Source organism: Photinus pyralis, unplaced genomic scaffold (genome assembly GCF_008802855.1).
Source record: "Photinus pyralis isolate 1611_PpyrPB1 unplaced genomic scaffold, Ppyr1.3 Ppyr1.4_LG8, whole genome shotgun sequence".
Classification (NCBI taxonomy): Eukaryota; Metazoa; Arthropoda; class Insecta; order Coleoptera; family Lampyridae; genus Photinus; species Photinus pyralis.
Genome location: NW_022170819.1, coordinates 30,984,822 through 31,218,264, shown reverse-complemented (window position 1 = coordinate 31,218,264; position 233,443 = coordinate 30,984,822). Strand labels below are relative to the sequence as shown.

Genomic DNA, 233,443 nt, shown 5'->3' with positions numbered 1-233,443 from the left:
CAAATTTATCCAAAATTTCCTCAACATTTATGCGGTCTAATATATCACTATTCATGTGTAGAAGTGCCAATTCATTAAGTGTCATTCTGCCGAGAGAATTTCTTAAAAAATTCATAGTAGTCTCGCACTGCGATTACGTATATCAATTTGATACAAAAATTGCAGCTTCTCAGTTTTCATATCCTCTTATATAGTAGATAAATGTACACATTTCAAAATGAATGTGTAATTACTGTTAATCTTTGTCGTAAAAAATGATCAACACTAAGGAATTAAATTTAAAAAGTCGTAAGCACATCGTTATGGGAATTTCCATTCAGTGTGCATACTTCTTATGGTACGATACCTGGTGGTGGCACTGGCGGCTGGCGCCCCTAAGTGGTCGGCGCCCCTAGGCACGTGCCTACCGTGCCTAACCGGTAAACCGGCACTGTGTATATAGCCAAATACTATAATATTGAATCAAAAATTTGTTGTGGCTCTTTAAAAACTGGGAATTTTGTAAATTGTAATTTTTGCCTCTTCCGTTTCAATAGGTTGCCGACCCCTGCCCTATGGGAACACCACAGGACGATACATTAATAAAAGGGGCAATATTGTCCCTTGCTATTCGTAGATTAAAGAAAACAGTCCAAGTTTCCTAGCCCAATCAAATAAAACTAAAATGCATTTTCTTTCCTCTAATCTTTTCTTTAAAGTCCGTGTCTTCCACTTCTCGCTCCTCACCCTCATTCAGCACAACATTTCTACTTTTCTGTGTGATATCCACCTCCTGTATGGAGTCCCATAACATAGGTTTGTGTTCTGTGTCTTCTTCTTCCTCTCCGCATATTCTGCATTTTTCTTCTAGCCTCCATTTCTCTTTCGCATCTGAATTTCGCTATTGTTTTAATATTTTTTCTTCCTTCTCGCTTTATAACCAGTGCCGGATTAACTAACCATTAAGCAGAGCAGGCAACCGCCCAGGCGCCCCACGTACATCCACCAAAAGAAAATTAAACCGTTTCATCGAACGAATTATTTGAAAATTTGGAAATAATATAGGTATATAGGTATGACAAGGTTTTTCTTATTTTTCAGGATTATTCTCTAAAAGAACACAATCCCTACATGATTTTAAGAAAGAGAAAAAAACAGCTTTCTAATGACGAATCACATGACCTATGCTATGTTGCCATATAAAAAATTCAAAATGGCGGTCGCACTCAAAAACCACGGGTAAAAAAATTTAACCTCAAATTAATACGAGGTAAATATGTTCTTAGACTATGAAAGAAAGTTAATGAGACTGGCAATGTAGCGGGGAGGGGTAGTCTGTAGACTGTCTGTAGTGCTTTGTTTCGCGAAACAGGTTTTTCTTGTGTGTTCTGAAATTAATGACAATTAATGAGTGGGCATTGGGCAAAAGTTGAACTCAGCTGTTAACCAATGAATTGAGGATAAAAAAAAGGTGTGTGCCAAAATGGTTCCGAATTCCGAAACACCTTTCTTGAGTTTCTCAGGACCAAAAAGGACATCAGAAGGTGCGTTGACTTTCTGGAATCGATTGAAAAAGATTCCCATTCCCTGAAACATACTCGTATATGGTCACAAAGTGACGTGACTTCGGTATTTGGGTAAAACCCGGAAACCAAGCGCTAGGCTAGAGCATGGAATGGCACACGGTAATATCTCCAAGGCCAAAAAAGAAGGAATGAACAAGTACCAAATCAAAAGCATGCTGATTTGTTTTTTGACGGCCAGGATATCCTGCAGAAAGGGATAGTCAACCAACACTTTTACTAAGAGGTTCTTTAAAGACTGCGGAAAAGGGTCATGCGTGTGAGACCAAACATCAAAATCACCTGGGTGTTGCATCATGATTCATGCGGCAATGCACCTTGTCACACAGCAATTTCAGTGACCCGTTTCTTGTCGAGGAAGTTCTGTTGCTCCTCAGCCTCCTTATTCATCACCCGACTTGAGTCCTTGTGACTTTTCCTCTTCTCGAGGTTGAAAATCAGCTAAAGGGACATCGTTTTGGGACACTGATTCAAAAGGCTGTAACCAACCATATGCTATTCCATATCCACGTTCTACAATCGCTATGAGGAGTGGAAAAAAAGTTAGCAGTTTCCTTGAAAAAGACAATGTGAGATTATAAGTCATATTAATTAATTTACACACCCCGTATATAAAATAGTTTCAATTGGAAGCGTTCTAATTTTCATGTCTGTATCTCAAACAGTTTGAGCGTAAGAGATTTGGATTCCTCGATCCCCATCCCTTTTTGCCAGTTGATTTTCCATCTTTTCTCCTACTCCCCTCCCCCTTTTGCCTCGGAGCGTCCGTCTCCATTTCTAGCGAAATATTTTCCTCCTTGTTCTTCCCACAATCCTTTTGTGTTCATTCGCGTTTCTAGGCATTCTTTCTCGAATTCGCTTTCTCTATCGCCCCTTTCCTCGAACCTAGTATTTTATTGTAACCGCCCTGCGGCCCGACGCTATCCTTATCTCTTCCATTTTGTGTTCTTTCCTCTTCCTTGGTGACCGTCCGTTTAACCCTAATACCCATTTATAATCTTATTTGTCCTTCTTCCATTTCCTCTCATTCCTTCCACCCCCCATATCCCCGGTCCGTACATTAGCACATCCCTCTCACCATTGCATCGAACAGGTACTTTCTTGTTCTAAAATCATTTTTGAACCCACTCTCTCTCTCACAAATTCCTATCTCATCGCCACCGCACCGCCCCTTTTTCCTTAATTCTCTTATTTGCACATTAACCTCATTGTTTGTTTGCCCTAAATATTTAATTTCTTTTACCTCTTCTATTCGTTGCTCCCTTCATTCTATACCGTACCTCCATGCGAGCCATTTTTTCAGATCACGACCTCGACTAGCGTGCCCTTCTAAAGGAATAGTAAACCTGCATGTTTGTCATGTATGAAACGAAACGAAATTTTTAGGTCTCAAGATACCGTGGCAACCGCGCTCGCTTTGTTTTTTGTTATCGCCAGACATACTTTTGTTCACGTTTGCGATGAAGAGGTACATGTGGAAATTTTCTTTTGTTGAATAAAATACAAATTGGAAGCAATACTTTTCGAAAACGGCTAAGCCACCACCTGTTACAGGGAGTATACTTTTAATAATTATGAACGATAAAATAAAACGCAGAGCTCCAGTGTTAGGAATAAAAAAGTCATGGAATAAGATAACTTTAATTGTACTTGGACTTTTACTTAAAGTTGACTCCTTGTGTCTCGAGGATGGAAGCCCCACGTGGTCATATCAGTTGCTTAATTTGGACACCTCATGTAAGTATGCGGCGATTACCTTAGTCTAAAAATAAAACGGTCACTTGGGTACCGAAATTTCTCTTTACCCACCCCTTTAATGTAATTCTCTACGTTTATCTTCTCATTCTGAGCATGCGCGTTATCGTCTCCAGCACTTATTGTCAAATTAACAATGCTCTTACCCAAAACTTTCTGTAAGGTAGTTAGAACCGCCATCGAACCACCTGCACGAATTAAATCGGCGTCGATGTTGTAAACCGACTTTATAGCGCGCTTTACGGCGGAGTAATGGGGATGGTTCGTATCTTCCCTCCAAGCAACTCCAGCAGTACCCGTTGAAACCTGAGACAATTATGAGGGGTTGTCATCCAAAGTTACCTACCTTTATTTTTGTACCCCTTCCGCGCTCTTCCCATTTTTTATGCAGGTACTTGGTGACCAAACTTTGAACTTCTTCCACGTTTTGATTTTCTACAAGTCGAATTGAGAATTTTCCAGTTACCTTTGCGGGTATGACTGATTTTTCTCCTGGTTGGGAGTGTGCACCCTCAATTCCGTGTATCGATAAAGATGGGTAACGCCAAACGTTGAGTAGGAGCTTAACTTTGTCGTCGTGAAGAAGCTTTGTGGCATTGATCGTTTTGCTATACCTTGCAATATCAAACTCAATTTTGGAGTAGATACCCTCTTCTTCTGGTTGTAGAGGGAGGACATTCTTGTAAATGTCTGTGATTAAAATTTTACCATCTTTGTCAACTAAGCTGTTTAGTAGATAAACTAGATCGGCCATGGCTTCGTTTCTGTAAAGTAGCTATAAGTATTATTTGCCATGGTTAACCGACTTAGTACAATGCACCGCCGTGTATTCCACTGTGTAAGTCTTGCGAAGCGCACTCGACTGTAAGGTAAAAGAAACAAACGCCTCTTAACCCGTACACGATGCAAGGGGTATTTTGCTCCAAAGAGGAGCCATCGCAAATGCAAATGTAAGCAACATTTTTAAAAAATCTGTCTTTTTGCTGCGCGATTAAATCACCTAAACCCAAACTGCCGCTCTCCTCCATTGCTTCGAAGATAAATTTTACATTCACTGGAACGGGCAGGTTGATCGCTTGGTAAGCTTCAACCGCGTGCAAGCAGGACAGCACAGGTCCCTTGTCGTCGGCCGAACCCCTACCGTACAGTTTCCCGTTACGTTCCATCAACTCAAAGGGATCACTATCCCATCCATCGGTCTTCCTTGCCTGCTGAACGTCCAAATGACCGTAAATACAAACCGTCTGCTTGTTGGGGTCGTTTCCCAAAGTCGCCAGAATTACCGGCGGTAATTTCAACTCTTTACCATTCGGCAACACTTGAACCCCAATGTCTTCCAAAATAACCTCGAATCCAAGTTTTCGTAATCGATCGGCGGTCCAGTTAACCATTTGGAACGTTTCAGTGCGTCGTTCTTCTAACGACGATATTGACCGGATGGCCACTGCTTCCCGAAGATTTTCTATGTATTCCGACTTGTGCTCCTCAACATACCTATAAAAGATGGCAATTTAATGACAATCTGGTAATTATGATTAGTGGTACTTAAACACGTCGTTTAGGCCTGGGGATTGTGCCATTTTTGGTCTAAATGTCGTGCACGTGTGGAGACGGGAATGTTGTGCAAATTTGGCATTCGTTCTAATCCGTTAGACGCTCACCACATTCTTGCTGCGGTTTTTTATACTTGAACATGTTTATTTGGTTCCGACAAAAAATATGAAGATAAAAATTCGCAACAGTTGACTGCTGTAGAGGGAAGGGGAACCGTATTTTTACAAATTGAAGGTTCTGTCTGATATCTGATCGAATGGGATGATAGAGAAATCGTATGCCCAAAATAAAATAAAGAAAGTATAAATCGAAGCAATGGAAACTTATTTGCGGTTATATGGGTTAGCCGCCATAAATAAATTGTACCGAGTTTACCTATAGAGAGTAGGTAATATTTTACGTGCTTCCTATAAGTTGGTCCTCTTGTCTAGGCTCATTGGGTAGGTATTGTTTCAAAGGAGAACATGAACTCGTTCAAAGAGCATAAGCAATTTCAATATTTTCGGGCACTTCCTCCTCGAAACTGATGCATTTTAAACATCCATGGCATCTCTTGGTCAAAGCGTTGTTTGATCATTAGTTAACAACACTCAGATTTAATCTTTAAAAACTACAGCGCAACTTGTGCCACGTCAGCACAAAAAAGCGGTAGGTAGGTTGAGAGGTTCCACCCTGTATATATATACAACTTACGACGATAGATACAATTTTGAGAGTTGGCAACCATGCAATTTCTAGATGGGGAAAAGCTGCCTGCGCCATCTGGAAAGCACGAATGTGGGTTACGTTTGGCATCTTGTCTTGAATGGCGGTCGTGAACGCGTCGCTCCATAAATGGTTGTTGTTATTTTGTGTTATTTAATGCAGGCAGTAATTTTTGCATTTCTTTATATCGTATTTGTGTTTTGTATGCCGCATTTTATATTTTGTGTGTGTTTGAATCTTTATTTTTGAAGTTTCCTTTGTTTAACCGCAATGCAGAATCACATGTGTGATACCGTTATGCTATTGTTTGTAATTGTCTACGTTTTTGGTGTAATGCTTGCTTAATTTATATTGATGTTGATTACTTGGTGTTGTTCCTGAAGTAACATTCATATAAGTTTTGATAATTTTATTTTAATATGCAGAAATTACCGATTCGTATGATGTATGCACTGAATTGTTGTTTGTTACTAGCAATTTTCTTCGCGAATGAAGCAATCACGGGGGTGGTAAAAATTGTAGGCAAAATTGAAGTACGACACCTAATTCCGTGATTGTCCAACTGTAGGCTCGAAACCCCGAAACCAGGGGCGGGCTACCCATCTTGCAGGAGCGGGATTAGGCTAATCAAAGCTCTTCAGTTTAGAATCTATGTGTGCGATAAATGAGTGGCGATTCAACAATTTCCACATATGTTGCTTTTAGTTAAATTTGCCTCCATACAAGGCCATGTAATTTACCATCTTGCTTTTAACAAAAAGCCTTTATTGCCCCAAAGATGAGTCGCATTCTGTGTATTTCACCCTTTTTTTAGAATCTCGGTACCTACCTGTTTACCTGACTCATAATTCCAAAAACTTGTTTTTAACCTAAATGTTACGTCTTGAAGTCTACATGCTACCTACATTTTGTGTTGTTATAAATTTATCTTACGCATTCACATCATTACAAACAATTAATTTTACTACACAATTTAATATTAATTTGACGGCTGGTTTCTTTTTTTCCCAGCCTATTTCTATTTTTATTCGGTGAACTACCATTTTCAAAGTTTATTTTTGCAATGTAATTTATTCTTCAATTTTCGACCTTTTACAATATTAATAATAATAATAATTGCGATCATTATTAAACAAACTTTTTACAATTCTAGTATATTATTTTACGTTCCTTCCCTACTGTGCTTCAGGTCAAAGCGTTGTCTACAACTAACGTAAGGGGGCCCCGCCTTAGATGTTTTATCACGTGACACATTTCAAATTTAAGCGGGCTCTTGTTTAGTTTTGGAGGGAATAGTCATTCTGGTGGCCATTTTTAAACGTTGCCGAGTTGACTTTATTTCCGTGTTCTTGTAGTGTGAAGTTAGCGTAGAACCTGGGGGTTAAGTACACTACAAGGTCAAATAACAAAGTCTATCAATTGATAAGTACTATCAAAGACTATCCTTTAGTACTACATAAACATACATGTTGGTTGGCAATTACTATAATGATTAATTGACACGATTTTTCGATTGGTACCTATAGTGTCTGTCAATTGGTAAGTACCTACTTAGTAGATATCTATCTATTATTTAACACTTTTGATTTTAGGCTCACAATCTATTAATCAACTTATTTGTAATGATCTTGGGGGTCCTCAAGCGGGTACTGTAATCGTGAGTTACCCTGTATTTATAGTTGGCAAGTCCGGGGAAAAAGTTTCGCGGAACTTTTGAATCTCGGTAGCAGTTGGCTAGGGCCGGGTGACACGATGGATCCGACGTTGTGTAATCGTTGGGACTTGAGACACAATCGGGAAGGAAAAAAATAAAACTCAGAATTTTGTGCATAAGAGAAGCAAGAACAAAAAACAGACTACGCGCACACGCGTTACCAAGGAAACCTTCTTCGGGACAAAAACCCTGGTGTAGCCCACACAAGTAAAACATCTCAAATTGTACGATAAAAATAAGGTAATCGCATCAAATGTAATTAAACAACTTCATAAAAACAAAACACACGAGACATCATAAATGCACGATAATCAATTTAGTACAAAGGCACATTAAATTGCAGGTAAGACCAATTGAGATAAAACACCTCGTAAAATGATAAATTGCATGTACAGAGAAAACGTCAAAATCATCATTCTACTCCAAGCATCATTAACTCCAATTAATTTAAGTACAGGTAGGAATGCCAATAGTAAGTATTCATGTCAAAGTCCATTATCGCCTAAGTAAAACACATAAGTATATGAAATGCTACTTACCCCCTTCTCGTCACCTGTAGGTACAGTATAAAAAACATAATTCAGATAACGGTACATAAACAAAATCTTGCAGTACGTAATGCTTCTATGTCAGGATGTATGCAAAAGGTAAATAATAACAAATTGTGACATGAAATTCAAGAGTTACTCTGTTAATAGTTAATAAAAAGAAAGAATAACATGATTATTACACATTCAAAACACAACAAACAAAATAAACGCGAGACTCGTCGCATTACTCAAACCTAGCTCCGCATTTGTAACTGGCTCTAACCCCCCCCCCCCCCCCCCCAAGCTTCCCTATGAAAATCCCTTTCTTCAGCATCTGCGCAGAACGGCCAGCACAATTAATGTATACAGAGCGTATAGTATTTTTGGTTCAGATGTAAGGTGTGTTGCCTAACCTTAGGGGTAGGTTATCACAGATTTGATCGTCATATTTTCAAAGAAATAACCTAACAGGAATTATTTTTTGGGAGAATGGCACTTTATATACCCATCTAACACTGCGTACTTGTCAATTGACATTTAATATTTGCCATTTGACACCAACTAATTGTCAACTGTCATTTCCTACTTGTGAATTTTGTGTGTTTAATACATTTTCCAAAGATTTCTATCTCTATTCAAAGAAAAAGGTCCCAAAAGGTCTAAAATAGACTGGAAAGCATCTAAACAGTCTTAGAAGGCTAAAAAAATGATAGAAATCCCTAAACTGGTCTCTTTCAGAACTTTCTTCTTTGGAGTTTTATGCCCCCTTCCCTTCGCCATAACATTATATCAACCTATCACAACTTTTAGGAGCCTTTCCGGAGCGCCTTGACTATTTCCAGAACTTTATACGCTCGTCTAGCACTAAAAATATGCAGAAACTTTGGTAAAGGGCCTAAAACGCCCTTTCAATGACTTACAAAGCTTTGAAAACGATCTACACACTCATAAAAATCTGCAACAAAACTCAAGTTGCGCTTCTTCAAATGCCTTTCACGCGTTTCTACTAAACTTTTCTTGGATTCCATTTTTCCTTAAATTATTTTCGAACCTGATACGCAGTTCAGTCTACGTGGGTTTCAAGTTTCATATAATGTATACTGGGTTTCTAGGGGTTTCAATGGTTGAGAAGAAGTTAACTGATTGGTGGAACATATCCGCATGATAGATGGGAGTAGTTTAAAAAAAAACGTAGAGAGAGTGAAATTGTTGGTAAGGAAATCGCGGAGAAATATAAGTCGCGGGAAAATTTGCGTTAAGTCACGAGAACGTTCACGCTAAATCGCCCGAAATAGTTAAGTCAATCACTCTATAAATTACCGCAGGGTGGTTGAAATTTTGTGAGAGAGTCTTCTGTAGCAGTTTTATTCTCGTAAGTACATATAAATTATTTTTGGTTGAGTATCGCTGTAATTTTTGTTCGATGACCGCTGTATTTCTCAAATTGTATAGTATTTCGTGCTGGTGGATTCTTAAAAATAAGTGGAATGTTTATAATGGTTTTCGTTTCCGCTTCATTCATTCTTGCGGCACGTTGTGATTTTACAAGCTGAAGGGTGGTATTAATAATTCCATGTTGGTCGAATTGCAAAATCTTTAAATATTATTTCTGTGGTCTATCTCTCGAAGTAATTTTGGAATCGAGAATCGTGTCTTCTCAATTTGGAGGATATAGATTTGAATGTATCAAATACGTAAGTGGCCACATTTGCTAAATGACCTTTGTTATCTCGTGTATCCTTTTTCGCCCCGTCAAGGGGTCATTTATTAACGAGCAACAAAGCTCGTTCACGATGTTGGACTATCTGCCCGCCCGTCTGTCTACATGATAACTAGCGAACGGTCCCCAATTTTCCAATTTTGTTTTCAGTAAGTAATATCTATAAATCTGGGGAATTTATTTATTGGGGTCAATATTGAATTTTTAACGTAGGCAATAATTTTGATACATGGAAATATTTTGTATTAGAGGGGGAAATTTGAATATGTATTGTATCGAATATTCTAGAAATCCCGAATGAAAGATTGGTCATCGGTGATAAAGAACGAAAGTGAATGTGACGCGTTTTTTACGGGAAGTATGTCGTGTTTGTTCGATAACATTCTAGAATACTCGAGTACGTAACTACCCGTTAGAAGTGCTTTCTCGAGCATTCGTGCATCTTTTATTTTAATTCACAAAAAGGGACAGGTGGTGCTAAAACAACAGAATTGGACCACTGACGGAATACTCTCTGTTGATATGACGTAGTGTACCTGCAACATTAGGAGCTCTCCAAACCACCATAGCTAATGAAAGTAGTATTCCACATAATCAGCGATCCTCAAGTTATACAACGGCAATAAAAACCAAAATTAAAGAAACATCGATATACATGGCACCATTTTCTCTTTACGTGATATCGTGCAGCCGAAATATTATTTCATACTAGAGGAATTCGAATGATGTTAAAAAAAATCAATATCACCATGTAAACAAGTAATAGCACGTCATAGTAACTGACGCTAAATATTCCACCCGTTTAATCGTTACATAGAATCACAACTTTCTTGCATTGCTAAAATGAGCGAACGTTGCAAAGAAAAGCAAACGAAACTAAAATTCACCTTACCATCAAGCGAAGAACCGCCGCAAGTGGACGTAATCTTCAGCAGAGAAGATGACGATCTCGAAAGGTTTTCAACAATTCTCAGGTTACATTAAGAATTGATAAACTTCTTTTAGCAAACCTGACGACCCAATACTTCTGGACGCCAACCACCCGCTTTTGGAGCACTTTCAAAAAACCTTAAAGCATCATCTTGAGAGGCAAATTGAGCACTTAAGGAGTGAAGTGTTTGAGTTGGTGAGCAGATAACGTTGTCTTTCCAAAAAGTTGACGGCGATATTTTAGGAAACGGGAGCGAAAAAGAAGATGATAGCCCGCGAGCAATTAGGGCTCGAAACGTACGAAGCGCAGCAGGTAGTTAATAAGCAGCAGAGAGAGTTGGAGATGTGCATTTCGGAACTGGACCATATTTGCGCCGCCACGGAAGAAATGGAGCTTGAGCTTGACGAAGCGAAAAAAACGCTTAGCCAGAAGCGTCTGGATGTGCTCGAGGCTGAGAGAAACGGTAAACCACCTAAGCTATACCGTAAAGTAACAGACACTGTTTCAAGAGTTACGCCTGCGCACCGAGGTGGAGGGCATGAATCTGCTGGCGCAACAAATGAAGGATTGGGAGGAGGACGCCGAGTCCGAACTGATAATTAATCAGCGCATTTTCGGAAAAACCAAAAAGGATAAGAGCAGCCTTATTGACGAGAAAAGGCAATTGGTTAGCGGAGTGTCTATTGTTGTTTTCTGCGTAACTTCTCAATTTTTAGGATGCCATCATCTTTAAATTAATGACTGAAACATGGCGTCTTGAAGAAGAATTGGAGACGATGGACATGCAAATACGCGTGAAAGAGGAAGAGCGCGAGAGACTTGCCGAATCGGTTGCCAATAGTAACATTGATCTTGAAACTATCGCGTCGGAACATCGAAGCTTGTTGCATTCTTGGAATTCGCTTGTAGTTGCCATCTCTCATAGGGATAAGGCGTATATGACTAGCAAGGAAGAATTGCAGTAAGTAGTACCTATATGGGCACGTTGAGCGTACTCCAACAAAAAATAGATACCATAGTAAAAAGTCATCCTACGTCTCAGCCCCCAGGTCATTCTGTAGTGCTCTCCTACTGCATACGGAGCATTTACAGTGCAATTGAAGACTTTAAAGTCTTTTCGGTCACCTCTTATAAGGGACCCTAGGCTCTTGTCAAAGATCTATGGCTATTTAGAAATCTACGCTCTTTCCATATTGTAGTGGTAGGTACATAGCTCTGCACCAGTCTGGAACAAACGCTCTTGAAAAGAGTTAAAAAGTTATAGAAAGAGCCTAGACAGTATCGAAAAGCCGCAAGGATGTTCTAAAAAGCAGTTCGCTTTTCGTGTTTCTTCCCCAAAGCATTCTGTCTTCCTGTACAGCTTTATACGGGTTCTTTCTAAGCTACTTTTGGACCTTTTCTAACCACACCTAGTTCTTAAAGACCTGCGAAGGGCTTTGAGAAGCGTCCTAAAACTTTCGAAGGGCTTTTTAGAGAGCTTCCCTGAAGACTTTTCAAAGCTCAGCAAATTTGGGAAAGGAGTTTTTATGTCCATTTGTAGAGTTTTCCAGAAACTTTTACGCTACTTCTAGAAGTTCCATTCGAGGGCCAGATGAGTCAATACAAGACTGAAATAGAGCGCTTTGAAACGGTTACCATGGTCTTATATATGTTTTTGAAAGCATTCAATCGATTTCATACCTTAGTAGTAATATAGGGCCGATTCTAAATCACACTAGATGAAAATCCCTAGAAAAGTCACTAGAATTGAGTGGTTCTGAACTGCGGTAGCGAGGTTTACGCCTGTACTAACGTCAAGGTCAAGGGGTCGAGGTTTGCGCCCGATATAAAGTATCGGAGGTTTGCGTCTGAGATAAAGTAAGTCGGTTTGCGCCTAAGTCGAGGGTTCTTCTCGATGGTAGTGTACGGCCGATTCTAATTTACACTAGATGAAAATCCCCCTAGAAGAGTCACTAGGATTGAGTGGTTCTGAACTGCGATAGCGAGGTTTGCGCCTGTACTAACGTCAAGGTCAAGGGGTCGAGGATTGCGCCCGATATTAAAGTATCGGAGGTTTTCGTCCGAGCTAAAGTAAGTCAGTTTGCGCCTAAGTCGAGGGTTCTTGTCGATGGTAGTGTACGGCGGATTTTAAATCACACTAGATGAAAATCGCCCTAGAAAAGTCACTAGGATTTAGTGGTTCTGAACTGCGGTAGCGAGGTTTGCGCATGTGCTAACGTCAAAGTTCAAGGGGTCAAGGTTTGTGCTCGAGTTAAAGTATCGGACGTTTGCGTCCGAGCTAAAGTAAGTCGGTTTGCGCCGGAGTCGAGGGTTCTTGTCGATGGTAGTGTACGGCCGATTCTAAATCACACTAGATGAAAATCCCTAGAAAAGTCACTAGAATGGAGTGGTTCTGAACTGCAGTAGCGAGGTTTGCGCATGTGCTAACGTCAAGGTCAAGGGGTCGAGGTTTTTGCTCGAGATAAAGTATCGGAGGTTTGCGTCCGAGCTAAAGTAATTTGGTTTGTGTCTGAGTCGAGGGTTCTTGTCGATGGTAGTGTACGACCGATTCTAAATAACGCTAGATGAAAACTCCCCTAGAAAGTCACTAGGATTGAGTGGTTCTGAACTGCGCTAGCGAGGTTTGCGCCTGAGTTAGTACAGGCGCAAACCTTGCTACCGCAGTTACCATACCACTCAATTCTAGTGACTTTTCTAGGGATTATTTTCATCTAGTGTCATTTAGAATCGGCCCTATATTACTACTTACCTTTTTGATCATTTTAGACCCTTTTCAGGGCAGTCTGGGCTTCCCCAAAGCTCTGTGGATCGGTTTCACGGTTTTATTTCCTATTACAGCTTTCTATTAATACCTATACCTTTACAGCTTTACTGGAGTTTCCATAGACTCGTCTCGCTTTGGAGGACGCAAGCGAAACGTTTGAAAGATCTAGAAAGTACCTTTCAAATTCATTTATAAGGTCCCGGAAAATTGTATTAAATTATTAGATTCAGAAAGTCAGAACGTCCTAGGAGCTTCTCACAGTGTGCCCCAGTACGTTATATACTCCTTGGTCCCAGATAAAAGTAGCTATTTGGGCACTTCGGATTTCGTTTGCAACAAAACTAGGGGATCTCGAAAAATTTGACGTTAACGAATTTTTTCTAGACTCTAGTTTTATTGTAAACAAAATCCGAATTGTCATTATAATTACGTTTAACTAGGACAACCTGTATAATCTCTCCGAGCGCTATCGTTATGCAAGTGTGCATTATGCTCTTTTTGGTTTTTCCCAAGCACCAAGGTTCCCAAGGTTTTTCACAGAACCTAGAAACGTCTAAAACGCTCTGGAAAGATTCTGAATGGAGGTAAAAATCGTTTCCTCATTTGAACGCACGGACCGCCTACAGAATTCAGCTTTGTTGTATTCTATATCCCCAAAGCAACCGGATGTGACTGGCCGTTTAGATTCAGGCTACCTCCACCGTCCCCTCGGACTTGTATATGGTGGTGCCACTGCTCATCACGTTGTATATACGAGTAATGATATGTTATAAGCAGTATTAAGTTCGTTTCGGACTGTGACAATTCGCTCCCTACGTGCACAAACAGCTTCTACTCGCAGCTTTTGTTATCGGTGACTCAGTAGAGTAACTGTCGTGCCGTGAACGACCTACTCACCTTCCCTATGGATGCTGTAGGAGAGACACAAGCGGGCGTAGAGTATACTGCACCTACTACGACTATCCCACTGCCGGCCATCCAGGGGTCGAAAAAGCCATCTAGACCGCATCCAAAGCGTGTTATTTCTCGAAAATGGACGCCGTCGCCCTTAACTACATTCGCTCGGAGGCGAAAAGAACTAGAGCTGGGCCGAGCGTGTTAAAAAACCGCGACGAGCGCTCTAAGTCTGTTTTGCAAAGCGAAACCGCTTGCGAGGTCCGAGCATTCCTAAAAGAGCGGTTTATCGCAAGCGTTCGACAAAAGTGTTCAAGAGTGGAAAAAACCACTCGGGCGCGGAAAAAACACTCAGAGCGGCGCTTAATTTTCCAGCGCTTGAGGGCGGTTAAAACTCTCACGAGTGAAAAAAACGCTCATCTACAATCTCAAACTCGCACCCCAACAAAGAACGATCTACCTCTTACCCTCCACACAGCCAACTCCGCGAGATACAGTCTAGAGTACCGTGAAGGGTAGCATCTGGATTTATCACCCCCCCCCCCCCCCCCCATCATTTTCAATAGTTTTACTTGGAAACACTAAAGGCATGCGCATGCAAAATCTGAGATCAATGGGTTGTCGCATGTAATGCACGTTTCACTTTTAAAAACAGTATCTTAAGAAATAATTCATGCCCCCCCCCCCCCCCCAAGAAACCCAATTTAATAGCCGTCTGGTACACCTTTAAGGTATAAGCTACATATTGCAAAAAAAAATCCAGGACTCTTGGACAATTCCCGACAAGTAGGTCAAAACCGCAGACAGACAGACGGGGGTACAAAACGCACTTTTTCCTACTTCTTAAAAAATGCGTTAAAAAGACATTGTTAGGAGTGAGCCTAAATAAATAATGGTACCTGTAAATAATCTTAATTTTAGCAAACTTGAAGAGGAAATCCGCGTGGTATCTGCAGAAGTAGAACAAACCAAAAAGCTTTGCAAAAAGGAAATGGAAAGGAATGAGCGCTTAACCGACTTTAAGTTGCGCTTACAAGCCGACGTTGACTCTTGCGCTCGATCCCTAGAGATCGAGGCCAAAAAGCGTTTCCAATTGGAAACCGAAATGGAGCACGTCCAAGCCCTGACCGATCAAACCGAATTGGATATCAAAAAATTGACATCCGTAGGTAATTTCACGTGATAAGAAAATCTACTTCCTTCTTTTAGGAGAACACCGGGAAGAAATGCGAGCTTAGTGCGTTGATTAGCGAGTTTGAGAAGCTAGGAAGTCAAAAAGCGACTCTAGATAATGATATACTTAAGATGCTGGAGGATCAAATGACTAACGATAAAGCAGCGAAATATCTACATAAGTTAGTAAAAAAGGCCAAGGAGAAGAACAGAACTATGGCACGTATTTATTTAGTTCCCGAAGCGATCACTAACGGGGCATTTTAGAACATCGCCCTCGCAAAGATTGATAACACGAATTCGAGGACGCTAATGGACATTGAAGCGCAGAAGTGCGAGAATGAAGAAATCGAAAGATTTCTTAGTGCCCTCGTTAAACAAGCAAACGATCTTGAAGATGAGCTTAGAGCTTGTCAAAGGGAGGAAGAGGGGCTGAGGTGTTACGCGAGCAAGAAGCAAAGAGACATGGATGTCCTTACGAACAAGCTCGAAAAAGTCATAAATCAACAGGGGGTAAATTCAATTTGCCCACATTTCTCTTCTTATTTGCGCACTTTAGGGATTCGAAGTTTCTCCAGAAGAGCTGAAGATTGTCGCCCTTCAAAAGAACATTGAGGAAGTTCAAGAGTCTACGAAGAAATTGAGGAAATTTTGGCTCAGACAGCAAGGGTACGTAGTGAACTTATCTGAACAGCGGCAAAATCAAATTAACGACTTCAACATGTTAAAAAAGCGTAAGTAGGTACGGATTAGAATGTCTTCATCAGTAAGTGCCACTTTTTTAGAGTTGCAGTTGCTGATTCAGAAAAATCTGAAAATCAACGACGAACTGGAAAACTACCGTAGACAGGAGGAGGTTCTATCGCGATCAATGGTTAACTTGCAAAACAAGATCACAATTATGAACGAACTAATAAATAAAGCAAAGGGTAACAAAATTGTAATGGAAAAAGACACTGATACTATCCAATTCGATTACTCCGGAAAGTTACATGTAAGTACCCTTTTTGCGAACAAGTAAAAGTCAGTCTCCGCAGGATGCCGAAATGGAGTCGCTCAAAATTGAAGCGGATATTGCAGACATCGAAGAGGATAAGATGAGCTTAAGCAAGGAACTTATCGACGTGAATCGGGAGGCGTTAGTGTGGGAGAAGAAGATACAAATGGCCGTTGCCACTAAGAAGACCATGGATAAGGAAAATGGGGAGGGTGGGGAGGTCGGAAATATGAAAGCTGAAATTCACCGGATGCACGTAAGTTTTTTCTGAGAGTGCGCGTTGTCGTTCCATGGGGGTTGTAGGTGAGATTTGGGCAGTTGAAGAAGGCGGAGGATAAGCTCATTCACGATCTCGATCACTGCGTGTCGCGAAGGGACGCGATTATCACGACGAATGAGGCTCGCGAAAAGCGCGAGAAGGGTGCTAGCGAGAAAACTAGGATTAACTTTCAAAGAAAGTTGGAGGATATGAGGAGCAAACTTAAGCAGATGCAGACCGTAGGTGTATTGTGATGCGAACTGAGCTGACTAAACTTTGTAGGAGGTTGAAACGTTAACTAAGAGAATTGACGCGTCCAACGACGAAGAGCAGCGCCTTATGAAGGAAATAGCAATCACTCAGCAGGATACGGCTTTCGCAAAACGCAAAATAGCAACGCTCATGGAGAACATTGAAGAAACGAAAACTGGCAGGCAAAGGGTTCGTTACGGAATATCGGTAACAAATCAAGTTAATCGACTTCTTTCAGAATCTAGAGCTTCTGGTGCTAAAGCAGAAGAAATTGAAAGTGTATTCCGATCTTGCGAAAGGGCGTCGACCACACCTCGCCTATCGCACCAACGAAGCTATTTCGGTGGAATACGATAAACAGAAGCAACTCAACAATAGTCTGATTAATATCGCGGAAAACCTTTTGTCGGATTTTCCGCTGCATGTGCAAGTCCTTACTAGAATTAGCAACACGCTGAAATTGCCGTTGCTGTATTTATACAAATAGTCGGTACTTGCTCACCATGCTCATGAAACATCTTATGTACACGTCTTTTTTTTTAAATTAGTACTCTTTCTAATGTGTTGTTTTATTAAAGAGGGAAGGTATATGAGGGAAAATGGGCAGATGCGTATATAAATGATTTTTCCAGATATTGATCTCTTGAGCAAATCCCAAAAGAATTGGATTAATACTCATTCCTCACTTCAACAACAAAATGTTCAGTTCTTTTTACGTTTGGTAATCGAACTCAGAACTGCAGAGTTTCTTCCCCGCAAAACTGTGAAAATGATTCCTTAGACCATTGAATAAACAAGTAAAAAGGTTTTCGCCCTAAGGCGAGTAACTTCAGCGCATTTTCCATAAATTGATCAATACTTCCCCAAAAGCCATACCTATGTGCGCTATGTTTTTCATTACTAGAGGCATATATGGTTACAATTTTAAAGAAATTACTGCGCAGTTGATATTCCGCGTCCTGCGCATGCGCTTATTAATCTGATATTTACAATAAGCATCTTTGGTTAAAATTTCAAAGAAATATCTCCATAAATAAGACAGTTGGCATTGCGCAGTCTGCGCATGCGCATATCTGATTTTTACTATATGCGATATATTTGCCTTTACTACAAGTATCTGTGATTAAAATTTCAACAAAATATATTAATAAATAAAAAAGTTAACATTGCGCAGTTCAATCGTCAAGATTTTCCATGACTCAGGTGCCAGAGCGATACGCTACAGCATGCAAAAAGAACGAACTAAATATCTTGAAAACTGTAGGAGTAGTTAAGGCCTCGGACAGACGGACAGATGGACAGACGGACAGACGGACGGACAGAGAAAGTGACTGCAATAGTGCACCCAACTTCGTTGGAAAATGCGCTAAAAATTAATTGTTCAATCTTAGACCGAATGATCGGAAGAAACTGCATATAAAGGGAAATTGGTGAGTAGGGATGCGAAAATACGAATATCTCGGACATGGAATGTCGTAAGAGGTACTTACAAAGGGAAAAATAAAGAGTGGGGCGCTATGTATCGGTCGTTGGGGTCAAAACTTCAAACGCTCAGGTTCACAAAACGATAACCTTTCAATAGAATATAATGTAATTACTTTACAAGAAGAAGAATGTTATTTTAGCACTTTTAAACAACGTTAGTCTGTTATATGAATGTAAGATTTGCCTTGATTTAGCTTTGCTCATGGTGCAGTTTGAGGTTCATACAGGTTCGTTGTAAAATGTAGCGTCACTTTGCCTTCTGCCATTTGCTAATTTAGTTTTATAATTCAATTATCGTGTATCTAAGTTTGTGCTGTCTGTAACAAAAGGTAATGTACTTAGTTATAATTGTAATTCTTCGCTTTATTGTACAATAAATTGTATTGATTGTTTGAAATTAGTCAGTTGTTCATGTTCATTCGATGTTCAAACTCATATAGGTCGATAGCGGCTTCAATCTTATTTTGATTCGATATTTTCCTCAGCTCGGTTCTTTTGCTAGGGAAACACGACATACATTTAGCTTTAAATGCATCCTGTCTAAATTTGTGGGAACCCTTTCGGCATTTTGATTCATTTTACACTTTTGATCAATTATTCAATAAATTTCCCTTTTTTTGATTTTCAAATGTTCCGAGTTCTTGATAGCGAGGGAGCGTCGGAGTGTCGGAAAAAAAAATAAATATGGTCTTGAAATGGCCTTCTGAACATTCTTGCACCTTTTCAACACTGCCCATACCCTTCTTTAGGGCTTTCCAAAGCTATGTCAGTTCAGAAAAGTCTGGACCTGCACTTCTAAAAGAACCTGTCTAGGAAGGATTTAGGAGATTTTTAAAGTTATCATTGCGGAAAAACACTGGAACGCACTTGAAAGCCATACAACCTAGAAAGACCCTTAGTGCTTACCTGCTTCTAGCACCTCTTCAGAGTACTTGTCGTCTTTGACATTTAAGAAGCTTTAAAGATTGATCATTTAAAGGTTTTTATTTTATAGCAGACGTTAAATTGACATTTTAATAGGTTTGAATGAGTAAGGGCAAATAAAATTATTACTTTAGCCGTCAGAGTAGATAAAGCTATGAAACAGATCATTGTGCATTCTACTGCCATCATTCTTATTTCAAATGGGACGCTGATCACGATATAAAATGACGTTCAGGACATATGACAATACTGTTTCTATGGAAACAACTGCGACGGCAGAACCTAAGCCAGCTATATTTGACGTCTAATTTAAATTTAGAATGAGAAACCTTGCAATGATTTATATTTGTAGCTTCTGCTATAAAATAAAGTTTTGTATTATACACGACGATAAAGGGAAACTAACCATCTCGTGAAAGTTAATGCACTCAATGGTTAAAATATCCCTTTATCGTCTTATAAAATAAATAACCGTTAATAATCATTCATGTGTCTCTAAACTTTTCTCTGAATTTTAATAGACATCTACGGCTCTTCCACACAGACCGGGGTCTGGGTCTTGCGATATTTGTATTCTATATAAATGCATTCTACTTATCAAACAGAGAACGTTCTGACCGCGCGGCGGACTGCGTTTAACAGAATACAAATATACTTGGCAACCATGCAACTTGTAGGTGGGAAAAAGCTGCCTGCGCCATCTAAAAACCACGAACGGGGGTTACGTTTGGCATCTTGTCTTGAATGGCGGTCGTGAACGCGCCGCTCCATAAATGTTTGTTGATATTTTGTGTTTTTTTTAATGCAAGTAGTAATATTCGCATTTCTTTATATCATATTTGTGTTTTGTATGCCACATTTTATATTTTTTGTGTGTTTGAATCTTTGTTTAACCACAATACATAATCACATATGTGATACCTTTTATGCTATTGTTTGTAATTGTTTACGTTTTTGGTGTAATGCTTGCTTAATTTACGTTTATTGATGTTGATTACTTGGTCTTGTCCCTGAAGTAACATTCATATAAGTTTTGATCATTTTATTTTAATATGTGGAAATTGTATGTACTGACTTGTTGTTTGTAACTAACATTTTCTCCGTGAATGAAGCAGTTACGGTGGTGGTAAAACCTGTAGTCAAAATTGAGCTACGACACCTAATTCCGTAATTGTCTTCGCCTTTCAACTGTAGGCTCAAAATCCTGAAACCAGGGACGGGTTACCTATCTTGTAGGAGCGGGATTACGCTAATCAAAGCTCTTTAGTTTAGAATCTATGTGCGATAAATGAGATTGATTATCCCGGCAAGTTTTGTGAGAACACGATTTTGAACTTTCTGTTCAACTAAAAGTAGCCGATGCTAGGACAGAACAGAGCCTTACTCTTACTACTTATGGAAAGAACCGACGAAAGGTCTATATCTGGTAGAAGCTTTCAGTTGCGTTCTAAATTTGTCATATACTTTGGATAACCCACTCTGGATCTGGATATCGTACAACCTTTGACTATAATTTTATATTCAAAGTCCAAAGGATATATACAATCCCCAGCTTTTGAAAATACTATGTACCTACTATCTCAAACTTCCTAATACCTACCTTCCGCATACTAAACTTATTTAGAAACTGCCAAGGATCTAAAGAACTTTGAAAGTCGTTAAAATACTCTGGAAATCTCCGAAGAAGTTGCTCATAAGTCTTTAAAGGCTTTGGAAACCAATTATACAACTTTCCAACGCCCTCTCAAAATGTTTTCGATGAACTTCCTAGGAGTAAGACGGATAAATCAATATGGAAGAAGCCTTACTTGGTGATCTATGGTAAGCGTTTGAAAGCGCTCTTGTTATGCGCTTTTTAGGCCATTTTAATGTCGCCTGGCTCTTGAAAGCATCTTTGAATTTCTGAAAAAATGGAAATGAGATTTTCTTCCTGGGAAAAGAAGCAAATTTGCAAAGTGCCAAAACTTTCTCTAAAGTTCTATACAGCACGAAAAGGGGTTCCGAAAAGCGCTAGAAGACATTATAAGGCTTTCAGTCTTTTAAAGAAACTTCTGGAATTCCCGAATAGCACAGGAACACATTCGAAACTCTATTTCAGGTTTTTTCTGGCAACTGGCACTATAAGCGAGATTAGTAAAGATGTAGCTAATCTTTCTTAGATAAAATCTAACTTTTGCAAAGCATCTAGAAGCCTCTGAAAAGGGTTAGGAAAGGGGTTTGACCTAAAGAATTTTCAATAGTCTTCAAAACTCTGGAAAGCACACGCGAAAACGCAACAGATAGAGCCTTCGTGTTTACAAAAGTTTTCAAAACTAGTACCTCTTCTCGGCATTTTTCGACGTCTTTCCGGGTATATTAAGATCTTTTTCCACTCCATGTCTTTATTAGAGCACCTTATTATACCACACTGTTCCTTTCAAGAAACTCTGGAAAACACAAGTGATACTTTGGATAGCATTTCAGTGAACGTCGCGATTTTCGAGCTAAACGGCCTTCGGAAATCTTGAAAATGGCCTCTGACCGTGCAAAGAAAACAAGATCATGCAATATTATAATCCTCAAGGGAATCACCCTTTGACTACAATCAAAGGAATCACCACCGTTTAGAGCTAGACTATTGGTATACCCTGTATATAAATGTTGCACATGCGCGCCCTCTCTCGAAGGTAGTAACAAGTAACAACACAATCTGACAATCACTGATCTTTTGAATAGAGGTCAGTGCTGACAACGCGCCTCTCCCTCCATTCTGCAATCTGTCATTTTTCATTTTCGAGGTTGTGTTCATTTCGACCAGCGATCCATTAAAAAGTAAAAGGAAAATGTCCTCGTTAAATTCAAGTGATTTCGAAAACGCGTGTGTCGTATGTTTCAAAAACGTCGACTTATATTCGATCGGGGTTTGTGATCATCCTGTCTGCTTCGAATGCTCCACTCGAATGAGGGTCCTCTGCAACCAGCAAGAGTGTCCCATATGTAGACAGGTGATGCCAAAGGTAACGAACTCTTCATCCTACTTACTAGATCTTTCAATCGACACTGTCAATTTCAGGTGTTATTTACTAAGGAAATCGAAGCGTTTAGTATATTGAGACCGAAAGTTGAAAAGTGCAACCTACAGGACAGGAAATATGGACTGTTCTTCCATTCGCCGTCAATTCAAAGAAGATACTACCGGCTCCTCGATCACGAATGCTTCATTTGCAAACGTAATGCGTGTAGTACTTCATTTAAAACGTTTAACATGCTCAAGGATCACATGAGGCGATCTCACGAACTTTTTTATTGCGACCTGTGCGTAGCTAATTTAAAAATATTTACGTTCGAACGTAAATGCTATACGAGAGTCGAGCTGGCGACGCATCGACGGAAAGGAGACGCCGACAACACCTCGCACAGGTACACAATCCGTCGCACCTCCGCCCTGTTTCACTTACGTTTGTAGGGGACACCCGCTATGCGAGTTTTGTGACACTCGGTTTATGGACAACGACGAGTTGTTTAGGCATTTGAGACGCGACCATCTCTACTGTCATTTCTGTGATGCGGACGGGAAACATCAATATTATAGCACGTATGATGATCTAAGGAGACATTACAATGACGAACATTATTTGTGCGAGGAAGGCGATTGTAAACATGAAAGATTCACTTCCGTTTTTCGATCTGATATCGATCTTAAAGGTAAGCAAAAGAGTGATCTTTGCACATGAGATTATGTTGCAATCTAATACTTAGTCATCCTCTAAATGAGTGATATTTGTTGTTTCATCCTGATACAATTTATACAGTGAATCTTTTTTTTTAAGTAACTTAATAAAAACTCACTGTATAATGTCGCCTTGTAACAAAGCAGGTTAGAGATCCCGAGATATGTTTTGGGAGTGATTGAATTTAGGTATCTACTTCATTTTGTATCCTTATATTTATACTTTATACTTATCAAAGTTGGATAGAATTACCCGCCTTATCTTGTGTAGGATAAGGAATGGTGTGGTGTGCAAGGTTCAGTTATCAAGTATTCATGAATAGTAACACAATGGCATCAGACTGCTATTTGAAATTTCATTAAGTGTGAACCCACAAAATATAGCAAGCCCATTGAGGGTCTACACCCTCAAAAATCCAAAAATGTGTTTCTTTAATTTTTTTCTCAGGTATCACAGTGAAGGGTGGACTGACAGCTTACCCTAAGCATTTGGGTGTTCCTTTTCTGTCACAAAAATCCTGAGGGGATTAGTGAACTCTTTTGTTTTAGTTCTAAAAAGATCGTTTTAAAGTTCCTGACAAGTCTTTAAAATAGTTCCGCCAGTGGCGCCTTGTGAAATGAGACAAATTCTGAAAATTCCAGCAAGTGAACCTGTACCTAATACAAATTAAAGGCCATGTTTATTGCGCCCATCTAATTCAAGTGTTACGAGCCGCCACTGAGTTCCGCCATAGAGTAAATACAATAAGAGTTCCAGATGCTTATTAATTTGTGGCCACTTTTCACACACCTCATAAGTAGATGGCGATGTAAGCGTCGGAAAATTAAAGTTACTAAATACAGGAAGTACCGCAATCCATTGGGCTCGTGTGTTAGAGAGAGAACGCATGATTTTTGCCCAAAAATGGCGGAAGTTACCAGACTCTAGTAACTTTAATGTTAGGGATTGTTCCACCTGTTTGGAGATATCTGTATATATTTTTATAAAACATGACAGTACTATGAAGTTAGGTTATAAAAAATGACAGCTATTCAGATTTTATTTGTCAATTTTTTTGAAGTTGGCAGCAAATTTGCCCAAAAATGGCGGATGATTGGGGTACTTTCTATATCTAGTGACTTTAGGGAAAATTAAAGTCACTAAATATAGAAAGTACCGCAATCCATTGGGCTCGTGTGTTAGAGAGAGAACGCATGATTTTTGCCCAAAAATGGCGGAAGTTACCAGATTCTAGTAACTTTAATGTTAGGGATTGTTCCACCTGTTTGGAGATATCTGTATATATTTTTATAAAAATGACTACTGTGAAGTTAGGTTATAAAACATTACAGCTATTCAGATTTTATTTGTCAATTTTTTTAAATTGCCAGCATATTTGCCCAAAAATGGCGGATGATTGCGGTACTTTCTATATCTATTGACTATGGAAAATTCTCATTCAGCGCCCCCTGTTATGTAGGACAGATCACTAAATTGGGTAGCTGAATTAGCGCGTTTATTAACCACTCAAAGCTGCGGCTTTACGAATTCATTTATAATGTCTGACCTTGAACTGATAAATTTACTTACATTCTCTTTAAATAAAGAATTTTTCATTTTTCTTTACTGCATTCCATAAAAAAAATACATTGATTGTACTCTGTCTCGAATAATATATTACCTACCTGCAATTGTATAAAATGTGCGAAACGAAATCCAATACGCACTCAACAATTAATAGTAAGTATCGAAGATTCATTAAATAATAAATTTGTTGAGGGTTTTGACAAACTTATTGTCCCCATTTAAATTCGAGTGCATAAAGATTACAAGATTTGTACCGCACATTATAGATAAGGTTGATTAATAAATTGATCGTTTGCTCGTTGGAAATTTCAAACCAATTTTTAAACTTCTCGCGTACCTACTTCCGATACAATTCCAAATAATCTTCATGTCCGATTATTCGCTTCGAACAAAGTCTATTTAGTTTTTTTTTGTAGAAATTAATTTTTACTAACGTGGTGATTTTTTAGTTTTTTCCTATCTTCTTCTGCAGGAAAAACTGAAAAATCACCAGGTTAGTAAACCACGCTCGGGGATGGCGCCCGGATGTCACCGATCCCACATCATGTAGCCCCGCCCCTAAAGAATTGTTAATTATGCGGCCCGGTAGGTACAAGTACACTCCTCATCTTTTTACAAGCGAATTGCAAACTTTTTTATTTATAAAAGTATTTAAATGAAATTTGATACATAGCCACTTGAAACAAAGGAAAATCTAACGTTAGTTTCAAAATGTTGCAGTTGCGTTTGCGCATGCGCAGTGTCAACTTTCTTATTTAGAAAAGCCTTGAAATGAAATTCTTCTTATAAACTGAAATTGAAGTAGGACATCTATGTTTCATATTTGTGGCCGGATTTTTACGTTTTTAATAGAAGTTGCATCTGACAAATGAGAAATGAATGCAAGTGGAAATGCGCTTTTTGTAAATCGTTTACGATTACTTTTTTAACTTGTTGTCTTTAGTATTGAGTGGGCGGGGTTTCAGCTAAGGCTACTCTACCAACCTAACCCCTACACATTTACAAATACCCATGCCCATACCCGGACCAGGGACCCTTAGTACCGCAGTCCAGCTTCAACTCAACTGCGACACACGGGCCGGCTTAAAAATGATGTTATTGTTTGTAAAAACATCTAATCACATGTTTTAACAACACTGTTAGTTGGCAACATAGTTAAGTATGCTGTATGGCTTTATAATACGGGCCGATAATCATTTTGAAATTAACAATTTTGTGGTTTTCCCTGTATTTCTTACCCGAGCGAAAATTTTGATTTTACCTTATTAAGTTTTAAAGTTTAAAAAGAGCACATGCTCAAAAATAAGTTAAAACCAACTTTTTTTTAAATGAAAATACATTTTTATTTTCCTTTTGGAATTTTACATAGTGTTTCATGTACAGGGTGTCCCATTTTCGACACTTTTATAGGTGTTATGGGCTCTTTTCGGGTCGAACTTGCAATGGTAAAATCAAAATTTGCACATTTTTGCTTCAGAGATACGGAGATAAATCAAATAATTTTCAATTTTAGAATGACCGTATACATTCCTAGTAAAAACAGAAACAAAAAAATGTTTCTTGAAAATTATTGATAAATAATCTGCCGTTTTCAAAATAAATAATTATACAGTACTATCGGGTAAAAAAGTTATTGGATCTAACTTAATTTTATTTAAATGGCATACCCTGTATATTTCAATCTAAATATAGCATATTAAATTCTGTTTTTTAAATATAACACTGAAAAAATTCAATATCGATTCAAAAAGGTTAAAAAAAGATTTCTTAAAAATTCAAAAATTCGTTTGTAGTAATTTCTAATTTTTTCAGTGTGAGAAAAAAGAGCGATAGTTCATAGAAAACAGTTCCTTTTGTTGAGACCTTTAATATGAATGTTTAAAACGTGTGGTTCCCCCCCCCCTCACCTATCCCCTTTTCAAAAGTTTTACTTGCCACTAAAGGCATGCGCATGTAAAATGGTATTAGATTCTATTAGTGTGACGTCAAATTTGAGTGGGAAATTCGAAATGCTGGACTTGGCTGTTTCACTGTCGAAGATATTGACCCCTATCGCCCCATACATTAGGTATCACTTTTAAATAGGTCCTCTTTACGAGCTTATACTGACCTTATGCGCATTAAATAAGCATATCGACCCTCTTATATCGAAACACTGATTACTTTAAATGACCAAGTCTACCAATTGGTAAAATGTAAATACAAGAACAAGGTCTTGATCACTCCATATTGCCAACCGTAAAGTGTAAATATGGTAGACATATCTTTAATTTATAATTATAACGCAATTAATGGTTTTTATTTAACGATTATTGCTCTGTTTTAAAGTTAAGTACCTAATCAGTGCTTCGATATAAGAGGGTCGATATGCTTATTTAATGCGCATAAGGTCACTATAAGCCCGATAGGGATCAATATTTCCGACAATAAAACGGACAAGTCCTGCAATTCGAATTTCGCGGGCTATTATAACGTAACCACTAATCGACTCTATTGGTTGTCGTATGTAAAAGTTTAGGACCATTCCCGTAAAAGTAGTTCAACACGGCAAAAGTGATTCCTGACCGACGGAGAACACGCAAAACAATAGCGCCAGAGCTAAAAAACGCAAAAAAGTACAATCTTTGCCAATCTACCTTTCATTGCATTGCTGGTTACTGGTTAGATTGTAGAGCATATGTGGTCTGGTAAGAATAAGATGCAAGTTGTCTTCCGTGTTGAAGAATTGAAGAAACAACTCACACCGGAGAGCCTTTATAATTTCAATTTCTAGATATCAAAATTAAAACCTCTCTTTCCTCATTTTTACGCCTTTTGTTTTGTCATATTTCTTCGAATTAAGCGAATTATCTTTTACACATTGTACTAGAAAGTGTCATATTTCGTAGTAGATTAGATCGTACACTTGCAGTTTTACAGTTGAGTATTGACCATTACAGTGAATGTCGTAAATTGCTCCATTACTGAAACCAAATAGGTACGTTGGGCGTTTGTTGAACTGTATTTCGGTTGAAATTGTATGTACCTATATCTTAAAATGTAGAGAAAAATTTTAATGAAAACTTTTTAGAGAAAAAGTCTAAAGTGTGAGAGTGAAGGAACTACGTACGTTTTTCTAAACTAGATTTATGAGAACGCATTTCGTAACTAGGCGCTCCTCGACTAACTATAGCGTCATCTCAGAACGAGGGGACCGCATATCGGCACGCTAATGAACGTACGATTTCTTATTTTTACGGTTAGTTACACCCGAGGTTACACGTACACCCCTTTAAAAAGCAATGCCAGTTTATCCTATTTGTTTGTAACTCTTATTGTATTTCCTCTATGCTTCCGCGAACAATCATTGCACAAGACCTCGTTAAATAATACAGCTGTGATACCACGCATCATTTTAGTTTTATGTTTATCAGTAAGACTGATTACGCTACGCAATGGATGGTTTGTCTTTGATGTAAAGTGAATTTAGACCATTAGTAAATAAAAATGCTAAATTATTGATTTCATTTAAATTGAATAATATACCAGACAGTTTTGAGTCAGTCAAATTTGCAGTTATAAAATTGAAGGGCAACCTACATCGTTGCTTTTGGAATTAAGTGCACTGAACATCATTAGAACCAGCAGGTAACAAGATAGCACCTAATTCCAACAAAAGAAGTTCGCCTAACGTCATGATGATATAAGTGGATGTGGTACGGTACGGTAATCTTGAGCGCCACCAGGAGGTTTCAACCCTTTCTCCTGGTCAAGGGCGGCCGTTTTGGACGGACATTCGAAAACCACCGGTACTCAGATTATTGTCAGTGTTGCATTAAAATTTTCAATTAGTAGTGTGTAATTAAAATATTTTTTTTTATTTACTCAACAATGACCCATTGTGGAAAAATAATAATTGAATTATTTTTAGCGCATTACGCAAACGTACACAGCAAAAATCTGAGCAAATCGGCAACCCGGCAAGCTAGAACCTTGGAATTAGAGTTCACCTTAGCGCCTCGTCCGCGACCAGATGGCGGCAGGGGACGACAATATGGTAACAAATTCACTGATAGGTAAATATTTTACCCTTTTTTACCGCTTTAAATAAGTCACATTCGTAGATCGCACGAGGAAGAAGGCGCCGTAGGTTACGACTCGTACTACCTGGAGCCGGGTGGATCCGGCGGAGGTTTCAGTGAATCGAGAACTTTCAACAATCCCCTCGCCGCTGCGAATTTCCCGTCGTTAAATGGAGATGCGACTAACGCAAATTCCAATGGTGGGCCGAACGTTACCATTACTTCAAAACTTAATCCGCTCAGTCAACAAAATTTCCCCTCTTTAAGTAAAGGGTAAAATTTTTTTTATAAAATGAGTAACACGTCACTTTAGGCGGCACTAACTCGGCTCCTCCCAGAACATCTGCAGTTACAATCACGAGCTACACAAAATTTGGGCCAGGTGCAGTTCCAGCCAGAAATTCCGCCAATTACCCCGCACTGGGAGAAAGCTCGAGTTCGGCGAGTGGGACTATTAAAGTGAACCTTAACAAGTATGGTTTTGTCATTGTTTAAATGCTTTATGGTTGAACAAATCTCGCGAAAAAATACGTTCCTTTTCTTTTGGACCTTCCAGATTTCCACATCCGACATGAGGTATAGGCTATTAATAAGAAACATTTACAACTTGACTAAGCATTTTAAGTTCCAACTCATGTTAGAAGGCGCTATTATGACCACTTTCTTCGTCCGTGCATACGTTAGTTCGTTATTTTTGCATGCGATAGCTTATAGCTCTCGCATCTGAGCCGCGCAACATCAACTTTCTTATTTATTAATATATTTGGTTGAAATTTTGATCACAGATGCTTGTGGTTAAGACAAACATATCGCATATTGCAAAAATCAGATGTGCGCATGCGCAATCACTTTCTTGTTTATGGAGACATTTCTTAGAAATGTCAACATAGCATAGATGCTTCTAGTAAAGAAAAACATAGCGCGCATAGCTGTGTCCTTTTGGTAAGTACTGATAAATGCATGGAAAATGCGCTAAACGAAAACCTTCGGTTAAACCGGAAGTGATACCGCAAGTTTCAATATACGATCAGATAGATTGTAATGTCACATATAAAATTATGTTTGTCAAATTTTTCGTATCTCGTCAAATAAAAGAGATATTGAGGTGACCCTCTTATCTCGAACACGCTGTATAGTCAAGAACAAAACTGTCGCATGCGCAAATCGAATGTAGACCAAAGGCAGTTTTTTTAGTATAACTCATCTCTAGTAGGTCATTGAACATTATAGCCGCAAGTTTTATCCTTCTGTTATAGTTCCTTAGAGAAATTTTAAAAAAAGGCACATTTTGGGGCATTATAAAAATTCCTTCACGCGTATTTTTCTTCTTCTTAATTGTTCCATCCTGTGTACGTAATCTGTTTATTGTACAGGATGATTACAAAAGGATAATCTGATTTTAAAAATATACAGGGTGACTTTTTACATTTTCACCATCAGCATCTCGTAAACTGTCCAAGTTGCTTAAATGGGCAAAGTTATGCAAAATTTTATGCTGATTAATTTTCCCATTTAAAGTAAATAGCGAAGTCATGGCCAAAAATCCAAAAAATGTCAATTTCAAAAATGCGCTGGCGTTCATTTATTTTTAGGCCAGTAAATGACCGTTTTGGCGTGTAATTTTTCGCGCCTCGACGGATTTGCTTGAAAATTTGGATTTAGGTTCCTCTTATTCTCTACTTCAAAGGTGAACTTGAGCCCAGAGTTGCTTTTACTTGGGGGGGGGGGGGGGGGGTGAATGCCACCCCTTCTCGAGGGGGGGGGAGATACGTTCAAAACGTCCGGAAATTGACAAATTGAATAATTCTAAGAAATTTTTGTTGTATGGAGTTTTTTGACAAAGTCAATAGTATTCGAGTTATTTGCGAGTGAAAATGTTCATTTTTCACAAAAAAAAACCATAAGTAATGTATCGAAAAAAGTATCCTTAGCAATAAAAAAAACAAACAAGATGGTCTATATATGAAATCTGTAGATCCAGTAGAAGCAAAGTTGTAGCTCATGAAAAGTAGGTTCTCATTCGTCAAATTCCATATCAAGTACTTCAACGTAAAATAACCAAAAAATGAAGCACTTTTCGGGGAAAACTAATGAATACTTTTTCAAAGTGTTTGAAAAAACCTTTCTTTTTGTTTTTAAGAAAAGTTCCTAGCATCAAAACTATGTGAGTTACGCTCAAAATAAAGTTGGTCTTTTTTTGGTAAAAAAACATCGATGAAATCACCTCCTAATTAGCACCCCAATTGTAATTAAGCGTTACCGCTTTACAGTTTACATTATTTACGTATTGTTTATATGATCTGTAAGTTTGACCGGTGCAAAGTGCTTATTTTTGAAAAAATGTAGTTTTGAAGTAAAAAAAATTTTGAAATTTTGAAAAATTGCCTTTTTTTCAAAATAACTTCAAAAGTATTAGTGATACAAAAATTTTACAAGAATAAAAAAATGTAGCTTTTGCTTTTCTGAACATTTTGCTTTTTTTTGTTTTTCTGTATAACAAAAATTGGTTAAGATATGGCTGTTCAAAGTTTGCATACACTCATCAGCCCTTTCAACTACAACTCTTTCCTTTCAAAAATAAGGGTTTAAAAAAAATTAATTTGATTAATATAAAAATAAATTTTCTTGTTTTCTATTTGTTATTGAAAATCTAGAGATCTAGGACGTATATTTCAAACAATAAGGGTTGTTTTTTTTTGTAAATAAAATAAATTCGTAAAATTTTAATTAAAAAAATTACTGTATATGTATATAGTATCAATGAAGAAAAAAAATTACTACTGGTTTTTATAAGGGTAGAAATTATATGGTAAAAAATAAAAATAGCAAAGAAATCTAAATTTAATGTTACTGTATAATTAAATAATCCTACATTGGTCGAATTTACAATTATATGATTAATAGGGGTAATTTCCACCCCTAAAAAATAAACAGCAACAAACGGCAAGTCCCATTTTGAAGTGGAGGGTAAGAATAACCTAAATCCAAATTTCCATGCAAACCAGTGGAGTCAAAGTATTCTATGACATTGTTTTAATTATAACTATTTTAGAGGTAAGATTTAGGGGTTAAACTGTGATAAAATCTTAAGTTATGTTGTTTAATGTTTTGTTTTCGTTAACGTATTACGCACTGTTTTAGCACGTTTAGTGCAACCGTGCCCTTGTAATAGGAAATTATAATCCTTTAGATACAATAAAAGAATAATAATAATAATAATAATTTACAATTATACGATTTTTTCTAATAGGGGTAGTTTTTCCCCTAAAAAATAAAAAGCAATCAAATAATAATTTTAATCAACTCTTAGTTCTCACCTTTCTGGTGGTTCTTAGTGATACATATGGAAATCAACCTTGAATTTTTGCCTTGAAATTTACAATGTATTTCTTATGGCAATAATTCTGTGGCGGATTGTGATTGAAACCAAATTCATTGGTGTATTGTCTGGCATAGTCACCATCAACAAGGAATTATTGGCATAAGAAATACATTGTAAACTTGAAGGTAAACATTCAAGGTTGATTACCATATATGGATCACTGGTTTGGTAACTTTTTTCTCTATCGGGTGACGTAAACGTCCAATATGGCGTCCATAAGAAATAAAGTTGATGTGACGTTTTTCTGTTATTCTTCCATGAGTTCGTTATTTGTAGAGCTACAAGAAGCCTTGAAACGGAAAATTAATTAACATAAAATTCTGCTTGCCTTTGTCCATTTAATTCACCTTGTTTGTATCTCTTACTGTGTACGACATCTCGATGGTGAAAGTAAAAAACTCACCCGGTATATTGCTTAATCTCTTACAATTACAGATATACATAATAATAAATGATGTCAAAAGAAAGCGAAAACATTTAAGATTTTGAGTATACAGTATAGGGACGGTAATCTGAGTCCCTGTAATCCGATGTTCCATGCAATCCGAAGATCAAAAAAAAACTTGAAAACGCAAAACTTTATTTTATTTTTATGTAATCGCCGTGCGCCTGCAATATTTTGCGCTACTTCCTCCAAGCCATCGGGTGACGTGTTGAAGTTCAATGACACACTAATACTCTCACCATTGAGTAATAAATTCCACGCTCTCACAGGCATAGTTCTAAAAATCGCGTAACTCAACTACTAAAAATCGTAATTAACACTCAACAAAAACAATAATTCAAATGACGTTAAAGGGCAAAAGCAAAATTTTGATTTGAAAACGAGTTGCCAAATCCAAATTCCACATTGACACTTCATAAAGGATATCGATGTAAACCGTAATATTCGTAAGGTCCATCAAGGATCACGAAGAAAAGAGCAAAAAAAAACCTAAAGGAAATATCCAATGTAAAGAAAAAGTTGCGCAATCTTAAAATACACACCCAATGGCTTAAATGCTTGTAAAAATATCCGCAAAACTCGTGTTCAAAGCAATACTACACAAAAGGAAATTTCACAGAAAATATCACAAAGGCCAATAAATCCCTTTTGATCGTCAAAAGAAAAAAATGGCGGCGTCAACAACGCAACAAGTTTCGTTTTTCTACAAGCGAAAAACCAAAGAAAGGGAAATCGTTCAATGTTATTGAAGTACAGAAAGATACTTTGCGTGAACTCTAGTGGCAGAATAATGAACTACGAAATAAACTATACCAATAATCTAAGCTACCAGGAATTTACAGAAAAAATATACAGATGACGTAAAGAGTATCTGAAATGAGTTTTAAATGACAAAAAAAACGTTATATCTTGATCTAAAATTAACCATCTCTGTCATTAACATTATTGTTTAAGCTCCAAATCATTCGATCTTCCTCCATTTCTTTTCGGCTACCTCCTTTGGACTTTCTATCTTACGCCACAACTTTTATACCCTTGTACACAATATCATGAATCCCTAAGTTTCCAAGTTTTTCCGTTTCTTTACGCTTAGAGAAGGAAATACTATCACGCAAAACATCAGCATTTTGCTTGAATAAAGTCATTACATTTCTGCTACTGCGATGGTCATATAAAATTATCCATGGGTCTACTGGTAAATTGAAAGGGACATCTTTCAAAAGTTTGTAACGGTACAGCGCCATCTTTAGTTGTGCCAAATAGACTTTCGACATCAGAACATAATATTCCTGTACCTAATATTGTTCAACTATAAAGCATGTAAACAATGAATTTGTATTGCTTTTCTTTTATTGTGACATTAACTTTTTACAGCAACAGCCAAGCGGCCAAGCCCAAATCTTCGAATGTGTCGATAGTTGTAAATCACAAGGGCGGCGGTGCAGTGACCACGATTTTAAGTCAAAACTCGGTGCGCCCGCATTCGGTGGCGGAAGCGTTTCCAGCGCTGAGCTCCGAACCGATACCGCAAGCCCAGTGGGTTTCCCAGAAACCGAAAAGGCAAGAACCGAAAGCCAGTAAAGTGGCACCAGCCCCGGTACTGCCCGCAAATACCTTAAACGACTTTCCCACTTTGAGTAAAGGTGGTGGCAAAAAGTCTTCTTCTGTCAATATTCCCGTGTCAAACTCCTGGGTCAATTTGAATAGTTTTAACAGCGATTCAAAAACCAGCCAGAAACAACGACCCGAGAAGAACAACAACAATAATAAAACCGTGCCAAAAGCTGAAGATAAGGTGGGAAAGCTATTGAAGCAAAACGGCAGCAGCACAAAAACGCCCAAGTCAGAGGTGAGCACCTCAAAATCCGAGGACGCAAATTCGCAAGAGTCCAAAACCAAAAAGAAGAAAAATAAGACGACCTCTCAGCCCGTCGAGGAGCCCCCTGTTCAATCTAAAAGCGCTCGAGAAAATGGAATCCCGAAGAAGCGTTCGGAATTAAATATCGCTTCATTGGAGATCAGCGAGCCTGCCACGTTTGAACAGTACATCCACGAATTCCCCTCGATAAGAAAACCACCGCCCGGTTTCAGCGTGAAGCCGCCTCCGGGCTTCAGCAAATTTAATCTATCCAACAACTCTAACGATTTGACGTTCACCAACAGCAGCGGACAGTCGTACTCGATCGTGCCGAGTCAACAGTTTTACCTACCTCCGAACTTTACGGCGCGCAACCAGGATTTGATCGAGAAATTTCTGGCCGTGTCAAAGGAAGGTGCCGAGATACAACAGTTTAAGGTGTATTCGGATATGTTTCGCGTCGGCGAGATCCCCGCCGACAAATACTATGTACATTGTCAAAACTTTATGGGTAGTGAATTTAGCAAAATTTTTCCCGAACTGTTGGTGCTTCTGCCGAATGTACAAAAACAGCAGGAGCTTTATAAAGTGCATAAGGGTAACAACGCAAAGGGAAAAGGGTTAGAAGTATGTGGTACATGTCAACAGGTGGTCCTGAAACACGACCTACGGGACCATTTGTCAAATCATACATTGGAAAATCACTTCAGTTCGTCGAGTCAATCTGTTACGAGTAATAATGTTTGGAATAAAAATAAAAACTAATAAAAGTATATTGTATATTTTTCTATGATGAATTGATTATAGGAAATATTTATGACTGTTTTTATTAATAATTATATTTTATATGGCGACACATTTGCTGTTTGTTACCTTTTTTTTTATTTGAATGAGGGAATGTTGACACAGCTTATGGCAGGATTATCATTTTATTTTGTTCTAATCCTCGATATGTTTATAGTTTATTGTTTCACAGTGATCGGTTTTAGAAGGTAAAGAAACAAATGTAATGTCCCATCTCATTTTGCTTTACGTTGTTAACTTATACTCCATAAAATAAGATCCTAATGTTCTATTAAACGCAAATAAACATCAATTCAAGTGATTTTATTTGTTTGGTCCGCTACAGTACCCCCTCCTTGTTTTTGATCCACCTTTTCTAGCCGATTCACTGTTAAGTCAGGGGAGTCGGGGAACGAAGGTCACTATTTACTCCTAAAGTAGTACTGATATGTCCTTTTAGAATCAACCAGTGTCAAATGCAGCTGATCAAGGACAAATAGACTTATTTAGATGCTTTTATACCAAATAGTACCAATTTCATTAACGAGCATTGTGAATTGCTCATATTTCTTCTTTTTAAAGGTTTTGATGTATTTTGTGAGTTAACCCATGATTATGTGCTTTTGGCTAAGTTTGGTGCCACATTTGTTTTGTGTGCCATTATTTCCAACTGCAAAACTTTGATTGTCATACGAGATGTCGCACAGGAAGGAAACTGTTGATCTTAAATGCATGAAGGATGTAGCCTCCAAATTTCATCAAATTCTGACGATCTTTGTAGGAACATCTTTTTGAATTTTTAAACAACTAACTTCGATTTGTTATTTTCATGTTGAAAAACTGCCAGATACAAAAGTTGATTGGTCTCACCATCTTGGAAATACTTGCTATATGCAATGGTAAGCAGTCACTAGACCACTCACAAGCACCTGATGCTGCCGCGCCGCTAGCTTGTAACGAAGCCCGTTTTACAGATTGAGTTTTATTAATCTGTGGTTTTAGTCATCACTCTGTAGATGATCACCCGGTATCTAGATTCTAGAAGCGTTTGAAGTTGGGCGTTTCGTTACGAAAAGTGTGGTACCGAAAGTATTTGTGTTAGTTCTAGGAGTTGAAGATAGAAATTAAAGGTAATTGATTTTATTTCTAGACAGCTGTGTTTGTAAACAAAAATTGTAATTAATTCCGTTTGTAACCGTTCCCGTCAAGATATTTCAATTGTCTCTGTTGTGTCCAAAAGCTCGTGATTTAGAAGATGAGGGCGAATTAATATTTCACAATTTCAGTCCTGTTGACGATTTTGGTTTCATATGTTAATTTAAAACGAGCATTAAAATCAGTCGAGGCCGTATACAGTCTACGTGTTTATATGAGCTTTCTATCACAGGTTGACCCAAACAGTGCAATTAACAATAGGTGTACCTGTAGGTGTACGTCGATTGCCGAATGTTGGAATTTCATGTCGCCTATTGAAGTACCTAAGTGTAATTAGCGGTAGCGATTAAATGCGACGCAGAGAACAGCATCCGGTGATTAAGTCGTGAGTGGTCTCAAAAGGAGCGATCTTGTCGACTTATAAAAGAGGACGTCTTGTTTAGAGGGGATCTTTTTGCCTTTGGTCATTGAATAATTCAATATAATGGTAAAACCGCAAGGTCACGGCTGGTTTTGAGGTACCTAACTCAAGTTTCTCAACGAAATCAAGTAGCCCGTGAAATGTTGAGGTGACATTCATATACGGTCAAAATTTGATTATTACACTCCTCCACCCTTAAATTAGCAAAATAAGCCCCTAAAAACATGCACCGATGACGTCATCAGTGAAGCGTTTTTTTGGCGATTTTGAGTTAAATACGGCGCGGGCCGTCCGTGAGGAGTCTTAAACTTTCTAAAATTTGCATCCGCATGTGTTGGAAGCCTTTTGTCGCCACGAAAAGACGTATTTTCCTTAATTACCATAAAATGAGAATTTTCCGCCATTTAAAAAAAAACTACACGTCAAACTGATGGACGAGTTCAAGATAAACAAAGGGGTGTCCTAGGTCGGAGCATTAACTTTGAGCTTTGCGATTGGTAAAAATCATCCAGGATGCTTTTTAACGCCAAGTATATAGAAGCAAACGAGCTAAGTACCTAAAACACACACTACACTTTTTGCACACCAATTCCGAGCGAGTCGAAGGCGAGTTCGGCATAGCTCGGGCCCTCGGGCCTTAGATTCGCCTCTCTACGTCCACGGTGGCACACGACGTTTACTAAAGGCCAAAGACACACTGCACTTTTTTGCACACCAATGCCGAGCGAGCCGGAGGCGAGTTCGGCATAGCTCGGGCCCTCCCTTAGACTTGCCTCTCTACGTCCACCGGTGGCAAACGACGTTTACCAACTGCCAAACACACACTCCACTTTTTTGCACACCAATGCCGAGCGAGTCGAAGGCGAGTTCGGCATAGCTCGGGCCCTCCCTTAGACTTGCCTCTCTACGTCCACCGGTGGCAAACGTCGTTTACCAACTGCCAAACACACACACTCCACTTTTTTGCACACCAATGCCGAGCGAGCCGAAGGCGAGTTCGTCATAGCTCGAGCCCTCTCTTAGATTCGTCTCTCTACGTCCACAGTGGCAAACGACGTTTACCAACTTCCAAACACACACTACACTTTTTTGCACACCAATTCCGAGCGAGTCGAAGGCGAGTTCGGCATAGCTCGGGCTCTCCCTTAGATTCGCCTCTCTACGTCCACCGGTGGCAAACGACGTTTACCAACTGCCAAACACACACTCCACTTTTTTGCACACCAATGCCGAGCGAGTCGAAGGCGAGTTCGGCATAGCTCGGGCCCTCCCTTAGATTCGCCTCTCTACGTCCACGGTGGCACACGACGTTTACTAAAGGCCAAAGACACACTGCACTTTTTTGCACACCAATGCCGAGCGAGCCGGAGGCGAGTTCGGCATAGCTCGGGCCCTCCCTTAGACTTGCCTCTCTACGTCCACCGGTGGCAAACGACGTTTACCAACTGCCAAACACACACTCCACTTTTTTGCACACCAATGCCGAGCGAGTCGAAGGCGAGTTCGGCATAGCTCGGGCCCTCCCTTAGATTCGCCTCTCTACGTCCACCGGTGGCAAACGACGTTTACCAACTGCCAAACACACACTCCACTTTTTTGCACACCAATGCCGAGCGAGTCGAAGGCGAGTTCGGCATAGCTCGGGCCCTCCCTTAGATTCGCCTCTCTACGTCCACCGGTGGCAAACGACGTTTACCAACTGCCAAACACACACTCCACTTTTTTGCACACCAATGCCGAGCGAGTCGAAGGCGAGTTCGGCATAGCTCGGGCCCTCCCTTAGATTCGCCTCTCTACGTCCACGGTGGCACACGACGTTTACTAAAGGCCAAAGACACACTGCACTTTTTTGCACACCAATGCTGAGCGAGCCGAAGACGAGTTCGGCATAGCTGGGGCTCTCCTGTAGACTAGCATTCCAATGGACTAGCTCCTCTACGCCCATGGCGGCCAACGATGTTTGCGAAAACGTAGACCTAGATAAAATACTGATTCACTACCATTATATTCCACCCAAAATAGGTACTTGTTGAATAAAACTTAATTTTTTATTTAATGCTTTGGTGTTTTAACTTAAACGTAGGATCTTTTGTCTTTCACGTCTTCTTCAGTTTGCTTGTATCTTCCGCGACCATTGACTTTTCTAGGACTAGGGTGAATCATCTCTGTTTCATCCATTGACTTTATGGTTACCCCTAATTTCGGCCTCATCGTCTCTAAAAGACCCTTGCACACCCCACCACTGTTAAATCTTTAGCAACTACTTCGCCATAGTTTATTTTGTTTATAATCAAATCACCTATGGGAGCCCAAGCGCACGAATCCCTTTTTAGTGTCCTGGTATTTGCCTTTTCGACCTCTTTAACGCCCCTATAGCGGGACCGGTCTTGAATAAAACCGCGTCTGGATTTTCCACCAATTTCCGTCTCCAGCCAAAGAATATATACGTTTACTCCAGTCTACCTTGGATCACATGTCTGCCAACAGAAGAAAACCTGGATCTGTGAACACACATAACTTTAAAGAAATGCATTCAGAGCTTGTTTTTACACATACCGCGCACGTAGGCGTTCGGCAGATAAATTAAAAGAATCTTAATATCTTACAATACTGACGAAATGCGTTTTCACATATACAGGCTGACTGCCTGAAAAAATTTAGCGTAAAGCAAACTCTCAAACCGTCGCGAAAAAAAAGCGTCTTCTCGTTATCTCCAGTATTCAAGCAAACACCACTTCCACCATAAAATGAACTCCTTTATAAATTTTGAAATAAATCACCAACCACGAAGGAACGCGCCATACGGGACCACTTCCGTCACATGCAACGCGTGTCCTAGCTGAACACGGGTGGTGCGATGCGTGGAACGTTTACAAAATAACGAGAATCAAATGAATATAGTCCAAACACGTGGCCCATTAAATTTGCCCGCGGTTGGATCCACGCATTGTTTTTCATTTAAAACGTGTCTTATTTCACAGCAGTTCTCGTCCGTGATTTGTGAACTTGAAAGGAGAAATATTTTGTGCAATAAAATAAATTCACGGTACAAGGATCAGTAGATGCTTGTTGACCAAAAAATGGTACGGCACCTTCATCTGCTCGTGACTCAAGGTGCAGATGATGAAATCCACCGTAAACTAACTCGTACGAGTGGTTTTTCTACTTTCACGTCTCTTTGTGAGTTTCTTTAATAACCTCAGTTTCAAATAAAATAAACTGTTTTCTAGAAGTAAAATGAAACGTGTTGACGACGCAGCCATTGCTGTTAAATTACTATAGTCTGCCGTACTTACATTTGCCACTCTCCTCTAATCAACGAAAGAACACGCGCGTTAATTAAATTTCGTATAACAATAAAACACCTTATCGCAACGACCAGATGCACCCTTTTTTTTTTACAAAATTCGACCAGATGTTATACCTAATCTAAATTGAATAATTTACAAAAGCGAAAAAAAATTACACATCTAATCGAATTTCAAAAAGGAAAAACAAATTCAAGTAAAATAAACCAACTTTTGTGTTCGTAAAATCGTTTAGGCCAAAATAACGTCTTTACACAACAATATATACGAGATGTTTCGCGTTTAGATATATACCAAAACAATGTATGGAAATAAACAATTTTTATCTTATGTAAACAAATGCTTAAATGAAACACTTAGTTTTTGTAACATTTATTGGTAACTTATTATACACACAGGGTTCTTTAAATCTGACTTTTAAAACATCACAATAACACATTATGTACATATTGTGTTCAACTCACTTAATATACTTGTAACTTAAGAGCAAATTTGAAAAATATTCAAATCTCAACACCAAATACCAACTAATTCTAGTCAATGCGGTAGAGAAATTAAATTTGTACATTTGACTATTATTAAAGCATACATACATCTGTACATTTTTACAAATACATCTATTTAATCGAAAATAATAAGAAGTAAAGAGCGTCTATTGCTAGTCTCACTAACGAAAAAGTACAGGAATTTAATAAACAGGTAACCTCAACTCAGTAGTCTAGTTTTTGCAGTGCTTTAAACGAATTATACACGATGCGTAATTACTTAAAGTTCTAATTTATTGCTAAATGATAAAACTGTCCATTCGTTTTTAAAAAAAGACCACAAAATGTAGAGTAGATCATTAGACAACACATTTAATACAGACACTGGTTTCTTATGTAATAAACTGTTATCGCTATTGATATTTTCACATACTGCATAACAAACAATTCAAGCGCGACTCTCAAAAACATTTTTATTTAAATGTAGATGGTGAAGCTCCTACGAATTCTATATTGAAAGCGAACACAAAGAATTATTAAACATGACAACATCTCCAACTCCTGGTACGTCATTTGACTTGATTCAAAATACCAGCAGATAAAGAGAGTGGAATGCAACCATTCTACATCATAAAGAAAGCCTCTCGACGCTATACAAAAAAGAATTTGTAATCAACATCAATGTACCCAACACAGCTGTCGTGTTTTCCAACGCGCAATCGTAAACACTTCTTAATATATCTACACATTAACGTACGTAAGTAAAAGTGTATTTGTCTAACCACATCCAAGAAATACGTCCAATCTAAAAATGATACTAAAATAAAAATTATCACAAAACAAAACAGTTCCAACTAAAAAGCCCTCTCTGAGAATAATTACGTCTACGTCTGTACATTAATATCACTACATTATCATATTTATGGCAAAATAAATATCTAAAGTATCAACAAAATATATGCGTAAAGATCAATATTAGGTAAAAAAATCTCCGGAATACAGAATACTTTCCTAAGTACTGACGACCAAATATATGTAAGTTATATTTGAGAGATACGATGTACCTAGACATTTTATGGCAGCTATCTTCCAACATTTTTATAACGTATATTTAGTATGCGGGTGCGGAAAAGTCGCCGGGAGCTGAAACAAAGCAAAGCATTTTGTTAATTAATACAGTTTTGCTAATATCCTAAAGTTACACTGAGGGTTTCAAGCTTCATTTTTTAACAGATTCAACCTTATCATGGATGATGATAATGTTGGGTATTGGATACCAATGATTTTGAATTTTCCAAAATAACGCACTCCTAAACGGAGGTGAGATAAAGAAGATTTTCCTCAGTTTGCGCCCACATCACCAATTCTGTGTTTGGGGAATATTGTAATGCAAAAAAAAATGTTTCAAAACTACAATAAACGTTGGAATTACATGTTTATGTTAAACTGATCAATATATTCACAAAATATAGGTAGGTTCTTGAGGCAGTGCGTTGTGCGCTCTGTTAGAAATAAAACCAAATAGTCAAAAGGGTTGTCTTTTGTTTTCAGGTTAGCTGTCAATCGAAATTAAATTGTGGTAATTTATGTCACACGTCAAATTTGACAGCTGTTTCATGATATTATATTTTTTTGCTACATTACGGACAATTATAGAAGCATAACTTCTGTAAGTAAGTCTCACTGCGATATTCTGCGCCAAAAGTTGTATAGCCCAAAAATGCCATCGGGTTTACCAAGAAAAAGTAAGTAACTTATTCTTATTCGTTATTTTGAAAAAGAATGAGATAATGGTGGTCTACTTTGACCAGTCGCCGAAGTAAAAGAGGTTAGTGGTTATTTTAATAATATAAGAATTCGTATACGTAACATGTTTCAATTCACAGAGAATTGCGGATGCATTCACTATTAGCCTGCGAACAGTGGCTTCTATGTCATAAATTTATAATTCGGGTAAACCTCTAGAAAGTCCTTAAAAAACAAAGCATTCAATGTAAGAAACCAGTTAGCGATGTTGACGGTTTCACACAAGCAGCAATTCGGAACTCCATCTACGACATGATCCAACACAGCAAGTTAAAACACACGTTAAATGATTGAATGTAGATAGGCGTTAATGTCAAGTGTGCAAAGATTATATTAAATTAATATTTGTGTACAATTTATAAGCAGTTTACGTTTGTATTTTATAACAACATCTTACGCCCATTGCGTTTTCAATACAATCGAAAATATATGTGAAACTTGCAAACAACATTATAACGGACACATTCGCGAGAAAGGTTATGGCAAAGAATATTGTTTAGATATTTGGCAACAAGCCATTTATGCAGTTACACCTGATACGTGGAAACACACAAGATTATTTTAAATTGGTAGCACAGAGAAGTGAATAGGGAGATGATTCAGATGAAGATGCTATTTTTGTAACTGATGACTCAGACTAATGTTTTCCGATCATTCAGATATCAACCTCAAGATTTGAAGTCAACAACATGGCTGGTAAACGACGCCTGCGTTGTTTTAAAATTCATGGAGAGATCTGAGAGGAACGCGCCTTTGGTAAAATGGCTGTGGTTCGGCCGAAAAGAGGAGGCGAAAGTTGATCGCCTTTATGACATTCAACAACCACTTGGAACTATGCACGTTGATGTTCCTATGACGTTCCTAGACTCTTGAAATTCCTGACCTGATTTTTATTGTTACACAATTGGAAATGTTTTGTGGATTTTCTTTTGCTTTTGTTCATTTATTTCGGGTATTTATGTTGGCTATGTCAGGGTTTTTGTCCCGAAGAAGGTTTCCCTGACAGCGCATGTGCGTAATATATTTTATGTTCTCGTCTTTTCCTATGAACAAAATTATGAGTTTTGATTCCATTTCCTTTCCCGTCCGTGTACAAAAAGAACCGCCAGTTTTAACAGATTCGAAAGTGCCGCGAAACGGCCGTCTTGACAAGAAAGTAATAGTGGCTCTGCGCGTGAGTATGGGGTAAGTTGATTTTGCACTCGCTTCTCGACTGCTACTGCTAAGTACTGCAGGCTTTGTTATTAAGAAAAAACAATTAAAATGAATTTAAAAAAAAATTTTACGTCCAAATAATGTTACAAATAACTACCAAAACAATTTTTTAGTAATTGGTAATTTAGGTATTTAGTAAATACGTATTCTCTTCCACTGCTCGCATAATGCTATGTAAACATACTTAATGATGACGTCATAATACACCGATGACGTGACGCAAATTAAGGAAAATCCTACTACCAATATTGCACGGATAGTCTTTTGTGATCATAACACAAACGCACTGCAACGACATCATAGAGCCAAAATAACTGAAACAAATTTACTCCTCTGAAGTTCGGGAAGCCGGGAACACCTACAGCTGAGTTGACTATTATCATTACGCCTAAAACAATGCATTAATAGACCTACTTAAAATGCAGATCCTCAACTTTTGTGTTATTCTGCGAGCTAGCAATTAATTAATCGCACCACATTCACATAGTACCAAATAAGGTAAACATAACCCCAAATTTTAACGGCGTTATTCCATATAAAAAGACCATTTCAGAAATAACAATAATTAGATATTATTTGTATTCAATTCGCATTCGCATTAATTACATAATATTCCATCATGTTTAGGGCGAATATTTCTCGTTAGAAATCCCAGACATACCCGCTCTATACTCTGTAATTTTTCTTCACACTTGACGTGACACTAGATGCGCAAGAACATACCGTTGTAAGTGTATACTATTACTCGAATTATGCACGCACGTCATCGATGTATTCTGTATTATGACGTCATCACTAACTATGTCTACATAGCATCTTGGGAGTCAATGGAAGAGAACACGTGTGCAAAGCAGCCTCTACGGACAATGCTGCATTGTGGATTATGTGTACGAATTCTTATATTGCTAAGCCAGCATTATCCTTTTCTCGTTCAAAATAACGAACAACATTTGAAATAAGTTGCTTACTTTTTCTTGGTAAACCCGATGGCATTTTTGAGATCATACAACTTTTGGCGAGAATATCGCAGTGAAACTTATGCTTCTATAATTGTTAGTTATGAAACTAACAGATTTTTTATCAGCGATAAAATAATGCATACAGTAACAAAAAGTTGTCTAATTTGACATGTCGCAATGTAAATGTAAACTACCACAATTTCGATTGAACTGAAAACAAAAAAAAACTCTTTCAGCTTTTTGGTTTTATTGTTTAAATAACGCACAACTGAATCAATAATCTGTATTTTCTGAAATATATTGAACATTTCCTCCCTATTTATTCAACTTTTCGCTATATTCGGTTACTAACACTACACTAACGATCGTATGTGAATTTTTTAAAATACGAATCGTAGGTGGGGCCAACTTCACACAATATTTAAGTTTTTTTCGTTTTTCTTAAAAAGATGAAATGCTGGAATCGCACTTTTCGAGCGCAAAACAGCACTAATAATCAAATGCGGTTTCACCTAGTTAAAAATGTATGGGTAGGACTAACTTCACACTTGACTTTTTTATGAGCGGCGAAAGAATTTGAGATACTGTTTATCTGACATTTAACAGCACTAACACCATCTGCGTGCATTATTTCTATAAGTAAAAATTGAGTGTGAAGTTGGCCCCGCCCCTGTTTTTTTATTTTTCTCATGTTATGTAAGAGCACTAGCAATAAGCTTCGAGCACTAACTGTGGGCACATTTTTTTCAAATTATTTCATGTGGGCGGGGTCAATTTCACATAAGTCAAAATTTCCTCTTAATATCTCAAGATTTTCCTCTAACCCTCAAGAAATGTCATGTGGGTAATTTCCTGTCACAGACAAGAATTTTCCATGTTAACAACCCCTTTTTCGTATACATTCCGCGTTGTAATTTCCTATGGAAGAAACAAGAATGTCCTGCTGATCAATCCTAAGGATTGGCCACGCTGCATTTTATGGCTGTCAAAATAAACAGTTTTCGAGATATGAATTTTTGAATTCTTTTATAATGGAAGTGACAGGAAAGATGAACTTATAAATTAAGATGGACTGCTGATCAAACAGTTGCATAGAGGTAGAAATGGCCCTATGATGTGCATGCAGGTGTCACTTGTCAATTCAGCATTAGCAGTCCATCTTAATTTATAAGTTCGTGCAGGAAGGGGACTGAGTGATCCATCCACTTCTGGGAACGAAGGAAGATTTTCTTCAGTTTCTATTTCCTGTCATTTTCTTGCATTGGCGTGAAGTTGGCAAATAAGTGAATAGGCCCAGGCATGAAATTATCATCCAAAAGCTATCCGCCAAATTATAACTCCGCCTCTTTTTTGGTGCAGTCTTCAGTCTTGTCGTTTGTCTCAGTAACATTTATAAAAATTTGATTTCTTTCAGTAGGTACACTTACCTGACAGGGTTGCGTACCAAATTCTACAAAGTGAAAGGTAATGTATGTCCTTATGGAGCAGATAGTTAACCTAATTTTGCCATTTTTCCTCCCCTCAGACAATGTGCATCTAGGAACTTCACATAAAGAATTTATTTATGATGACATTTCAACATGACTTGCAAAAACAAATGATATTGTGAAACATGCAAAGAAAATGATGGGTTTAAACAATAATTGCTAGCTTTGATTAGCTAAACTGCATGTCATTGCCCTACATTGGCATCCAATTACCCTTATCTTTCATTCTCTGTCAGCTTATCTGAGCTGCATTGTAATATTACAAACCTGTCTCCTTTGTGACTTCTAATACAGACCTCTTTGGTTCCCACCTGCTGTAAAAGGTGGCTCTTGATAATGTTGATCCGTATCGGGACCACCGGGATATGACGGATAAGCGCTAGGTAGCGATGTATCGGCTTCGTAACTAGGTGCGAACGCGGCGTCGGAGCCCTGCCGAAAACGCTTATACGCGAAGAATGCGGATCCGGCCTTAAAAACAACGACATCATTTATTAATCGACTTTTTGCGCAAAAGACTTACCCAAGAAAATATCGCAAAAAATGAGAACGCAATGGCCGCCTGCACGTTATTGACACCGTACCCGTTCTTCGGAGTGTCGCTCTTACCCCACTGGCTCGCGAGGTACCAGAAACCCACGAAATATAAAAAAGCCCAAAATCCTAGAAATATGCGTTAATTATAGTTACATTTAAAGACAGACTTTTTAGGTTCGTGGACCCAGGGCTGGACAAGAGCAAATTTGGCAGTTTGATTTCATCTTCTCAATGTTATTAATGTTCATTAGAGACACTAAATTAAAACCGTCCTTAAATATTGTAGATTGATTTATACCAGTTAATTATCACTTATTTGTACTCTCATGTAAATTTACACGAGCGCGAATTTCAGTATTGATCACTTCAGAATTGATGTTAAGACTGAGGCTAAACACAATTCATTTGCTTATACAGCAAACAATAAACCTTCTCGAAAAATCTAGAAGGCATATCATATCTCAGAGAAAGAATGAGTCACATTCGCTTTCATTCCTTATCGCTGGTGAATAATCCTTTATCGACATGACTGCGCCTCAAGAATGTACCAGAAGGACTTGAAGCGACAATCTTTTTTTTCATTTTTTTGGTTTAGGAGCATATCTAATGAAAGTCAACTTGTATTGTCAGCGCAGATAGTAAAAATCTTTAAAAATAAGCAAACGAAATTGTATTGTATTGATTGAACACCCTATACAAAATGAAAGTCGAAATACAAACGCACGTACAAAAGTATATTAATATTTATACCGTTTAAAACAAAATACAAAAAGTATACATTCTTCCTGTAAACCATGCTCGAAACCATGGGTCTAAAATATTTCGCTTAGAAGCTCTGTAAGCAAAAGTCCCAACGTTTGGGTGTCTTTAACGCTTTTCGAAAATAGCCACACTCGTAGCCACATGATGCAGAAAAATACCTATGTTTTTTGGGTATGATTTTAACAAACACACAAACAGTTCCTGAAATGGCCGCTAGGGCGCTAGGGGGGTAACTGCAATCGGGAAGCTAAAAAAGTGATGTTTCTGTGAATTCCGCTTTAACCAAACAAAAAAATGCCCGGTCTTTGAAGTCGGCGATAATCTGAACCTTTTTTGTTTGACAATTATTGCTGTATCTCTAAAAATGAAGTGGTGGGGGGTATTCAAAGGTTTCCGTAAAGAACACCCTGTAACTTCGAAACGCCTGAGCCGATTTGAACAAACTCGGATTAATTGAAAAGAGTGATTCTTCGGCTACAAATATTATAATATTTGAAGTTTTGTTACTTTCACATATCGCCGCTTGAGGGCTTTTTTCGACATTCCGACAGAAATGGTTAATTTTCTCAAAAAAATTAAATGCGTTGGTTTGATTTTTTTTCATGAAAAAGATAGCTAAATGATGCCTAAACAAGCTCGCGAAAACCGCATCTCGATATCTTGTTCCTAACCTAAAATTTAGGCCAAAGAAAATTTTATACCCTCAAATTTTCAAGATATCGAGATGCAGTTTTCACGAACTTGTTTAGGCATCATTTAGCTACTTTTTCATGAGAAAAAAATCGAGCCAATGCATTTAATTTTTTGAGAAATTAACCACATCTGTCGGAATGTCGAAAAAAGCCCTCAAGCGGTGATATGTGACACTAACAAAACTTCAAATATTTGTAGGCGAAGAATCACTGTTTTCAATTAACCTGAGTCCTTTAAAATCGGCTCAGCCGTTTCGAAGATACAGGGTGTTCTTTACGAAAACCTTAGAGTACCCCCCACCACTTCATTTTTAGAGATACAGCAAAAATTGTCAAACAAAAAAGGTTGAGATTATCGTCAACTTCAAAGACCGGACATTTTTTTTGTTAGGTTAATATAGCGGAATTCACAAAAACATCACTTTTTTACCACAAGCCTCTAAGATGGATAGGTTCTCAGATACAGTATCTCGCATTCTTAGTTGGCCACCCTGTACAATGAGAATTTTATTTTCTGATTTGTTTAGAAACGTTTTGGTATAGGCGTATTTGCGATCGTTATTTGATAGTTCGCTTTGAAAATTGTATAATGTGTTGGCATATGTTATAAACTCGGTTATAAATGAAAGGTTTACATTGTAAAATGTACGATAGAACTATAACACCCTGTCTGATAGTGTACAAACAGACTTAAGCTCTCAGAACCTTATGATTTATAAATTATCTTGAAAAACATCTATGGAATTTAAGAAATGCAGTAATGTGTAAAGAGCTCTTCTTAGAAATCATTTCAAAAAATATTGGAAGTTAATTACTACAAACTTAGCGAGAAGCATTTCTGCAGGCCCCCAAAGAAGGTGATTAATCTTCTGTTGTCAAAATAAATATACGGGGTCAGGCACAAGAGTTATGGGACCTAACCTCACTTTTTTAAATGAAACGCCCTGTATATTTTATTCTCATTTTAAAACTAAAAACAGTCAATATTGATATAGACAATTTCCAAAAAGCTTTTTAAAAAATTCGAAAATGTTTTTAAAATTCCTTTTAATTTTTTTGAATCATTGAACCTTTTTTTAAATTTTTTTTGAATACCATATATCGCATATTGTAAAAATCAGATGTGCGCATGCGCAAACCGGTAGGAGTTTTGAAAGAAATTTGTCAAAATCGGATAGGGCATATCCGAAAACCTATTCAAAGACGTGCTCCCGTCAGCACCTTACATGGGCACTTTTTTCGGAAAAGCGAAATTAGTATCGAAAAGGTGTATAAAAGGATAGGATCTTCCACCCCTCCTAAAAGAACACTAGTACAGACTAATATAAACAAAGAATCTGAACCTTTCCATAGCACGCTAGATGTAGAAGCTACAGGCTTCTACTTTCTTATTTCGTATAGGCGCCATGTTGAATTTTTATAGAATGAGATAGAGAACAAAAAAAAATACTAAGGTGTCACACTCTATACCTTTACATAAATTTGCAAGAATGTTTTACATTCATTTCTTTAGCGGAATTACCAAAAAATTACTGAAATTGCAAAGAAAATTACTGAGTTTACAATTTTATTTATTTAAATTTATTATTGATAGTTGTACAGGGTGGTTGAAATTCGTGACATTGGGATCTTCGTATTGATGAGATCTGGTTAAATGGGGCAATCACGTCCCTTTTTCAGTCTAAAAAAACGCATTTAAAATTTTTGAGTAATCTTTGAAAATAACCAAGATATCACAGAAACACTGAAAATGTCAAATTGGGTTTTCATTTTCCCTAGCTTAAATGGCTGGAAGTGGACGGTTCCCCTTAGCACCTTCTATGGGCCCTTTTTTTTTGGGGAGAATCAGAATTTCCATATCACGCCAGAAAAAATTAATATAGGGTGCTCACAATGATATTTCAGAATTTCTAATTATTTTTTTTCAATTGGAACCATCACTAAATTACTTCGCTATTCGATTGTCTGTTGTGTTCTCTTCAACTTTTATAAAGGATGCCCTGTGTCTAAATCTTGTAGTTTTTAGGTTATTTAATATCTTTCACAAAAATACCTGCCCATTAATTAATTAAATGTTTATGCATCGGAGTATGTCATGATAATAAAAAACAAAAGAGTGTCACAAATTAATTATTTGCTGCAAGTGTACTCCCTATTTCACCCTAAAATAAAATTACTTAATTAAAAAGGTGAATTTAAAAAAAAAAGATGAAAAAGGTAAGTATGGCACTTTGAAATTTTATTGTGAACACTCTGTATCACTAAATCCAACTTTCTCATGATCAAAGCCTTTATTCAGATGAACATTATTGATCAAATGTATTTCTTGAGGTATTTCTTAACTTCAAAAAACAAGATCGCTACGATTCATTAAGGTGAGGCTTGCTTAATTAATATGATGGCAGGATTGGCAAAAAAATCAAAACGTGAATAGATTTCAATGTAGATGTAACAAAAACAGCAAAAATATACAGGGTGTTCTGTTTAAAAATCAGATATTTACACCATAAAAATGGGACACCCTGTACATTAAAAAATAATTTCTATAGATGAACAGCCATCTATATAGTTGACATTTGCACAAAAGTTGTTTTTATATTTTTTACCAGATATGAGCTAGGAAAGACTGACCCACTGTTGCAGGACCCTGTACATTACAATCCTGTGTATAACAAATGGTTTCAGATAATGCTCACAAAAGGATGTCAGTGGTGTCAATTTTATACAGTGTGTTCCAAATAATGCACTTACATTTTAACTCATCAGTCTGTTTCATTGAACTGCATAATGTAAACAAAATAACAAAACCTTTTCTAGCATAAAATCAGGATAATGCATAAAAAATTTAAACCAGTACCGTCCAAGTTGGATCGGTTGGTCATCTTAAAGAACATCCCAAATTTGCACTCGCCCAGTAGGTCAACGAACATAAAAACTCTGTCTTAAGCATCGAATCAAACCAGAAAATCCGAGATCGGCGAGGACGTAATGTTTGCGCGTCTTGACGGAGGACATTTGTTCAAAAAGATATTCGCCAGCTAGGAAACCCATGCTAGCTAAGAACGCGATGACGGATATACCGACTCCATAATTACACGCGTTACTGTCTTTGTTATATAAACACTCCTCCTTTTGTGACACCGGATCGGACATCCATCCTTGCGACGAAATGCAGCCAAATACGATCACGGCAAAGAGCTAAAACATGAGCGTTTTGAACTACCGCTTCGGTTACGCAACAAGAGGGTTTATTGCCTTTATCGAACTGGAGACTATAAATAAACGGAATGAGTTCAAAATATTATGTAAGTTAGGCTCAAGGATAAATTAAATGACCGCGACCTAACCTAACTGTGATTTTTTTGCAAATCTCGGAGTAAATCGAAATGAAAAATCGCCCAAGACCTCAAAATGAAGTTTCATTGAGAGATGACCCCATTTCCAAAACCAAATTCAAAATAATCAATAAACCCTCTTATCTCGACACACCCCCCACCCCCAACGTAAAATCGATCGTTTACAATTACCTAACAAATCAAAAATACAAAATTAACACTCACCCAAGAGACGGCCCTCAGTATAACCTGGGGCCTTTTGGCGAAGGCGATGGGATCGAAGGTACCCCCTGCTTTGCCGCCCCCGTACGCACCGACACTTTCCATGTTCATCACAAGACTAAAAACACTTTAATTACTGATCGATTTTATGATAATTTCACGACGCTACAAGAATGAAAATACGTAATCGTGTAAAAAGAATTAAAGGGTATAATAGTAAAATGCAAAGCGCTTACGTTCAGAGAATTTTGAAGTTTGACGACAGGTTTGATTCAAGGTCACGTACTGAACTGCCGTACGAGTAGAGGGAGTCGGTACCGACTTCCTTTCGATAGGAAAAGGGACACTTCCTATAAAATTAGAACTTGATAATTAATTTAGATTGATTACACGAAATACCGTACCCGCTACTGCATTATTTAAAGCGTAATCGCAAGTCGAAGTGGAGAGTACTCCCACTCCTCCTCCTTTATTATTGTTTCAAAATTCACTCTCGTTTTACCAAGATCCATTTCTCCAATTCTTTTGTCATACCGAGAATAGATGCGACATTCTATTCCCGAACGACGAACGATTTCCAATGGTGAACGGGAGAAAAAATGAGTCATGGGACGTCACCAGCGACGTAATCCCATTTTTTCGCATAGGTATTTGTATACTCCAATTTCGAAACGAAAACTCCATTGGGAACCAACGCTTTGAACTGCAAAATTGAAGCCCAAGAACAAATTTTTGCAGTCTAGGGAGCAGAGGTTGACAAAGTAATAATAAGTTGTGGTTTCACAGTATCCCTATACTTACAAAAAAATGTCCCAAACAATACGGTAGGTTAGTAGGTGGGTAACATAGTAAAAAAAGATACGCAGAATCGCATAGGATTTTCAGGAAGGGAATTTTTTTGCCACTCAGCTCGTATTGGGAAACCAGACTTTTGATTGGGCTCATATTCAATACCACTGGTCCTTGAGCGCGTAGAATTCTATTGGCGAAGATTTGACATCCCTGGCTCTTTTCGTTCTCGAGTTAAACGAGGAACAGACGGACAAACAAACAGACGGACAAAACCATCACATAAGTGAACTAATTCGTATATTAGATGAGAAAAAAATCTCCTTTCGATTGGTGTTATTATAAACCCTCGTTAACATGGAGAGCAACAATCTGCAAAACGTTTTTCCCATGTTAATTGCCTATGTTCGGTTTCGAAATATTCACCCGGTATAAAAAAGATATAGGTGCACACACTGTGTTGCCTTTAATCAGGGCCTTTAAAACAAGTTGCCAGATTTTGCCAAGCGCATCGCTAAAGTCGCTAAAAAACGATATTTTTCCATATTTTTCATGAAATTTCAGTCAACAGATTCGATTGTCATTATAATGGTAACACCTACCGCTTCCCCATAGAGGGCGCCTAAACTTTAGCGCGTTTAAAGTCACTAGATATAAAAAGTACCGCAATTTTAGACTCTCTAAGATCGCAATCATCCGCTATTTTTGGTAAAAAAGCAAATGGTATTTATTATTGGTGTGAGTAATCACACTGGACACATTTAGCATTCTTGGCATAGTCTTGGTGTTAACATGCGCTATATCCTGGGGAGAATACCTGAAGAATACTACTTCAAAATAAGTGTTAAGTGTTTCAAGTTTCAACCTTGTTTTTATGGGTAATAATGAAAATTGAAATCCCAAAAAAGCTTATTACCGACTCCTTGACAAGTAGAATCAGAATTTATCCTCATATTTGCATGATTTTCAGTAATACGAGAGTATAATGTATCTAATAAATTATGGCGCCATCTTGCGGGGTATGTGTTTCAAAGGGAGCTCTTAAGTACTACATTTTGTTGTTAATAATACCATTAATTATACATAATCAATGATAATCAAGGTTAGGTCCTTCCTGTATATCCAAATGACAATGATGGGTAGTATCAGTATTTTATTAGCAAAGTTTAAAATTATCGATCTCACGAGTAATCTAACTCAAAATGGACTATATAGAGCCTGCACATCTACACTATAGCAGACAGCTTTTAGTGAAAATTTGAAATCTCTAGGTATTGTAATATGCTGGGACCTCAGGCGGACGTCCAGCCAGCCGTAACGAATATAATATATATATTTTTTTTAAATGCGGTAAATAATGATTTTGGGAAGAATGTAAACGCAATCTCTACTCATTGGAAAATAAGTTAATATACAAACATCCATTGTTCTTTCATTATTTTTTGAGGATACTTCATTAGTTCATACAACTGTGTGATGTTTTCAAGCAGGGCCGGCTCAAGGCAAAAGTTACGTGTAAGCTTTTTAATATAAAATATAGAGTGTAAGTAAGCACTAGAATTTGCACCTCCCCGCCTCACTAAAGACTGAATAATTGGAACTTTTGGCAAGCATGTTTTTAAAAATACAGGGTCTTAATAAATCTCATGTATATATTTCCGAGGATATTTTAGAGGGCGATAGTACTCGTCAAAATAAGAAAAAAAATGCGTGGTCTAAAAAGGGCCTCATTTTCGTTATACCGGGTGGCAAAGTTTGAATTTTTTTCTCGTATTTTGCGCTTTCTTATGTTCTGTGATAATTATTTAAAATTGGATACATCAATTATTTTTTAGAATCTCTACAATAAAGTATCAAAATAGTTGGTCGCGGTATAGGGTGTTACATTTTCTTTGCCACCCTGTATAAAGAAAACGACGCCTTTTAGACGATGCCTATATTTGCATTTTTGTCTTACTTTGACCATTACTATCACTCCCTGAAATATCTGCATGACATTTATTAACGGCTTGTATAGAGGTTCATATTTAAAACAATAGCAGACCCTGCGAGGTATCGCCTATCAGTCAAAGTCCCGCCAAATCCCATTTTTTGAAAAGCAAGGTTTTCCGAAGGGTCAACGCGTCTGCTATTTACATAGACATATGAGTATGTCTATGGCCCCGTGTACGGATTTTTATGTCCTTGGTCCGTAATTTTTGCACCCCTTCTTGTCTGCGGCGTAACCGGCGGGTTACACCGCTTACGCCTAAAGCCAGCCCTGTTTTCAAGAAACGACAAACAATCAAAACGTGTCAAATATTCATTTGTTTTGTATTTGTTATCTAAACTTAATTATAACAAAGCCTTTTACATTTCATTACGTAGGTAATGGAGGGGGATGGGAGAGAGGTTCATATTATACCTTGAAAGTGGTGGTAACTTTTGATTTTTTATCAAAATTACAAATTGCAATCAGTGGTTTTGAAATAAAAGAAAATACGAATACATTGCAATTACCGCCAAACTGCAAAAGTGTGTTTTAAAAATACAACTGAACAGATGGCGCCACTTTCAACTACTTAAGCATAAACGAGAAGACGATCTTTTGTTTTGCAACAGTTTCCATGTGTTACGTTATAAATTTTTTCGTTTAGGTGCATTATTCAAAAATAGCACAGGGTACGATGACGTAAGAACGTAAATTTCACATCGTTTAATTCATGATCACGTATAATTTCTTAAAAATGGAAGTAAACTGATTTGACCTTGACTTAAGTGGGCTTTAAACTAGCTTTTAAAAAAACAATAGAAAGTGCGGTGCGTGAAAGCGAATTTTTTCGTTTTGATTGAAACTACTTGGTGCTCTCCGCGAATAAACAATTATAAGAAATGGTGATGGTTCGGAAATGGGTGCATGTTTGTCAATAGAGCGTGAAGAAGGTAAGGCTCGGAGAAGAAGCGAAGAAATCGATCGACAATTGGGTGAATTGGCCAAACAGCAGAATCATGTTATCAAGATACTTCTTTTGGGTAAGATCGTTTATACGGTTTCTGTTTGTTCAAATGCATTGATAAGATAACGAGACATTATGTTTTTTTATGAGTTAGGTCAGTATCCGTCTGTTATCGGAAGGTTGATATTCTCTTGACCTCGGCCGGAAGCCAAAGATTTCTCATTTCTAGGTTGCATTGATTGTAGATACAAAGTTCCCATTAATAGTTGAATCTGCATTACCTAAGTTCTGTTGCACATGGAGCAGAGTACCGATGCTTGAAAACATTCGCAATTGTCTTCTGAAATTTATGCACAGCTTCTTGATTAATTTTCCAGAAAGGAAAGTTCAGAAAATGGAGGAATTTTTCTGCTACTACTATCTTCTATATCTCTGACAATTATCATTAGATTTTGATAGGGAACTTACTTCCATCAGACCGCATCAGACTGTCCTAGATTGCTCATTTTATATTTTCTGTTTACTAGGTCCCCCTTGGATAAATGGAAGAGCAAGTAATAGGAGATCTGTCTTTTATTTTCTTTTATGTATCTTGATTTCTATTGCTCACTAATAAAATGTAACCATTGTCAAGGCTTATTGTCTTTAATTTTTTCATTATTTAATATGAAGCCTCACTTTACATGTTTTATGTAAAACAGAACAGTAGCTGATTCTCTGAAATCATATCAGAGTTTTCAAGATATTTGTTAGTTTACATCAAAAGGTACAAAATACAGGGTACTCATTTTTGACCACCCACCGTGGAAGCGGTTATCTTAAGAACTATGATCTTTGCCAGATTGCGGCAAAGTTGGTCAACTATACTCTTAAAGCATCTTTGTGCTAACGGTCAATACAATCTTGCCATTAAGTATGTAATTTTTTTGTTAAAAAAGTGGTAGAAATGAGCGGTTTTGTTCAAAACATAGCGGCAGTGGCGACAACCTCGGCGACAACTTGGGTTTTCTATCGGCAGAATGGACGGCCGGACGGACACAAGCGCCACCAAGAGTACGGCCTTGTCCCTGGTCAAGGTCGGCGGTAGCAGCGGTTTGGTGGATCGGTTTCAGAAGCCTCGGACTACTCAAACAGAGTAAACGGCAGGTCTAGGAATTCTAAAAGACAAGCGGCGGCCGCCTACTGGTGACTGCTAAAGCAAAATTATAGCGAACGGCACTTTCCCGAAGCGGGAACAGATGTTAATAGAATTCAGTGTATCTACAAGAAAATGCAGGAAAGCAAAACAATACCTCCTCCTCCCTCATTATTAATGAAACTGAAAGTAACAAAAAGTTTACCTTGCAATTAAACTGAGCGGTAGAAATTACTGTGCTAGAAAAAGCAAAAGTCGAGGCAAAGGCTATAGATACGGTGCGGTAAACTTAATGTAAGAGCAAAAATTAAACGGTATGAATGAAAAATAAATTTACGGAAAAGCTCAAAAGTACGGTACTTACAAAACGTGGCTTGCGAAAGTGCAAAAGAACAAACTCACTTTTCGGTTACAACGCCCAAACGCAAAAAGATAAACTTGCCATTCGGTTAAACGCCAAAAGTAAACGGCTTTACCCTACTTATATAAAATTCGGCAATCTCGTCGACTATGCTATAGAGGGAACGATGGTTTTCCCAACCGACACCGTGTATCTACATTCGAAACTTAAAACTTCCTTAATTAATTGTACGGCCAATTGACGTCGTAAAAATATGTAATTAGTCTTAAAATTCAAATTAAGAGCGCCTCTTTTGATACTCCACACGACTAACTGGAATGACGTTTACTGCAACACATTTATTTAGCTACTGTTAATTGCACTTACTTAATTGGGCGGATTGAAATTTCTAAAATCGGGAGTCCAGTGAGGCTCTTTGTTAATTGTCGGCCTCGGATCGGCTTAGGGCCGGTTGCACAAACGCAGTTTAAACTTCGTTTAAATTAACGCAATGGATTAAGACATATGATTAGTGGAAATTTGACAAAACGTCAAATTTCAACCAATCCTAGACCGTAATCCACTGGTTAATTCCAAGCTAGGTTTAAACTGTTTTTGTGCAACCGGCCCTCAAAGGTCAATTATAATATATAACAGCGTAAACCGGCACGACCTCAGTTTGAATGACCGTTTTAAATTCACACAGGAAACAAAAACCTGCTAATAATGGCTTAACGGGGCTGAATTTCTAAAGTATTAATTTGCCCTCGTCTTCTAAATGACAAGAGCTTTCAGGCGCAACAAAAATAATTGAAATATCTTGACGGGAACGGTTGCAAACGGCGAGATAATTGCAGTTTTTATTTACGGTAGCCGCTGCGGAAACACAACTATAAATAAAATCAAATACCTTTACCTTCTATCTTCAGCCCCTAAATACTTTGACACGACACTTTTCGTAACGAAGCCTCAAACTTAAAACGCTTGTAGTTACCGGGTGTTCATCTACAAAGTGATTACTAAAACTGGCAGCTTCAAGGGGGAAAACGGGTCTTTCGTTACAACGAGGGCGCGGAATTTGGTATTAAATTACACTGCCCCTAAAAGAAGGGATGGTATCGAACAACTAATGTTTCGCAGCACTCATCTTGAACTGTGGCAGTATAAATTACTCTCTGGCTCGTCCCGTTATTTAACCACGCATTTTTGAACATCACTCAGGGGAGAGGGGGGGGGGGGGGGTGTGCGGAGTCAAACTATCAACAAAACCTATGATGAGTTGGAGGAGGTTCTTAAACACTTTCTACCTTTCCCATGATTGCAGATATATTGTACAGGATGTTCCAATTTTGATGTCCTAATAGCGAATGCTTTTATATTTCTGATTTGTGTCCTAGAGTTGTACTTTTTCACATGGAACATGTAATTTTTTAATTCCATTGTTCTCCGTTCTCTATTGTTGAGAGAAATAATTATATGATTAATTTGGAAAAACACAACTTCGTGCTATTACAAGAAATTCATGTAATATGTACTGGAAAAAACTTAAAATATAATTTAATGTAAAGTTGGATTTCTTATGCTTTTTTGAAAAAAATAAATTAAACAATTTCTTGAAATTGCGCAGTTGCCGAGCTCGTTGTTGGCCTTTATTTTTAAGTGGGCGAGGTTTCACCCAAATCTGCTCTACCAGCCCAACCCACTATACATTTAAAAATATCAATGTCCGAACTCTGATTCGAACCAGAGACCCTTGCTATCGCAGTCGAGCTTCAAATCCATAGACCCTCGACTGGACCACACTTATTTATCAAAATATAGAAAAAAAACAAGATTTTCTGTTTTTTTAAGGTGAATCACATTTGGCATTTATGCCAAATAAGATTGTAGCAACTATAGCATTGTAAATATATTCAATAAATATTTTACGCCCCCACAAAACAAACAAAAACCCTTGACCCGTCGCACAAGCCGATAACAAAATCACAATAGAATTTCAGTCACCTTCCTGCGAACTGTTAAAATATAAAAAAAAATTCTTAGCAACATACGCCAAATTTACAAGGTACCTTAATTTGTATAAACACCCTGTATGTTAATCTTCAACCTCCAACTAACAAATACAGTAATACGGTAATCCGGCACCCAGTTTTTTTCGCTTATGCTGGATTAGTGGATTTGTATAGGGTATAAAGCATTTTTTATACACTATGTGGAAAATAAATTCATAGATTTCTACAGGCCCCGTCGTTTATCCTTAACAACAAATAAAATTCTAAGCAAGTTGGGTCGAGTGACCTAGCTGGCCATGAAAATATAGTTCCTCTTTCCATCCATTTGCCAGGATAACTCAAATTTAAATACTCTCGCTTACCAAGAAATGTGTCCCATCGTGGTGATAATTCGCACGAATACGTTTAATGAAGTGATGCTTCAGACTGTGATAAACTTTGACAGTTTTTTACGTGATATTCTGTTTCTTTTGTTTCAAAACCATCTTGAATGAGCATCCATATTGCAATTAAAATTTGTGAATGTTCGTATATTCGCCATATCTCTGCTTAGAAAACAGACATCAAAATGCGGTTTTCAGAGAAGAGAGCTCTTTCCAACAAGACCTATTATGTGAAAATCTGTTAACCTAAACCGAAGTTACATTCAATTCCTTAAAGAGATGCTCTCCTTCCTCCACCCCTCATTATGTTATGAGCTAGAGCAATATCTGCTGCATCAAAATGATGCAAAATTGATACAAGATAGCTATGCATGTTTGTTGGGTATATTTTAGAAAAAAAAGTCATTTTTCTGCTTAACCATGAATCGTACGCCCTCTAGCGGCGGAGCTAGAAACTTAAAAACAATTTCCAGTGATTTCTGTTGGCCCCTTTTGTTAACAAAACTTTTTCCTCGCACCTGTGCAATTAACGGGTCCATAGATATGCCCTGTGACCATTACTAATGGGACATCCTGTACATTGTTTCTCTACTGCCTCAACATAGCGTTTTCGATTGGCAAAACTCGTGCTGCACGAGTGCAATTTTTACGTTCTATTGGTAATTTGAGGGCAATTTTCTGTGTTCCATTGGCAAATGTGATGCAACAATTACGCACTCAGTGCAAATTTCGACGCATGAGGTCCGTGAGCTCGTGGAGCTGCTAGTTAACAAATTTTCAAAACAAACGTGCGACAATTTGAATTTGTTTCTTGCGTTGGGAGAGTTTTTTGTCGTTATCTAGCGATAGCGAAGATGATGAACTAGCCATAACTTCTATTTTACAAAAAGTTACACTTACTCATTGAACTGAACGCCAAAAATTGGTCCTTTACAGGAATTTCAAATTTATATTCCTCATCGTTTATCATAAATAATACTGAAATCGTTTGTCATTTTTTAGAATAGAGATTTGTCGATTACCTAAATCTAAAATGAGGTTATGGACAAATGACAACAAATATTTACGAATATTTATGTTCCATTGAGAGCAATTTTCACATGGATTTCTTCAGTTTCTCGTGCAACACTCGTGCAGTACGAGTTTTGCCAATCGAAAAAGTAAGAAAAAGCATAATGCGCATCCTCTTCGGAGTCTTCCTTCTCTAGTAATTTGAATTGTTAGATTCGCGCCAATTAAATATACAGTGGCGTAACCGTTGTGTTTTTCTTTTACAAAATTTATAGCGGGAACTGGTCAAATTCAAAACTGCCAGATGTTACATCACAAATTTAATTTTTCCCCTACAGAAAACGAGTCACACAATACTTTCTCATAGGAAAGTTATTTCAGGTGCTGGTGAAAGTGGGAAAAGTACCTTAGTGAAGCAAATGAAAATTATTCACGCCGATGGATTTACCAGTACGGAACTTTGCAGTTTCCGACCGACAGTCTTGGATAATCTCCTAGCTTCGATGAAATATGTCCTTGCCGGCATGGGATTGTTGCGAATTAATCTGGAATATTCCAGAAATAAGGTAGGCAGTCGGCACCGATCGTCGCAATCGTTAAGTAAATGTTATAGACGCACGCGCAGGTGGTTTTACAAAGTCGTAGCTGCTTTGACATGACCTTCACCGTACTTCCGAACGTTGCGGCATCGCTGCAGGTGCTCTGGTCGGATCGCGGCGTACGCCTAGCTGTCGCCCGAGGATACGAGTATGAGCTAAACGATTCGGCTTTGTATCTCTTCGAGAATATGGACCGAATTTGCGACGCGAAGTACGTGCCGTCCCCAACCGACGTCCTACGAGCGCGAGTTCGCACGCAAGGGATAATCGAGACCCACTTCAGAATCAATGATATGGTTGTGAGTATGTACGACGTCGGCGGACAAAGATCGCAGAGGCGCAAGTGGATTTACTGCTTTGATGACGTGCGAGCGGTGCTATTTGTTGTTTCTCTCAGTGGTTATGACATGACCCTACTCGTAAGTTTCACCCGTTGAACTATAAACATGCTGGGACAGGTGCGCCACTTTGCGCATGCATTCATTCCAGTATGTTTGTAGTTCAACGATTTCACAGCATTTTAAATGAAACTTAACGCCGCAATTTCTAGGAGGATCCCAGCGTCAATCGTCTCGATGAAAGCCTCAATTTATTCGGCCAAATCGTCAACAATCCCTTTTTTCGGGACGCATCCTTCGTCTTACTGCTAAACAAATTCGATCTGTTCAGGGAGAAAATTTTATATTCCCAAAGACATTTACGACTGTATTTTCCCGACTATAAAGGACCGGATAAGGATGTCGATCGAGGCGCGTTATTCATACAGCACAAGTTTGTCTTACGCAATAAGGATTCAAGAAAGGTGCTCTATCCGCATTTCACCACCGCCACCGATACCGCTAATGTGCAGGTCGTTTTCCAGTCAATAATGGAAATGGTGATTTCTGAGAATTTAGGTCAGGTTACTTTATTGTGACGCACGTAGATGGCGTTAGGGTTGCTTTGTATTGTGTCCCATCCCAAAAATTCATGGTGACCCCTGACTTTAACTGTACCCATTTTTACGAATCTTTAGAACTACAGTAGTGTAAGGTACAGGATACGCGTCTTTTTTTAATAGTGATAGTCGCCCTCTTAACTCATCCATAACGTGAGAATAAATACATCCCCCCTTAATAACTGTAAACATTTCCAATTCACTCACTATTCATATCATTGGAGTTACCATGATATATTAAAAGAAAACAGTTGATTTTCGAAGTTTAGAGTGCTCAGACTGAGATTTTGCATTTCATCGTAACTGATTAGGTTATAATTAATGGGCAAATGTGCTTTAAAACTGTGATTAAGTAGCTTAAGAGAGCTTTGCTCGCAAATATTGATAGAAGTTCTGCAGTCAACGACTGAATTCGATGATTTCTTTTATTTTGTTGTATGAATGATTATTTGTGATTGTTAATCTTGCCTTTGAGTATGTCAATTCTATGCTATCACTGCCTTATTACAAATTGTCAAGCTTGTTGCCATTGTATATATACGAAATTTAGTGATAATATTTATGCTAGGAATACTTTGCAGCTCTCTACCCAATTTACTGTTGGCGCAAATGTAGAGGCCTAATTAAAAATTACCATTTATTTCAAACTGGAACCATTGTCTTTAGCTGTTATATCAACAAAACAATGAAATCAATTTTAAAAGGCATTATTATGTTAATATGGCAAAGACAGTTGCACACACAAAAAAATGATGGTTACATTTAAACAACTAAAAATTAAACACTTTGATTTGATAAAAATTTACATCAAATACGAATCTTTTGCGCCAACAGTAGTGTGCCGTACAACAAACGCGCATCTCTGTGTAGTTTTGCCCATTTGCAGAGCAACAAAATGTAGATAGACTGCTCCTAATTTAGTGATAAACGTACCTTACCTTCTATTCGACCAAATTAAAATTGGATCTCACTAAAAGTGTTCATGAAAACACGCTAAGTAAAATTTCACCAAATTTGTTTACAAAATTTAAAAAAAAACCGCAAAAAGTCTTATGTGCAAGGTGAATTGACTGTGATAGTTATTTGCAATGTACAGGTAGCTATGAGTTTAGAACTTTGTCGTTTTTTGTTTTCTAATGTGCTCTTAGTATAGTGTAGTGGTTGGAGGTGTAGTTTCTGGGTGTAAACAAATTATGGAATAGGTACCAAGTTTGTACCTACTACAGACGCCATTCGTTAGATTTAAAGATCTTATTGCTCTATAGAATATTTGTACTGGAGGTATCACGTATTGCAATAGATCTTAAAGAAGTATAGTTCTGACCACTAGTGTAATGTAAGTTGTTTACAATAAAGTTCCTTCCACTTTTTTTTGTGTGAATTTCTTGGAAAGTTTTTTCTGAATGTCAGAAGAGGCAATTTTTCCCTTGCCAGGTGGGTCGTTTTTAACCTTTTTGGAGAATATAAGTAAGGTTTTTTCTGGAATCAAGCCGAGGTATGAGATAACCTTATTTAAATCTCTTGCAAATATATAGTGTGGTCATTAGCTGTAGAAATCCTTTAAAGACCTTAGAAGCCCTTCCAAAGCAGTACAACGCTCCAGAAAACGCCTAAATTGTGCCAGAAAAGGAAAAGAAGGCTTGGGAAGCTCTGAGATCAGACGATGAAATGTTTTGAAATGGTACCGAAAAGGCTTTGGAAAGAGTTCGAGAAAGATGCGCTGCGCAAGCGTTAAAACGCTATAACGAAGGCTTATTGCACGGGAAAGCCTTCGAATGCTCTGAAACGGATTTATAAGCATTAGCGCCACCTTCTAGCGGTTTGCAGAACATTTTAAGTAACTGTCTATAGAAGATTCGAAATATGTTCCAGAGCTTGTAGTCGTTTGCAGCGCTAGTTGAGATTATAAAGATTCAAAAATAATGTTGCAGTAATAATCCAGAAAGTTCTGGAAAAGGACTCTATACCATTGAATTTACAACCATTTTATAAATTTTGATACCTAATCACGCATAAAATCACTTTATTTAATTGTTTCCATAGAGATTTCAAAATAATTAAAACAATACTGTCATTTTTAATGCAGTTTATGCTTTGCACTTTTCAACTATACAGTCTTTATAACTAGGTACAAAAGCAGGTCTCAGTGAAGAAGAGTACCTATACGCGAGACGTTTTTATAATGTAGCCGAAGCTGCGGCCGCCGTAGTGCAATATTCGCTCCCCACAAAGGCAAGAAAGAGGTACGAAAAGGCGTACAAACCTTTTAATGACTGGCGCAAGACTAAAGGAATACCTAATTACTTCCACACATATTCCATTAATTGTTAGTAATTAAAAAACCATTATCCTTTGTGTAGGTATATTAATATTTAAAAAATATCCACATAGTCTGCATTATAATTTATCCAATCGTTGGTTGAATTACTTATTCAATGAACGATCTAATTGTTATTTTGCATGTACTAGGACTGTAATAGGAGTCAGGCAAAAATATTACAGTACTAGTCAGGTAAAGATCAACTTTCTAATGTCAAAATAGCCCTGAAATTGAGATTCTCTTGACGGTCTCAGGTAAAACGATTTCCGTTGAAAAATACACCGTCCATTAAATCGCTTGTTGTAACAATATATTAAGATACAAGTGTATAATCAAGTCTTTAAAGCACGCGCAACGAGTTTAATGGCACGACGCGAAGCGGAGTGCCTTTAATAATATAATAATAATACTTATTATCCAAACAAGTATATATACTCAATAACAGGACAATATTCCAAAAAAATGCAAAATCAAAACGTTGCAAAGTGCTTTAAAGACCAATTATACACGTGTATGTATTTTTTATTATACCTGCAGTATAATTTAAGAATAGGAAATACAATGAAATCATATTAACGTTGTACTCGAATAAATGTCTAATTAAGGGAGCTGGATGTTTGTAATTTAATGATTGCCATGGAAATGTCACTTGACGTTTGCTTATAAAAATCATCGTCTTTGTGAATAAAGCGATTTCCGTTGAAAAAGATAATACACCGTCCATTAAATCGCTTGTTGTAAAACCTAAACAAACGTTGATAGGTGTAAAATCCAGTAAAGCCTATTATCTATAAAGAATATGAAAAGTTGTTTCCATGGATGAATAGGAATTAGTTACTTACGAATAAAGTCTTAAATGCATCGATAATGCTGGCATATATGAAGGAAATGTCTAAGGTATTTAAATCATCTATCTTTTGGTGCATTCATTCAAAACTTCAAACAATGCTGCGATTAAAAAGTAGAACAGATTTGGAAGCATACCCTAAATTACGCGCGTTTGTGAAAGCTTCAACCAAAGGATAGGTACAAGCCAAAAAAATGTTCTGCATTTTCAGAACTTTAAAGCACATGTGTTTTAAAGGCCTTTTTTCGCACGCATTTGAGTGTTTAAAACGGTGATTGTGATTCAGGTATAATAAAAAATAAGCAACTATTTAAATAATTTAATTATGTTTAAATTTATGTATTTGGGCCGATCCCGGAGGTACTGCAAGACCGGGCCAACCCGCGACGGAGGTGGAGCAAGCCCCTAACCTCCGTCAATTTCCAAAAATCAGTTTAATATACTGGACCCGCATGCGGGTCGTATCAGATATTAAGCTGATAAGAACAGATACTACACTTTGATCTTAGCCATAGGCCGAGAAGCGATAACGGTCGTAAGCGCGGATTAGAAGTTATATTGCCATTGTAGAAAATGACGTGTCAGCATTGCGTGCTGCGCCCTCAAGCGTCTGTTTGCAATAAACTAATTTAGAATGCTTGCAATTGTGGAAACCAGCTGCTATATAGATTAAGTATTAGCATAGTGTCTATTCTTTACACTAAGGTACTAGATGGCCACCCTCGCCATATTGCAATGATCATTTGAGTATTTAAGGGTGCGTTTGCACGCCATGGTGTAAGAAAAGTGAACTAAGAAGTATTTTTGAAATATTCGTTGCTTTGTGCTGCCATCCCGAATCCGCGATCCCTATTTGTACTTCGTTAGGTCGCTGACACTCGCATACATTCGTCTTGAGATAAAATTAAAAATAGTATTTTGCTTATCTTTGGTTACCACCTGTAACTGTAAATATCGTTCCGTAACCCTAAAAAGGGAATTTAGTGATCTTGCGAAATAAATTCTACCTAAAAATACTTATTTACCATAATATGCGGTTTTGTTCAGTAATTCAATTGAATGCCAATAACAGTGCCTATAGTAATTGTAATTCCTGAAATGCCATTCAAAGTTGGGTTATGTTATGGATTATGTTTACCTTACAGTGACTTTATAGAGACAGTGGCGACAACAGGGTATCTCGTTTTTGATTGGTCGTTGGTTCCGGTCGCCATATTGGAGCTAAATTCCAAACTGGCCAATAGAAAACCTTCAAAACGACGCGGTGCACTCCGTGCTATAATTATTAATTATACTGTTTTGACAGTGTCACCTGTAATTGTCACGGCTTCATGTTACTAGTTTACACTTTGCTTCTTGTATTTGCTTTATTTTACGTTTTCCGTCTCCAGTTTTATATAAACTCGATTTTTAAAGACGCATATAGTTTGGATTTATTACGATATTATAAGGTATGTAATTCGCTTAGTGTTTTTAGATGTAAAACTGTGCCTAACCTTACGACTGGTAATTGATGTAAAATTTTTTTCAGAAGCCCTAAATACCTAATGAGTTTAGATAGAAAACTGGTTAGAGAAGCAGCTTATCCGAAATTTAGCAGCAAATTCAATTGTGATCGTAAATACGTTTGAATTGGTTTCATGTTTGCTGGAGCACATGGAATATTGATCTCTTGTACTCCGTGGACTAGATCAACGTGTTTTGTCTTCCATTTAAGAGACTAAAGAAATACTTTTAAGTCCGGAAGGAGCAACACGCGACAGGGGACAAGAAGTGACAGAAGACACTGAAATGTCAAACACAATTTAATGATTATTTATATGTACATTTTGGATATTGCACCATATTTCATACTTATTATACCGTTTTCCATATACCCATACCTTTTTGAATTTGGGAGGCATTTGTTTTCCCATAGGTTGTTCTGCAAAGCTTTAAACGATCATTTCTGCGCCGTTCGTTTTGAACAAGAATCTTTACTTAAATGAAACTGACATTTATTATTCTACGCTCACAATTTGACATGACAAGGTATATTGATCTTACAATCAATTTTTTAGCTCCAATATGGCGGATTATGATAAGTTGTCGCCACTGTCCTTATAAAGTCACTGTAGTTTACCTGATTTTCTATTAACTGCAAAATAACAAAAAAAACCAGTACCTACCTAGGTAAGTAAAGTTGAGGATCTTTATTAAGGATCCTCAGATCCTTTATAGTTTTGTATTGTCGTCCGTCTGTCCGTCCGTCCGTCCGTGTGCGCTCTAACTCTTTTTAAAAGTGGCCGATTGTGTTGAAATTTGGTATACGGGTACGTTGGACATTAAGAACGGACGCTATTGATTTTCAGGAAGCTGGTTCAACAGGAACAAAAGTTATACGACTTCGAGTGAATCGGGAACAGGAAAAACTGCGAACTCAATATAATAAAAATTAACATATTTCATTCCCTAGGTCATGTATCGAGTTCGGACTTTCGCTAGATTATTCCCTATGACTCTTAGATGTGTAACAATTCAATATAACTCTTCTCTGTGGTCTCGGTCAAAAGTTTTAGAGCAAAATGTACCCAAAATTATTCTTTACACATGAATTTAGAGTTGTAAAAGCTTTCAAACGCATTATCTTGATGCTGAAAGAGTTGATAACGTGCACGTTTGATAACCGCATGTGTGTGATTAAAAAATGTTAAATTATTTTTCTGAGGCCACATGGATTTTGATCAAAATATGTCAAAATCGTTAATTATGCACCAAGATCGTTGGGAAAAAGACTACGCGCATTATCTCAATGCCCAAGACATGAATTTGATGCATTTTTGGCGACCACGTGGATTTTGATCAAAACATGTCAAAATCGTTATTTATGCACCAAGATCGTTGGGAAAAGACTAGGCGCATTATCTCAATGCCCAAGACATGAATTTGATGCATTTTTGGCGACCACGTGGATTTTGATCAAAACATGTCAAAATCGTTATTTATGCACCAAGAGCGTTGGGAAAAAGACTAAGCGCATTATCTCAATGCCCAAGACATGAATTTGATGCATTTTTGGCGACCACGTGGATTTTGATCAAAACATGTCAAAATCGTTATTTATGCACCAAGATCATTGGGAAAAAAACTAGGCGCATTATCTCAATGCCCAAGACATGAATTTGATGAATTTTTGGCGAAAACGTGGATTTTGATCAAAACATCTCAAAATCGTTATTTATGCACCAAGATCGTTGGGAAAAAGATCAAGAGCATTATCTCAATGACCAAAACATGAATTTGATCTATTTTTATGGACCACATGGATTTTGATCAAAACATGTCAAAATCGTTATTTATGCACCAAGATCGTTGGGAAAAAAACCAAGAGCATTATCTCAAAGCCCAAGACATGAATTTGATGCATTTTTGTTAACTATAAAATGTATTTTGTAAGATTAAAATAAATTGTCGTTAAAAGTGATTGTAATACTGAGGATCCTTCGATATTTCGTTGTATCGGTTTATTTTAATATAGTTCTATTAATGGATTGTTTTAGGCTATCCTTCGACTGTACACATTTCCGAAGATTGACTTCCGACACCGAGTAGGTACATTTTTTTCCGATTATCATTTTACCGAACGATGTCATTGCAGTGCGTTTATATAAGGCCATCGGTCACATCATGGTCAGAACACGGTGCGGTCAATTATTGTAACTGTGTATTTCTGTACTGTTCATGTTCTGACCGTAACCTGACCGATAATAATGTGAATCGGCCTTAAGGAATACTCAGCCTTTATGATCACAAAGGACAATCCACGCAATATTTTTAGGAAAACCAGATTTGCAAGTCAGCAATACTAACTCATAATTGAATGTTATTTGTTTGGGTGTGAAATCATATTTTGATATAATACCGATAACATTGAGATCCTTCACTCAACGATTGAATTATTCAATGCCGATAGTATGTAGTTCATTCAAATTATGGGAACCAAGATGGCATCCAATCGGTGGGGTTTCGTTATTATTAATAGTGCTTAAATTTAGTTGTAAGTGACGTGTACATTTATTATCGAATAAATATATAATCTTCAGTTACTGATTTCTTGCAGAGTTGTCTGATAGCACTTCCGAGGTGTAAATACCATCGTACAAGTCGACAGTGCTATTAGATAGCAACTTGGGCGAGAGTATTCTTGCCCATAAGTAGCGCTTCGTCTGGTAAACGTAAGCAGTATTAACACTGTATTATCAATTCAGAAACACCATCCCACATAACCTCTTTTTGTTGTAAGCTCTGAAATTTTTATATTAATTAATTATAACGTAGAGTGAAAAATCCCATGATCCTAAACTCAACGTTTATAAATACTTCTTTTGCCAGTTTCCTAACCCAAATTTTGAATGTAGGTAACGTTAACCAGTGTAATTCCTACTTATGGTACGGTTTTTTGCTGGATACATTTTATCTGCATTAATAACCAACAAAGCCAATAAAGGAATAAGTTATACTGCTAAAAAATAGATACATTAATACATTCCAATAAGTACTCCAGTTTAAATTTCCCGCTTTGTAAGAATAGTATACCGTAGCCATCTTAGTGGATACACGTTGAACTACACTGAGCACAGATTTCTTTTCTATAATTGTTTTACGAGTTATTTTCAAGTGTACGGAGTTCATACCGTTTGTGCTTTAGAAACCACATATTATCCATTTTTACATCACGTTTTATTCCTTATATGTTCAAGAATCTGGAGAAACAATTTATATTTCAAAAACTTCTTTGACCTTTGAATTATACACAAAAGATTGCCATTGCAATCGAACGTCTACTTTATACACTTTCAGAGAATGTGCTATGAGTTTTAGTGCAATATAAACTGTTCACTCATAATTTACATACATTTAAGAACAATAAACAACAAACATTTCCCAAAAAAAATGTATAGTTTTTAAAAACGGTATGAATTCCGTTAGGCATGTTTCCCATAAGAAAGCTATTGTGAGATAGGCAACACACAATACTGATAGCGCGCCCTTAAAGGGTACATCGGCTATGCGTAGTTAAGACATGAGTTTGGACAGGAAATAGAAACGTTTAACTAAGTAAAGAACTATGTAAAGACTGGATCAAAAAAGGTTAAATTTATTATGTTTGGTTTTTTATTCATTGAATATAAGCACCATAGTGTAAGATAGCACTTATATACCGCAAATAAAAAATTCACAGATTTCGCAATCCTTGCAACCATCGGAGGCATTGGAAATAATAACCGTACAAGTACAACGCCATAATGTAAAACACAAATAACCCTTACTCATACGGTATCACTTGGGACATTTGCTCCACTCGCACGTAAGATCGCTCGTGTTGCAAACGTAAACGTTCTGACTAATAAGCGGCGTAACATGCTTGTAATACTATCAATATGCGAGAATTTTAAATTCGAATTAACAAAGCGCACTGTTAAGTAAGTAGTATCGACAGTATCCGCGACTTTTCCTAAATCTACCGATCACAGTCGAGTACGGGACAATCATCACTTCGATGCGACACCAACTGTCTTGTTTTCTGCTTGACTAACCAGTAACTTCATAACCCATGCATTTCCATTTTCCAATGCTAAAATGCAATAAAAGGCTTCCTCGTGCTTGTCAAACTTGTATTTTAATTTAATTATTGCCCAACTTCCGTCGGGAATTTAAAAAATTATTTATAAACTCATTTGAGTTGTTCCTCTCCACGGAAATCTTTAGTAAAAGGCGAAAGATTTATTCGCATTTGAAGAGAAACCAGAGTATTGTTTACGGGGTATACGAAATATTATCATACACAAGCGAAACATTAACGCGTGTAAATTTTTGTAATAGCGTCATCTGTAGGACGTACAGGGAATGAGTGTAACAAGTTTGTTGCAAGTTCGTTTCATTAGAAACAAAAAATCTACACGTCGGTATACAACAACTCAAGAATCAAAAACAAGTATTTAGTGTCACGTGTAACGAGAACTGTAGCACTGATTATACACACAGTGTTACAGTTACAGTTACAGATATCTTGAAGTGTCACCTTTCTGAACCAGTTGCAGAGAATGTAGTGTTTGTAGATATTGTTAGTATTGTTAGTTGATGAAGTGCATAAATAGTGGCGCCACTAACAACTTAGACACTTGATCTTACGTTGAGTGTCGAATATCACGTTGTCAAAAATGCGGACAAAGCATACTTACCTGGCGTAGGGGTTACCGTGATCAATAAGGCGGTTCCCCCAGGATGAGGCCCTCTCATTGCACAACGATTGGGCTGACACCTGCGATTATCCCTAATGTGGATAACTCGGGCGCGTAATTTTTGGTAGTCGGGACTGCGTACGCGCTGTCCCGGTTTTAATATAATAGAAACATTGTTAACAATCAACTATAGGGTAGTAAACCACAAGATTCAGCAATGTGTATGTTATCAACTTAACGTGCAGTTCTGTAGAAAACGTTCTTTTGCCGACTAATTCAAACAATATAGTTATTTACATTCAAGTCGGGAAAATGACACATTACTGGCGAAGAAATATTGAAGTGCGAGGCCCCTCCGGGGCCCGAGTACTTTATTTCCGAGTCAAGTAATGTCGTTTTACTGACGAGTTTTGTATTAAATTTTACCCGAAATCGTATTTTAGTATAAAATTTCAATTTTTATATAATGTCAATCTGTCATGATGACAGGAGTCATTATAGACGTTTAGAGCAATGTCATGCGGCCGCTAAAGTGACAGGTGCGGCCAGTAAAGCCTACATGAGGCAGCCATGATGTGCTCTCACTTGGCGCGAAATTCAAATCAACTAATCTCACGTTTTTTAAATAAATTACTGTGACACATGTCATTTTCCAAGTCTGCAATAGTCTCAAAACTTGAGTACTAGGAAAATTCCCCTAGAAAATAACTAAAACGTGGACATCATGGCCGCGCCCATGCTAGGGCCATTTTTACCTCTATCCAACTGTTTGATCAGCAGTCCATCTTCATTTATAAGTTCGTGACTTAAGTGCACTGACTTCTTAGATCAGTGCTTAAGTGGCCTCTGACTGTGGTTAACGTACCACAATCACTTCCGTTATCATTACCGTTCCTGCAGTGGCGTAGATATTTTCTTTCCACTAATAGGAATAATGACAAAAAATGTAGGTATAGAAAGACGTGCTCGCGGTAAAACAAACAAAATAGACAAGGATGGGAAAGTATAGAGATCATTGATTATAAATTTAATATACATCAATGTCTTCCATACAACTTGACTACCATTAAAAATTCACCATGACGATCAATAGCTACAATTCACTGGATGGTCACTATTTCTGAAGAGTCAAATCCAAATGTCTTTTAATTTTAAGGACCACGGAAGTGTTGGGGTGCCTTGAAAATCTGCGTGCCCTGGAAGAATTGAAGCTACCAATGACTTTGATTTCTAAACCGAAAACTGACAAATCTAAATGACTCCGAAGATTCAGAGTGACCGATGAAGACTCTGGAGTTTTACTCATTTAATATTGAGAACTTATTTTTTTCTGAAAATTTGAATTATTTGTATGAATTAAAGCAAGACTGTTCGAATGCTTTATTATTGTCGTATTTGTAACATTACAGTGATATGCTCGTCAGACACAATCTTATTCCTAAGCATATCATGAAAAAATGAAAAAATACAGCCTTCCCACATATTTACAGACCACTTGAGTGCCGTTTCATGCGTGCTGGTGCATGCCTAAGCCACGCTTTTATAACATCTTCCACTTCCTTCTGTGTACACTTGTCAGTCTGTACAACTGTATCTGAAATGACAATTACAAGCATTGGATATGTTTAATAAATTCTATTAGTATTTACCGATTATCATTTTACTCAGTTCACATTCACTGAAGGGTAGTTTATTGTTCCGCATCCCAAAAAAGCTGTATCCACTTGCGACCGAGTCGTCCAGAATGAATTTTAAGATGTTATTTGTTTTGGAAGCCACATTTTTACCACCTAATGTGGCAAGGTAAGAAACCTAGAATAACGAGATGTGCTAGTACTAAATACAGGGCGTCCCAAGACGAATGATGACTATCTATATCTCGAAATATTTTGAAAATATGACTATACCATTGTCGATAAGAGGGATTCATCTAAAATCTTTTCAAGTTGGTGGCACTTCTGCTAACTTGATAATTTTAAATGGAACACCCTATATATTATTTCAATTTTAAATTCCTAGTAAAATTTTATAATGCCCTATACCTGAATTTAGCCGTTTATAACAATGTTCCTCCGACCCAATCGCACTTGCCAATTTTTTCAACCCAAGCTCGAGCTGTTATTATTAAGGTGCAGAGCAAAGTGATGCCAGCTTTATAACCTGTCCGTCTGTCTGTCTGTGAACACGATAACTGCCAAACGCTTGGACCGATTCGGTTCAAACTTTGCACAGCTGACCTATACATGCCACATGTAACAAGTCTATTGAAAATGGGTCAAACCGAGGTGCTCTGTCACTTTTATTTAATTAGGGCGGGTTTTCTTTTAGAAGAGGTTCCATTTTAGTGGTATAGAACATTATACATAACATAAAATAGTAGGCGATTCGTTTAAAATGCGCGATAACATCGTTTTCCGAGACAACCGGAAGTGCCACCCATTTTAGATGAATTCCTTTTATTGACAAATTATCAAAAAATTCCGAACTTTTCTTTTCGAGATATAGATAGCAGTCATTCGTCATAGGACACCCTGTATTTGTATGCATCGACTCTTGTACTTACAAGTTGAGACCTATTCTGTGGATCTTTTAAATAATTATCACACACATAAAAATCTTCTACATTTCCTATCGGGAACTTTACTGGAAATTTTTTCAAGAACTCTTGTCGTAGTCCTATAATAGGTACATTATTTGCTAGTTTCATCTGTAACTCAATGTTTTCCAGACGATTTAAAATTTGGTCAGTCTGTTGTTTTATCTCAACAACCAAACGTAAGATATGATTCAGTGCTACAAAAGGGGGTGGTTAAATTATTCAAGAAACCATGTTATACTACCATTTTCACTCTGCGGTGTATTAAGTGGATTTTTCAATGCAATTGGTGGTGTGAGATTTTCTTTCCTAGGTACATGTCTCTGAGAAGTGCAACCTGAAAATACAAACATATGAGTTTGCAGAGAGCATGCATATCTAAATTTCCTGACCACTAATCAATGCTGAATGAGTTGAAGACGGTGTCCTTGGTGATAGTACATTTTCATCATCGGAATCTTGTAAGCCTACAGCAGGTACTGTTAATTAAACTATTCGCCAAGGGGCTAAAGGGCTACCCACTACATAAAAGATGTACACTAAATTATACTATGGAGGATTATTTATTTGATACACTACTACTATTGTACCGTCACCGACATTCCATGTAGTAAACTAGTGGGTAGATTTCTGGGATGTTTTAAAAAGAAAGTTAGTAACAAAATTTCTATTTCTAGCAAAATTTGGAAACAGATTACTGCTGTTGTATTTTGTTACAAAAAATTACAAGAAATACTTAGAACACATTTTATAATGAATATTACATTTAAAAATCTCTTATGACAGATGCCTACCCTGATATAAATACAACATCTTCCTTTTTTTTTTTTTTTCTAAAACAAACAAATCAAAACAAACTTAAAACAAAACATTATTATGAGATTACATAAAATAATCTTTAAACTTATTCGGTAATTTAACAATCCGACCACTGTTGTTTTGTTTAATATTAGAATCAGGAATTGGGTCATTTGAAGGATCAATTTCACAGGTGGTTTGATTGTTAATAGTTTCTAAGTTATTATCAGCGGTGTTATCAGAAGAACGATCCATATTTTGAGTTTGATCATGATCATTTGAGCAGTTTGATGAGTTGTTAATTTCAAATTTTGTATTAGTTGGTTTTAGTTGGCTAAAGTTTCTTCTAACAACATTGTTCTTATTATTAATTACATTAAAAGATCTAGGAGTGGAATGATTACCAACTACTTGTCCTTTTTCCCAAAACTGGTCTTTTATAAGAACATTATCACCTGTTTTCAAATTTTAACCAAAATTTGAAAACAGGTGATAATGTTCTTATAAAAGACCAGTTTTCACTTAAATTTCCCTGTAGTGACAAATTAGCTGGAGGTTTGAATTCCATTTCGGCTTTTCTTCTTATAATTAGGTTCAGCCGTTCAACAATACACTTATTTGATGTTTCGGAACCTATACTTCTTGAAAACTTTGCTCAGTTTAATAAACTAACTGCCTCGACTGCGCCATGTTGTATTTTGTTACAAAAAATTACAAGAAATACTTAGAACACATTTTATAATGAATATTACATTTAAAAATCTCTTATGACAGATGCCTACCCTGATATAAATACAACAACTGCTAATTAGATTTTTACGATTTATTTGAAGATCTCTTAACACAACGAAGATGATAAAAAATCACTAAGAGCGATTAATTAAAAGAACATCTTGCAATGGTCCAAGAACCCTAGCTGGGTATGCAAAAACCAAGTTAGAGGTCTAGGTGATGCCGAAAGATGGATGATTTATGATACATCCACAGGTAAACCTAGGACTTATGTAGTCTTGTACGGGTGAGAGGGGGCAAGAGGAAGCTGGTCTTTGAATTGTATACATAGGTTAGCTCCCACATGAAGAATTTAAACAAGAATGCTAAAGATGGTTATGGATATACCAATATATTGATAAACCATTTTTGATCGTGTGATTCGATAATTTGATTTGATAATTGTCGATACCAATTACCAATTCGAGCATGCTATTCGATATTTTATATTCTTTAACCTCTGAACATTCGAAGCAACTTATTTTTCTGTCAATAAATAAAAACTTCATAGAAAAGTTTAGTGCCAGTTTACGAAAAAAGAACATAAACAGAATTAGAACTGTATAATATGAACGTGATGACTATGGTGACTAAAAATTAAAAGACACATTTCCGTTCCCAATAATTATAAATAAATATTTATCATTTTACCACTTGCCAAATGAAACTCTAAAAATAAAATAAATAGACTTATGGAATATCTGTAGAAAATAATAGATACCTACTTATTATTTGTAAAGTTGAATTAAAATAAATTGTATCCATATGTATGTTGATTTTTATGTTTAAAAGTGCGAGACGATATTGTGATATATCGTCCATCGATAATAGAGATAATATATCGATATATCCGTATGTATATCGATATTTCGGTACATCGATATATCGGTATTATCGATATTTTTTAAATATCAGACACCCTTAGTAAAATGTACATCAAAGGAAGGAAGTGGATAACCCTCACTCTATTCTGCTATGGTTGACCTACCTCGCAGACAATCATAATTGTTCGAAAACATGTCACCATCCTCATCCTCAGAATCAAAATAGTGTCCTCTTTTTCTGTAGCGTTTTGCCGGTGTACGCTTTTCTTCATCTCGATCCGTCTCAACATCCGATGTGGCTTCAAATCGATTAAGCTTGTTTACGGCCAGCGAGAATTCATCTGACAATGCAGCCTATTTAGAATGAATTAGATTACACAAACTAACTTACTGCTCTCGAACAATTTCCGTTTTAATTTAAAAATTCTCCATCTGTCGGAAGGTTGCTCGGCTTTCTTGACGGCCATATCGAAATCGGACTGATACTTGTAAGGAGGCCAAAACACCTCCTGTTTGCGAGGGGTTAACCAATTCCTGTTGATTATCGCTACTCCTCCTCCAGACCTTGCATCAAACTCAACACCAACAAAAGCCATCTGCAATTGCAGTAGGTACTTACTAGAAATTACTCAGGTGTCAATTAATTGAGTTATAACTCGAAATTAATCTTAATTTTGAGTGAAGTTAAGCATTGATTATACACACCACCTGTATAATCCATGACTCTTAATTTTTAGAGTTATAACTGGTAGCTAAGTACAATTAATATGAAAAAATTGGGTGTACAGGTACCACACTTACTTCTATAGGTATTTATTCACAGTTGCTTTAGAATGTTACGTATTTTTGCGCTTAAAATTGCAGTTCATATAACGTGACAAAACTGAATGATTCACAAAATGGGATAAACAATGCTCTGCAAACTACCCCTAGGCCTAGCCAAAACTGACCCACCGGTACCGTTAGGTTAGGAATACACTTTTCGCGGGAAATGTCCACTGCAGGCAAAATTGCGACGTATTGCACGTTTGTTTACGTCACAAAATCGCACAAACGCCTGGTGACAATGCCACAAAGTATGTTTGACGTTTCCACAATGACATTATGACGGCATACCTAATAAAATGTTAAATCGTAACATATCTAAATCAAATATATATTTTTCTGGATTCCAGTGTATTTTTTTAATGCAGTTGTCGTGTTTTTCGAATTACATAAAAGATACTTATACATTTAAAAATGACCAACAAATGACGTAACAAATAAACGTCTTATTTACGTTATTAAAATACGTGAAAATAACGGCAGTTCAAAACACAGCGTCAAAGGTAACATAATAAATTATTAAAATAGTTTCGCGAAAAATTAATGCAAATGTTCTGAAGTAAAATTTACTAAATAGGTATACATTTTACAGCAACATAATGAATAATTGCATATAGCTAATAACTTGTGTATAGGATGATCCAAAACTGTGACTCTTAAAGTCTTAACTCTACAATTCCAAAAAAAACTATATTTTTAGCGCTTTTTTTTAAGAATTAAAAAAAATGTCTTATTGTTTGCGTTTTGTCCATCCGTTTGTCCAGATTCACTTCTGCTGTTTTGAACTACTACTAGGGGAACGGTCCTAGAGTCCTAGAATTTTTTGCAAAATTTGCCTCTACCTTGAAGGTGTGCCAGATGAGCATCAAATTTCACTGTCTTGGGGAGGAGGGGGGGGCATGAATTATCTCCTGATATGCTGTGTATGAAAGTAAAACGATGCTGCGAAAAAGTTCAAGTGCAACATATTTTTACATCTAAAAATATGTATAGGGTGCTCCATAAATGTGGTATTAGATACATACGGACTATACTTTATTAAATAATGGATTGTTCTAAAAATGTTACATACTTTTTGTTAAGCATTCAAGTATTTTAAAAATTTAATATTTTTTCAAAAAATCACAGTTTACACGTGTCAAACAAGACAACCATATTTTATTAATAGAAAATACTATAAGCTAAATTTTTTGTACGATATTGATACATATGTCCTTTAGCATCTTTCGAAAATTTGGCAACATTCTACAAGGTGTTTGCAATACTGTACATAGGGTGTCCCAATTCGAAAGTGACCATTGGGATCTTGGAAACCTGGAAGAAATATGATACGAAGTAGGTTAAATGAAGGAAAAGTTGCGTATTTTAGGACTGAATCTAAAGCTGCTTACAAAGTAAAGGAATTCCGAATACTTTTGGAGAAATCCAGAAAAAATTTGTAAATCGCTAAATTCTTTTGTATTGTTTTGTAACTTTCTTTGAAGGGATGTTTGAAAACAAAGGACACTTTTGCAACGTTTTCTCTCTTACAAGCTGGCATAAGTTTTAAGTTCGACGTTTTGGTTTTTTGGGAATATTACCACCTTCTTTTTTTAAGGACAGACCTGCATTTTTTATTTTATATTTTGAGGGTGCTCGTCATTCTGAAAAAAAACATGTATCACACTTGCATGGTTACTAAATGATACCATCCTAAAATTGACAATAACGCCAAATTTACACAAAAAAATAAGGTTCGTAGCAAACTTGTAACGATTTCTTTTCTACGCCGTCATGTAGCAGTATTATTGTACACAATAATCACAGTATTATATTACTTGTCGGAGAACCCCTGTAGGGGCCGAGGGAGGGGAGCGGGGGGATATGGAATTGGTTTTATCCTTCACGGTACTTTAATGAAAGGTATCAACGAACGGAATTAATTTCTACCAACCATAGTCCTCCTCCTCGGCCCCTTATCGTGATCGGATATATTTCTTTATATTTCCAGAGTAGATTGTCGAGATGTGTGGAGTAACAGGTTCACATATGGAACGATTCATACATTTTATTATTATTCATTATACAAAGTTTAAGTGTCTTTGAAGAGCCATATATATCTGACACTTATTTATACAGAACTTAAAAGTTATATCGAAAATACAAAAGTACATCCCCAACTACAAAGATTAAAAATGCTTTTATAGGTAGATTATATTCTTTCCGCCTGAAACTTTCGAATCTTTAAGAGATGTATTTACCACCCAACGCTCTCTTTAAAAAAAGGACTATAAAAAAACTTTAATCGGAACCGAGGGTTGGAACTGGAACCGAAAGAACCGGTATCGGAACCGGAACCGATTATTAATTATTGAAGTCACAGAACAGGAACCAAAACCTATAATTCATATGACTCCCAATCCCTGCAGAACTCAAAATTCAATTATTAATTAATTAATTAAATTATTATCTTGAAATATAAGTTGAACTTATCTGGAAGATACTCGTTAGTTAAATTGAATCCAAATAAAAACACTTTACTTTCTTATAGCTGGGTCTACACACGCATAAATTAATATATAGTAGTGTGACCAACACTCTTAAAGGAATCGGTTTATTTTAAATATAAAAATACAAAATATTGTAGAGTATAAAGTAACAGTAGTGATATCAAACGCCCGTTTTGCTAACGAAAAATAAAGAGCAAGACGTGCTATTAATTAAGAGTTTGTGGGAAAAAAAGTTATTTGCGCACAAATGGTCTACCAGAGTCGGTGACAATAAATTACGTTATCTAGTTTAATAGGTCCATTCGCTTTTCGAACTAATTCGCAACTTTTTTCGGGTTTGATTTAAACTTACTTAATCCTCCGGTTGCATGCTCTTGATTATTAGAATGTCGCACAAATAAAACCTTTGCGATAAATTACAGGTGGTTGACTTAAGTTTGTTTGCGGCTATGGAGAATGTAGTCGAGTTCGGTCGCAAGAAGAAGGGCGTGTTTGTTGCAAAAATCATCAAGTTGTCGTCCAACGTTTTTGTTGTCACCGATCTTTCGATACAGACACCTCTACTCTAGCCGACATCATCGTTATCAACATTAAAGGCACCCAAAGTACACGCTTTTTGGCCATCGCTTTCTTTGTTTATTGGGCCTTCGTCTCAGAAAACCTATACTTACATCGAAACAACAAGAAAGTTCTTTCGACTAACCAAACCAAGTGATTTACGTTTAGTTGTATTTTAATCAATAAACACTTTACTCATTCCTTCAACATCCCTCTTATACAAAAGCATAGCAAACATTACAAAATACAGTCCATTCAAATATCGAAATTTCGCTTTACACGCAACATCCTGCGCAAAACTATGGATGATCGACTTAATCATTTTTCCCGATCGCTTCATGCTAAGTTCCCCGCAGTTTAATCTGAATTCTTTTACACAAAATAAATCCTAACCTGCGTCACTTTTACAGGTTTTTTTAACCGCTCGACGCGAACGATATCGTAACTTAATGCGCATTGTCCCCCTACTCTCTCCCAACAACAAAATTCCCACTACTTGATTGTTTCATTCACATCCATTTTGGGACGTGCAATCTTCTCCACCAATAAAACTGATTTTTTAGCCAATGAGATTCCTTTATAGGTCTTGCCTACGCGTGGAATATCGATGCATCGGCAATGTACGCGTCCATGATTCTATCGGATTTTTGAAACAGTTATTGATCTAATCACGCACGCTGTACGCTATACCTATAATATGCCATTTTGTTCATTTTGTTAAAGAAAAAATTCCTCCCAAAAAGTATTAAAATATATTTACACATATGTAAAGAGCAACTACATGTTTATCAGAAATAACAATACATTTACAAATGGCTTGTAAAATTTTGGAAATTACCAGGTTCTCCCCTAATTAAACGACTTTTTGCTTTCCAAACCATCTAAAAACAAAATAATTAAAGCAGCTAAGACCACGCTCCTTGCACTTACATTAAAGGTTACTTCAGGAAACCCTTTGTGCTTTGCCAGTTTCAGTACTTCCTTTTCTATATTGTCTTGTGTGGTTCCTGTTACGTTAATAAAGTGGCAGTTACTGTCTGCGTAATGGGCGGAAATGGCTTTTCGGAAACCCTTAAATAAGATCGTTAAATGATTAAGTCATTATTCGAATTTCGTCGCACCTTTGTTCTGTTTGGTCCCGAACCATGCAGCAAGATAGGATGGAAGAATACCGTGTCGCCCTTTTCCATTCTTAAGTTGACTGTGGGGACGTGATCCAGGCCCATAACTCCATGGTATGCTGCGTTTGTAACATTCTACAACTCATACTTCATTTACCGCGTGTCTACGTGTTATCAATTACCGGTGGATACTCGTGTTTCATCAGTGAACCCTTATGGGAACCGGGCACGACAAATAAGCATCCGTTCGATTCGTCCACCTTTTCCATTGCCGTCCACGAGGCCACAATCCATTCCGCCGGTCGAAATGGGAAATAGTGCAGGTCCTGAATGGCAGACGATTGGTTATTTCGGTTTGGTGTCAACTTCATACACTACCGTACTTGATGCATTGGGTGTCTAGAGGCATCCTGCTCCGAGTTTGGCGGTTTATTAATCAACATCGTATGAACAGACGAGATATTCCCACCGACTATGCTTTCTACTATATCAACCATTGGTTTGTATTGAACATATTTAAACAGCACATCATCAAAGTTAAAATCTTGGATCTAAAATGGGAGTTTAGCTTTAGTAGGTGCAGAAGAAGTCTGGTTTGGTAACACACTATAGCATGGAAGATATTAGTGCGTTGCCACCGAGGTAATATGTACCTTGTTGATAAGAAATTCGCCTTCCACGTTTTTGTGTTTTAACGAGGAATCTTTCATAATCGTCATATGTTGTGTATTTAGCTTTCCATTGCAGTACTCTATAAATCTATCCCTAAAAATTTAAATAAATAAGTCAAACTGCTAAAAATGCATCTATTGAAAAGCTCATTCAATTCATTTCAACAACGTATTGGTTTAATTAATGGAAATAATAATTTTATTTGCGTAACACTTTGATAAACACTGGCATTGAGTATTCCTTTGCACCGTGAAAAGAGTCGACACATTTGTTGGATGCTCTTTTGTTAAATTGACAATTATTGACTTTCATGAAGAATTCTCGAAGCGATTTTCAAGTGCTCGTTTCATTTAGAGATTATTTCCATTGTAAATATTGTAAGAACACTTCAAATAGATCGTTTGGGCTTTATGGATGACCTTCTTTCCAACATTTGATTCAACATACGTGAAGTAAGTCCAGTCATTTTTTGTTTGATATTATTTTGTGTACAAGTAGTTCCCAGAAATAATGAATTACAATTTTTTTTAAATCAATTATTGATGATGCTACTCGCGGTAACCGAACAATTTTGAATTTTTTCCTAACTCTTTCTCGCGTCTCAACGCACAAATGCTCACCTCACATTTTTGAGGCGAGTCGATCGCGATAATCTGCAAGCCAACATCACTTAAAGTAGTTTCTGACCAAGAGCAATTTATTCTTACGCCTCCTTGCGGAAGAGGTATACATATAGTATCTCATTGATCTCTCGCCACTCAATTTGTTCAAGGCAAGGGGCGTTTCTACCGTAATTTCCACAGATTACGTTTCGTAAATTCCGTAACACCCGATCTATATCCGTCATGGTCGAAATTTTTCTCTAACTCGCATCGTTCTACCGCTGTGATTTTTTAACGTCAAATATAGTCGTTCTCCTTCTCTCTTCATGTGTCTGCGTCCCAATGAAAAATAAGTATAAATTGTGCACGACTCTTATGCAGATACAGCCCATTTTTTAAACCAAATAACGTGAAGTGAATTACTGGACACTATATAAGAGAGGCCAAACCATAAACACAGTTTGACAGACATTGGGAGTAGCAAGGCCCCCTTGCGGTAGCTGTAAGCAGCGCTATGACCTGATGTACAGTAGGGAAGGAACGTAAAAAATAAAGCACTGTAATAGCGTAATAGTAAAATTCGTAATCGTATATTAAAAATCGTTGGACTTTGATCAGCTATTTTACATTTGAAAAAACAGGTTAAAAGCAAGTTGCAAAACAAAGAACTGGTTGGGTTCCCCCCCTAGTGATAATAATCATGGCATTGGAAGGCAAATTCAGCGTTTACTACGGAACATGTGGAAATTAGTGAACCAGAACTCATATCGCACATAGGTTCAAAACCGGAGTCCTACCCCTGGGACGGAGAACTGGACCCTCGTTCGGGAAATGACAGCATAAAGATGAGAGTCGAGATCAACTACAGTATTAGGTGTCGTAACTTTTTGGATACAGTGTTCCCACGCTGTGTATAATTTTTTAATACTTTTTGTCATAAAAATGTGCATTTGAAAGCGGTCGAAACGTGGCAACGTATCTCCTAGACACAAAGGTACATTTTAAGTTTTTAAAAAGTGTAAGGTGGGGCACACTTTTTGAACGCTTATAAGATAGATCCTAACTGATTCATTGCCTTTTCCGAGATATTGCAAACGTTACTTCACCCTGCAGAAGACGCACCCGCCGTGCCTATAAGAATCTTCAAAGCATCTCATCGATTTTGATCCGGTCCGATCGGATTCTTTCCCATTCTTCCTTTTCTTTTGACCAAAATTCCGACCTTGTCCTTTCGTTTCTGTTTCTGCAGCACAATGAAACTCCACACTCGACGCATGTAAATTGTTATACGAGAGGGGGGGGGGGGCGAATGCGTAGCGCCTTAAGAGTCATAACAGTCTAAAGAGTTTGAAGAATCTACATCCTATACGCCTCACTTTGAACATCCCCTAGGTCGACTATGGTGTTTCTAAAAAAAAGAGACGACACCATAGATTAGTCAAGAGTTTGATGGACAAATATTTTGGACCCCGACGAAAATCTTAAATAAAAATATAATATGTAAAAAAATACGGTAAGTAAATAATCCTCCAACCTTATACAGTACATGTATGGGATTTCATATTATAATCAGTTCCACCATTTTAAATTTTGCCTAATCTAATTGTACCAATAGGTAAAAGGGCAAGGTTGTCCCACATACAGGTTGATTCGGCGCATGAAGGCAATAAGTAGGTACCTAAGTACATATTAATTGTTATTTGTTAAGTGTAGCGAATTATTTTGTTTGTTTCATTTATCACACTCAGCTTATCTTCTATTGCATTTCAAGTGCCACTTTATCAATACAATCAACAAACTTTGACCGATACCCGTACCTTGCACAGTCATATGTTAATTTAGTACCTATACGGTCCCTAACCCCGTACATTTTTTGGTTACGCCACTGATCTACCATTGTCTTTGTTTAGTGAGTGAAATGGTTAATGGCAACTTACTTGCACTCGTCTAAAAGGGCGAAGTCCACCAATTTGGGAAACAGAATGTAGCCATTCTCTTCGTAAAAATTCCTCTGTTCGTCCGTTAAATATAAATTGTTCCTTGTGTATTTGTACTTCTGAGTGGACATCCTGTAACAAATTTTATTCGCACGTCTGAGTGCCACGAACTCTACAAAACTTCTGGTTTGACCACGGTGTTACGCGAACTATAGAAACACTCAACCAAATAGAATTTTAAATTCTGATCTGATACCTATAGGTACGTTTACAAAATAATTCCACAATAAACAAAAAGTGTTGGACATAAATAGGCACGATAAACAATAAGACTACAGTGGCGGGGATTGTTACTGAGCAAAGATCAATTTTTTTGCACTGCGCTTTTAAGTAATATATTAGTCCATAATCTAACGATAACGATAACGAGTACCTACAAATCTACAATAATTTTGAAAAATCAAATTAAAAACGCACAAATTATATAAGTACCAAAACATAAACGTTCATTAAAAATAAAATAAATTGTTGTGTTTTTCGTTCTAACTGAATTGTATAGGACAGAGGCATATCAGAATAAGTTTACATCTATTGTGTGATGTCTTACTGCTACGTGCTACGTTTGTTTTAAATGAATAAAGATAAACAATGGTGCTACCATGCAAGGACTGGTCTTGGTCTTTTTGTCTCGGTTAAGTTGATCTGGCAGGTCATTTTCGTAGAAGTCAAGGCCTGAGAAAAGAAAAACTTTAGGGCTAGTCTTTCACGTTTGACTACTCCTTTATCGACTTAAATAGCGTCTTGATATCGTTCTAAAAAGTACACCTACGTTGCCCGCCCCCTCTTAAAACTTGCGTCTTCTACCACGGACGTCGGTTGTATCGGAAAAACAGTCCTAGGTGACTTTCGTTCTATCACCTTACTAGAATGGCGGTACTTCCACGTTGATCTCTTCGTGCATCTTTTATTTACGAAGAAAAAGTGGTTATCTTCTACGAAATGGTTAAAACAACATACCAATATTTCAAGAAAACTAAGACCAGCAAAGAAGAAAAACCTGCCACACATTTGCAATACACATACTTTACAATAAATAAATCAACTGTGAAACAAACGCAAAAGAGAAATACACAACATCTCAAATTCAGCAATAGAAAATCAAGTAAATCAATATATGGCTCTTGCAGAGTATTCTCCGTCCAACATCATTTTCAAGCACGTAGGTATGGGGGATCAAAGGGTTTCCACACTCCCCATAGATGCAAAGAAGATCAGTGTAGCACTCTTGAGTGTAGTTAACTGATGTTGATTTTTGCGAATATAGAGGTCGAACATTTTGGAACCTTAGAAAAGAATGGACAAAAACAGAAGTTGCTTTGAATGTTTTATAGACGTTCAGGTTCAATATGGACTAATATCAAGAAATTGTGATTTTTTGCGATACTTTAGTCACAACTGCAACCAGAGGAACAGCTCATATAGCACAAGTACGTACTGTGTACGTCCATAGAACGTACATTTCCATACAAACGAACGTGCATCATACGTACAGTTATGTACCGCCGTCGTACACTGTACGTACATTATGGTACGTTGCTTTGGCACAGCATTGTACCAAACAAGTACGTACACGCTGTACGTACTGTGTACGTCCACGCTGTACGTACTGTGTACGTCGGCGGTACATGACTGTACGTATTATGTACGTACGTTTGTACAAAAATGTACGTTCTATGGACGTACATACATGCCGACTTCCTTATTTTAATCCGTTATTGTACGTACATGTTTTGTACATGGACGAACGTACGTGAAATGTACGTACTATGTACATAGTGTGCTATATGGGAGAATCGGACATCAGATACTGTCGCCTGTTTAGTTTTGACGACAATCCACATGGAGACTCGCCGCTACATGGTTATTTCGCCTCCAGAAATAATTTATTTTTATTTTATTTTATTATCCCTCTCTTGTTTTGGGCCCTCAACAGGCATGCGCCCAATTACAGAGTGACCCGCATAATAAATATGCTTCGCGCAGAAAAAGGTTTCAAAAAAATAAAACAAAATACAATTAAAATGGACTTGGACCAACTGGTTACTTGCTTAATAACTTCAGTTCAGATACGCAAAAAAATTGAAAAATTCGTAATTAAATATTTAGAAAATTTATGAAATCTAACATGCCGTGTGCTGGCAGGATGCGCGGTGTCTGTTGTGTTAAACGGGTAGATCGTATCGCGTAAACGTGTGTTCTGTGTGATAAGTTTTCTAAATTCTAAATATTGACTCACGAATTTCTCCATTTTTTTTTGTATCAACCACATATGCATGTTTTATGTTGTCGTACAGCCAATTGATTGCTCTTTTCAAATTATCTTAAAAAACATAAATATTTCATTTCAAAAACAAAAATTGCATCGACTTATAGCAAATCCCGAACGTGTGAATATACGATCGGATATTGGATAAGACCTCTTATCCAACGCACTGCATATAATTTTTATAAGCTTGCTTTTTAACAAAATTAGGAAGAAAATCATAGTGCATGGTGCGGCGTGGGCGATTTAAACAAACGTGTTGTTTTGAAATCATTTTCATTTTTGGTGTAAATGTTTGCTCAATTTGTGGTGTTTTGATTGCATGGTCTGGGTCTCAAGTGAAATATAATATACCGTGTATTCCAGGACGAACGCGCCATAGGGAAACAGCATCAATGCATTTTTTCATGAATGATCCCCTCCTTTGATATCAGTATGAAGTTAGCGTTCAACGTATGTTATTGACTTGCTTGATTGATGCTATAAGACCATTCGCACCTTAGTATGCAGTATGGGGCTTATGGAGAAACAGTACATGCTTGCCAAACTTATTATAGGATCGATTACTGCACCGTAAAACGGTAGTTTAGACACTATTTATTACTTTTTAACCTAACCTCAGAAGTCAAAAAGGTAAATTAATAACAAGTTGTAATTGTTTGTCAAATGTGGCCGAGAACAGCTTGTATTTATTAAGTCCCCAAAAATTTACAAATGTACAGTATACATATTAGTCACTGGAATCGAATTGAAATTCATCGGAAGATGACTGCGACACTTGAATTATAAATTCTTCAACATCATCTTGAAGATAATCTGCTGCCCACATGCCATCTTCGATAGTTTTGACGTGATTGACATAATGTTGCCAATTTTGAACCGTAACTTGTGAATAACCCATTTTTATTAATTCTTCCATGTCCTTTATTTTAAATGTTTTGTTATTCATTTTGATATGATGTTTAACTTGAGCCCACACCATTTCAATGGGATTTAATTCACAATGGTATGGAGGTAAACGGAGAATCTCGTAACCTTTTTCTTGTGCAATAACATCAAGCTTATTTTTGTCGTAGTGATGCCGAACATGCGCAACAGAAGCCAGTAGGTCTCGTTTTAATGGATTTTCTTCAATCGGTACATTTTTCTCACGAAGCCAATCTATAATGTGTTCTTTTCTCCACGACATTGTTGGTATCTTCTCCAACTTTCTACTGTGGTACGAGGCATTGTCAATAACAATGACTGAATTCGGTGGCACATTTGGTAGAAGCTGTTCAAAAAACCACTTTTCATAAGTGTCTGCATCCATTTCGTTGTGTGCATCAGCAGTGTTCTTTTTGCAGAGAAAAGTCAGTTCCGCGCCCGGAATAAAACCATTATCACCACCAGCATGTACTAACGCAAAGCGAGGCCCTAGACCAGTGGGTGATTTTAAACCTGTACTGAGTCCTTTGATGAATGCCTGACGATTGCTTTCAACGGTGGTGTCATGCCACGCCCTGCTCACCGAATGACCAATGTTAACCCATGACTCATCCGTATACACAATATTTTTACCTAAAATATAAATATTATGTAATTTGCAATTAAATATAATAAAAAGATTAAGCACCTTCTTCTCTCAACTTCCTGATGCGACGTAGGTATTTATGTCTCCATCGTATAATATCATCCCGTTCAATAAGGATACTCTTGCGGCCAACCTTCTTAAATTCAAAACCCATATCTTTCAAGAGATTGAATAATGTGGTGCGTTTAAAGTTGGGTAGATCGTTATCGTCATTTACGGAAGCTAAGATGCTGTTCATAGTTGGTGGAATATTTGTAATGAAGAAGTTATGCACTTTACGTCGAATAACTGATTGCACATTTTCATCATACACATGAAGACGATCATTGCTTTGTTTCCCTTTTCTTTGCTTGCGTTTTTTCGGGCTTGATACACCTTCGTTTCCGTCTTCCTTTTTAATGGCATAGATGCTCCGTTCAGAACAACATAAAGCTTTACTTGCTTCTTTCACAGCTGCAGTAACGTTCATCGTTCCCGAGAAATAGTTCAGCACGTTGATAATGAGGTGTTTCTCCTTCCGGCTAAAACACTCTCCTTTATGGCGTTTCACGTTAGCAGATCCTGCTTCAGCTTCGGCTTCCATTTAATGGGATATTCTAAAAAGATGAAATCAAATAACGGTTCTACAAGAACACTCAAAGTTACCTTGTATATAAAGTACGAGATGGAGGCGTTCTTAAAAGAACGATTTTTAAAGCAATGAGACAATAAAATGTGTTAAATACGAAAGACAAAAACGAACCACACACGTAATGACAATACAAGAAGATTTGACGTTATATTTTGTTTTAAAGCTTAAATTCAATCATATGTAAGTTTGGCATCATTGCGGTAAGGAATAAGGATAGCGTTATTGAAGAATGACGCAAATTAGTAAAGGAGGGATATAGTCCATAAGACCCCATACTGCATACTAAGGTGCGAATGCTCTTATAGAAAGAGATTGGAGTTAATAATACATTGAACGCTTATCTCAAAGGCCTCGTGGATCCTTCGCGAAAAAATACATATTATGCCGTTTCCCTATGGTGCGTTCTACCTGGGACACTCTTTATAAATTTTGACCATTAATTTATTTACATTTGTGGAAGGTATTAAATTGTGTGCTGTATGTAAATACTCACAGTATATCCCTTGATATACTGTTCTCATTGAACTGTGTACCTGGAAAGGTCACAAAAGGCTTACAAACGTATACACACACTTGAGGAAGGGGCGCGAGAAAACGGTGGTTCTCTGTATTCTACATTATGCTAAACAAAGATAGTAATACCACCATATGTTGCATAATCACAAAAATGCCTCGCTGTAGTAAATATAGTAATTTTACGCTCTTTCCAGTTGGTATAAAGATCAATGCCTGTGATATGGTCAAAATCAAGTATTTATAATGCTACCACCTAAAGCATGGCCGATAAAATAAAAAAAATACTGTTTCAACTTTCAACGTAGCGCCACCTATTGATCGCCCGACATTATTTATACGATCGGACTGTTTGGAGTGGGCTGCAAGTCTGGATTTGGTCATAAACTGTTCTATAGGGCTTCAACCAAAAAAATTACAAAAATAAATGAGGACTAAAAAATGCTGACCTTTGCCTCAAGTTATTTATTTATTAAACCATTTTTATTGATACGGTCGACCCGACCCTATCTGATCAATGAAATAATTCGTTGCGAATTTTGTTGTAAGTTAATGGACTTTAAGCTAAGCCCAAAGGTCATCGCATTATTGTATTACCAGTTGTAAGTAAGTAGTATTTTTTTAGAGGTGTATTTATGTATTGCAATCATTTTATTTACTGATGAATGAATATGTTTATCTAGCAGTGCGTTTTGCACCTATGTGCTATAAAGTAAAACGAAATTCAACATTACCCGCCACTGCACAATAAACATGTGATTAGTCGACGTCGACGTTACACCAAAATCGGTTTTACGATGACGCGTATCATCTTTACTTAGCGTACGCTATCAGACGGGATAAAGAAAGACGGCAACACGTGTCGGTATCGTAGATTTATCGCTATCACCACCATTTGTTTATTTATGAAATAAAAATATTTATTATCGAAAAACACGCTGTGCTGCACAGGAACAAGGTTTTCCGGTCGAACTTTATAAATATATCAGTAGGTATATTAATAAGCTGTAGGTAACAGTAGGTGATAAATCGAATTTCCATGTTTCTCAATCCTAACAGGTGCCTTAATTTTCTTTTTTTAACAAAAAATTTTCCCCTGCACCTCACAAATCAATTTACCCGGTAGATTATTCAATTTCAGAATAATTAATACATCAATTTTAGAGCGGGCGGCTTTCGACTGCCACAAAACCTCAATATGGAGGCCCCCAAAACTTCCGATATCGTTATAATCAGTGGCAACTCGCATCCGGACCTGTCGAATTTGATCGCGAAAAGACTGGACGTGAAGAGCGGAGGTTGTGCGGTGTATCACAAGACGAATCGCGAGACTATGGTCGAAATTGGTGATTCTGTTCGAGGCAAGGATATATTTATTATACAGACTGGAACCAAGTAAGTATGCGTAATGTGGTGAATCGTAGGGCTAGAGATGTAGGTTTACTACAGTGTGATCATATATGGTCATGTTATTTTCTATTGGTAGTTCAGAGGTCGGTCATGTTTTGACCAAATACACTGGATTGGTAGAATTTACCTTGCGAACCAAGATAATGAATTTATCTTGCTAGACACAATTGCAACAGCTTTACTGTAACCATAGCAAATTCTACTAATTCGGTTACCCCAATCAGCTCAATATTAAATTGGAAAAAACATGCCCACCATGGAGCATTATGGTCACACTGTCATTATACAGTCACTGTATGGTTTACCGGTTTTTCATTTGTCATTCTTTGTAGATGTCCAAATCATCTTAACTGGTTCTTCTCACTTATTTTCTCTATGTCTTCTGCTTCTAGTGTGGTAGGGTACACGTTTGATTGCATTCTCTAGGTTTCTCATATATTTTTCTTTTGTTATAATGGTCAACCATAAATAAATAAACAAATAAGATGCTAAACTCACACAAAATGCAATGTCAGGAGGTGTAGCAGTCATCAGGTAGGTACATAAAAGAGCTTTCTGCCTTCTGGATTCCAAAACTTCATCCATAGTTTCTTTTGCACTCCTATCACCCGGAGCAGCCACTATGTCTTACATAAAAACACACCTACATTAACTTAATATCTTCTCTGTGTATGAATAAAAATGCATGTTGTAGCTTTTGAATTTAGATTCTCAAAAAATTGTTTGACCTACGTCTATAGTAATCTTGAAATTATTCTGTAGCTCTTGGAAAAACATTTGTATGCCATTTTCATCTAGATAAATGAAAATTAATAGTGGTGCTTTTCCAAATGGAACAAAATGTGTGGAAATGACATGTTAGCTCCACAGGTCCATGTTTATTTATGCGAAATACATAGCAAAAAGTAAAAAAAAGCTAATTTAATGTAAAAGTGTAATCTATTTTTTTTTTTTTTTTTCTATTTTTATAAACAAATGAGATATTCTGCAAAAACTAAAAATTCGAACTTGTCAAATGCGTATTTAATTAATTTTGCGCTTGTTTTAAAACGGAAAGCGTCGAGAGAGGTAACTTCGCAAAAAATTCGAGAAAACGGATTTCGAGAACGTTTAGGAATTTCATTTTTAATTATTAAATTCTCAAAATATGAAGAATGGAGAATTTAAAAAACAACTCTCGTTTGTCAGATGTAATGTTGGTTGCCTATAGCCATCTATCTCTATGAAATTTGGTATCCATGAAAACAGTGAATCCATAATTAGTGTTTGAAAATTCGAAAAAAATGTCCAACTGCAACTCCTGCTCTGATCTCAAAAATCAGTCAGAATGTCAAGGTTTTGTTATTCAAAGATACCAAATTTCGTCTAGTCCAAAATTGTTTACTGAACCCCCGTTCAGAGGTGCCCAAAATTGGAGTTGGAATTTTGACAAAATTTTTGCAATATCGGGAACCTAGCCAAATCGGTTCCATCCTCCTACGTGCTAAAGAAACTCCAGAAAAAATAGTTTGCTTCCTCAGCTTATTTGGAAAAGTCTCCCCCCCCCCTTCCCCTCATCTTCGTCGTACTTAATTTTTACACTCTGTGCAAATTCGTGGTTGACTATTGGAATCTATCAAACGTTGAGAGTTACAGTGTAGGTTAATTGCCTCTTTTTGTGACAAGACGCATTTGAAATTTTTGAAACATCTCTGAAAATAACTGAAATATCACTGAAAATGTCAAATTTGGTTTTTATTTACCCGAGCCTAGACTGTCGGGAATGGACGGTTTTGTTGGCCCCTTCTATGGGCACTTTTTTTTCTGAGAAACTGAATCTGTTTTCCGCATTTCCATAACACGCTAGATGTAGAAGCTGCAGGTTGCTACTATTCTTATTTATTATGGACGCCATATTGTTTTTTTTACGATACCTTTAACGCATTTTCCATGAATTGAATAATACCTACTCCCCGAAAGTTCATATAACAGACTATTTATGTGTACAAAGGAAAATAAGTTGACATAAATATTCATATAAATAAGAAACTTAGCATTGGGCATGCGCACACCTGATGTTTAAAATTTGCGAATACGCAATCCGCGCATGCTCACACCTGAAGTTGAAAATATATCATATGTTTGCATTTACTTTGGTTAAAATTTAAAAAAAATCTAAGTAAGAAAGTTGATATTGCGTAGGTTGCGCATGCGCACATGTGATTTTTACGCGATATGCTTGTCCAATCAAATATGGCGCCCACAATACATAAGAAAGTAGTATACTGTAGCATTTACATCTAGTGTGTTATGGAAATTCTGACAACAGATTCACATTCTCTGAAAAAAAAGGCCCATAGAAGGCGCTAACAGGAACCGTCCATTTCCAACCGTTTAAGCTAGGCAAAATGAGAACGAAATTTGACATTTTCAGTTTTTTGGTGATGTCTATTATTTTCAGATTTTTCAAAAATTTAAGATGCGCTTTTTAGTCACAAAAAGGGGCCCCCAATTAACCGACACTCAACACTGTATCTACCACCGTTACCGAGTCACGAATTTGAACCACCCTGTACATTGACAGATATTCGTAGCAGCCCAATACAACCAATAATAAATGTTAATAACTACTAACTTAGATTGAGAAGCCGGGAGAGGCGAATTTTTAAAAGACTTTAATAGGTACTTCAAATTAATAATAACAATTTTTAGACCATTTATCATATCTCATTTACGGCAAATTGAAACGATTAGATTTCTCGGTAGTCACAGTTTGATTTTGTGTTAGTTGGGACAAGAATTGGAAAAAAATAAATGTGAACCTGACATAACCGCCAATATCCACAGAGTTCTTTGGATATCCCTGGACATTCTAGGATATCCGGCGGACACCTTCATCGGATATGTACTGCGGTTTCTCCCTCAGCCTAAACTGTTCATACATTGTCATAACAAGCAACTGGAATTAATGTGTAATGGTGTGGTTCTACATTTTTAGCGCATTTCCACAAAAATAAAAAAAAATGGGCTATTGTGGCCACTTTGTCCGTCCGTCCGATCGTTTTGCGACGCTACTAGTTCTTTATCTTAAGAGATATTGTTCTACTTTTTTCGCTATTTGGTTCGTTATGGTGTCGAGTCTTGTACCAAGGAAGGAATTTTTTCTGTACCGCTTACAAAAAAAGTTATTGTAACAAAAACAAAAAACCGTTTTTTACATGTTCCATAATTTTACACTTTTGCCGTTTATTAACGATCCTAGAGATCGTTTATAATATTGCATTGCTATCTGTCGCCTGCCGATTGGTCTCTCCGTCTGTTCCTTTGTCTGTCTGTCCATCTATCTGTCCGTGTGAACGATAACTTTGTTTAGAAATGTTCGATCGTTTTTACATCTCCGTTAGTTATGAACTGAATTGCATGAAATTCAATATGGGCATAGCTTTAGCCATATAATACGCAATGCCAAAAGTTGAATCGAATCGATTCAAAATTCACAGTGCCCTTTTTGCATCTCGACCATTTATAAACCGAATTGCAAACTTTTTTACTTATAAAAGTATTTGAATGAAATTTGATACATAGGCACTTGGAATAAAGGAAAATCTAGCGCCAGTTTTTTATTTTGCGCATGCGCAGTGCCAACTTTTTTATCTATGGAATCATTTAAGTGAAATTTGATACATAGGCGCTTGGAACAAAGGAAAATCTAACATTAGTTTTAAAATTTAGGTTCGCGCATGCGCAGTTCCAACTTTCTTATTTAGAAAAGCATTGAAATGAAATTCTTCTCATAAACTGAAATTGAAGTAGCACGTCAAAAATGGATTGCCCATGTGCAACGCTATCTTTCATATTTGTGGCCGGATTTTTACGATTTTAACAGAAGTTGCATCTTACAAATGGGAAATGAATGCAAGTGGAAATGCGCTTTATGTAAATCGTTTACGATTACTTTTTAACTTGTTTTACTTTTGTATATACGGTGTGTCCCAGATTACAGGGGACTGCATTGGTAGCTTTCTTATTATTAAAGAATGAGAGTTGGTTAAATGGACAATGTCTTGCAGTTTTAGATGCTCATTTTAAGTTTGCTTGAGAAATGTCGAATAGGTCGGACATAATTTTAAAAAATCAAAAATCGGTCATATCATCGAAAGTATACGAGATACAAAAAAAAAGTTTTTCCATTGGCAGTGGCATAAAAAAACAAAACTGACATCGTCCCTTCTGTTCTATCATAAGTAAAGTCAACATAACTGATCAGCACAAAGTACGTGCTATGCTATTTCCCACCACAGTTGCATTCTTCCCTTATCTTTTGATTTAACCACTTCTTGAAGTATTTTATTGTATTGTGTTTGAAAAGAGCAATCAATTTGATGTACAACAACATAAAATATGCATATGGCTGATATATAACAAAAACGGAGAAATTCGTGATTCAATAATTAGAAAACTTAGAAAATCTAGCATGCCGTGTGCTGTCAGGATGCGCGTGGTCTGTGCGCGCACAACGAGTGACAAGTTCTGAATGACGCACTAGAAAGTAACCATCAAAATGTGTTTTTTAAAAAAGTAGGCTAATTTGTAGGGGTATTTTAATTTCAATCTTGTTTCTTTAAAATCTGAATGAGAGTGTTTCGACTCTATGCCATTACATACATTTGATCTGTTTAATTTTAATTTTTTATTTAGAGATGTAAATAACAACATCATGGAGCTGCTGATAATGGCTTACGCATGTAAAACCTCGTCGGCGAATTCGATTGTCGCCGTTATACCGTACCTTCCCTACAGTAAACAGTGCAAGATGCGTAAACGAGGCTGCATCGTTTCCAAACTCCTCGCGAAAATGATGTGCACGTCCGGTTTAACACACATAATAACAATGGATTTGCATCAAAAGGAGATTCAGGGATTCTTCGATTGCCCCGTGGACAATCTACGTGCCAGTCCATTCTTGTTGCAGTACATACAGGAATGCGTAAGCTTTCGATGTGGCGTAAAGAATAGAATAGTGAGACAAACTCTGAACAATTTTACTATTTCACTTGAGGACTTAAATTTTTTATTAAGATAATTAATTTCTACACACTTTATTACAATACTGTCGTTGAGTGATGTTGAGGGGTCGGGCGACCCTAGTCAGGGAGGTAGTACAAAGGGTCTGAATTTGAGGCCTAAGTACGCGTGGACCCTGTTCACCCTCCTCGTAATCCAGGATACGTTTTCACATACACAGGCTGACTGCCCATAAAAAAATACGCGTAAAGAAATGAAAACGCACTTAACCGCCGCGAAACCAGTAGTAGCCTCATTTTTACGTGGTCCCCAATATTTAAGGAAACGTCACTTCCACCATACAATAAACTCCTTGTTTATGAATTTTCAAATAAATCGCCAATCACAACGGAACGCGCCAAAACTTCCCCACTTCTCCAAATGAAACGCGCATTTCTACAAAACATTTGCATCTCCGTTATCAGAACCAGATGAGGTTAATTAACTTTTGCCTGATAACACTCCTTATTGCAAACGACCAGACGTAACCTTTTATAAAGTACGAAAACTTGATCAGTTGTGTCCACTCGAGGAGGTAGGTATTAGATTAAAAATTATTGAATTAGTAACAGAACGAGATAAAAATATGTGGGTTGTTCCACTTATAAAATGTCATTTTTTGGCACCACACTTTGTGATCGCACCCTGTATAATTCGAAATATCTTTAAATTTATTTTGAGGGTATTTTACCTTCATTGTTAAGTGGGCGGGGTTTCAGCCGAGGCTATTTTACCAACCCAACCCACTATCCATGTGCGAACCTGGATTCAAACATTCCATTGCTATTGGTTAGGGAGGGAGAGCTGTGGATTGGGGGTCGGTAGCTGTAGCCCATAGACTTTGTACAAATCAATCGCTTTTAAAATACGCGCCCCCTTTTACATTCAGAACTACGAAATCTCAATGTTTTCCTAAGACAATCTCACTATTCTATTCTTTTGTACGCTATACTTTCGATTTAGAGCTTAAGCAATTACTTTGAGTTCGGTTTTAGATACCCGATTATCGAAATGCGGTTATTGTCGCGAGAAATCCAGGCTCGGCGAAGAAGGCGACATCGTACGCCGAACGATTACGGTTAGGTATCGCAGTCATTCACGGAGAGCAAAAAGTCGCCGAGAGTGATGAGGTTGACGGTCGATATTCCCCACCGGCCGTTCCGCGGTCTCGTACCATGGACGCGGGTGTCGGTGTGCCCGTTCATCCGGCCAAAGAAAAGCCTCCTATTAACGTGGTCGGAGATGTAGGCGGACGAATCGCTATTATGGTGGTAAGGCATTATGTCGGATAAAAATTCATTTTGCAGTAAAAGCTTGTTGTAGGACGATTTAATCGATGATGTCCAGTCGTTTGTAGCCGCAGCAGAAATTTTAAAGGAGCGTGGCGCTTACAAAATTTATGTTTTGGCTACGCATGGACTTTTATCATCTGATGCTCCACGCTTAATAGATGATTCGCCAATTGACGAGGTATACAACTTATGTAAATTATTATTTCTTTCGTGCAATATTTCAACACGGTAGTGGCTCTCTGGCTTCTTGAAACTAGGTCTGTGCCGTGGTAAAGAGGCCCATAGATTAGGTATTTGGTGAAGCTTTTATGAATACCAGAGATCAGAACATTACATTAGATGTCGTTTATCATTAATGTGCAGTGGAATCCAATTCCTATATAACATCTTACAACAAAATGGTGGAAGTTCTACTGCAACTCCATTGCAATGCCTAGATCTGTAATCATGTGTCATAGAACCTCTTTGTTCAGTTGTTCGGTGAAGTGTATGTGATTAATTCAAAATTCATGAGAATGTGTGCTATGTTGATCGAGTAAGACTACGCGTCGCCCTACCCCCTTCTTAAAGTCATTATTTCCGCTATTATTTGTCGCGATTTTACATAAAACGACCTTTGTGTGCAGATTATTCTTTCACATTTTCATTTATTTCGTGGTATAGTAGTATATTAGTTTCAACGCACGCCATCCGTGTTTTATGACGTCATCACTAAGTATGTTTACATAGCATCTTGCAATCAATGAAAGGGAATAGGTACCCACTACATCAACGACTTCTATTGACAGTTTACTTTAAAAAAATGTTTTGGTAGTCATTTGTAACAAGTTGTCTATATCGCGATCTTTTAACTAACAAGGTAAACATTATTATTTGGAGGTAAAGAAAAATTTTAAAAAGATTTAAATTGTTTTATGTCTTTTTCGTCCTAAATAACATAAGATTAGAAATAAATTGCTTACTTTTTCTTAGTAAACCCGATGGCATTTTTTGGTTATACTTTTGGCGCAGAATATAGCAGTGAGACTTACGGAAGTTAGGCTTCTATAATTGTTCATCATGAAACTAACAGACTAATGTAGCAAAGTAAACGTAATTGGTGACGTGCGCGCAAACTAAGGAAAATCCGCGCTTTATAAAAGATTTACAAAATACTTAATTTTCACAGGCTTACTTTTAAGAAGCAGGGCCGCCACTGATTAAATTTCTAATCATGTCACGAACTTATAAATTAAGATGGACTGCTGATCAAACAGTTGCATAGAGGTAGAAATGGCCCCAGCATGGGCGCGGCCATGATGTGCACGTTTTAGTTATTTTTCTAGGGGAATTTTTCTCGTGCTCAAGTTTTGAGACTATTGCAGCCTTGGAAAATGACATGTGTCACAGTAATTTATTTAGAAAACGTGAGGTTAATGCTTGTTTATTAGTTGATTTGAATTTCGCGCCAAGTGAGTGCACATCATGGCTGCCCCCATGTAGGTGTCATTTGTCAATTCAGCATTAGCAGTCCATCTTAATTTATAAGTGATTCATATACTATTAATTTGTAACAGGTCGTCGTTACTAACACCATTCCACACGAGCTGCAAAAAATGCAATGTCACAAGATCAAAACGGTGGACATTTCCATTTTACTATCAGAAGCCATCAGACGCATTCACAATAAGGAATCCATGTCTTACCTATTCAAGAATGTTACCTTAGAAGACTAGTGCACTAAATGCGAACGGCCTGTAGATATATCAAACCGGGCATCCGCATGAGTGACCATCAGCGGTTTTGTGGATGCCTAGTTAATGTTAAGTCATTTGATTTACTTCCTAATTGATGGTTTGTCAAGTACTACGTTGGTGATCATGTAATTTTATTCGTGCACTTTGTATTATTTACGCTACTAAGTTTAATTGGAAAAAACACGGAAAAACCTGAGATATTTGTATCAGTATTTTTTCTGTTTTTAGTGATGTATAACAATTTTTTGTTACAAGTCAATTTTTTTAAATAATTTTGAATAAATTTCCAATTAGTTTAGTTAATTTATTTTGCCTTTATAAATGAGGAGGGTTTCATATGAGGCTGAAAGAAACTTCCATGCTTGAACCTGCCTCAACTTTCTTGACTGTGCGAGCAGATCTATGACATCAGGATAGGACATGATTTATAATTGATACTACGCAGGCTAGGTGAGACCGAAAAGGACGCAAAAGTCGTTTAGGGGGGTTGTTGCGCCTACAATGGCTCTTTAAAATGCGTTTTTTGGGCAAACATGTTGACTTACCCTGTACTTAAAGTTAGCAACTTTGCAGAACAATTACAGGCAGCGCCATCTGTCAAAATGTCGGACGTTTCGCACACTTTCAAATTTCGGTAGCAATAGTAGCATTAAGCTGGGACTGGGTGGTGGTACAAATGGGACTCCTACGTTGTCCTTTTTACCAGGGAGGTCTTTTATGTGTGAACGTGAGACACAATCGAGAACAGAATTAAATAAAAGACAGGATTTTTATGCGTTCGAAGAGAATAAGAGAAATGAAAGTTATGTTTGGTTCAATGGAGCAAATACAAACCGAAAAGTTAGGAAAAAAAGACCCATCAAGAAAAAACCTAACACAGAAATATAAGAAATAAATCAACTAAATACAAAATCAAACATCTCAAATTGCACAAAGAATATCGGGGAATTGCATGTAACTAAAGAACATCAAAATGGGCATGATTTGTTCCGACCTTGTCGATATTGTTGTAGATATTCACAATCCCGCATTTTAAACAGAAGAAAAGTTAATTAATGGCCCCCCATTCTCGTATATTGCTAAGACACAAGAGCTGCAGCCCACAAGAGATCGGGAGGAAACATATGCAGCATCCAGCTGTAGAAGGTTATCTCTCCACGGAAATAAATAATTAATCCAAACGTACTGATAATCTACGCCCGTGTGAAACAGCTTACAGCTGCTCCAAAGCTTATTCCTTTTTTGTACCGTGCCTCTCTGGTCCCTAAAGCAAAGCCTTTTTACCGGTTTAAGATATGTGTCAATGTTATTCAAAATAGTCTTTAATTGCATTTTAACTATAGTTACATCAACGTAGTAAAACACCAACAAATTTATGTAGTAGATATCTACATAAATGTATTCCATATTTTGGATCTTGACAAGGTTTCTGTGGTACTTACATACATCTTTATCATGCATAGAAAAAAAAATGTTTTAATTCCACTCGTTGAAAGAGTACGAAAATATACTTGAGAGTTGTTTTCAGTAAAGTAACTTTACACTTTGTATAACATTAATATTAAATATTTGCACAACACAGAATTTAAAAAAAAATTACGTATCGAGATAATAAATAAAATTTCACAAATCTTCATCAATAGTAACAAGGTATTCCAGTACATGTCTAACTTGTACTCGGTTGTTAGTTATAATAACAATATGCTTTCCAAAGGGCAGAAAAATGCTATCGTCGCACGAGCTGTCTAGGACCAACTCTCCAGACATTGCCTTCCAACAGACTACTCCGGTTTCATAAAACGCAACCACCAATCCATTTTCAATACAAATTCCGACTAAACTGCAAACAAAAGATAGTGACAATTCCTGTACTGAGTGACACGATACTTACTTTTCGTAATCTGACTCCTGTTTGTACACTTGTAACTGTTTCCAGGAGTAATCGAAGCTATTCGTAGCGATTAGGTGTAAGTGGCCGTCATTGAAGTTGTGTAATGTAAAAATGAAGCCCTAAAATGATTTAAAAGTGGAAGTGGTTCGTGTCACTGCTAGTAACATACTCGATCCGCTGTCGCCCACAGAGTACGCGGTTGCTGGAAAAGTGACATCAAATCCATTGTTGCCACAACGTATCCGTCTTCCAGGTGCCATAACGTAATTTTGTCTTCACCGCATCCCATTATAAGCGTATCACTGCCTACGAATGTAAAGCTATTATCCGCTTGTACTGTTTTTTCTTAAGGTAGACTTTGGAAAATTTTCAAACCGTATTATGTTATCAAAAATCTCTAAACCTTCCCCATATAGTTTTATTCGTTGAAGTTTTTAAAAATAACAGCGACTATAGTTTCGGCGTACTGCCATCATCAGGCGATGTGAAAGTCATGCCGTCTGCATGATCTCGAATTTAAACTTTACTTAAATAATTTAAATATGTAGTCATCTTAATAGTTTCAATACTTTTATAAGTTTATTTTTTCCCCCCCGTTCTTTTGAAATGTGTTAACCCAAATTTCAACTTTAATGTAAAAATTCAACCCCCCGGTTGGTTGTCTTAACAAGGCTTGATAATTAATTCGTCTTGAAACTTAGGACAACCTTTCCGTTTTAACCACCCTTCAGGTTTTTCACTTGGCTTCGGCCAGTTTATAATTAAAAAAACAACATGTTCGTCTTATCCGTCTTCAACGTTTGTAATTTACCGTTTTCCTGTTAACTTTCACATCGCCTGATGATGGCAGTACGCCGAAACTATAGTCGCTGTTATTTTTAAAAACTTCAACGAATAAAACTATATGGGGAAGGTTTAGAGATTTTTGATAACATAATATATTTCAACCCCCATTTCGAGGAACGATGGATCCAACTCAAAATTTCAAACCGTATTTATGTTACTGTGTGTTGCAGCTACATTCATTTGTCCGTTTGCTAATTGTTAGTTTGGGTATAATAATAATAATAATAATATTTAATTGTGAGAAGGTGAATTACACTTACACTCATCAAAAGAAACGGGAAATTACATTAAACATTAAAAATAATAGTATATAACAAACAATATAACAAACAAACTAAAAACAGACAGGTAAAACAGTAAAATCGCAATAAAAACTAATTACATAATCTACCACTAGCCACAAACTCGTTAAAAGAATAAAATGCGTTACATAGAAGAACATTTTTTATGCATCTCTTAAATATGGGGTAGTCTAAAATCCTTATATCTAAGGGAAGGCAGTTGTATAAATGTTTGCATTGGTACTGTACTCCTTCTTGTGAATATCCCATTCTCGTATGATATTCCTTGCTCATGACGGACAAGCTTTCTTCAAACGCGAGGTGGCGCCACTAAGATCTAGCAAGTCGAGAAAACAACCTCATTATCGCTTTCCGAGGTATATTGAGCAGCCTTCAATACAATGAAAGCCACCATTATACAGAATTGATATGAATTGGGGAGCCATATTTAAAAAGCAAGTGTAGAAACGAGTAGACTAAGCTTTTAGCTTCCTAGGCAGGTTCCTCTAATAAAAGCAAATAAAATGTATGCGCAAAAAAATCGTGTTGCGCATGCGCACAACTCATCTTTCTTATTTATGGAGCAATATGAACAAAATTTTGATGGCAGGCCCCTCTAATAAACGCAAATAAAATGCATGCGCAAAAATAGTGTTGCGCATGCGCAAAACTCAACTTTCTTAGTTACGGGGCAATTTAAACGAAATTTTGATGGTAGGTCACTCTAATAAAAGGTGAACGGTTTTCGGCTTAAATAGAGATGAATCTCTGTTTAATGAGTGCCACTTAAATCAACGTCCAAAGTAAAAAAAAAAGGCGAAGATGGTAGGGCGGAGTGATAAAAAAATTTGGAAAATGCAGTAAATGCAACAAGGCTTAATTTATCGTAATCCACATGCGGTTTTGTGATAACTTGAAACTTGAAGCTTTTAGCTTAAAAATCTCGAAAGCGAAATTCTGGTCGAAATTGCGTTTTTTCGTTATAATTTTTTAAGAACACTACCAACTGCCAACACGCTGTAATATGTAAACAAATATGGCGGAATAAAAGGAATGACGTCACAACCAATGACACCGGTGTCAAGTTAGCCCTTCACTTTTGGAATTTTCGGAATATTTTTATTGCAATCGTTTGTTGGTGTTTGTTAGTTACATTTTCACGTTTGTTGGTTGATCGTTATTGAATTATTCAAAATTCAAAAATGTGGGCATTTAGTTAGCCCCCTACTTTTGGAATTTTCAAAATATTTATTTTTATTCCAATCGTTTGTTGGTCGCTTGTTAGTGTTTGTTAGTTACATTTTCATGTTTGGTGGTTGATCGTTATTGAATTATTAAAAATTCAAAAATTTGGGCGTACTTATAGTTAGCCCCCCCCCCCCCCAAGTTGCGATATTTCATTTGTTTAGTTGTTATCTTTTGTTGATCCCAGGTCATTTGCACATGGAGTGTTATGCTATAACGCAGATAAGTACTATCAGCGTAGAAAAAAAGGAAAATTTATTAGAGTTACTTCCCTACATTGACAAGGTATTTCACGATTTTTATAAAAATTTGCCTTCTAAACAAGATATAGCCAATGAATTACCCGAGACATACGAGTTGAAAAAGAAAGCGACGAGGAATAAGTGTTGAAAGTTTGAATATGAAAATTTGTTAAAAGATATAAGTTTAGTTCAGATTGTGTATTTTTCATTATTTTAGTAATAAAAATTTATAACCTAAAAAATACTTATTCTATCTGACAAAATTTGATTTTAGCATAAAAATTAATTAGGCAGGTGAAAGTTAATGTAATCTAGATTGCTCATTTACTCGGTTTCTCATTTAATGACTTATACCCCTCTCCGCGCCCACCATCGAGTTATTAATGAAACATTTTCTGTTAAATATAAATTTAGCGGAATCTCAGCAAAACCAACGGCGTTTTCCCCCACGCTGTGCAAAACAGTCACCCCTATCGTCGAACTGAGCTTTATAAGATAGCGCGCATGCATTCTCTACTTGCGAGCTGTCCTACACGACTACACAAGCTCCCCGTAACTAGGCAGTCGGCCAACACGTCTGCAGGACCCGGTGCTACACAAATCATGTAGAGATATTTGCCTGTGCCAAACCTAATTAGGAATTACAGAATTATTTCGTGTCATTTAAATAGTTTTCCTTTAAAATTGTCTTGTAATTGTATAGATTTTTGTTGTAGTTTTATCGCCTTTTTCATTTATTCAATTTAAATAAAGGTTAAAGAGGGGACACCTCAAGCGTTCCGTATTGGCGTTGCATTTGAAATTGGCGGAAGTAGGAGTTTGATGGATTAGTGGAAGTGGTATTCTGTTAAGGACGGAAATAAAGGAAAAAACGAGGCTGTTCACCTGGCGACGGGAAAAAGAGCGTGTACGTGTCTGTACGTGAATTTTATCGAGTATTCGGACTTTTTGGTTAATTAACAAAATTCGGAATTGTCAATCAATTAATTGTGTGTTCATTTGAACCCAAGGTGCGAACCAGATAGAGTTTTCATGTCAAAGGTTAGGAAAAAAAGGGACGATAGGATTTTTCCTCTTGCATGTCTGGTTGGTGGTATAATGAGAGATCTTGATTTGACTAGGGAATTGTTTTTAGACGCTTGAAGGCAAATCACCATCTATTTAAAGGAGTTCAGTTGTTAAATTGATCAAAAATCCAACATGGTTTTGTTTTGTATTCAAAATGGGGTTGATGTAATTATGTTTTTGTGTTCAATTTAGGGGGGGAAAATGTTGTGTGAAGCTGTAAACAACGTCAAGTGGAATAATAATACAGAAATTACTTCCTATCACCCAATTTTTTTCATATACTTAATTGTTACACCCTGTATACCTATGTGCATGTAAATGTAGTGTTAACAATTCAATTTTCCAATGACTACCTTAAGGGAAAGTATAATAAACAAGCATCATATTGCTTCAAATTACCTTCAATGTTATGGAGGGACGAAATGTAATGTGTAGCGGCATGCATCGAAGTAATATCCACTACTGTTTTATAATCGGAAGATAACTGATACCTGTGTATGACCGTAGACGTTAATTGATCATGAATTGTATTCCAACTGACTACGATAACTGGGAAATTTTTTATGACTATATATTGCACATCGTTAGCATACCTACAATGACGAAACATTCTTAACCGTCATCTCAAATTCGAAAGCTTACCCGTGAATGTTTTCTAACTGCAGCACTTTTTTATCGGGAGCGCCGCCCATTAACTTTAAGTAGATTGTGACGAATATATCCGCAACTGGCCGTTCTCGTCTATCCGACACGTGCTCTTTGGTCCACAGTTCGAAGTAAGCAATTGAGGTGTCCATTACGGTAACGGTATCAGAGGAGTCTTGCCGTAAACAGCCGTTACCCAACACTAACCTCTTTGTATCGCCTTTGGGCATCCACATATCGTGAGCGCCTAGTACGTTTCCCAACGGCGTTTGTGTCCAAAAACTTACTAATAATTCCTGTACAATAACCAGATTGTAATCCAAGTAGTACGCGTTCATAATCGCTCCGTTACGAACAGATAGATCGATAGCATAAGACTGCGAAACCCGCCTATCAGTTTTTGTTCGTTTGCCCGTTAAACAATTGGTTTGCGGTTTTTTCTTCGTCTGCGTTAAACACTGATGTAAGGACTTCACTTTCGCTTCATTATTTTCAATCGAATGTACGGAGCGCACGTTTGCGCATTGGATACCGGTAATGTCCATCACTTCCGGCTGATTATCTACGTTATTTGAACCGTTCTCAACTCGAACGTCATTTTCATGTGTTGAACACGTTTCGGTATGCGAGTAAGCGGTTGGTAATACTTCTTGAGAACATGGGGCGTCAGCATCATCTTCGCCAGTTGATACTGAAGTGGAGCATGATGACTTTAAGGATTCGGTTTCTCGACTGCAATGCTCTGTGAAACAATAGGCATTAATATATGTGGAACAAAGGAAAAACGAACAAAAGAGGTGTGGCTCAGAAGAAGCAAGTAATCATCTGGTAATCAGTAGAGCCCAAGAAGGATGCCTACCCTCTATCGTATACTTCAGCTATTATATTGACCACTTAAGATCATAGAAATTTCTTACAAGATATCTAATATTAATATTTAGTTTGCCTCGTGTTCATTGTACCGAGTGATCCCAAAAGACTGTTCCTCTGATAAGCGAAAAAAAAAATTATTGGATAAATTGGTCATGAAGAATCGCTGGAAAATATTCTAAAAATGATCAACAGAGAGCGTAACTGCCATCTTACATTTTAAAATTGCATTTTCTTTAAATTTCGCATAATAAACTTAAAAAAATGTTTTCACATTTTTAAAGAGAACCTATTTATCTATCATTTTCGTAAAAAAAACAAACTCAGTTATTTCAAAAACAAAAATGGTGTGGGGCGTTCAAATGTTTTTGCAAACCTTCTTTAACTTCTTAACGGTTTGACCGATTTTAACAAATTTGGTGTAGTTGAAAAGAGCATTCCTTGGGCAATGAGAATCAACCAAAATATACTTAGTTAATTTAGTTGAATCCTTCTCTGCCAGGGGGCCAGTTATGACCCAAAATCCTAAAAAAATCAACAAAAATCAAATGGAATGATATAGAAAAAGTAGCCAAATAACATCCAAAGAGGCCAGTCCAAACCGTTTTTAAAAATCTCGTTCCTAACCTCAAATATTGGGAAAATTGTGATTAATTAATTAATTAAAATGCTTAACTTGTATCTTAAATTTACTTTTTACGTATTTCCGGTATTTGTCGATGGCGCGAAAAAAAAGCACCCTACACTTTTAGGTAGGCCTTGGAAAATTAAACAAATGAAACATGATGCATTATAAAACAATAACAGCTGTAATTTGTAAATTATTCTGCTGTGTTTACATTCAGAAAGTGCAGTTTTTTGAATTTGTAATCTTTTCTAAAATGCCGATTTCTAACCAAGAAGCATTTAATATGCTGGCGATATATTTTGAGTATTTTCAAAATGCGACCATCGCTGCCCGCATCTTCTATTTGCGTTATCCGAATCGACCACGAACCATCGCCGCCAGCTATATTAAATGCTTCTTGGTTAGAAATCGGCATTTTAGAAAAGATTACAAATTCAAAAAACTGCACTTTCTGAATGTAAACACAGCAGAATAATTTACAAATTACAGCTGTTATTACTTTATAATGCATCATGTTTCATTTGTTTAATTTTCCAAGGCCTACCTAAAAGTGTAGGGTCCTTTTCCAAACAATCTTTCGCGCCATCGACAAATACCGGAAATACGTCAAATAAGATACAATTTAAGCACTTTTATTAATTAATTAATTAATCTCATTTTCCCAATAGCTACTTGAGGTTAGGAACGAGATTTTGAAAAACGGTTTTCACTGGCCTCTTTGGATGTTATTTGGCCACTTTTTCATAAAGAAAAAGTCATATCATTCCATTTGATTTTTTTTTTTTTTTAGGATTTTGGATCATAGTGTCAAACCTAGCTCCCTGGCGGAGAAGGATTCAAGTAAATTAACTATATTTTGGTTGATTCTTGTTGCCCAAGGAATGCTCTTTTCAACGATACCAAATTTGTTAAAATCGGTCCCGCCGTTAAGAAGTTAAAGCAGGTTATTGCAAAAACAATTGAACGCCCCACGTCATCTTTGATTTTGAAAACTGAGTTTTTGTTTTTACGAAAATGATAGATAAACTGGTTCTCTTTAAAAATGTGAAAAAAGAATGTTTAGTTTATTATGCGAAATTTAAAGAAAATGCAATTTTAAAATTTAAGATGGCAGTTACGTCCTCTGGTGGTCATTTTTAAAATTTGAAAATATTTTCCAGCGATTCTTCATAACCGATTTACCCAATAATTTTTTTTACCCCGAAGTCATACGACGAACAGTTCTCGAGATATGGCCGATGAACAGTCTTATAGGGTCACCCGGTACTTTGATTCACTTCACCCTGGGTGCTGACGTTATCACAGTATCATTTTGGCACAAGTTTCAAAAAACGGATGAAGTACGCCAGACAGAGACAAATGACAGTTAAGATTGTCTAGAATTGAGGCTTGGCAAATTATTGCTGTTTTTATTTTGATAATGAAGCAAAATATTCTGCTTTAAAAAAACAAAAGAAATTTAATTTAATTAATTAATTTCACATTGTTAATTCATCCAAAGGGAAAAACATATACGACAGTTCTTACTTTAGAATTTTGAAATCTTTTCAATTCAGAAAGTTCAAAACCTTTCAGAACCGGGTACAATGAAAAGCTTAAACATTTTCAAAAACTCGATGTACGAAATCTTCAAAAGCTCCGGCACATTAAACACATTTTCAGGATCATAGAATCTGCAGAATCCTCAGGACTCGCAAAAAGCTCATAAACCTTCAGAATATCCACCTTCAATGCATATGAACCCTCAGTTACATCATTTTCCGAGTCTTCAGCTCTTGTACAACCTTAAGAGCCTTCAAAACCCCCCAATCACCAGAATCACCAAAAGCTTGAGCACTTTCGAAAGCTCAACAATATAAAAGGTGTATAATGTACCCACTTTATTCGATTTAAATATTGGCGCGAATTTTTAGTTTTACCTCTTTGAGGTGGTAGGACTGTCCTGCGGTATTCAAATTTTCCTTTTGGTTTTACGCAAGAAAAAAATAACAGGAGTTCCTGTTGTTGTCGAGCTAGTTCGTGTAGCGGGGGGGGGGGGGCATTGAATATATTGCCACATCATTCTTTGCTTTGTGGTACTGTTATTAAGATATATTTATATGTACTTGTTTTTATGTCTTAAAAAAGGGCCACCTTGCGGATATTGCTAATCATTTCTTTTAGTTGACCCTTGACATGTCCATCTTTTGTTAAGTTGATGCACCTCTCAAACCCTATCGATGCTATAATACTGTTGTCACGTAGACGTTGATTTGGCGTTAGCACCAGCGACCAGCGGTAATAATGCATCTGGAGGTGCGAACGCACTATAGAAGTGGACACATCTGGTCGTTGCTATATGAAGTTTTATTGTTAGGCAAAATCTAATTAGTCCGCGTTTCATGTCGAGAGATAGAGATGTGCTGGTGCGTTTATTGAAAGCTGGCGTGAATGAAGACTAATTGTGATTGGTGGTTTATTGGAAATTTTATTGAAGGCGATTTTTTATGGTGGAAATGGTGTTTCCTTAAAAAGATTGAAGAGCGTGTAAATTTTTTACGCTAAATTTTGGACAGTCAGCCCCATTTGTTTAGTCATTTTTATAATAAATTTGTGCAAAAGCAAGTTAACTAGAGCGTAAGAAGTTTAATGAGTGTTGTTCAATTACGGTAAAAGCTTCATCGAGTAGAAAAAGCAAGCAGTTGTAGGGCACAGCAAGGCTTTTCGTTAAGGTTCCTTTCTTACGTCCAAACAGTTACCGAAAATATGTCATCAAATTCAACAAATCAGATTTTGGATTTTGTCATCAAGTGCTAAATTTGAAGTTCAAAAGCTGTCAGCATTTGTGTGTGAGTTTAGTGCGACTAGCATCGCAAACCTTTTACGACCAGATTATTTGGATTATTAAAAAAAACTATAATTTCAGATTTATTTTAATTGTCGACCGCCTGCGTGCGGAGTAATAACGGGCGATAAAAAATGAATTGCTGTTGAGTCGCCTTTGGACGTTCAAGTTAAGTACGATTTCCCATATAAACAAAAATTCCAAAGGTGACAACAACTCATTTTTGATCGCATAGTACCTATGTTCAAATAGGCTTCGGAATAAATTTTTGTCATTGTCAATCAATTCCTTGTGTGTTTATTCGAATCCATTGTACGACCCAGATAAAGCTTTCATGTCAGATTTTTTTGTTCTTGGCCAAGATTTATTGCAGGTCGTAATCAAAATTTGTGTAAACAGTAAACCCAACCTCAAGTTACCCAGAGATCTGCTACTGCGATACAATTATCAAATTCAAAATACACCCTTAAAAAAAGACACTCAAACAAAAGATTTAGGGGTTCTGTTCGATAACATGCTAACATTTAGCTTACACATTGATACAATTGTTAGGCAATCTTTTAAAACCTTAGGTTTTATTATACGCATTGGTTCAGATTTTGCAAATTTGTCAACTATTATACTACTTTTTTCTACATTTGTACGAAGCAAGATTGAATATGGTGTACTAGTATGGAATCCAGCATTTAAAAAGCACAAAAAATACCTAGAACGTATTTAACGTCATCTTTTAAAATAGCTATCATTTCGCTGTGATGGATACTACCCTACAAGAGGCTACCCACAAAATCTACTGCTAGAAAGTCCTTGTTCCTTATAAGTATGATCCAATAATTTTGGTCTTTTTTTTTGCTTTTGCCATTGCACTAATACAATTTCTCTTATTTACCAATATTGTATTTTGATTTATGACTTTATTTTGTTTATTGTATAACTTTGTTAACAATTTTCTTTCACTTTAGTTATAAATCTATCATTATAATTATTTTTTTTTCAATTTTTGTTAATTTTTCTATATTTCTGTGCGGCTTTTATTGAACAATATTTAAGTTTGTCCTGTATTTAGACTAGATAGTCTGTTTGGACAATAAATTATTATGGTCGGTGTTCCTTGTGAGAACTCAGGTCTAGCCTGGTTAACTAATCGCACGGATTAAAATCAAGTAACGATTAGTGTCTGTGTTTGTGTCTGGTGAAGTTATGTAGGGTCCTTAAAAAAAAAAAAACCACGTGCATTGGCAATCTAGGGATAGTATGTAATTCATACTTACCAACATAGGTATTGATGGGCACAATAGCCAACGCTATCAAAAAAGAGGAAAACAAAACAAAACAAAACAGAATCATTATAATAATTCCTGTAATTTCATTAAATGGATTTTATTGTGTAAGTGTTTCTTTGGCTTTGCGTTTGGGTTGTATACGAGTGGGTTGTGATAACGTGGTGTGTTTCTGTGAAGAAGGAGTTTTGTGTTTTTTAACTGTGCTAGGACGTGTAACTTTATTCAGTGGACCTGTCTTTGTGGTACATGTTGCCTTACTTGTATTTATGGTGTTTCTTTGTTCTTGAGGTTGTATTTGTGTGGTTGCTTGGGTTTTTGGTGGGGATATTACAGTATGTTGTGAGCATGTAGTTCTGTTAAGGTTGTTGCGTTTGGGTTGAGTACGAGTGGGTTGTGATAACGTGGCGTGTTTCTGAGAAGAAAGAGTATTGTGTTTTTTAGCTGTGCTAGGCCGTGTAACTTTATTGGGTGAGGGCGTCTTTGTAGTGCGTGTTGCGTTACTTGTATTTATTGCGTTTGTTTGTTCAGGAAGTTGTGTTTGTGTGGTTGGTTGAGTTAAGGGTGGAGATATTACAGTATGTTGTGTGTCATGTTGTGAGTCTAAAGTGCTGTTTAGGCTTTTGCGTTTGGGTTGTATACTAATGGGTCGTGATAATGTGGTTTGCTTCAGAGGTGAATCTCTGATTGTAGTATATGTTGTATCATTTGTTGTACTTGTTTGTTCGGTAAGTTGTATTTGTGTGCTTGTTTGGGTTAGAGGTGGAGATATTACAGTATGTTGTGTACCTTGTTCTGAGCGAGTGCTGTTGTTTACATGTATATTGTATACGTTGTGGATCATTTGTGTCTGTAGTATCTTGTGTTATGTTTAGAAATTTACGAACAATATGGCATGTGTTGATAATGACTGCTTTTTGTAAATGTTTGTATGTGTTTTTGTCTAAACCTAATAGTTGTAAATTGTGGTGTATTGTCTTTGGTATTACTCCGGTAGCACTAAGAATAATGGGAACTATAACAGTAGATTTCATTCTCCATTGCGTCTTAAGCTCGATAGCTATATCGGTGTATTTGCAGTGTTTTTCTGCATGTGTTTTAGTTAAGTTGTTAGTGTTGGGTATGGCAATGTCTATAATACAAATGGATTTTTGTGTTTTATCTATAAGTGTAATGTCTGGTCTATTATTGTGGATAGTTTTGTCTGTGAGTAGTGTCCTGTCCCAATATAATTTGTGTGTGTTGTTTTCAAGTATTATCTGTGGCGTGTATTTGTAATATGGTGTCTTATCTGTTATGAGATTGTGTTTAAGTGCTAATTTTTGATGTATGATTTTAGCTACCTGATCGTGTCGATGTTTGTATTCAGTTTGTGCAAGTCGTGTACATGCCGATATTATATGTTGGATTGTTTCTGATGTTTGTGAACAGAGTCGACAAGAATCGTTTGTCACTGTTTTGTCTTTATTATTATTATATTATTATTATTATTAAAACAAGTGTATGGTGTGTTCTTGTTGGGCCCTTTATTTTATGTACTTATATCCTTTCTGTGCAAAATGCTCCTAGCGTTTTCATACAAAGCTGATATGTTATCACATATTAGTGAAATGCGCCTTATATCGCAAATCTTGTATGAGCAGATTATTTAAAACAAACTAAGTAATTGTAATATTTCTTATTTTAATTGTTTACCGCCTGCGTGCGGGGTCACATGTCCAAACAAGCTTAAGCTATTCTTTCTTTAAGGAATTTTGTTTTATTTTGTTTCATTGTGTTTCGAAATCAATTTTTGTCATTGTCAATCAATCAATCGTGTGTTTATTCTTTTTTTTAGCTTAAGCGTTTGGTAGTTTCCGTTTCGTTCGTCCGCAAGATCCCCGGAATTTTCCGCGATTGACCAGGAGCAAGCTTTGAGAATCTCCTGGTGGCGCTCGAGAATACCGTCCCGTTCCGCCGACTTACAATTAATTCTATATACAAATATGTAGTTGTACTTTTTTTCCCAACTAAATTTTATTTTTGTTCCAAATAATTCTTCTGTTTAATTTTCAAGGCACCATTTTGCGCAGGCTACGGAAGTTCGACGCAAACTTAAAGCCCCCCTTTCACTAATAACATTTGAACTAATGCCAATCTAATTCTATTTTTTTTTTGTAGGATTGGCAAATTTGGAGGTGAACGAGGGGGAACTTATACAAACCTTTAAAATCAGTTGGAGCATTTTGAATGGCAGAGTCCCTTCCCCGAACACGCTTTAAGTTGCCATTCATCAGTTTATCCACTTCTTCGTCTTCAGCGCAGGACTGACTCACTTCGGGTTGTAGCTGTGCTGCCGAAGCGACAGATTCATGTTCAGGTACCGCAGGAATATCACAATGGGGAACAGTCTTGGTGCTTGCCTCAGCATTATCATTTGAATTAGCTCTAAATAAGAACCTTTTACTTTCAAATAACGCCTTTCTATGCTCAGGTGTGAGATCTTTCAGTAAATCTATGTCGGATCGCAACTTTAACAACCTCACGGCGGAGAGTTCAGTTTTATTGGGAGATATGGGCTCCTCGGGAACTTGGGTGATTGGATTTTGTATTAAATTGGCACTACGAAAGTCTTTTTCTTCACAATTCACGGGCGCGACCGCCTGCAATTTCGTTTTCCTCTTGATCTTCTTTCTCAGCCTTTCGTGATTTAATAGCACCGATTTGATACCGATCTCCCTCAATTTCCCCCTGCTTCGCAATTTCGTCAGGTTCCGCTTTCTGAGATACAACTTTAGCCGTCGCTGATGTTTGGAATTCGGCTTCTGCCTCTCGTGAGTCGGTCTTAGTTTCTGTTTAACTGTAGTTTCGTTTAATCGCAATTTGCGGCGCAATTTGTATTTCAGTTCGTTTATAATTTTAGATTTCTTTGGTTTATACTTGGGTCCGTTGAACGACGGCTTACCGATTTCTTTTTTCTTTTCCATTTTAGGCAGTTTGATGTCGTTAAGGTAGGTGGAATAAAATTCGTCGAAATTAGTCGGCGGAATTGTATTCAAATACTTCAGAAGGTGGGAATGTGGACTTTTTAGAAGCCGATCTTTTCGTCTTGTACTGCGAATATTTGAAGAAGACAACGATTCCACAGCCTTAGCGTTAGGTATAGGACTACTATTTGTTTGGCAAGGTGCTACATCTAGTTTTGCGTTATTCTCGCTAACATTACAACTTCTACTTCTGTTTCGACTTTTCGTCCTGAGCACACACGTTGTGGTTATTTCTGGTACTTGCACTGTAGGGACAGAAACTGCTACGTTGCAGGATGAAGTCTTCTCCACATTTTCCGTGTGTTTATCGGGCAGTTCTGAAAAAATGATCAAGTCAGCTATTTTATACCAATTACAGAAAAATTCTGGTGCTACATGTACCGGGTGATCCAATAAGACTGTTCCTCGGCCTCTCGAGAACCGTTCGTCATATGACTTAGGGGTAAAAAAAATTATTAGGTAAATCGGTCATGAAGAATCGCTGGAAAATATTTTCAAGTTCTAAAAATGACCAACAGAGAGCGTAACTGCCATCTGAAATTTTAAAATTGCATTTTCTTATTTCTTTATTTCAAAAACAAAGATGGTGTGGGGCGTTCAATTGTTTTTGCAATAACCTGCTTTAACTTCTTAACCGTTTGACCGATTTTAACAAATTTGGTATGGTTGAAAAGAGCATTCCATGGGCAATGAGAATCAACCAAAATATAGTTAATTTAGTTGAATTCTTCTCCGCCAGGGGGCTAGTTTTGACACTATGAGCGAAAATCCTAAAAAAATCAAATGGAATCATATGACCATGAGGGCCAGTGAAAACCGTTTTTCAAAATCTCGTTCATAACCTCAAATATTGGGAAAATGAAATTAATTAATTAATTAATAAAAATGCTTAAATTGCACTTTTAGGTAGGCTTTGGAAAATTAAACAAATGAAACAGGATGCATTATAAAATAATAACTGCCGTAATTTGTAAATTATTCTGCTGTGTTTACATTCAAAAAGTGCAGTTTTTTGAATTTGTAATCTTTTCTAAAATGCCGATTTCTAACCAAGAAGCATTTAATATGCTGGCGATTTTCAAAATGCGACCATCGCTGCCCGCATATTAAATGCTTCTTGGTTAGAAATCGGCATTTTAGAAAAGATTACAAATTCAAAAAACTGCACTTTCTGAATGTAAACACAGCAGAATAATTTACAAATTACAGCTGTTATTATTTTATAATGCATCGTGTTTCATTTGTTTAATTTTCCAAGGCCTTTCCAAACAATCTTTCGCGCCATCGGCAATTACCGGAAATACGTCAAATAAGATACAATTTAAAAGCATTTTTATGAATGAATTAATTAATCTCATTTTCCCAATATTTGAGGTTAGGAACGAGATTTTGAAAGACGGTTTGCACTGGCCTCTTTGGGTACTTTCATGGTCATATTATTCCAATTGATTTTTTTAGGATTTTGGATCATAGTGTCAAAACTAACCCCCTGGCGGAGAAGGATTCAACTAAATTAACTAACAAAAACAATTGAACGCCCCACGCCATCTTTGTTTTTGAAATAAATGAGTTTTTGTTTCTACGAAAATGATAAACTGGTTCTATTTAAAAATGTGAAAAAAGAATGTTTAGTTTATTATGCGAAATTTAAAGAAAATGCAATTTTAAAATTTAAGATGGCAGTTACGCCCTCTGTTGGTCATTTTTAGAACTTGAAAATATTTTCCAGCGATTCTTGTATCCTGCGAATGGGGGGGGGGGGGGGGGAGTGATTTTGGAAATCGAAATTGAAAATTGAAAACGTGTTTAGGACAAATGTAGTAGATGATGTAGGGATCCTATAAATTATAAATCGACCACCCTGGTTACCACAAAATGTTTTTTTTTTAATTGTTGATCAATCACTTTGAAAAAATAAAAAATAATTGCAAATACAAATCTTTTAGAGAACTGAAAGATAGTTTTGAAAGTTTTTGTGTTTTTTTCAATAGTCCTTAAAATAATGTATGACGATTTTTCGAAAAACAAAAGAACGCCAATAACTTCAAACCGGGACACCAAATCAAAAATTGTAACTAAGAAAAGTTGTTTGTTTTAATGACTACCATTTTCGGGTGTAACGACTTACACTCTGTATAAAGATATACAAGATGACCAGCAGTTCCCGACATTTCCGTTAATAACTGCAAGTTACCTCTAATTTGAGCGCTAGCCCATAAAAATTCGTGATCATCCCCCCCCCCTCTCTCGGCCACATTCCAGAAGGTGCGTACTCGAAAAAAAATTCGGAGAGGATAACGATTAAAGTTGAAGAATTCCGGCAGCGGATAGGGGAGGTAAGAAGGTGTATGCCATAATGGTCTAGTACCCGACTTGCACCCTGGCGGCTCGGGTTCGATTCTTTGGTTGAAAAAATTTTTTTTACCATACCCAATTCAGCGGAGTTATTTGTAGGGGCCTTCGATCGCTGCGACATTCCTCATGGGGGCTGTCATAAGAGCCAGCAAGGGTGCCAACATGAATTGGCGCAATTGTTCGAAAAGTAGACCTGCTTCCCCCCATCGCAACGCTTTTAATCTAAAGTCTGAACGGTCCTGCGTATAACGTATGGGGTCCGTACCCCGGCATAACTTTTGTTTGGGGGTGAGGGGAGATGCCAAAGTGTGCTTTTCTCGGCGTCTTTCCGCGTTTATCCCTCGCGGCGCGAAAACGAGATGACCTAGAAAAATGTTACTATTGTTCGAATCCGGCCCAAGACGTCCCCCAACTGACGACGTACCATCCGCCCTCCTCGACGAAGGAAATTTTCGAACGAAAATCGGAGAGTACATTTTGAGTTGACGACTTCTTTTTTTAAGGTAGGTTCTGTCAATGAACGCACACAAAATGGGCGTGGCAAGAAAATTGTACTGCGCATGCGCAATGGACAACTTTCTTATTTATGGAGGCATTTGACTGAAATTTTTATTATAATTATTACAACAGAAAACAAAATGAAGGTGCAAAAAACCGTATTGCGCCCCAAAGGTATAGATTATTCATTACACCACAAAACTGAAACATAAAATACCCTATTTTTAGTGATATTTGTGCGAAATATACTCTCTAGCGCAATCTTAAAATGCATAGGATAGCGCTTTGTTGAGCCGAATCAAATTTCTTTTCTTTTTCGTCTTTTTGAAAAAAATAACCCTACGTACATTCTCATAACAATCAAGCAAAAAAAATATTACACAACGATAAAACAATATAAAACCGCAATAGCTAATAAAAATGGGGTGGTAGTGTAGTTCTACAGTTACATTCATGTAGAAGTAGACATAGGGATTCCCTATAGGAATTACCTATGTCTACTTTTAAATGATAAAAAGTCTTTTAAAGGACGCCTAACTTTATGCAACCAAAATAACTACCTACAACAAATGAAGATCTGCCTGTGATATTCAAAGAAAAAAAAAAGAAAAAGTTGATATTTCCAATTGGTATAGTGCCGATAACACTTAAATGAGCTTAAGAGATTTATTTTCTGTGAAGTCAAAGCAACAATATTCAAATTAATAATTAATCTGACAGCCAGATCTTTATTTGTTTCAAGAAGTTACTTTGGTTGCATGAAATTAGGCGTCTTTCATAAAACTTTTTGTCATTTGAAAGTAGACATAGGAAATCCCTATATCTACTTCTACATGAATATCACTGTATACAAAAGTACTTAGTATACCATACGCAAAATACTTCAAAAAACCAAGATTTTTCAATTATTTTCATTTCAATCTAGTTATCCATGAAAATTACTTCGCTACATAACTTACTGTAGTTTTTCCTCGTTTTTTCCGATGGTAAGTCGTATATTTCACTCAAAACTAGAGTGGCATTTTTTTAAATTTAAATTGCATAACATTCACTTGCGTGCAATGAGAAGAGAATCACCCTGTATTTAGCAAGAATAAAAATAAAAACCTTTCGAACTGATGCTCTGCAAGGAACTGTCGGGAGTGCTCTTTTTCTCTTCAACGCTATTCAATTCACGTTCTAACGCCCTCTGCTGCGACATGATCGCCAGGTTTTTCACACGGACCGACCGCCGATTCTGTTTAAAACCGCCCGCTCTGAGATCCTTTGGATTCATCAATTTTAAATACTCGCACAGCTCCAATTTGTTGGGTACTTCGACGTTAGCAGGTGAGCTTGATTTGGTTCCGTTGGCGGCGCTCAATTTTAAGTTCTCAAGGGGAGGAGTATCACATGAACTAGAACTTTGTACACTTTTCGACAATACTGTGTGTTTTGTCAGTTCAGTAGTCTGTTTATGATTCGAAGGGAAGCTGCTGCAGACCGAGCTTGTAACACTAATGACGTTATACTTGGAATTTTCGTTATAGTTGCTGTTACTGGTGGAATTGTCGGGCAATGTCGAACGATGAGGTTTCGCATAGTCTTGCCTTACTAAGATTGAACTTTTATTATCACTAAAGAAAGGTAACGAATTTGGCACCACTTTAATATTGGATGCCTGATAATTCGCCAACAACCAGTCGCTGACCTTTGTCCTGGGCGAGGGAGAAGCCCCCTGGACGTTCAAGTATTTCATGCTGCTGTTTTTTAATTTCCGATAAGACTGTGAACTTGTACTTGTGTTCTCCTTAGATACGGAAATATGCGAGGGCTGCTCGTTGGTGTTTAACAGCACTAAACTTCCAGATGACTCTGCGTCGCTTATAGCTATAACTTCACCCTCCATCATCGCTACTGTAAAATTTACAAGTTAAAAAGTGTTCATGTAACATTTTTACCTTTACCAAATGTATCACTGCAAGCACTTCTTTATGGCTAACAAGAGCCGGCCTTCATTTTAAAAAATATGAAAAAATGACGCAGATGAACTCTTATTTTCAACAATGACATTTTCTCAGCGATCATTAAAGCTCTTATCTTGATTTTATCATTGCAGTGCTGGTTGCATTTTGTATACATACATACATGACCACCATCTTGGTTCATTAGCATTCTTCGGCTCCGCCCCTTCTAACCACGCAGACTTTTTTTATACGTTCAATAATCTTCTGCGCAACTCGCAGCGCCAGCTTGTCAATTTCTGCTGTATTTGATTTGAACCATAGACGTATGATTTGAACCAAAGGGAATCAAATAAAAGCATGTACCATTGTATATTACGTATATTGAATGAACTATTTAAGTACGCAAATCCACTATATCCAATTGTTACCATCCCTTTCTCGCTCATGTGTTGACATGTGACAGAGAATAAAGAACTCGTTTGAAATTGGTTCAGTGACACAGGACTCACGTTTCGTGAATTCTACTGTAGGTATACGTATAGTCCAGGGAATAGAGCGTTTTAACTTACAAAACGAGAAGTGTAGTTCCAATTTTTTTTGCATGTCATAGACAGTCATCTGGAGGTTAAGAATCTAAGTTTTTGACCTCCCACCCCTTGTGCTTCCCCCGTACCACCCCCAAAACCCCTGAAATTTGGTTGGTTTCTTAGTTTTTCAATCATATATTTTTAATGGTTCACTTTAGAAAAAAATATTGTCATCAGAAATTGTAGACCATAAAATTGTACACAACTTTGACATACACTACTTCTTTGTGAAATGTTTATTAAAAAAGATATAGAGCTTGAGAGTTGGTTATATTTTTAAGAATTCTGAAATTTGTATGTAGATGTTTTAACCAAATTTCATACTTTATCTCTATAATTAAGAGTTTTATGAGAAAATGCATTGAATTTATCGTGGTATAAATCCCTCTACCCTGCACCCTTACTAAAGGGGATGCATAATAATGAAACTTGCAACCCTTATAGTGAGGATATTTGAATCACTGTGAGATTGTAGCGCTTTCGAATATACTTTTGAAATAAATTATCTCACTTCAGTTCAGTTTCACCCCCCCCCCCCCCCCCGCTCGGTAGGAATAGATATTTAAACGCTCTTGTGGCGATTGCGAAGTTAGTCAGAGAGTACAACGCTTATCACATATATTTTCTATTCCTCTTTAAATATCTATTTCTACCTCGGTTGTGGGGGGGGGGGAGGATAGGAAGTATGAAGCTGAACTGAAGTGAGATAAGGGTGCAGCGTAGAGGGATTTATACCATGATAAGTTCAAGATATTTTCTCATAAAACTCTTAATCATAGAGATAAAGTATAAAATTTGGTTAAAACATCTATATACAAATTTTAGAATTCTTAAAAATATAAGCAACTCTGATGCTCTATATAGTTTTTAATAAACATTTCACAAAAAAGTGGTGTATATCAAAGTTGTGTAGAATTTTATAGTCTACAATTTCTGATAACAATATTTTTTTGTAAAATGAACCTATAAAAAGGTATGATTGAAAAACTAAAAAACCAACCAAATTTCTTTGGTTTTAAGGGTGGTACGGGGGAAGCACAAGGGGTGGGAGGTCGAAAACTTGGATTCTTAACCACCAGATATTCTTTCATGACATGCAAAAAAAATTGGAACTACTTCTCGTTTTGCAGGAAATGGTCCATTTTCAGTCTCAAATATTTCCTGGACTAGTATAGGTATTTTGTAAACAAACCTCATTACTATCTTGCGATCAAAAATGAGTTGCTGTCGTGTGGAATTTTTGTTTACATGGCAAATCGTCTTAAGACCATGAAATTGTACTTAACCTGAACTTCCAAAGGCGACTCGACATCAACTCATTTTTGATCGCCCGTTATGAAAAGTGCGTTCGTTTATGCGTTCTCATCACTCTTTTTAGCGCATTTTTTTAAGAATGAAAAAAAATGTGCTATTGTTTACGTTATGTCCGTCTGCCCGTCCGGACATACTTCTGCCGTTTCGAACTACTTCTAGGGGAATGGTCCTAGAGTCCTTTGCAGTAGGTAGCCTATATACTTTGAAGGTGTGCCAGACAGCCATCAAATTTCGCTGTCTAAAAGCCCCCCCCCCCCCCAAACCCTACGAATTATTTCCTGAGATGCTGTTTTTGAAAGTAAAACGTGCATAACTTTTACATACGACAACCAATTGGTCATACGCATCCCTTTAGCGGTGCCAAGTTAAACTTTTAAAAATGGGGGGGGGGGGGGGGGATTAACACATGTTGTACCCTTCATGGTATTCTAATGAAAGGTCTCAGCGAAATAAATTGGTTTGTACAAACTATAACGGGGTGGAGGGGGGAGTAGAACTAGTTCTATCCTTTATGGTACTCTAATGAAAGGGGTCTCAACGAAAGAAATTAATTTCTACCAACCATAGCCCTCCTCGTCGACCTCTTATCGTGATCGGGTATATTCCCTTATACCTCAAGAACGGATTGTGGTAAGAGGGTACTCACAAAGGTCGATTGAGACGTCTGCAAGAAATATATATTCATTCGGTGATGTCAAAACAAAAGCTATTTCGGTTTAAAAAAATATGCGCTTTGCACAATTCATACTTGTTTAGTATCTAAAGCGTGCGTTTATTGATACACCAAAAAAGGTGCTGACATGTATACCGACGTACCGTATCATATTTTTATTACAAAAGAGTAATGGCTAGTTCTTATGCATCTGAAATTTGCAATTTCTTTCCGGATCCGTAGCTTTTTCCGTTTAAAATATTTCGAGCACGTGATAACGTCTATTGCGCTCCGTTTGCACTCTCCATGAGTTTTTCGAGTTAAATCTTTACTCTATTTTGCAATAAAAAACGATACGGCGGGCGTCTATCCTTTTTCTGGTGCACCGATAAACGAAAACATTATACTGTTTTCCACTGTATAGGTATATATTTACAAAGTATCTACAGAATCTGAAAGGAATAATATCTTTGTGCGTAGATTGTAATGTGTGTGAGAAAACATGTGCAGTTCTACCATAATACAATAAAAAGCTGGCGCATGCAGGGCGAGTTGTAGGTGACGTCACGCGGAGATTTTCAATGAAATATAATCATATTGTGGTGCTTCTTTATGGAATTACAAATACAAAAACATTTTGTTACCAACGACCTTCAAGTCGATTATGACAAGGAAACCGCCCTTCTTTCAGATACACAAAATGCACTGCGTCTTTTAAGGGACGAAGTGACTGAACCACAGACCATCAAACTGTCGACTGAATAACTGGAAAACAAAACACTGTTCTGTGGTGGTATCACGTGACATGATTTTGACGTCATCACAGAACCAGTAATATGTTCTGACTGAGTAATATGTTCTGTGGACGTCATTCAATACATAACCTATACTTTAGCATTGTTTAAATACTTTATTTAAACCCTACAAAATATCATTATATGTATACATATATGCAAAATACAAATCCTACCATTTCTTTGTGAAATTGTGACTATTTGTGGTAAACAAAAACGTAACTGTAACGCATACAGACATGGACGGAAATGGTATCATACCTCTTATTAAAATCGAACCAAAACAGGAAGAAGAAATCCATTACGATCTTCAAGCAAAAAACATTCTAGTAAGCAACGAAGCCTTGGTTACAATAAAGGACGAAATGACGATTACTACACAGTGCTCCAAACCGTTCGATAATGAAAAAGTCCAACAACAAACTGATTGTGGATGGAATATTAAAACTCAAATTTCCAACAATTTTGATTGTGACTTCAGTCAACACACAACAAATAGTAAGTTGCAAGCCAATCATGTTCCAGAAGTCTTTAACTGTGCTCATTGTGATGAAGAAACAAAGAATAAAGAAGTGATTCAGCAGCACATTTTAACACACAAAGGTAATGTGCTACAATGTGCCAATTGTGATTATGAGAGGACTGACAAACACCTCTTTAAACGACACCTTATAAAAGATACTGATTGTAAAGAATTTAAATGTGCTAATTGTGAATACACGGCAAATAATGTACACCACTTTAAAAAACACCTTTTGAAACATACAAATTCTAAAGACTATAAATGTGCTAATTGTGATTATGAGACATATAACAAATCCTGCCTTAAACTACACCTTTTAAAACACAAAGTTTCTAAAGATTTGAAATGTGCTAATTGTGATTACGAGACAAATGACAAACAATATTTTAAACGACACCTTTTAAAACATACCGATTGTAAAGAATTTAAGTGTGCCAATTGTGATTACGAGACAAATGACAAACATTACTTTAAACGACACCTTTTAAAACATACCAATTCTAAAGAATTTAAATGTACTAATTGTGATTACGAGACACATAACAAATCCTGTTTTAAACTACACCTATTAAAACATAACGTGTGTAAAGAATTTAATTGTGCTAATTGTGGTTATGGAACAAATACTAAACAACAGCTTAAACAACACCTTTTAAAACATACTGATTCTAAAGAATTTAAATGTACTAATTGTGATTACGAGACAAATGACAAACGCTATTTTAAACAACATCTTTTAAAACATACCGATTCTAAAGCTTTTAAATGTGCCATTTGTGGTTACGAGACAAATCACAAACCCTGCTTTAAACTACATCTCTTAAAACATACGAATTGTAAAGAATTTAAATGTGCTAATTGTGATTACCAGACAAATAACAAACGCTGCTTTAAACTACATCTTTTAAAACATACCGATTCTAAGGAATTTAAATGTGCTAATTGTTATTACGAGACAAATGACAAGTACTGCTTTAAACGACACCTTTTAAAACATGCTGATTCTAAAGATTTTAAATGTGTTAATTGTGATTATGGAACAAATAATAAACAACTTCTTAAAGCACACCTTTTAAAACATACCAATTTTAATGAATTTAAATGTGTTAATTGTGATTACGAGACACATAACAAACAGTACCTCGAACGACACCTTTTAACACATACAGATTCTAAAAAATTTAAGTGTGTTTATTGTGCTACCGAGACAAATGACAAATATTACTTTAAACGACACCTTTTAAATCATACCAATTCTAATAATTTTAAGTGTGCTACGTGTGATTACAAGACAAATAACAAATACCACTTTAAACAACATCTTTTAACACATACCGATTCTAAAGAATTTAAGTGCGCTAAGTGTGATTATGAGACACATCACAAATTCTGTCTTACACTACACTGTTTAAAACATACCTAAAGTGTCTAAAGATTTTAAATGTGCTAATTGTGATTACCGAAGGAGTCCTAAACAACGACTCCTGTTAAGGCACACAAGCGGTTTTTAAAAGGAACAAATTCTCGTTAAGTTAAATATGCTGTAGTGTGTGGTGGCTTCATGAGAAGTCATTTTCTTATAGCGTTTTCGATTGGCAAAACTCGTACTGCACGAGTGTTGCACGAGAAACTGAAGAAATCCATATCAAAATTGCTCTCAATGGAACATAAATATTCGTAGATATTTGTTGTCATTTGTCCATAACCTCATTTTAGATTTAGGTAATCGACAAATCTCTATTCTAAAAAATGGCAAACAATTTCAGTATTATTTATGATAAACGATGAGGAATATAAATTTGAAATTCCTGTAAAGGGCCAATTTTTGGCGTTCAGTTTAATGAGTAAGTGCAACTTTTTGTAAAATAGAAGTTACGGCTAGTTCATCATCTTCGCTATCGCTAGATGACGACAAAAAACTCTCCCAACGCAAGAAACAAATTCAAATTGTCGCACGTTTGTTTTGAAAATTTGTTAACTAGCAGCTCCACAAGCTCTCGGACCTCGTGCGTCGAAATTTGCACTGAGTGCGTAATTGTTGCATCACATTTGCCAATGGAACACAGAAAATTTCCCTAAAATTACCAATAGAACGTAAAAATTGCACTCGTGCAGCACGAGTTTTGCCAATCGAAAACGCTTTTAGTTTTGGAAACTCATGTCGAATTAAAGTAGCTTCTTATATAAGAAATAAGGCATTTTTTCATTTATAAATATTGACTTGACCTCAACGCGGGAATTACGTGTTTAACTTTTATTGTTCGAAATGGCGTCATTTTTTGGTGTAATGTTCCTTAAATTTTTGTTTAGATAACATTTATTTGAAGTATAGTATGCTTTGTTATTTGTAAATCAACCCTTTTTCGCCTTGACGGGATGGTCACGGGGGTGATAAATAACCGTAACCACATTAGACACCTAATGCTGGAACTGTACTCGACTCGCTATAGGCCGGCAATTCCCGAAGTCAAGGCCCATTGTTACCCGTCTGAGGGGTCACACCCTGCTAACACAAAACTCTTCTGTTTACAATCTTTGCGCGATATGAATTGCGTTCACTAATTTCCACATGTTCCGTAGTTTTAAACGTTGAATTTGTGCTCCAAGTCTGTGCATTTTATCACAAAGGATTTACGCGAAATTAGCGTAGAACCCGGGGTTAAGTATACTACAACCATTGTTTAAAGAGTATTTAAACAATGCTACAACTATATTACATTATTTAGTGGTAGAGCCCGACTATCCCAATGACGTTACGAACACATGCGCATAGGCATACCTTGTCTTATTGTACCATGAAAGTACGTCATAAAGTCACTAAATATAGAAAGTACCGCAATCCATTGGGCTCGTGTGTTAGAGAGAGAACGCATGATTTTTGCCCAAAAATGGCGGAAGTTACCAGATTCTAGTAACTTTAATGTTAGGGATTGTTCCACCTGTTTGGAGATATCTGTGTAATATTTTTATAAAACATGAGAGTACTATGAAGTTAGGTTATAAAAAATTACAGCTATTCAGATTTTATTTGTCAATTTTTTTAAGCTGGCAGCAAATTTGCCCAAAAATGGCGGATGATTGCGGTACTTTCTAAATTTAAAGATAAATTGATTCTATTTATATCTATTTGCAGTGGTCGAAGTGGCAAATATTTTTTACCGGTATGGCTGAACTGATAAAATCTTAGTATTGTATGTATGCGTATATATTATCATGAAAAAACTTTATCCGTTATGCCTATGTGGATAAATTTATTACCGGTATGTTTCACAAAAACCAAAAATCTATCGGTATGCCATACCGCCGCATACCGCCTCACTTCGACCACTGTCTATTTGTCAACAGTTCTTTCATTTAAGTGCATCTTCTGGTTACAGCCGGTGGATGTAGTGTTTTTAACTCGGTTTTTAAGTGTTTTAGACTTATATGCACACAAGATCTTGAACAGTACCACTAAAACGATTTGTACTCTCTTTAATGGAATACTTTGAATGATAATGGGGTTCCTTTATTACCCCTACAAACAGTAGGAGAGGTAAGAACAATAATATCAAGTTTATCATTTCAATGTTTAAACTATAACTTGTAGTGCTCGAGTCTTAAGTAAAGAGTTAAGTTAAGTATCAACATTTCAGCAGTAAGTTCCATAGATACCTATCAACCATTTTATGAAGGGCGACAAATAGTCAATTTTTATATGAAATAAGGCTTCCAACCATAGCTGAACTCGTGCAAAAACTAAACGATGAATGTTCAAATTTTCCGTGAGTGTGCAGCGCTATAATACATTTCAGGTTAAACCTTAAAAGGAATGAATTTTTCCTTCAAACAATTGGAGAACAGATCCATTTTAAAGGACATGAATACGCCAGCTGCTAAAGAAGCAGAAGATTTGTACGCCATTTAAATAGAAACAGATTGGAATGTATTTTTTACTGACAAAATATGGGAAGCATGTGGTAATAATAATAATAATATGGCTTTATTTAATAACTGCAAATATGGCAAATGAGACAGTTACCATTAAAAAAAAGCAATTAAAGAGAATTGTAAAAAATTGATTTAAAAAAAAATTAGTGTAAAGAAAAAAAATACAAATAAATGCTTAATGTGAACTACTGCAGTTTTAAACCTTAAGGTGGGATTCAGATCAATGTCTGCTTTTCAATCCGACCTCAATATATATCTACAAACAAAACAAAGTCGCAAGTAAATGTTCTTCTGAGCGTTGTAAAAAGTAATATCTATCTGAATATGTTCCATCTAGTAGTGACAAGCTAATTTACCTTCTAAATGTACATTGTTCATTAAACAACAATACTTTATATTTACAATTAAAAAACTTCTAACTACTACTAGGTACTACTAGCCCTAATAGTGGTTCGCTATATTTTACAAGAATAGCATTGTTTTACTTGTATTTATTGTAAATTCATAGCAATTAATGTAGGCACATTGATGGTGCTACATTTGCTAATTTTGAAATCAGAAAGCAGTGAGTAACCAGTATCTGGTACCAACCAAATTATGTCTCACGTGCTCGTCGAAGGTGAGGCTTTCCCATTATGGATACATTTAACGCATCCCCACCAGGTTAATGACCTATGGAATAACAAGGAGTTTATGATTGCAGGCATAATAGTAGGCGAGTTTCCGAAATTTTGACAGAGACGCTTACAAATTATCCTTGAACATTTAGCTAAAGTTGTTTACATAACTTCCTTTGCAGTGATACACGCCACTGGACAGAAGACGACGGACGAATGCTTTCGTGACTTGGCAAATAGGCAATTGTTAGAAGAGGAAAGAGAGACGTTTAATGTGAAATTAATACCTGTCGCATTAATACATAAAATAAAGACGAAAAATAGATTCACATGTTCCACTGTACCTACAGTGAACCTACTAACAGCAGTTTAATAAGAAATATATAATATACATATTTACTGGGTTTGTGCATTTCCCCTGCATTTCTATCCTCCCATATTTTCTTTCTACTGGTGATTAAAAGGTAAGCTTGTTGATGTAGGAATCATTGTTTGTTACGAAGCTTGTATTACCTATTTAACTCGAACCATAGTACCGCCCACGCCAGTAAAGGTCCAGAAAGAGAACCATAATAATACTTATGTTATGCGCATTGTATAGTCAAAATCACCTAAGACAATTTTGAACTAGATTTGAACATTGTTTACCTCGCGCATGCGCAAGTAATAACTTGATTAGATAATAGACCAAAGTAATGTGGCATTGATCAAGTCAGTAAAAAAAACATATAGTATGTCTACCTATAACAAACATGTACAGAATTTACAAATAAATTAACGGATACAGGTACGTAAGTTATAGATATATAAACCAAAAGTGAAAGACAGTACAAAATTTAGTGGAATGTAGATCAAAGAAATGTTTTTTAAGTATAACTTGTATTTATTTATGCATGTTTTGTGCTTTGGAAGAATTAGAGTTTTTTTGGTGTAGTTGAAAATTTTGAAGAACTAAGGATGGGGTGTATTTTTATGTGTAAAGGTACCCAGATACCAAAAAGTTGATTTTATTTCAGAAAAGATGTATCATATCCACATGCAAAACAATTTTCTGTTGAAACAAATTTATAAGAAACTAAACAAGCTGGATGAAATAAAGGATCAGAAGCCGGATGAAATAAAGGTACCTACCGAATCTGTCGCTGAACACCTCCCATTTCGTACAGTCGACGACTTGATGCAGTACGAGGCAAATTTAACTTCTAAAGCTAGAGAAGATTTGGTAATTAATGAGGATCGACGATTGTGCCATTCCAATCGAGATTGATTTCCAGGTAAATTATATTAATAAACATCAAGGATCACACCCATCGTGCGCTGCGTGCGATATATAGTGACGACATGGGTAAATCTTGTTCGTGGCTTGGCCAAAGAGGCAATTTCAAGATAAAAGACACGCAGATTATGAATATAATTAAATGTAACCAGTCATGAATGTTATGTACTTGTTTTACATTGTTTTTTGCAGATGCCATGATCCGGGAGTACAGTTCACTCACACTGGCTGAATTTGAGTGCGTTGTGAGGGAGTGGTTTAGGTTAGCCGCATCCAGATTAAAAATAAGAAAAAAAGAATAGTATTTCTTTATTGTACTTTCAACTGAAGTTGAATGTATTAACATTTACAAAACCTATTGTTTGCGTGTCAGGTGGAACTATGAAGCCCCTTTTGTAATGTTTTATGAATAAAAATTGTATTTTATACAACTTTTTATAGCTATTTGTGTATTAAGAGCGCAAAATGATATATTGTCGATTGAAAGAGACAGTTGACGCGCGACGAAGGAGCGCGGCAATCTCTTGAAATCGACAATCAATTTGCGCTCGAATTACACACAAGGTTTTTTCTACAATCGAGCAGTTCACATATTTCCAAAAATTTAAATTTTTCACTCAAATCATTTTAATCTTATGCCCAAATGAAAGATGTCATTTACTCGTTGTCATTGGATACTCTAAGTAATGCATATTTGATTTATAGTTAATAATTGAGAGAGCGAGCGTTTTTTCTATTTTGTCGCTTAAAGTGACATTCCTCGAAAAAGATGACGTTTGCGTTGTCAAATACGAGCGCAAATGCCTACTTTGGATATCGATTGTAGAAAAAGTAAGTTTCATGCACCCCCCACCTACTGTTGCATTTTGTTGCCGTAGTTGATTTTTTTAATGTATTCCAAGCAATGTCGGGGTTTTTGTCCCGAAGAAGGTTTCCCTGCATCGCCTTTTGCGTCCAAAATAAATTTTATTTGTTCTTGCCTTATCTTACGCACAAAAAGTTGTAATCGTTGTTGTCATTGTAGTTGTAAGGCTATCAACGGCAATTTCGCAGGTGGGTTTATAACATCTAATAACTTAAGATCCGCTTGTCTCGAATTGTGCTGTTATTTAAGTTATGCGTATTCATTGTTTTGGTTTATATTTATAAATCAATTTCCATGTTCATGATCACTTCCAACAAGTTTCACGATGTAAACACAAATTTGAGGTTAGAATTCATGCATGTCGTCAAACCATAGAATACAGGCTGTGGTCAAACAAGCGAAGTATTTCAAATTGAATAACAAACGCATGCGCCAGTTTTTAGGAACGTCGACTTTAAATCATATATATTAAATTTACATGAATTCTCCGCCAAGTTCCGGGTTTTATAAACGCGGCTGCGTATAGCCATTGGGTACGTTCAACGGGCTTAGCTGCTGACCGCAAAATTTTATTGAACGCATTGCTAACTACCGCTGTTAGCAATTGCTTACTTTAGCTGACCGCAATGCTCAGCATCAATTTTTAATTCTAACTTCTGCTGTCAGCGTAAAAAAGGCGGGATACCATGGCAATTTAAAAGTTTTGTTGACAGTACATTTGCTTTAACCATTGAACTATATACTCTGTAACCTATAATTCCGTACCAACCTTTAAATTGACATGCCTTGAACAACGAAAGTGTTTTATATGTGTGCTTTCTGAATATTGTGGTACAACATGGGGAATTTTCAGTAATATTTGATTTAAATTACTATGTTATTGTGCGTTCTCATAATTAATGTATTTATATAAGGTTATGGTTATTAGCGCTATCAAGAAATTAAGTAAATAATATTTGATCCATCACGTACACATATAAGTATAATAAGGTTATGTTGAATTTTGAATTAAAAATGTCAAATTTAGAAGCGTTCAACACACTACATTTGCTGACCGCAAAATTAAATCAGCTGCTAACTTTTGCTATGTTCGTTGAACGTACCCATTGTATTGGTATAGCCTCAGAGACATGTACCACTCCATGTCTCTGTATAGCCTATATGAAAACTAAACGAACTATTACGACTACGGCTTTTATAAACTGGCCTTTAGTCTTACGTCCCGACACTAAAGGTGTCTACCCACTACATCAACGTATCACGGCATGACCGTAATAGGAAAACATATTGTTTTTAATGAAAAGTATGAGAATGAGTTGAAAAAGTTGTTAGCGAGAAAAAGGATAGCGTTAGCAACAATTAGTTGCGTCACAATTGACTATGCCCATTAGACCGTTTTCTCACCGACTGACTAGTATACTCACTAGTCCGTGTAGTGTTACTTTCCATGCCTGATACGGTCATGATCACAGATACCTTTAAAAGAACCGATTACACAACGTAGGAGTTCATTCGTGCCGTCCATATCGAGTCCACTGCCACCGAGATTCAAAAGTACCGCGAAACGTCCGTCGTTTTTATATGAAAGTTACATAGATGGCTCTGCTCATAGTTTTTCCCCAGTGTTGCCAACCGTAGGTATAGGGTGAATCAACATTTTCAGTGTCTGCCGGGGAACGTAAAGTCACTAGATATAGAAAGTACCGCAATCATCCGCCATTTTTGGGCAAATTTGCTGCCAACTTAAAAAAATTGACAAATAAAATTTGAATAGCTGTAATTTTTTATAACCTAACTTCTTAGAACTGTCATGTTTTATAAAAATATATACAGATATCTCCAAACAGGTGGAACAATCCCTAACATTAAAGTTACTAGAATCTGGTAACTTTCGCCATTTTTGGGCAAAAATCATGCGTTCTCTCTCTAACACACGAGCCCAATGGATTGCGGTACTTTCTATATTTAGTGACTTTAGGGGAACGAACACTATTGTACAACAGTGTACAAGAAAAGGGGTCGATCCTATTCTTCAAATTACTTAATTTTGCAACCTCTACATTTCCCGAGCTACACGTTGGGCGCCAATTATAACGGCACTAATAATTCTGATTTTATTTCCTCCTGGAAAAATTGGTCAAAAACCATTTCTTGATATTGAGCTAGCCGCCCAAACAAATTTACAAGAAAGTAACATTTTTTTAGTACGAGTGGGCATTCCCATTTAGGTTTCGTAACTATGCGTTACCAAAATATTCTATCAGATCTATCAAACAAATTATATCCTGGAGGTTAGGTCCCTTACAGGGTGTAGAATTGGTTTACGCACCATAATCATTTCAATGGTAATTCTTGAACCAAAGTTGTAAATAGATTTTGTGTAGATTGTAAAATTCTGCGTCTAGTCATGTGCCCAATTGCAATTTTTTGTTGCGGGAAATTGGAGAAAATAAGTAAAATATAAAGAATTAGTGCGTAAACCGTTTCTACGTCCTGTATGTATAATGTATGAGTGAAACCAAGAATTTGGTGGCAACAGGCGGTGTTTGAACACTTAAAAGAAACAAAGATCACGCAAAGGAAGGACTGAGCAACAAACAAAGACATACGGGACAAAAGTAGTCAGCTTAGGGCCGCGACAGCCTCCAAACAGCGTTCTTTCACTCAATATGAAAAAAAGATACGGTCTACTGATACTATTTAAAATGTCACCCTGTATATAACACGACCCTACATACAACAGATGAATTCACTTCCACTTGTTGAAATGTTGACACGAATACAGGGATTCTCCTGTAATTAAAAGAGAACTTCCTTGTATATTGCGCTTGTAAACTAAGTTAAGTTACAGTAATTAGTCTTTCAACATTTTGGGGTGCGAAAATAACGAGATAAATTATGCCCGTGCGCTAATTAAATATTTATTTATCTAAATGAGACACTTCCTACGGTTCCTGTATTTAAACTACCCCTGCTCGTGAAACATCCTGTAACTTCAACTACGGAAACAACCGACCGTTAAGCGAGCGATCGCCGACAAAAAAAATGGCGTGCTGTATTATGAATGTAGATATTTAAAGCGAATTGCAATTCGTCTAGCGTGATTGATTTTAAAAGTGATATTTGTGCGAATTTTCAATTAAAAGACTCCAAATTACGGGTAAGTTTTTTTTTGTATACTTGCGCACTTCGGCTCCCCATTTTATTTCGATTTCAATTTATGTAAAGTTGTGGGGGAAGGTTAAATGGCGTCTTATTTTGCTACCTACGCTATTTATGTGCTGTATTTTTAGATAGTTTCTCATATCTGCAATGAGTTGCGAGATATTTCTAAATTTTTTTTTATCTCGAAGGCGTAGTGGCTTGATTTGTATTTTGTACCATTTGGGAGCGTATGGTGAGGGCTGAGGGTTTGTTTATTTTGAAATACCACCCCCCACCTATCTGCATTATTACCCTTTTAATAAATTGGAACGGTCGACAAGCTACCTACTTATCGCACTTTGTGGCGAGTTATCGTTGATTATCACTGGTCCAAATTCTCAGATAAGTATGCTTAAACAAGGTAAATGGCGTAAACAAGCTTTTTTAAGTTGCATCAGTTGAAAACTTGTGCATAACCAATGGTTTAAAAAACGTGCTTCGTTCGGTAGGATCATGTGGGGGGGGTCACATACAATATGTATTGACAAGATAAGATGGAGAGCACGATGTCTGCGAGCATATTTTCGCATCTGTACCGCAAATATGCCGCACAGTCGCCGCGATTGTTATTGTACAAAAACCGTGATGTTGCAGTCAGAAAGAAATTAAGTGGTAATCGCTAATATGCAGACGGCCTTTTACTCGTACTTTGCAAATATGCGACCTTGATATCAGTGCATGCCGAACACTGTTGCCAGGCTCGATGGAAAGTAATTTTGATTACCGCGTCGAATACCTTTACAATTCGGTCTTGCACAAAAATAGGTAATGGCATTTTACATACGTAAGTTGGGCATCAATCTGTGCTGTCTCATTAAGTAATTCGATAGATTGTCCACAGTTGCGGCGACCGACGTCGACGGTACAAATTCATTACAGGTGCGGCCGAAACTAAACAAATTTACCTAATTTTGCAAGGCAGCACACCTGGGAAGAGTTCACTAGTACATTAAATATTTATTGTGCATTTATTTTTCAATCGGTCACCTGTCTGTAGGACGCTCTCATTCTAAAATCAATCAATAAAGTTACGGCCTTGGACAAGTTCATGTGAAAACATCACGTTTTCAATCCCTTTCTACGGAGCGAAGTAAAGAAGTTGGTAGTTTTCATTTTGTGTTTTATACCTACCCCAGATCTACAATGTTGGATATTCGCAAATTTCCCTTTCACCTTAATTGTCTATTTAGGTACAATGTGGCAGGGAAGAAGCGTGCATGTGTACTTATGTGGAATGTAATGTAATAAACGATAAATAATTGTTTGTTATCATTATTTTTTGCTTTTGCCGTTTCTCTGATGTTTACGAAAATTAGACAGAGTTGGACGCAAGGGCCACGGAATCGTGCGTGGAGTTTTCTTTTTCTGGAACGATTCCGATATATTGGGAAAAAAACAATCCCAAAAATGTACGGGCGAAAAGGTAACCAATGTAGCGAAAACGTGCAGGTAGATACTTCCAGAAATCACCGGTCTGAGCGTAAGTTCACGGAAATCTCTAGCTTTTTCCTGGGAATTTAACTGATTTCGCGGAATTCACTGCTATGCGGATTTTTTAATTTCTGGAAAATCATTTGATATTTTCTCGCTCGTATCGTATCATCTGTACTGTACATACGTACAAATGTACATACAATTTAAACCCGCATTGTGGTGTTGCAAGTTAAACGCTGTGGTTTAGGTAAGTAATGTATTTGCAGATATTCCGAAGCGTGTCCTAACTACAGTGGCGACAACAGGGTATCTCGTTTTTGATTGGTCGTTGGTTCCCGTCGCCATATTGGAGCTAAATTCCAAACTGGCCAATAGAAAGCCTCCAAAACGACGGGGTGCACGCCGTGCTATATTTATTATTTATACTGTTTTGACAGTGTCACCTGTGATTGTCACGGCTTCACGTTACTAGTTTACACTTCTTGTATTTGCTTTATTTTACGTTTTCCGTCTCCAGTTTTATATAAACTCGATTTTTAAAAACTTATATAGCCGAGCATATAGCTTGGATATACGATATTGTAAGGTATGTAATTCGCTTGAAGTGTTTTTAGAAATGTAAAACTGTGCCTAACCTTACGACTGGTAATTGTTGTAAAAAAAGTTTTCAGAAGCCTAATGACTGAGTTTAGATAGAGAAGCAGCTTATCCGAAATTTAGCAGCGAATTCAATTATGGTTATGGATAACGTAATTGTAATCATAAATACGCTTGAATTGGTTTAATAGACACTTAGGACAAGCACTGTGTAAACGTGTGCGTATTACGTAAACGTTACTTTGTCACGGATACGTATACGTATGCTGTGAGTTAAGGTTGCTTTAGTTAGGACTGTGTTTTTCTAAGGTAGCGTATCTGACGTTTAGAATATTCGGTTACTCTGATGTCAACATTTTTAAGAATCGAAAATGGGTAAATTTAAAGGTAAGTAATTTAAAGTGGGTTAGGTGTAGGATAATTAAATATTTAGATTTGTTTAAAAAAACGCAGACGCTGCTTGGAAAAAGTTATGTTTAGCTGGAGTAATAACAACTGAAGACTATTGGAAAATATGTAAAAAACGAACATTGCACTATAGCAGAATTTGCTCCTACAGTCGAAAAAAATTTGATTTATCAAAATATTCAGATGACGATGCAAAAAATTTGTTTCGATTTACACATTTTCAAATTTATACACTGGTAAATTTACTGCGGATCCCACAAAATTTCACTGTTCATAGAAGTCGATGTACTGGTAAGTGTTCCTAGTTAGGTTCAGCATTTGTATGGTACTTGATCACACAAACCAACTTATTTCCAGGAATAGAAGGCTTATGTATATTACTTCGCCGCTTAAGCTATCCAAATAGATTATGTGATCTTGTGAACATCTTTCATAGAGATCCGTCTACAATTTCACGAATTTTCAATTACATGGTAAAATTTGTTTATTTTAGAAACAAACACCGTGTTCAGTCCTTAAATCAATGCTGGATACTTAATAGATTGGAAGAATTTGCGCAGGTGAGATTGTCATTAATACCAAACTCACTAAATGTTTGTAATTAATTCTAGTGTTGCGTAGCAGCTGGGTCAATGTATCCAAACATTATTGGATTTATTGATGGCACTGCGAGAGCCATATGCAGGCCAAAATACAAACAGAGAGATTTCTATAGTGGCTACAAAAAGCAACATATGCTGAAGTACCAAAGCATTGTATTTCCCAATGGGTTAATTGGTAGGCTTGATGGCCCATTTATTGGAAGAAGACATGATGCAGCTATTCTTAATTTAAGTGATATAAGGCTAGAAATGGCAAATGTATTCTCTACACCTACCACAAACTATGCCTTGTACGGTGACCCTGGTTATTCCAATTCCCAGTACATTAAAGTTGGCTATAAAAATCATCACAGTCTCACTGAAAGGCAGAAATTATTCAACAAAACTATGTCTGCTTTACGTGTGAGTGTTGAATATGGTTTTGGGAAAATTGTGCAGTTATTTGCCTTTGTGGACTTCAAAAAAAATCAGAAAGTTTATTTACAACACTTAAAATTTCAATATTATGTAGCAGCGTTTTTAGTAAATTGTTATATTTGCATGAGTGGATGTCAAATCTCAGATTATTTTGCTTGTTTACCACCTAGTATCCAAGAATATTTACAATAAACAATGTTGTATCTGTAAAACAATTTATTTTTTGGCCAATAACATTAACAATTCATGCATCTGTTGCTGTTGGACATCACGTCGTTTATTTTCTTCTTCTGTAATTCTGATCTTCTCTTTCTCAACTTCTAGTTTTTCTCGTTCCAATGTTGCTTTTTGTTGCTGCAGGTCATACTCGATTTCCATTTTTCGCTCTTCAAGTTTCAATTTTTTCACTTCAATGTCATAATCCTGTTCTTGTTTTCGTTTGATAAGCTCATCCTCAGGAAGCAGCGCACTACGCTTTTTTCTTACTGTTATGGGTCCTGGTGCTGTATCTTCTACAGCATGTTAATGGAATGTATACAATTTTATTCTTGCCATACTAGTTACTTGCTTACCGGTCTGATTTAAGAGTTCATCTCGTTCCATGTCTGCAGTGTGTTTTTCCACATTTGCTGCTGTGGCCCGAGGTCTTGCTGTTTTAAGTTGGGGTGTGGAAACTACATTAGAATTGTCTGTTTCATCTTCATCTGCACTACGGGAATCAGCATTTGTGGTTCGGGTTATAGGCACATTGCTTGCATCAATATAAGCAACGACTACCTCTAACAAATTCCCTAATTCCGTATGTTCTTTTTCTGTACCAGTTCTACGAAATGTAATGATTATAAAAAAATAACAGTATTGGCTAAAGTACTTATATTGCAGCTGCTCTTGTTGATATTTGTCCACCAATTTGTTGGCTCTCTCTTTCAATGTGCGCAACAAAAATTCCACATTAAACGTCTCCTTCATGTCGGCAAGAATCAGATCCCACTGATTTTTGCCTAGTTGGTATGGATTGTGTTCTACACACAATCGCATTAGATGGATATCCATTTGAAGTGAAAAAAACGTCCTCGATTTGCGGGCTTGAGAACCCTAAATTAAGGAAACCTTTATTGGTCATTTTAACTCAATGGTATGCGCACTTACCGTTTTTGCACAGCTACTGTTCTGTTGCAGAAACATGATTTCAGTGATGTAAACACAAACGTAACCTCACTTTTTCAAATACACCGACTCTCATAACCCAACCGTAAAGCTATGTTGCGTACGTCGGTTTATTCTCAAGGCTACACGTATCCGCATGATAATACGTAAAATGGGAGGAGCCTAACGTAATGCGATAAGGATAAGTCATACGGACACGGATACACAGCTCTGTCCTAAGTGTCTAATGTTCAACATTGAGGATTGCTGAAGCACAAGGAATATTGATCTGTTGTACTCCGTGGACTAAATCTTTGTCTTCCATTTAAGGGACTAAAGTAATACTTTTAATCCCGGAAGGAGAAACACGCGACAAGGGTCAACAGTGACAGAAGATACTAAAATGTCAAACACAATTTAATGATTAATGGTTACATTTTGGATATTGCACCATATTTTATTCTTATTATACCGTTTTCCATATATTTTTTTGAATTTTGGGACGCAGTGGTTTTCCCATAGGTTGTTCTGCAAAGCTTTAAACGATCGTGTCTGCGCTGTTAGTTTTGAACGAGAATCTTTACTTAAATGAAACTGACATTTATTATTCTACGGTCACAATTTGACGTGACAAGGTACAGTGCCACTAAAGTCACTAGATATAGAAAGTACCGCAATCATCCGCCATTTTTGGGCAAATTTGCTGCCAACTTAAAAAAATTGACAAATAAAATTTGAATAGCTGTAATTTTTTATAACCTAACTTCATAGTACTGTCATGTTTTATAAAAATATATACAGATATTTCCAAACAGGTGGAACAATCCCTAACATTAATCTAGAATCTGGTAACTTCCGCCATTTTTGGCCAAAAATCATGCGTTCTCTCTCTAACACACGAGCGCAATGGATTGCGGTACTTTCTATATTTAGTAACTTTAAGTGCCACCATGCTCAGAAAAGCCCCGGAAAATATGCGAACTAATTTTGAAATAATTCAGGCTGACCAATAGGAAATCTGCAAATCGACGCGATACATTCCGCACCACAATTATTAATTATTCCGTTTTGACAGTTGACGCTTCACGTTATTTTAGTTTACACTGTGCTTCTTGTATTTGCTTTATTTTACGGACACGCCCTGTCAGGGACTTTCTGAGCGTGGTGCCACTGTATATTGATCCTACAATCAATTTTTTAGCTCCAATATGGCGTAGTATGATAAGTTATCGCCACTGTCCTTATAGTCACTGTAGCCCCAACAAGCCACAAACTACAATTTTAATTAGGTTTCTAATTTTGTTGTAAACACTCGGGGTAAGGTGGAGATTGGAAATTATGCACGATATTAATATTAAGTTCACTTAATTTGTTCTAAATGTGAGGTTATGATACTTAATGTTCCGGTTTCTAAGATTCTGCGCAATATTTCTGAAGTACAAAATTAAATTTCTTGTTAATTAGTATCTTCACGTATGAATATGCTTTCAGTGGTCAAATACAGATCCAAAAAGTTGGCAACGAACATTACCAGCAACGAACCCGAACCCCTCTAAAAAGTTAGTATCAAATGATGATATGAAAAAATATCGTGGACACAGGCCGTTGAAACACCTGCTTGAGATTATCCGATTTGCTCTGCGATATTGGATAAAATTTGCATCGATCGATCAATAAATCAATTATTAATTTTTTCCTTAGGACGACCATTTTCATAGGGAAGCCTTTTCCACTTGCGACCAAAAAATTAGTGTGGGAGCCATTGAAACTCCGTTTCGGATTGCTCATTTCGTATGTTGGGAAATGTTTAGGACCTTTGGAAATTCAGTAGGCGCTCGGTAATTCGACATCCAAGTTACTGGAATTGTCAGATTAGTGGATTGTATGGATATGAAGCATTTTTAATATCTTACATGTACAATGTGGGAAATAAATTCTATCAAAGATTCTTACAGTAAAAGAGCACTAAAGTAGGTACAACAAGTTAAAAAAGTAATCGTAAACGATTTACAAAAAGCGCATTTCCACATGATTATTGATCTCCCTGTACTTCAATTTCAGTTTATGAGAAGAATTTCATTTCATTGCTTTTCTAAATAAGAAAATTGAAACTGCGCATGCACAAAACCAAATTTTGAAACTGGCTTTTGATTTTCCTTTATTCCAAGTGCCTATGTATCAAATTTCGTTTAAATTCGTCCATAAATAAAAAAGTTGGCACTGCGCATACGCAAAACCAAATTTTGAAACTGGAGTTAGATTTTCATTTATTCCAAGTGCCTACGTATCAAATTTAACTCAAATACTTTTATAAATAAAAAAGTTTGCAATTCGGTTTATAAACGGTCGAGATACGAAAAGGGCACTGTGAATTTTGAATCGATTCGACTCGACTTTTGGCATTGCGTATTATATGACCAGCTATGCCCATATTGAATTTCATACAATTCAGTTCATAACTAACGGAGATGTCAAAGCGATCGGACATTTCTAAACAAAGTTATCGTTCACACGGACAGATAGAGGGACAGACAGACAAAGGAACAGACGGACAGACCAACAGAGAGACGACAGACAGCAATACAAAATTATAAACGATCTCGAGGATCGTTAATAAACGGCAAAAATGTAAAATTATGGAACATGTAAAAAACGGTTTGTTGGTTTTTTTTCAATAACTTTTTTAGCTATAAACGCAAAAAAAATTCCTTCCTTGGTGCAAGCCTCGACGCCATAACGAACCAAATAGCGAAAAAAGTAGAACAATAGCTTAAAGAAATTAGGCAAAAAAATTTTTGGTGAATTTTTCAAAAATAGAAATCAGTAAGAAGGGATTTTTTGAAACTTTAAAACGTTCGGCATTTTGGAGCGTTTTTTAATTAACCGCAAATCACAATTTTACAAATTGGAAAAAATGAAGTAATAGAAATTAGTAGAAAGGAAATTTGTAGGGACTTTGGAATTTTTTTTAAGTAGACATTTTACGTCAAACTTGTAAAAAATGTTGAAAATGCGTAGAAAATCTGAAAATGTTTTAAGAGATTACAAAAAGGTTGCTACAACTTTTTTTTGAAATTTTGGAGATATTTGTGTAGAACATTTTGTATAAATGTTGCAAAACTGATAAATTTTTGCAAGTTTTTAGAAACGTGTAGAAAATTAAAAAAAAAGTAAACCGATATTCTGAAATGTTCAGAAAAATTAAGAAATATCTCAGAAGTGATGTGAGGGAAATATTTTGGAAACGCTCCCAAACTACGCAAATTTTGTACGAAACTATATAAATATTTTTATACGGTGTTTCAATGGCTTGTGTCCACGTTATTTTTTTTTTTATATCATCGGATGTTGCTAACTTTTGAAGGGGGGCTCGTTTTCGTTATATTCATACCGGTGATGACGTCACTTTTCTGGAAATGTTCGCTGCCAACTGTTGTCAGATGGTACCTTGTTTTTCAACGCAATTGACCAAGACGGAAAGAGCACACAAGTTAGTTGTTGTGCATCAAGGCAACGCATTTTACAGTTTCCGCGACGAAATTAATGAAGATTTTGCTCTACCAAAATAAGAGCGTTCATTAACGCACATGCAAGTCTCTCCGTGTGTGGCGGGCTTTTCGCGGTGTATTTCTTTTTATCCGAGGCGCCTTATGTCAAAATTTCGGGTAAATATCTCCAAAGGTAAGGACGCCTGGACGCATATGTCGTGTGTTCTGTTTCCGCTTGTTACGAATGTGGACCGTCCAACATTGTAATAAAATTGCTATACAAACGCCACGGGGGAATAGGATTTCGTATAGAGCGGAAGGGGTTCACGTGAGAATATATTTTTTTAATCAGACTATAGCATTCAGTTGAGGCTCACTTTCTGTCAATGTTAGGATATGTTTATGTTGGAGCTGTGATTAACGATAAGAGCGACGATATAAGTGAAGCCAAGAAAATGGTGTCATTATGCAGGTGTTTATATTGGAGCGACGTTGTTGAGAGACGTTTGGCAGCCGAGCAACGATAAGAGATATACGCTAATTGTGATGCTTATTTTCTTTGCTTTTATCAGGTGATGTCATGGATATCGACAGCTTAATTAGTGAACTATTTCTTAGATCCTTCGTGTGGGACCAAAAATTGTTTGAAAAGATGATGAAATTCTCCAAACATGTACTTTTGGACATTTTATAGGGTGTGGAGAGAGTTTGCGCTTTTTAGAGGAATTTTTCGAAAGATATTCTCCTTATGTGATCATTTTAAAAGAGACAATAATGCCAAACCTTCGCCAATCGATTTCTGCGAGTTCAAGGATCATTGAATATGAGCCGGATTAAAAGTTGTGTTAAAGAAATATTTTTAATTGATTTATTTGATAAATGAAACATGACCAACCAAGCAGAGATCGTCCCCATTGTCGAAGTTCTACTGTAACCTGCACATCATAGAATTGAATTTTACGCTGCCCTCCTCATTTATCCCGCAGGTTCAACATAATCGTACCATAAGTTCCATCGACAAACGTTAACTGTCAGATGACAACTGTCAAATAACAGATAAATGACAATTCACGGATGTTAAGTGTCACTTTTTTTCTCATTAACCAAGACTGATTTTGCAAACAAAAATCCCAAAAATTGTACTGGAAAATGTCATGTTCAAACCCACGCCAGAATTTATCACGAGGCTCGCGCACATGTTAATGTGGGTCGGGTCGCATAGAAACATTCGTGGCCGCATTTAATAGATAAGAACGTTTAAGCTGAAAACGAGAAAAATTTCGTAAGCCAGGTCCGATATCTTAACGAGGCTAATTAATTAAGGTAGCCTGATAAGATGTAAATCGATCTTGAGGTAAAAAGCGAATATATAACTTACAGAGTGGGCGCCTAATATTATTTGGGGATTTTTCGCCGCCCAATAATAGAAAACCGCGTAACGCGGTGATGTTTATAAATTGCATTAGGAAAATAGAAATCGCATCATCGTTCCGATTAAAATTAGGCTGCAGTTAAAAATATTCAAAAACGTGTGTTTGCAAGCTGGACAAAATTGGAGAGGTCAGCAACTTTTGTTCGAACAAAGAAGTTTGAGTGAAGATCGCCTATGCTGTGAGGCCGTGTTTAATTACATAATTGAGCGATGTTCGAGGCTAAGGAGACATTATCGAACACCAGATTAGATAGAAGTAGATGGAATTTTACCACTTGACTTTGTTTTTTTAAGCTCCATTGATAAGCGATAACATTGTAGGTAATTCAAGTGTTTAAGGAAAGTCGTTTTTGGGTTAGTAAACAACGTTCTTTGCTAAGAGAGTTTGCGAACCGAGTGTCGGTAGCTTGTACTCTCTATCCACCCCAGCCGAGAGGAAGAGGACTGGTTCTTAAGTCAGACCATCATTTTCAGGAGGATAAAGTCAGCAGTTCGAAATGTCCGAAGTGCTTTCAAAAAGTAATATGGGCGTCATGTGCTTTTTTGGGTCCATTGGGAAATTAAAAAAATTGTCCATTTCTTAGAGAAAAGTTTTACTTTCATTATAATGATTGTGGAATAATTTGCAGTTTTCACAATAAGTATACGGGGTCGGGTAAAAAAGTTATCGGATCTAACCGCATTTTCTTTAAGGGAAAATTTTAATCTAAAAACAGCATATTAAATTCTATTCTCAAAAATATAACGTACCAGGGACGATATTTAAAACAGATGGGTTCAAATAATAAAAAATAAATAGCAATTTCAAATGACGATTTTTGAATAGTCTACCGTTTTCAAAATAAGTATACGTGGTCAGGTAAAGCTATCGAACCTAACGTCATTTTTTTATTGGGACATCCTGTATATATTTTTAATCTAAAAAGATACATATATTAAATTCTCTTTACAAAAATATAACACAAAAAATTTAAAATTGATTCAAAAAGATTTTCAAAAAATTCAAAAATCAGTATAAAGAAACTTTTGTAATACCTAAACATTTCTCTTTTAACCAAGAAAATATAGGGTCATTCTGGAATAGAAATTTTTTAATTTTCTTCCGTACGTCTTAAGCGAGCGAAAATTTTCAAATTTTGATTTTACCATTTTGATCCAAAAAGAGAACACCCTATATATTTTTACAAGACTCTGGCATTTTTCAAACATTTACTTGTCAGCTAGTGCTAATTGACACTTTTATTTACATGTTAATTCGTCCATTAGAAATAATTCACAAATCTTATACGTTTATCTGTGACATGTATTTGTCAGCTGTCTTCAGCTAAAGATTGGCAATTGACATATGTCCCAAATAGATAACCCGCATATACGAAAGCGTGAAAAGGTCATATAGAAAAATTCCCTCATATCTGCTGATCTATCGGAGCTAATTGACACGTTTCTCTGTAAATTAGAACTAGTTATATTATCCGGCACAAGGCGCTATAACATATGAACATGACAATTAGAGCTAATTAGTTCTACACGGAGTGTTTAAAGAGGTAACTCTCAAATGGAAAATGGATTAAGTATAGAAAATTGACTCATACATCTGCCGATTAGGGATTAATTAATTGACAAATTTGTCTGTGGATTAACACAAATATTGATTATCATTGAGATAAATGATTTGACAGTTATTGTAACTAGCAGATAAGTGTGTCGTTTAGTGTTCATTGACAGTGTGAATCAGTTTTAATTAACGGATAGATTGCACAAAAATACATGTTTCAATCGTCTGAAGTCTCAGCGAAAGTTTCTTCGAAAAATCTTTTCCAGATAAAGAGACAACTTGGACATTCGATTTCAATACGGCAAAGTCATCTCGGCCATTTCAATACCGTGCGTATTTAATTATAGGTCGTTGGAATAAGATTGTATGTACGCTCTAATAAAGAAATGATTTACGGTAAACGATCCATTGCCAAGTGTACATAAATCAATTTTCTTTACTAATTAAATGGTAATTGTGTTCAGTTATAATGGGGTCATCCCGCCTTCATTTTTTATTTCTGATCCACAAAGTACATTAAAAATAAAAAGACCCGTGTGTCCTCAATTTTTATTTACGAGTAAAATAAACCCAAAATAAATTATTGAAATGCTGTGTTTTTAGTCCGAATTTGAAACGCTTCAGACTAAATACGTCACAAACCTACAACCAATCACGTAGAAGTGAGCTGGCAACCTTACGCGAGGGTCTGACGTTTGTCACATTTGACGTTTTGAGAGGGATGTTTAACTGCATCTAGCACGAAAGTGACAAGTGCCTGTGACAGATGACGCAAGTTATAAATGCCATTCTCCTGCAATATTGCCAAGTCGTTATGTCATCTGAATGGTTCTAGGAGCTGATTGGTCGGGCTTATTACGTCACAGAGCCCGCCACAATCATATCGTTTTGAATAAACCTTTAAAACCGCACATGTTCATTATTTTTTTGCTAATCAGCCTCTATTTTTAAATAAACTTTGACTGTCCAAAAAAATGTTTTATGGTTTCAGCTACACGCTTATTAAATTAGAACTGCGGAATTCAACTATACTGTAAACCCCCATTATGTATTGCGAGCCTCACGCTCAGAAAATAAAACTCATCTGAAGTTTGCCATTTTTAATGTTTATGTTGTATTTTTTGTTTTTTAAACCGTTCCTTTAAAAAAAACTGTTTTTTTGCCACCACACCTCTAGCTTACAAATGTCTCTACCCTTGACAAGCCTTGATGCTGAATCTTTACAAGGTTTCAACTGACAGCTCTCATGCTTCTTTTTGCGTATTTACGTAAACTAAATTGTCTCATACTTGATCATTAACTAAGTTTTTATGTATACAGTACGGAACAAAATATTGCTGTGCGCAATGGCGTGCGGTCACTACACGCAACAGTTTTGTGTTTACCTGTCGAGCTAGCTCAAATCAAATTAAAATTGTATAATCTCTCCAGGTAAACATCCGGCATCTGCTATAAAAAAATTCTACTACTGGCTTAAAACTTCTCAATTTGAGAGACTCGGTGGATCAACTTGCAAAAATTCCGAAGGATTTATTACACTTTTGATTAACACCTGAAATAAATCTTGGGCACAGATAGAAAAATCTAACGTGAAAACTAGTCGGGTCGCACAAGGGATTCGAATAAACACAATTAATTGATTGACGATGACAAAAATGTATTCCAAAACACATGAAACGATTAACATTAAATCCCTGAAAGAAAGAGAAGCTTACAGAGCTTGTTTAGACATATTACCACGCACGCAGGTGGTCGACAATTAATCTACAAATTTTCTACAGTTTTTTTCTCTAATAATCCAAATAATAATATATTTATTTGCCCAACATTATGACCAGTTATAGATCAAATAATCTGTTCGTAAATGGTTTGCGAGATTGAGGCTATCAAATTCAAAAACACTCGCTGACAGCTTGAAGAAACTTCACTATTTCTTTGATTAAACTAAACTCAATGTCCTATGTTTGTATATGAATATATGAACTTTTAGTCTTCAACTAAGCCAAACCATTAGCTCCTTCCGTGTGTACCTACATCATATTTAGGAACACCCTATATATATATAAAATCAAAGCTTATGTCATTGAAAGTATACAGGGTGGTGACTTGCGTAACGCATCATAGGGATTTCAATGTAACCGCCAACCGCCTATACCTGCTTCTTTTGATATAACGACAACTTCTGAAAATTATTATTTGAACAGAAAATTTGACAATCACATCGTTATTTGAACGACACATTAAACAGGGAAAAATATTTCGTTGGCGAGTTGTCGCATTGGCGAGTTGTCCCGTTGGCGAGTCAGTCGGTGGCGAGTCGCCCTTGGCGAGTTGACGCATACCGAAAAGATCTGCCTATGTGCGTGGTGCATCCTCGATATCCAGCACGGTACATACAGTGTGTCCCAGGTAGAACGCATCAAATAGGGAAACGGCAAGGTATTTTTTCGCGAAGGAGCTACGAGTTTTTTTTTCAGTAGGGACACTCGGCTCGCATGCGGAAACACTTTTGATCCGGCTCATATTCAATAGCACTGATTCTTGAACTCGTAGAAATCGATTGGCGAAGGTTTGACATCGCTCTCTTCGTTCTCAAGTTATACAAGGACAAAATTTCTTTCGAAAATTTGCTCTAAAAATGCGGTAACGGCACAAATTCTGCATTGTGCATAATCTCGAATTTTAACTGATGCCACGGACCCCTCAAATGACACCTGACGTCGATGGAACTTTTGCAACAACCAATATTTATTTACCTTTAAATGTGCGAAATTACCGTATCAGGGACACTAAACGTTCGCAAGTTCACATACTCTGTGTATGCACCGCATTGAAAAAATGCTAATTAATTAGTCAAATTGTGTCATTTACAATTCTTAACCGATTAGGCAGGTAGGTTGTTCGGACACAAAAAACTGTTAGGAATTTTTATTTAGTGCGATATAAAATGCGCTTTGCTGTTTTGCATATTACTTAATGCTAATGTATTCAATTAGGTAATAAATGTAACGTAAACGGGGACCATTCATTACAAAGCGTACCGATTGAAGTGGCATAGGGATGTGAGCCACTTTGGTAGTAAATTTTACGGGTCGTGACCTATTTCGATGTGGAACCGGGTCACGGCCACCTTTGTTGAATTTGCCAGTGACTTTACACTCCAATGTTGAGGTCGTCCCGGATTTCATCCCTCTCCTATTTGCCCGGGTGCGGAAAGTAGGTCGCGACCGATGGCAGTACAAGGAAGAAATTTATATTTAGTCGTTTGAATGTGGTTACCTACACGAAACGGGAATTTGAGGACTCTGGACTCAATGTCTTAAAATTGTGTATTGTCATCATAAACGGTGTACTAATAACACCACTAAATAAAATAAAATAAATACCTACGTCTTGGTATGTGTTGTTTAATGTTGCACGGATGTTAGGTTTCTCAAATGGATCGACAATTAAACAATAATAATGCATGTTTATGTTTATGATGGAATTTGAATTGGATAATCAGATGTTGCTACCGAAATTGACAACAATTTAAAATTGTTTATTTACCTCTCTTCGGGGGAATGTTTATTTTTATTTAATCGTAACACGCTCAAGGCGAGTTACCCTTGTTAAGCCCCTCGTTTTGATCAGTTATCAAAACTACCTTCCAATTCACACGCTTTCCAAATGCGAGCCGCGGCGAGCAGAGCCGGATCGTCCCGACGATAGGCAGGTTGCTGCCACGTAATAGTGGATCAATACAAATCTCGCGTATCCTCAAATGCAAGTATTTCAACGCCAAATTATTGAAATTATTGTGATATATAAGTATTCTCACTTGTCTGTGTGATAATTGAACAATTGTTCGTGTAGAAACTAGTGTGTTTTGAGTATGACTAGCTGTAATGTTTTAAGTTTGGGCGCCCCTAGACGCTTACAACTGCCCCTCTCTTTGCTTCTCTAGTGTTGTCTGGCGACCATTTTGGTACGTAAGTTTTGCAATTATCTTAAAGCCCCATCCTCAACTCATCAAAACAAATCGCACACCGCATACTTTCCCAACCTGTCTGACCGTCCGTCTACGTTAAATCAAAATAATAAACAACGCGCGTTGTTTTGTTTTTTTATGCCTTCATTTTGTTTGCAAATATCAAGTTACTAGACGCTACAATGGTTTCGTAATTGTTGGCTTCACGGTACAATCACCTTGCGAAATGTGAAAGATTTGTTTTGATACCTACGCCCCTCGCAAATGGTACGAATACGCAAGAAATCAATTCGTTCACTTATAAAATATGGGTCTTTATGTCAAATCGATCGTAAAAACCATTACGAACTTTGTGAATGAATTTTTTTTGGAATTAGTGAAAGTACTTTTTTTAAGTAGCAAATGTTAGAAATTTGGGAGTAGATCGGTATCAAAAATTCCCCCTCCCTTTCCAATTTTTTCATAATAATAAATTGCAATTGTTTTAAGTTTGTGTATTTCTCTCGTTTCAGATCTCTGGCTGGCCAGACTGACATGAAGCACTAGTAAAATGCGCGACCCCGCCCCCTCCGAGCCGAAATTTACATTTCCTACCTTTGAAGTGCCTCAAGCGTCAGCCATGAGGGGCCGCGCACCCCCAGTACAAGTCGCTAGGGCAGCTGGGGAGGATCGAGCCTGCCTCCCGAGCACACCCTTCGCCTCACTCGGCGCTTATTCTGTGATAAATGGCTCAAGTTGCCCGACTGGTGGTAACTCTAATCTTAGGATGCAATCTGTGACCGATAATTGTCTTCTGAACTCTGTTACCGTACCAAAAATACAACGTAACGACCATACGGCGGTCGCACACAATAATAGCGATAAGTTAGAAAGTAAGTTTGGTGCTTTACAATTCTTATTTGGACAAGACATTCCCAACGAAAAGTCTGAAAACCTCAATGGTGACCTCATTGAACTGAACCTCACAAAAAACAATACTAGTTCTAATTGCAATTCGAACGCCACCGACGAAAGCTACAGTCTCGAAAGGCTCATCAGATTAAGTCAGCGCACACGAGAGCTCGAAAGATTGGGTTACGCACTGCCTCTACGATTATGCGGCGGAGGCGAAAGCTCCCTCAGTACCGGTACGTCCGGTTGGGGCAGCCCGCCGTCTCAACCGGCCAGTAACACCAACGGTAAGAATTCCATCCATCTGCTTGCTACACTTTACCGGACCAATCAATGTTAAATAATAAATTGTTTGTCCCTAATCGAAAACCCATTTTTTTTTTGTATTTAGCAAATAGCTCGACTGGATGGGGTAACGCAAATGCTGCCAACGCTAACAGTACGGGAACACAACAGTGGAGCAATAGCAACCGCGCTACTAACGCCGGACCTGGCCCCCAACCTCAAGACGGTAAGTATATCTAGTAGGCTGCCGGAAAATGACACTGTTATAAACATAATAGCTGTACATATTTCTCTGCTTTTCAAGAGTAATATTTTGAGTGTGAATTATGGAACACTGTGTCACCGTGTATTTTGAAAATATTTGAAAACAAAATTTTATTAAACTGACACTTTCTTTGTTGCACTTGTTTGTTAAAGCAAACAAAATCTGATTTTAAAGTACATATTTTAGATGGCATTTATGCATATTACTTATGATGGACTTCATCAAATTTAACACAAAATTCAGTTGACTGAAAGCATCATGATATATGATCAAAATGTCCTTGTTTTTGAAGGAAAACTATGTTCTGAGCAATTAACAGTTTGGTATTCGACGCCAAAGGTTCAATTCTATCTACTACTACTTAATTACATAAATGCACAGTCCTGGAGAACAGAGGTTACACGATCGCTTAATTCTGCAATCACAGGCATTTGAATTCACACTTTATACAAAAACTTGAAATGTATGGGTTTGACTCCAAAAACTGTAGTTTTCTATACTCTTTTCTTCGTGCCAGAATGAAAAAAATATCAAATTACTGAGCTCGAGGTGTGCCACAGAGATCGGTGTTAGGACCACTACTGTTCATTATGTATGTACCTAGACAATTTACCAATCGGAGATAATTTAAGACAAGTTTGGATAGGAGGAGGCGTTTTAACAGTTCCATCTTTCTACATTTGGCCCTAGTTCATTGTAAAAAGTAAAACAGCAATTCTTCACACCATTTATACGGGACCAGAATTTGCAATCAAACTAAAATAAATGATTGTCTACTTTCCTTAACAAGAAATTGTGCAATAGACCGCCATTTCTTTAATCGTTTGCCTGACATCGTCAAGAGTATAGAAATTCAAAGGTTTAATTAAACAGTAGGCGTTTTTTAACGTCTAAAACATTTTACGCCATAAAGGAATTTTTAAACTGTATAGATATAGAAAACTATATTTTATAAATAAATTGAACTATATTTTGCTAATATTGTAATTTTTAATTTTGACACATGTGAAAACTTAATGTTATATACCAGCACAAATAAAATACGATTATTATTATTATCGTGGTACAACTGGCCCTAATTTAAACTTATTTGCCAGTTAATTTCAATGGAAAAAAATGTTCTCGCATTCAGATAAGTTAACTTTTATTATTAATTTTTTCAATAAAAATCTTCGTGATTATTTCTTTTTTGTAACACATTGATCTTTACCTAATTTTATTGTACAGGGTGTAAATCGAAAAGTGGAACATAGGCGTTTAACATAGGAAATTACATTTTCTTTGTGCAAACGTTTCCTAATTATTTTACGCAAAAATACTTCAAATAAAACTTATAGAGATATAAATTCTGCGTCTAAATCATCTGAAACGATTATTCTACCTCTTCTTGTACGCGAAAAAATTAATTATAAAGATTCTGTTTTCACGAGTTTTTAGTCTAAGTAGCCATGGGCTATCTTTTTCTTTTATCATAGTCCATGGCTATTTAGACTAAAAACTCGTGAAAACAGAATCTTCATTATTAATTTTTTCGTGTACAAGAAGAGGTAGAATAATCGTTTCACATGATTTAGATGCAGAATTTATATCTCTATAACTTTTATTGGAATTTCCCATGTTAAATGCCTATGTTTCACTTTTCGATTTACACCCTGTACAACTCTTAACAGAAATAGTTCCTCAAACTGTCACTTATCGATAATCTAACATAAAATTCATTAAGAGTAAAATAGTGTTTAGTTTTATGTTTGTTAAAATAATACAAATTTTCATTCCCGTGTGTGTTGCTGCCTTGAGGATTTTTGCTTGAAACTACAATATTTTAACCCAAAGTAATACGTCCAAATGTTTTTTTAGAAATTGTCTATGTTCAGGATGTGTCTAGAACAAAAATAATGGAGATATGTTGGTTATTTCTAGGATTGAGAGTCGCACTTATCTATTCTTCTCGCAAGTAGTAACATGCGAAATTAACAGTGCATCATAGTCCTATTTCTTTGATGATTTCTGAGGCACTCATTTTACCTTGAGAAAACCTTTCAGCGCTAATTTTAATTCTTTTCAAAATCTTCATGTTTTGGAAATCTTAGTGTCACACTGTGTTTTTTTAATAGGGTACTTTGCCACTAACATATCGACTTACTGGCTACATTATTTATCATATGAGTATGACACAAGAAATAAAAATAATCGTTCCAATCAACTCCACTAAACCCCCTCAGAGTTTCAGTTCGTTATTTGTGGAAGAATTAAAGAAAACCGTTACCAGTTATTTAAAATTAAATGCTTTCTATTCTAGTCATGAGTTTTTGTCATCTCGGTTTGATAAATGATTTTGCCTGTTATATTGTGTGATTTTAATTATTTATTTAATATACCGGGTGGTGCCTAGTGCGACGCAGCAGAGGGATTTCAATTGTAATTTCTTTATAGCCAATTACTAGCTCCCCAAATTATTTTAGAGCAAAAGTCTAAATATGTTTTAGTTAGAGAAAAAAATACTGCATCTATTCATACTATTAATTATAATTTTCCGCTTTTCAAAACCGTAGAAATCGACAAAATAAAAAGGTTCATTTACAATAAATCAGATATGCCTTGGAATTACCTAAAAAACAGCGATCACGTTTCAGTATTTGCCTTTGACCTTTATTAAATTTAAATTTATACTTTTTTACAAATTAGTTAAATAACTGCAAGTGCAATAACGTTCAAAATGTCCGTCAAAACTAAGATGTCTTTTATTGCGTTGGTTAGTTGAAACAGAATTAAATATGAAAATCGTTCGACGTCAAACAACGATAACAAATGCGTTGCGCTTCTAGTTTGTTGAAAGATTCCAAAGCATCACTGATTTATAAAAATTTAATTTTTTATTTTGTCGATTTCTACGGTTTTGAAAAACCGAAAATTATAAGTAATAGTATGAACAGATGCAGTATTTTTTTCTCTAAAAAAACGTATTTAAACTTTTGCTCTAAAATAATTAGGGGAGCTAGTAATTGACTATAAAGAAATTACCATTGAAATCCCTATGCTGCGTTGCGCTAGGCACCACCCTGTATGTTTGTCTTATTGACAAATCTTATATAGTCTATGGCTATTACAGATAATAAACTTTATTATTATGGTACATCAAATTCCGTTTGTTTGGCGGCTTCTAGAGCTCTTATTTTATTCTTTGCATCCTTTGGGTGTCAATTCTCATTTTTTACAGGTGTCAATTTCCCTTGTTTAGTATGCTTTAGGTGTCAAATTTCATATTCATGTAATGACTAATTGCTTATTCGTTTTTTTAAAATCCACATCTTACAAAAATAGTTATTTGTGTACCAAGGCCGTAAAAGTGATCTTTTTTGGCCGAAGCTGCTGTTTGTGGCCGAGGCGGTAGCCGAGGCCGCAATTCAGATGAGGCCTAACAAATCACTTTTGGCCAAGGTGCACACAACATTTTTTAGGCGATCATCAAAAAAGAATTCAAACATTTGCTCATAAACATATTTTTTCTGAAAATCATAGTTATCTTAGACAATTAAAAACAAAGCAATTCCTGTCATATGTAATAAATTATAATTAGCATCTTTGCGTGTGTTTTGTGCGTATCAAAATGGGTGATAGCGACAGTTCAGGATGAAATTTTGGAAGCTGCAAGCTTGCGAACCTAAGCCATATATGATATAAGAGCTGGCGTTTGAGAGTAAAAGTACAATCGCAACTTCCTCCATTGCACAAGATTTTAATAATGTCAAATGCAATAGGTCCTTCGTAACTGTGGCTTCCAAGACCTTATAGTTAACATGCTGTACAATTATTAGAAACCTGATTACCTACTTTGATGGCAGGTATAGGTAGCTACTTGTGTTCTCGGTTAATTGCTGGTGATTCTTCGCATAATAATGTAAGCAATAACATCTTCCTCATGTTTTGGTTCTACACTTCAAAATGGTCTGCAAGCAGCAAAGATTGAAACGTCAAACTATAATTTTAAATGTGAACGTTGTGATTATGCAAAATAGTGTGAAACATTCCTACAAGTCCGAAAATGAAAAAAACGCACGTGGATGGCCCAATCCTTGATGGGGCTAGACCAGATAGACGCTTTGTATTAAACAGATTACTGTTTCTCACACATCAGTTTCAAATAAGTAGGTACAGTTTGACAGATGTGTACAATAAAGTAAAGTTTGGACAGAAGCGTACAATAAAGTTAAACTTTATGGCCGCAAAAGCGTCCACAAAATCAACGTTTTTGTGATGATAGCCTAAAAAAGATTTTTTTTTAAATTTTGGGTTTAGTTCAACTTATACACAAAATAAGCGACCTTTCCATGTCACATGTGGATACACTTTAATAAACGCACTTTAGAAAGCGTATACAGTCTAAACTTGAACGTCTTAGGAAAGAAGAACGTTGTAGAGAGGGTTACATTTTGCATCTGTTATCGATCACTGAGAGGGGAAACCAGGGGCACCTCATCTGCAATAGACCGATTCTTTTGTATCTACCGCCGATTAACTTCGAACACCTAGATTGACAAATTCCAACGAACTTTTGTTCTATCAAGTTTTTTTCTGTTTATGACCTATTCGCGAGTGAAAGTTTCATTTTCAACCAAAAAACCCACGATTTCGAAGGGGTTACTCAAAAAGTAAGTATTATATTAAAAACATTCGCCCTATTTTTGCTTGGAAAATCTCTATTTTAAAATCACAACTCTACTGCAATATTTCACAATTAGGTTCATGCGGAAGAACAGTATTCTGGCTTTGAGTCAGTTGACTGAGCATGAATCCTTATTTCATTAAGTGGACAATAGAAATGTTTGTTTTCTTCTCCTTTTTTTTGTAAATTATTGGAAAAAACCTAATGAAATAAAAAAATTATTATTATTATTATTAAAAACGTAGCGTACAGAAAAAACAAAAAGAATTGTAGGTTTATGGTGTAGACTAGTGTTTCTCAAACTTTTTTGTCTGGTGGCACACTAAAATTATTAAACAAAATTCGCGACACCCCTAGTATTATTTTTTTTGCTTTTTTACAGTTAGTAAAGAGATAAAGGATGAGAAGTCTTTACAAAAAAATTTCTAAACAAAAGCATTTAAAGCTAGTTGTCAGGTAAACTCCTGACTTGACTTTCCGATTACTTTTAATAGTCATTGCAATTATCTTTGGCCATAGTATAACATTTAAAAAATGCCCTCTAGCGCCTTTATTTTGAACCCGACGCAAAAAGTGTAGAAGCCTTTTTTGTAGACCTCATCAAGACACATCTTTTTTGTAATTGACATTTTTCACTCTGATGCTTACTTTTAGAGAAAAATATAATAAACACTGTAACTTTTCAATTCAAAACTTCTCAAAAACAAAGGAACTCACAAAAAAATTGTAATGAACTTTTTTGTAGAGTTTTTTAAGCCATTTTGGTCAGTGCATGAGGAAAAATTTTTATTTTGACACCTTTAACAACCTTGAAGATAGTTACGGATCAAAACCAAAATAGGACGTTTTCGATTCCCCATACCACCCTATATGCACCCTAAATATAAGTTATGATTGAGAAAGTCTGATGTAATTCAATATCATTAATGAATTATGAACCATGGAAATAAATAATTTAGAAACTAAAAAATAGAATTGTAATAAATAATGAATATTCATTTTTTATAATTCTTTAATTCCTTTTTTTTTGTAATTTTAAGCTTATTAAGTAAATATTAAAAATTTTGCGACACCCTTATGAAGTGCTTGCGACACCCATTTTGAGAACCACTGGTGTAGACTGAATACAAACTGAGTAATAACTAGGCATGGGAATTTTTTTCAATATATCGATAGGTATCGATAGTTATCGATATATCGAATAACAATAGGTAGAGCTAAAAAAACCGATATATCGATATATATATTATATATATATATATATCGGCAGTGACTATATCCTCAATGGTTCGAAAATGTGGATCTCAAATTCGGATGTTGCCGGTGTATATCGATACTTATCGATGTAAGTATCGATATATCGATACCTATCGATATGTCGATAACTATTGATATATCGATATGTCGATAACTATTGGTACGATAAAATTATGTTATTGTTGAGATTTCAACGAGCGCTACTATTTTTATTAATAAAATCCATTTTCGGGTTTACTCTCGTGTAAATTTACTATTTTTAGTTGCTCGACGTTTCGGAAACTTAACTTTGCTCCCTTTCTCAAGAGAAGCGCTACGTCACATCATCATCCATGCCAAATAAACGCAGTAATAAAATCTTTAGAAAATAGATCTTTTCGTCTTACTGACGATTGCTCAAAAAAAGAAGCACTTCAAAAACTTGAACAAAATGTTGCATCAAAATGGCTACTCTTTAGATAAAATAAAGAAGACAATCAAAGGGTGTAATCATGGCCTATGTATCGGTATCTGATTTATGGTTACAGAGGACCAGTCACAAAAAAAAACAGAAAAAGCTAAGAACACTTCAAATTTAGATATACAGTTTCAATTGATTGACATTTACGAAATCTAACAAAAAACTCTTGATAAAGGTAGCAAAGAAACGTCGAGTAACTATTAATAGTCACTTTACACGAGAATAAACCGGAAAATGGATTTTATTAATAAAACTTGATAAGATAACTATCCCTGTCGATAACTATCGATACGTCGAATATTTCTCTCAAATGAGGCGTGCAAGTACCGCTTAATTACAGCGGTAATTGCATTGTAGAAAGCTAAAGAGCCCTGCGATAATTGCACAGTTAATATGGTAACTCCATTAAAGTTGCAAGAACTGCATTCGGTTATTTTCATATTTTGTTAAAAGAGCCCTCTTGTCTTGTCGGGCTCTTTCGCCAGAATATAAAAGTAAACTCATGCAGTTTTTAGACACGCTTTCAAAAAAATTATCGGTAATATATCGATACCTATATATTAAAAACTATCGCCATAACGAGAACTATCGATATACCGATACTTATCGATATAGCGACAGTTATCGATCTTTCGATAGTTATCGGTGTATCGATAACCATCGATATTTCGATAATTATCGGCATATCGATAAGTAAAATATATCGATAGGTAAGTACCCGATACTTATATCGATAGGTGAAAACAGTTATCGCCCATCCCTAGCGATAACTATCGACATATCGATACCTATCGATAGTATTCATATATCGATAACTATCGATATATCGATAACTATCGATCTTTCGATAGTTATCGGTGTATCGATACCCGATACTTATCGATAGGTGAAAACAGTTATCGCCCATCCCTAGTAATAACTGAGTGAAGGGTTGTTCTTATTCGTCAAACGTCAAAATTGAAAGTTTCACCATGGGATAACCAAAAAGCAATGCATTTTTTGGTTATTTCATGTTGAAACGTTTAATTTGGCGTTTCACAAATAAGAAGCGATCTTCAATGAGCTATTACTTCGTAGTGGTTCTACAGACACCATAACTCTACCATTCGTTTTGTTTATTTTATAAACTACATTTTTACTAAGAATGATTTTTTTGATATAAATCGTAATTTTTAAATGTTTTTATGGATTCGGTGTCATCACTTAATTGTCACAGCTCGTAGAGGTTTATTACAAAATATAGTTTCGTTGTTTATTTTTTGTCCACCGCTACTTGATATTTGGACAAAAATAACATTTGTCGTGTGGTACCTACTAGATTAAAATGTTTGCTTTTTGATAGGGGAAGAAATGATTTTTTCAGAAAAACGAAATACTATCGTAAAAAGAATTTTTTAAGATCTCAAAAAAATTATTGCATTCCATTTTTTTTTTAAAGTTGAAAATCGCCATTTTGAAATAATTCGTCCAATTGAATCTGATATTACTATTGTGTAGAGGTCCTGAATACTGCCAAATATTTTGAAAGCAGTATCCATAGTGTGACTACAAAAAAGATAAGCCGCTTATTCTGAAACAGTGTGTACACTTCAAAATATCCACTGTGAATCTTTAAAAGAAAATATTACGTAATTTCGTAGTAAATAATCGAAGAAACCTGTGCGCTGTTGAACATTTTTATTTTAAAGTTGTAAAAAAAAATGGATCCTGATGATATCTGCCAGTTCTGTATTTGAATTAATTATAAATTTGGTTTGGTTTATGATGATTTTTTTTGCATGTCATTAAAACAATAGAAATACGTCAATTATTTAAAATTTTGTGAATAATCTAAAATTGGAAAACGGGCGAGTTGTTACCGTTACAAGTTTGTATGTTTCGTCCATTCACATTCGAAAGTATTACTTCTTAAAGGGCAGAAAACGTCTACTTTCTACTTACCTCTTGTCAGTCTATAGTTTTAATTTAACATAATTGGTTCGGTAAATGCACACTGTATCGCACAACCTGGCATAACCTCACGTCTGTCTCATTGTCATTCTAGGAAATAAGTCTATTCCAAATTTACAACAAAACGGCCAGCAGCCTGCGACATCACAATCGAACAACCCAGGATGGGGACCCGGCAACAAACCGGCAGTCAGCAACACCACGAATCCTGTCTCTACATCTCAGCCGAGCGTCGCGAATCCTCCTCACCCCACCAACTCGACCAAGCAGCAGTTGGAGCAGTTAAATAACATGCGTGAGGCCATTTTTAGTCACGACGGCTGGGGTGGCGTAAGTACTCGCCGCTTGCTACGATCGTTCGCGTAACAATTCGCCTTTTTAGCACATAAATCAAGACACGAATTGGGACATTCCCGGCAGTCCGGAACCTCTGATGAAAATTGACGGAGGCGGCACCGCCCCACCGTGGAAACCGAACATTAACAATGGGACCGAACTTTGGGAGGCGAATTTACGCAACGGCGGGCAACCGCCGCCGCAGCCTCAGCAAAAACCGTGGGGTCACACGCCGGCAACCAATATCGGGGGCACGTGGGGAGAGGACGACGATGCTGCGGATAGTTCGAACGTGTGGACCGGTGTACCTGCCACGCAACAGCAGTGGGGAAATAATGCCACTACTGGTGCAGGTACCGGCGGAACTGGTGGTGGAGCTATGTGGGGAGGTAAGGTTCAAGCCATTTGTCTCCTTGGGTTAGAATATCCATTTTGGCTAAGAATGTACTGGTCATTCAGGCTACCAAACACTTTCTTGCTCAAAACTTTCCGATTTTCGCTCCAATTCTTTTGCTGATTTTGGATTATTTTCTGGAGTTTTTGATTTTCAGTATCGGAAAAGTCCAAAACATTTTAACACTTTTATTTGGTGAAATGAAACGAAATTTCTCCAATTTTGGTAATTTAGAATTTGAAACTGATACAAAATGCCGAAAAGATTTTGAACTTCAGTTTTTAGGTTACCAACATCTGGGTTTCTGAAATTCAATGATTTTTAGGATTCAACATTTTAAAATTACAGTATCTAAGTCCTTGTGCAGTGGATTTTTTTGGACTTAATTCTTCTCATTTTTGAAAACTTAAAATTTTGAAATTTTTGTTTTTAGAATCAGTAATGCCCACAATATTTGCACTCTTTCCAAAATCTGGACTAAGGTGGTTAAGAAGTCTCGAGTTTTTTAGTCTTTAAAAGTTAAAGTTTGGAATTTTTTATTCTTTTTGAAAATAACAAATTGCAATTCTACAAGATTTTTTTTTCAAATTGTTTTGAAACAGATTTTTAAGAAATAATTGTAAGATGCTTGGCAAAGTAGGAAGTGGCAACCGTGTACATAACATGTACACAAATTTTAATTTTGGGATACTCGATCTACATGAGTTTAGGTTTGCAAAAATTTGCTTTGTAATTCTAGTTAATTTTGTCATCTCCCACGACTTCTTGGCGCCTCAAATCTGGATGGAACGAAAAAATTCGGTTTCTAATTACTTTTCCGGCAGCTCAAACTGAATTTTTTCACTCTATAACATTTCCGGTGAAACTTCGGGTGATTGATTGTAAACTTTTTTTTAACCACTCAACGCGAGTACTGTCATGGCTTGACGCATATTACCACCCTTCGGCTTACCACCAACGAACTCATTTCCCACCACTCAAATTTTCCATTTACACCAATTCTGGGAGGCACAACCTTTTCCACGAATAAGAACTCATTTTTCTAACCAATCAGATCTTTAGAACCCAATTTAATTTACCCTGACAATGGCGACTGCAAAATAAACATAATTCACCTGTACAAAAAATACAAGAAAATTCACCCTACTACAATTTATAGCACCCAAAAAAGAAACTGAGTGGGCTACTGCAACTGCAGCGGGATGGGGAGATCCGCGTTCCGCTGATCCACGAACGACCGGCATGGATTTGCGCGACATGAGACCAGATTTACGAGACATTCGAAGCAACAATACCGATCCGATGCGAATGCTAGATCCGCGAGAGCAAATGCGCCTTACGGGCGGCGACATGCGAGGAGATCCGAGAGGTATTTTTTTGTTAACAAAACGAATTGTATAGGAAACTGTAATTGTAGGTATAACCGGACGACTTAATGGCGCGGGTGCAGAAGCGTTCTGGGCTCAAGCGGGTCCTCAAGCTTCTGCCCATCACATGCATCATCAGGGAAAAATACCCATGGTTCCGGGAGGTGGCAATCCGGCGGGCTGGGAGGAACCTTCGCCCCCCGCACAACGACGCACAATGCCCAATTACGACGACGGTACCTCTTTGTGGGGAAATCCGCAGCAAGGGTCACACTGGAAAGATCTTCCAACTACGGCGAATATGGCACGGGGTGCCGGAGGTCCACCCGGTATGCCTCAAGCTCGAATGAAACCGGACGGTTCGGTTTGGAGTCACGGTCGAAATGGTTCGTGGGACGAAAGCGGACCCGCATGGGATGACAGTAACGCGCCGTGGGGCAAACAAAAACCTATGGTGGGCGGACCCCTTTGGGAAAACGAAATTGACTGGAATCACAAACAGGGACCAAAGCCAGCTTTATCTAAAGAAATGGTGTGGAATTCTAAACAATTTCGAGTTTTGGTCGATATGGGCTATAAGGTAGTTCTTTTGTTTCCTTAAACTTTCAGATTTTCATTTTTTTGTGGTTGCAGAAAGATGATGTTGAAACAGCTTTAAGGAACCGAGATATGAATATGGAAGACGCTTTGGACATGTTAAGTTCAGTACGTGGTGGCAACATAGACAGTTGGAGGACGCGCCACGAGGATCACTACGATCACCAAGGAGCTGCCCCATTTCCTGGACAACGCTTTCCGAATGGTCCTTCGGGACAAATGCCTTTTCCTCCTGTATGTGGATTTTTAATTTTATCAACTTGTAAATTGCATTTTTGACAGTTAGTTTCCATGGAAACGTAAAAAAAACATTAGAGATTACCTCTTAACATTGAACTATACAGGGTGTCAATTTTAAAACATGCAGTCTGCCATATTTTCCAAACTAAAGAAGATATTGAAAATCGCGCAAAACCGTTTGGGTGGTATCGAGGGGGAACCAGAATGAAGTTATGAATAACAACCCCCTGCCCCCCCTCTTCAAAAATCCTAAATGGCAACCCCATACTTTAAAAAGATCAGTTATTTATTGACATCGTAAAAATGGGACACCCTGTACATTCAAAAATAATTTCTGTAGATCGGCAACCACCAATATTTTTTACCAGGTATCAGCTATGTAGGAAAAACCGACACTGTTGCAGGACCCTGTATATAGCCAAATACAAATTTTGTAAATTGTAATTTTTGGTTTTTCCGTATCAATAGGTTGCCGACCCCTGGTATAGGACATTATTGTCAAAAGTTGAAGGTTTTTGGAGGAGCTAAAAGATGGCAGAAAAATATACAGGGTGTTCCATTTAAAAAAAGTCAGGTTTTTTAATATGAAGTTTTGCAACTTTGGACCTACCAAAAAAACACCCTGTAAGCTATTTTTGTAATGTTTCATAGTAGATGTATTTATTTGACTTACTTAACCCAGGATAAAAGATATAAAACCTGGAATCAAAATTTAATTAATAATTTTGACCATATACTGACGCTTGCAAATGCCCGATTTTTCTTACAAATCGAATTATCTTTAAAACTACTAGTTTTTCGGATATTAACCATATGATAAAATAGACGTACAATTACACATAGAATTCAAAAATGCATTCAAATACAGGAGGTTCTATTTTAAAAAATTACCATTTTGGCAGCTTACTTTGTGGGCGCACCCTGTATAATTTCAAATATTTTTAAAATTTGGAGAAAATTCAACCATATCATAATACAAAAGCACTCTTATCGAAAAATCTTCAATGCATTAAGTTACTCCGCACAATTGTTGACTCACCCTGTACAGTGAATAAACTTTTAAATTTTATCCAATTTCCTTTTTATCGGCCAATAACTGGATGGCGGAAGAATACTTTTGAGTGGTAGTGTATCTCTCATACAGATAATTTCCATGACAATTAACTGTCAGATAAGTATAACAGAAACATGCAAGATCGGCTCTTTATTTGTTATTTGACCTATTTCATTAGTCAGTTAACAAATTTAACTTGTTAGCTGAGACATTTAGGGATTCATTTTTTTGGTAAATTTATCTGATAGCTAATCTCCTATATGAATACGATTTATTTTCATAGAAGTTAACTGTTGGATAGTCTTAGCTAAGACAAGTGCCAAAAACTCCATTGGTCCATTTGCCAATCGATGTTATTATTCTGAAGACATTTCAATTTCTGAAATAGTCAAAGGCTAATAACTGAATTATTTTCAGGGCAATAATGCACCTAATTTACTAAGCAGTATGGGCAGTGGATCAACATCCAATAATTGTTCAATTAATAACATTACAAAAATGATACCTCAAAGCGGAGGAAACCAGAGCTTTGGTAGCACAAGTTCCGGACGCACCATACCACCACAATCGACACCGACATCTCATCAACTACGACTGCTAGTCCAACAGATACAAATGGCTGTACAAGCTGGTTACTTAAACCACCAGGTAAAAATATTTCCCTATCCATCCCAAGTGTAAGCAACTAAATCTCTTACAGATACTCAATCAACCTCTGGCTCCTCAAACTCTTGTACTACTCAATCAGTTGTTGCAACAAATAAAGAACTTACAACAATTACTCACCCAACAGTCGGTGGCGCAATCGCAAACGCTGGGAGGAAAGCCAAGCAACATACTTCTCCAATGTTCCGTTCTTATAACGAAAACCAAACAGCAGATTTCGAATTTGCAGGTTTGTCTCGCTTAGTTTTCAGAACCGCGCGTGCACTTACCAAATTTCTTCCGTTAGAACCAGATAGCAGCTCAGCAGGCAATTTACGTAAAGCAGCAACAGCATAATTTAACTGGTAATTCGTCCGGCGGTCCGTCGGACATTTTTAAGACTAATCCGATGCACGATTCAATAAACGCGTTGCAAGGAAACTTCGTTGATCTCGGTATTAAAGACTCCCAAATAGTAAGTGATCCACTCGCAAATTTGTCAAAAATTGTAAATCGTTCACTTCCGAGCAGAGCCAACAGCAGTCGAGGCTGAACCAGTGGAAACTGCCTGCGTTAGATAAGGAAGAAGGGGGAGAGTTCAGTCGCGCGCCCGGTTCAATTTCCAAACCTCTGGCGCCGTCGAATAGTTCTCCAAATTTAAATGGTTTGGGACTGACACAGCCCGATGGGTACGTGCGAGTATCACTTGTTTTTGCACTACCTCTACTTAAATTGGTTTTAAAAAATGTCGGTAGTAGTGATAGTTAAGATATGTAACTCCATTGGGGATTAATAACGTTTTTCTTTTATTTATAGTATAAATTTTTGTAGCCCTTGGTCTAGTGGCCGATCGGCTGACACGGGAGGTTGGCCCGACGCCGGCGCGAACGATCCCGTTGCAGATAACAAAGATGGTCAATGGTCGACGTCCACGCAGCCATCTCTTACAGACTTAGTACCTGAATTTGAACCTGGCAAACCTTGGAAGGTGATTACAGCTTATCATATTCGATACGTTAACTTCGTCCGTTTCAGGGCAACCAAATGAAATCTATCGAAGATGATCCTAGTATTACTCCAGGTTCAGTAGTGCGTTCACCTCTCTCTATCGCCACCATAAAAGATACCGAACTGTTCAACATGAATTCGAGTAAAAACTCGCCACCCGGCGGAGACTCGATTCAACCTCTTAGTCTTAGCTCGTCAACGTGGAGTTTTAATCCTCCGGCGACAACTCCCAGTGCGTTTACTAGGTAAGTATATAAGACAAGTTGGGTAAACCCAGAAATTCTCTAGAATTTTAACGCTAGCGTAACGAACCTTACCACTTTACTTAGTAATGTACAAAATTCTACAAGTTTAATTGAATTTAGTCCTCAAAATAAATTACCTGCAAGCAAGGGATCTTTGGGTGATCCCAATCCGTCGACGGCGGTTACTTCTGAGCTATGGGGAGCTCCGAAATCACGTGGTCCTCCCCCTGGCCTTGCGACTAAAGGTGCTTCTGGTCTTAATGGTTGGACTATAAGTTTAGGTTCGGCGTCTTGGGCTGCTCAACGTAGCTCCGGCAATTGGGGATCGTCGCCTTGGCTGCTACTGCGTAATCTAACCGCTCAGGTAAGACTAACAAGGGTTTCCAGATCGTTGGAAGCTTACCTTAAATATTGATTCAGATTGATGGTTCTACGCTTCGTACGTTATGTATGCAACATGGCCCTCTTCAAAGTTTTCATTTATATCTGCATCAAGGATTTGCACTCGCCAAATATTCGTCTCGTGAAGAGGCTACAAAGGTAGGTATTTTTTTCTATACTTTTAATTCTTGGGAAAAGTGTGTTTAATGTGTGACTTTTCGCCAAATTTGCAATTGCAACATTTGTGGTATTGGAACGAACCAAGCTTATTAAAGTTAAAAATGCACGGATGTACCGTTTGATTTTTTGGTCTGTTTGAAGTCATTTTCGTATTAGTGCCATAAAAGGATTTCTCATGGGTGTCATGAATGTACTATTTTTGGTTACATGTAATAGTTAAACGCATTCAGGTTTTGCATTTTATATTTGTTTAATTTGGCAGGTCAATAAATATACCTATTATTGCTATTCAAATTGAAATCTTAACAGTAACCTAGTTCAAATGTACCTCAAAATGGAATTATTGCTCTGACAGATGTATCTTTATCTGTCTGTCTACTCGTCTGTGCAGTAACAACAAGAAAAATATCAAAGCATCAAAATCTAAAAAAAATTTCAAAATTGCAAAAGTTTTAAATTTCAAACTCTTAAAATTTGAAATCGTAAGGTTTTAGAATCTGCAAAAGTGAATTATTTCAACTTTTGAAAGTTCACATTAAAGATCTCAAACTTTTGTGCTTCCAAACCTGAGAGGACTTCTAACCTTTTACATTTTAAAAACTTCAAGATTTTGAAATTTTAAAAATTTACTTTTAAAACTATCAATTTCAAGATACATTTCAAACCCCTACTAGTTCTACACATCACAAATTTCGAGGTTTTCAACCATCAAGTAAATCTACACATTTTCTATTAAAAAAAACTGTATTCCTTAGCGTAGCGGTAGAAAGCACAAGGACGCTTTGCCCTTCACTGTGATCGGTTAAAACACAAGTCAGTATTACGCTGAAACATAAAACGACTGGCGAATTTTGTTAGCTGGTAGTTTATGTTACCAACTAAACTGCCGAAATGTCATTAGCGGTTGTCAAAGATTTATTTCTGTTCGCAGTACTGGATATTTCTACTTTACAATTATTTGGTGCCGTTTTATATTTTCCCTGTATGTGTTAATCTTCGAACACAGCGCCATCTACTACCTTCTTATAAATTCATAGTTACAGAATTTTTAAATTTCAGCAACGTAGAAATATCGATATTGTAGAATATTTCAAAGGAGAAATATTTAAATGGTGTGTCTAAAGCCGTAGGTGCAGATTTGATGTTGTTCTTAAATCAACATCAGCATTTCCAAGCTCCCACACAAAAGGTTCTTCTAGAGTTTCTGTTTATCAAAATTTGAAAATAAAAAATTTTAATATCAGAAACGCCAGAATGTTTTTTTTTTAAATATAGGGTTCGACTGCCAAGGTCATATCCCCTTTATTGCACGCTATAGAGTACAGGTACACACGTTTTGTGAGTTGAAGTTTGTAACGTACACTTTATTCCGTATAACTTCCGTTGCACGTCATCATATTCTATGACGTAATTACTATGCAATAATGCCAAATCTAGTTTTGAGCGATTTAGGTTATGTCACTTGTCAACAAGACAGTGCATTCTTTGTGTGAACAATCCACACCTTATTATTCATTTCGTTAATTGGAACCACAATATACATACAATATACTTTAATAACTTATGAACTGTACAAATGTAGCATCTCTTTTACAGAGAAAGTAGGTACTAAATATAAAATTTTACAGGTTATGTGATGTGATGGATGATATTCAAATTAATCGGAATCATCGGAACTGCTTTCGTGTTCAAAGTTTATAATAATAGTAGCAACGTTTTCAAGATCTAATTGCTTTTCTCTTTCGTACCACTCGTGTATTAACAGTTTCCGTATCCTTAACTGAATTGCGCCACGTTTCGGAAGTTATCGATTGTAGTGATTCTTGTCACATGTTTATGCAATTTTCAATGCTTCGTCCATCTCTACCAATGTGTCGATTGTAATAATTTTTCGCTATGCCCCAAATATGTTCGATAGGATTAAAAACACGATGATAGGGTGGTAATCGTAAAACGAAGTAACCGTATTGCTCGGCTAAGTGGTCAATGCCTTATGCGGTACATTTTAGCTGATTTATTCCTAAAAGTATCAACAAGATTTATATAACATCAAATAATTTGCGAACGTACTTACTGTGCAACCTTTTCAACAGTTCGGCTGTAAAATCATTTTCGGAGAACTGCACATTATGATCACCTAACCACACTTTAATGTTGTTTGTTTTCCCGTTATCGAACACAATTACTAACGGGTTATCTAAATTCTTCAGTAATTTCTCTTCAAACCAATGCACAGCGAAAGACGTAGAAAATAATCAAAATCAAATCAAACGAAAAGTAAACCAAAAGCAACCTGTCAAATTTACAAATTTAAACGCGACAACATAGCGAAATGCTACCAATTGTTGCGGCTAAAATAAACTACATGCTTAATGTGTTGCCTAATAAACGAAAGTAAGTTTACGTTGGTACGTCGTTTTCTTCAGGGAATGACGTGCAACGGAAGATATACTGAATAGACCGTAGTTTGGCATAATGTTATGACATACGCGTTCAACGGCTATTTTTGCACTTCTGGGTTTCAAGATTTCATACTCAAAAATTTCAAAAGCTCAATTGTAAAAATTCTTCAAAAAAGTTTCTTAACCCTGGAACGCTACACTTATTTCCTGAACTCAATATGCTACATGGGGTACAGTCGGCGGTCAAAATATTGTTTTTGGGAAGCCATTTCGTCTTCTGAAAAAAGATTCATTGAAAAACAACACGGATTTCGAAATTATAATAATAATTTTAATAGTTTAGCAAGAATATAAATTTACATACCAACACAAAAAAATATCCTATTCTGCTACACTGGGGTACACCTATACCCCGGATCTCAAATATCTCAACGATTCAAAATGCACAGCACGTCACCAATATCACACCTAAACTGCCGTGAGGTAGAATGAAACTACTGAGGCGCACATGACTGTAGCCCCAACTATTGCCGTTTGGGGCAACTTGCAAACAAGCATGGGGTACAAGCGTACCCCGCGTAGCATTCCAGGGTTAAACATTCTAAAATTCAAAACCTGGACATTTTAAATTGCAAAATTTCAAATTTTTGTATTGAAAACTACAAAAGCCAAAACTACATGCAAACATTTTAAAATATTACTAAAACCGCCATGTTGTCATTTTTAATGTGCAGGTGCCAACAATTGGCATCACAAGATTTTCAAATTGTAGAGTTTCAGAATGTTCAACTTTCGATATTTCAAGATTTCAAATTTTAAAACATTTTTTTGACTTTTTTAAATATTTGGACACTTTGAAGAGATTACGTGATTTTTACCTTTTTTCATAATCTGTCATGTTGCATCACTAAATGGTATAATTGAACTACAGATTTTGAAACCCAAAAAACTTATAGAATACAAAATCATAATTACCACACATCTTATCTGCTAAACATGAAATTTTATTAATGATCCTCGAGATCGTTTATAATTTTGTATTGCTATCTGTCTGCCCTTCCGTCCGTCTGTCTGTCCGTGTACACGATAAGCTTGTGCAGAAACGTCCGATCGCTTTGCAAATTGATACACATGTTCTTCGGGATATATGAAAGGTCGCTACTGTTTTTTGGCTATGTAGACTAACGGGCCAAAAAGTTACAGCCCAAAAACTGCCCGAACCTTCAAAAAGGATTTCTCTTCATCCAAATTGGATAAATATACCTTCCCCATGAAATATTTATCAAATTTGGATGAAGTTTGAAACCCCCAATTTAGAAGGGTTTCTCTTATAACTCTTATTACAAAGAACATATGAATGTCCGGTTTTCTGTGTTAGTAAATATTTCTTAAACTTCAGGCAATTATGCAGATGCAAAAAAAAAATATTGCGCATGCGCATTACAACTTTTATATTTGCGCAATCCCAATTTTTTATTTGTTACGATATTTAATGTAAATTTTGTATGTAGGCACCTCAAATAAAAGTAAAACTAATGCCGAATCAAAAAATTTGTTTTACGCATGCGCAGTCGCTTTTTTATTTGTTTTGATATTTAGATGAAATTTTGTATGTACCCACATAGCAGACCTATATACATTGCATATACCATGTACATTCCACGTGGGATATTGTATATCCATAGAATGTGGAAAAGTATGTCGCAAATGTCCAATGTATGTGTATGGGATATAAGTTTGGCAGACTTCACATAATACATAGTATATACGTTTTGGATGTCTTATGTATATGCATCAGACATGCTATATATATTGGTATACTGACAACTGGATATACCATGTATGTTGTATACATTCAGAATGGATGTTCTATATAGATTCTTCTAACATTCGGGAAGTTTACTATCATCTATACCTACATAAATAAATTCTTTTCACGGAGTGGAGCTTTTTGTTTATTAAGTCTCCTAGTATACAATGGAAAATGTGCATAAGAAATTATTATTGTTCTTTTTAACACTGTAGTCTTGAGTCATTTTGATCGTGTTCTTGTCCAACACTATAATAGCGCGAGTTCATAACAAATAGGTTGCTAACATACCTGCCATTCTTGTCCTTATATTAACTTCCATTCAGTCTTTACATATCACTAACACATATTTGCAACGTTGGGTCATGCCCACACGAAAGAAAAATCATTACTTTCACTGTACAAATTAGACAAACAAACTCATTAATAACTCGCGGAATAACACTCCCAATTTTAGAAAAATGAACTGTATTTGCAATAGCACCTTACTATCTTCATCGCCGTAATTCACAGCAAATGAGACGCTAACGTTTGTAACGTCGGTAATACAGAAAACGTATGTATCAAATCCAAAACGTATATACATAACATATAATCCCATGTATATACATAGCACATCCAAAATGTATATTTATAGAATATCCATACTGGACATAAAATACATATGTCTATAATGAATATACATAGTATATACATAAGATATCGAATGCTATGTGGGTAGGCACCTCGAATAAAAGTAAAACTAATGCCGATTCAAAAGTTCGTTTTACCAGCCAACTACTAAAACTGCAGTACTTCAACATTTAAAACATTCGCCTATTAACAGTTGTTACTTTTAAAAACAAACAATCAAGATTTCAAAATTTAAAAACGTTTCAAACGCCTGTTATAATATTGTAAGACCTTAAGGTGCTAAAACTCGCAAACACCAAACCTTTAGTATTTCAATGGCAATATTTGAGAATTTTATGATCCCAAAATTCGAATATATCAACATCGGAAAAATATAGAAACTTTTATTTTTTGTTATCCTATTGAGAAGCTGAACTTTTGAAACCTTTAGATTCTTTCTTCTTCAGTGTATTAAGTTTTAAACTGGAATCTTTAGGAATTCGTTAAATTTGTTTGCCCAAAACAATATTTCACATAAGACTTGAAATCTCAACATTTCAAATATTAATATTCCACATCGCAAAGTTCCAAACCTTTAAAATCATATAATTTGTTTGAATATTTTGAAAGCAGAAATTTCTCGAATCTTAACAATCAAAATTTTAAAATTCAGAATTTTTAAAGCTTCCAAACTGCAAGACTTCAAAATGTTAACACTCAAAAATTTCACAACCCCAAAATATGAAGGGTTCAATATTTCGACGTTTTAGCGTTTCTTAACTGTGAAGTATTAACGTTTCAGAATCGCAACGCCAAATTTTGAACCCACATAATTTTTAAAATACATACAAGATTTCAAGATCACAATTTGAAAGTCTCAAAATTTTGAAACTTCGATTTCTCAAAACCCAATAATTTAAGATCTCAAACATCTCAAAGTATTGTAACGGAAATGCTCCAGACGTGACGTCGCCTTTAGCGCTCTGGAATTTTCTACGCGTATTCTAGAATATTCGGGACTTACATTGCTTGCGTGTATAAATGGTTGCGGACCGAACATCGCGGGAGTCTACTATCGAACGAGATCGAGCACGGAAATATAAATTGCGAAGTGTGTGTGATATAATGATCGATATAAATTGTACGGTTTTTATAGTGTTTTAGTTTTGTTTAATAAATATTGATATAAATCGAACCCGAATTTATAAATAACGTTACATTGGTGACAGCGGTGGGATTAATTAAATTAATTAAAAGTAAGTTTAAATTAAGTGCTTGTGCTTGTGTATGCCTGTAACAAGATCTGCTGCCGCTAAAATGGAAGAAACGATGCTCAATTTGCTCCAGCAAATCCAAAATGGCCAACAGGTGTTGCAACAAGAAATGAAAAGCAACCACGAGAAGTTGGAAGAAAATTCTAGAAATTTTGAAGAAAATTCTAGAAATATTCAAGAGAAGTTCGAGAAAATGGAAGAAAATTCTAGAAAGATTAATGAAGAAAATTCTAGAAATATTCAAGAGAACTTGGAAGAAAATTCTAGAAATTTTGAAGAGAAGTTCGAGAAAATGGAAGAAAATTCTAGAAATATTCAAGAGAAGTTCGAGAAGATGGAGGAAAATTCTAGAAAGATTAATGAAGAAAATTCTAGAAATATTCAAGAGAAGTTTGAGAAGTTGGAAGAAAATTCTAGAAAGATTAATGAAGAAAATTATAGAAATATTCAAGAGAAGTTCGAAGAAAATTCTAGACATTTTGAAGAGAAGTTCGAGAAAATGGAAGAAAATTCTAGCAATATTCAAGAGAAATTCGAGAAGATGGAGGAAAATTCTAGAAAGATTATCGAAGAAGTTGAAGAAAAAGTTGAAGATAGAATTACGGAAGTTTCCAAAACATTTAAAGCAACATTCGTCGAGATTGAGCACAAGTATGAAGAGCTGCGCGAGCAATTCTTGCGACTGACTACGGAAGAGCGTACTAGTAGTGCCCCAGATGAATTACTGATGGACCGTCTTCTTGAGGTGCCACAGTCTACTCATTACAAGAAGGTCGACCCAGAAACAAATACGAGAGTAGAAGGCGACGTTCAGCAAGCCCGAATAAAGCCACCTACTTTTGATGGTAAGATTCCTTGGACCACGTACGTTCGACAGTTTGAAGCAGCGGCTGCGGCAAATAAATGGACTCTTCAAGACAAAACTACAGCCCTGATTTTTGCTCTGAGAGGAGATGCTCTGGATGTGTTGCGGACCATCCCCGAGGACCAACAGAACTTCCAACAAATAGTAGCGCGACTCGAAATGCGATATGGCGATAAACACCTTCAGCAAGTTTACTATGCCCAAGTCAAGAACCGAATGCAGAAACCTGGAGAAAGTTTGCAGGAACTTGAAGCGGACATCGCTAGACTGATTCGATTGGCATACCCTACGGCACCGGAGAGCTTTCTTGATCAACTGGCTGTACAAACATTTATCGATGGCGTTCGTGATGGAGATGCCCAGCAGGCTTTGAGACTGGCTAGGCACGACAAAATTGAGAAAGCTTTGGCCCATGCGTTAGAATTCGAAGCCGCCAAGAAAGTTAGTCATGGAAGTGCGCGAGTACGTATGGTGGAACCTCGCAGTGAGAGCCGGGTAAGAACCATCGAAGAGGAAGGTGGCTCTGAAAGTTTTGAAGAAAAGGTCAGTAAAGTAGTGGAAGAAAAGGTCAGTAAAGTAGTGGAAGAAAAGATCAATAAAGCAATACAGTCACTGGCAAAGAAACGTGAACCACGGCGAGATTGGACACGTTCGCCGCAACTGCCAAAAACCATTGCAGCAGCCGGAAAACTAAGAAAGGTCGACAGGAAAGGGCTATCGTCAACCTGCAGAAACAAAGCCCCGATCTTCACTGTAAACATTACGTCGTCTGGAAAAGTTCACAATAATGCAGACGCTTTGTCAAGAAGACCGTGCAAAGACAACTGCAAACATTGTTCTAAAATAGAAGACAAGATTGGCCATCTGCGACGAACAACTGTAGAGAGTGAGGAATGGAAGCCAAGCGAAATCAAAACGGCCCAAGAAAACGACCCAAGTATAAAAACTGTTCTGAATTGGATGCGCCACGGACAAAGACCAGGCTGGCAAGACATTAGTGCCACAAGTCCTGAAGTAAAGAATTATTGGGGCCAATGGAATAGCCTGACTCTGAAAGACAACCTGTTGTATAGGACCCTTGAAAGTGAAGATGGCACCGAATCGACGCTGCAATTAGTAGTACCTAGAAGCAAAATGTCGGAAGTATTGCGAAAATTGCATGACGGCGCTTCCGGAGGACACTTTGGTATTACGAAAACGTTGCAAAGGGTACGTGAGCGATTCTATTGGGTCAACAGTAAAGAAGATGTCCGGCGATGGTGTCAAAAATGTGAGTTATGTGCTACTGGAAACGGACCAGTTTCCAAGAAGAAGGCACCCATGAGGCAGTGTAACGTTGGTAGTCCGATGGAACGAGTTGCTATCGATATCGCAGGACCGTTTCCCGAGACAGATGGCGGAAATAAATATATCCTAGTCGCTATGGATTAATTCACAAAGTGGACTGAAGCTTACGCCATTCCAAACCAAGAGGCAGCAACAGTTGCAGAAGTGTTGGTAAAGGAGTTCTTTACACGTTTTGGTGTTCCTATAGAAATCCATTCAGACCAAGGAAGGAACTTTGAATCGGCTTTGTTCCAAGATGTTTGTCGACTGGTAGGAGCCAATAAAACCAGAACAACACCTTTGCATCCTCAGTCAGATGGAATGGTGGAGAGAATGAATCGAACGATGGGTAAATATCTTTCAAAAGTCGTGGCAGAACATCAGAAAAATTGGGACCAGTACCTCCACCTGTTCCTTATGGCGTATCGATCAGCCGTCAACGAGACCACGGGTCAGACTCCTGCCTGCCTTATGTTGGGTCGTGAACTACGCCTTCCATGTGACCTCGAGTTTGGGCGTAAACCCCATGAAGAATATGTCGCAGGTGAAAATTATGTTGACCAACTAAAGGCGAATATGAACGAGATTCACGACTTGGCTAGAAGTCATATTCAGATTGCCAGCGATCGCATGAAAAATCAATACAACCTCCGCTCGGTCAATGAAACTTTTGAAGCTGGAGATCTGGTATGGCTGCACAATCCACAGAGACGAAGAGGTCTTTCTCCCAAGCTAGAAAAACAATGGGAAGGTCCGTATGAGGTGATCAAGAAGATAAATGACGTGATATATCGTATCAGAATGAACCACCGGAAACCGAAAGTTGTCCACATTAATCGACTCGCACGATATGCCGGATCCAACAACAACGAAGAAGTTAGAGGTATTCGAGAAGAGGAACGCAGCTTTGGGATCGAGCCAAATTTTAACGATTTTATGTCAAATTACGCCCAGCGGAAGAAAGCTCGATTTGGCGTTACTCAGGAAATTTGTCAAAATATTTTTGAGCTTCCGGTTAACGTTTCCATCGCCCATTGTGTCGCCGAAGACCTTCGCATGGGTAGAGGTATAGCTTCCGTATTCCGGAAAAGATTTGGAAGAATAGACGAGTTGATAAAGCGAAGACCACGAGTGGGTAAAGTACTGCGCTTGGAAGATAGTCAACGCTCTTTGTTCTCCTTGGTTTCGAAGAAAACGTCAGAAGGCAAACCCACCTATGAAAACCTCTGGTCTGCTTTAAAAACCTTAAAGAAACTCATGGCATACTATGACATAAATAGCTTGGCGATCCCGAAGATTGGATGTGGTTTAGATGGGTTGGACTGGAAGATAGTGCGAACCATGATCGAAGGGATTTTTAGAAACACTAGCGTTCGAATTACAGTTTGCTGCTTCAACCCACAGGGGACGACCCTCCGCAAAACTGTGGACCGTTACTTTTTCAAGAAAGGTGTTTGTCGAGCAGGCTCTGACTGCAGATTCCGACACGAGGCATTAAAAAGTAATACTAACGCAGTTTCTGAACGAGACGTCCAGAATTAAGAAGGGGACAGTGTAACGGAAACGCTCCAGACATGACGTCGCCTTTGGCGCTCTGGAATTTTCTACGCGCGCGATAGTGGGATTTGTGTAGGAATATTCGAGAATGTACGCGGATGTTGACTTACATTGCTTGCGTGTATAAATGGTTGCGGACCGAACATCGCGGCAGTTTTTACTACTGAACCAGATCGAGCGCGGAAATATAAATTGCGAAGTGTGTGTGATATAAATAATCGATATAAATTGTACGGTTTTTATAGTGTTTTAGTTTTGTTTAATAAATATTGATATAAATCGAACCCGAATTTATAAATAACGTTACAGTATCAAAAAGTTTGCAGTGTGACAAGGTGTCCAAATTTCAAGACAATTGAAAATGTTGATATTGATAAATTGAGTCACATCTGCTTTCATTCGTTATCTGATACTACTCCTTTATCGACTTAATTGCGCGTTTATCATTCTAGCTAGAAAATTCACGACAATATTTAAAACATTTCTGTCATTTCCAGACGTTTTTCTACGATGAAGTAACTTTGTTGCTCTATGTTCCTCTATCTATAGTCGAGTCAGCAAAATCTTGGTGGGGCAACTCTTGTACAAAGACGAAAATTATCGCTTTTTGGCGCATTTTCTAACGATGTTGGGTGCGCTTGCAGCCACTTTCTCTGTCCGTCCTTCTGTACTACTACTACAGTTTTCAAGATATTAAGTTCGTTCTTTTTGCAGTCGGTAGCGTATAGCTCTAGCACCTGAGCTAAGGAAAATCTTGACAATTAAACTGCGCAATGTCAACTTCATTATTTATTAATATATTTTGTTGAAATTTTAACCACAGATACTTCTGATGAAGGAAAATTTATTGCATATACTAAAAATCAGATGTGCGCATGCGCAGGTCTGCGCAAATGGCAACTTCAGTATTTATGGAGATATTTCTTTGGAATTTTAGTGTAAGCAAACGTATCACATACTGTAATCAGCAGATTAATGCGCAGGATGCGCAATATCAACTGTTATTTTTCAAGATATCTTTTTGAAATTTTAATCACAGATACTTCTGTTAAAGGCAAACATAACTGATATTGCAAAAATTAGATGTGCGCATGCGCAGTCAGTACCACCTTCTTTATTTATCAAGATATTTCTTTGAAATTTTACCCATAGATGCTTCTAGTAAAGAAAAACATATCATATGTAGTAAAAATTGAAAACTACAATTGTCATTGGGAAAAGTAAACATATCACACGTAGTAAAAATCAAATCCACGCATGCGCGAACTGCGCAACGCGCCAACTTTTTTGTTTATGGAGATTTTTCTTTCAACTTTTAACCATATATACCTCTAGTAAAGAAATTCACAGCGCACATAGCTATGGCCTTTTGGGAAGTACTGATCATTCATGGAAAATTACACGAGAACCTTTTTATTTGTTTTTTTTTGATTGGCCACTTTCTGTCAAAATAGAGCTGGAATGAATCCCAAAAATGGTTTGAATCTTTTTTTAAATTCTTTTGGACCGGATCAAAATATTGACTTTATAAATGGTTGATGTGTTTTTTTGGCGCATTTTCCAACTTGTTTTGCAAATTACATTTTCGTGTCTAACCTAGTATTTTCAAATGGCAACCTTTCCGAAAAAAGGATTTTTTGACTAATCTAATGATACAAATTTATTAATTTTATCTAAAAATGTAAAAATATACAGGGTGTTCCGTTTAAAAATTCAAAACCGGGACCATTTCAAGTGAGCGGAAAGAGAAACATATGTACCTGTACCAAATCTCATACACCTAATAATACTGTCTTGTCTCATAGATTTGTTGACACCCAGTATGCAGGGTACATAAAAAATAATACATTTGAACTGTGAAAGAGAAAATAAGTACGTTTGTACCACCACTCATTGTCATACATTAAGATCTAAGCGATATTTGACTTGGAGATGTTCCAATACGTGTGGAGTTCGAGTAAAATATATTGAAACTGAAAACAAAAGTACCCTTAAAGTTTGTCTTCAACGTATGATATTGTTTCAGGCACAAACCGCCCTCAACAACTGCGTGTTGGGCAATACGACAATCTTAGCCGAAAATCCTACAGACTGGGAGGCGCAATCTTTGCTGCAACAAGTCGCGTCGCAGGGCGGCTCCTCGGGCGGCTGGAGAAGTACAAATAAACAGCCCGCGACCGCCGGCGATACGTGGAGCACGGGCTGGCCGAATAACCCGTCGACGACGAGCCTATGGGGTTCCGGCACGTTGGACAATAGCGATCAGTCGAGGGCGACGCCATCTAGTTTAAACTCTTTCCTGCCGGGAGACCTACTGGGCAGTGGTGAGTCAATGTAATTGTCGACAAAGTTTATTTGAAAGAGTGGATTACAATGCACATATTTCGAATTTTAAACTATTAAACTATAGGTTTAAGTGTTTTAAATATTATCTTCGTAACAGATATTTATTGATTGTATTATTTAATGATCTTTTATTGTTACAACTTTGTGTATTTAATTTTATGGTGATTTAGAATTGTTTTAGAATCGTACATTTTTTTGTTTAATTTTTGATTTTCGCAGTGACGTAAAATCGCATGCCATTATAAGTGATTTCTTTTATTATATTATTATATATATATTGTAGTTGTGTAGTGGTAATTTTTAATTTTCCTTTCTTTATTTGCGTTTTTACGTTGCTACCGACTATCAATTCTACTAAGTATTAGTAAGCACTTAACGCAACTGTGTTATGCAAACATTAACGTGACTTAAGCTTCAATATTCCAAATTCGAAGGATACAGTTTACTGATAATAAGCTCAACTGCGAATTGTGTGACATTTCCCTAACGTAACCCGAACTAGTCCCATTAATACAAGATTTTGTGACCAAAAGTAATATCCTCTATTTATTTGAAACATTGCGTACATGTTGAATTGTTTTTCTGATCATAGATATTCCTATCTTTGTATATAAATGTTGATAATTAAGGTACCTAAGTTGTTTGTATGTGTTTGTTTTCCCAGTGTGGCCGGTGCGTTGCGTTTATATACACACTTTTTTTTTCTCTAAAGTCGTGGTAGAACCGTAAAGTACAAAATGCTCCAATCAAAAGTTGTCATTTTATAATTGTGATATTTCCGTTGACAAATTTTATTCAATTTTCGCTTAAATTTGCACTGTAAAGTAATGAGACTGATGTATTAACTGAATAATAGTGCAATGTTACAACCAAATACTTTGAAACTATCAATTTCTCCCCTGTTTGCTTTTGGTGCGTCATGGTCACTGTGTAATTGTTTAAAATTGGTTAACCGCCATTAATTTAGATACTCGTTAGTGCCACGAATTTTGAATGTGATGTTGTGTACGTAAACGTAGCGGTGCACCATACTTTGTTAACCCCACAAACCTGTGATCTCCACTTTCTAATATCAAAAAAAATACACATACAAAATGATCATATTTTGTTATATAATTCATTGCGAAATCGCCTATTAACGAGGCGCAGCTAAGGATAACATAACACCACACAATCAAATTAGACTGCACACAAGTATTCTTAAATAAAATTAGTAATAAACACTTTAAATAATAGCCGATAATATATCGTTTCTAGTTTAAGCTAAAAAATTATATATATAAATTTTATTATAATGTCTGTATTCTATGTACTTTGTATATTAGCCATAGATTCTTGAATATGTTTATAAAATAATAGTCCATATGTAACTGTGATTAGTTCGTACGTGAAATTGTACTACCTTCGAGCAAATTATAAAATTACACTATTATTTCTAGCAAAAAAGAAAGAAGCAATCGATATTTATATATACGAATATATTTTTGTTTCGCGATAGTAGTAGTAATTTCACTATGAATTCCTACAATCACATTGTGTTATTGTGGTGTTCATCAAAAAATCGATTCATCTATAGCTAAAAAGGTGTGAATGTTTGCGAAATGTGGGCGGCGGCTGATCGACTTTGTTACGCACGCGTGCGCAGTTAATCGACGGCGGACGGACTTTGACAATGTAGAATCAATGAACTAAACGTACTTCCATCTAGTCCATATGTAATGAAGTTGGGTGTCGCGGTCCGTCGCGCCGGTGTTACCAATCTGTTTCTAGTGAAAAGACTGATTAAAAGATCTTAAATCCGCGGCGCGCGCGCACGTCGAGCGTCGATATTTTTTTATGTACAAATATAAGCGTGCGTAACAATTTGCGAAAACCGGCCTCTCAGACACTGACTCTTCTGTCGAAATTTCATTGAAATCGAAATGATATATTTCTATGAAGTTGACGGTAGTTTTAAGGTTTACCTACAGGTTATGAAAATTAACATATGTATTTAATGTACACAACTGTGCTGTGACTATTAAGTGGCTTTTTAATTTTTAAAAATATTTAAAAAAACGCAAAAAAAAAAATCGTTTTAAAGAGCTCTTGTTTTAAAGCTTTGTTAGCTTTTTCTAAACGTTGTATTTTGCAAGTTTAATCACTCTTACCCGTTTAACTTTTTTGTTTTATAATCGGCGGCGGTTGTTGTGGTCCATGTAACCTACGGTATATTATATAAATCATATCTTACATAAGTCGTTAATTGCTCTATCGGTTCGTTTATCGTGGAAAATTGTGGAAAAATGACGGTAATTGTAATTAACATGCAAAATACAGTGAATGTATGGTGCAAAATAAGGCTATATATCGGGAGGTATGAATTCACTGCTTTAAAATTACAAGAAAGAAACGCTTTACCTTGGCCTCTCGGATAGCCTACTTGTGAGTTCCATAGAGTTTCTAAAAATCTAGTATCTTATTGCCAATTTGTAGTATGTGTACGTATATTAGACTAGTATTTACGATATTATTTAGTATTTAAGGTTTTGGTAGTTGGGAATTCTTGTTGTGTATTGCTTATATTTGACAGCCAATTCTGAATGTTTTTTCATGCCTTACACTGAACATCTCTCGGTTTGCCGCTTGCGGTTTATTCGTTGGCCTGGTATTACGATTTTTGTGATGCATAAACGGAAAGGTTTAACGGGAACTAGATACACGTGCTTTAAAAAAAAAACAATAGAATAGTTTCGTGGCTTCCTAACCGCGAGTGTGTTAGGGAATGACGATGTTTTCGTTTGCGTTCACGACGGGGCACGGATTCGAATAAAACGTCTGGGACAAGTAAGACGACGACAAAAAAAAAACACACATACTAACAGTAGTATATAGTACTTGTACCAAAAGCTATAGAGAATTGTTTTATTTTTATTTAGATCTTCTGATAGGCTATTTTTAATAATTGTAGCTTAAGGTTAAATACAAAAAACAATATGGAGAAAGAAGGTGGTTGCAGGTTTGAAATTACACTTATCGGGACATTTCGCTGAACCCTAACCTAGTTTTACCACGACACTGTGCGACCACCGAATTTTTTAATTGTGATTACCTACATATTTAATAAGTGGGTAGAGAGTATGATTTTTGCCTCTCTCTCTCTCGTAGCGAGATGTGGAATACTTGACTAGTAAATAATCTATGTCTGACATCGTGTACCTTCAAAAAATGTAGTTTAATATACTGTTTATTTATGAAATCGGAAAAATCGAAAAAAAAAGATAGGTTAAGTTAAGCTCAGCTTATCCCGATATCTATATAATGATAGGGTAGATTGTGCACAATAACATTCACTACTGTGGCCTCTGGCTTTATAATCACTTACTCGTGTCAATTTAATTTGATGTCCGATTCACAGGCACATTTATCATTTAGAAACTACCGTTTATGCTCGACTAATTATCTTTGCGTGACGGATTGAATACGTAAAATTAACCAAACGCCAATTTGATGCGAAAAGATGTAGGCAACGTAGTATTTGATTTAGATTTTACAGTATTTGTGATCCAAGTGCCACTTGTGTTTCAAGTATATATAATCATCGCCACTAAAACTATATATCTTATAATTAATAGAAATATATAATATATGAACCTTAACATAAATATATGTATTTAGATGGCATATCTGCCTTAGTGTAGGAAATAAAACTTGGTGTTCTGTAGGTTTTAAGGTGTTATTTACTTGAGCTTACGGATCTTTATCAGAGCAATTTTGAGTATTTTAATATGTTCAGTTGTAAGTAAATATCCTATAATTTTATTTACAGTATCGGCAAATCAAGACTGACAAAAATAGTCTGGTTCCTAAAAACAGCTCAAGGACATACTCAAATTTTTATTCTTCAGATACACGTACTAATTTTATCTAGTCTACTACCGGTAACTTAATTTACATCACGAGAACATTTTTACAACTAAATGTATTAAAAATCTTGAGCCGTAAAAAGAGTCCATTGTATATTATTAATATAGAGATGGCAATAGTAGGAGTCCACAATGTTGTATCGATTGGCTGTTTGTTGTATAAATTAAGACTTTTCGTATGCCAAAGTTTAATGTGTGTTGGAATGCTCCTCATTTTTTGAACCATATCAATAAGTAAGCCGACGTGATGCAAAATTATGCTTCTCGTCGTAAATTCTGTGTTACGTTTCGGAAATAAAAAAATTAGGGCCTTTTTAAAGACAATTATTAACCTAGTGTGACATTGCATCTACTTTTATATATTCGAATCACTAAAGAGATTTTTTCGACATCTGTCATACTTTTTTAAAACCCTCTATCGAAGTCGACACTTCGAAATGGTTAAAGTCTGCCAAATAACCAATCTAAATTCGTAGTTTTGTAGATTCAAACGAACGCTATTTAATATACATAATCTTGCGCAAACGGGGAAGCTATAGTTTTTTTCTTCTTTCGATGATTCATATCTTCTCGAGTGATGTACTTAATTAAATCTTAAATTCTCCTCGACACTGTCAAAATTTTAACGTTTTTTGTTAAAGCAGTGATGTGACAATAACGTTTTAAAACGAGTAGGGTTTGGTATAGTACAAGAAAATTTCAAAAATACCGGCGGTGGAAAATCAATTCTTAAAATTTGGACTAGAACAGCTACATCACGAAAGTCGGTTTTTCACTTGTGGTCCGATATCGATGGAATTTTCCTGTACTACAGATAGTCTAGTCAAGTATTAAAATGGAATTTAATTAACTTGACCTTCCCCCAAATATCAATTACAGTCTCTTTAAATTCGGCCATATTGATCGAGGTATAAATTTGGTGTCGGTTGCTATGCAGGTGGTTTTGCTCGTTCGCTTTTTTTGAAATCATTCAAAGGTACATAAATAACTAATTTTTGCTGTCGCCGCTTGTGTGTTTTGAATGGGAAATGCAATAACAATGGAAAATGTTTCCAAATTTAAATTTTTTAGAAATGGAAAAATCCGTTTTGTTTGTGATATAAGGTCATGGATTACTGAGATTTTTGGAAGGCAATATTTATGTTTTAGGATCCCGGCTTGCTTGATCTGAAATAAATTTTAAGCACATCTTTACTTTTTAAAATCTAAGATGGCCGTGACAAATGAGAAAAAAATGTTATGTTGAAGTAAAAGTGCCATTTCGGTCAATAATACGGCAAACTGTTATTATGAAAAGTTGTTTAGAATATGAAATTATGTCCTTTAAACAGTATTTGTTTTGTAGTCCACAACTCAAACACTGATTTAATCAAAGTGATCCAATATTTGTGAAATTTTTTATATTCTAAACAACATTTCATAATAACACTTTGGTGTATTATGAACCTCAACATAAAATTTTTTTTCTAATTTGTCACGGCCATCTTGGATTTTAAAAGGTAAAAATGTGCTTAAAATTTTTTTCAGATTAAGCAGGCCATGATCTCAAAAAATCAAATGAGATTCAAAATTTTTTATCAATTGCACGTATAGTATTAGATACAGTTGTATGTTTTTTGAAAAATTCATTCTGATATAACGATTGCAAGCAATGTTAATAGTGAAACCACTTCTGGGCACCATACCTGTACACATCCTGTATAGCTAAACCGAACGAAATTTTTATCTCGTGACCCGATGGCATTTGCATCTACATTTACTTACAACGAGTTGTTTTTTTCCGTTTTCGATCATCAAATAGAGACCATAATAATAATTCACGCGCGCGCGCTTTTTAAGCTTATAGTTGGTAGGTGCGTCATTCACCATTTTACGATTACCAAACTATGTGCCTCTGACTGTAACGTCATAAAAACAACACTGAATACCGAACACTTCCTGATCGTGGCTTGCTGGTCTTCAGTTGCCCTAAGTGATTGTACAGACCTGAGCTTAATGTTTAAAAAAAAAACCGAGTGTATTATCGCGTATTTAATTGGAAAATGAATCTTGAAGAAAAATAATCCGTGGTGCTGTAAACGTTGGTTAGGGCCAGTCGATTAGTATTTTTGCAAGCTTTTCTCAAGATTAACGTTATCAATTAAATAAGAGCCTAGGAGTATTTAAAGTTAATTTTAGCGGTCCGATAACAAAAAAAAAATAAAAATAATTGTGTCTGATTCTAAGTCGTAATGGTTGGTGGGTAATTAGAGTTAGGTTTCGTATCCAGTGACTTAAGATAGCGGCAGCATTTAGTCAATATTTGTATTACGTGTAGCTTATAGTCGTTTTGTGTTGTCACGTGCAATACTTCTTTTTAGTATTATTTAAACTGTACGCTTTCTATCTCGATCATTTTTTTTGTGTAGTCAAAATTTCGTTGCGTACTCTTGCCATCTTGATTGGAAAAATCAAATGCAACTTGTCAATGCATACCAAAGACAATTGTAGTGTCATATTTTATTTTTATTCTTCAATTCCCGCCAAAATCTTCCAGCCGAGGTTGTGATAGTGTTTTTAGTATTTAATTTTTGTGTAGAATTTGGCAAGGACAGAAAGTGCTTATGTTAACAACAGCATCTGGCTTTCGTTTCTCTCCTAATCTTAAATTTGTAATACAGTGCCTTTTATTTTTTATCGTAGACCGGTCGTTAGCATGTGCAAATCAGCGGGTCTACTTAATATCGGTAGCATTTTCATCGTAGAAGTGTACATTAATTGCAGGGTGTAAATCGTATTAAACGAAACTATTTTCGCAACGTAAGCATTAACTGTCGTGATCTGTGTATTACTTTAGAAGAAGTTTTAGCACAAACAGAAGTGCCTCTAAATGTGCAATTTAATCACGGGCCTGACATTTTAGACAGGGTTTCTAAAACATTAAGACCGGGTGTATTTTTAAGAGACAGTAACGTCTTTTGCCCCCTTTCACCCCAGTTGTACAAATTTTAATTATTAATAACTTAGCCCTACATTTTGAAAAATGACACTTAAAATTTATAAAAATAAGGTGTTTTTTGATTCGATAGTATGTCGATATCTCCGCACTAATCTGCCATTTTGACGTCAATTTCGTGACGGGTAGGCAGGCGAGTGTAGAGATTTTCAGTCCTTATTTAGTTTGTTGATCTCAACAGAGATTAAGCTAGCTGGAACTGCCAACTGTAAAAAGATATATTGAATTTATGTATGTCTTATATAAATAAAAGAAGATTATATGTAGATTAAATGTAACATAACGCTACGTTTCACGCCACTAACTCTATAGGGGCAAGGCGCCCAATGGTTAAGATGCCTGGAAGTTAGAGTAGTTTGTTGTGGGGTTTATACTGAAGGTTAGGCCCACTCTCTCAGGTTTTAATATAGTAGATATTCACTGTTTAGGCTTAAGTTACAACAATCACTTATTCTCATTACGGCAATATTAAGGATACTCTACATTCCTTCCCATAGGTATTTTAAAGGCAGTGATACACCTTTCTTGATTATTCCGCACGTACTCGTTCGGTTGCGAAATGCCAAAAGTAGAGAAAATTTGCACACTTTTTGCCTTCTGTGTATAACAGGCGTTTGTTTTTAGAGTACAACATTTGGCAACATTACATCGTTGTGTTATCGCGAAAGAAAATGCCTTAAACTGACAAGTAGCGAAGCTCTCTCTTTCCTCTCCCTATTTAACGTAGTTTTACGCATTTAGGTTATCTCTAGAATATGCCATGAAATGGCGAGTAAGACTGTAGGGGATACCAGGTGATTGAATTTGCTTATCCCGGTGGTCGCACGGCCACCGTTTAGGGAGGCAACTTCAACGTTTCGTTTAGAAAATAAGAATTTTTGCACAGTGAGAAATTAAAAAAGAACATGTAGGTCCATATGTGAAAGGTGCTCTTAAAGTTAGCCGCTTAATTTTAATAATTGTTTCGGTTGTTTGCCAAAATGTCGAATGATTTCAGTAAAAAAAATAAAAGACAGTATTAATTTGACCTCATCATCCGAAAAAGTCTTGTGATTACTTATGGTCTCGGTCGCCATTAGTATTGATGAAATTTTTGTAATAGTATTATCACTTTTCATTGACGCGTTTAAAAGAAGAGTATCAAAGTTTACGTGCCAAAATTGCTAGAAAATTCTTGCTCATAGCGGCCTTGCGAAGGTTTTGTGGGCCGCATACGCTTATATGCTGTGTATATTTAATATTTAATGCAATATATGTGTATATTGGCTGATAATTACAAAGCTCTGTACAATTGTTATGATTTCATAGTATATAATATATAAAAACATACTTAAGATAAGTTTAGAGTATACATAAGGTAAACCTCTAGGTGTAATAAGCGTATTTATTCAAAAAATATCGGACCGTAAAATTTGCTTTAACATACTCGGGCGTTAATTACAAAGACTTGAAATTAGACACCTCCCGTTTTATTCCTTTGTTTTACTTTGTGAAAGTCTAGTTTTATAATTGCATTCGTTATTCCCTTGCATACGTTTAGAGTTAGTCGTTAGGTTTTGGGTTATTAGCTTTAAGTTTGTACTATAAACGTGTTCATTTTTAACACTTAGTGCATCTGTGCCTTTTTTGTTTTGTTATGGATCGTATACAATTGAACACCGAGATTATACAGTTACCATTATTCAAATTTGAAAATTGAAGCGGCATTTTTTTACCCACTTTTCGTTCGAACGGTGTTACGTAATTGTAACCGATGGCCTAAACAGTTCCCTCCTAACTCTAGTCCAGTTAATGCCTGAATATTCCAATTAGTAGCATTTTAATTTAATATTATAATATTGCGTTGTTAAAAAACTAAAAAAAATAATGTGAATATTTCTTACAATCATTAAATGTTAAGCAATCGACGACGTATTGAAATTATCAGAGAGGTTTTTAACCTTAACTTCTTCCAAATGTATGTTCCTTTATTTTTGAGACTCGCCTATAAAATGACTGTGTCTACCTTAACGATTACCTGCACTTTTTATGGTTGTGTTTGAATAAAGAAATTTATTTTCGTTAATTAAATATTTATACGTTACGAAGAAATGTAATCGAATACTAATGGCAATATTAAATTAATTTCGTTCCCTTATAATTATCAGGTTTTAAAATGTGATAACCTTGACAATTTTTAAGAATATTATCTTAAGCATCACTTCCCGAAGCAGGTTGATCACGCAAGTTTGATATTTTTGTACGACTAACTACTACACGGTCTTAATCAAGTTTCGTTTCGCGAACGGATTACACGTTTAAATGAAGCATTGACTTTGTTGCACCCGATCTGACTTGGTAGATGAGAGACAATTTGCGAATCTCGTAAAAGCCAATGCTTCGCTGTGTACGAGGGAGGGTATACTCAGGGGACCAGGCCAAATTGTCACGGTGATATCAAAGAACTTAGACAAAAATTATAATCAAATCTGATTATTCTACTACTGCATACCCCAAAAGTAATTACGTATTAAAAATACATTTCAATAAAGAAAACAATTTTAGAGAAAATTAAGGACTCAATTGTATGTTGTAGTGTAACAAAGAAGTGTATAAACGTTAAAAAGATACAAATAATTGCCTACTGCACCGTTTCAAATCATTCTAAATATCGAATGGTTTTTTTCAAGTCCAACCATGTCTACCAATAACTGTGCAGTAGGAACTTAATTTTAGGTTTAAGATATGTTTAAGTGCTTTCGAACAACTATTATAAGTTGTAAAGCTGTTCTGTACATGTAACCCAATTGACCAGTATGCATTCAGTAATAAAGGTTGTCTTAAATGTAAAAGTTTTTTTTGTTTTATTTATCTACTTACATTGTCACAAGAGTTCATTCCACATTGTACCATAATGAGGATTGTAAGATAGCAAAAGAATCAAAGTTTTATAGGACTTGCTATTTTGTTTTAAAAAAAGGGCACCGTAAACCGGGTACATAGAGTTAGAAAATATCCAATTTGTACCGTAATTTCCAACGAAATCGGGTGTGCTATTTCAGTCATTCTCTGTCCATCCATTGGAAGGATTTACTTGCTCCTACAGTTTTCAATATACAGGTTGGGCCCTTAGTGTGTGGGTAGAAGATTATGATTTTATTAACACACATATTTAAATGTCATAGTTGGGGAATGTGGAAGGACCCGTAAAGCTACAACCTAAAAATATTTTCAACAAAATTGCAATTGTTATACAGGGTGATTATGTCAAAGTTGCGTGTTTTTTGGAACCCCCTGTATATTATTACATATTTCGTTTTTTTGGTCAATTTTTCTGTCGTTCACCAGACGAAGCGCTTCATGAGGCGCTACTACCTAAAATGTCTGGTGAACGACTCGCTCAACTACAGCAGCGTACGATGAATATTTCGGCAACCGCTTTCTCTGTGTAGCGGTGTTTGAGGTTATATATGTGGCGTACACTGTGTTACTGCGTGACATGTGGTTTGACATACAGGAGCGCTACTTAATGGGCCAATTACATTCCTTATAGCTTAAAATAACTATTGAGAGGTTCCACCCCGTATATAGGGCTGGGCGATTACGGGTTTGAATAATCGATTATGAAAAATAATCGATTACACTGATTAATCGATTAATCAAATAATCGATTAATCAAATAATCGATTAATCACCTAATCGTTTAATCAAAAGTCGATTGTCACATACAAGGAGTGATAAATATCTGTTTGTATGCATTAATACGTTAATTATTTAATAATAAAAATAAAAAATAATTCCATTACTCTTTTCATCAAATCGTTCATTACTAGGCAAATCGATTAATCAATAATCAACAAAGTGTCCCTGGTTCGAATCCGGGTTCGGGCATGGATATTTGCAAATGCATAGTGGGTTGGTTGGTAGAACAGCCTTGGCTGAAACCCTGCCCATTTGAAAATGAAGGTCAAAAATAAAAATAAATAAAAATAAATGATTAGGCAGCTTACTCTCCGATGAGGTGTGCTTTAGTTTTGATGATACAATCTTAATTCATTTTAGCTGCTTAAAGTGACGTTTTAACATCCGCTATAAAATAAAATAATACTTGTGAGCTGTGAGTGCTCCTTTTTGCGTAAACTGATGATCCAGCTAATAATAATCAATTAAAATTTACTTAATAATTGATTAATCAAACAATCGATTAATCAAATAATCGATTAATCAAATAATCGATTAATTTAATAGAATAATCAAACCCGATTATCGATTATCGTTTGATTATAGGTAATCGATTAATCGATTTTTTTGCCCAACGCTACCCGTATATACAACTTACGACGATACATACATTTTTGAGAGTTGGCAACCATGCAATTTCTAGGTGGGAAAAAGCTGCCTGCGCCATCTAAGCACGGACGGGGGTTGGGTTACGTTGATCATCTTGTCTTGAATGGCAGTCGTGAACGCGTCGCTCCATAGATGTTTGTTGTAATTTTGTGTTATTTAATACAGGTAGTAATTTTTGCATTTCTTTATATCGTATTTGTGTTTTGTATGCCGCATTTTATATTTTTCGTGTGTTTGAATCTGTTTTTGAAATTTACTTGGTTTAACCGCAATGCAGAATCATGTGTAATACCGTTATGCTATTGTTTGTAATTGTTTACGTTTTTGGTGTAATGCTTGCTTAACTTATGTTTATTGATGTTAATTACTTGGTCTTGTCCCTGAAGTAACATTCATGTAAGTTTTGATAATTTTATTTTAATAAGTGGAAATTACCGATTCGTTTGATGTATGTACTGACTTGTTGTTTGTTACTAACCATTTTCTCCGTGAATGAAGAAGTCACGGGGGTGGTAAAAACTGTAACCATTCGAAGTACGACACCTAATTCCGTGATTGTCTTCGATATCCAATTGTAGGCTCGAAACCAGGGGCGGGCTACCCATCTTGCAGGAGCGGGATTACGCTAATCAAAGCTCTTCAGTTTAGAATCTATGTTCGATAAATGAGTCGCGATTCAATAATTTCCACGTATTTTGTTTTTAGTTAAATTTGCCTACAAGGTCATGTAATTTGCCATCTTGCTTTTAACAAAAGGACTTTATTGCACCAAAGATGAGTCACATCCTGTGTATTTCACCCTTTCTTAGAATCTTGGTACCTGCTTACCTGACCCATAATTCCCAAAACTTGTTTTTAACCTGTTATACCTCTTGAAGTACCTGCTACTTTTTGTGTTGTTATAATTTTATGTTACGCATTCACATCATTACAAAACAATTAACAACAAAAAAGTGGTTATTTGAGAGTCAATGTATGTGTTCATTAATTAAAATTTGATTACTTGTATTGGTCTATTTTTTTTTACTTGTATTGGTCTATTTTTTTTTATTTGATTTTTTTTTGATACTTGTACGCTACAGAAGTGAATTTTTTTTTTAATTTTATAACAGAGGCGCTTTCTTTCGGCTACTTCGCAATCGTGATTTCAAAATCGTGATTCGTAGGATCACGTTTTACGAAAGAACGCGCGAATTTAAATTAAAGTATGGTTAAGTTTACGTATAGTACACATTTGCATTCGAATTACGTATGTTTTGTTTGGATTATGAAAATAATTGAAATACAAGTGGAAGTACTTGCGCGATTATGCTCCTCTTCAGTTACAAATATTGACTAACCTAACATTTGAGCAAAAATATCCTTGCATTTATAGGTTAGGAATTCGAGTTCATAAAACTTTTATGTTCAGTTTGTTCACGATTTTAGCAATCATGATCATAAGATCACACTTCGAAAGAACGTGATTTCACAATCCAAACGCGTTTGGATCACCGAAAGAAAGCGCCTCAGGATTCTCATTCGCCATCATAAATATGTATGTGTTGTGGGTAAAGTGTAAGAGCAGATATTTTAATCTGAACTTCGCCCATTCACTGCGGTTCATAAATTCGATTCTTCTTTTCTTTGTACATGTTTATATATTATTTTAGTTGTGTTTTTTTTGAACGGAATATGAATAAAGGCCATTATTATTAATATTATTTTACTACACAGTTTGATATTAATTTAACGGCTGGTTTTTTTATTGGCCTATTTCTATTTTGATTCGGTGACCTACCATTTTCAAAGTTTATTTTTGCAATGTAATTTATTTTGGACTTAAATTTCCGAGTTTTTACAATCAACAATAATTGCAATCACTATTAAACAAACTTTTCACAATTTGAGTGTTTTATTTTACGTTCCTTCCCTACTGTGTTTCAGGTCAAAGCATTGTCTACAAGACTACAACCAACATAAGGGGGCCCTGCCTTAAGGTTTTACACTATCATATTTCTCGTGATTTGTCATATGATAAGTAACAAGCAATTGGATTTGTGTTTACACTATACTATTTTTGGTATTATGCGCGGTCATAAGACAAATCATAACTCATAAGGAAATAATATGTATATCATTGAATAGGAATGTTTCTATTTCTGCATGACAAATGACATGACTTATTTTAAATATCCAGTGATTCCCGCTCTTTTGTGGTTACTTTTCGCATTTTGCTGTGGTATCTCATGTGTACAATCTGAAAACTTGAGTAAACTGCATAAACAATACTAAATATTTATGTATTTGATTGTCTGGTTTAAACTGTTTGTAGTGGTCTTTTGAGGTAGAAAATCATATTCATCTTTTAAGACAGTATAAATGGCATCCACTGTTTCCGGAATAATGTGGAAATAGCAGGTACAGAAATCCTGAAAATATAAGCAATTCTTTAAATAGCATTGTAGTGATTCCAAGCGCTTCATTTCGCCTCTCTAACCATTTTCTTGTCCAAAGCCGTCGTGGTTTTTTATTACTTTTTTTTTTCTATAACTGTTCGTTTTAATAATAACAATAATAAGATGGAGATCTGAGATTGTATAACATTTTCCATTTTTAAATTTAATTCAGTGAAGGTTATGCTTACAGTGGCACCACGCTCAGAAAGTCCCTGAAGCTAGTTGCACATCGAACGTAAGCGTAATCAGAACCATAATCATAAGGTTCAAATGCCTGAAATATATGTCCTTTGCTACATGGAGTTACGCTTATGATTACGGTTATTGGGTGACCTTCATCACACATAACTTGTAAAATTGAGTTCAAATTTTTCAACTTTGTGTTTCTGATTATGTAAAAAAGCTTATAGCGCATGCTCGCATTCGTCAGCTGATTGTTTATAACCTAAATCTATTTTATGTTTTCAATTTCAAGGTGCCACTTTTACTCAAAATAAACCGCTATTTAGTCTAAATAATTTGCTTATTGCTTGTTTAGTGTATAATATAAAAGAGTATGTCTGCGTCTGCCCTTGAGACAATAGATGTGGAATTTAAGGGTCGCACCCACCATCGTCTTTTCTTAACTCCATTACCCAGAGTTGTTTTATTTCGATTACGAGTGTACAATAGCAATGTTAAGCAAAACGCATAATCATTTTTAGCCATTTCTTGTTTGCCGCGTATTTCAGGAAAATTTCAAAATTAAGGTTATAGATTACCTTCGATGTGAACACACACAAATTTTACGAATTGTGGTTACGTTTATGATTTCGTTTACGTTTGATGTGCAACCGCCTTGACAGAGCGTGTGTCAGAGGGCGCTAGAAATTTAAACCGTACATTCTGATGCAAAATTTAAAGACACTTTAAGGGAATTACATACCTTATCAGATCGTAGATCCAAGCTATATGCGCCTTGAAAAAGAAGAGTGTGTATAAAACTGTAGACGGAAAACGTAAAATAAAGCAAATACAAGAAGCAAAGTGTAAACTAAAATAACGTGAAGCGTCAACTGTCAAAATGGAATAATTAATAATTATGGCGCGGAATGTATCGCGTCGTTTTGCAGACGTTCTATTGGCCCATTGGCCAGCCTGAATTATTTCAAAATTAGTTCGCATATTTTCCGGGGCTTTTCTGAGCATGGTGGCACTGTATGTAACTTCTGTTTTTACTTAATATAAGTCACATGAAGTGTAAAGTAAAACATTAAAACTCGTACGAAAAATATGTTGGTAGTCAATATCATACGACATATCATATAAAAAATCATATGAGATATATTATAGTGTAAAGGTACCTTTAGATGTCTTATCACGTGCCACTTTTCAAATTTAAGCGGGATCTTGTTTAGTTTTGGAGGGAATAGCTTAGACTATGAAATAAAGCATTCGGGTGGCCATTTTTAAACGTTACCGAGATTAGTTTATTTCCGTGTTCTTGTAGTGTGAAGTTAGCGTAGAAGCTGGGGGTTAAGTACACTACATTCTACTTGAAAGACATTCTACAATCTTTTAGAACAGCTAGAGCGTTTAATGAGAGACATCTCGGGAGAAATGTAAGCCATGCTTATGTTCAAGATTTGGTCGCTAATTTCGAAGAAACGGGATCTGTTATCAATAAAAAAAAGAAAGCAACCAAGATTGCTTAATGAAGCAGCTCAGGTTGAAGTTCTTGGGCAATTTGCCATAAATCCCTCAATGTCAACTCGTCGAGCAGCTGAATAAGAGACAGGACTATCCCATGAATCAGTTTGGCAGATATTGAAACTTCACCACTTTCATCCTTATAAGATGAAGATACTTCAAGAACTTGGGGATGATGATCCAGATAGACTAATTGAGTTTTGTGAAACAATGATCAACAAAATTATAGCTGAGCCACAACTAGTAAGAAACATTTGTTTTAGTGATAAATCTACTTTCTATTTGAACGGCAATGTTAATTCCGTTCCAGTCTGAACTTCGCCCTATTGAGTCACCCATTATGTAATGTAATGTTTAAATATCTGTTCTTTGTATGGTGTGTGCTCAATAAATGTCATTATTATTATAAACAAAACGTTACTGGAGTGACAAAAATCCGCATATCTTTAGGGAAGGACATAGTCAGTGTCCAGAAAAAATTAATGTTTGGGCTGGTATTTTGGGGGATGCCATTATTGGACCGATATTCATAGAAGGAAGTTTAAATGGTGACATTTATATAGCGAACTGTTGGATAATACCATATACAACCACTGATTGTTGAAGAGTTGGAAAATCAGAAAGACAATATACAAGGCAATTTATTTCTAAATGAAAATTTGTTGCATTTTCAACTAGATGGAGCACCTCCACATTATGCCCTTCCAGTTCGACAATGGTTGAACGAACAATATCCCAACCAATGGATTGAAAGAACAGGTCCAATCGAATGGCCTCCAAGATAGATCTTACTTCTCCTGATTTCTTTCTGTGGGATCACCTAAAATCGATGGTGTAATTATAAAACTCAACCAGTTTCAATTGCAGAACTACGGGAAAGAATTATTCAAGAATGTCGTACTATATCTAAAGAGACCTTCAATAATGTTCGTAAAAAAACTCGTTTGAAAACAGACTTTATTTTTGTTTGGCTAATAATGGCAACCGTTTTCAACATTTAGTTTTTGTTGTTAATTATTAAATTTTTGTTAAATTGTCTTAATGAATATTGACTTTATTGGTACACTGGAAAGCATTTTTCAGTAGCTTTCCAATGATGTGTCACAAGTATGGGGTTGCCATTTAGGATTTTTGAGAGGGGGGTGGGGGTTGTCACTCATAATGTCATTCTGGTCCCCCCTCAATACCCCCGAAATGGTTGAGCGTGATTTTCAATGTCTTCTTTAGTTGCGAAAATATGGCAGACTGCAAGTTTTAAAATTGACACCCTGTATACTACTGGATTCACTTAAAACAAAGAGTGTTGTATACTTTTTGCTTAAAATGTATAATCCAAAAAAAAGAGATAGAAGTATATTTGTACCAAATCATTAGACACTTTGGACAAGCACTGTGTAAACGTGTGCGTATTACGTAAACGTTACTTTGTCACGGATACGTATGCTGTGAGTTAAGGTTGCTTTAGTTAGGACTGTGTTTTTCTAAGGTAGCGTATCTGACGTTTAGAATATTTTTCAAATACACCGACTCTCATAACCCAACTGTAAAGCTATGTTGCGTACGTCGGTTTATCCTCAAGGCTACACGTATCCGCATGATAATACGTAAAACGGGAGGAGCCTAACGTAATGCGATAAGGATGTCATACGGACACGGATACACAGCTCTGTCCTAAGTGTCTATTTTATGCGCATGCTTATGGTATACACTTCGCGCGAGAATAGTCGGGACTGTTGAAATCGTTACATCTATTTTGGAAGTAATCTCTCATTTCTTTTCGCTGAAAAATTATAGCTATCTCAGGGTTGCACAAATTGGAACACAGGTTGAGTATCCAGTAGACTAAACAATGCCAGTAGTATATAATCAAAGGTTGAAGCTGTGGCGGCCATATTAATGTTAAGAACATGTTAATTATTAATGAACAAAATTGATTCAAAATTTTTATTATAATCCACATACCCAATAATTATAATGATTAAAGAAATGACACGAAATTATCCTAATAAATAAAGGCATAATCGCACTGTCTGAATGAAATAAACCTAGCACAAACATTATTACAATAAGAAGCTAAATTGAAATATTACAAAGTTGCGTAAGTAAGTAGGATATTATACTTATTGTAAATAGATTTTTCCTTTAGATCAAGCTCACTGTGTTATTATATATCGTGATCTAAAAGTAAAATGTTTATTTTTAAGTTTTTATATATTTTGCAATTTTTTTCCATTTTTTTGTGTACTTAATTTATTCGGCTTTAATTTGGGGAGTGCCTTGCTTGGCCTGGTGGGCTTGCAACACGGCGACGGCTTCCTCCACTTTAGTCTTGAGCGCCTCGTTGTGCTCCAACATGTGGAGCAACTCGGAGTTGTCTATTTCAAGCAACATGCCTGTGATTTTACCGGCCAGATCGGGATGCACACGTTGGATCAGAGGGAAGAGACGCTCCCCGAGCATCTGCTTCTGCTCCTGCGGAGGAGCGGTCGCCAGCATGGTGGAGGTTAAAGGCTCTTGACCTTGGATGTGTACGGCTTGTTGTATCGGGGGTGCAGCAAGCGCGGAGGCGGGGTTACGCATGTTGCTGCTGTACTTGAAGCTTTGCTGACGGTTGCCTGCGGCGACGACGGTTGTCGTGGCGACTGGGCGTCTTTGAATGTTAGCCGGCTGTTGGCCGGTGATGGGGCGGACACCGACGTTGTTGCGCATTGCGTTAGCCGGGTTCGGTGCGCGGTTTGCCGGGCGATAAGTATTTTGCATGGATGCTTGATAGGAAGCAGGGCCGCTTTGTTGCGTTTGGCCGGTCCAGCGTGGTGTTGTTGGGATTCTCGGTATTTGCGAGGCATAAAAACGTTGCGGCTGAGGCAGGGTAGGCACGAAGTAGCCGCCCGCATTACCCGGTTGAATGTATTGGCTCATTTGATGTTGGATACTGCGCATGTTGTTCATGCGTTGCATGTACTGCGAGGTCAAATGGGCCTTACGGTCCTCTTTACGTTGGGCTAATGCCACATACAAAGGTTTGGTGCCCACAATGCGACCGTTCATTTCGGTAACGGCCTTTGTGGCCTCTTCGGGCGATGAAAAGCAGACGAACCCAAAGCCTTTGCTACGGCCTTCCTCCAACATCACTTTCGCAGAGGTGATGGTACCGAACGGCGCAAACTCTTTACGGAGACATTCGTCATCCACGGTATCGTCAAGATTCTTGATGTACAAATTGACACCTTGAAATCGGTTGATACGTTCCAAGCGCAACTGCTCGAAGCGCTTACGTAACTCCTGCTGGCGCTCCGCTTTCTTTTGGGCACGTCCCACGTACAAAGGCTTATTCTCAATCAATTCCTTACCTGCAATAAGACAAAAGTTAATGAGTTTACCCTCGAAATATCATTAACCACCCCCGAAAATTTGATCATGACATTATGTGCCGTCTTCAAGATATGACAAGGGGGGGGGTTGACTATTTCAAACCTTTGGACGGTATTTTGGTTGATTATTTATCCTTGAAATATCATTAACCATCCTCGAAAATTTTATCGTGATAGTATGTGCCGCCTTCGAGGTATGACAGGGCGGGGGGAGGGGGACGTATTTCAACCCTTTGGACGGTAGTGCACCTGGGTATTGTGGTTGATTATTTATCCTCGAAATATCATTAACCACCCCCGAACATTTGATCATGACAGTATGTGCCGTCTTCGAGATATGACAGGGGGGGGGGGCTATTTCAACCCTTTGGACGGTAGTGCACCTGGGTATTTTGGTTGATTGTTTATCCTCGAAATATCATTAACCATCCCCGAAAATTTGATCATGACAGTATGTGCCGTCTTCGGGATATGACAAGGGGAGGGGGGGTGACTATTTCAACCCTTTGGACGATAGTGGCACCTGAGTATTTTGGTTGATTATTTATCCTCGAAATATCATTAACCACCCCCGAAAATTTGATCATGACTGTATGTGCCGTCTTCGAGATATGACAGGGGGGGGGGGGGGATCATGAGATATGTGACGATAGTGGCACCTGAGTATTTTGGTTGATTATTTATCCTCGAAATATCATTAACCACCCCCGAAAATTTGATCATGACTGTATGTGCCGTCTTCGAGATATGACAGGGGGGGGGGAGTATTTCAAACCTTTGGACGGAAGTGTACCTGGGTATTTTAGTTGATTATTTACCCTCGAATTATCATTAACCATCCACGAAAATTTGTCATGACAGTATGTGCCGTCTTCGAGATATGACAGGGGGGGGGGGGGGGGGTGAGTATTTCAAACCTTTGGACGGAAGTGTACCTGGGTATTTTAGTTGATTATTTACCCTCGAATTATCATTAACCATCCACGAAAATTTGATCATGACAGTATGTGCCATCTTCGAGATATGGCAAGAGGAGGGTGACTATTTCAAACCTTTGGACGGTAGTGCACCTGGGTATTTTGGTTGATTATTTATCCTCGAAATATAATTAACCACCCCCACAAATTTGATCATGACCTTATGTGCCGTCTTCGAGATATGACAGGGGGGGGGGGGGTGAGTATTTCAAACCTTTGGACGGAAGTGTACCTGGGTATTTTGGTTGATTATTTACCCTCGAATTATCATTAACCATTCATGAAAATTTTATCATGACAGTATGTGCCATCTTCGAGATATGGCAAGAGGGAGGTGACTATTTCAAACCTTTGGACGGTAGTGCGCCGGTATTTTGGTTGATTATTTATCCTCGAATGATCATTAACCATCCACGAAAATTTGATCGTGATAGTAATTGCCGTTTTCGAAATATGATGACGAAGGTTTTCTATTTAATTGTAAGTAGAAATGTTTCAGTCAATGTTTCAGTATTTAGTGAAGGATGAATAAAACCAAAAAAATTTGCTTCGGGTATATTCGGAAATTTTGACAGCTGGTATTGGTATTTCACACCGGTCATATTGGGCCCCTGTAATTTTGGCTCCACTTGTGTCTTTCTTAGTTGGAGTCAGAGAGATACCATTACAAGGAATAAAACCTGAAATAAAAGTAAAACAAATACTGATTCAAAAAATTTGTTGAAGTGCTATGGGAGTGTGCTTACTTGATTTTATCTGTTAATTTTTGGATTTTGACATTTTGATGTGGCCAAACAGGATGCTTCAATTTATTTGACACACTGCATATTAAAGGGCAACTAAATGGTGCATTTTAGTTTTGGAACAACCCCATTATTGGGAAAAATGAAAAAAATGGTCGTTTATAGGAATAGTGAACCTCATTTCAGAACATATTGTACAGTAGAACCCCGATTATCCGTGCAATCCGTACAAAAAAGGATTTGTACTATGCTCTTACAATTTTCCTTCAAGCCCCTTGATGTTATGCAACTAATATAGCAATAAAGAATGGACTTTTGCATCAGAATTACCATTTAAAAATATAGGGCCCTCAAACACGCCTTGCTAGCGACATGACATAGTAAGCTTGGGGGCACTGTACTTTGAGCAGAGATAAACCACCCCCTGTCTGCTAGTTAACGTCTTAATTAGAATGCGAATCAACAAATTAGACAAAGAATATCTAACCAAACATAATTACAAAGAATGATTAAAAGCTGGTTTTACAAAGGATGATTAATAATAATCGACAAATGACTTATCTTATAATCCCAGGTGGCTTAGCATGTTTATTGTTTTAAATCATTGATAAAGATGAATCATTGTTTGTGAAACCAGGCATTAGTCATTCACTGTAATTCCCATACTTTTATAGCATTTGTTTAATTCCAAGCATCAACAATTCCTACCGTTCAATTGCTCAACGGCGGCTTCTGCTGCTTCCGGATTGTCGAACGCGACAAAACCAAATCCGCGTGATTTACCATCCTCTTTAGTCATAATCTTCAAGCTCGTGATCGAGCCAATCTTGTCAAACAACCCCTTCAGTTGCTCCTCGTTCATATCTTCGCCAAAGTTTTTAATGTAGACATTCGTGAACAGCTTGGCCTTCTCCCCCAATTCCTTTTCGCGCTCCTTACGTGGAATGAAACGGCCAACGTACACTTTCTTACCGTTAAGTAACATACCGTTAACTTTCTCGATCGACTTAAGAGCCGTCTCCTCGGTCTCAAAGTGGACAAATCCGTATCCCTTACTAACGCTGTTCTCATCTTGCGCCACTTTGCAGCTCAGAATGTTACCGAAAGCGGAAAACGTGTCGTACATCGCCTTATTATCGATGCTCTTATCGAGATTTTTAATAAACACGTTACCGACTCCGGACTTGCGTAAACTAGGATCGCGCTGAGACCACATGATACGGATCGGCTGTCCCTTCATCAAATCGAAATTCATGGTGTCGAGGGCGCGTTCCGCATCGGCCGGTTGTTGGAAGTTAACGTAGGCGTATCCGAGAGAACGTCTCGTTATCATATCTCTACAAACCCGGATGGAAAGGACAGGTCCGGCGGTCGAGAATTTCTCGAAGAGCATGGCTTCGGTGACATCGGAATGCAAGTCACCCACATAAAGTGAAACCATAGGATAATTAGGAGCTCCCGGATTCATTGTTTTAGAATGTTAGATCAAAGTACACTAAATTTAATCACTAAATTCCGCGAGGAAATCAAATCGTAAAAACATATGGAACAAAATTTTTCGTTTACACTTTATTTTGTTACAAATTTTTGTTGATTTTACGATTTTTTTTTACTTTTTTATTATAATTTTTAGTTTTTTTTTTATTTTTATTAAATTTATTTCACAAAGCTGGGTGAGCAGTGTGACCCAATTAGGAACACCACGTAACCTCACTTAACTCTGCTTCCGTTTCTGGCCTTTATATATGCGTGCACTTCATTAGTCAAATCACGCTCTCGGTTCGGGCGCTAAATTATTAATTCAAATCTAAAATTGCATTTTAATGCAAATCACGTACGAATAAAGTTTCCAAAAAATACGCTTAATTGAATCCTGGTAAAATAATCGAATAATTTCCGTAGTTTTTACTTTTTCCGTAATATTTCACAATACGTACTACCGCAGTATTTCCGCATATTTCTCCTTCCCGTCAATCGCCATTATCGCCACGCCACTTGTAAAATTCCGTTATAAATATTACTTTTTATCAGCTTCTAATCCTACATGAGATCTCTAAGGGCCATGGCAACAAAAAATTCTTACAGTTGGGCATGATTATGCTGTAAAAGGATGAAGAAGTCATTGCCGGTTGAGGGCAATTTAAGGAAATGTTCGTTTTCTTTCAATACAGGGTGTTTCAAAAATATGTAATATCTTAAGACTTTTTCCTAATTTTTTCTTTCGTTTCTTGAACTCGTAGAGTCTCTTTTCGTTCTCGAGTTAGACGGACAGACGCAGGGTCGGACAAAACTATCACAAGCAGATACACTATTGTCTTAACTCTGAGGCATTGAATTTATAACTAAATTCCATGTCCATGTCTGAGGGGGACGCTTCGACGTGTATGGTAACGTCGTTACAGCAGGCCTGACGAGAAGGGGGGGGGGTAAACGGGGGAATTCCCCCTGGGCCCGGATTTTGAAAAGGGGCCCATTGCATGGTTTTTTGGGAATAAAATTTTTACATCCATAAAGCATACCAATTTCACTAAAATAAAATGTTTCATATTATGAGTCCTTGATTAGTAGAATATAAAGTAATGTGGAATAGGTAAGTTTAACCACAAAAAAGGGGCCCGTGCTTAACAACCCCCCGGGCCCCAAGTTTCTCTCTACGGCCCTGCGTTACAGCACGTTGCGCCGATACACTCTTTTTTAAGTAACCGGATGAGAAGCGAATATACAAAAATGTATGCATGTCATCGTAGTCTACATAACCAAGTAGGTACAATAAAAATTGTGCACAACTTTTGTGCAGATAAAGTGCATTTTTTTACACTGAAATATAGCTTAGTAAATGGTTGGGGCTATAAGCATATATCTAAATAAATTTATTTAGATATATGTATAAGGTATAGTAGCATGCTGTATCCATGTTTTCTTTCTTTCTTGTTAAATAGTGATATGTTTCGCCCAGACAGCAATTCATTTTGCTTTTGTGGGTACTTTTCTCCGACAAAAGCGTTATCGAGATATTCTACTAATATACTTATATCCGATCACTATAAGGAATTGAGGAGGAGATTTATGTATGGTAGTATGGTACAAATGAATCCCCCCCCCCCCCCTCCGAACCAAACCCTCTTTTGATAAGAAGCCAGCTGAAAGTATGGTGGTAGTTGGTAGAAAAACAGTTCCTTTTGTTGCATGAAAAATTAAACTAATTTCAACCCCTTCCTTCGTTTCCCGACCTCCTACTCATCTGAGAAAGGAGTCGCGGCAGGAAATTTATAGTTTGTGAGAGCGGGAGAGTTATTTCGGCTAAATTAATGCAATTTCTTGTGTAAAAAAAACGTTAACCATGTGTGTTATAGATCCATCCTTGTCTAGGGGAGTGCTAACCGTCTCTCCTTTCATACAACACAAAAGAGTGCTTCCGTTATTCGGTATATCTACAAACAGTATCTAGAAGACCACATGTGAGAGGTAACTTAACAATTTAGATTTATAAACAATTTAAGTGTGGCACTTGCTTTAAGCTACCTACAGAGATTCATGGTAAATGGGCAACAGTTACAGCTACAACTAAAAAGTAGGAAAACTGAACCACTATTTTCAAAATAAAATTATTTATGTGAATTATATATTTTGTAGTTACCGAAACTATTACATAGAAGCGGCACACTTCGAAAGAAATTTGAGTGCCGGGACGTTTTCATGATGAGTCCGACTATGTAATAGGTAGGCAACACGTCAGGCCCATTATAAAGAAAGGTGGAGAAAAGAACAGATGCCAGAAAGCTGGAGAATGCTCTCATAATTTCCTTGTACAAAAAACACATATATTTACTTGATGCAAAGAGTACCCATTTGTTTGATGTATCGTATTTGTAAGTTAGAAGTAAATCTACTACATTTATCAAGAATATAGTATCCTGGAGGTTATAAAAAAGAGAAGCATGTCATGGTTAAGTTACTTATTACTTAGACTTAGAGAGAATGCCAGACAGTAGGGCATCGAAACTTAATTGCGTGGAAAGTAAAAACAATCAATTCAAAAAAAGAAAGACAGACGAAGAATCTGATAGAGATAGGTGTTGTTACTATATATATAGCTATTACGAAAAAGAAAGCAAAGAACACAAAGGTATAATTCCAAATAATCAACTCACCAGGGCTGTACTTAAACCCAAAATACGTCGATTTCTATGAAAGAGAAGCGGGAGGTATCCATGTTGTGGTGTTTTAATCATTAACGTTTAATTCGATTTCTAGCTGAATTTGACAAATGATAGTATGAAAATATTGCTGCCTAGCACCCCCTCTGAATTATAAGCACCCCCTCGAAAATGTTAAATATAAATAAAGTTCTTCTGAAAGGTCTATTTAGCAATATACAGTTTGTTTAATTAACAAAATCGACATGTTTCGGATTTTTTTGCTAATAGTACAGCTACAAAAGGGTGTCGCTTACTAGAGCGAATTTATTTATTTTTCCTCTCTTGTTCTGGGCTCTCAACAGGATTGCGAATCGCGGTATAAACGAATTAGTACATATGGACCACCCTGTATGCTCAGGGTTCGTTGATGGTCTGTGGCTCTGTTAACTGTATACAGTTTTTACCAGTGGCGTAGACGTGGTACACAATTAACCTCACTTTTTTGTTTATTTTATTTTGGTCATAAATGGAAAATTTGGACTGATATAGCAGCTTAAGAAATGAATAAGTCACTGCGTGATGAAAAAGTGTGTTGTCCAATTAGCGATTTGAATTCTGTTTGGCAATACACAAAAAATCCTCCAAAATGGATAACTCAAATAGTCGATATCAAACCTCGAAGCGACTTTGTTATAAAAAATACATCCTTAACCTGCCATACGGAAAGTAACAGATTTGCACCCGCAACTAGATTTGATCGTCATACTACACCTCGTACTTTAGTCTGCCATGATATGAAAGGGGGCTACATCGAAGACAAGTGAGTTTTAGTATCATCTTCGCATCTAATCACACCAATTATTAGGTTTATTGATCCGCTCAATAAAGGAAACTGCTACACTTTTTACCGTTGGTCGCAGATCGACATATTCATCTACTTCAGCCACCATTTAGTGACCATACCTCCACTCGCTTGGATTAACGCGGCCCACAGTAATGGAGTACAAATTTTAGGCAAGTGGTACCGTCCCGCAATCGATTCTCATTCTTTGTCCTCATAGGTACCTTTATAACCGAATGGGAACCAGGGAAAGCAGTATGCGAGGAAATTTTCGCGAGTCCGAAGTCGTTGAAGAAATTTGTTAATATTTTAGTCGAGATTTGTGTCTTATTTAAACTGGACGGATGGTTACTTAATATCGAAAATGGCCTGGACGATACTGGCCCTTTGAAAACTTTCGTAAAACAACTCACAGAGAAAATGCACATGAAACGTCCTGGCAGTCTGGTGCTTTGGTACGATAGCATTACTGATGAGGGAAAATTAAAGTGGCAAAATGAATTAAATGCAAATAACAGGTGGGTATAATACATTGCTGGCATTGTTGCCACTTGTTGCTTGAAACAAACCTAATCTTTTTATTCTTGTCATTTATCAATACATTTTATGTTCGTCCACCCAAAATTAGAGTGGGGATTTTGACTAGATCTGTCGGGACTGATAGCATCCCATTGATCTGAGGGTTACATCTTCATCAGATTATTTTTTTTATAGTTACTCAAGATAGTGAAAAGACTCATCTTTAAAAATGCCATTATTTCTAGTTTATGGCGATTTAAGGTTACAGTACTTGATTAAGATAGCAGGCTCGTCAGCCATTTTGGAGACCACTGACAATCCAAATTTGTGCACAAAAAAGTGTTTCAGGTGTAAGGTCTTATCTTTACGCATTAATAAACGTTGAAAGAATCAGTGGATTTTCTGTAAATAATAAATAAATAAATGCGGAACATGGAACGTTTTGCAAGCGTCAATTATCAGTGGGCTCCAACATGGCGGACGAGTCAGCTGTGTTATTAGCTATAATCCCAATCCCAATGCCGCCACAAGAATGAGAATCACCGCCAAATTTGAAAATGTCATAGCTTCATTCAATATATTTTTTGTCTCTAAAATTTAAATAACCTTCCCTTCAAGTGGGGTCCGGGTCGCGTTTTGTCCAAGTTAGCGTTAATTGTGGTAGGCGGTTTATGTGAAAATTCATAAAAAAGATTATTTTATGGTGAAAGTGGTGGATTCTGTAAATACAGGAGACACCGTTTAAATGTGGATTTTTTATTTGGTGACTGTTATTTTTGTTGCGCGGTTATTTTGAGCAGTCGGTCCTATTTCTTTAGTTGGAAACTTAGTCGGCACTAATTAAATTAAATATAGCATTTTTGTTATCCAGCTCACTTTCTTCGTCTTTCCTTCCCCAGAATCCCTTTACTATCTATTTACAAACGGCGTGCCCTTTCATATTAAGTAACAAAGGAAACTCGTAACAGTAACCAGTAAAGAGTTTCTTTTAGGTGTTACTTTGATAATTGCGACGGCATTTTCCTCAACTACTCGTGGAATGAAGAGAATCTTGTAAATACGTATCAAGCAGCTGAGCATAGACGCCACGACGTTTACGTTGGAGTCGATGTGTTTGGACGCAATTTCTATGGCGGGGGAAACTTCAACACTTACTTAGTAGGTGAATATTCCCATTCTGATATGAAAGTGGTCCATTTTAGTTTTTTGCAGGCCGTCGAAAAGATTAGAGAACACGATCTTTCAATTGCAATTTTTGCGCAGGGTTGGACTCACGAAACTTTAGATCCTGAGCCGGCGGATACTTTTTTGGAACGCTTTCTAGCTCGGGATAATGCCTTTTGGAAAAGCTTATGGCCGTATCTTTATTCCTATCCTATTAATAGAGTCTTCGAGACATTTTTCTATGTGGGCGTTGATAAGGTAAGGAGGCACAGTTTCACTTTGTCATAATATCACAGCCGTTTAGAATTGGTACAAGCTAAATAAACAGGACGTGCAACTCTCCCAGTGTCTGCAGTCAAGTCTGAATCTGGCAGAAGTCGAGAATGTTTCAACTTTAGACGGTTTGTGTGATTGCCTTCAGTTACATTACCAAGAGCCTTACACGATCTGTTCGATAACGAGTAAAGCTCTCAAAGTGGAAGAAACTTACATTCATCATTTATTCTCATGTGAAATACGAGTATCCTCTTCCGTTATTTTCTACAGTTACATCAAACAGTTTAACGCATCATGCTGTACCGAAAGCGAAAATGATTATCTTGATTTGGTAATTTTAATTCGTAGTCGAGGTGGTTCATTTAAAAAAATTGTGTGCTATTCTGAAAATAAACAAGTTTTAAACAGCAGCTGTACTTCAATGGAAATTAACTCCACCGAAGATGAGCGTGTAGTTAATTTAGTTTCAAATAAGCACAAAGTTCCGTCTGACTGGATTTTGAGGTACTTGTATACCACTCGCTTCTGCCATTAATGCAATATTTCCAGGTGCTATGTTCTCGAGATTAATGATACTGTGATAAGTGAAATTGGTGCAATTATTAGAAATAATTCCTGTGTAGGTCTTTGTGGAATCGGATTTATAGAAGTACCAACCTAGTTGTACAGATAATTTTATTAGGAGTTGTTGCTATCCTTAATTTTTACATTAAACTAAATTTACAAACACTCCTCGTTTGATTGGGTATTCATTTACGAATGGATATGGACTCTTTGTTGCAGAACAACAACACAAATAACCTAAATCCTAAGGGTCAGAGGGCCATCTCGAGGGAATGCTTGGCTGAATAGAGGATCAGCAATTACTGGAGCACCGGGCGCCACTTCGTTGTATTAAGTCGCCTGCACATGTGCAGGGGGCAACGCACCTGTGGACATTTCTTTCCGCCTATATAATAAAAGTTTATTACCCAACAGCCAATGTCAATTACAGAGTAATGTTACATAAGGAATATGTTAAAAGTTAAATAACATAGTTTGTAGGTTTTTTTAATTCGTCGGACGGAAGGGGCGAAATTTCGATTCGTTGAAGCATAAAACCTCCCAAAACCGGTAAGGGCGCACGCCTGGATCCCGGGGGCTCACGTAGAACCAGAGAAGGAGAAGATCCTGAAAAGGATCGAATCCAAAATGCCCTTGTGACAACGAGCAATTGGCGTGCGATGGATAGAAAGGAGGACCCCGAGGGGCAAACAGTCTTGATCCCAAGTGCTGATCATTGACATTGGAATTTATCAAATTGTTTGATGTGTGTATGGACTTGTTTGTAAAGTAACATGTTCGCCGAGAATGAGGCAGTCACGGGGAGCTAAATAACTGTAACCACTTTAGTTACGACACCTTGTAACGAAAGCTTGTTAAATTTTGCAAGTTTTGTGGATTTCAAAATTATATTCGGGTAGAAATGCGTATCGATGATTCAGATTTCTGTGAAGTTGTAATGTTCATTAAAATTAACAAACATTTTTTTTTTCTCGATGTAATTAAGTTTCAAATATCGTGAAATATAAGATGAGTTATTGGTTTTGGACTTCCTATTTTGGGCGAGTTAACGATTAGTACGTGATTTAAAAAAGGTCACCGGTTAAAAGACGCAATAGATTCTAAGAAAAATATGTAATAAAACAGCGAGGCTAAAAAATTATGAGTTTGTTTATTTCCGGAAACTTGATGGGAGCGTTAATTACGGGCGTTGGTTTACTCGCGATATAAAAACCAAAATGATCAGACATTTGGGAGCTTATTGCGTAGATATTCACGCGGAGCGTGGTACCGCCGCGGAAAACGCGGCCACCACTTATAAAGTTTTTTCGTAGATATTCGCACGGGCGAGTGTCATCGCGGAAACGGGCCATTTAAGTAAAAAGGCCCAAACCAAATAAAATTTGTTGCGCGTATTAATAAAAAATCGTATTTTTTTAACCAAGAACAAGTTGGTCGTTCTGGAATAGTGAATTGTTCGGAAAGATTAATCATTGAGTAACTGCAGTTTAGTTTAACGTGCGATTGAAAGACTTCCGTTCATAAATTATACCTAAAGTACGAAAAGCGCGCTAAGAAATTGTTGTTCAATTGGGATTACGCGATTGGATTTAATAGGTGAAGATTGAAAATAATCTAAATCATGCTCCACTACAATACCCACCATCTAAAAAGGGGAAGAATACTACTGTCTAAATTGTAAGTTATTTTTATGAAAAGTTATTTACCTAGAAATTTATTCATATAAAATTGTTATTTTGTCATTTTATAATTGTTTTTGCCGAATATAGATAGGATAAATATAAGTTAGAAGTTAGAAGAATATTCATTGCTGTAGGTATTTAATTAAGTGTTATATTAAGTAAATTTAAATATTAGGTATTCAGATTCAGGATAGATGTAAGTAATTGAGTAATTAAGATTTAATATAAAAAAGGAAATCAATTGTAAGTGCAGTGGAATTTGGATTTATTTTATTTCAATATAATCGGTTTATTTATGTAGATTTATTTTTTATCAATCAGAAACGTGAGACGGTAATAGTAGGGCTATTACAACCTAATGCGAGGGCTGATCTCGACTCTCAACTATAGGTTGGGAACTCACACAAGCAGGGCCTATTGTTACCGGTTCCAGGGTTGGAACTCTGCAAACACAAAAACTTTTCAGTTTAGAAACTATGCTCGATATACAGTCTGTCCCAGATCGGATGGGATTGCATGGGTAACTAGTTTTATATAAAAGTTACTGCCTTTGATATGCCTAATTTAGAATTGATGTAAAAAAAATTCAAGATGGCTACCTTTGATGAACATTTACCAACTTCCTAAAGTTAAATAGGCGCCATATTGCATTTTTAGATTATTTCATTATTTGATAGATTTTTTAATTCTTTTTTCAACGAGCTATCATAGCATAAGAAATAATAATAATAATTTAATCAGTATAAGACAATTGCACAATTGTATAACATCGTCACAAACAGAATATAATAACAAGCGGAGGTACTTCGTACTAAATCTCACAATATAAATTAATAATGGAAACTAGACATTTTTCATACGGTCCAAGAATTCCTGGTGGCTGTAAACAACATTTTCTATTAAAAAAGATTTTAATTTTTTTTTAAATTGTATAAGTGATGTACCTTCATTAAGTGAATACGGTAACATATTAAAATATTTGCACCCGGTATATTCCGGCGACTTCTTATAAAATGAATGTCTCGGCTTTTCCAAAAAAAGCTTATTTTTTTTCCCTCGTGTTGTAGCTGTGGATGTCACTACGGATTATAAACTTTTGTCGATGCTTATATATATGTACCAGACAATTGTACACATAGATGGAAAAAAATGTCAATATCCCATTCTCACGAAACACACTACGACAACTTTCATTATACTTTAGCCCAAATATGAGGCGGAGCACTCGTTTTTGTAAGATGAATACCCGACTGGCATGACACGAGTTACCCCACACAATTATATTATAATTAATAACGGAGTACACTAATGCATAGTAAACATTTAGGAGCGCTTCAACCTTTAATGTATTTCTTAAATTCATGATTAAGAAAAACGCACTGTTCAGTTTGTTGCGCACCGTTGACATATGTTCGGACCATGATAGATTAGAGTTCACTGCTACTCCTAGAAATGAAGTAGTGTGCACTCTAGGAATTTCATTATTTTTTATTTTGAATGTAAATATTTGCTGTTCTGTCCGTGTGGAATGTAGTTCTATAAAAGATGATTTTGTATAATTGATTTTTAAATGGTTATTTGCGCACCACTTTAGGCAACGTGTTGCCATTGATACTATAACACGCCTTTAGAATGGCTTCGCGCAGTTGTGTTATTATTACCTATTAGTATAGTAGGTACTACCATATACTTTATTCTTTTATGTCCAATGTGCACAATTCGTGAATTGTGACCTGGGCAGCCAGCTTAATTGTTGGTAGGTACCATATAAACCAACCCTTTCTGCGAAACATACGTTGTTTAGAAAATCCTTTAAGGAAGATTATTAGAGAATTTGTAAATAATGGTGAGCAGTTCCATCGAAGATTACCGGTCCAATTACATGACTTCCCATTATGCCATATAATACATTAATTTAAAATCTTAAATGATTTCGGTGTCAAACTACAACATGTAGGTTTTCCTGTGACGAGTAATGTTCATGATGTCGATTTGAACACTCCGCAGTTACAAAAATAAGACTCATTCTGTCCATATACTTGGACTCGTAAAACTACAGTTAGTTTCGAACTTCTTACGGATAAACCACCTAAAAAATGTGACCTCGGACAATGCATCAATGGTAATACCATAATACTTTGTGTGAATTGAAGTGTCTTGAAATGTGTTTAACTGGATAATGGCATGCAAGCGCGGATCCAGCTTCTACAAAAGGGGGGAGTTGCATGCAGTAAAAAATATGACACTATTTACGTAAATTCCCATTTTGCGCCGAAGGGGGGGGGGGGGGTTGCAAAGAATTTAAGAAAGAAATAATCTGTTTTTGAAGGACTATTTATTAGGTAAGGATCTAATATAGGTACATATAACCTACTAAACCGACATGCGCACAAAATGCATTTTTTTTTCGGAAAGGGGGGGTTGCAACCCCCTACCTGAATCCGCGCTTGATGGCATGGCATTTTTTCGAGGGGATAGTTAGTAGTTATACCAGCATTTTGTAGGTACATTTATATAAGTATGGATAATATGATAGTCAATAAGTATGACGTCATAAAAGTCAAAATTTTTCTACGCCGATTTATATAAAATTTTGAAGGGAGTTGTAACGCCCAAACCCCCCTCTCATGTGTGCGCCCCTGATATTTTAAACATCTGATTTCATTTTTTTTGCCTCCAATAGTTTTGTTTTGCTTTTTTTAAATCATAGCCTAAGTACTTGATTAAAATATAAAAACCGTTGATATAACTGGTATATTATTTTCAATCTTATGCTATGATATATAGCTCGTTGAAAAGAGAATTAAAAAATCTATCAAATAATCTAAAAATGCAATATGGCGCCTATTTAACTTGAGGAAGTTGGTAAATGCATTGAATGGTAAATGTTCGTCAAAGGTAGCCATCTTGAATTTTTTTTACATAAATTCTAAATAGGCGTATTAAAGACAGTAACTTTTATATAAAACTTTTTTTTATATCTATTGTACTTTCGATGATATAAGGCGAGATATAAGGACATTAAAGGAAATGACCAATTTTAATTTTTTTGAATTTACGTCGAACCTATTCAACATTTTGAATTTCCACAAGGAAATTTTAAATAGGCATCTAAAACTGCAAAACATTGTCCATTTAACCAATTCTGTGTCTTTAATAATAAGAAAGTTACCCATGCACCCACCTGATCTGGGACACACTGTATATGAGTTGCGATTCACTGATTTCCACATATTTTGTTGCCATGTACTTTTTCACAAAGACTTATTGCACTTTCTCAGAATGTTTATATTACCTTACCTGAAGCATTGGTCCCAAAACTTGTTTTAACCTTGAGTGCAACCAACTTTCTATAGCATTTACTCTTTTTTTAATCAATGCTTAAACTTGGTTATATCACAAATTACTTTGCTTTTGGATTTATTAATCAAATGTCAAGGTTTTTCTCGGTCGTAAGTACTCTTTTTACTCTCGGCAGTTGCTTTTTTTTTTAGAGTACGGCACCTTTTGGTCTTTGCTTGCTTGGCTAAATTTCCCGGTTTTCAGAATCTTCCTAATAATAATTATATTAAAGAAACCTTTGACCATTTCAGTGTTTTATTTTGTGTTCCTTCCCAACCGTACTTCAGGTCATACCGTTATTTACAACTAACGTAAGGGAGCCATTATCACGTGATCATAGCCATGCGAGTTGTCTTTATTTACCGGGTTGATTTTATTTACGTGTTATTATAATGTGCAGAAGTTAGCGTGGAACCTGGGGGTTAAGTGCACTACCAGTATAGGTAGGTATGCTTTTAACGATTTATGGCCATCTATTGCGAAAATGGTCATGGATTTCAAGCTAGGCTTAGCTTACATTTTCTGGTGCAAACGGCAATTAGTTGAAGTGTTTTAGTAGTTTCCATGGGTCAAGCGCGTTCATCGGATATATCGAGAATTGTGTGAAAAAGGAAGGGAAGATGTGGGTGAGATGTGTAAATTTACTGGGGTTAAACGCGAAACCACAAATGCGCTATGAATGAAATTATGCACAATTAAAACTAAATTGCATTAAAAAGAATCCTACGTAAAAACAGTAGGTACAGGAATTTTGAGAGCTGTCTCCCAAAGGGAACATTTTCGACCCATTGTGGGCTGACGCGACCCCCTTGTAAATCCGCGCATTGGTCTATCATTCTGGCAGTTGATTTCCATGGAAACATGTGTATTTACTTAGGCGATAAGGTTATAGATTAGGGTACACTTTAAAGGGGTGGTCAAATATATCTTGAGGGGGGGGGGTATTATCTGTCGGCCATGTTTGAGGTATAAAAAAGGCGCTTATTTTAAACTACGCGATGTAAATCATAGGTATTGCCGTCATGTTTAATTAACTTTTGGGCGTTGTGTAATTATAATAAATAAATACTTTTGTTAATACTATACACAGAAATTTTGTCATTTTGGAGGAATTGAAAATTCGCCATGTTTGAGGTATTTACATAAGAAGAATTTAGAGTTTAGAGCAGTGCTCGGAATGGAAATTTTCGCGAGCCGGAACGCAAGCATCAGCCCATCAGGAGGGGGGGGGGGGGAACATAGAAAACATATAGTACGTAGGTACATAAAAACAACGAGAAAACGTAACAAAAATTAAATGTTTCATTTTTATTGTTTCCCTTGGGTAGGAGACCATAGTGGATACTAATGGGTTCCGTGTGCTGGTATGATCTGAAGGACGTATTATCGTTTCCATGTGATTTTTATCGCATTAATTACAAATAATCCAATATATAGGGTAGGGTTCTTTACAATTTCTTTGTGTGCGGGCGGAGAGGATCTGACGCTGCGGTCCCTTTACGAAAAGGAACAGTGTACAAATATTTTCGACGAAACGGAACGATATTGTAATATTTTTTACCAACCGGAACAGCGTTCCGGCTCGTTCCGGTCCATTCCGAGCCCTGGTTTAGAGTATACCCTAGTTTAGATGAAACATAATAGATAGTGGCAACGATGCATGAAAAGTGTATAACCACTTCAGTACCAATTTAATGGGACATATTACAAACAAGTAAAAAGGGTTTCGCCCTAAGGCGAGTAACTTCAGCGCATTTTCCATAAATTGATCAATACTTTCCCAAAGGCCATACCTATGTGCGCTATGTTTTTCATTCTAGAATCTAGAGGCATATATGGTTAAAATTTTAAAGAAATATCTTCAGAAATAAGGAAGTTGACACTTACCGCGCAGTTGATATTGCGCCGCATGCGCTTATTAATCTGATATTTACAATATGCAATACGTTTGCTTTTACTATAAGCATCTTTGGTTAAAATTTCAAAGAAAGATCGCTCCATAAATAAGAAAGTTGCCATTGCGCAGTCTGCGCATGCGCACATTTGATTTTTACTATATACCTACGATATATTTGCCTTTACTACAAGTATCTGTGATTAAAATTTCAACAAAATATATTAATAAATAAAAAAGTTAACATTGGGCAGCCTGCCCATGCGCAGTTCAATCGTCAAGATTTTCCTCTCAGGTGCCAGAGCGATATGCTACCGAATGCAACGAACTAAATATCTTGAAAACTGTAGGAGTAGTTAAGGCCTCGGACAGACGGACGGACAGAGAAAGTGGCTGCAATAGCGCACCCAACTTCGTTGGAAAATGCGCTAAAAATTGATTTTTATTCAATGCCTATAGCTTTTCCACATATGAATTCAATTTTCACTTAAATACAGTTTCATATAATTCGAAGTAGCAATTCGGCAGTCCCGCAAAAAGTTACAATCTGAATTTGTAGCATTCTAGCTTGAGCTAGGTGGCTATATTGCGATCAATCACCGTTTTTTGGATCATTTTAAGCAACTTCTAAAGAATAATTTTCCCCCATATGTAGGTACAATGCGATCAAATATGAGTTGTTGTCGAGTCACCTTTGAAATTTTTGTTTACATGGGAAATCGTATTTAACTTCAACTTCCAAAGGCGACTCGACAGCAACTCGTTTTTGATCACCCGTTATACGTATAAGTATCTACGCGTAAAGTATACGTACGTTATTGTAGGTACGTACGTTGGCGATTTTTCAAAAGACCGATTTGGTCAAATTTTCCATATGAATATTAGGCACACGGAAACGAAAATAACGGACCCGTTTTTGAAAAAATTTTGGTGCGCCGCAACGGCACAAAAGTTTCTTTTTTCAAATAATAACGCTTAGATATACCGGTCTGAGCTAGGAAGCTGTTCGATCAAGAATTTGGCTAGTCTGGTTTTGAAATGTTTAGATTACAGCATTTTCACAGTGAAAGATTACAAAAGATCAAATTTCGTCGAATACAGAATTTTTTCTGGCTTCCATCTGAGGATGCGTCGATGCGCTATCTGTGGTATAGGTAATATGTTGGGAAAATTGTTCATTAAGAATCTGAAAGGGCATATCCAAAGATATGTCGTTCTTCTTTATCGTCTTTTGGTTTCCGAGAAAAATATTCAAAAAGGAAACGCTCCAAACAAGGTTTGCAACTCTAGATTTATTTAAAAATAAAAAGGTTGTTTTTATCCCCTCTATATCCTCAAATACGGACCCAATTTTGTTATATTTCTATTTTCGTCTAAATGCATTACATTAGTCTTTTACGAAATAACGCAAATCGTTTGCACCTTTTTTCAGGCGGAATTTTTAATAAATATAACAGCACACCGTCCTTTAAATGCGTAAGTGTGGCAACCACGCTATCTATTTTCAAGTTTAAGCGCCATTTGTCGGCGTCATCTTGACCTCCATTTTGTTGTAATTCGTAAGACGCGTAGAGGTGATTTCTTTTGCAAATTTTTGAGTTTTTTTTCGATTTCCAAAAGTAAATATTTACGGAGGACGAGTTCCTTTCAATGATGAGTTACGGTAGGCCTCCGCCTCGCATCGAAGGCATGGTTTCGTTAAAAGTTGATAACCTTACTTATCGGACCACGCCAGAAGATTTACGCCGGGTTTTCGAACGCTGCGGCGAAGTCGGTGATGTTTATATTCCCAGGGATCGCTTCACCAGAGAAAGTCGTGGATTTGCGTTCGTCAGGTGCGTAGCGTTAGTTTGTAACCGCCTTTTGACAAATTGCGTCTTTAGATTTTATGATAAGCGGGATGCCGAAGACGCACTCGACGCCATGGACGGTCGTATGTTGGACGGAAGGGAGTTGAGAGTGCAAATGGCCCGCTACGGACGTCCGACATCTCCACATCGCCGATATGGACGTTCTAGCCGGAGAAGGTATGACCAATTTTGCTTTCGCTTCCATTCATTTCAGTAGTGCCAAGTTTGCGTGGGTAATTTTGGTCTCGCTCTCGTAGGCGAAGCAGGTCAAGATCCCACCGTCGCCGTTCACCAAGTCGCAGCCACTCCAAGTCGAGGTCAAGGTCTCGTTCCGATAGTAAGAGCTCGAGGGGAAGGTCTCGATCACGTTCCAAATCTGACAAGCCGTCTGGCAGCAAGTCACGTTCCAGATCGAAATCCTAAGGTATCAAAGTCCTAACTAAACTAAAACTAAACGTGACTCCCAGCCAAACCACCTTTGTTGCTTGTAGTATTCGAAGTTGTGTTTCAAATTTAACCCTTTAAATATTGTGCGATAAACACAATGCTAGAGCTCCAACGCGGTAGCCTAAAGTAAGTGTTGGGGTCACGTTTAAGTTTAGGCACTAGTAAATTTTCTGTTTAGTTAAAGGTGTTTTTTTCTATTTCTAGCCGTTCTTATAAAACGTGGGTCATTGTGGCGTAAATATTACATGAAATCTTCATCTTAAAAGGTACTTTATTTCATTGTTTATCCTTAGTAATTAGTCTTAAATTGTAAAATTTCTTTTAATTGGCCATTTTCACATTTGCTATTTGTGTGAATTTTTTTTCTTTTGTATTCACATTGTAATTGAAAAAAAAACCAATAAAAGTAGAAGTGTAAGAGAATATCGACCCGAAAAAAATGTTTTAGTGGTTGACTTTAAAGTAAGTTGCTTATTTTAATCGTTCAAAACTTAGTTCGCTTTCCGATTTTTTTTTGTTGAGTGCGTCGACCGATATAGTTTTATGTGCACAGTTATCATTTAATCGTACCCTGGTTTTCGCAACGAAATGTTCAAGTCAATAAACGAATTGTTCTATATTTCATTATCTAGATTCTAGTCCGGTCTTCTAAACCTGGGTGAGCATTTTAAATTGATAACCGTGTATTTTGATTGGTTGACTTGACGAAATTCGCTTTTGACTTCTGTATTTGAAGATGAACTAATATTGATACTCCTTTAATTATAGTTTTAGTAACAGCACAATTTATGGTTTCCATTTAGTGTAGGGTTCATTATGTTTTATTTCGTAAGTGGATGTGTATCTAATTATAATATTTGTGCAAATACTTACTTGTTTTTATTAATTGCAGAATTGTATAAAAATATAATTGGCAGACACTTCAATATTTAATGTGGACTGACTTTTATTGTACCAAACTTCATAGCTTGTTTATGCTTACCGCACATTATTTTTTGAAGTGTCTGCTTTAGTTAAAGACCAGTACTAATCGGTTTTATGTGAACAGGCGGAGTGCCTGGGGTGCTGTGCAGTGCAGACCAGTAGCAGTGCAGAGCGAGAAGGGGGAGATAACGAGAGCCCGTGGCCTTTGCTGTAGTGGTGCGGCCAATCTCCTGTAGCTGCCTGCAGTTTCATGTGCAGACTTGCCAGACCAACAGTCTGTTTTGTGATTGTTGCTCAATTACAAAACAAATACTGCTCGCATACATACTAAAGGGCAACTATTTTTCACCAACAAAATTTTTGGCATTCAGTTTGCCAAATCCTTTACTGTTTTTTCCATTGATATTGATTGTAAATTACATAAAAAACATTTTTTGCATAAAATTACAAGTAAAAGGGTGGTAATTGCTTAACCCACTTACGAATGGTTTCCATTTTTTCTAGAGGAAGTCATTACTCTTTTTACTACTTTTTTTCCAACCAAATCAAAGTAATATAACTTCACTTGTATTACATTCAGGTTGTGGAAAATAGTACCATTGTATGGAAAAGTTTAATAATAATAATAGCAGACATGTTACAAATAATCTATGAAGTCATTTGGACTACCTACCCTTTCCGATCTTGTAAAAATTTTTCCCCTTAACACCTAATTTCGGATCTCTTCAAAGTTAGCACCTTAGACGCTAAAATAACTAATCCAGACCTAGTTTTTGAAAATTTCAGAAAACATTATCTTCACCTATACCTATTCACTATACATTTATAAGAAATGTTACAATCAATCTCAATGAACAAAACTTTTCACAAACTTAAAAACCTTGCAATGTTATAGTTAATTTCCTTTTTGAAAACTGCAATACTGTAGCCATTAGGTTACTGGGCTCGAAAAAAACTTGCAGTTCGTTAGCGTTTCAAGTAACGCTCTTGAATCACTAACATCTTAAGAAATAATTTGGTACAACAGTACCTTCAAAACTGACCTTGAGGGGTAATAATTGAACATAATTAATAATTCGATAACAGATTTGTGTAATGGTTTGTCCCTTTTTAGTTCTCACATAAAAGATCATGCTGATCAAATTTCGATTTAATTGATCCAACTAACTTCATAATTTTTTTTATTTTACTAAGATAGTTCTTACATACTCTTTTGTAAAACTTTACAATTTGGCATCCTATACAATTATTATCATATTAGATCATTAAGAAATAGCCAATAGAAATAAGTTTATGGTGCGTCGCTAACCGAGCCACCATACATTTGTTTGTATTGGTTATTTCTTAATGATAACGATAGTGAACTAATGATAATGATTGTATAAACCACCATTAAAGGAATTTAATCGTAAATTTTAGGAAGTATACTCATGTATTGATAATTTGGTTGCACGCTTATCGTTGGGATTTTTAATTTTCCTATGGAGGATGTAGGTGATTTTAATGGGCGAACAAAGGAGCGAAACGTAAATCTTTCGCAAATTACTCGAGAATTGAAAACTTTGGTTGAGGTAACCACAACATTTTTCCACCACTATTTCTTTGCATATTCTGTATACAGGATATTACTCGTATTTCACAAGGACCATTAATTTTGCTGTGATGCATCTCTAAAATGTTCAGTTGAACCAAAACATTACTATGCAACAGCTATGACTCGAAATAGACAGATCCTAACAATGTGGGTGTCTAAATTCAAATTGAAAATGTGTATTTTTGAAATTTTTTTTTAAATCAATAACCCTCAAAGGCCAAGGGATGATCGATTTTACTGATTGTCACTTATAAATCGCCAATGGATTTAAATAGGGTGGATTAACAACAAATGTATTGATTATAAGCCAAAAATTAACCTTTTGATTAAAATAAATAAATAAACCATGCAACATGTTACATCATTGAAAAGAGTAAAAAAAATCTACCAAATAAGCATAATGACAGGGTACGCTGTTTTTCGTTGCATATTTTTTTTCTAAAATAAGAACTGAATACTGCCTCATTATGAGAAATAATATTATAAACCCGGTTTTATATAATCGCCCTTTTGCGACAATTTGTTCAATTTACAACCATTACAGTCCCTGAAACATGATGTTTCAATTTTTCATTGAATGTCATAATACCTAAATTACACAAAAATAAGCGCGGTTTGGCCTACGACCGATCTTCCTCTTAGCTTGAATATAGCAAGCTAAGCTTACATTCAACATTGATTAACATATGCAGATTTTTAAGTTCAACTGAGCGTTTTTAGAAATTGTAGCATTAGAATAAGTGGTTCACTAGGGAGTTCTCAATTTATAAAAGATAATTTAGCTGTGCTATTGTCTAAAAGAAAAATCAAAATCCGCATCTTTAATTGGAGGTATAAAGGTGGTTTGTTGACAGTTTAGTGATTATTTACTTGATTAAGGAATGTGAGCGTTCAGTCATATTGTTTGATTTGTGAATTCGGTTCGATTGTATGAAATCAACTTATAGTTTGGTGTTGAACCAAATGAATGGGTGCATGTACAACTTTACCAAAGACTCCATAATTCGGATGGTACTGTAAATATTCATCTTTATGTTCTGTTCAGTTTTTTGCTCAACATTGCCAGTGCAAAAATCTGTTCCTCTGCATAGCCAGAAAGTTGACACTTTTCTTTTAGATAGTTTATTGTGATCTAGGTAGTCATTTTTGTTTGGACAATTTTCCATGTTGTGACATTTGGATTCCCTCTTCTTCCGATTTCCAAAAGGGGATGTGTCGTTTCTTAGTATACCTTTTTGTTTACGTGATTGTCGAAATAGACTCGATGTGTGGTAAGTATGCAGGTACATGTTACTAAATACTTTTCTGCAATCTACACTAATCTTTATTTATTTTCAGGTTCACACCAATAAACTATCTTGCTTATTTGTATTTTAAACTGAATAAATGTAAACAAAACAATCGTTTTTTATTTGTTAATTTAAAAAAAGTTAATTAGAAACCACTACTGTGTGGGCATTGCTATAGTGACAGTATTGGGACAGTGGCTACAAGCATATAGTGTACTACAGTTATGCTACAAGTTATAATAATCCGCCATATTGGGGCTAAACAATTATTTGTAAGATCAATCAAAAGAGTATAGGTATAACAATATACAATGATATACCTTGTACTTTTTGGATCAATAATACCTTGTAATTCAAAAATAAATATACGGGAAGCGGTATAAATATAAAATATAATGCAATATTTAAAATGTACATATAAAGATTACCATTAATCATTAAATTGTGCTGTCACTTAGTCCCTCGTCGCGTTTTTCTCCCAGGATAAAAATGTGTCACTTTATTCCCTTAAATGCAAGACAAAACACATTGATTTAGTGCACGGAATACAATATTCGTTGTTATCAATGTTACAATTTAAACCAATTCAAGGGTATTTATGATCACAATTGAGCAGCATAATCATCTCTTCGTAATTCATTTCTACTGACTTTAAAACTGTCGTAGAACCGAATGTCCATAATAAACATTTTATCCTAAGCAGCACCTTTGTTCATAGAAAGAAAAAACCGTGTAAACTCCTATACCAAAATATAGAAATTGAGCTCGGTTGTCGCCAGTTCTAAATTGAGTCGCGTCTGTAGGTATTGCCAGCAACCATTTGGCACTAAATGTTTGAGCGATCTCTTAATAATCGCATAAATAAATGTTTATTTTTTAGAGGAACGGTTAGTTTTATGATAAAAATAGGTCAGACAAAAATTGTAGATCATGCAATTATCTACAAAAATTGTTCTTACACTTTTTCCCCCAAGATTCAGTATTTCTGAGAAAAGCGATTCTAAAATTGACTAAAGCTGTATTCCCCATAATATGCGTGACTACGCTCCCTATGACAAATAATATAGTCAAACTATTAGTCTGTGTGACTAATATACATTAATATTGAATGATAAGTGCCCGTCTTTCTGCTTTTTTTTGTTATGGTCCCAACAAAATATGCCAACCTTCTCTCGTATTGAAAACATGTAGGACGTCGATTATCCGAACTAATTGGAACTGGTATGGTAGTGCTTCGGATAATCAAAAGTTTGGTTAATAAAACAGTAGTTTCAAAATACAATCCTGTATGAAACAGGATGAAAAAAAATGAGTGCAAATTTGAATCAACTCTTATTACGTTTTAAATTAAATAAACGGTGTAGTAAAATGACTTAAAACAAATAAAATAAGTACCTAGGTAAGTACAGTTAAGGATAACAGTATCAAATACCGCACAACAATGCATAATGTTATTTGTGTATGTATTTGTTAATTAAGAGCAGATGCTTGACTTACATTAATTATAATTAATTGCATTGATCCTTACATCGACGACAAAACACCTGATGTATCACTATTTGAACAATTTACGTCGAATCAGGAAGAAGAAGACGAAGAAAAACAAGAAGTTTATGGAGAAAGAGAATACGAAAAAGAAGAATAAACTGAATGAGAAGACCTATTATTCTACTAAGATTAAATAAAATACACCGTGGAGGCCTACTGGGGAAACCACGTTAAAAAAAACGCGTCAAGTACACTACCTAATTTTAGAATCGCTTTTTCTCAGTACTGAATCCGAGGAGAAAAAGTGTAAGGACATTTTTTGTATATAATTGCATGATCTACAATTTTTATCTGAACTATTTTTATCTTAAAATTAATCGTTTCGCTAAACAATCCAGAAAACCCATTTTTGCGAACCTTGAATAAATTTTTTTGGGCACATGGGATCGATGGGGACTTTTCACAATTTCATTATAATGGTATCTCTAACGTTCATGTAAATTAGAAAACGTACCCTGCAACGAGACTGTTCACTCCAAACGGTGGTGGTGAAATACTGGTGGGTTACGTTATATCGCTCTAATTGGAGGGTGTTGTTTTTTTTCTTGGGTACTTCTTGTTCTCCCCTGTCAGTTTTTTTATAAATCTGCCGTCAAGAAATGGCAAAGGGTGCAAAAATACAACAGCAACGGCACCGCGATGCATTTGTAGGTGGGGCTTGAAGCGCGCTTGTGACGTCATCCACGCTTCTGGACGCGTCACGAAATTCAAACTTCTTTCCCTAATTTTGAGAAAACGCTTGCTTGTTTTGAAAAAATTCTTTCATTTACATGCTCTGTGATCATTCGTGCATCATATTAGGTATATGAAAATTTATAGAACTTACATTTTTTGCATTCTCCCTATTGGGCGCAAGCTTGTTTAAAACCCAAAACAAGAGAGAGAAAACAAATAAAACAGTGTAATTGGTGCTAGTTGAAAACTTTTTATCAATTCCCATGATATAATATAAAGATGAAAAAACCAAACAAATAATAAGTGAGACTGGTGCACCTTGGGAGCAATTTTTTCTCACAAGAACCCTATTGAACATGAGGTGGATTGGGCACATCTAAGAGGTGGGGGCTGGCTTTTGGGCATATGCTTATCAATCTTGCAGTATGATTGTTATAATTAGATGTGACTGAAGTAAATATATAAATCAGTCAACCCAGAAACAGTAGAGAATTGCAACAATATTTTTATTTGTTATTATGAATGACATTAATAGTAACGTTAGTACAATTGTTAAAAATCAATTTTGGTAAGTGTTTCAAATTGTACTCAAAACTGACATTACTCTGATTTTCATATAATTGCGTTTTCGAGCTTGATGGCGATATGGAAGTTTGGGCATTATTTGCAGCTGCCACATACTTATTTTCATTAAATTCGTCATACTTAATGTCTAAGGGGTCATCATCCATCACACACTCCTCGTAGATATTTTCGACTTTTCTTACAACTGCTGCATCCTCGACTAAGTCCGCAGTCGGCTTGCAACTGATCAATTCGCATGATTCGGCAGATTTCTTTCGGTTAGCTCGCGAAGATGCCAAGTACTCATCTGAATCGACCAGGACCGTCGCACACGACTTGCGAAAATTATGGCCGGTGTACAACTCTGGATTTGGCAGTTTTAAATATTTTGCAATTACTTTACCCATAGCCCCGAACTTATTGATACCCACTCTCATTGTGCCACATCTGCCGTTGCGGTAATTTAAAAAGAAACTAGAGTCGGTAATGTTATCCGGTCGCAGATCTGCGTACTTCTTAAAGAACTCGTAGTGATAGCCAGTTATAGTGAAAGTTCGTAAGAATTTCGTGCGCGTATTGGGAATTGTAACTATAACGGCCGATCCTAGATCGTTTATGTTTGACATTGTCATTTGATGCAACTCATGCCTGCGACAACCGCCCATTACGCCCATAATTAAGGCGACCTGTAAAAAATTAGTTACATTTTTTCAAGGTCTCTAAGGTGTACCTTTGCCAAAAGATACTGGTCATCGGGAGCTTGCGTGATAAATTTGTTAATGTCTTGCGAGGTGAATGTTTTCCACTTTTGAGGTTGATAGCCGCTCGATTGTTGTTTGAGAAATGCCTTTAATTTTAAATAATTCGAAATATCCACATTGTGATTAATGTTAACAGTCGTCCTCAACATTGAATAGTGCCCCCATAGCGTCGACGATTTACATTTATTCGACATTTCTTTAAAATAATCTACGAAGATATTTTCGCTACAGGAGGAAGAGTTGTAATGGTCTTTTTGCCAATCCATGAACCATTTATATGCCTTTTCATACTTCGCTTTGGAAAGTTCAGGTAGAGACTCTGGTAGAGAATTAAACTCTACTTTTAGAAGATGGGGTGGTTTAAATTCGGATTCATAGTCACTGTCACTTTCCATTTTTAAAGGTGCACTTAAATACAATAAGTTCTCACAATGTAGGAATGTGACAATCTATTTTAAGTCACCCGTTGGAAATAATTGTGCACAGCTTTCTCACATGCGCCTGCCGTTGCAAAGAAACGATTTTGCATGTTACGCATGCGTAGTGCGTACTATTATTTCTATTTTTAATATACCAGTGCACAACAAAAGTGGCGGTTATGTTACTCCAAAAATTCTATTAACATTGATAAGACCCTACCGGCCTACCTTACCTCTGATATATTGAAAAAAACTGCGAATAGGAAAAAATGTCGAGGTTGAGATGAAAGACTAATGCAATGGAGAATGCTCAGTCACAAACGTGAGCAAAAGTGGTCTCTAGCCGTGACTAAGTTATCGCGTTCATTATTGCATCCGTTACCGTTAGCGTCTCCCTTCCAGTGGCGTATCGATATGGATAATTGGGATTTAAAATATACGGACCACGAGCTACATGAAATTAATAAAAATGGTTAGAGGCATCGAATAAGCACTTTGAATATAATGCTTCAGTAAACTACAATAAATATGTAGTTATTAAATTATTAAATATTATTAAATTAGTAAATTGTAAGTCTCCTCACACCTTTAAACTTAAGCTATATATGATAAACTAATGGAGTTACAGAACATGTAATTATGCGGGCGGTGAAAACCAGCATGCTGACCTGTCCCCTTTTGAGATATAGGTATGTTCTACAATTGCATTATTTTGCATCTTAATAAATGATATTATTATAATTACTATATTGCCGTAGACGAGAGAAAGATCACGAAAATTGTGGGATATAACCGAATAAGTTGTTTTTAGCTAAGTAATAATAAAGTTTTACTTGTGCTTCTATAGTTCCTGCAAAAAGAAGGGTGTGAGATTCGAGTGGCTCTGATGAAGTGATATAAACACCTTCATTCAGTCTCCCGAAAAGTCTCCGTTCTTTAAAAAAAATTCAGCAAGCCCAGGCCGATCTATACTGCACATATCATGAGCTAAAAGCTCAGAAATTTTAACTTACTTATTACTAATTTGTAGATTGCATGAAACAAAATTTAATTGATTGTTTAATGAAAAAACAAATTCAATAGATATACTTTTATTGCTTATCCAAAACAAAATTAAACAATAGAAAATGCACGTTATTTATAATACATGTGGTCATATATGGGTGATGTAGAAATACATAAATTAGTTTGGTTATTTAAAACATTGTTTATAGTATTTTTATTTGACCTCTCATAAGAATTTTTTCTTTTTATATTTTCACGCTTCCTTTTTGTAGAAGAAAATCGCAATTGAGGCTCAATATTGTTGTTTTGTAATATTTGCTTTTCATTATATTTCGGCAATATTATTAACTTATTTAGTATTTTCAAATGGTAAGCAATTTGTCGAATAACCTCATCATTCAATGTTTCAAATTCACATTGCTGCAACTTATAACATACTAAATTAATCATACTGTTTAATTTTAAATTATCAGTATCAGACTCATTGCTTTGAGATGTGGAAGTTACACGTCTGTTATAATTATCAACATTTTTTGCAATATTGTTGAAAGTGTTATAATGGATATAGTGTATATGTTTACATATAATAAATGTTTCCTCAAAATCTTGACAACTACAAGAATACATATGTTTGCATATATTACAAGCTGAACAATATTCTTCACAACATTTAGTATCAGATAGTTTAATTACAGTGTAAAAATCGCCTGACTCTTTAAATATTTTCCAATATTTCTCATAAGTCTCAATGTTATAATTAAGGGTCAATGCTTCTACATGTCTCTCAAATATATATAACACTAACTCTGGGTTGTCTTCTAAATTATTTGTACTGCATTCTTTAACCGATAAATCTACAAAGATTGCATCGTTTACATGGCTTTCCACATCACTATCTTTGATGTTGAAACTGCCCTTAATATTGCAGATATCTTTGCGAGTTAATAGGTCTAGCCTTTTTAACTCTTTTTCTAAACCATCTTGTGTTTTTTCCAAGATCCTACAATTTGACAAATATAAATACACATAAACTGGCAATCCCTAAAAGCTGTTTTACATTAATTATAAGATGTATAACTTACTTTTCCGAAGTAACACCACTAATTAGTTTCAAGGCGACTTCTTCACGATCTTGAACTGAAAGTCTTACGTGTTTTAAATCCAATGTGTGACCATAGTGTGTTTTTTGCCATTGTATCAGTATATCATTTCCACCTTTCTTGATTAGTTTAATTTGGCTAGTACAACAAGATGACATTTTACATGAGCCCTTACTTTTTAGTAATCGTTGATATTGTTTATTTTTGTCTCTCGGTCCTTTTCCTAAAAACAGTTAGGTAATAGATATTTTGCATGCGTTTAAATACTGTATTATTACCTACCTGTAAAACTTCGATTACAATTATAGTACATCGTAAAACCAACTGCACTATTAACTTTTGATTTAAATATGTAGCTGCATTTAGTTTCTTTCTCAATTGAGGTTTTCCAGGACTGAAATTCTGAAATTGGGAAAAAAGTAATGAGAAACCCTTGGAAAAACCATTATTCCTACATTTCCTACAAAGAAACTACAATCTATTTTCCTACATTCTACATACCATCCATATCCCTTAATGAAAGTTCAATGTAATCAAATGTTTTACTGTGTTCTTCTGTTAGATGAGTAATTAATGCTTTATTTTGCTGAAATGATTTATTGCAGTCATCTTCCAAGCATTTACACTTCCACACACTGGTGTCATATGAGGCAACTTTTGGTTTCATTTTATGTACCTCACGTATATGTCTATTCAAACTAGATCGTTTTGAAAATAATTTACTGCACTGTTCACATTTAACTGGCATGTTGTAACATTTCAAAATCATAAATAAACCACCAAAAACTTCACAAAATCAAAAGTGACCTCTGGCTGTGACTAAGTTATCGGAAGCGGAACAGTTTATAGTTTCATTTCCAGGGGCGTATCAAAAAAAAATGTTCCACATATTTGGGATTAAAAATATAAAAAAGGACACATTTTACATATACATTAAATCAAACACCGCGTCGTGTGAGCCCTCTCTTTACAATATTTTCCATAACAACCATTTGGTCGGATCAAGCTTTGATAACTCAAATTAAAAAAAAGATGCGCAATTAAGAAATGCTTTAAAGAAAACCAGAAAATTCTTATTACTTCCGAAGATATCACAAAAAGTAGCAGGTAAACTTCAAGAGGTAACATATAGGTTAAAAACAAGTTTTGGGAATTATGGGTCAGGTAAGCAGGTACCTAAGATTCTAAGAAAGGGTGAAATCCACAGGATGTGACTCATCTTTGATGCAATAAAGTCCTTTTGTTAAAAGCAAGATGGAAAATTACATGGCCTTGTAGGCAAATTCAACTAAAAACAAGATATGTGGAAATTATTGAATCGACACTCATTTATCGCACATAGATTCTAAACTGAAGAGCTTTGATTAGCGTAATCCCGCTCCTGCAAGATAGGTAACCCGCCCCTGGTTTCGGGGTTTCGGGCCTACAGTTGAATGTCGAAGATAATCACGGAATTAGGTGTCGTAGCTCAATTTTGACTAGTTTTTACCACCTCCGTGCTGCTTCATTCACGGACAAAATTCTTAGTTACAAACAACAAGTCAGTACATACATTAAACGAATCGGTAATTTCCACATATTAAAATAAACTGATTAAAACTTATATGAATGTTACTTCAGGGACAAGACCAAGTAATTAACATCAATAAACATAAATTAAGAAAGCATTACACCAAAAACGTAAACATTTACAAACAATAGCATAACGGTATCACATATGTGATTCTGCATTGCGGTTAAACCAAGTAAATTTCAAAAACAAAGATTCAAACACACAAAAAATATAAAATATGACACACAAAACACAAATACGATATATAGAAATGCAAAAATTACTACCTGCATTAAATAACACAAAATAACAACAAACATTTATGGAGCGACGCGTTCACGCCCGCCATTCAAGACAACATGCCAAACGTAACCCCCTTTCGTGCATTCTAGATGGCGCAGGCAGCTTTTTCCCACTAAGGTATACTTTAAAAAGCCATGACTTTTGTTGTTTTATGAATTGCTACTCATAACAGAAACATTAAAATTTATTTTTAAATTTGCAGGTTTACCAAAAGCTTAATAAAAAGAGTTTTGTATGCATCTTTTAATTCTGAACAACTTTAAACTCTAGTTTTTTCGGTAAAATGTACAGGAAGGCAAGATATTGCATAAAACTAATTTCCCATGTTAAATCCCTACCCGGTATATGTTATGGATCGAACAGTTGTTAAACCATAAAAAAAAGCATATTACAGAAATTTAACATGCATTGTTTTCTGTGGTCTAATGCAATAAGAATAATTAATAATAATGAACAATAATTCAGTTGAGTTTGCAAAGTGCACGTTATTCATAATACATGTGGTCATATATGGGTGACGTAGAAACACATAAATTAGTTTGGTTATTTAAAACATTGTTTATAGTAGTTGACCTTTCATAAGTATTTTTTCTTTTTACATTTTTACGCTTCCTTTTTGTAGAAGAAAATCGCAATTGAGGCTCAATAATTACATTGTTGTTTTGTAATATTTGCTTTTCATTATATTTCGGCAATATTATTAACTTATTTAGCATTTTCAAATGGTAAGCAATTTGTTGAATAACCTCATCATTCAATGTTTCAAATTCACATTGCTGCAACTTATAACATACTTTATTAATCATTTTGTTTAATTTTAAATTTTGAGCATCAGACTTATTGCTTTGAGGTATGGAAGTTACGCCGACATTGTTCTCTTTCACATCGTTATAATTATCAACATTTTCTCCAATACTGTTGACAGTGTTACAATGGATATAGTGTACATGTTTACATATAATAGTTTCCTCAAAATCTTGACAAGTACAAGAATACATATGTTTGCATATATTACAAGCTGGACAATATTCTTCACAACATTTTGAGTCAGATAGTTTAATTACAGTGTAAAAATCGCCAGACTCTTGAAATATTTTCCAATATTTCTCATAAGTCTCAATGTTATAATTGAGAGCCAATGCCTCTATATGTCTCTCAAATATATATAACAATAACTCTGGGTTGTCTTCTGAATCATTTGTACTGTATTCTTGAACCGATAAATCTACAGAGATTGCATCGTTTACAAGTCTTTCCCCATCACTATCTTTGATATTGAATCTCTCCTTAATATTCCAGATATCTTTGCGAGTTAATAGGTCTAGTCTTTTTAATTCCTTTTCTAAACCATTTTGTATTTCTTCTAAGATCCTACAATTTGACAAACATAAATACACTGACAATCCCTAAAAAGTTTTTCACATTTATAAGATGTATAACTTACTTTTCCGAAGTAACACCACTAATTAGTTTCAAGGCAACTTCTTCACGATCTTGAATTGAAAGTCTTATGTGTTTTAAATCAAATGTGTGACCATAGTGTGTTTTTTGCCATTGTATCAGTATATCACTTCCACCTTTCTTTGTTACTTTAATTTGGCTAGTACAATAAGATGACATTTTACATGAGCCCTTACTTTTTAGTAATCGTTTATATTGTTTATTTTTGTCTCTCGGTCCTTTTCCTAAAAACAGTTAATAAATATTTTGCATGCGTTTAAATACCGTATTATTACATACCTGCAAAACTTCGATTACAATTATAGTACATCGTAAAACCAACTGCACTATTAATTTTGGATTTAAATATGTAGCTGCATTTCGTTTCTTTCTCAATTGAGGATTTCCAGGACTGAAATTCTGAAATTAAGAAAAAAGTAAACAATTCCTACAAAGAAACTACAATCTATTTTGCTACATACCATCCATATCCTTTAATGAAATTTCAGTGTAATCAAATGTCTTATTATGTTCTTCTGTTAGATGAGTGATTAGTGCATTATTTCTCGGAAATGATTTATTGCAGTCATCTTCCAAGCACTTACACTTCCACACACTGGTGTTATCTGAGGCAGGTTTCATTTTATGTACCTTACGAATATGTCTATTCATATTATAAAGATTTGAAAACATTTTATTGCATTGTTCACATTTAACTGGCATGTTACTTAACACTTCAAAACCTGAAACCATAAATAAACCACCAAAACTTTATTGATTAATGGCTAAACCCCGGCTAAACTAAAATCAAAATATAGGTTATAGGTCCGTGGCTGTGGCACAGCTTACTTATAAGTAAGCTGTGGCTGTGGCCTGTGACTTAAGTTATCGGAAGCGGAAAATTTTCGTTAGGTACCATTAGCGTCTCAAGTCATTTCCATGGGCGTATCGATAAAAATGTTGGCCACAAATTTGGATATTTGGGATTAAAAATTTAAAAAAGGATACATTTTACATATACAAAAACACCGCGTCGCGTGTCGCCTCCATTTACACTATTTTGCAAACTTTAGCACACGAATTACAACCAGCATAATCGTGCAAGTATTTAAAATTATTGTCATAATCGACCGCTTCTCATTTTTCATCGCCCGTTACTTTATTCATTGCTTTGCACAGGGAGATCAATAATCATATGCTGCGCCGCTCTTATAAAATATCACATTAGTAATCATTTGCCGCAACCAGGTATATGTGCACCAATACAAAACATAACCTATAATGTTTATTACCTTCATCTTTTTCAAAACGGCGTTTTTAAAGACTACCAGTTTCTTTTGAATATTTACAAGGTGGGTAAATTACTAATAAATTATAAACAAACGTTTTTTTTAGTTGTAGCGTGTAAAAGGTAATAGGTTTACTCTGACATGCCTTTTACTTTAGAAGAGAATAAGATGCATTTGCAGTCCTGTTTCCGTAATCTAGACGAAAATTGAGTTTGAGAGTACTCGATACGTTTGTGTATACAGGAGTTTCGAAAAACCTCTTCATCAAAGTCCGAAAAAGCCGCTACGACAAACGGGTATCTCATACGGAACGTGTCACACCACTGTCTGGAGAAAATTGTACTTCTATCGTTTAAAGTAACCGTGCTACAAGAACTCATCGTTCAGATTTACAAAGCCGTCTAAATTATATGCATGCAATTGGTTTAATGCAAATTTACGAGATTGCAACGTATTCGGAATCGCTTACACACTATTGCCAAATTACGAACAGGAAAGCTGCCGTTTGAAACATGACGCAACAGTAGTTACATTCCGTCTTGGAAAACATGAAGAAAAGAGTGAATCCCTGTCTTAATAATGGTGGCGAGCACTTCGAACAGTTGTTATAGTGTGCATGTAATTTACGCAATTACTTCAATATTAACGAGTTGTAAAAGAAATAAAATCATTTCAATTTTTGTAGTAATTTGCTATTTGTGTAGTTTCACATAATTTGGACATTCACAAGGTGCTCAAATCGTTCATTTAGATTAAATATGGTTAAGGCCGATTCTCACTTTCGTGCAAAGAACCGGCTCGGCAACGGTACGGCACAGACTCGGCACGGGCAAAGTTTTTTGAGTTCAATTCACACTGCGACACGCTTGCCGCAGGTAAGCAGTTTCTACGTGAGTTTCAACTGTGGAAATGTTCGAAACTTCCACGTTAATTAAAATAGGTCTAATATTAGATGACGAAGAACAAGAAAGTACATATTGCAGAAAAATAAAAATACGTTTTTGTGTATAAAAATGCATAAGAAGTATCTTTTATGACCGAAATCATTCTCTCGGACACATTCAATCAGCATCTCATCTTGTTCCGCTGAAAAAGTGTTCCTTTGCTGACCCTTCAACCTTTCTTGTACTATGAAAACTGAACTAAAGTCGGTGACCTGCACAGATTGTATTCACACTTGTCGGAACGTGCACGGTACATGCCCGGCAAATATTGTTTCAGAAGAACACCGCGTGCAAAGGCCGTAGCTTGCCGAGTCGTTGCTCGCATAGTGTGAATTACACCCCAAAAAATTCATAAGATTCAATAATATAGATATTTTGCCGAGTCGATGCCTTGCCTGTGCCGAGTACGTGCCTTGCACGAAAGTGAGAATCGACCTTTAAACGTTAAAAGTTTACTTTGGTTTGAAGTTTAAGGTTATGTTTTAGTATTGGTGCACCACGCTTGTTGCGGCAAATGATTACTAACGTCATAATTTCTTGAAGCGGCGCAGCCACTCAATATTGATCGCACTGTACTTAACTTGAGAACCAACAGCTGTTTATAATTTAGGCATTGATTATACACACAACTGTATAATCAATGCTTCAGGCAGTTTGCGGACTAATTTTGGTTTAAATCTGCGAGTCTTATTTCTTATCGTAGGTTTAAATATATAACTCATAGCTGCATTTAGTTTCTTTCTCAATCGAGGATTTTCAAAAATATTATGAAAAAAGAATGAAAAACAATTATTCCGTACATTTCAGTGCATAGGTACCATCCATCCATATTCCACACACTTGTGACATGGGCAAATGAGAGAGCTTTTGATTTCATTTTATGTACATTACGAATATGTTATTCCTTATTCATATTAATTGGGTTGTAAACAATTGCATTTTGCACATTTAACATTACAGTTTAAATCTAACTGCATTTTTAACGATTTGCAACTTTGACATTTCTTTCGCATGCGCAGTGTATGGATCGACCTGGGTCATTTAGACAGACGTCCTTTGAATTGTCAAATTTACGCAAAACAGAAACTGGAATAATTTTTTTTGTGTATTTACAACACCCAACTCACTACAATAACGTCATTACTCACAAGTGATTTAATTTTAGTTAGCATGGATTAATTTCAATTTCTGTAACGTGTGTCGCGTAAATTGAGTACACAATCCAATTTGTTTACTTTTATCTTCCCGTACGACCTTGTCATATAAAAATAAAGGAAAACGAAGAATTTGCATTTTTGTAGTGGAATCTGCTTAAAAACCAGTTTCTTGGTGTTGAAAGTGTATTACTTTTCCTGTTGACAATGGTCGCTGAAAATTTTTAGTTTGTGGACAGTGTCGTGCTTACTTAGTGTCGTTATTATGGTTGAAATTGGACTTATTCCTCTGTTATGGCTGAGGACACCTCAAGGCCCCCTCAGAAGCAGTACGATTACCTACTAAAATTTCTTCTCGTTGGAGACAGTGATGTAGGCAAGCAAGAAATTCTTAGCGAGCTTGACGATGGCTCATCGGAGTCTCCTTTTTGTAGCGGCAATGGTAAAGTCGACGGTCTCATTTAAAATTGTCTCGTTTACACTGTTTCATTATCCTAGCATATAAGACCACTACGATTTTATTAGACGGTAAACGGGTTAAACTGCAACTGTGGGATACCTCGGGACAAGGCCGTTTTTGTACAATAATACGCTCGTATTCTCGAGGGGCACAAGGCGTCCTTCTAGTGTACGACATCACCAACCGCTGGTCGTTTGACGGATTGGATCGCTGGCTAAAGGAGGTTGACGAAGTGCGTACCGAACTTTCTAATTTTTATTCGTGCAAAATTAATATTTATATTTTTGACCTAATATTCAAATGAAATTCTTTTCAGCATGCGCCCGGCGTTCCGAAAGTTTTAATCGGCAACCGGTTGCACCTGGCGTTCAAACGGGAGGTCGGAGAGCGTGATGCCGAAGTGTACGCCAACAAGCATAGTATGGCATTTTTCGAAGTCTCGCCGTTGTGCAATTTTAACGTCGTCGAAAGTTTTTGCGAGCTGTCACGGATGGCTTTACAGCGTAACGGCATGGAGAGACTTTGGCGCTCGAACAAAGGTATTTTAATCATCTTTAAGATTCATCTACTTTGCTGTACCGGGTGACCCAATAAGGCTGTTCCTCGGCCATATCTCGAGAACCGTTCGTCGTATGACTTAGGGGTAAAAAAAATTATTAGGTAAAACGGTCATGAAGAATCGCTGGAAAATATTTTAAGTTCTAAAAATGACCATCAGAGGGCGTAACTCCCATCTTAAATGTTAAAATTGCATTTTCTTTAAATTTCGCATAATAAACTAAACATTCTTTTTTGACATTTTTAAAGAGAACCGGTTTATCTATCATTTTCTTAAAAACAAAAACTCAGTTATTTCAAAAAGAAAGATGGTGTGGGGCGTTCAATTGTTTTTTCAATAACCTGCTTTAACCGTTTGACCGATTTTAACAAATTTGGTATCGTTTAAAAGAGCATTCCTTGGGCAATGAGAATCAACCAAAATATAGAAAATTTAGTTGAATCCTTCTCCGCCAGGGGGCTAGTTTTGACACTATGATCCAACATTCTAAAAAAATCAAAAAAATCAAATGGAATGATATGACTTTTTCTTTATGAAAAAGTAGCCAAATAACCCAGAGAGGCCAGTGAAAACCGTTTTTTAAAATCTCGTGCCTAACCTCAAATGTTGGGAAAATGAGATTAATTAATTGATTAATAAAAAGGCTTAAATTGTATCTTAAATTTACTTTTTACGTATTTCCGGTATTTGTCGATGGCGCGAAAGAAAAGCACCCTACACTTTTAGGTAGACCTTGGAAAATTAAACAAAAGAAACACGATGCATTATAAAATAATAACATCCGTAATTTGTAAATTATTCTGCTGTGTTTACATTTAGAAAGTGCAGTTTTTTGAATTTGTAATATTTTCTAAAATGCCGATTTAACCAAGAAGTATTTAATATGCTGGCGATATATTGCGAGTATTTTCAAAATGCTACCATCGCTGCTCACATCTTCTATTTGCGTTATTCGAATCGACCACGAACCATCGCCGCCAACATATTAAATGCTTCTTGGTTAGAAATCAGCATTTTAGAATAGATTACAAATTCAAAAAATTGCACAGCACAGCAGAATAATTTACAAATTACGGCTGTTATTATTTTATAATGCATCGTATTTCATTTGTTTAATTTTCCAAGGCTTACCTAAACGTGCAGGGTCCTTTTCCAAACAATCTTTCGCGCCATCTACAAATACGGGAAATACGTCAAAAGTAAATTTAAAATACAATTTAAGCATTTTAATTAATTAGTTAATCTCATTTTTCCAATATTTGTGATTAGGAACGAAATTTTGAAAAACGGTTTTCACTGGCCTCTTTGGGTTATTTGGCTACATTTTCTTTTGGCTACTTTTTCATAAAGAAAAAGTCGTATCATTCCATTTGATTTTTTGGATTTTTTTAGAAAGTTGGATCATAGTGTCAAAACTAGCCCCCTGGCGGAGAAGGATTCAACTAAATTAACTATATTTTGGTTGATTCTTGTTGCCCAAGGAATACTCTTTTCAACGATACCAAATTTGTTACAATCGGTTAAACGGTTAAGAAGTTAAAGCAGCTTATTTAAAAAACAATTGAACGCCCCATGCCATCTTTGTTTTTGAAATAACTGAGTTTTTGTTTTTACGAAAATGATAGCTTTAAAAATGTGAAAAAAGAATGTTTAGTTTATTATGCGAAATTGAAAGCAAATGCAAAAGTGTTTTTAGAACTTAAAATGTTTTCCAGCGATTCTTCATGACCGATTTACCCAATAATTTTTTTTACCCCTAAGTCATACAACGAACGGTTCCCGAGATATGGCCGAGAAACAGTCTTATTGGGTCACCCGGTACAGGGTGTCTTCATTTTAATGTCTGATACGAAAGACATTTATAGTGGTAAGAATATTGGGAAATTTTCAAAAAACTGGCATTTTAACCTATTTTATATAGGCAACGCGACAACTGTCCAATTTCAGAAAATGGCTCACTTCCTTGTACAAGGTTCTAAACTACTTGTTTTTGATGTTTTTTGGGGACATTTTGAGAACTAAAAGAGATAGAGTGATGCAGTTTGGAGTTACTTTTCAAAGCTGCCTAGATTGACAATGCCAATTTTGACGTATATGACTTGTCGGAGTTATTTGTGGGAGTATAAAAAAAGTACAAAGAATAAAAGTTATGTAAAAATACTCTTATAGTAAGGGGGTATTTTTATATTTTTCATAGCCTGCTTAGTTTTTAAGATACAGCAACAAAGATTGTTTTTTCAAATGGAATGTATAATATTTTTTGTACCAATCAGTTCTTTTAAATTATAATGAGAAAAATTCATAGCTGTCAGTATGTTTGATGCCTGGTTTGATGAAAGGAAAATTGAAATAAATAGGGAAAACCGTTATTCAGTCTTGAGAATGTGGATTAAATACATATAGGCCTTGGAATACAGGTTTGGAATTTCGATTCGGGACTCATTACCTTTTTTGAATAATCGATCAAAAGGAATCATTTAAATATATTTTCAAGATGGCCGCTTTTCTAGTTGTATCAGAACGGTACCGGAACTTTTTTATTTCAAATGGCACTATCTTTTCTGATGGCATTTTCGAATTCCTCGTAAAAAACCAGTAGAACATTGTCGATATGATGGTAGGTCCAACTGACATGGTTTCGAAGTTATTTGACATTTTTTCACGGTTTCAGAAGTTCAATAAATTAGCCACATCACTGTTGCCTGACAACTTAGCAAAATGTATTTTTCACGAATGTGTTCACCCCGAGGGTGTAACATCTTCCCGCAATACTGTCACAAATTGTCTGCAATTGCTTGCAATCCCTCTGATTGCTGTGGCAATCTCCCTCACAATCGCGTTTGCAATCTCACAATCGTCTAAAACAATGCCGCAATCAGATTCGCAATCCCGCAATCGCTGCAACAATCTGACAATCACGTTGGCAATCGTGCACGCCCCCCACCTGTTTTTACTTTTTAGGTACAATCACACGCCTCGCGGTGTTAGGCAAAAAAGTTATTGGACCTAACCTTATTTTTTTAAATGGAACGTCCTGTATTATTTAACAATCTAAAAATATAGCATAGTAACTTTTAAAAAATATAATACACTAAGAATGATATTCAAAAAGGGCTCAAAAAAGATTTAAAAAATGTCACGATTTGATAAATACAACAAAATTTCAAAAAATTGTTGGAT

At 36.4% G+C, this 233,443-nt stretch overlaps 18 protein-coding genes, 2 long non-coding RNA genes and 4 other non-coding genes across 45 annotated transcripts in view; 12 read left to right on the top strand and 12 right to left on the bottom strand.

Annotated features, from left to right (window-relative positions):
* Positions 1 to 3,234: 3,234 nt before the first annotated feature.
* On the bottom strand, positions 3,235 to 4,423 carry LOC116177587 (cytosolic non-specific dipeptidase-like). The gene is made up of 4 exons (XM_031496601.1): positions 4,131 to 4,423; positions 3,664 to 4,081; positions 3,372 to 3,623; positions 3,235 to 3,324 (listed from the first exon to the last, which is right to left on the bottom strand). Exons 1-4 carry the CDS (start codon positions 4,343 to 4,345, stop codon positions 3,274 to 3,276), a joined length of 936 nt encoding a protein of 311 aa, XP_031352461.1. The 5' UTR covers positions 4,346 to 4,423; the 3' UTR covers positions 3,235 to 3,273.
* Positions 4,424 to 10,295: 5,872 nt separating this feature from the next.
* Positions 10,296 to 17,352, top strand: LOC116178829 (coiled-coil domain-containing protein 40-like). Its single transcript, XM_031498451.1, has 14 exons — positions 10,296 to 10,496; positions 10,546 to 10,666; positions 10,715 to 10,934; positions 10,981 to 11,138; positions 11,188 to 11,432; positions 15,051 to 15,294; positions 15,339 to 15,521; positions 15,570 to 15,815; positions 15,862 to 16,036; positions 16,088 to 16,296; positions 16,340 to 16,555; positions 16,603 to 16,797; positions 16,841 to 16,999; positions 17,049 to 17,352. The coding sequence occupies exons 1-14, from the start codon at positions 10,384 to 10,386 to the stop codon at positions 17,295 to 17,297; spliced, it is 2,733 nt and encodes a 910-aa protein (XP_031354311.1). The 5' UTR covers positions 10,296 to 10,383; the 3' UTR covers positions 17,298 to 17,352.
* Positions 17,353 to 21,011: 3,659 nt separating this feature from the next.
* LOC116179538 (E3 ubiquitin-protein ligase ZNF598) lies at positions 21,012 to 35,097 on the top strand. The gene is made up of 8 exons (XM_031499333.1): positions 21,012 to 21,040; positions 21,942 to 22,215; positions 22,272 to 22,618; positions 22,665 to 22,903; positions 28,406 to 28,550; positions 28,599 to 28,822; positions 28,870 to 29,029; positions 33,758 to 35,097. Exons 1-8 carry the CDS (start codon positions 21,012 to 21,014, stop codon positions 35,004 to 35,006), a joined length of 2,667 nt encoding a protein of 888 aa, XP_031355193.1. The 3' UTR covers positions 35,007 to 35,097.
* Positions 35,098 to 40,567: 5,470 nt separating this feature from the next.
* On the bottom strand, positions 40,568 to 51,965 carry LOC116178135 (synaptogyrin). 4 transcript variants are annotated; one of them, XM_031497530.1, is made up of 7 exons: positions 51,813 to 51,965; positions 51,645 to 51,758; positions 51,412 to 51,526; positions 50,812 to 51,049; positions 46,384 to 46,523; positions 46,128 to 46,331; positions 40,568 to 41,536 (listed from the first exon to the last, which is right to left on the bottom strand). In XM_031497530.1, exons 3-6 carry the CDS (start codon positions 51,517 to 51,519, stop codon positions 46,146 to 46,148), a joined length of 672 nt encoding a protein of 223 aa, XP_031353390.1. In that variant the 5' UTR covers positions 51,520 to 51,526; positions 51,645 to 51,758; positions 51,813 to 51,965; the 3' UTR covers positions 40,568 to 41,536; positions 46,128 to 46,145. The 4 variants fall into 4 exon arrangements, with proteins under 4 accessions (XP_031353390.1, XP_031353386.1, XP_031353387.1 ...); XM_031497526.1 differs by having other exon boundaries at positions 46,157 to 46,331; positions 51,813 to 51,964; XM_031497527.1 differs by lacking the exon at positions 51,813 to 51,965 and having other exon boundaries at positions 46,157 to 46,331; positions 51,645 to 51,803.
* Positions 51,966 to 54,668: 2,703 nt separating this feature from the next.
* Positions 54,669 to 62,920, top strand: LOC116178623 (guanine nucleotide-binding protein G(o) subunit alpha-like). Its single transcript, XM_031498173.1, has 4 exons — positions 54,669 to 55,209; positions 60,396 to 60,580; positions 60,628 to 61,032; positions 61,164 to 62,920. The coding sequence occupies exons 1-4, from the start codon at positions 55,086 to 55,088 to the stop codon at positions 61,527 to 61,529; spliced, it is 1,080 nt and encodes a 359-aa protein (XP_031354033.1). The 5' UTR covers positions 54,669 to 55,085; the 3' UTR covers positions 61,530 to 62,920.
* Positions 62,921 to 65,055: 2,135 nt separating this feature from the next.
* LOC116179885 lies at positions 65,056 to 65,245 on the bottom strand. Its single transcript, XR_004147068.1, has one exon. It is a non-coding gene; the product is annotated as a U2 spliceosomal RNA (small nuclear RNA).
* Positions 65,246 to 70,395: 5,150 nt separating this feature from the next.
* LOC116179879 lies at positions 70,396 to 70,510 on the bottom strand. Its single transcript, XR_004147063.1, has one exon. It is a non-coding gene; the product is annotated as a U5 spliceosomal RNA (small nuclear RNA).
* Positions 70,511 to 70,930: 420 nt separating this feature from the next.
* On the top strand, positions 70,931 to 71,092 carry LOC116179884. Its single transcript, XR_004147067.1, has one exon. It is a non-coding gene; the product is annotated as a U1 spliceosomal RNA (small nuclear RNA).
* Positions 71,093 to 72,303: 1,211 nt separating this feature from the next.
* On the bottom strand, positions 72,304 to 76,953 carry LOC116179672. Of its 2 annotated transcripts, none has more exons than XM_031499485.1 (8): positions 76,729 to 76,953; positions 76,319 to 76,545; positions 76,092 to 76,268; positions 73,927 to 74,001; positions 73,779 to 73,871; positions 73,502 to 73,731; positions 72,588 to 72,750; positions 72,304 to 72,532 (listed from the first exon to the last, which is right to left on the bottom strand). In XM_031499485.1, the coding sequence occupies exons 2-8, from the start codon at positions 76,521 to 76,523 to the stop codon at positions 72,423 to 72,425; spliced, it is 1,053 nt and encodes a 350-aa protein (XP_031355345.1). In that variant the 5' UTR covers positions 76,524 to 76,545; positions 76,729 to 76,953; the 3' UTR covers positions 72,304 to 72,422. The 2 variants fall into 2 exon arrangements, with proteins under 2 accessions (XP_031355345.1, XP_031355344.1); XM_031499484.1 differs by having other exon boundaries at positions 76,319 to 76,523; positions 76,729 to 76,950.
* A 3,581-nt stretch (positions 76,954 to 80,534) lies between these two features.
* Positions 80,535 to 84,484, bottom strand: LOC116178945 (phytanoyl-CoA dioxygenase, peroxisomal-like). Its single transcript, XM_031498611.1, has 7 exons — positions 84,132 to 84,484; positions 81,574 to 81,685; positions 81,304 to 81,471; positions 81,103 to 81,246; positions 80,921 to 81,055; positions 80,730 to 80,870; positions 80,535 to 80,680 (listed from the first exon to the last, which is right to left on the bottom strand). Exons 1-7 carry the CDS (start codon positions 84,260 to 84,262, stop codon positions 80,606 to 80,608), a joined length of 906 nt encoding a protein of 301 aa, XP_031354471.1. The 5' UTR covers positions 84,263 to 84,484; the 3' UTR covers positions 80,535 to 80,605.
* Positions 84,485 to 89,967: 5,483 nt separating this feature from the next.
* Positions 89,968 to 98,955, top strand: LOC116178793 (phosphoribosyl pyrophosphate synthase-associated protein 2). 3 transcript variants are annotated; one of them, XM_031498408.1, is made up of 6 exons: positions 89,968 to 90,230; positions 90,336 to 90,566; positions 95,259 to 95,547; positions 96,620 to 96,895; positions 96,948 to 97,094; positions 98,473 to 98,955. In XM_031498408.1, exons 1-6 carry the CDS (start codon positions 90,211 to 90,213, stop codon positions 98,629 to 98,631), a joined length of 1,122 nt encoding a protein of 373 aa, XP_031354268.1. In that variant the 5' UTR covers positions 89,968 to 90,210; the 3' UTR covers positions 98,632 to 98,955. The 3 variants fall into 3 exon arrangements, with proteins under 3 accessions (XP_031354268.1, XP_031354270.1, XP_031354269.1); XM_031498410.1 differs by having other exon boundaries at positions 89,968 to 90,163; positions 98,473 to 98,631; XM_031498409.1 differs by having other exon boundaries at positions 89,970 to 90,159; positions 98,473 to 98,631.
* Positions 98,956 to 100,141: 1,186 nt separating this feature from the next.
* LOC116178039 lies at positions 100,142 to 118,823 on the bottom strand. Its single transcript, XM_031497307.1, has 8 exons — positions 118,298 to 118,823; positions 117,459 to 118,247; positions 112,676 to 113,815; positions 104,868 to 105,612; positions 104,625 to 104,818; positions 100,713 to 100,849; positions 100,544 to 100,662; positions 100,142 to 100,492 (listed from the first exon to the last, which is right to left on the bottom strand). The coding sequence occupies exons 2-8, from the start codon at positions 118,240 to 118,242 to the stop codon at positions 100,276 to 100,278; spliced, it is 3,336 nt and encodes a 1,111-aa protein (XP_031353167.1). The 5' UTR covers positions 118,243 to 118,247; positions 118,298 to 118,823; the 3' UTR covers positions 100,142 to 100,275.
* Positions 118,824 to 126,237: 7,414 nt separating this feature from the next.
* Positions 126,238 to 128,007, top strand: LOC116179819. 2 transcript variants are annotated; one of them, XR_004147048.1, is made up of 3 exons: positions 126,238 to 127,178; positions 127,731 to 127,936; positions 127,989 to 128,007. It is a non-coding gene; the product is annotated as an uncharacterized LOC116179819 (long non-coding RNA). The 2 variants fall into 2 exon arrangements; XR_004147047.1 differs by having other exon boundaries at positions 126,238 to 127,501.
* Positions 128,008 to 131,876: 3,869 nt separating this feature from the next.
* Positions 131,877 to 184,850, top strand: LOC116178078 (protein Gawky). 8 transcript variants are annotated; one of them, XM_031497376.1, is made up of 17 exons: positions 131,877 to 132,015; positions 147,621 to 148,286; positions 148,391 to 148,510; positions 156,974 to 157,209; positions 157,262 to 157,604; positions 158,769 to 158,978; positions 159,027 to 159,556; positions 159,610 to 159,807; positions 161,285 to 161,515; positions 161,568 to 161,762; positions 161,820 to 161,987; positions 162,044 to 162,201; positions 162,329 to 162,500; positions 162,548 to 162,765; positions 162,886 to 163,129; positions 163,186 to 163,305; positions 175,199 to 184,850. In XM_031497376.1, exons 2-17 carry the CDS (start codon positions 147,659 to 147,661, stop codon positions 175,508 to 175,510), a joined length of 4,083 nt encoding a protein of 1,360 aa, XP_031353236.1. In that variant the 5' UTR covers positions 131,877 to 132,015; positions 147,621 to 147,658; the 3' UTR covers positions 175,511 to 184,850. The 8 variants fall into 8 exon arrangements, 7 of the variants coding, with proteins under 7 accessions (XP_031353236.1, XP_031353239.1, XP_031353238.1 ...); XM_031497379.1 differs by lacking the exon at positions 131,877 to 132,015 and adding an exon at positions 146,846 to 147,105 and having other exon boundaries at positions 157,262 to 157,568; XM_031497378.1 differs by lacking the exon at positions 131,877 to 132,015 and adding an exon at positions 146,846 to 147,105 and having other exon boundaries at positions 162,344 to 162,500.
* Positions 132,035 to 135,709, top strand: LOC116179537. The gene is made up of 5 exons (XM_031499332.1): positions 132,035 to 132,843; positions 132,890 to 134,477; positions 134,544 to 134,789; positions 134,856 to 135,058; positions 135,110 to 135,709. Exons 2-5 carry the CDS (start codon positions 134,462 to 134,464, stop codon positions 135,707 to 135,709), a joined length of 1,065 nt encoding a protein of 354 aa, XP_031355192.1. The 5' UTR covers positions 132,035 to 132,843; positions 132,890 to 134,461.
* Positions 135,520 to 136,928, bottom strand: LOC116178079. Of its 2 annotated transcripts, XM_031497384.1 has the most exons (4): positions 136,667 to 136,928; positions 136,389 to 136,612; positions 136,090 to 136,340; positions 135,520 to 136,029 (listed from the first exon to the last, which is right to left on the bottom strand). In XM_031497384.1, exons 1-4 carry the CDS (start codon positions 136,700 to 136,702, stop codon positions 135,734 to 135,736), a joined length of 807 nt encoding a protein of 268 aa, XP_031353244.1. In that variant the 5' UTR covers positions 136,703 to 136,928; the 3' UTR covers positions 135,520 to 135,733. The 2 variants fall into 2 exon arrangements, with proteins under 2 accessions (XP_031353244.1, XP_031353243.1); XM_031497383.1 differs by having other exon boundaries at positions 136,090 to 136,612.
* An 8,195-nt stretch (positions 184,851 to 193,045) lies between the features above and the next one.
* Positions 193,046 to 197,694, bottom strand: LOC116177706 (polyadenylate-binding protein 1-like). The gene is made up of 2 exons (XM_031496757.1): positions 196,674 to 197,694; positions 193,046 to 194,224 (listed from the first exon to the last, which is right to left on the bottom strand). Exons 1-2 carry the CDS (start codon positions 197,431 to 197,433, stop codon positions 193,125 to 193,127), a joined length of 1,860 nt encoding a protein of 619 aa, XP_031352617.1. The 5' UTR covers positions 197,434 to 197,694; the 3' UTR covers positions 193,046 to 193,124.
* A 1,503-nt stretch (positions 197,695 to 199,197) lies between these two features.
* On the top strand, positions 199,198 to 199,806 carry LOC116177708. Its single transcript, XR_004146737.1, has 3 exons — positions 199,198 to 199,430; positions 199,484 to 199,536; positions 199,599 to 199,806. It is a non-coding gene; the product is annotated as an uncharacterized LOC116177708 (long non-coding RNA).
* On the bottom strand, positions 199,291 to 199,368 carry LOC116179882. Its single transcript, XR_004147065.1, has one exon. It is a non-coding gene; the product is annotated as a U6atac minor spliceosomal RNA (small nuclear RNA).
* A 761-nt stretch (positions 199,807 to 200,567) lies between the features above and the next one.
* On the top strand, positions 200,568 to 203,633 carry LOC116177707 (cytosolic endo-beta-N-acetylglucosaminidase). 2 transcript variants are annotated; one of them, XM_031496758.1, is made up of 7 exons: positions 200,568 to 200,924; positions 200,970 to 201,118; positions 201,166 to 201,463; positions 202,457 to 202,622; positions 202,677 to 202,886; positions 202,933 to 203,408; positions 203,454 to 203,633. In XM_031496758.1, the coding sequence occupies exons 1-7, from the start codon at positions 200,665 to 200,667 to the stop codon at positions 203,563 to 203,565; spliced, it is 1,671 nt and encodes a 556-aa protein (XP_031352618.1). In that variant the 5' UTR covers positions 200,568 to 200,664; the 3' UTR covers positions 203,566 to 203,633. The 2 variants fall into 2 exon arrangements, with proteins under 2 accessions (XP_031352618.1, XP_031352619.1); XM_031496759.1 differs by lacking the exon at positions 203,454 to 203,633 and having other exon boundaries at positions 202,925 to 203,084.
* An 8,271-nt stretch (positions 203,634 to 211,904) lies between these two features.
* Positions 211,905 to 216,291, top strand: LOC116178052 (serine/arginine-rich splicing factor 2). Of its 2 annotated transcripts, XR_004146799.1 has the most exons (5): positions 211,905 to 212,221; positions 212,270 to 212,413; positions 212,494 to 212,660; positions 212,888 to 212,949; positions 213,732 to 216,291. XR_004146799.1 is itself a non-coding variant. In XM_031497333.1 (4 exons), the coding sequence occupies exons 1-3, from the start codon at positions 212,037 to 212,039 to the stop codon at positions 212,657 to 212,659; spliced, it is 495 nt and encodes a 164-aa protein (XP_031353193.1). In that variant the 5' UTR covers positions 211,905 to 212,036; the 3' UTR covers position 212,660; positions 212,888 to 213,551. The 2 variants fall into 2 exon arrangements, 1 of the variants encoding a protein (XP_031353193.1); XM_031497333.1 differs by lacking the exon at positions 213,732 to 216,291 and having other exon boundaries at positions 212,888 to 213,551.
* A 2,911-nt stretch (positions 216,292 to 219,202) lies between these two features.
* Positions 219,203 to 220,795, bottom strand: LOC116179200. Its single transcript, XM_031498919.1, has 2 exons — positions 220,008 to 220,795; positions 219,203 to 219,963 (listed from the first exon to the last, which is right to left on the bottom strand). The coding sequence occupies exons 1-2, from the start codon at positions 220,431 to 220,433 to the stop codon at positions 219,220 to 219,222; spliced, it is 1,170 nt and encodes a 389-aa protein (XP_031354779.1). The 5' UTR covers positions 220,434 to 220,795; the 3' UTR covers positions 219,203 to 219,219.
* A 737-nt stretch (positions 220,796 to 221,532) lies between these two features.
* Positions 221,533 to 227,010, bottom strand: LOC116179198. Of its 5 annotated transcripts, none has more exons than XM_031498913.1 (5): positions 226,707 to 227,010; positions 226,340 to 226,658; positions 226,158 to 226,277; positions 225,862 to 226,102; positions 224,579 to 225,788 (listed from the first exon to the last, which is right to left on the bottom strand). In XM_031498913.1, the coding sequence occupies exons 2-5, from the start codon at positions 226,608 to 226,610 to the stop codon at positions 224,903 to 224,905; spliced, it is 1,518 nt and encodes a 505-aa protein (XP_031354773.1). In that variant the 5' UTR covers positions 226,611 to 226,658; positions 226,707 to 227,010; the 3' UTR covers positions 224,579 to 224,902. The 5 variants fall into 5 exon arrangements, with proteins under 5 accessions (XP_031354774.1, XP_031354777.1, XP_031354775.1 ...); XM_031498916.1 differs by lacking the exon at positions 226,707 to 227,010 and having other exon boundaries at positions 226,340 to 226,600; positions 226,649 to 226,693; XM_031498914.1 differs by lacking the exon at positions 224,579 to 225,788 and adding an exon at positions 221,533 to 222,462 and having other exon boundaries at positions 226,340 to 227,010.
* Positions 227,011 to 229,125: 2,115 nt separating this feature from the next.
* Positions 229,126 to 233,443, top strand: part of LOC116179197 (ras-related protein Rab-40C) — an 8,773-nt gene continuing 4,455 nt past the window's right edge. Inside the window, exons 1-3 of the mRNA XM_031498912.1 lie at positions 229,126 to 229,686; positions 229,743 to 229,936; positions 230,021 to 230,243. Of these exons, the coding sequence (XP_031354772.1) occupies positions 229,539 to 229,686; positions 229,743 to 229,936; positions 230,021 to 230,243 (565 nt within the window). The 5' untranslated portion in view covers positions 229,126 to 229,538. The remainder of the gene's footprint in view (positions 229,687 to 229,742; positions 229,937 to 230,020; positions 230,244 to 233,443) is intronic.

What these genes read in the sequence shown, in the direction of transcription:
- LOC116177587 (XM_031496601.1), bottom strand. Translation starts at nt 4,345, where the DNA reads ATGGAGGAGAGCGGCAGTTTGGGTTTAGGTGATTTAATCGCGCAGCAA. An exon ending in GGAATACACGGCGGTGCATT is followed by an intron (nt 4,082 to 4,130) that starts GTACTAAGTCGG and finishes GCTACTTTACAG; the next exon opens with AAACGAAGCCATGGCCGATC. An exon ending in GAAGGGGTACAAAAATAAAG is followed by an intron (nt 3,624 to 3,663) that starts GTAGGTAACTTT and finishes TAATTGTCTCAG; the next exon opens with GTTTCAACGGGTACTGCTGG.
- LOC116178829 (XM_031498451.1), top strand. Translation starts at nt 10,384, where the DNA reads ATGAGCGAACGTTGCAAAGAAAAGCAAACGAAACTAAAATTCACCTTA. An exon ending in ATTACTCCGGAAAGTTACAT is followed by an intron (nt 16,297 to 16,339) that starts GTAAGTACCCTT and finishes CAGTCTCCGCAG; the next exon opens with GATGCCGAAATGGAGTCGCT. An exon ending in AACTTAAGCAGATGCAGACC is followed by an intron (nt 16,798 to 16,840) that starts GTAGGTGTATTG and finishes TAAACTTTGTAG; the next exon opens with GAGGTTGAAACGTTAACTAA.
- LOC116179538 (XM_031499333.1), top strand. Translation starts at nt 21,012, where the DNA reads ATGGAAGAAGCCTTACTTGGTGATCTATG. An exon ending in ACAAAATTTCCCCTCTTTAA is followed by an intron (nt 28,823 to 28,869) that starts GTAAAGGGTAAA and finishes ACGTCACTTTAG; the next exon opens with GCGGCACTAACTCGGCTCCT. An exon ending in ATTAAAGTGAACCTTAACAA is followed by an intron (nt 29,030 to 33,757) that starts GTATGGTTTTGT and finishes AACTTTTTACAG; the next exon opens with CAACAGCCAAGCGGCCAAGC.
- LOC116178135 (XM_031497526.1), bottom strand. Translation starts at nt 51,519, where the DNA reads ATGAACATGGAAAGTGTCGGTGCGTACGGGGGCGGCAAAGCAGGGGGT. An exon ending in CGCCGATCTCGGATTTTCTG is followed by an intron (nt 46,524 to 50,811) that starts GTTTGATTCGAT and finishes GCATATTTCTAG; the next exon opens with GATTTTGGGCTTTTTTATAT. An exon ending in TTTTTGCGATATTTTCTTGG is followed by an intron (nt 46,332 to 46,383) that starts GTAAGTCTTTTG and finishes GTTGTTTTTAAG; the next exon opens with GCCGGATCCGCATTCTTCGC.
- LOC116178623 (XM_031498173.1), top strand. Translation starts at nt 55,086, where the DNA reads ATGGGTGCATGTTTGTCAATAGAGCGTGAAGAAGGTAAGGCTCGGAGA. An exon ending in TGGAATATTCCAGAAATAAG is followed by an intron (nt 60,581 to 60,627) that starts GTAGGCAGTCGG and finishes TAAATGTTATAG; the next exon opens with ACGCACGCGCAGGTGGTTTT. An exon ending in GTTATGACATGACCCTACTC is followed by an intron (nt 61,033 to 61,163) that starts GTAAGTTTCACC and finishes CGCAATTTCTAG; the next exon opens with GAGGATCCCAGCGTCAATCG.
- LOC116179672 (XM_031499485.1), bottom strand. Translation starts at nt 76,523, where the DNA reads ATGGCTTTTGTTGGTGTTGAGTTTGATGCAAGGTCTGGAGGAGGAGTA. An exon ending in TACACCGCAGAGTGAAAATG is followed by an intron (nt 73,732 to 73,778) that starts GTAGTATAACAT and finishes CCCCTTTTGTAG; the next exon opens with CACTGAATCATATCTTACGT. An exon ending in CACAGAATAGGTCTCAACTT is followed by an intron (nt 72,751 to 73,501) that starts GTAAGTACAAGA and finishes TCGTTATTCTAG; the next exon opens with GTTTCTTACCTTGCCACATT.
- LOC116178945 (XM_031498611.1), bottom strand. Translation starts at nt 84,262, where the DNA reads ATGTCCACTCAGAAGTACAAATACACAAGGAACAATTTATATTTAACG. An exon ending in CTAGACACCCAATGCATCAA is followed by an intron (nt 81,247 to 81,303) that starts GTACGGTAGTGT and finishes TCTGCCATTCAG; the next exon opens with GACCTGCACTATTTCCCATT. An exon ending in CGGGACCAAACAGAACAAAG is followed by an intron (nt 80,871 to 80,920) that starts GTGCGACGAAAT and finishes ATCTTATTTAAG; the next exon opens with GGTTTCCGAAAAGCCATTTC.
- LOC116178793 (XM_031498408.1), top strand. Translation starts at nt 90,211, where the DNA reads ATGTTTCTCAATCCTAACAG. An exon ending in GACGAATCGCTATTATGGTG is followed by an intron (nt 96,896 to 96,947) that starts GTAAGGCATTAT and finishes AGCTTGTTGTAG; the next exon opens with GACGATTTAATCGATGATGT. An exon ending in ATGATTCGCCAATTGACGAG is followed by an intron (nt 97,095 to 98,472) that starts GTATACAACTTA and finishes AATTTGTAACAG; the next exon opens with GTCGTCGTTACTAACACCAT.
- LOC116178039 (XM_031497307.1), bottom strand. Translation starts at nt 118,242, where the DNA reads ATGATGGAGGGTGAAGTTATAGCTATAAGCGACGCAGAGTCATCTGGA. An exon ending in GTCCCTCCATAACATTGAAG is followed by an intron (nt 100,850 to 104,624) that starts GTAATTTGAAGC and finishes TTACATTCGTAG; the next exon opens with GCAGTGATACGCTTATAATG. An exon ending in CAGGAGTCAGATTACGAAAA is followed by an intron (nt 100,493 to 100,543) that starts GTAAGTATCGTG and finishes TTTTGTTTGCAG; the next exon opens with TTTAGTCGGAATTTGTATTG.
- LOC116179537 (XM_031499332.1), top strand. An exon ending in TCATAGAAGTCGATGTACTG is followed by an intron (nt 134,790 to 134,855) that starts GTAAGTGTTCCT and finishes ACTTATTTCCAG; the next exon opens with GAATAGAAGGCTTATGTATA. An exon ending in GATTGGAAGAATTTGCGCAG is followed by an intron (nt 135,059 to 135,109) that starts GTGAGATTGTCA and finishes AATTAATTCTAG; the next exon opens with TGTTGCGTAGCAGCTGGGTC.
- LOC116178079 (XM_031497383.1), bottom strand. Translation starts at nt 136,702, where the DNA reads ATGTTTCTGCAACAGAACAGTAGCTGTGCAAAAACG. An exon ending in ACAGTAGCTGTGCAAAAACG is followed by an intron (nt 136,613 to 136,666) that starts GTAAGTGCGCAT and finishes TCCTTAATTTAG; the next exon opens with GGTTCTCAAGCCCGCAAATC. An exon ending in TGAACTCTTAAATCAGACCG is followed by an intron (nt 136,030 to 136,089) that starts GTAAGCAAGTAA and finishes AACATGCTGTAG; the next exon opens with AAGATACAGCACCAGGACCC.
- LOC116178078 (XM_031497376.1), top strand. Translation starts at nt 147,659, where the DNA reads ATGCGCGACCCCGCCCCCTCCGAGCCGAAATTTACATTTCCTACCTTT. An exon ending in CATGCGAGGAGATCCGAGAG is followed by an intron (nt 158,979 to 159,026) that starts GTATTTTTTTGT and finishes CTGTAATTGTAG; the next exon opens with GTATAACCGGACGACTTAAT. An exon ending in AACCTGGCAAACCTTGGAAG is followed by an intron (nt 162,501 to 162,547) that starts GTGATTACAGCT and finishes CGTCCGTTTCAG; the next exon opens with GGCAACCAAATGAAATCTAT.
- LOC116177706 (XM_031496757.1), bottom strand. Translation starts at nt 197,433, where the DNA reads ATGAATCCGGGAGCTCCTAATTATCCTATGGTTTCACTTTATGTGGGT. An exon ending in CGCCGTTGAGCAATTGAACG is followed by an intron (nt 194,225 to 196,673) that starts GTAGGAATTGTT and finishes GTCTTATTGCAG; the next exon opens with GTAAGGAATTGATTGAGAAT.
- LOC116177707 (XM_031496758.1), top strand. Translation starts at nt 200,665, where the DNA reads ATGAATAAGTCACTGCGTGATGAAAAAGTGTGTTGTCCAATTAGCGAT. An exon ending in GAATTAAATGCAAATAACAG is followed by an intron (nt 201,464 to 202,456) that starts GTGGGTATAATA and finishes AGTTTCTTTTAG; the next exon opens with GTGTTACTTTGATAATTGCG. An exon ending in CCGTCTGACTGGATTTTGAG is followed by an intron (nt 203,409 to 203,453) that starts GTACTTGTATAC and finishes CAATATTTCCAG; the next exon opens with GTGCTATGTTCTCGAGATTA.
- LOC116178052 (XM_031497333.1), top strand. Translation starts at nt 212,037, where the DNA reads ATGATGAGTTACGGTAGGCCTCCGCCTCGCATCGAAGGCATGGTTTCG. An exon ending in CGTGGATTTGCGTTCGTCAG is followed by an intron (nt 212,222 to 212,269) that starts GTGCGTAGCGTT and finishes TTGCGTCTTTAG; the next exon opens with ATTTTATGATAAGCGGGATG. An exon ending in GGACGTTCTAGCCGGAGAAG is followed by an intron (nt 212,414 to 212,493) that starts GTATGACCAATT and finishes TCGCTCTCGTAG; the next exon opens with GCGAAGCAGGTCAAGATCCC.
- LOC116179200 (XM_031498919.1), bottom strand. Translation starts at nt 220,433, where the DNA reads ATGGAAAGTGACAGTGACTATGAATCCGAATTTAAACCACCCCATCTT. An exon ending in ACCAGTATCTTTTGGCAAAG is followed by an intron (nt 219,964 to 220,007) that starts GTACACCTTAGA and finishes AATTTTTTACAG; the next exon opens with GTCGCCTTAATTATGGGCGT.
- LOC116179198 (XM_031498913.1), bottom strand. Translation starts at nt 226,610, where the DNA reads ATGGTTTCAGGTTTTGAAGTGTTAAGTAACATGCCAGTTAAATGTGAA. An exon ending in TTCATTAAAGGATATGGATG is followed by an intron (nt 226,278 to 226,339) that starts GTATGTAGCAAA and finishes TCTTAATTTCAG; the next exon opens with AATTTCAGTCCTGGAAATCC. An exon ending in AGTGGTGTTACTTCGGAAAA is followed by an intron (nt 225,789 to 225,861) that starts GTAAGTTATACA and finishes GTCAAATTGTAG; the next exon opens with GATCTTAGAAGAAATACAAA.